The sequence below is a fragment of the Bos javanicus genome, chromosome 18 (assembly GCF_032452875.1).
Source record: "Bos javanicus breed banteng chromosome 18, ARS-OSU_banteng_1.0, whole genome shotgun sequence".
Taxonomy (NCBI): domain Eukaryota; kingdom Metazoa; phylum Chordata; class Mammalia; order Artiodactyla; family Bovidae; genus Bos; species Bos javanicus.
The window spans coordinates 64,470,592-64,745,521 of record NC_083885.1 but is presented as its reverse complement, the minus strand read 5'-3'; the positions used below and the strand labels follow the sequence as shown (position 1 = coordinate 64,745,521).

The following is a 274,930-nucleotide window of genomic DNA, read 5'->3' as shown; positions in this document are numbered from 1 at the left end:
TAATTGGAGGATAATTGCTTCAGAGTGTTGGTTTCTGCCATACAGCCACATCAATCAGCCACAGGTATACATGTGCCCCCCCCCACCTCCCTCCCACCCCATCCCATACCTCTGGGTCGTCCGGAGCACCGGGCTGAGGTCCCCGTGTTGTACAGTGACTTCCCACCCACTATCTTTTTCACACGTGGCCGTGTGTTTTTTCAAGGCTCCTCTCTCGGTTCTTCCCACCCTCTCCTTGCCCCGCTGTGTCCACAAGCCTGTTCTCTATGTCTGCGACTCTATTCCTGCCCTCAGATGGGTTAATCAGAACCATCTTTCTAGATTCCATATATATGCATTAATATATGTTTGTTTTTCTCTTTCTGACTCATTTCAGTGTGTATAACAGGCTCAAGGTTCACCCACCTCACTAGAACTGACAGACGTGTTCTTTTTTATGGCTCAGTAATATTCCAGACCACCTGACCTGCCTCTTGAGAAATGTGTGTGCAGGTCAGGAAGCAACAGTTAGAACTGGACATGGAACAACAGACTGGTTCCAAATAGGAAAAGGGGTATGTCAAGGCTGTATATTGTCACTCTGCTTATTTAACTTATATGCAGAGGACATCATGAGAAATGCTGGGCTGGAAGAAGCACAAGCTGGAATCAAGATTGCCGGGAGAAATATCAATAACCTCAGATATACAGGTGACACCCTTCTTATGGCAGAAAGTGAAGAAGAACTAAAGAGCCTCTTGATGAAAGTGAAAGTGGAGAATGAACAAGTTGGCTTAAAACTCAACATTCAGAAAACTAAGATCATGGCATCCGGTTCCATCACTTCATGGCATATAGATAGGGAAACAGTGGAAACAGTGGCTGACTTTATTTTTCTGGGCTCTAAAATCACTGCAGATGGTGACTGAAGCCATGAAATTGGAAGACGCTTACTCCTTGGAAGGAAGGTTATGACTAACATAGACAGCATATTAAAAAGCAGAGACATTACTTTGCCGACAAAGGTTCGTCTAGTCAAGGCTATGGTTTTTCCAGTGGTCATGTATGGATGTGAGAGTTGGACTATAAAGAAAGCAGAGTGTTGAAGAATTGATGCTTTTGAACTGTGGTGTTGGAGAGGACTCTTGAGAGTCCCTTGGACTGCAAGGAGATCCAACCAGTCCATCCTAAGGGAGATCAGTCCTGGGTGTTCATTGGAAGGACTGATGTTGAAGCTGAAGGTCCAATATTTAAGCCACCTTATGCGAAGAGCTGACTCATTTGAAAAGACCCTGATGCTGGGAAAGATTGAGGGCAGGAGGAGAAGGGGACGACAGAGGATGAGATGGTTGGATGGCATCACCAACTCGATAGACATGGGTTTGGGTGGACTCTGGGAGTTGGTGATGGACAGGGAGGCCTGGCATGCTGCAATCCATGGGGTTGCAAAGAGTCGGACACGACTGAGCGACTGAACTGAACTGAACGGAATATTCCACTATAAATATATATATATATATATACACCACATCTTCTCTGCCCACTCATCTGTCAGTGGACATCCAGCTTGCTTCCATGTCCTAGCTGTTATAAATAAGGCTGCAGTGAGCACTGGGGCACCTGTGTCTTTTGCAGTTATGGTTTCCTCAGGGTATATGCCCAGTAGTGGGATTGTTGGGTCATGTGGGCGTCCCAGGTGGCACTAGTGGTAAAGAATCCTTCTGCCAATGCAGGAGACCTGGGTTCAATTCCTGGGTCAGGAAGATCCCCCAGGGGAGGAAATGGCCAACCCATTCCAACGTTCTGGCCTGGGAGATCCCATGGACAGGGGAGCCTGGCGGGCTAAGGTCCGTGGGGTCACAAAGAGTTGGACACGACTTAGTGGCTAAACAACAACAACATATATATACGTACAACTGGCTCACTTTGCTATACAGCAGAAACTAACGACATTATAAATCAACTCTACTCCAGAACAAATTAAAAAACACCGCATCAGCTTGCCTTGTGTTCTCCCTGTCATGGGCTGCTATTAGAAATTCCTCTTTCGTGTATTTGTTCCTGTGTTGATAGGCTTCTTGTCTGCTAGGATATAAAACCCATGAAATCAGGGATTTTTTGTTTTTCTTTTTGGCAAATGTATTATTAAAACAATTTTTTTTTATTGAGGTCAAAGTCACATCACATAAAGCCCACCATTTTAACCGTATTTAACTGTGCAGTTCAGCGGTAATAAGGACACTCACATTGTCGTGAAAACCTCACCCTCGTCCGTCTCCCGAAAGCTTCCCCTTCCTAAACGGAAGCTCTGTCCCCGTTAAACACCAAGTCCCCATCGCCTCTCCCGACCCACACCCCTGGCCCCTGGGTCTACCAGTGTATTTTCTTTGTTTTTTTTTTTTTTAATGTGTGACTTTCTTTTATTTATTGCCTTGTAAAACTTTTTATTTTGTGCTGGGGTATAGCCGATTAACAAACAATGCTGTGATGGTTTCATGTGGACGGCAAAGGGACTCAGTGCTACATGGACAGGTACCCATTCTCCCCCAACTCCTCTCCCAACCCGGCTGCCACATGATTATTGAGTCGAGTTCCCTGTGCTGCAGTAACGACCTCGTTTCTTAAAGAGAAAAGCAGTTGGTTTTGAATCTTGAAGACTTGCTGCTAGAGACACATCTTGGGGGTGACTGGCCTGCAGACTGGTCCGAAGCGCCCATTCCTGTTCACCTTTACGCTCCCAACTAGAAACAAGCCAACAGACTCATTTCCCCTAAGTGTTTCCAGCTGCACGATGCCAGTGTCCACAGTTCAGTTTCCAGATGGGCAATTAGAGTTAATAAACCTTAAACCTGACAGTGTCAACCCCGAAACACTGTGTTGAGTTTACGAAGAAAAAAACGGAGGTCGCTGTTGCCTCCTGCCACTTTTCTGATGCTTTCTGAAACAGACCACCTCTGTCATCCTTCGGAGGCCGAAATCTCTCCTTCAGACGGTTTGGGGTCTGGAAGAGGGTCTGTGCTGGCTTTGTCTGGGGATGTTTCCTATTTGGGGTAACACAGAATATCAGTCTCTGATTGGGAAGTGTCCTGGGATGGGTATTTTGTGTTTATTCAAATGCAGAGAGAGTTTCTTGAATGAAGGCGCTAGATCCCAGCAACAGAATGCAGGAAGGTTTCCACTACAATTTAACATCATAGAAGTAATAAATATACGGACTTCCCTGGCAGTCTACTGGTTAAAGACCTTGCCTTCCAAAGCAGGAGGTGCGGGTTCCAGCCCTGGTCCGGGAGCTAAGATTCTACACGCCTTGGCCAAGACACTCAAACATCAAAGAGAAGTGTTGTGGTGACAAATTCAATAAAGACTTTAAAAATGGTCCACACTCCAAAAAACGCTTTTAAAGAAAAGTTAAAAATATAGTACAAGTTTTCAGATTTTTTTTTTTTTCTCCTGAATTACTCAGGTTTGATTCATACCATATATTCTTAGGAAATTTTGGTTTCTCTTAATGGGCTCATTAAAGACTTCCTTGTTCATTAAAGTATTCATTGTCATTGGTGGAATAATGTAAAGAAATTTCTTTATACTTAAAATCCATTGGTTTTCAGAAAATATGAATGAGTTTACCACGGAATTACCTAATTATCATAATTAGATTACCAGTTAGGCCAATCTTTTGGAAAATGACATCTATTTTTGGTGCTATTACTCCATAAAAGGCAACTGCCTGATATATCTATGTCTCTTGCAGTAGTGCTCTCATCTATACTCTGAAGAGATTTAAAATACGATTTTGTACCTGATGCAGAGATTGTAGGACCAGATTCATCTGTTGTCTGTCTGCTTTGAGGCTGTGGATTTTAAGCGGTAAATTATTTTAGGCCCCATTATAAAAGAAACGAACTGAACTGAACGGATAAAAGAAAACTACTGTCTACCACATCATGGCAACGATGTTGACATCTGAAACACATACGTTTTGGAGTAAATGAAAGACCATCACTGTGATTCTGAGCACTGATCTTTGGACAAAATTCTTGTGTAAGTTTTGTTTCTACAAAGTTCTGCCTCGTGTGTGTGTTCATCATTACGATGTAATCAAGTATGCGATCTCAGGAAGTACTTGTTGTTTATCTGACACTCAAGTTTAATTAGAATCCTGTATTTTCATTTGCTAAATCTGGCAACTGTATAACAACCACGGTAGTGATAAAAATAACCACAAATGTTTGTTTAATGCTTACTGAGTTCCAGGTTACCTAATGATCTGGGACACATTTATGTTATAATTAAAGTTTAAAAAAAGAAAGAAAGAGAGAGACAGGAAGCCAAACAATATAAAAACTATATAACTCCATTCGGAAGCAAAACATGTTCCTTCATTTATCCGGTCACCCAGCCGTTATCGGTTGATGTCCTGGTAAGCACCAGGAGGTACAGCAAGCTTCGACCACAGAGCACCTAGAATCACACAGTGACGCCCGCGCAAGAGGGCAGCAGGACAAAGTGGGCAGAAAACAGAGAGAAAGAAGAAGGAAGAGGGGGAGAGGGAGACAAGGAGGCTTCATTTATTCTAACTTTTTTTTCAGATTTTTTTTCCCCCACATTTTTGCCATAATTTAGCAGACAGCATCTTTCTTTTACAGTGCTACCTGTGATAATTTGCACCTTAAAACCCATAGCACAGTGTGAAAAATAAAATGAAATGTTCTGTGGCAGCCTGGATGGGCATGGTGTTTGAGGAAGATTGGATACCTGTATATGGATGACTGAGTCCCTTTGCTGTTTACCTGAAACTATCACAACATTGTTAATCGGCTCTACCCCAGTACAAAACAGGAAGTTTGAAAACTAAATAGTTAAAAACAACAAATGAATGGGATCTGTAAATGTTCGATTCACTCAACTGATACCTTTCTGTGAGGAGGAGGAAAGCCAGGACATTTTAGATCGGATCTTTTCTTTCAAGGTAAAAGGCAGCAAAGATAAAGAGTACACAGCAAGACCAGCTCTTGCTGTGGGTGAGGAGAGGGAGTCCTCTCCAAGGAAATAAGGACACAGAAAGCAAGCTGGAGAGACACTGGTGAGAGGCGCAATCCAGGAAACTCCCTGCAAAACAGCCTGCAGTTGGCAAAGGGATGGGTCTCCGGGACACTGACCACCCCTGCTCTGTCCATGGCAACCGTTCTCTTCCGGGGTCACAGGGTAACCGTAGGGAATTCCACTTGGCTTTGGGGGCCTTGTGGAGGGGCTGGGGCAGTGGGACTGCCTGAGAAAGTGGCGTGTTGACGGTCTGCAGAGCCAAGTGTGAGCTGTCATCACAAAATGCCCCGGACAGCAGCTTCTCACAGTTCTGGACGCTGGGAAGGCTGGAGTAAGGTACCAGCACCACTGGGAAACCTGTTTTAGTACCCCACGACCCGCCCGCCATGTCCTCAAGTGATGGAGAGAAAAACCATCTCTCCGTGTCTCTGTGCTGCGTTGTTCAGTCACTCGATCATGTCTGACTCTTTGTGACGCCATGGACTGCAGCACGCCAGGCCTCCCTGTCCTTCACTATCTCCTGGAGCTTGCTCAAACTTATGTCCATTGAGTCAGTGATGCCATCCAACCATCTCATCCTCTGTTGTCCCCTTCTCCTCCTGCCCTCAATCTTTCCCAGCATCAGGGGCTTTTCCAATGAGTTGGCTCTTCGCATCAGGTGGCTTCAGCTTCAGCATCAGTCCTTGTTTCCCCACTTTCTGTCTTTGTGACAATTCCTTTCTCCAAAGCCAAAGGGCCAGAGCCTTGTCACTGACCACTGGTCTGGTGCTTTTACTGTGGTGACCCAGCCCAACCTCTGCTGGGAATCCAAGCCCTGCTTCAAGACACGCAAGCCCAGGCCACCCAGATGAGCTTTGAGTTTCACTGAGATGGAAACTGAACCAAGAAAAGACAATAAACACAAAAGCTCCCCGTTTCCAACCTTCAGTTCACCACCAAGGACCTTACACTCTCTGCAGAGGCAAAAATGGGCAGTGGGACCGTGGGGGCTCCCCACTAGCCTGCCCTGAGGCTCAGGCCTTCATTATTTCAGCAAATATTTAAGGAAGGCACACCGTGTGCCAGAACAGGGTTCGAAACAGGCTCCACAGACTGGAAAATCCTGGTTCGCAGGCTGGGCTCCCTGCGCCCCTTCCTCGGCCCCGCCCCTTCCCCACGGTGGCTGCAGTTTCCATGGCGATGGTCGGTTCCTATCTCTGTTGCTAAGGGCAGATGGCAATCTGGGGACAGGGAGCGGGCACACAGGTTGATTAATCTCATCAAAAGACAACAGTGGGTGTCGGGGGGAGGCAGAAGACGCTCCAGGCTGCAGCCACCTTGGGGTGCCTTGCAATGCGGTTGTGGAAGACGAGAAACACGCATGCGCCGGACTCTGCAGAGTCGGTTAAAATCAGGCGGCTGCCGCAGCCCCCAGCGATAACAGTGTCCTCCGCCCTCAGAATGCATTAGGATGCTCGGTAAATATCGACTGGGCTCTTCGGTATGCCAGGCCCCGGTCTCTGAGCAGAGAATAAGTGTCAGTCACACAGGTTTCTACCCTGTGCTTTGTCCCAGTGGGAGAAATGTGCATTCCTCCCCAGCGTCAGGCTCTTTACTGAACAAGGTCACAGGGGACCAGTCTCTTCCAGGGGGTAGGTAGCCAACTAGTCTTGGGGAAATGGCAAACTGTGCCTCTGCCGCTGAACCTGTGAGCCTGCCCTGGTGCAGGGGAGCTGGAGGATGAGCAGGAGGATTAGTACAACGCCAACCGTGGAGGAGAGCTACCACGTGACCCAGCAACCCCACTCCTGGGTGTGTCCCGGGAGAAAACCATCATCGGAAAAGATACACAGACCCCTGTGTTCATAGCATCACGGTTCACAATAGCCAGGACACGGGAACAACCTAGATGTCCACAGAGGAATGGATCAGGAAGATGTGGCCCACGTGCACACCGGAATGCTGTGCAGCCATAGAAGAGAGTCATATAGTGCCGCCTGCAGCCCCGTGGGCGGACCTAGAGACTGTCAGACGCAGAAGGACAGAAGACGTGATATTGTTTATATGTGGGATCTAAAAAAAAACGTACAAATGAACTTATTTACAAAACAGAAGTAGGGTCACAGAGGCAGAAAACAGACTTATGGTTACCAGGGAGGAAGGAGCAGAGGGATAAAGTGGGAGACTGGGGCTGAAACAGACACACTACTATATGTAAAACAGGTAACTAATAAGGACCTACTGTATAGCACAGAGACCTCTATTCAACACTCTGTAAAGGTCTACAGGGGAAAAGATTTTAAAAAGAGTGGACATATTATGAAAAAGTGGCAGTGCTAGTCACTCAGGCATGTCCAACACTTTGCAAGAACACTGGAACGAGTTGCCATTCCCTTCTCCAGGGGATCTTCTTGATCCACGGATTGAACTCAGGTCTCCTGTGTTGCAGGCAGATTCTTTACCATCTGAGCCACCAGGGAAGCCACCTGGCTACATGTTTAACTGATTCACTTCGTCATACACATGAAATTAACTATACGTTGTAAGTCAACTCTACTCCAATACAAATTTTTAAAAAAGAAAAAGGTTGACAAGCTCTCTGACAGGAAGAACTGTTTTAGATACATGCTAAGGTGCTGGCTCAGACCATGAGCTCCTTATTGCCAAATTCAGACTTAAATTGAAGAAAGTAGGGAAAACCACTAGACCATTCAGGTATGACCTAAATCAAATCCCTTATGATTATACAGTGGAAGTGAGAAATAGATTTAAGGGCCTAGATCTGATAGCTAGAGTGCCTGATGAACTATGGAATGAGGTTCATGACACTGTACAGGAGACAGGGATCAAGACCATCCCCATGGAAAAGAAATGCAAAAAAGCAAAATGGCTGTCTGGGGAGGCCTTACAAATAGCTGTGAAAAGAAGAGAAGTGAAAAGCAAAGGAGAAAAGATATAAGCATCTGAATGCAGAGTTCCAAAGAATAGCAAGAAGAGATAAGAAAGCCTTCCTCAGCGATCAATGCAAAGAAATAGAGGAAAACAACAATGGGAAAGACTAGAGATCTCTTCAAGAAAATAAGAGATATCAAGGGAACATTTCATGCAAAGATGGGCTCAATAAAGGACAGAAATGGTATGGACCTAACAGAAGCAGTAGATATTAAGAAGAGGCGGCAGGAATACACAGAAGAACTGTACAAAAAAGATCTTCACAACCAAGATAATCATGATGGTCTGATCACTCACCTAGAGTCAGACATCCTGGAATGTGAAGTCAAGTGGGCCTTAGAAAGCATCACTACGAACAAAGCTAGTGGAGGTGATGGAATTCCAGTTGAGCTATTTCAAATCCTGAAAGATGATGCTGTGAATGCGCTGCACTCAATATGCCAGCAAATTTGGAAAACTCAGCAGTGGCCACAGGACTGGAAAAGGTCAGTTTTCATTCCAATCCCAAAGAAAGGCAATGCCAAAGAATGCTCAAACTACTGCACAATTGCACTCATCTCACACGCTAGTAAAGTAATGTTCAAAATTCTCCAAGCCAGGCTTTAGCAGTACGTGAACCATGAACTTCCAGATGTTCAAGCTGGTTTTAGAAAAGGCAGAGGAACCAGAGATCAAATTGCCAACATCCGCTGGATCATGGAAGTGAGAGAGTTCCAGAAAAACATCTATTTCTGCTTTATTGACTATGCCAAAGCCAAAGTTTATTGTGGATCACAATAAACTGTGGAAAATTCTTCAAGAGATGGGAATACCAGACCACCTGACCTGCCTCTTGAGAAATCTGTATGTAGGTCAGGAAGCAACAGTTAGAACTGGACATGGAACAACAGACTGGTTCCAAATAGGAAAAGGAGTACATTAAGGCTGTATATTGTCACCCTGCTTATTTAACTTACATGCAGAGTACATCATGAGAAACGCTGGACTGGAAGAAACACAAGCTGGAATCAAGATTGCCAGGAGAAATATCAATAACCTCAGATATGCAGATGACACCACCCTTATCGCAAAAAGTGAAGAGGAACTCAAAAGCCTCTTGATGAAAGTGAAAGCAGAGAGTGACAAAGTTGGCTTAAAACTCAACATTCAGAAAATGAAGATCATGGCATCTGGTCCCATCACTTCATGGGAAATAGATGGAGAAACAGTGGAAACAGTGTCAGACTTTATTTTTTTGGGCTCCAAAATCACTGCAGATGGTGACTGCAGCCATGAAATTAAGATGCTTACTCCTTGGAAGGAAAGTTATGACCAACCTAGATAGCATATTCAAAAGCAGAGACATTACTTTGCCAATAAAGGTCCGTCTAGTCAAGGCTATGGTTTTTCCTGTAGTCATGTACGGATGTGAGAGTTGGACTGTGAAGAAAGCTGAGCACCGAAGAATTGATGCTTTTGAACTGTGGTGTGAGAGTCCTTTGGACTGCAAGGAGATCCAACCAGTCCATTCTGAAGGAGATCAGCCCTGGGATTTCTTTGGAAGGAATGATGCTAAAGCTGAAACTCCAGTAGTTTGGCTACCTCATGCGAAGAGTTGACTCATTGGAAAAGACTCTGATGCTGGGATGGATTGGGGGCAGGAGGAGAAGGGGACGACAGAGGATGAGATGGCTGGATGGCATCACTGACTCGATGGACGTGAGTCTGAGTGAACTCCAGGAGTTGGTGATGGACAGGGAGGCCTGGCGTGCTGCGATTCATGGGATAGCAAAGAGTCAGACATGACTGAGCGACTGAACTGAACTGAACTGAAGGTGCTGGAGAAGACTTGAAAGTCTCCTGGACTGCAAGGAGATCAAACCAGTCAATCCAAAAGGAAATCAACTCTGAATATTCACTGGAAGAACTGATGCTGAAGCTGAAACTCCAATACTTTGGCCACTTGATGACTGGCCACTTGAAGAACTGACTCACTGGAAAAGACCCTGATGCTGGGAAAGATTGAAGGTGGGAGGAGAAGGGGACGACAGAGGATGAGATGGTTGGATGCCATCACTGACTCAATAGACATGAGTTTGAGCAAGCTCTGGGTGATGGTGAAGGACAGGGAAGTCTGGTGTGTTGCAGTCCGTGGGGTTGCAAAGAGTCAGACACGACTGAGCGACTGAACAACAAGGAAGTGGTAACATCTGAGCAGAAAGCTGAATGAGGGAGAAGGAAACATGGAGCTCTTTAAAAAAAAAGAGTAGAGAGATCGAGGCAGAGGGAATGGTTAAGTGCAAAGGCCCCGAGGCAGGAACCTCGAGACACCTGCTGGAAACGGCATGGCAGTCAGCAACCGACACAGAGGTTAGGAGGTGGCGTCTACTCGGCAGCCAGCTCAGGCAAAGCCTCACGAGATCCTGGGCTTCCTTTCTTTTCTTTCCTAAAAAACATGTATTTGGCCGTGCCAGGTCTCAGCAGTGGCGTGTGGGATCTAGTTCCCCGACTGGGGACTGAGCCTGGGCCCCCTGCACTGGGAGAGCGGAGTCTTAGCCAATGGACCACAGGGAAGTCTCACTGGGCTTTCTTAATCAATGACTAGCATGGATCCTGATGGAGTTTCTGCTATGAGTCAGGCCCCCAGACACACAAGCTCCCTGCAGTCGTGGAGCTCATGGTTATTAGGAGATTAGGCATATTAATGTGATCATCAAAAGATAAACGCCTTTCACAACATCATATATGCATTCAGCACCTTTTTGCTGCTTATGGTCTCCGCCTCGGCTGGGTGTCCCCGGATACATGAGACAGGCATGGATGATGATGGGGGTGGTGTGAGCAGACACAGTGGACACACTTGTTGAGGTGGGGGCGGTGGCCGTCTCCCCGGCCGAAGGAGGCTCCGTGGCTCTGGAGCAGCGAGGGAATGGTGCTACTGGTGGTTCAGGCGGTCAGTCGCGTCAGACCCTGCGTCCCTGAGGACTGCGACGAAAGCCCACGCAGCCAAGTAAATAATCACACGCACACACACACACACGCGTGTGCGTGCACACACATGTCGTCCCTGAGGACTGCGACTAAACCCTACGCAGCCAAGTAAATAATCACACGCACACACACACACACGCGTGTGCGTGCACACACATGTCGTCCCTGAGGACTGCGACTAAACCCTACGCAGCCAAGTAAATAATCACACGCACACACACACATGCGCGTATGCATGCACACACATGCGCGTGCACACACAGCCGTACGCACATGCACACACATGCGCACACACAGCCACACACACACATGCACAACACCCACACACATGCGCGTGCGCACAAACACGCACACACGCGCACGGACACCCACGCGCGCGCACGCACACACGCACGCGCGCGCACACACACACACACAGCCACATTAAGAAAGGAAAATGCATATGACGTAAAGTTTACCATTGTAACCGTTTTATCAGCGCGCCGCTCCATGGCACTCAGTCCATTCGCGCTGTGCTGCCGTCACCACCATCCGTCCACAGAACTCTTTTCGTCCTCCCGAGCTGACACCCTGTCCCCTCTACACAGTAAAGCCCCCTCCCTCCCAGTGCCGGCCCCCACCACCCCGCTTTGTGTCTCTACTGCAGTCTAGGGACCTCACGTAAGAGCAGTCACGCAGTATCCGTCCTTCTGTGACTGACTGACTGCACCGAGCATCGTGTCCTCAAGCTCCCCCATGCCGTAGCGTTCTGTCAGAATGTCCTTCCTTTGCGGGATAAATATTCCGTTGCGTGTATACACCACATCCACATCGTGTGTCCATCCAGCTGCGGATGGACACTGGCTTGCCTACGCCTTCTGGATACTTCTTCTATGAACACGGGTGCACATCTGAGTCCCTGCTTTCAATCCTTTGGGGTTTACACGCTCAGAGATGGAATTCCCTGCTGCTCTGGGGCTTCTCCAATGGCTCAGCGGGGAAAGAATTTGCCCGCCATGCGAGAGACACAGGAGACCAGGGTTCGATCCCTGGGTCGGGAAGATCCCCTGGAGAAGGAAACGGAAACCCCCTCCAGGATTCTTGCCTGGAGAATCCCATGGACAGAGGAGCCTGGTAGGCTACAGTCCGCGGGGTCGCAAAGAGTCGGACACGGCTGAGCACGCATCCGCACGTGGTCGTTCTGTGCTTCGTTTTCTGAGGCCCCTCCATATGGCTTTCCACAGCAGCTGCACCATTCTACATTCCCCTCGGAAGCGCTCCAGAGAACGCACATTTCTAGTTATTCACAGACAAGGAACGTGAAACCAGAGGATTCTCGGCTGGGATTTTAAACGTACCCTCAGTCTGATACAAGATTCCAGAATATTCCACCCTCCGAGGCCCACTCTGTTGATTCTCAGCTACGTCCCCCTCCTCCTCTTGGCAGTCGTTTCCATGGCAACAGATTGAGCTTGCCGGGGTTGCTAAGGTACCCAAGAGCCCGGAGGAGGAAGCAGGCTGATGTGAGGGCTGAGCAGCCAGTCTGAGTGAGGAGTGGGGAGGCCCGGGAGGCTCTAAGCCTGGAGGCACCCCCTCCATGGCTGTGCCCCCCTCCCCACTCTCTGTGCTTATCCTCTGACACAGGGCAAGGGCAAGAACGCCGCCCCGAGCCCCCCAGAGTCCACAAAGCCCACATTCTCACATGGACCCCGTGACATACGCACTGAGTGGCCTCCTTGCATTTTCGTCTCTTCTTTCACTTACTCATTCAACAAACATTCCTTGCAGGAGACACCAGAGCATCGAGTTCGATCCCTGGGTCGGGAAGATCCCCTGGAGGAGGAAACGGCAACCCACTCCAGTAGTCTTGCCTGGAGAATCCCATGGACAGAGGAGCCTGGCGGGCTACAGTCCATGGGGTCGCAAAAAGAGTCGGACACGACTGAGTGACTCAACAACAACATTCTTCTGAGGGACCGTTCTCTCCTGAAGGTCACTCACATCCTCCAACCCCACGTCCCCTATTAAGATGGTATTTAAACCTAAACTCTAGGCCCCCTCAGGGAGCCATTCATTTCCCTCTGATTCTCTCCCATGGTAATAAACTTCTGTTTTCTCTGTCATTAATCTTTTATTACAGGGGTCTCAGCCAAGAACTCAGAGGGCAGAGAGAAAATTATTTTTTCCTCCTCTACTATATTTTTTCCTGTAGAGATTAGGGTCTGCCTGGCGACGCTGCCATCTAATAATTTATCCTATAAATATCTATAAATAAATATGCACTGTGGGTCCACCCTGTGCAGGACTCTGTGTGAGGAGAAAGAGAGAGAGTCCTTCCCAGAGACGGCCGGGGGTAGGGCTGGGGGGGAGGCGGTCAACCCTCATCCAACAACCGTGTCTCACTGGTGACACATGGACCGTCTACTCTTCCTAGAAACGCACCCTTGTCTCTCATTCTGATACTAATTTCTCGTTTTAATGCTTTCTTCTCTGCAGTCATCCTCTGTGTGGGTTTTTTTTTTTTTTTCTCCAGTCTTCTAATGTTACCTAGAGCCAGACATCCTGGAATGTGAAGTCAAGTGGGCCTTAGAAAGCATCACTATGAACAAAGCTAGTGGAGGTGATGGAATTCCAGTTGAGCTATTCCAAATCCTGAAAGATGATGCTGTGAATGCGCTGTACTCAATATGCCAGCAAATTTGGAAAACTCAGCAGTGGCCACAGGACTGGAAAAGGCCAGTTTTCATTCCAATCCAAAAGAAAGGCAATGCCAAAGAATGCTCAAACTACCACACAATTGCACTCATCTCACATGCTAGTAAAGTAATGCTCAAAATTCTCCAAGCCAGGCTTCAGCAGTATGTGAACCATGAACTTCCAGATGTTCAAGCTGGTTTTAGAAAAGGCAGAGGAACCAGAGATCAAATTGCCAACATCTGCTGGATCATGGAAAAACCAAGAGAGTTCCAGAAAAACATCTATTTCTGCTTTATTGACTATGCCAAAGCCTTTGACAGTGTGGATCACAATAAACTGTGGACAATTCTGAAAGAGATGGGAATACCAGACCACCTGACCTGCCTCTTGAGAAACCTATATGCAGGTCAGGAAGCAACAGTTAGAACTGGACATAGAACAACACACTGGTTCCAAATAGGAAAAGGAGTACGTCAAGGCTGTATATTGTCACCCTGCTTATTTAATTTCTATGCAGAGTACATCATGAGAAATGCTGGACTGGAAGAAGCACAAGCTGGAATCAAGATTGCCAGGAGAAATATCAATAACCTCAGATATGCACATGACACCACCCTTATGGCAGAAAGTAAAGAGGAACTAAAAAGCCTCCTGATGAGAGTGAAAGAGGAGGGTGAAAAAGTTGGCTTAAAGGTCAACATTCAGAAAACGAAGATCATGGCATCTGGTCCCATCACTTCATGGGAAATCGATGGGGAAACAGTGGAAACAGTGTCAGACTTTATTTTTCTGGGCTCCAGAATCACTGCAGATGCTGACTGCAGCCATGAAATTAAAAGATGCTTACTCCTTGGAAGGAAAGTTATGATCAACCTAGATACCATATTCAAAAACAGAGACATTACCTTGCCAAAAAAGGTCCGTCTAGTCAAGGCTATGGTTTTTCCAGTTGTCATGTATGAATGCGAGAGTTGGACTATAAAGAAAGCAGAGCGCTGAAGAATTGATGCTTTTGAACTGTGGTGTTGGAGAAGACTCTTGAGAGTCCCTTGGACTGCAAGGAGATCCAACCAGTCCATTCTAAAGGAGATCAGTCCTGGGTGTTCATTGGAGGGACGATGCTAAAGCTGAAACTCCAATACTTTGGCCACCTGATGCGAAGAGTTGACTCATTGGAAAAGACTCTGATGCTGGGAGGGATGGGGGGCAGAGGGAGAAGGGGACGACAGAGGATGAGATGGGTGGATGGCATCACCGACTCGATGGACATGAGTTTGAGTGAACTCCAGGAGTTGGTGATGGACAGGGAGGCCTGGCATGCTGTGGTCCATGGGATCGCAAAGAGTCAGACACGACTGAACGACTGAACTGAACTGAACTGAACGTTACTGAGGCTTTCCACAGCTATGTCAAAGATCTCTCTTGGTAAATGTCACACTGCACTTTAACATATGTGGGTTATTCTCAAATATCTTTTGATAGTGATTTCTAACACAATTCCACAGTGATAATAGAATACTCTGTATGATTCCAATACCTTTAGACCATGAAATTTCACACCTTGCTTTATGTCCCTGGGTATGACCCAGTGTGTCCTAGTTTACAGTCTATGGGAACTTGAATAGAATTTGTATCCTGCTCTTCTGTGAAAATTGTATGCATCTTAATTATGCTGAATTGGTTCAAAGTGCTTTCCTACTGTCCTTCTAGTTTTCTGTCTATTCACTCTTAATTTTTGAGTGCTTGATATTGAAACTTCAACTAAAGATCTTAATTTATCTACTTAAAAATTGTAATATATAGTGGAACTCTATGTAACTTTGTCCTGTATTTTCCAAGTCTCCTGTAAAGATATTATCATACATTCATAATTTAAAAAATAGAAAGAAAAAAAATTAAAAAAAATGAATCCCTGGAATGTCCTACATCTTGACTGTGGGGTTGATTACACACTTACGTACATTTGCCAGAACCCATTAGTTGTACCCTGGCAATGGCTGCATTTTATCGTATGCAAATAATATGTCAGTATGTTGTCTTTTTTTACAATAAATTTTTGAGGGACTTGCCTGGTGGTCCAGTGGTTAAGACTCTGTGCTTCCACTGAAGGGAAATGATCTCTGATTGGGGAACTGAGATCCCACATGCCACTTGGCAAGACCAAAAAATAAAGTTAAAAAATAAATGCATTTTGGAGCAGTGTCAAAAACTTCACCACTTGGGTATCTGTGGACTCTGAAAGAAAGCCCACTTGTTGGAAAGAGCGGCGGATGTAAGCACTGTTGTCGGGAGAGGAAGGTCCGTGGGCCCCCACGGGAGCAGACAGCCATCGCCACAGAGAGCGGGTTTCCGGGTGACACACACAGTCCTCGTGTGCTGCCAGGGGAGGCGCGGCTTCGGGGGAGGAAGGAATGGAGGGTGGAAAGGAGGGGGCCGCTCTGGTTAGACCTGGTGGCCAGAGGTGGTGATGCCGGAGCACAGACCTGCATGAAGGAGGACGGGTCATGGGAACACCCCTGGGAGACTGGAGTGTCCCAGCAGGTGAGGGGGTGGGGTCCTGGGGGTGCTCATTGGTCCCCACGGGGGCTAATTTACGTGGGTCACTGAGGGGCTCAGAGAGATTTTTATCACCTGCCTTTCTACCAGGAAGGGGCAAGTCATGCAGGGCCACTGGTAGGGGCGGGGGTTCCAGGGCTCCGGAGGGAGGGGCAAGTCTAGCTGGCCCTTCACTGGGGTCTCCACAGGAGAGGATGAACGGTTCAGCGCTGGCTGGTTTGAGTAACTCCCCAGGCTTTGGGCTCTAGCGCCTGGAACCTGGCCCTGGGATGACCGAGGGCAGCCGAAGAAGGGGCTTGGCACGGGAGGGCTGACCTGGGAGGCTCAGAGATGCTTGTAGGTGAGTGCTTTGGGCTTCCCCAAGGGCTCAGCGGGGAAAGAACCTGCCTGAAATGCAGGAGGCTCAGGAGAGGAGGGCTCAATCCCTGGGTGGGGAAGACCCCTTGGAGAAGGAAATGCCAATGCACTCCAGAATTCTTGCCTGGGGAATCCCAAGGACAGAGGAGCCTGGTGGCCTACAGTCCATGGGGTAGCCAAAAGTTGGACAGGACTGAGCGGCTGAACACACACACAGTTACCTGTAAAACGCAGGCAGCCCTCGGTGGGGCAGTCTGTGAGCAAGCCCTCCCCCAGGAAGGTCAAAGCTCTCAAGAGACAGAAAACAACAGATAACACAGAAGGGGAGGAGGCTCCGTCCAGGGATGACGGATGGATTCAAACACTGACTACACAGATGTCCACCTCTCAAGGAGAACGCTCTCCAAGTACAAGGGGAAACGAGGTACGTGGCACCCCTCCGTCCCCCACCCAGAGGGTGACCCCTGAGACACGGTGATCCCTCCAGTCACAAATATTAGGTTTCTACTGTATGCTGGACCACCACGCTGATGAAACCACACCACACCTGTAGCCAAATCATGGAACCTTCCAGTCTCCCCAGCTCCAGCTGCAGTTTCCATGGCAACAGCCTCAGCCAATCAGCGTCGGAGGAGCCCAGGTTGCCTGATGGGACTTTCAGCCCGGTTCTAGGGCCGGAGGAATCATGGTCAACTCTCCAGGCTGCTGGCTGGACAGCACTGCGTGTTAAATTGGGAAAGAGTGTAGCAGAACGGCGGTGGGGGAGACGGGAAGGGATGGTCGCGCTGGCTCTGCAGACCTTTTTAAAGGAGCTGCTGAGCTACCACAAGCCCCGGCGGTATGAACGTCCTCATCACTCGCTCACAGACTCAGTCAAAAAACACCACCAGAGTCCCACTACGTGCCAGGCACTCTTGCTGGCATAGCGACTGGAAAGGGAAACAGGAACAGGCACCTTATGAAACTGTTTTCATGACAATTGCTTATTACTTAGGGTTTCTCTGAATGCAGGAGCTTGTCATCTGTTATCAGTGTATCTCCATCATGTGTTATGTCCACACCTAATACACATTTAGTAACATGTTGATAGAGACGTTAATAAATAAATACAGTCTGCTGCTAAGTCGCTTCAGTCGTGTCCGACTCTGTGCGACCCCATAGATGACAGCCCACCAGGCTCCGCCGTCCCTGGGATTCTCCAGGCAAGAACACTGGAGTGGGTTGCCATTTCCTTCTCCAATGCATGAAAGTGAAAAGTGAAAGTGAAGTTGCTCAGTCATGTCCGACTCTTTGCGACTCCATGGACTGCAGCCTACCAGGCTCCTCCGTCCATGGGATTTTCCAGGCAAGAGTACTGGAGTGGGGCGCCATTGCCTTCTCCGAAATACAGTCTACATGTTGCTGAAATGAAATTAAAAGACGTTTGCTCCTTGGAAGGAAAGCTATGGCAAACCTAGACAGTGTATTACAAAGCAGAAACATCATATTTTCTACAAAAGTCCGAATAGTCAAAGCTATGGTTTTTCCAGTAGTCATACATGGATGTGAGAGTCGGGCCATAAAGAAGGCTGAGCGCTGAAGAATTGATGCTTTTGAACTGTGGTGTTGGAGAAGACTGTAGAGAGTCCCCTGGACAGCAAGGAGATCCGACCAGTCAAACTTAAAGGAAATCAACCCTGAATATTCATTGGAAGGACTGATGCTGAAGCTGAAACTGAAACTCCAGTACTTTGGCCACCTGCTGCGAAGAGCCGACTTACCAGAAAAGACCCTGATGCTGGGAAAGATTGAAGGTGGGAGGAGAAGGGGATGACGGAGGATGAGATAGTTGGATGGCATCACCCACTCAGTGGACATGAACTCGAGCAAATTCTGGCCGACAGTGGAGGACAGAGAAGCCTGGTGGGCTACGGTCCACGGGGTCTCAGAGTTGGACACAGCTGAGCATGCACGCGTCCAGTGCTGCTTTTTTCTCCTTCACACCCTCCAAACACAACAAAGTCCTGAACTGTCTTCCTGCACTGTGTCTCCTAAGTGAGAGCACACTGTCCATCTTTCCACCTTCTCTGTTGGCCTCCCAGCCTCCTTGCTGCTGCTGCTGCTGCTGCTAAGTCGCTTCAGTCGTGTCCGACTCTGTGCAACCCCATGTATGGCAGCCCACCAGGCTCCACCCTCCCTGGGATTCTCCAGGCAAGAACACTGGAGCGGGTTGCCATTTCCTTCTCCAATGCATGAAAAGTGAAAAGTGAAAGTGAAGTCGCTCAGTCGTGTCTGAATCTATGCGACCCCGTAGACAGCAGCCTACCAGGCTCCTCTGTCCATGGGATTTTCCAGGCAAGAGTACTGGAGTGGGGTGCCATTGCCTTCTCCGCCCACCCTCCTTACATGTTCTCAAAGGAAAATTTGCCTGTTTTGCTCCCTGAAAAAAAAAAAACAAAAAAAACACACCCATGGATTCGCTCTGGTCACAGGGAAGGACCACGCCACAGCATATCCTTCAGGCAGTGGTGGCTCCGCCTGTCAGTGTGGAAGGAATTCAGGGATGACACCAGAGAGACGGCACGTATGGCCCACATCCTTTTAAAGGCTATTTGTATTTATTTATTTGGCTGTACTGGCTCTCGGTTGCATCACTCAGGATCTCTCGGTTGTGGCACATGAGATCCAGGACCCTGACCGGAGACTGAAAGCGGGCCCCGTGCCCTGGGGACGTGGAGCCACCAGGGACATCCTGGGGACCACATCCTTAGGATGCAGCAGCATTGCTTTCACGGTGATGATGCAATCGTGCTTTAAAAAAATTGTTTTAAAATTATAGGATAATTACTTTACAAGGTTGTGTGGGTTTCTGCCAGACATCCACATGAATCACCCACAGGTATACATGTGTCCCCTCCCTCCTGAACCCCCTCCCCACCTCTAGGTTGTCACAGAGTACTGGCTTTGGGTTCCCTGCATCTTACAGCAAATTCCCACTGGCTCTCTCTTTTACATATGGTCATGTATATGTTTCAATGCTCCTTTCTCAAATTGTCGCACCCTCTCCTTCCCCTGACAAATGGATAAGGAGGCTGTAGTACATATACACAGTGGAGTATTACTCGGCTATAAAAGGAACACATTTGAGTCAGTTCTAAGGAGGTGGATGAACCTAGAGCTATTATACAGAATGAAGGAAGCCAGAAAGAGATAGACACATACTGTATGTTAACACATACACACGGAACCTAGAAAGTTGGTGCCAACGATCCTATGCGCAGGGCGGCAAAGGGCCACAGGCAGCCCTACCTTTTACAGATGGTGAGCGATACCCACGAACGTGTCTGCACATACGCACAGAGTCAGCTCAAGGGTAACCCAGCTCAAGTTCTTCTGGCTGCTGCACAGTGACATGTGGGATGCAGCTCAGGTGCTCAGCGCAACGAACATTAGCTGAGCACTTCCTGTGTGCCAGGCACAGCGACAAGTATTCACCACCATGGGCCACTGCCTTAAACGATCAGAGGAATGAGACTGGGTGCCCTAAAACTAGAAGGACATTTGTTTAAGCCTGTTCCAGAGGTTACTATCTGCCAAAAAGACGGTTAACCTGATGCCGTTTTCTCTATTGGAAACGGGTGTCTCCAAGTCATTAGCTGTGTTGAGCTGCTTTCAAGAAAACCATTAAATCCTCTTGATCCATGGTAAAGTATGTGGAGCTCGGGCATTTAAGTCTCGAATTAGGAGAAGCTTTGGAGGTAGAAGCTGACCAGCTGACCCCTTCAGCGCAGCATGTGAGGCCCGCTGAAATACAGTGAGATAACCGAGATGCTCACTCTCAGTTGTAACTGAGACACGAAACTGAGAGAGTCAGTGCAATTGCAAGTCCCTGAGTTTGTGATCATTTGTTACACAGCAAAAGATAACCAATATACCAACTGACTGAGCAGATGAACAGTTCCTTAAAAAAAAAGGCGTTTCTTTGGTCCACAGTTAGGGTCACCGTTAGATAAAAGAATTGAAACAATTTGCTGACAACTGCACTTGATTCGGATACCAGTGGCAAAAAAAAAAAAAAAAAAAATCTAGTTTTAGAAGCCAATAAGCTAAGGAGGGGGCTTCCCTGGAGGTTCAGAGGTAACAAATCCACCCGCCGATGCAGGAGGCGCAGGCAATGCGGGTTTGGTCCCTGGGTCAGGAAGGTCCCCTGGAGAAGGAAACAGCAACCCGCTCCAGTATTCTTTCCTGGAGAAGCCCACGGACAGAGGAGCCTGGCAGGCTACAGTCTACGGGTCGCAAAGAGCAGACACGACAGAGTGACTAAGCAACAGTGCTAAGAAGGAGACTTGTTGTGATTGCATTCCTCTTCCAAAGATTTTACTCAAAAGACTGAAAGAAAATGAACTCCAGAGAGATGCCGTCCTTTTTAAAGAAGCTTATGTATCCTTGTAGCTTATTATGTATCTGGCTGCCTCAGGTTTTAGCTGCAGCATGAAGAATGTTTAGCTGGAGCTTGTGGGTTCCTTAGTCGTGGAAGTTGGGCTTAGTCGCTCAGGACATGTGGGACCTCAGTTTCCCGACCAGGGATCGAACCTGCATCCCCAGCCTTGCAAAGGGAAAGTGAAAGTTGCTCTGTTGTGTCCCACTCTTTGCGACCCCATGGACTGTACACTGCATGGAATTCTCCAGGCCAGAATACTGGAGTGGGTAGCCTCTTCCCTCTCCAGGGGATCCTCCCAACCTAGGGATCGAACCCAGGTCTCCCGCATTGCAGGCGGATTCTTCACCAGCTGAGCTACCAGGGAAGCCCATCTGCCTTGCAAGGGGGAGTCTTAATCACTGGGCCACCTGGAAAGTCCCCAGAGACTCTGTCTTACATCAGAATCTATTTCGTCACAAGTTCCTGGTGGCCCAGACGGTGAAGAATCTGCCTGCAGTGCAGAAGACACGGGCTCTATTCCTGGGTTGGAAAGATCCCCTGGAGGAGGGCATGGCAACCCATTCCAGTATTCTTGCCTGGAACCCCATGGACAGAGGAGCCTTTGGGCTACAGTCCATGGGGTCGCAAAGAGTCAGACACGCCTGAGAGACCCTTTTCTGCAGGCAAGTGGCACTCTGAGGAGGACCATGGAGAAAACCACCTCGTCCAGCATCCAGCCCTGGGCGGAACATTGCGGGTGCGTCCCTGTTGCAGTGCTTCTCTCTGGGAAAGGAAGGGCGACTGTTTTACTGGGGACAAAGAGCTGCATTTTCATCCATTCATTTACTACAAAGCAGACAGTGTGAGTCCAGAGCTTGGAGAGTCCCCGCCCCCAAGGCTCCTTCTGCTCCTTTACAGCACCCTCCCCTTCTCCATGCTGGCTGCAGTTTCCATGGCAACAGCGCAAGTCCCCGCTTCTGATGCAAAAGCCCCGTAAATGCTCCAGAGGGGAAACACAGCTGCTAATGCCAAGCCCACTAGGATGGTGCGAGGAGAACACTCTTAAAGTTGCAGATGTCACACCAGCAGTTCAAGCACATTTAAAAGAAAAAATACTTTATTGTGGTAACTATATATATCCCTGGTGGCTCAGATGATAAAGAATCTGCCTGCAGTGCAGGAGATCCAGGTTCAATCCCTGGGTGGGGAAGATGCCCTGGAGCAGGGAATGAGAATCCACTCCAGTAGTCTTGCCTGGAGGATCCCATGGACAGAGGAGCTACAGTCCCTGGGGTCGCAGAGAGTCAGACACGACTGAGTACATTCAGACTGTTTTGAAAAGAACGCCACCATCCATCCCCAGGACTTTTCCGTCTTCCCAAATTCTGGGCCCAGCTGCCTGCCCCCGACACCCTCCGTTGGGTCTCTGAACTGACTCATCTGGGTGCTTCGTATGCTCGGGATCACATGAGATTTGTCCTTTTGTGACTGCCTTATTTCACTTAGCTAAGTCCTCAGTGTCTGTAAGGCACCTCAGATTCCCTTCATTCTTAAGGCCGAAATAATATTCCATCTTTTGACCTCCTACTTTTGCAATCCAGTCCCCTATGATGAAAAGGACATCTTTTTTTTTTTTTTTTTTTTGGTGTTAGTTCTAGAAGGTCTGGTAGGTCTTCATAGAACCGTTTGACTTCATCTTCTTTGGCATTAGTAGCTGGGACACAGACTTGGGTTACTGTGCGGTTGAATGGTTTGCCTCAGAAACAACCTGAGATCGTTCTGTCGTTTTTGTGTTGCACCCAAGTACTGAATTTCGGACTCCTCTGTTGATCATGAAAGGCTACTCCATTTCTTCTAAGGGTTTCTCGCCCACAGCAGTAGATACAATGGACATCTGAATTACATTTGGACACAACCGAGCGACTGAACAACAACAATTTTTCACCATATGTGTACACTGTGATTTTTAAAACTTTAATTAAAATTTTTAAATTAAATGTTTTAAAAATTTCATGTTGGGGTATAGCCCATTCACAGTGTTGTGACAGTTTCAGGTGAGCAGGTGAGGGACTCAGCCACACATACACACATATCCATCCTCCCCCAAGCTCCCCTCCCATCCAGGCTGCCTCCTGACACGGGGCAGAGTTCCCTGTGCTCACAGGCGGTCCTTGTTGGTTCTCCGTTTTCTACACTCTGCTTTGCTTATCCGCTCATCTGTCAATGGCCGTGGGGTTGCGCCCACATCCTGGCTGTTGTGAATCATCCTGCTGTGAACACAGGTGAGATCCCGCTTTCAATTCTGAAGTGAATGGCTGGATCACACGGTACTTCTGTGCTTGGTACTTTTTTGAGGACCCTCCATACTGCTTTCCACAACAGCCGCACCACTGAGCGTGCCTGTCAAAAGTCGTCCTGAGGCATCTCTGATGCCCTTCGAAGGCTTCCCGAGCCTTTGCAGGTAGGCAGAAAGATGGCCCCGGACCTTCCGCAGACTCTCAGTTTTCAGCCCAGTAGTGGCTGCAGGAGCCGGTCTGCCTCCCACCATCTATAATTCACTCATTTGCTCATTTGTTTATACACTCATCCCCTCCCAGTATTTACCGAGTGTCTACAGTCTGCTTGGCACTGGGAGTAAAATGATGAGAGGAAAAAAAAGACCCAGCCTCCACTTTCATGGCGCTCAGAATACACTAATTCAGTCCCTCCCAAGGGTCCACTCTGCGTCTGGCACTTTGCTGAGGGTTAGAGGATTTGGTGGTGAGCAAACCACACCATGTCTCAAGGTGACTCAAATGTGTATTGTGGGTTAGATGTTAATTACGCAAACCACGCAAGGAGATGAAACCAGTCGACCCTAAAGGAAATCAGTTCTGAACATTCATTGGAAGGACTGATGCTGAAGCTGAGGCGCCAATACTTTGGCCACCTGATGTGAAGAGCCGACTCACTGGAAAAGACCCTGATGCTGGGAAAGACTGAGGGCAGGAGGAGAAGGGGACAACAGAGGATGAGATGGTTGGATGGCATCACCGACTCAATGAAGTCAAACCTGAATTTGAAAAAACTCAAGGATGTAGTGAAGGACAGAGGAGCCTGGGATACTGCAGTCCATGGGGTCAAAAAGAGCCCAACAAGACTTAGCGACTAAACGACCGTCAGTAGCTAAGGCTCTCACTCCCGATGCAGGGGGGTGGCGCTGGATCCCTGGCAGGGAGCTAGATCTCCGATGCCACAACTAAGAGTTCACGTGCCATGCCACATGCCACAGCTAAGACCTGGCCAGCCAAGAAAACAAATAATTTAAAAGAGGAAAGTGTTGTATATAATAATCATATCTGATACTTCGGTCACCTGATGCTAAGAGCCGACTCATTAGAAAATAGCCTGATGCTGGGAAAGATTGAGGGCAGGAGGAGAAGGGGACGACAGAGGATGAGATGGTTGGATGGCATCACCGACTCCATGGACCTGAGTTTGAGCAAGCTCCCGGAGGTGGTGAAAGGCAGGGAAGCCTGGCGTGCTGCAGTCCATGGGGTCGCAAAGACTGAGCAACTGAACACCACCATAGCAGCAGGAAACACGGCATCTCCTTAGCAGGATCAGACCCTGGGGAGACGGTGCCAAAGAATAACTGAACAGCAAGCCCCGGTTCCGTGGAGCTTAACTTCAGTAAGGCGGAGACTTAAAAACAGAGAGACAAACCTGTCAGGATGTACCTGGTTCCGAGAGAGGAGAAATGCAGTTCAACCTGGCTTAGACAGAGTGAAATCTCTTAGACCTACAGCCTGGACACGCCAGCAAGAGAGCAGGCTTCCTGCGGTTTTGAACCCTTGGTCACTATGTATTAGGATTTGTAATAACTGTGCATCCTAATTTTTAAATTTAATGCTTTATTGCTGTCAACAATAACCAAGACATGGAAACAATTTAAATGTCCCTCGGCAGATGAATGGATGAAGAAGATGTGGTTGGTTCTTGTCGTTCAGTCACTCAGCCGTGTCCGGCTCTTTGTGACCCCATGGGCTGCAGCACGCCAGTCTCCTCTGTCTTCCACTATCTCCTGGAGTTTACTCAAATTCATGTCCATTGAGTTGGTGACGCCATCCAACCATCTCGTCCTCGGTCCTCCCCTTCTCCTCCTGCCCTCAATCTCCCTCAGCATCAGGGTCTCTCCCAGTGAGTCAGCTCTTCACATCAGGTGGCCAAAGGACTGGAGCTTCAGCTTCAGCTACGGTCCTTCCAATGAATATTCATATACAAAGGAATACTATTCAGCCATGAAAAAGGATGAAATAATGCCATTTGCGGCAACATGACTGGATCCAGAGATTATCATCCTAAGTGAAGTCAGCCAGACGGAGAAAGACCAAATACATGATACCACTTGCCTGTGGAATGTAAACCACAACACAGACGAACATATTTACAAAACAGAAATAGACTCACAGACATGAAAGCAACGACGGCTACCAAAGGGGAAAGGGAGGAGGGATGCATTAGGAGTCTGGGGTTAGCAGATACCAAGTACGCTGTGCAAAACGGAAACGACAGGGACCTACCGTCTGGCACACGGAACTACAGTCAATATCCTGTACTGAACCACAATGGAATAGAGTCTAAGAAAAGAATACACACAATGAATATGTGACTGAATTGCTTTGCTGCACACCTGAAACCAGCGTGACTTTGTAAACCAACTTCAATCAAAAAATCAACCTTCAGGTCCCACATTTGAAAAAGAAATCTCAGTGAACAGACACATCCTTCATGTGTGACTCCCTTAAAGCTTCTTCATCTCTCTCCTTGCAGTGGGCTCCCCGAGGGCCTGCGTGCCAGGGCGCCGGGCTCACATGGATGCCGAGACAGAGCGGGAAGGAAGAGCGATGCCTGTGACACCCAGCCTGGGAGACCTCACAGCCCTGCTGTGATCTGCAGGCTGCTCAGCTCAGCCCGCTTGTCCTGCGCGGGGACCACACAGGCGCCTGAGGACCAAGAGGCTGGGGCCACCCCGGGGCCGGCTTCCCGCTCACCCAGAGCCCAGTTCACTAAAACCAAAAACCACCTCCACGCTGACCTGTGTATCCAGCCTGGACCTTCCACCTGAATCCTGGCCTCCTTGACACCTCTCTGCCGCGTGGGCAAACTGATGTACATCCTAAGCTAACGTGTCCCCGGACAAAACCTCAGTCTCCTTCTACATCTGCTCCTCACCCCCAGCCTTCTTGTCCTCTAGTCACGGCTCCAGAAAAGGGCAAGTGTCAATCACTCAGTCGTGTCTGACTCTCTGCGACCCCATGGACTGTAGCCCGCAGGCTCCTCTGTCCATGGGATTCTCCAGGCAAGAATGCTGGAGTGGGTTGCCGTGCCCTTCTCCAGGGGATCTTGCCAGCCCAGGGATCAAACCTGAGTCTCCTGCATTGCAGGCGGATTCTCTACCGTCTGAGCCACCAGGGAAGCCCGTGCATGGCATCAGCCTCCACACAAAAACCCAAACTCAAAACAGAAAGACTCGAAATGGAAGCCATTCCTTTCCTTCTTTTTTAAACATTATTTTCCACCATGGTTGATCCCAGGAGACTGGATATAGCTCCAGGCGCCACAGGAGGCCCCGTTCTTTGTCCCTATGTGTAATAGTTTGCACCTGCTAACCCCAGCCTCCCCCTCCATCCTTCCCAAACCTGCTCCTTGGAAACCACAAGTCTGACCTCTGTGTTTGTGAGTCGGCTCCTGCTTTGTAGATAAGCTCGCTTGCGCCATATTTTAGATCCCACATATCAGGGACATCCCGTGGTGTTTGTTTTCTCTTGTGGACCTGCTTCATCTAGCACGGTCATCTCGTGGCCCATCCGTGTTGCTGCAGAAGACACCATTTCCTTTTTAAATGTCTGATCAGTATTCCGCACACACACACACACGACATCCTCTTTATCCATTCATCTGTTGATGGACACGGGTTGCTTCCATGTTTTGGTTATTGTGAACAGCGCTATGAACATTGGGATGCATGTAGCTCGTTGAATTATAGTTCAGTCCACATATGTGCCCAGTAGCGGGACTGCTGGATCCTACAGTGATTCTGTCTTTGGTTTTCTGAGGAACCTCCATACTGTTCTCTGGAGTGGCTGCCTGAATTCACATTCCCAGCACAGTGTAGGAGGGCTCCCTATGCTGTTCAGCAGAGACTGGGACAACACTGTAGACCAACCACATGTCCGTGAAAACAGAAGCCATCCTCCATTCTTCTCATCCTGGCCACACCACGTGCCCGTGTCTCCGCCAACACAAATCCACGAGCTTCAGCTCAGCCTTCAAGACACGACAGGATTCTCTCTGTTTGCCTCCACCTTGGTTCGGGGGCCACCGTCTCCCCCTGGCATATCGTGACATCCTGAGGGCTGGGGTCTTTCCAGTTCCTCAGACAGTCTGTCCTCCCTGAAGCAAGCCCCAGACCGTCTGAAGACATGTCCCACCATGTCAGCCCGCCCCCCAACTCAGCCTCGTTCAGCAGCCCCGAGACTCAGAGGCTGAGAGGTGCCCACAGGCTCGCTGGCATCCCAGCCCCGTCTGCCTGCCACCACAGAACCTGCGTTCCCCGGCTCCCAACCCTCCCCACTCTGCTCCCTGTCGTCCCCTCAAAACTTCTTCTACCTTCAAACTGGAGTTTTGTCTTTCCTCGTAATCCCTGTGACTGGTTCTTTCTCAATCTTCACATCTCAGCTCAAAGATCACATTCTCAAAGCAGAGCTGGGAGCGGGATGAGGTTGGCTTAAAGAGGCAGTGAAAACCTCATCACTGGGGACTTCCCTGGCGGTCCAGTGGTTAAGACCTGTGCTTCCAATGCAGGGGGCATAAATTCAACCCCTGGTTGGGGAACTAAGATCCTGCAGGCCATGTGGCCAAAGAAAGAGTAAAAATTGAAAAAATCCACCCATGGTGGAGGGAAATAATTTAAAAAAGCCAAAAACCACACCACCAAGATAAATATTATTTTAACACTCTATTTTAAAAAACCAAAATGAATACCAAAAAAAAAGAACAAAATATCAAAAATTTAAAGTCCAGTGTGTGCTGAACCATACTGAAGCTTGAGATATAGGGAAAATGAGAGCCCCTCTAAATATGTTTTTATGTAATTTTTTTAATGACTAATATTTCCTGAATATTAAGAAGTAGGCAAGTTAAAACTGACAACAATATCTTATGTTTAAATATTTTAATTATACAAAAGAGAAAAAAACAACATGATTATAATTCTGCTTTCCTGGCTCTAATAGAAGCAAACTGATCAATAAGACTTTCCTTTCTTATTATTTTGGCATCGTGCAGCATGTGGCATCTTGGCTCCCTGACTGGAGACTCATACGCCTTTGGTGTGTGTGAGTGTGTTGCTCTGTCCCGTACATCACAGGGTGTTTGTTTTAGCAGCATCTTCGGGCCTCTATGCACTAGATGCTAACTCATGCTCCTTAAGGGCATTCCTGATGGCTCAGTGGTGAAGAATCTGTCTGCCAATACAGGTAGATACGAGTTCGATCCCTGGGTCGGGAAGATCCCCTGGAGAAAGAAATGGCTGTCCACTCCATTCCTGCCTGGAGAATCCCATGGACGGAGGAGCCTGGAGGGCTGCAGTCCACGGGGTCGCAAAGAGTCGGACACAACTTAGCGACTTAACAACATATCTTAAGTTGTGGTCATCAAAATATTTCCAAAGGCCTCCTGGAGAAGCAAAATCTCCCCCACTCCTGGTTGAAAATCACTGCTGGAGCCTCACCTCCTGGAAGAGGGTCAGCCATGACTGTGGGGGTAAAATGAATGGTTGGATAGGCGGATGGATGAGTGGATGGATGACTTAAGGAAACAGTGCCTCAGGGGCTCACAGGAGACCTGTGATATGGAAGTCTACACGCATCCGAGGGTGCAGGTCAACTGCAGCAAAGAACAGGTCCAGCGAGGCTGCTGAAGGCCCACTGTACAGCACACGGGGAAATACAGAAGGTGCAATCTGTTTGTTAGTACATGTATTGTCAGTCACTCAGTCGTGTCCGACTCTCTGCAACCCCGTGGACTGTAGCTTGCTAGGCTCCTCTGTCCATGGGATTCTCCAGGCAAGAATACTGGGGTGGGTTGCCATTTCCTTCTCCAGGGGATCTTCCCCACCCAGGTATTGAACCCATGGCTCTTGCATTGGCAGATGTATTCTTTACCACTGAGCCACCTGGGAAACCCAGAAGACATATATTAATCTTAAAAGCACATTCCAATGCACATTAGGTGCAAACAAGCAGTGTTTGACTGCACTCATAGGAGGTACCTAGAATAGTCAAATCCATAGGGTCTTCCTTCAGTACACTGGTAGGTGCCAGGGCCGGGGGTGCAGCTGGAAAGGGGGACTTGGTGTTTAATGCGGACAGAGTTTTCCTTTAGGAAGCTGAAACACTCCGGAGATGATGGTGAGGGTTGCACATCAAGGTGAAGCTACTTGCTGTGCTGAACTGCACAGTTAAATACAGTTAAAATAGTAGGTTTTATATGATGTGACTTTTGACCACAACACAACACACACACACACACCCAGGCCTGTGGGGACGTTCCTCGGGCCTGAGTCCTCCGCAGACCGGTTGGTTCTGTCGTCCACTGCTGAGGGCTGTTCTCCCTGCAGACCTCCGACCCGGAGGCCGAGGCTTGTTGCCATGGGAACGGCACAGGCAGGAGGGATGGGAGCTGGGCGAGGAGTCGGGCTTGGGTGGGACTCCAGGGAGGGGCGTGTGGGCTCAGGAACATCTCGGCACCTTCGAGAGGTGACAGGAGGGTGCGGAGAGAACAAACCGCGCTTGACGCCCGCACCCACTCGCTCTGCGCCTTGAGGAACGTTTCCTCCTTACAAGGCAATCTCTGTTGGACTCTGGGGAAGACTTGTCCTCTCAGTAACTGCTCACAAATGGAGTTTTTTGGGGGGAGCGTTACTCAAAACACGGATATCTAATGGAGAGAGGGACGAATGTCAGCTCCCCGGTAGAAGGATGAAAATAGGACGGGGTGTGACCGTTGAGGACCGGCTTGGGAGCACAGCTGAACGCTGAGTCCTTGCAGTGAACCATGCAATGTGGGGTGGTCCTAGGATGACCACACGCCCCGCACTGAGGCTCTTCAGACACAGGTGCCCGATGGGTCTGGGCTTCTTCTGCGGCCTGCAGGCGCCTGCGACACGGATTTTATTTTTCACTGAAAGCTTTTATAACTTGCAGCTTCTTACGATGCGAGGGTACAGATTATACATCATTTATTTTGTACTTCACTTATTTTACTTAATTGCCTCATAAATGTCTCTGCAGTGGCCACAAGGTAGGCAGGAGTGCTCTGGTGAGTCCCACAGGTGGAACTGCTCCATGGAAGGGCAAACCTGTTTTATGGGCAGAAGACCTTAATGGACATTTCTCCAAAGAAGACATACAGATGGCCAGCAGGCATATAAAAAGACGCTCAACGTCACTAATTATCAGAGAAATGCAAATCAAAATCACAATGAAGTATCAACCTCACACAACTCCGAATGGCCATCATTAAAAAGATTCTGTTCAGTTCAGTTCAGTCGCTCAGTCGTGTCCGACTCTTTGCAACCCCATGAACCACAGCACGCCAGGCCTCCCTTGTCCATCACCAGCTCCCGGAGTTTACCCAAACTCATGTCCATTAAGTCGGTGATGCCATCCAACCATCTCATCCTCTGTCGTCCCCTTCTCCTCCTGCCCTCAATCTTTCCCAGCATCAGGGTCTTTTCAAATGAGTCAGCTCTTCCCATCAGGTGGCCTAAGTACTGGAGTTTCAGTTTCAACATCAGGCCTTCCAATGAATACCCAGGACTGATCTCCTTTACAATGGACTGGTTGGATCTCCTTGCAGTCCAAGGGACTCTCAAGAGTCTTCTCCAACACCACAGTTCAAAAGCATCAATTCTTCAGCGTTCAGCTTTCTTCACAGTCCAACTCTCACATCCATACATGACCACTGGAAAAACCATAGCCTTGACTAGACGGACCTTTGTTGGCAAAGTAATGTCTCTGCTTTTTCATATGCTGTCTAGGTTGGTCATAACTTTCCTTCCAAGGAGTGTCTTTTAATTTTATGGCTGCAATCACCATCTGCAGTGATTTTGGAGTCCCCCAAAATAAAGTCAGCCACTGTTTCCACTGTTTCCCCATCTATTTGCCATGAAGTGATGGGACTGGATGCCATGATCTTAGTTTTCTGAATGTTGAGCTTTAAGCCAACTTTTTCACTCTCCTCTTTCACTTTCATCAAGAGGCTCTTTAGTTCTTCTTCACTTTCTGCCATAAAGGTGGTATCATCTGCATATCTGAGGTTATTGATATTTCTCCCACAATATTGATTCCAGCTTGTGCTTCCTCCAGCCCAGCGTTTCTCATGATGTACTCTGCATATAAGTTAAATAAGCAGGGTGACAATATACAGCCTTGACGTACCCCTTTTCCTATTTGGAACCAGTCCATTACAAATAATAAACGCTGGAGAGGATGTGGAACAAAGGGAGCCCTCCTCCATTGCTGATGGGAATGTAAACTGGCACAGCCACTATGGAGAAGAACACAGAGGTTCCTCAGAAAACTAAAACCGGAACTACCATATGATTCAGCGATCCCACTCTTGGGCACATATCTGGAGAAAACTCTAATTTGAAAAGATACATGCAGCCCAGCGTTCACTGCATCAGCCGTCACAATAGCCAAGACATGCAAGCAATTTTAATGTCCATCAACAGAAGAATGGATAAAGAAGATATGGCACATATTCACAATGGAATATTATTCAGCTGTAGGAAAGAAGGAATGAAATAATGCCATTTGCACCAACATGGATGGACCTGGAGACTGTCATGCTGGGTGAAGTAAGTCAGACCGAGAAAAACAAATACCACCCAGTATCACTGATATGTGGAATGTAAAATATGGCAGAAGTGAGCTTATCTACAGAACAGAAACAGGCTCACTGACGCAGAGAACAGTCTGCGGGCGGGCACGTGGGAGGGATGGGCCAGAGTTTGGGACTGGCGGAGGCAAACTGTTACACAGAGAAGGGTGGACAACACGGTCCGACCGTAGAGCACAGGGAGCTGTACTCAATATTCCACGATAAACCATAATGGAAAAGATCAGGAAAGAGAGAATGCCTGTACACACATGTGACCCTCTGCTGTGCAGCAGAGACTGGCACCACACTGTAAAAAAGCATACTTCAATTAAAAATAAAATAAAAAAAAAAGATGACCCTATTTTAGACTTTAACACATTGCCAGAAAAGCTCACCAGGGTGGATGTGTCCACCGCCACAGGTAGAAAGGAGCTTGATCTCCTGGCAGTCCAAGGGACTCTCGAGAGGCTTCTCCAGCACCACAGTTCAAAAGCAGTTCTTCGAACTGTGATAACTGTTTTTTGAACAGCTCTTCGTCGTGATATCAATTCCCTTGACTACCACGTCTGCTGGAGTGAATTTAACCTGTTGCGGTTTTTCTTGCTAGCTCTGTTAACTGCAGTTTTCCCCTTCACATAGCCACACAAACTATTTAACATTTTTTTAAAGTTGTGACAAAGTACAGATCACATAGACTTTACCGTCTTAACCAGTCTTTAGCACACGGTTCAGTGGCATTAAATCTGTTCACACTGTTGTGTGATCATCAGCCTGTCCATCTCTAGAACCCTCTTCGTCTTGCAAAACTGAAACTCTGTCCCCATTAAGCATGAATGCCCCACTCTCTCCCTCCCCAGCCCCTCGAAATCACCACCCTGTTTTCTGTCTTTATGAATCTGTTCTAGGTGCCCCATACAAGCAGAATCATGCAGGATTTGTCTTTTTTCCACTGGCTTATTTCACAGCATAATGTCCTCAGAAGACTAGAGAAGACTCCTGAGAATCTCTCAGACTGCAAGGGGACTAAACGAGTCAATCTTAAAGGAAATCAGTCCTGAATATTCATTGGAAGGACTGATGCTGAAGCTGAAGCTCCAATACTTTGGCTACCTGATATGAAGAGCTGACTCTTTGGAAAAGACCCTGATGCTGGGAAAGATTGAGGGCAGGAGAAGGGGACGAGAGGATGAGATGGTTGGATCACTGACTCAAGGGACATGAGTTTGGGTGAACTCCAGGAGTTGGTGATGGACAGGGAGGCCTGGCATGCTGCAGTCCATGGGGTCGCAAACAGTCACACACGACTTAGTGACTGAAGAGCAAGAACAACATCCTCAAGGTTCATTCATCTGTTCACCCACTGAGGGACACTCGATGGTTTTTACCTTTCGGCCACTGTGAACAATGCTGCTGTGAACACGGGTGTGCAAACCCCTCGTCAGGATGCTGCTCTCGATTCTTTCGGGTGTGTACCCAGGGATGGAATTCTAGGATCATATGGCAATTCTTTCTTTTTTGGCCCCGCAACATTAACTCCCCCACCAGGAGTTGAACCCCTGTCTCCTGCAGTGGAAGCACGGGATTCTAACCACTGGACCACCAGGGAATTCCCCACACGGCAAGCCTGTCAGTAGTTTTCCTGAAAGTCCAAGTGTTAGTTGTTTAGTCGTGTCCGACTCTTGGCCACACCACGGACTGTAGCCCGCCAGGCTCCTCTGTCCGTGGAGTTCTCCAGGCAAGAACACTGGAGTGGGTTACCGTTCCCATTTCCAGGGGATCTTCCTGACCCAGGGATAGAAGCTGCGTCTCCTGCAGTGCAGGCAGATTCCTTACTGTGGGAGCCACACCTCCAAACTGTCTTCCATACTGGCTGCACCATTTTACATTTCCACAACAGTGGGCAAGCCTTCCAATTTCTCCACCTCCTCTCCAGTACTCGGCATGGTCCCCCCACTGGTTCTGGGACCTCCGCGGATCGGAACTCCGAGGCTGCCCAAGTCCCTCGGGCGTGGCTCTCCAGGATGCACGGGTTCAGCCAAGCTGGGACTGAATCCATGTGCGGTTGGTTAAATCTACAGTTGACGAACCTGCGGGTATGGAGGGCCAGCCATATTTTCTGTTTTTGTTTTTTTTAAAGAAATCGTTACCATCCTAATGGGTGTGAGGTGGCATCTCATGGTTTCTACGTGGTTATGTCCTCTTCTTTCACGCATGCGTGCTTTCGCGACCTGCTGAAACAGCTCCTTGCCTGTCCATGACGATAAGAACGTTCGCACCAAGCCTCCTGTGGAGCTGCAGACAGGAGACCACTACTGCCCACACAGAGGAAACTCTGTTCTTCACTGCCGTCCTGGCTGTGGTTGCTCACGGAGGAAGCCGAGCCAGCATCCGACTGAAAAGACGGTTCATACAGGGGAGAAGTTTCTCCCGGAAACCCATGGCCCTTTGGACGGAGCTCTCAAAACGTCCCCATTGAGCCTGTGTGCCAGATATATCAATCTACCTCAGGATTTTCCCTGATTAACGAGCAAAAGGCCAGACCGGAGCCCAAGCTCTCCCTGTATTTGCCTTCTCACTCAGAAAGGGAACGCCTTCTCGGAAACAGTGAAACACAGCCAGTATTCTGGGAGACACGCACCCCCCAAACCGTAAACATATAGAAGACTAGTTGTCTGTCCTGTAGGTTACATGCCTGGAGCCGCTTACCAACCATTTTCTCTCAGCTTTTCTGGGCTTGAGACAAAATCTTGACTCTGATATTCTGACGCTTTCACTCCCTGCGCCGAGTGACTTTACTGGGGCCTTGAGGGCCTCGGGCGTTTGCAGCCCACTTCCAGAGTCCAGTATGATGTCGAATTACAGTAAAAGAGCAACAAGACCAGAGACAGTAACTAAGACACAAAGGTGGATCTCTTGACACACAATGAATGAGGAAAACCTTTCTGATTTTGTCACCGTGCCTCCTGCGCATGTTTGTACATTCACAGAAACACAGTGAAGTGGATCCCTGTCCTTTCTCTCTCCCCTTTTCTTTCTTTTCTCTTTCCCCTTCTCCCTCTCCTTTCTTTCTTTCTCTCTTCTCCCACTCTTTCCACTTTCTCTCTTCCTCCTGATTCTCTCACTGTGGTTAAGGATTCTCCTTTTTTTCCCCTCAATGCACACCCATTAGTGGCCCAGCAGAGCATGCCTTCTGCAGCGTGAGCGCTCACGGCCAGAGATGGCAGAGGCGGCGGTGAGTTCCCGAGCCTGGGATCAGCGGCCCCCGCATTCTCCCCGGGCCAGTCCTGAGGCCAGTCTGTCTCTGACAAGTCTGGCTCCAGAACCTCACCTGGGAAGCTAAAGCCTGCCTGGCTTCCCTCAGATCTGCCCGCTATCTCCCCCACATCTCTCTGAGCAGCCGGAGTCAGCCCCCGTGGTTTCGGCGGCGCGCTGCCAAGAATGCTGGCTGCTAGACACCGGCCTCTCCTGGACCTGGTGTCCCAAGTTCCCGAGGAGTCACAGCCTGCAGGACCAAGGCTCACCCAGGCCTTTGCCTCCGCGTGAAGGAGCCAAAGATGCCCCTCTCTGGGAGGGCGCAGCTCGCACCACGAGGCACGGCAGGGTGGCTCGGGGTGGTTTGGATTCCAAGTGTCTCCCTCGCACCCTTGTGCGGTGAACAGCCCGCCCAACCGTACACTGCAGCCCTGCGACCACTCCAGCCTAGCAAGACAAGGAAGCGCTTCCTACTTCTGCTGCAAACACCAAGCTAACGAGCACTGAGCGCTTCCTGTATGTGAGACATAAACCTACGTGTGGAGTGTTTCAAGAGGTCCTGTCACCGCCATTTACGTTACAAGCCTGCTCATACAGATAAAGGGTACCATCTCTACTAATACTTGTTGTTTAGTCACTCAGTCAGTCGTGTCCAACTCTTTGCGACCCCTTGACTGACCCCATAGCGGGCCAGGCTCCTCTGTCCATGGGGTCCTCCAGGCAAGAATACTGGAGCAGGTTGCCATGCCCTCCTCCAGGGGATCTTCCCAGCCCAGGGATGGAACCTAGGTCTCCGGTATTGGCAGGTGGATTCTTCACCACTGAGTCACCAAGGAAGCCAATACTAATACTTGCAGTGGCTAATTAATAAAGTCCACAGGGCTACCCATGACCTCACGGGCCCCCTTGATCAGAGGAGGAAACTGAGGCTCTGATGACAACAGAGGAAAAGCGTGATGGATGAGGATGAGGCCAGCCTGAGTCCACGTCCCCACATCCGACCAGATGCCAGAAGACCTCCCGTCTTCCTCTGTGAGCCTCGGGGGCCTCATGAAGCGGCGGGGTGCGGAGGAGAGCTCCCCTCAGCTTTCAGGGTTGTCATGAGGGCTGAAGGGAAGGCACACAGCAGGCGCCTAGCAGAGTGCAGTCAGCCAGTGGGGGTAGGCACCGCATCCTCTCAGAGCTTCCCTGGCGGCTCAGGCAGTAAAGAATCCGCCTGCAATGCAGGAGAGCCGGGTTCAGTCCCTGGGTGGGGAAGCTCCTCTGGAGGAGGAAACAGCAACCCACTCCAGTATTCTTGTCTGGAGAAACCCGTGGATGGAGGAGCCTGGCGGGCTACAGTCCACGGGGTCATAAACAGTCGAACTCGACTGAACAACTAAACAACAACAAAAGCTGATCTGCAATGCTGGTTAGTTTCAGACGTCCAGCAAAGGGACTCAGTTATACACACACACGTGTCCCTTCTTATTTAGGTTCTTTTCCCGCGCAGGCCGCTGCAGGGTATTGAGTAGAGCTCCCTGCGCTATGCAGCAGGTCCTTATTGGTTATCTGTCTTACATACAGCAGTGTGTGCATGTCAAGCCCAAGAAGAGATCTTTGTGTCTGTTTCATCCGCACACCTCCTCCGTGTGTACCCGGCACCCAGCGAGCCCTCGGAGGCTGCTTGCTGAGTGAATCAATGCACCTGTTGTGATAGAAACCTCAGACGTGAGGGTCTTGGGCGCACACCCATGTTTCCCTAACACTGCATCTCTGGCTGCAGGGAGAGCGCGGCCCCAGCGGGCCTCGATCATATGCTGAATGAACCCGATCGCTGGGCGTTGAAAGGCGGGCAACAATGCCCCCGGCTCTGGCAGGAGGCCTAGGAGTTCTCCAAGGCCTGCCGGGACCCCGGCGGCCCGCTTCCCTTTTCTTCTGCAGTGACCCCTGTCTAATGTCGCGCCGGAATGTGCACAAAGGCCGGCCTGACCCGGTGACGGAGCCGGAGCAGAGGGGCGGCAGGTGTGGACCCGGCCCCCCGCCCCCTCGCCCGGACCCCGGCTTCGCGCTTTGTCATCCGTGTTCCCGAAAGAGCCGGCACCTGATGCGCGGCGAGGCCGGCCGTTGCCATAGCAACCGCTGCCTGATCAGACCCTGGAGACGAGGGCAGGGAAGGGGGCCGCTGCGGGCTGGAGATTTCCAGTTCTCAAGTCAGACGGCATCGGGGTCCACAAGCCTGGCTATCACGAAGCAGGTGCTTCTTCCTCTTTCCTAAACTTTTTATTTTGTATTGGCGGTTACAGCCTATTAATGCTGTGACAGTTTCAGGTGGAAGGCGAAGGGACTCAGCCCTATATATACACGTGTCCATTCTCCCCCAAACTGCCCCCCGTCCCCCATTCAGGCTCCTACTTAACACCAGCAGAGTTCCCTGTGCTTACAGTAGGGCCTTGCTGGTACTCCACTTTGAACACAGCAGTGGGTGTATGTCCATCCCACACTCCCTAACTCTCATTTCCCCTCATCCTTTCCCCGCAAGCAACCATAAGTTCATTCTAAGTCTGTGAGTCTCTGCTTTGTAAGTAAATAATTTACAATGTTGTGTCATTTTTGAGGTAAACAGCAAAGTGACTCAGTTATATATACACATATATCCATACACATAATCAGTTTATATACACATATATTTTTTGAAGAGTTGGACACGACTGAGTGACTGATCTGATCTGATCTGATCTGATTTTTTGAAGACCACAATATCTTTATTACATCTTTAGAGTTGGAAAAGGTACATTTGGGGGCAAGTGCACTTCTAAATACCAAGCTCCAGAGTTAGGTAGACTTACTACTCTAATCGTGCTTCCCAGGGGGCTCAGTGGTAAAGAATATATATGCTTGCCAGTGCAGGAGACCCGGGTTCAATCCCGGGCTCGGGAAGATCCCCCTGGAGAAGGAAATGGCAACCCATCCAGTATTCTTGCCTGGAGAATCCCATGGAAAGAGGGGCCTGGTGGGCTGCAGTCCATGGGGTGTCAAAGAGCTGGACAGGGCTGAATGAGTGCATGCATGTGTGTGCATGGGTGCACGCACACACACACACACACACAGAGCACAGGAAGCGCTGCATATGTCCACCCTTTTTTTGATTCTTTTCCCGTATAGGCCATTACAGAGCATTGAGTAGAGTTCCCTGTGCCCTACGGTGGGCCCTTACTAGCTACCTGTTTTATATAGTATATAATATGCAGTGTTCACACAGTATAAAACAGACAGGATTTTATGCAGTATATGGAGTAGGCAGATAATGAGGTGTGCCATGCTTGCGTGCGTGTGTCATACTCCTTCAAGTCGTTCTGGCCATGGTGGGCTCCGCCCTCCTCCCCAAGTCTGCCGAGCAGGAACATCTGCCCCTTGTGGCCCTGTGTTTCGAGCACTATCGCACACGAGCGGCCCGCCTTCCAAGGGGAAGCTGTCCCCAGATTCCAAACGACGCCAGTCAACAGAGAGGAGAGAAAACATTTCGGGAAGGTGTGAGGGCAACATCTTGGAGAACTTGGAGCAGAGAGGGAGAGACATCGGGTGGGAGGGGGCTTGCTAATCATCCAGCCACTTGGCACATTTCCTCATCCTTGCTTTTCTTTCTTTTTTTAAAAAAATTATTTATTTTTAATTTTAAAGGAAACCAGCCCTGAATATTCATTGGAAGGACTGATGCTGAAGCTGAAGCTCCAATACTTTGGCCACCTGATACAAACAGCTAGCTCACTGGAAGAGACCCTGATGCTGGGAAAGATTGAAGGCAGGAGGAGAAGGGGACGACAGAGGATGAGATGGTTGGATGGCATCACCGACTCAATGGACAAGAGTTGGGGTAAACTCCGGGAGTTGGTGATGGACGGGGAGGCCTGGTGTGCTGCAGTCCATGGGGTCGCAAAGAGTTGGACACGACTTAGCGACTGAACAGCAGCAGTTTTTAACTGGAGGATAATCACTTTATAATGTTGTGCTGGTCTCTAACCAGCCACAGGTATACACGGGGCCCCTCCCTCTGAGCCTCCCCCCACCTCCCACCCCGCCCCACCCCCTAGGTCATCGCGGAGCAGCAAGCTGAGCTCCCCGGGCTATACAGCAGCTTCCCACCAGCTCTCTATTTCACACGTGGTGGTGTATATGCGCCAGTGCTACTTCTGGCTGTTTTCTCAGTATCTATTTTTTATTTATTTGGCTGAGCCGGGTCTTCGCTGTGGCCCTTGAACTCTTACCTGCAGCGAGTGGATCTAGTCCCCTGACCAGGATGGACCCCAGGCACCCTGCACTGGGAACACTAAGTCTTAGCTACTGGAGCACCAGGGAAGCCCCTCACTCTTCTTTTCAACTGCTCGTCACACTCCATGGATCAACAGACACCAGTTAATCTGCCTGTTCTCCCACGGGTGCACCTTTAAGATGTGTTTTTTGTTTTTTCCCCTTGCTACGACAAGCAACCCTGGATGTCTCTAGCACCTATGACAGCGCCCAGTACCTGGATTCTGCTCAACAAACATTTGTCGGATGAGTGAGGGTCACAATGAACCAGTCTCCTTCCACACGGTGAGAGTCTGTGTTGGGCACAGACCTCAAGGTGGATTTTCTGAGTGGTTGGGGAACGCCCATCACCAGCTCTTCTCGACACTGTCCAGCTGCTCTGCAAGTTGGCCTTATGCGTGCTGAGTTGCTCAGTCGTGTCTGACTCTTTGTGACCCCACGGACTGTAGCCCCCCAGGCTCCTCTGTCCATGGCATTCTCCAGGCAAGAATACTGGAGTGGGCTGCCATGCCCTCCTCCAGGGATCTTCCTGACCCAGGGATGAAACCCGGGACTCTAAAGTCTCCTGCACTGACAGGCAGGCTCTTTACCACCAGTGCCACCTGGGAAGCCCCAGTGATGTGTATACAGGAGTTTAATCCAGTTCTTGTCTACGCAACACGGAATTGTAATATCAAACCGCCTTCAGAACACGGTTTCCTCATCACGCAGGCATTTATGTGTTTGGGCTCCGAGATCCGGCCGCGACAGCACTTTCCAGGCCCCACACAGACGAGGACTGTTCCCCCGGTCGCTTCCCCAGCACCTCTGACCTGAGCACCCTGTGGTGTGCGTACCTCTGTGAGCGTCTGAAGGGGCAGATTTCCAGGGGTGCGTGTGCCGGGTCAAAGAGCATGTGCATATAAATCTGGATGCCTTCTGCCCAAAGAACTTGCCAGGAAGGTTGTAACAAATTGCATTCTCCCCACTAGCCTGTGAAGGCATCGGTTTTTTCTTTTTCACACAATCACCAACTCTCTTTGTCTATATTCCCATTTTTGTCCACTTGACAACTGGAAAAATGACTTGCCAGTTTGGTTTTCATGTCTTTTTTTTTTTTTTGGTGTACAAAGAGGTTGGAATGTTATTTTGTAATTTTTTTAACATTTCAATTTTTTCCTATAAAGATTTTCTGTCCATTCTGAAATACTATTTTCATCCGTATATGTGTGTATATATATATATATATTAGGAATGCTTTATTTTTTAAAAATTTTTGGCTGTACTGTGCAGCCTGTGGGGTCTTAGTTCCCTGACCAGGGAAGGAACCCGGGCCCCTGGCTACGAGAGTGTGGTGTTCTAACCACTGGGCCACCAGGGAATTCCTTCTCCCCTATTCTTATTTCTTTTTAAACCAAATGGACATATAAAACGTATCGTTTCTTTGGTTCTCATTGGGTTGCAAGTGGCCTTACGCACTTGGTGACTTTATTTTGTCTGCCATCGTTTTGGCTCTCTTCTCCACCTACTGTCTCAGCTCTTTGGGGGCCAGGCTGGTTTACCTTTTCCTCTCGGTGGCTGTAAACTAGAGAGTGGTGCTCACCGAGCCCCTCCTCCACGCAAATTATACAGACGTTCACCCGGGCTTTCTGATGGGGAGCAGAACACTGAAAACCATCAGCTCTCTCTCCGCCCAAACGCTGCCCTCTCTCCTCCTACTCAGATGCTTTTTAATTTATTTTGTTTGATGAGAGCACTCAATGTTAAAAACAAATGCGTTTTTCTCCCACTGGAGCAGAGCTGTGTTACCAGGCTGTTGTTTTTGCTGTGCAGCAAGTGCACCAGCTACGTGCGCACACATACACCCTCTTTTCTGGGTTCCTGTCTCACGTGGGTCTTCACAGAGCAGAGTTCCCCGAGCTGCACAGGAGGCTCCATTAGTTACCTGTTTCATACGCGCATCGATACGGTGTATGTGTCAATCTCAATCTCCCAGTTCATCCCACCTCCTCTTCCCCTCTCGGTGGCCATACGTTTGTTCTCTACGTCTGGATCTCAGGCAAATTCCAGGGTGTTCAACATCCCACTAACTGCCTGTCCATTCAAGACAATAAACACCGTGCTTTCTGCATGCGTCCCTGTGTGCTCAGTCATGCCTGACACCCTGTGGACCGCACCCCACCAGGCAAGAACACTGGAGTGGGCTGCCATGCCCTTCTCCAGGGGGTCTTCCCAACCCAGGGATCGAACCCTTGTCTCTTACATCTCCTGCATTATAGGTGGATTCTTTACCGCTTGAACCATTGGGAGAGCCCCAGAGTGCATGCTAGTCCGTGATGTCAAATGAATAAACGCACAGAATCCTAATTTTGAGCCGAACAGACTCCACTCCTTTGTCCATTTATTCTTTCTAAAAATGTTCGAAGGTACTGCCAGGCATTCTGGGCAGGGATCTGACGTTCATTCTTTACGACATATTCTCTACACCTTGCGTGACCCTTGGCATGCAGTGCGCAGTGGTCCTTCCATAACCTTTTGCTAAATGAATCTAAAACATTCCTGTTTGAAGGAACAAATGTCACCGACAGCTCGGCTCTCGGACAGAAGAGCATGCCTTTTCCAGTGTTTGTTTTTTTCTCGTACCACCGGCTCCGGGAACAGTGGATCCATATTTGCTGAATAAATGAATAGATAAGTGAGCAAAGAAGAGACCATAGCAGGTGTCGCTGGTGCTTAAAAGACCCGTGTGACTCCGTGTAAGTCCAGGCAGACAAATTCATGACCTTCTGCCAAGCTCCTGTTCGAGTGTGTTTTAAGGGGCAGGACAGTGGCTGCCGCAGGAGGCCTGGGAGCTGGGTTGTCCCATCTCCCCACACACCCCCACCTCCTCGCGCTGCCCCAGCCCTTGAGGAGTAATTACCTGGTGGAGAAGGAGGCAGGCTCCAGCTGTTGCCATGGAAACTGCAGCCAGGAGCAGGGGAGGGAGGGGGTCTGCACCAGTGAGGCTGGAATTTTCCAGGCTCTGACGTCAGCTGTGTGTGGTGATGGGGATGGTGGGGAGGTTCAGGATGCCAGGGAGCATACTTCAGGTGCATAATAAACATCCGTCCACAGGAGCCAAAGTTTCTCTCCTCTCTGTAGGGCAGAGACCTGCGTGTCTGCTTGTTCACGGGGCGCTGACTCACGGGAGCCCCACGTGCTAACTGGGAGCTGCGACCCCAGGGACGGAAGGGCCTGGGGCCTCTGTGGGTCCCACTCAGAGGCTGGAGGCCTAGCAGGCAGCTTGCTCTCACGTGTCTCTAGGGAAGGGACTTCCCAGGTGGCTAAGTGGGAAAGCATCCGCCTGCCACTGCAGGCGTGAGCTCAATCCCTGGGTTGGGAAGATCCCCTGGAGAAGGAAATGGCAACCCACTCCAGTATTCTGGCTGGAGAACCTCATGGACAGAGAAGCCTGGCGGGCTGCAGTCCACAGGTCACGATGAGTCGGACACGACAGTGTGCACAACATCTATACGGATATACTCATTTTTAAATCTGCTACACTGTATTCCTCTAAAGGGATGAAGCACAATCTGTTTTCCTATTGGTAGACATAATTTTCACTAAGAGGAATATGCACAGCCCCCATCCGCAGGGCGGTGCCTGGCGCACGGAGAGCCCTGAACAAATATCGCAGTAGGCACCCTTGCACCTGGCAAGACAGGGACAGGGGTGCGCTCCTCCCATCCCTGAGGTGTTTATCCACAAGCAGAAGGGCTGGGCTATAGAGCAGCTTCCTCACCCTCAACACAGCTGACATTCTGGGCCAGTTACTCTTGGCTCAAGAACCTGCCTGCCCATGCAGGAGACACAGGAGACCCGGGTTTCATCCCTGGGTCAGGAAGATCCCCTGGAGGAGGGCATGGCAACCCACTCCAGTATCCTTGCCTGGAGAATCCCACGGACACAGGAGCCTGGTGGGCTACAGTCCCTGGGGTCACAGAGAGTCGGACACGACTGAGAGACTTTTGGGGGGTGGAGGGTGGCTGTCCTGTGCATTGTGGGATGTTCAGTAGCATCCCTGGCCTCTAGTCTCTAGATACCACAGCATCCCTCCCCACACCCCAGCTGTGACAATCGAGAGTGTCTCTGAGCCTTGCAGAATGTCCCCGTAGGTGGAAGAGGCAAGGCGCAACCCCCCCTCACCCCACCCCGGCCAAGAACCACTGGCTACAGAGAATCTGCACCTCCAGCCTTTCCAGATAAATCACTGTCACCCTCCTGTACTTCCTTCTGTCTGCTCTCCCACTTCACTGAGATTCTCTGGGACAAGGGGCCTGCCTGGGTTTGTTCTGCTGGAGTAGACCCTGCAGATGGATACTTTTTCAGTTCAATGAAGACCCAGTTCCCAGAGCAGACAGCTCCTGGTTCTGGTGGCCAAGGATGAGTTTGGGGCTCAACGTGAGTGGAAAAGAGGGTTCAGGCGGTTAACGGTTAGCTGTTGTACAGGGTGTGGACAGGACGCAGGACAAGGAGGAGCCTCTGGGGCAGCTGGAAAACAGCAAACGCGTCTACACCTTTATAGACGGGGAGGTGTCTATAAAGACCTGACCCCGAGACAGGTCACACGGAGATGGGCCTGCACGGACGAGCACTGTCCGGCGGGATGAAACCCGAGTTTGTGCACACTTCGGGAGGACAAGAGGCAGTGCCCATGGGGAGGAAGTCAGCCCAGAGAGAAGCGGACTGGGAGCCCAGTGGGCGATACGGCCTCCCCTCCGAGTCTGAGCGGCTGTCGGTGAAGCGGCGGGTCCAGCGAGGGCTCTGCCGCTCAGACACGCGCCCGGCGCCTCTGGCATCGCCAGCGCGCTGACCGAGCACCCTGCTCTGCCAGGGCTGGCGGGTTCCCTGGGATCGCTGCCAAGACCGAGAACCCTGCCAACTAGGCAGGCCGAGTGCTTTTTATTTTTTCTAGTGCTTGTTTATTTATTTACTTTGGCCGCACCGCGCCCCTTGTGGAATCTTAGCTGGAACCCAAGTGGAATCTCAGGGTCCTAACCCCTGGGCCGCCGGGGAAGTCCTTCGTTATCTTTTCCACGGCAGTCATCTGTTGATGTGTTGGCCCAGCTATACCGGAGTAAGAATAGCGTCTGTGTGTTCAGACACTGGGTGACTGCTGAGCCAGGCAGGACGCAGGAGCGCCCAGGAGGCTCTTGGCTGGAACTCTACTTTATAAAGATCAGCCAAAGATCAGCCTAAGCTCAGAAGCTCCCACCCTCTGGCCACCTGATGCGAAGAGCCGACTCACTGGAAAAGACCCTGATGCTGGGAGAGACTGAGGGCAGGAGGAGAAGGGGGCGGCAGAGGATGAGATGGTTGGATGGCGTCACCGACTCCATGGACATGAGTTTGAGCAAGCTCTGGGAGATGCTGATGGTCAGGGAGGCCCGGCGTGCTGCAGTCCGTGGGGTCACAAAGAGTCCGGCGCAACTGAGTGACTGAACAACAAGGACAGAGCTAGACAGGGCTCCCCTGGTGCCTCGGTGGTGAAGAGCCCGCCCGCCCGGGCAGCTAACTCAGGCTCCATCCCTGGGCCGGGAAGGTGCCCTGGAGAAGGGGCTGGCAGCCCGCTCCAGTGTTCTCGCTGGGAAACCCCAGGGACCCGGGGGCCTGCTGGGCCACAGTGCATGTGGTCACAGAGTCGGATTTGACTGAGCGGCTGTGAGGAGGGGGTGGGATGGGGAGAGCGGTGAGGGCGGGGCTCCCGTCCACTCGGAGGTGTGGGGGTGCTGCTGAGGGCGCGGGAGGGGGTGTCTGGGGTGCAGGCTGGTCCCCTGGCCCTCTGTTTACTGCACGTCTAATTCTCCTCTCACAGGCGGGACGGTCGACCACAGACACCTCCACCACCCCTGTCTGTCTCTCCCCGGCCAGAGGCCTCGGAGGCGGCCTTCCCCGACTCAGGGCCTGTGGATCGTGGTCTCGCCACCTCTGCTCCAGAACGCTCTAGGTTTCCCTGCTGACTGACCATCTCTCTCATCTCCGGCAACGACCTCTCCGTGGCCCTGCCTCCTTCCACAGGTTAAATCGGCTCTCACCTGCTTAGAGTCATACTCCTGGCACTTTTAAGTTGACTCCCCTCCCCACACCGAGGCCCGCAGCACGGGAGCGGCAGCATCTTCCTGGAGGAGGGGCCAGCGGGATGGCGTGGCAGGATTTCTCTGTCCGGCTAGTTTGAAAAGCGTTCTAGGGGCTTCCCTGGTGGTCCAGTGGCTAAGACGCTGCACTCCCAAGGCAGGGGGCCAGGTTCAACCCCTGGTCAGGGAACTAAATCCCACCGGCTGCAACTAAGAGCTGGTGTCACCAAATAAATGTATATATATATATTTTAAAAAGGCACTCTAAACCTCAGTCACTATGGAGAACAGTGTGGAGGTTCCTTAAAAAACTAAACACAGAATTATCATATGATCCAGCAAGTCCCTTCCTGGGCCGACACCTGAGAGAAAACCATCATTCCAAAAGACACATGCACCCCAATATTCACTGCAGCACTATTTATTAGTACAATCACCAGGACATGGAGGCAGCCTAAATGTCCATCAACAGAAGAATGGATAAGAAGATATGGTATAGATATACAATGGAATACGCCTCAGTCATAAAAAGGAAAGAAACTGGGTCATTTGTAGGGATGTGGATGAACCCTAGAGAGTGTCACACACAGTGAAGTCAGTCAGAAAGAAAAAAAATTATCATATATTAACACATAAATGTGGAATCTAGAAAAATATGGTACAGATGATCGTATTTGCAAAGCAAAAACAGAGACACAGATGAAGAGAAGAAACGTATGGATGCCCAGGCGGGAGGTGGGGCGTGGGAGGAACTGCGGCCGGAGTTGGCATATACACACTACTGATAACTGGATAACACAGGTGACTAACACGAGCAGACTGCAGAGCACGGGGAGCTCTGCTCATTGCTCCCTGGCGACCTCAATGGGAGGCAAATCCAAAACAGAGGGCCTGCGTGTAAACGTACACGCATGCATACACTGACTCACCGCCGCAGAGCAGCGACAAGCACAGCCTTGCCAACAACTGCACGCCCACGGTGGTCATTAACAGAAACCCCTCAACTGCCAGGTGCGGCCGTGCCCACAAACCCGCGCGAGCGTGGAGGTGTGCAGACGAGTGTGGCCGGCATGCTCGCTGTGTCAGGGCAGAGACAAGCAGATGCACAGGTGTCACGTTGCCTGAGCATGCTCGGGGCACCTTGCACACCCAGGTGGCGAGTGCTCATTGAACATTAACTGTGTGCCGGATCTGTGAGCGCCCTTTAGGATAAGACACTCAAACACCCAGACGTGCACTGCAGGGCCATCAGCCTGCCCTACAAATCGAGAACAACCTGGTAAACACGGGCTTCAGCCTGTTATCTCCAGAAGTGCTGGTTGATGTGTAACCGCTGTTTGCACACAGGGGTGCTGTTACTTTTGCTCAGCGCAGCTAATGGCGTTGTGTTTATACAAGAGACCGCTCCTGCTAACGGAGGGCGATGTTGACCCATCCGGGGGTAAAGGGCCCGGAGGTCTGAAATCTACTTGCAAATGGGTCAGTCTCTCCACCCACACAGGAGAGATAAACAGACAGGTCAATGGACATCACAAGGGAAGCGGTTACTGAACCCACGGTAGACGTGTTAGTCTTCAGGGCAGGGGTCTTTCCTTTTCTCTGCAGTTAAAACTTTGGCATGGTTACAAGGGAAGTGACCATAAAAGAAAAATATAAGCATGCTTTAGAAGTATCACCTAAAATGTGCTTCTTATGAGAACTAAATTCTCTCCTTCTTTATACAGAGGAGGAAAAAATACATGTCACATGTATGTTTATATATTTTTTATGTGTAAGGTATATGTGTTTACATAGAAATATATGTGTATAAGATATATATGTCTGGGTTTCCCTGCTGGCTCAGTTGGTAAAGAATCCACCTGCAGTGCAGGAAACCCAGGTTTGATTCCTGGGTGGGGAAGATCCCTGGAGAAGGAAATGGCAACCCACTCCAGTATTCATGCCTGGAGAATTCCAGGCACAGAGGAGCCTAGTGGCCCACGAGGTTGCAAAGAGTGGGACATGACTGAGCTACTAAATTACCAAGATATATATGTTTATACAGAGCTATCTCTTCCCTGGTGGCCCACTGCTTAAGACCCTGTGTTTCCAATGCAGAGGCCCCGGTATCCAGTCCCCACACCTCATGACACAGCCAGAAAACAGAACAACACAAAACCCCAAACACAGAATTAGAAATGGAAGTACACATGTGTATATGTGTATAAGTGGAAGCAGTGACAGATTTTACTTTCTTGGGTTCCAAAATCACTGTGGACTGTGACTGCAGCCATGAAATTAAAAGACACTTGCTCACTGGAAGGAAAGTTATGACAAACCCAGACAGTGTATGGAAAAGCAGACGTCGTCACTTTGCTGACAAAGGTCCGTCTAGTCAAAGCTATGGTTTTTCCAGTAGCCATGTATGGACGTGAGCGTTGGACTGTAAAGAAGGCTGAGCACTGAAGAACTGATGCTTTCAAATTGTGGTGTTGGAGAAGACTCTTGAGAGTCCCTTGGACTGCAAGGAGATTCATCCTAAAGGAAATCAGTCTATCCTAAAGGAAATCAGTCCTGAATGTTCATTGGAAGGACTGATGTTGAAGCTGAAGCTCCAATACTTTGGCCATCTGATGCGAAGAACTGACTCATTTGAAAAGACCCTGATGCTGGGAAAGATTGAGGGCAGGAGGAGGAAGGGGCGACAGAGGATGAGATGGCCGGATGGCATCACTGACTCAATGGACGTGAGTTTGAGCAAGCTCTGGGAGATGCTGAAGGACAGGGAGGCCTAGTGTGCTGTCGTCCATGGGGTCACAGAGAGTCAGACACGACTGAGTGACTGGACAACAACATATATACGTCTGTGTGTATATAGCGCTGTGGCCAGGAACCAACCTCATAAACCACAGGGATCGGGAGCCTTCCCTAGGCTGCTGCGGGAGGCGCTGGCCCCTGGATGCTCTAAAAGCTCCCCCCGGCCACGATGTGCACTTTCAGTGCTGGCCCCCTCTGCTCGCCTGTTTGCGGCCCCGGCTGGTCCGGGCAGCCAAGGTCAGACCCCTGGGGGCGGCCATGGCCCCTCCTCTCCCCGCCCGCCCCCCGGGGCAAATGGGGCAGCCTCATCCCTGTCTCCCCACCGCCCCACCCCTCTTCCGTCCATCAGGCAGACAGCGACCTTTCTGACGGACACTTCGTCAATACTGTATGCACCAAGGTCGTGACACGTCTGCTTTGGTCTCCCCGCTAATCCGATTGGAAGGATTGATCCCTCGTTACTGCAACCCAAGTACACAAAGATGTGGGCAGAGGGGACAGTCACACCATGCTGGTGAGATAATTGGAAACAAACCATAACACACAAGGGTGGCGTGTCAGGGACTGCCCTGGCGGTTAGCACTCTGTGCTGACCCCGAAGGGGGCATGGGTTTGGGCCCTGCTTGGGGAACTCAGATCCTCCATGCCACTCAGCATGCCAAAATAATAACAGATAATTTTTTTAAAAAAAGAATGGCCTATCAGATGAGAACTTAGCACTGTAATGAGCAAGAGAAAAGACCCAATTTCCCTCCTGATAAACATGTACATTCTCACGTGTAAAATAGACAGCCAGTGGGAATTGGCTGTATGATGTAGGGAGCTCAGCTCGGTGCTCTGTGACGACCTAGAATGGTGGGACAGGGTGGGAGGTCGGAGGGAAGTTCAGGAGGGAGGGGACACATGTATGCCTGTGGCTGATTCATGTTGATGTGTGGCAGAGATCAACACAATATTCTAAAGCAATTATCCTCCAACTAAAAATCGTTGCTGTTCAGTCGCTGAGTCATGTCCCACTCTTTGCCGCCCTGTGGACTGTAGTCAGCCAGGCTCCTCTGTCTGTGGAATTCTCCAGGCAAGAATACTGCAGTGGGTTGCCATGCCCTCCTCCGGGGATCTTCCCAGGGATGGAACCTGAGTCTCTTATGTCTCCTGCATTGGCAGGTGAGTTCCTTACCACCAGCGCCACCTGGGAAGCCCCTGAGTTCCCTAACCAGAGACCAAAGTCGTGCCCCCTGGAGTGGAAGTGCAGAGTCTTAGCCAGTAGACCACCAAGGAAGTCCCTTAAATGCTGGAGAAGACTCTGGAGAGTCCCTTGGACAGTGAGGAGATGAAACCAGCCCATCCTAAAGGAAATCAGTCTTGAATATTCATTGGAAGGACTGATCCTGAAACAAGCTCCAACACTTTGCCTGATTGGAAGAGTTGACTCCTTAGAAAAGACCCTGATGCTGGGAGAGATTGAAGGCAGGAGGAGAAGGGGGTGACAGAGGATGAGATGGTTGGACGGCATCACCCATTCAACAGACATGAGTTTGAGCAAACTCCGGGAGTTGGTGATGGACAGGGAAGCCTGGTGTGCGGCAGTCCATGGGGGTCGCAAACAGGTGGACACAACTTAGCGACTGAACAACAACAACATCTTGACTGCAATGGCTGTTGCGTGACTGAGCACCATGACGAAGACAACAAACTACACTAAAAAAGGAGAAACTGCAGTATATATAACTCATATGTCAAAGACCTGAGGGTTTTTTAAAATTTCAGCCTCACAAATATTTGTTTCATGATGAGAAGATGGTTCTTAGTGAACAGAATGCTGGGGGTGTCATGGGGGTGGGGGACATAGAGATCCCCTCTGCAAACACTGATTAACCACCTGCTGTATGCGAAGCTGGACCCTTGAACCCACAGACAGCTGCCTCCGGAGTGCTCACAAGTGTCGTCTCTGCAGCCTTGGTTTCCATGAATGGCTGGCGCGTGAATATGCTGATCTCAGCAGATCTGAGCTCATAAAACAAATGGGGAGGGGACCCAAGCCTTCAGTGCTCATGGCATGGTTTTCTCCTACCTTAAAATAGGAGTAGGCCATGGGGGTGTTGGGAGCCACTGCTTCTTGTCTGAGTAAGAATTCTTTTCTTAACAGGAAGAGCTGTGTCCAGCTTCCACAGCAAAGGCAGTTACTGAGAGGACCTTGGGCAGATCCCAGACTCTCGAAGGAGGCTACAGACCCAGAAGTGTGTCTTCAGGTGGAGTTTTCAGGACCTGGTGTGGCTCTTGGGTTGGTTCTTCCTCCCTGCTACCATCTCCTCCTCTCCCTTGGTTACACTTATCAGCTTGTTTCTCCACGGTTCCCAGCCCAATGACCCCACAGCCCAGAAACCCCTTTGGAGTTGCAGATAAACCACAAATCAGAAGAGGTCTGACATTTCCATCTAGAGACGTTCACAATGGGTATCATGAGAAATGAGAGGCCAAGTCCACTGGTATGTCAGATCCAGTCACAAACCCCCTACGATGTATTAACACCTTCAGCCATTCCATGTGCCCCAAATAACTCCCCAGTCCTCCCTAACCCTAACCCTAACTCTGTTTTAAGGGAGGACTGGGGAGTTTAAAAGTTTAAAAGTCCATCCTCTCTTAAAACTCTGCCGTCACCCTGGCCTCCCTCCACAGTGTGGTATTTTAGACCCCTGGTCTCAAACATGGTCAGCCAGTGCAGGAGGTGCAAGAGATGCGGCTTCGATCTCTGGGTCGGGAAGATCCCTTGGATAAGGAAACGGCAACTCACTCCTGTATTCTTGCCTGGAGAACCCAATGGACAGAGGAGTCTGGTGGGCTACAGTCCAACTCAAGAAGAGTTGAACATGACTGAGCTACACACACACACAAACTGGAAGTTTCCTAAGTTTTACTTTGCATGTGACATTTTTATGTGAATACCATTTATAAATAAATTCATAAAGGTCCATGAGAAGAATTAACTCTATCCTTTATTTCCAGCTGGATCCCCTGGTATCTCTCTGTCCCCTTCTTTCCCCCCTGCCCCTCCTTCCCTGAAGCCAGAGTGATCTTTCAACCTTGTAGCTTTAACCAGGAGCTTTTCTGAGCTGGGTGGGTTTGGGCACTTGAACCTCCACAAAGTTCAAAATTGATCTCATCCTGTTCAACAAAGCTTATCCATCAGCAGATCCAGTCAAGGTTGTCTCTCAACGATCTCTCTGGTTACTGTCTAAATTGCTCTTGTAACCTTTCTGTTTTCCCTGATTACACTGTACACAGAAATTCAAATTTTAACCTGTCACGGGTAGACCAGCTGCTCCCAAACTGGATGGATGTAAGGGGGTCAGTGAACAAAGGTTCTCAACAGATGTTTGTGCCAAGAAAAAGGACAAATGGCCAATTAGCTCATGAAAAGATGTTTGCTATCATTAGCCATCAAGGAAATTCACATCAAAACCACAGTGAGATACTTGCTTCATACCTATTGGGGTGGCTATAATCAAAATGACAGATTTAAGGAACTCCCTACTGTTGCTACTGCTGCTGCTAAGTTGCTTCAGTCATGTCCGACTCTGTGCAACCCCATAGAAGGCAGCTCACCAGGCTCCCCTGTACCTGGGATTCTCCAGGCAAGAACACTGGAGTGGGTTGCCATTTCCTTCTCCAACGCATGAAAGTGAAAAGTGAAAGTGATGACGCTCAGTCATATCCAACTCTTAGTGATCCCATGGACTGCAGCCTACCAGGCTCCTCTGTCCATGGGGTTTTCCAGGCAAGAGTACTGGAGTGGGTTGCCATTGCCTTCTCCGAAGGAACTCCCTAAGCCATGGTTTTTCCAGTAGTCATGTATGGATGTGAGAGTTGGAGCATAAAGAAAGCTGAGTGCAGAAGAAGACTCTTGAGAGCCCCTTGGACTGCAAGGAGATCCAACCAGTCCATCCTAAAGGACATCAGTCCTGAGTATTCATTGGAAGGACTGATGCTGAAGCTGAAGCTCCAAGACTTTGGCCACCTGATGCAAAGAGCTGACTCACTTGAAAAGACCCTGATGCTGGGAAAGATTGGAGGAGCAGGAGGGGGTGACAGAGGATGAGATGGTTGGATGGCATCACTGACTCAACGGACATGGGTTTGGGTGGACTCCAGGAGTTGGTGATGGACAGAGAGGCCTGGTGTGCTGTGGTTCATGGGGTTGCAGAGAGTCGGACACGACTGAGCGACTGCGCTGACTGAGGGAGCTCCTTGGTGTTCCAGGGGTTAGGAGTCCGTGCTCCCACGGCAGGGGCACAGGCTCCGCCCCTGGGGGAACTAAGGTCCTGCAAGCTGTGCTCTGTGGCGAGCAAAGACGGCTTTAAACAGGTATTGGATAGGATGCAGAGAAACTGGAATCCTGGTAAAATGCTGGTGGGCATGTAAGACAGTGCAGGCGTTTTGGACGACGGAGGCAGCCCCTGAAAGGTTATGGATGGGCTTACTGTTTGATCCAGCTTTCCCACTGCTAGAGAAATGAAACCTAACTTTTTACAAAAACTTGTACTTAAATGTTCATAGCAGCATTGTCCATAATAGTCAAAAAGTGAAAAACCTGAAATGCCCATCTACTTATGAGAGGATAAATAAAGCATGGTCTATCCACACAGTGAAATATATTTATCCATAAAGAGAAACTAAGTGCTGAGACATTAGAATAGGGGCTTCCCTGGTGGCTCAGTGGAGAAGAATCCACCTGCAATGTGGGAGACGCAGGTTTGATCCCTGGGTTGGAAAGATCCCCTGGAGAAAGAAGTGGCAACCCACTGCAGTATTCTTGCCTTGAAAATCCCATGTTACATGTGATGACATGTTACAACTAGATGAACTTGAAAAATTAAGATAAGTAAAAGAAGCTGACCACCAAAGGCTGCATGTGATTCGGGACAGGACATGTAGAGAGACAGAAGGTAGGGCAGTGTGCTGCCTCAGGCCCAGGGGAGCTGAAAGAAAGGGACAGTGACCACCAAGGAGCCCAGGACTTCTTTCTGGAGAGAACGTCCTAAAATTCACTGTGACGGGTCTTCCCTGGTAGTGCAGTGCAGGAGGCCCAGGTTTGATCCCTGGTTGGGTAACGAGATCCCAGTGCAGCAACTAAAGTTCCCACGTGCCCCAGCTAAGCCCCTGCACAGCCAGGTAAACAAATTAAAAGTAATCAAATACAGGAACACTCATTGTGGTGGGGACTATATGACTCTGTGAATACTCTGGATGAACGGGAGACTCTGTGAAGGACATCTCAGTAAAGCTGTTATGGAAACAAACAAAGGTGGATTCCCACGTGTCCAGCTTTGCTCTGAACGCACGACAGCGTTCCCTTCAGCTGGGCATAGGCTGGCATTAGGCACCACAAGGCGAGATATGCACATGCAAGTGTTGTCTGCACACTGGGACCCCCAGGAGACCCTCGAGGTGGGAAGTGGGACCCGAGAGGGCAGGACAGTCAGCCCCAGAAAATGAAGAGGGTGGGGGGAAGGGAATCAGTGCAGGGTGAAAATTAGGGACGCACTCCACAACACGGATGGCTGGCATTTCGTCTTTTTATGGTCTGGAAAGAGGTTTCCAGAACACTGGCTGGGTTGTGCTCTTTCTGAGAAAGTCGGTCCCTCCCCGGGTTGGATGGCAATGTATATATTGCTCGGATTCCAGTCCGGCATCCAGCTCATTAATCAGGGAAAAAATTCCGTGGTGGGTCGTTGAACTGGGGTTTTATCTGGCAACAGGGCCTGATGTTGACATTCAGACGACTTCTGGTGGACTGAGAGTCTCCAGTCAGAACGGCTTCTGCCATCTGAACCTCTTCGATTTGTTTCAGTTGGGCCCAGATCCTTCCTGAAGCTACAGATGCTGTCTTTTTTTAAAAAATTATTTTATTTATTTTAATTGGAGGCTAATTACTTTACAATATTGTGGCGGGCTTTGCCACACATCAACATGCATCGGCTGTGGGTACACATATCCGCCCCCTCCCTCCCAACCCCATCCCTCTGAGATGTCCCAGAGCACCCGCTGTGAGTGCCCTGCTTCACACATCGATCTTGGGCTGGTCATCTATTTCACATTCGGTAATATACACGTTTCAGTGCCATTCTCTCAAAACATCCCACCCTCGCCTTCTCCCACAGAGTCCAAAAGTCTGCCGTGTGCATCTGCATCTCCTTTGCTGTCTCACATATGGAGCCGACGCGGTCTTGAGGGCCCTAGAGCGATGCTGCCAGATCGCGACGGGCGCCGCCTTGAACCTGAGTGTTCTCCTAGCTGAGGCGGCGCACCACCTTTGTTTTCTATTACCTGTCTTAAAAGAGGTGGGGTCACTCAGTCATAAAAGGGAACGCAACACTGCCGTCTGAAGAGACACGGACGGACCGAGCAGCTGTCATACAGGGTGGAGTAGGGCAGACGGAGGAAAAACAAACATCATATAATATCGCTTATATGTGGAATCAAGAAAAGTGGTCCAGACGAACTCGTCTGTAGAGCAGAAATAAGAGTCCCAGACGTAGAGAACAAATGCACAGACACCAGGGTGGGCAAGCGGGCGTGGGACGAGCTGGGAGACTGGACTGACACGTGTCCACTATTGACACCGCGTATAAAACAGGTAACGAAGGAGAACCGACTGCAGAGCTCAGGGACCTCTACTCAGTGCTCTGTGGTGACCCAAACGGGAAGGAAGTCCAAAAAAGGGACATCTGTACACGTGTGGCTGACTTCACTGTGCTGCACAGCAGAGACTAACACAACACTGTAAAGCAACGAGAGTTCAATAAAAATTAACTTCTAAAAAAGGATTAAGGACTCAGCTGAACTTCTGGCACAGCCTTCAGAAATATAAAAGAGGTCTCAGTTGATGTAAAACATTGTCTAAATCTGCCTTTCTAATTCATATTTGACAGCTTTAGCAAGATCCTCTATCTGTGGAGCATAGCATGCTGAGGACTTTTATCACAAGCCAGACTTTATTATTTTGGGTATTGGAAGGACTGATGCAGAAGCTGAAGCTCCAATACTTTGGCCATCTGAGCTGAAGAGACGAGTCACTGGAAAAGACCCTGATGCTGGGAAAGATTTGAGGGCAAGAGGAGGGGATGACAGAGGATGAGATGGTTGGATGGCATCACCGACTCAATGGACATGAGTTTGAGTAAACTCTGGGAGATGGTGAAGGACGGGGAAGCCTGGTGCGCTGCAGTCCATGGGGTTGCAAAGACTATCAGAGACAAGTTAGTGACTGAAAAGCAACACTAAACTAAAGTCAGACCTGTTTCTCCCAATGCACATAAATAAAACCTAATCACCTAAAATTTAAAAAAAAATGAGGTGGGATTGATATTACTAATACATTGCATGTAGCCCAATATATCAGAAATTCTACTGTTTCAAGACATTATTGATGGTAAAAGTTGTTGATTAGATATTTTACATCCTTTCATTCATACCAAGCGGAGAAGGCAATGGCAACCCACTCTGGGATTCCTGTCTGGAGAATTCCATGGACAGAGGAGCCTGGTGTGCTGCAGTCTATGGGGTGGTACAGAGTCAGACACGACTGAACACGCACATTCACACCAAGTGGAACCCACCATGTGGCACATCTTAATCCAGCCCAGCCGTGTCTGAAATGCTTAGCAGCCACAGGTGCCCAGTGGCTGGTTTCCTGAGCAGTCTGGCCTGATGAGCAGGGAAAGCAGTGTTTGGAGTGGAAGATAGGACTCCTGGCTTTTGATTCATAGTCATGGGAAGAAAACTGAAGAGAATATTTTTGAAGCAACAGGATGAAGGAGGGTTTACTAAACATGGCAGAAAGTCAGTGAGCACAAAATAAGTAACAAACCTGTAAAGCTGACGCCACAAGAATTGGAAAACGTACGTACGAGGGGAACTTCCACAGGACCTAAGACAGAAATGGCCAACCCAGGGCAAATGTGTAGAAACAGAGGCGACAGTAGAGGGCTTTATTTCACCAGTACGTGAAGAGCCACGTCAGAGAGAAAGCTGAACACTCAAAGTAGAAAAGTGGGCAAAGGATGTGAATCGACTGTTTACAGGAGGATGTTCACATGTGCGATAAACACAACACAGACCCCGCATCACAGTTCTGATATCAAAACAGACGCCCGGCGCAGCAGGGCTCGGGGAAGGCGACGTGTCCAAGTGCCAACGTGGAGGGAAGTCAGGAAGGTTCCAAGGAAATGGACATTCTCAAATGCTGGTGGTCGAGCACGATTGTGGTCATAGGCACCACAGCCTAAAACGTGTGTGTGCCTTGTATCTACAGCAGCCAGGACACTGAAGCAACCCAGACGTCCAGTGACAGATGAGTGGGTAAAGAAGCTGCGGTACATACACACAATGGAATATCACTCGGCCATAAAAAGGAATGCTTCTGACTCAGTTCTGACGAGGTGGGGGAGCCTAGAGCCTGTTATACAGAGTGAAGTAAGTCAGAAAGAGATTGAAAGACAAATAACACATATTAGCGCTATGTATGGAGTCCAGAAAGATGGGACCGATGAACCTATCTGCAGGGCGGCGGTGGAGATACAGACGTAGAGAGCAGACTGTGGACACAGCAGCCGGGGAAGGAGCTGGAGGGATGCATTGAGAGTAGTACCAAAACATCGACACTACCATGTGTAAAGTTAGACGGCCAGTGGAAACCTGCTGTGTGACACAGGGAGCTCAAACCCTGTGCTCTGGGATGACCCAGAGGGGCGGGATGGGGTGGGAGGCGGCAGGGAGGTTCAGAGGGAGAGGACATAAGTAAACCTATGGCTGATTCATGTTGACATATGGCAGAGACCAACACAATAGTGCAAAGCAATTATCCTTCAATTAAAAATGCATTTATAAATACATAAGTGTGTGTGTGCTTTGATCTAGCAAGTCCATTTCTGGGAATCTAAAGTCTATGAACATTCACAATATTCAGAAATCTACAGAGCAGTTATCAGGTCTTTGGGACGGCAAGAACTTGGTGACAAGTGTATACGACGCATGCACGTGATCACTGCGTGAAATGAACTCTTTCCGCCTAAAAGCTCTTGTCTCTTGAGGAACATCAGATGTCATAATACGTTCAGTGAAAAGGCAGGATAAATGTACGAGTAGACGCCTCAACGCCAATTTTCAGGAAAAAAAAAATCCATCCATTCATGTACTCACCCATATCGGATGCAAACCAAGGCTCTGTGACACTTTGCACCGGATGCTGGCGACGTTTCGAAGGACGAAACCAAGGCAGGTCCTTGCATGTGCAGCTGCCAAGAGAAAACGAAGAGAACAGCCTCAGAGTGAAGTCCGGCACCATCCAAACACAACGTTTCCCTCTGAGCCTGTCTGAGCTGGGGAAATTCTCCGCTCGTGGATAACGCGGCCACAGAATGTCGCCTGCAACCTCCGTTCATTCAGTACATCCCTGCACTGGGCAGGGTGCGAGATATTCGGAGCGACCGTGATACCAAGGGCAAAAAAGTTTAAAATCAGGATGGGGAGCAGCCCCAGTGCCCACCACAAGGAGAAGGAATAAATGAATGATGATGTCGTCACATGGCGATTATCACATACAGCCAATGCCACTCTAGACGACAGGGACAAGTCTCAAGAGTAGGATGCCAACCAAAGGCAGCAAAGCTGTGGGCTGAGGAGAGGTCACAGACGTCACTCCCAGGACCCCACGGGTGTGACGCCCACAGGCGGTCACTGTTGTGTCCCGGCTTGTCACCCCCAGGACCCCACGGGTGTGACGCCCACAGGCGGTCACTGTTGTGTCCCGGCTTGGTTTAATTTTCTTCACTGCTCTACCATCATCTGGGGCTTTCCAGGGGCCGCAGTGATAAAGAACCCGCTTGCCAATGCAGCAGATGTAAGAGATGAGGTTCAATCCCTGGGCTGGGAAGATCCCCCAGAGGAGGAAATGGCAATCCACCCCAGTGTTCTTGCCTGGAGTATCCCACAGACAGAGCAGCCTGGGGGTCTACAGTCACTGGGGTAGCAGAGAGTGGACAGGCCTGAAGGGACTGAGCAGGCACCATCATCTGAGCATGCCACCCTTCCTTCCCTCTTCCCGTTTCTCTGTCACCCTCGAATGAGCTGTAATGACCGGGAGAACTAAACGAGCCGTTCCCGAGACTCCAGTGCTTGTCTTCTCCAGAAGGAGAATTCTCTGTGACATGTAGACACAAAGGACAGGCCTATGGTGGGGGAGGGGCTGGGTGACTGCTTCTTCAAAAACGTGTAGATGATGCCCCACATGTGCCCAGATGTTGCTTTAAACCTGCAGGTATTCGTTTTTACGGGGCTTGGAAAACCTGTCTCGGAAGCTTCTTCCTCAGTCCCCTCCACCCCGACCTTGGCGCTGTTCCCACAGCAACGGCCTGGGCCTGAGTCTCTCACCCGCTGCAGGCAGACCGTGGAACACCCCCGTGGGGAGAGCTGAGGCCTTCTGGGGTGGGCTGCGGCCCACTGAACCCCAACCGGAGTGCGTGCCGCCGTCCCACGTCCACAATCGACTTCACAGGAAACCAGGTCTCTGCAGCCCCGTTTCCAGCTTCTCGATGGCTGGAGGTGCCATCCACGCGGAGACTATGGTGACCTGGGGAATCTGACATCGCTGAGGTTAAGGTGGGAAGTGAACGGTGGGGATGAGACACGTGGCTGAACCGTGCGTGAATGCCCTGGAGTTTCCACACCATTAAATCTGGGTGGGGCCTGCGAACCTGCATGTCTAACCTGCTCCCTCGGGATGCTTCAAATGGGCCACAGCTGATGTTTCCAGAGTGACTGGCCTTAACCCGGCGGCTCAGCGGTACGGATTCTGCCTGCAATACAGGAGACCTGGGTTCGATCCTTGGGTCAGGAAGATCCCCCTGGAGAAGGGAATGGCAACCCACTCTAGTATTCTTGCCTGAAGAACTCCATGGACAGAGGAATCTGTTGAGCTACAGCCCATGGGGTCATAAAAGATTTGGAGAGAAAGTAACTTCTCCCTGGAGGAAGAAATAACCACCCACTCCAGTGTTCTTGCTTGGGAAATCCCATGGACAGAGAAGCCTGGCGGGCTACTGTCCACGGGGTCGCCAAGAGTCGGACACGACTGAGCGGCTGAGCGAGCCCGCCTAGCTCACCTCTATGGGCCTCTCTGCTTGCTGTGGTCCACAGACCGGCAGCACGGGCATCCCCTGGGGGCTCTGTAGACACGCAGGATCTCAGGCCCCCACCCCAGACCTTCAGTTATGGATGGAGTTGCATCCTCCAAAATTCATGTGTTGAAGGAGGTGATTACTAATAAGTTTTTCTTTCATTTAAAAAATTTTAATGAATGTTTATTTTATTCCCCCTCTCTCTCCTCTCCCCACACCACGTCATCCTCTCCCCAGTTCTGCTCAGTCCCCACGTCTCCACCCCAGCCCAGGCCTCGCTCGTTCCACACCGTACGTGTGACTGGACAGAATCCCACCTCTACAGGTGTCAAAACCCACGTCTTTGTGGACAACAAAATGAGTCTTCTCTCTAGACCGTGTCTCCACTTATGCCATGGAGGACTCTTTTCTTTATTTTTTTCCTTCCAGTTTCACTGAGATATCTCTGACATCCAGTAGGTGTAAGGCATACAGAGTCACGATCTGACTCACAAACACCATGAAGTGATTATCACAGAATTTCCATCATCTTATTAGCTGCGGGATAGAAAAAGGAAAAAAAAAAAAACACGTTTTTTTTCTTGTGATGAGAACATTTAGGATTTACACTCCTTTTTTAAAGTGAATTCTATCTGTTTATCTCTTTGGCCATGCCGCCTGGCCTGTGGGGTCTTCGTTCCCCGCCCAGGGACTGAACCCATGTCCTTGGCAGTGAAGGCACAGAATCGAAGCCACTGGATCACCAGGGAGTTCCCAGGATTCACTCCTCTTAACGCTGACACGGAACACACAGCAGTGTGAGCAGTGCTGATCACGCTGTACATTACACCCCTGGTGCTCACTGATCTTACAGTCGGAAGTCTATTTGTATTTTTTGACCCCCTTCATCCAGTCGTCCCTCTCCACTCCCCACCTCAGTTCAGTTCAGTCCAGTCGCTCAGTCGTGTCCGACTCTTTGCGACCCCATGGACCGCAGCACGCCAGGCCTCCCTGTCCATCACCAACTCCCGGAGTTCACCCAAAGCCATGTCCATTGAGTCGGTGATACCATCCAGCCATCTCATCCTCTGTCGTCCCCTTTTCCTCCTGCCCTCAATCTTTCCCAGCATCAGGGTCTTTTCCAATGAGTCAGCTCTTTGCATCAGGTGGCCAAAGTGTTGGAGTTTCAGCTTCAGCATCAGTCCTTCCAATGAATATTCAGGACTGATCTCCTTTAGGATGGACTGGTTGGATCTCGTTGCAGTCCAAGGGACTCTCAAGAGTCTTCTCCAACAACACAGTTCAAAAGCATCAATTCTTTGGCACTTAGCTTTCTTCACAGTCCAACTCTCACATCCATACATGACCACTGGAAAAACCATAGCTTTGACTAGACAGACCTTTGTTGGTAAAGTAATATCTCTGCTTTTTAATATGCTGTCTAGGTTGGTCATAGCTTTCCTTCCCAGGAGCGTCTTCCAATTTCATGGCTGCAGTCACCGTCACTGACTCAATGGACATGAAATCTGACTGAGCAGGAGTTAGTGAAAGACAGGGGAGCCTGGCAAGGTGCAGTCATGGGGTCCCAAAGAGCCGGACATGACTTAGCGACTGAACCAATAAATGTCAATTTTTCTGTAAAACTCCATGTGGAGATGTGCATAGAGAAAAATATTGGAAAAAACTGCAGCTAGATATAACCTTTGTTTTTCACTGGACGGTCTGATTATGGAGGAAAATGTGGTCACTGACAACCAGAGCCCTGAATATATTCATTCTCTGTGATCAATTTTTGGAGACACACACACACACACACACACACACACATAGATAGAACTATTTAACGCCCCTTTCCCACCCATAACAGGTCCCTGAGGAAAGCAGGACTGTATCTCAGCTTAGTTCACTTCGGTGGATTCCCTTTGCTCTGGAAGCAATGCCAGCGGTTGGTGGGCGCTCCTCCAGAAATTCTACCCAGGCGGGGCTGGAGAGGACGGCGGGGCTTCCCGAGGCTAAGATTCATTTGCATGATGTTTTGACTCTCACTGGCTGCCTTAGAAACAATGCAGACGCTTCCTTTGAATATATGTGCATATGCTGACGCGTGTGTGAACACAAAGGAACAGAAGAGAAACTCTTCTCCTGACCCAGCCACGATGGCCGCTCATGGTGTAATTCGGTTTACCAAGCATATCCAGAACCAGATGGCTTTTGTGTATAAAAACCTGCCCTGTGAGTGCACAAGCCGTTTGGTTGCCACGAGGACCCAAGCAGGCCCCCATTCCATCAGGAAGAAAAAGAGGAGGGGGGGATTTCGCCCCAGAAAGCTAAGAGGACAGCTGAGGAAGAAGAACGTGAAAGAGTGGGGTCTGGAAGGGAGTCGGCTGGCGTGAAATATGTTCATGATTTGAAAACTCATGTCTTCGGAACAGAGGTCAACGTTGAGTCATTTCCAAGAAGTTCAATTGCTTCCTGCAAGGGAGGCAGAGTATGTGTTGTTTGGCTGAGCTGATGAGCCACGGTGCGTCTCTGAACTAAAATATAATGATGATTGGGCCAGGAAGCGACATCCAAGCTCCTTCCTTTCCAGGACCACCAGTTACCAATTAGACGTTTGTCTCCTGACTAAGGGGCTTCCCTGGTGGCTCAGATGGTAAAGAATCTGCCTGCCAATGCAGGAGACGTGGGTTCGATCCCTGGGTGGGGAAGACCCCCTGGAGAAGGGAAAGGCAATCCCCTCCAGTATTGCTGCCTGGGGAATCCCATGGACAGAGGAGCCTGGCGGGCTACAGTCCACGGGATCGCAGAGAGTTGGACACGAATGAGTGACTAAACAATGACAACTCCCAACTGAGTGCAGACGTGGCCAGTGCCTTCTGTAACACTGAGATCTGGGAGCCTTCGTAAGGACTAGAGTTTCTAGGTGTAGGAAGGAGGAACAGGGGCTGAACAGGGGGAAGGCTCTTTTCCAAGCCCAACTCAATACAGTGCAGGAGAGGGACTTCCCCGTGGCCCAGTGGTCAAGGCTCTGCACTTTGACTGCAGGAGCGTGGGTCCCATCCCTGACTGAGGAAGGTGCGGCCAAACACACACACACGGAGACCACAGGAGAATATGTTTCTGATTGCGGGGTTGGGGGAGAAATGCTTTGTTGAAGACAATCCAGGGCTTCCCTGGAGCTGTAGTGGTTAAGAATCCGCCTGCTAATGCAGGGGACACAGGTTCAACCCCTGAGCCAGGAAGAAGCCCATCACGGCAGCTGCTGAGCCTGTGAGCCTGCGCTCTGCAACAGGAGAGGCCACTGCTGGGAGGGGCCCAGGCACACCGCAGCCAGGAGCAGAGCCCATGCTCTGCGCCTGGAGAGAGCCCAGGCGCAGCAACAGAGACCCAGCACAGGCAAAAAGGAATGGGAAGTGAGAGAGAAAGTCGCTCAGTTGTTTCCGATTCTTTGCGACCCCATGGACCACACAGTCCATGGGATTCTCCAGGCCAGAATACTGGAGTGGGTAGCTGCTCCCTTTTCCAGGGAATCTTCCCAATCCAGGGATTGAACCCAGGTCTCCAGCACTGCAGGCAGATTCTTTACCAGCTGAGCCACAAGAGAAGCCCAAGAATACTGGAGCAGGTAGTCTATCCCTTCAAAAATGAATAAATAAATCTGAAAAAAGCACAAGCTGGAATCAAGATTGCTGGGAGAAATATCAATAACCTCAGATATGCAGATGACACCACCCTTATGGCAGAAAGCAAAGAGGAACTAAAGAGCCTCTTGATGAAAGTGAAAGTGGAGAGTAAAAAGTTGGCTTAAAGCTCAACATTCAGAAAACGAAGATCATGGCATCCAGTCCCATCACTTCATGGCAAAGAGATGGGGAAACACTGGAAACAGTGGCTGACTTTATTTTTCTGGGCTCTAAAATCACTGCAGATGGTGACTGCAGCCATGAAATTGGAAGACGCTTACTCCTTGGAAGGAAGGTTATGACTAACATAGATAGCATATTAAAAAGCAGAGACATTACTTTGCCAACAAAGGTCCATCTAGTCATGGCTATGGTTTTTCCAGTGGTCATGTATGGATGTGAGAGTTGGACTATAAAGAAAGCTGAGCACCGAAGAATTGATGCTTCTCAACTGTGGTGTTGGAGAAGACTCTTGAGAGTCCCCTGGACAGCAAGGAGATCCAACCAGTGCATCCTAAAGGAGATCAGTCCGGACTGATGCTGAAGCTGAAACTCCAGTACTTTGGCCACCTGATGCAAAGAGCTGACTCTGGAAAAGACCCTGATGCTGGGAGGGACTGGGGGCAGGAGGAAAAGGGGACAGAGGATGAGATGGCTGGATGGCATCACTGACTCAATGGACATGAATTTTAGTAAACTCCGGGAGTTGGTGATGGACAAGGAGGTCTGGCGTGCTGCAGTCCATGGGGTTGCAAAGAATCAGACATGACTGAGCGACTGAACTGAACTGAACTGAAAAAAACCCCCAGGCAATCCAAACATCAATAAACAGAAAGACAGTGCTTCACCTGATCCCATCCATGAACACTAAGGCAAGAGCATGAAAGTCCCCGTCACAAGTAGGCTTTAAGGACTGATGGAGTGAGCGCTCACACTTTGAGGAAGGTGAGACGAGAGATGCAGACAGAGGGCCTGCCCTCCGCGCTCTGGCCCCTCCACGCCCACCGGCGTGCTGCGCCTTGTGCTGTGTGTTGGCCTCCTCTCCCCAGAGGCAGAAATAGTTGCTCCACCATCAAGATCAGCCCTTCTCCCTTCTGGAGCCAGCCGTGCGGCTCCTCAGAAGATAACATTCCTTCCTTAGCCCTGGAAGGGGTCAAGATGAGCCACTGCTTGCCGTGTACGTGCAGACATCTTTGAGGAATGTTGTTGTTCAGTAGCTCAGTCGTGTCCGACTCTGTGACCCCATGGACCGCAGCACACCAGGCTCCTCTGTCCTTCACCATCTCCCAGAGTTTGCTCAAACTCACGTCCGTTGAGTCAGTGATGCCATCCAACCATCTCACCCTCTGCCATCCCCTACTCCTCCTGCCCTCAGTCTTTCCCAGCATCAGGGTCTTTTCCAGTGGGTCGGCTCTTCATACCAGGTGGCCAAAGTATTGGAGCTTCAGCTTCAGCATCAGTCCTTCCAGTGAATATTTGGGGTTGATTTCCATTAGGTTTGATCTCCTTGCTGTCCAAGCGACTCTCAAGACTTCTCCAGCACCACAGATGGAAAGCATTAATTGTTCGGCCCTCAGTTTTATGGGCAAGAATAATAAATCTTTTCCCCTTAAAGATTGGTACAGAACTGACTGGTCAGATGACCTGGGGAGAATCTGAGCTGCACCTAATAGAAGACCTTAATTCAACATTTGCTCATGACCCTGCTAGTGTTATGACATGTTACTTGTATTCTGCCTTCTTTATGAGGTGACTGTTCCTTCAGTTACCAAACGTGTGACTGGGCCCCCACAAAGTGAATGATGACTAGGTGACTTGAAACAAAGTACCAGATATACAGCTCTGTAAGATCAAGGACTGTAATAGATCGTAACTCCAGAAATGGGAAGGAGCAGCGAGGGAACCTGCGCCACAACAGACTAGCAAGACGGCTGGACCATAAAGAAGGCCGAGGGCCAAGGAAGTGATGCTTTCGAACTGCGGTGCTGGACAAGATGCTTAAGAGTCCCTTGGATTGCAAGGGACTCTTGCAAGGGATCATCCTAAAGGAGATCAACCCTGAAGATTCGCTGGAAGGACTGGTGCTGAAACCGAATCTCCAATACTTTGGCCACCTGATATGAAGAGCCGACTCACTGGAAAAGACCCTGAGGCTGGGAAACGTTAAAGGCAAAAGGAGAAGGGGGCAACGGAGGATGAGGCGGTTGGACAGCATGGTTAAACAGAGGAGATAGTGAGGACAGGGGAAGCCTGCTGTGCTGATATTCCTGGGGTTGCAAAGAGTGAGACATGACTTAGCAACAGAACGCCAACAGCGTGCTGTATATGAAATCGCTAAGAGAGTAAATACTGAGAGTTCATCACAAGGGAAAAATATATATTTTCCCACTGCTTCAATTTTGCATCTGTATTGGATGATGGATGCTCATTAAACTTATTATGATCATCATTTAATAATGCATTAGTCAAATCACTATGCTCCACCCATACGTGCTACATCTCAGTAAAGCTGGAAGATATAAAAAGCGGGGGGAAAAGGAGACTTAAGACGCCAAAACCCAAATGAAACATCATTGCTCTGACAGAGATGAACGACGACACTCAGCGCCGGCAGGAGTAGGGAGGGTAAATGGACCCTTTTAGACCAGGCCAAGTGGGAACGGGTACAGGTACAGGCGGGTGTGGCCTTACAGGAGCCCTTCAGCAACAAGTCTCAAAGCATCAGGTGTCCAGGGGAGCCCTTGGGCTCGGCACCCCTGCTTCTGGGAACCTGGTCAACCTGAAAATCGGGAAGGTCTGCCTGTCTACACAGCGGCCACGCTGACACATAAGGGACAGTGAGGCTGCAGAAGCGGGTGCGTGGAACGAACCCACGAGTTGTCGACTGCCGTGACGGTATAGCGTCTTACAGTCAGGAGCAGGAGCCTCCTTTTTTAAACATATAAATGGCGTTTTAATGCCGGGGTTGGAAAATTGTAATTAACTCCCACTTTAATTCACTACTGAAAACTGTTATCTCTAAACTCTTCAACTAAGATATTTAATTACCTACTGAAGCAATAAACTGCTTGAGAAAGAAAGCAGGATAGAACATAGTACACGACAATTCCAGTTCTGACCAATCATCTTTCATTCATTCATTCACTTGCATATACTCTTGAAGGGCTCTGTGCAATAGAAATACAACAGCCACAAATTCAAGCCACATATGAAACTCTACGTCTTCTAGAGTCTTCTACGACTGCTTTCATACAAAAAAAAAGATACGTGAAATTAAGAATACAAAATATTGAACAAGGAATTAAAAATCTTTTGCACTAACTTTTTGAAATCTATTGAGTGTTTTGCAATGAAAGTCCATCTCAAATTGAACCAAATTCTCTTTTTAAAAAATTTTGACTTGAATTGCAGTTGATTTACAATGTTGTCTTAGTTTCAGGTGTCTACCAAAGTGAATCAGTTGCGTGTATACATATATCCATTCTTTTTTAGATTCTTCTCCTACTTAGGTCATTACGGAGTACTGAGTGCCTTCCCTGTGTTCCACAGCAGGTCCTTAACAGCTACCTGTTTTATATATAGCAGTGTGTACATGTCAGTCCCAAAGTCCCGATTTATCCTCCCCCACCCTTGTCCCCTGGTAACCGTAAGTTTGTTTTCCACGCCTGTGACTCTATTTCTGTTTTGTAAATAAATTCACCCGTACCATATTATTTTACAGTCCACATATAATGAATCTCATATATTTGAGACCAGATATATTTCAAGCTCTCCATGAGCTGAGGGTGGCCAGTGGTTACCATGTTTGATGCCCCACACCTTGGGTGTGTTGAGATAACTTTGAAGCCACCTGTGTTCACCTTTAGAGGCTGAAAAATTCCAGATTCTGCAGGTCTTTCTCCATCTCCACAGCCCTGTGCCTCTGCCACGGCCCTGGCTCCAGTTTCCATGGCAACAGCTGCAGCGAGAAAGCTCTGGAGGGATGAACAGAGCTGAGCAGCTAAACCAATGCAGCCCGGCCAGGGGAAGGGTCCAGCGGGCACTCCTCGACCCCCAGGCACATCTCGGGCACTGCCTCTGTGCCTGGGACACAGCGTGAAAGAACAGCAGCAGCATCAGGGAGGGTCTCTGCAGAAGGTGACAAAACCGTTTCTCCAGGGTCTCGGCACACAACCCCCCGGCGACCCCCGCAAGCCCCAGGGGTAGCCAACACTGTCTGCTTCACTGTTCACACGTTCTTGCGTTCATCCATGTGGGAAATCGGGCTGGGCCCTTCCTGTTTGCCACACCTAGGGCTAGGAGTCTCCGCCACGGGAGACACCACCTCATTCAGACAGTGCTGTGTCATTCACTCTTTCTTACACAAGTTCTCACTTGCCGGAGACCAGGGATTCTCTGAAAGCAGCGGGAGAGGCCTTGGGTCACTGGGAATTCGTATTCCAGTCCAGGGGGTGGGCTGCAAGCACGCATGTGACGTGACGGTGGGGTGAGGAGTCCTAAGATGAGGATGAGCTCAGGGTCCTTGCACAGACGGTGAAACAGCAGGGCACGGCTTAGACAAGGAGGTCTGGAGGCCCTCTCCAGGGGCACAGAGCTGGGGCAGATAAGGGGAGGACCCTCCCCGCAGAGGGCACAGCACTCAGTGCTGCAGAAGCCCCGAGGCAGGAGCGGGCGTCGAGGGGAGCCAGCCAGAGCAGAGTGAGCTGAGGCTGGCACGGCCTGAACTCAGGGTGCCCGCTCTGGCATCTACGAACTAAGTAGGAAATCACTGAGCGGCCATGCTTGCTCTCTGGTTTCTGTGGTCCTCAGCTAGGGCCTACTCTCTGTGACTCCATGGACTGTAGCCCGCCAGGGTCCTCTGTCCATGGCAAGAACACTGGAGCGGGTTGCCATTTCCTCCTCCAGGGGATCTTCCCGACCCAAGGATCAACCCATATCTCCTGTGCCTCCTGCATTGCAGGTGGATTCTTTACCACTGAGCCACCTGGGAAGCTCTGAGTGTCCACAGGATTCATCTTTTTTAAAATTTGCTCTCTGATTTCATCACTGACTCGTTGGTTACTTTTTGTGGAATGCTGTTTAGCTGCCATGTAACCATTTTTAAAAATTTTTTAATTGGAGGATTGTGTTGGTTTCTGCCATCCGGCAATGCACATCAGCCATCGTTACACTTAGGCCCCCACCCTCTTGAGTTCCCCTCCCCTCCCCCCGCCCCGGGTCATCACAGAGCACCGGGCTGAGCTCCCTGTGTGGCACAGCAGCTCCCCGATAGCTGTCTGTCTCATACAGCAGTTCGTACATGCCAATGCTACTTTCTCAGACTTTCTTCTCATTTCTTTTTCTGTCGTTAATTTGCTTCATGGCATTGTGGCCACGAAAGATGCTTGAGATGTCACTTCTACCCTCTTAAATTTGTTGAGGCTTGTTTCACGCCCTAGTAGGTAGCCAGTCCTGGACACTGGCCCGTGTGTACTTGAAAACAATGTATATTGCTTTGTTTTGGGGTTTCTTTGGGCCGTATGGTTCATAATAATTCTGCACCCACTATACGCTGGCTCTGGGTTGGTGACTCACGTGTTACACCTTTCTTCTCGAGCACCTCGCCTGTTAGGGTGATGTGGAGGCTTAACTGAAGTAATTTAGACACGCAAAATGATCAGCACATGGTAAACCCTCTGAAGCGACAGTACTTCGGCCACCTGATACGAAGAGCTGACTCACTGGGAAAGACCCTGTTGCTGGGAAAGACTGAGGGCAGGAGGAAAAGGGGGGCAGGGGATAAGATGATTGCATGGCATCACTGACTCAGTGGACATGAGTTTGAGCAAACTCTGGGAGATAGTGAAGGACAGGGGAGCCTGGCGTGCTACAGTCCACTGGGTCGCAAAGAGTCAGACATGACTGAGTGACTGAATCACAGAAAAAAACCCTCATAACTGCCAGTCTCTCCTGCCTGCCTTTTCGGGAAGACAGAAGGAATCTATCTGCTTTCCCATACGTGAAGAGTGATAAAACCCACATTTGGAAATGTGGCAGCAGGGAGGTTCCATAGCTGTACAAGCGACCATCAAACTATCCTGGGGTGGGCACAGCCATCAGCACCATCAGCCACTGCCAGCCCTGAGAATCAACCTGCACAGATGGGGCCCCTGCCAGCAGGGTGCCGTCTGCCAGTGCGGAGCCACTTCAGCAGAGCAGGAGACCCCTGCCCAGCCAAGGGCCAAGAGAGGAATCCGAATATATTAAATGTGTGTCTATATATTTTTTTTAAGTATAACAAAATTAGGAGATAGGGAATAGCATACTCACATGAAGGAGGTCTTCCTCAGTGGTCCAGTGGCCGAGAATCTGCCTTCCAATGTAGGGGGCACGGGTTCCATCTTTGGTGGGGAACTAAGTCCCCACAGGCCACAGAGCAGCCAAGCCCACGTGCCACGGCTACTGAGCCCGCAGGTCACACCTAGAGATACCCACATGTGCAACAGAGAGCCTGCATGCTACAAGGAAGACCGCATGCAGCCAAAAGTTAAAACAAACCAAAGTATGTAAACAAGGGCCTACTGCATAGCACAGAGAACTCTATGGAACATCTTATAACCTACAATGGAAAAAAATCAGGAAATATATATGTGTGTGCGTGTGTGCGTGTGTGTGTGTGCGCTCAGTTGGGTCCGACTCTTTGAGACCCCATGGACTGTAGCCCGCCAGGCTCCTCTGTCCATGGGATTCTCCAGGCCAGAATATGGGGGTGGGTTGCCTTCTCCAGGGGCTCTTCCCCATCCAGGGATGGAGCCCGAGTCTCCTGTGTCTCCTGCATTGATAAGTGGATTCTTTGCCACTGGAACCATATGCCACTGCCCCGACCGCCAATTCAGTCGTTGAGGTATTCACCTGCAGGACCTCAAAATGTGACCCTATTTGGAGAGGGGGTGTTTGCAGAGGTAATCCAGTTAAAATGAGGCCATAGGGTGGACCCCAGTCCAGTACGACTGAAGTCCTCATAAGAAGAGATGTGGGGACAGATGGGGACGGCAGAGGGCTTCCCAGGCGGCGCTAGTGGTGAAGAAGTCGCCTGCCATGTAGGAGGCCGTAGGAGACACGGGTTTGATCCCTGGGCTGGGAAGATCCCCGGGAGAAGGAAATGGCAACCCGCTCCAGTATTCTTGCCTGAGAAACCCCATGGACAGAGGAGCCTGGCGGGCTACAGTCCACGGGGTCACAAAGAGTCTGAGGTGACTTAGCACGCACACAGAACCCTTGCCCCACTGAGGGCAAAAGCCCCGAGGAGTCTGCAACAGAGATCTGCAGATAGACAGGTATGGAGAGAGGGACACGGCAACACACGGAGACGACAGCTGCCGGTCAGCAGGAGGGGAGAGCCCCGCGGCCACCTTCCCACACGGCTTCAGAAGGAGCCCGCCCTGCCGACACCGCCATCTTGGCCTCGCAGCCTCCGGAGCCAGAGATAAAATGCTTCTGATGCTTAAGACGCCTGGTCTGCAGCACTTTGTACGGCAGCCCGAGGAAACCCCCATATCACCATGAGAAGAATTTCAACGGCGCGCTGGGTAAACCTGCCCCCAGCACGTCTGACCATCGGATCCCCTGCCCCAGTCACCAGCTGTGTGCCTTTCAGTCACAGATGAGTAAGGAGGGGTCACTCTGTCTTGGTTTCCAAAGGCTGCCATGACACATGACCACTGACTGTTGCTGTTCAGCCGCTCTGTCATGTCTGACTCTCTGCAACCCCGTGGACTGGAGCACGGCAGGCTTCCCTGTCCTTCACTGTCTGCTCAAATTCATGTCCACCTAGTTGGTGATGCCATCCAACCATCTCATCCTCTGTCGTCCCCTTCACCTCCTGCCTTCAGTCTTTCCCAGCACCAGGGTATTTTCCAATGAGTCAGCTCCTTGCATTAGGCGGGCCAAGTATTGGAGCTTCAGCTTCAGCCCTCCCGCTATGAACCTCTCGCTTGGTTCAGGGCACCAGAAATGTGAGAAGAAATAAGGTTTGAGAGGCACAAAGTGGAAGCCAGTACATGGAAAACGTCTAAACATGAGAAATGTGAAGCCTGCAAGCGAAGATTCGATGATCACCAATGCCTGACCACACACCAGTCACTCCCTGCCAGCCGTTCACCCCTCCGCAGGGCAGTGTCTGTGATGATACCATTTTGGTAAACTGTGGAATAGATTTTTAGCAGAATCTCTGCTTTGCTTGGGTCAGACTTGATGGACAAACAGCAAGTAAGACTGTTTGTGAAAACGTACAGATGAATGTCTGACGCATGTGGTCCTGACGAGGTCTGGTGGTTCCAGTCAAAGTGTCACATCCAGGTCCCTCTGACACAGAGATGACAAGTGAAGAAGGAAGTGCTCCAGTGACCTAGTCCTTGTATGTGCTCATTCATCAGAAAGTGAAAGTGTTAGTCCCTCAGTCATGCCTGACTCTTTGAGACCCCGTGGAGTGTAGCCCACCAGGCTCCTCCATCCATGGGATCCTCCAGGCCAGAATACTGGAGTGAGTTGCCATTCCCTTCTCCAGGGGATCTTCCCAGCCCAGGAATCAAACCAGGGTCTCCCTCATTGCAGGCAGATTCTTTACTGTCTGAGCCACAGGGAAGCCCTCCTTCATCAGTCCGTCCGTCAATTATGCTAGTGAAACAGTGATCTGATTGCACTGTTTTTCAGCATCATCCTGTACAGCATGATGACAATTTGAAAAAGCATTTCAACTGCCCTTGGGTATGATTTAGTTTTAGATCAGATTTACATTTTTTTTTTTTTCAGAATTATCAATCACATCAGAATCCAAATATGCCAGAGATTGAAACATGCCCGTGGAAGCCAAGTTTCAGTCTGAAAGAAAGAAAGTCTGGCAGGGCTTTTCAAATTTGAAGATAACTGAAAACGCTGTTGGACAAAAGCTGTAATGAAAAGAAACAGAGCTATGACAGCCAAAAGATAGAAGTCATGAAAACAACTGCAGAAGATGGTTTTTTTTCCCCTCATTACAAGAACCCAGAACTCTTCCAAACAGGAAATTAAAAGCAGAAGGAAACATGGACATGAGAGCAAATACAAACCACAATTTCTGGGTCACCAAAAAATGGGCCAGGAGGTCAGCAAGAGCTTCGTTCCCATAAACTTATGCTGATTTTACAGGAGATATGATTGTGATAACTAACACCACAAACACCCGGAGGATCGTGAGAGGTTGTGTGAACAACTATACACCAACAACCTGTGCAACCAGAAGGGGTGGGAGAATTCTCAGAAACATACAGTTTACCAAGATTGACCCAGGAAGAAATAGACCTGTGACTACCAGACGCAGAGTGGGAAGGAGGAGGAATTGGAGGCAGGGGGTCAAAAGGCACGGACCTCCAGTCATAGCTAGGTGGAAGGGACATGATTCATCGGACAGGAACCTGAGCAAACTCCAGGGTACAGAGGAACACAGAGGAGCCTGGCGTGCTGCAGCCCAGAGGGTCGCAAAGAGTCGGACACGACTTAGCGCCTGAACAGCAACAGTGTGTGGAAGGGACATAATACACAGGATGACTACTGGAATGGGTTGCCATGCCCTCCTCCAGGGGGTCTTCCCAACCCAGGGGCAGAACCCAGGTCTCCCACATTGCAGGTGCATTCTTCACCATCTGAGCCACCAGGGAAGCCCAAGAATACTGGAGTGGGCAGCCTATCCCTTCTCCAGGGGATCTTCCTGACCCAGGAAACGAACCGGGGTCTCCTGCATTGCAGGCAAAATTTTTACTGGCTGAATTTTTACCGGGGAAGCCCATAGCTGACAGTATTGCATGATATGTAGGAAAGTTCTTCAGAGAGAAATCCTAAGAATTCTAAACATAAGGAGAACACTTCTCCTTTATTCTTTCCTCCTTTTCTCTTTCTCATATCTCTGTAAGAAGGCAGTTGTCAGCTGACCTCCTGTGATAATCATTTCACAACAGATGTAAAGCAAACCATCACGCTGTCCCCCTTAGACAGTGATGTATGTCAGTCATTTCTTAATAAAACCTAAAAAAATTAAGCTAGGAAAAAAATTGCTGGTTTTAGTAAGGACTTTGAGCTTTCATCATGAACTGTTACAATCAGCCATCTTCCACTGAACACGGTTTTCTTCCCCTCAAAGTGTGATCTCAGTAATATTTACAAAGAATCCACTGACTATGCCATGACAATACATAGCTTACTTGAGATCGAGCTTCATTATTTCGAACACTAATGTTTGCACATCACTGTTTTGTTTGTATACAGTTTTCAACCAGAACAGCATTCCTTGCATCAAACAGGTTTTCAAAGGAGGAAAATATACCTCGAGCTATGCAACACGGCAAAGACTTGATGCAGAGCACAGAAGGCCATGTTGACTCAGATGATACATTATTCAAATACAAATGCACTAGACCAGACAAGAAGGAATATTTACTCTTTGAATAACTCTTTAAATAAATTTCATGGGAGTTGTCATCATACTCATCTTGGGCACTTAGGAAGAGGTAAAAAAAAAAATCAAAGTGAGAAAACAAATGTGCCTTATTTAAACAGAACTGTATATAAAGAACTAATTTAAATAACAGGGGAAGTGTTTACTAAACCAAGGGGCAAATCAGACTCTCCATGCCAGGCGCCAAGGGGGACGCTGAGTCTTCGATTCTGCCCTGGACACCGCGGGGACTGTCCAGACGTGGCCCACCTTGGGCTTGTCGCCCTGGGGCACTCTGTGAGACAGTGTGCCTGGGAGCTGTGTGCCTGCAGCACACTCTCTCTCAGAGAGCTTACTCAAGAGAGGAAAACAAGTTCTGAGTGGCTGTCATCCACCGCGGACAACATTCTTGCAGCTGTTCGGGAATTTGAAAGCAAAAAAGCAGCCCCTCTGTTTCAAAAACACTGATAAATCCGTGGATCTGTAGGAATGTGTCTTATGCCACTCATTCCCTTGATCTTGACAGAGAAAGAGGCGCCTTTGCAGGGTCTGAGGTTGCTGACTGTCTCCGTGTGTTGCAAGAACAGTTACGTCTTTTCTATCTGGGGCGCTCATCTCATTTTTCCCATTTTTTAAGTGGTGGAAAAATGCACATCCCATGACTTTTACCTTTGAAACCAGTTTTTATGTGCAGTTGTGCGCCGCCAGGCATGCTCATGCTGTTGTGCGGCCGAGGTTCTCATCTTGCCAAACTGAAACCCTGCGCCCAGCAGACTCTTCACCGTCCACCCCTGGGCACCACCGTTCTCCCTCTGAATCTGGCTCTGGGGGCCTCATATAAGTGGGGACATACAGCTGTTGTCTAATCCCTCTGGAGCAAAATTATTTTCATAAGAAGAGGCGACGCAGCCAAAACCAACAAGCAAACGTGCACAACACACAGGAGGCGCATTCCAGAGGTGCGCCAGGCCGCCAGTTAATAAAACACCGCGTGTCACTTACGTGACACTTTTTGTTACTTGAGCCATTCCGTGGTATTTGGGGGTGATTCCATGCTGCCTTGTACACTCATCCTGAGCACGTGTTCAGTTGTGTATCCCGTTTTCCTATTTGTTGTTCTGCGTTCTTTTCCTCAGAGAGGCTCCCCACCCGCCCCCCACCCCAATTGCCCAACTTCAAAGCCTACTAAGCCCGGATCTCCTCTGGGTCAAGTGCTCGATAACTTCTCTCTTATGTTTCAAAACCCAGACTTTGAAACCAAACTGAGACGTCATTTCCCGCCTTATCAGGCAGATAAAGATGAAAGAATTGATACCACCCAAGGTTGACAGGGGACTGGAGGAAGGGGTGTTGGAGAGGGACGGCTGGTTCATCCTTCCTAGCAAACATTCTATCGGGGATTACAGAGTTTAGAAGGCACATTACCCTTTGATCCAATAATTCCACTTCTGGGACTGTGTCCCTGCCCGTCTGCATTCACACAAGAGCACCCACCCACACACAGCTGAGGTGAGGCCTTGACTCTGACGGTCAGGAAACCAACAACAAGGACGTGTAACACAGCCCCAAGTGTGTCAGAGAAAGCGCCTCAACAACAACTTCTAACCTCTGCGCAAGACGAGACTCACGGGCGCGGTGGGGATGAGCTGAGAAAGGAGCACTTTCACACACACACCACCGCATGTAAAGCAGATCCTAACGGGAGCTGGTGCCCAACACAGGGAGCTCAGCTCAGCACTCAGGAGCCATCGAGCACAGGACCCAGAGGACACCCGGGCCTAGTGGGCTTTGAAGTCTGGCAGTTTGGGTGGGGGGTGGGTGTGGTGCCTTTCTGAGGAAGAGCACGCTTCTCCTGCCAAGTCGCTTCAGTCATGTCCGACTCTGTGTGACCCCATGGACAGCAGCCCACCAGGCTCCTCTGTCCACGGGATTCTCTAGGCAAGAAGGTTGGAGTGAGTTGCCATGTCCTTCCGAGAAAGGGAACGCAAAACAACAAATAGGAAAACGGGATACACAACTGAAAACGTGCTCAGGATGAGTGTACAAGGCAGCATGGAATCACCCCCAAATACCACGGAATGGCTCAAGTAACAAAAAGTGTCACGTAAGTGACACGCGGTGTTTTATTAACTGGCGGCCTGGCGCACCTCTGGAATGCGCCTCCTGTGTGTTGTGCACGTTTGCTTGTTGGTTTTGGCTGCGTCGCCTCTTCTTATGAAAATAATTTTGCTCCAGAGGGATTAGACAACAGCTGTATGTCCCCACTTATATGAGGCCCCCAGAGCCAGATTCAGAGGGAGAACGGTGGTGCCCAGGGGGTGGACGGTGAAGAGTCTGCTGGGCGCAGGGTTTCAGTTTGGCAAGATGAGAACCTCGGCCGCACAACAGCATGAGCATGCCTGGCGGCGCACAACTGCACATAAAAACTGGTTTCAAAGGTAAAAGTCATGGGATGTGCATTTTTCCACCACTTAAAAAATGGGAAAAATGAGATGAGCGCCCCAGATAGAAAAGACGTAACTGTTCTTGCAACACACGGAGACAGTCAGCAACCTCAGACCCTGCAAAGGCGCCTCTTTCTCTGTCAAGATCAAGGGAATGAGTGGCATAAGACACATTCCTATAGATTCACAGATTCATCTGTGTTTTTGAAACAGAGGTGCTGGTTTTTTGCTTTCAAATTCAAATTGAGAGAGTAGCATTGACATATATGCACCACCATGTATAAAATAGATCGCTGATGCGAAGCTGACGCATAACACAGGGACCCCAGCTCAGGGCTCTCCGTCAGCCTAGAGCCGTGGGATGGGGTGGGAGGTGGGAGGGAACTTCCAGAGGGAGGGGACATATGTATCAGTTCAGTTCAGTTGCTCAGTCGTGTCCGACTCTTTGCAACCCCATGAATCGCAGCACGCCAGGCCTCCCTGTCCATCACCAACTCTCGGAGTTTACTCAAACTCACGTCCATCGAGTCGGTGATGCCATCCAGCCATCTCATCCTCTGTGGTCCCCTTCTCCTCCTGCCCCCAACCCCTCCCAGCATCAGAGTCTTTTCCAATGAGTCAACTCTTCGCACGAGGTGGCCAAAGTACTGGAGTTTCAGCTTCAGCATCATTCCCTCCAAAGAAATCCCAGGGCTGATCTCCTTCAGAATGGACTGGTTGGATCTCCTTGCAGTCCAAAGGACTCTCAAGAGTCTTTCTCCAACATCACAGTTCAAAAGTATCAATTTTTCGGTGCTCAGCTTTCTTCACAGTCCAACTCTCACATCCATACATGACCACTGGAAAAACCATAGCCTTGACTAGACGGACCTGCTATCTAGGTTGGTCATAACTTTCCTTCCAAGGAGTAAGCGTCTTTTAATTTCAGGGCTGCAGTCACCATCTGCAGTGATTTTGGAGCCCAAAAAATAAAGTCTGACACTGTTTCCACTGTTTCCCCATCTACTTCCCATGAAGTGATGGGACCAGATGCCATGATCTTCGTTTTCTGAATGTTGAGCTTTAAGCCAACTTTTTCACTTTCCACTTTCACTTTCATCAAAAGGCTTTTTAGTTCCTCTTCACTTTCTGCCATAAGGGTGGTGTCATCTGCATATCTGAAGTTATTGATATTTCTCCCGGCAATCTTGATTCCAACTTGTGCTTCTTCCAGCCCAGTGTTTCTCATGATGTACTCTGCATATAAGTTAAATAAGCAGGGTGACAATATCCAGCCCTGACGTACTCCTTTTCCTATTTGGAACCAGTCTGTTATTCCATGTCCAGTTCTAACTGTTGCTTCCTGACCTACATATAGGTTTCTCAAGAGGCAGGTCAGGTGGTCTGGTATTCCCATCTCTTTCAGAATTTTCCACAGTTTATTGTGATCCACACAGTCAAAGGACATATGTATACCTATGGCTGATTCCTGTTGATGTATGGCAGAAACCAGCATAACACTGTAAAGGAATTATCCTCCAGCTGAAAAGAAGCTTTTAAAAGGTGAAAACAATTTTTAACAAAATACTTAATATCATAAGAGAATGTTATATGAAAAAAAATTAAAATTCACATATGTGCCACGATCCCAATTTGGGGCAAAAAAAATAATTCGCGCTTTCATTATTCGTCTACAAATTGTAGTGGGTATTGACAGTGTGCCTGGTGCTCTGACACGATGGAGAGGGAAGACAGAAAATGTCTCTGCCCTCCGGGGGCTTCCTTCTAGTAGGAGAAACAGAAAACAAAGTACCCATCGAGATAGCCATGTCACAGTGTATAGACAGGCTGGAACGATGAGTTCCAACATTAGCCACTAATTCCCTCACTGAACAAACACCGTGGAGAGACTCTCCACATAGAGGGAGGAGAAAAATACCAGAATGAACACTGCAACAGTTAATTTATCTGACGCAGACTCGTGCCAACTTCTCCAGTGTGGTTCGTACTTGCAAAACCCTGGCGGGGGTGTGGGAGTCTAATCTTACCAAGGAGAGAATGGATATGTTAAGCAAAACAGAGCATATTCACACACTGCACAGCCATTCGAATGAATGACCCGAAGCGCCAAGCTTCCACACAAACACATTTGGGCAACATAATTACTGCATCAGGAGCTGAAGTCCCAACACAAGGCCATAAGGAATGGAAGCTGTCAATCACCTCCCCAACAACACTTTCCCAGTGCACTTGTTTGAAACCATCTTTTTTTTTCCCCCCCCCCCCTTTTTTTTTAATTGGAGTAGAATGAGTATAGTATAGTTGAATTGGAGTATACTTGAATGCATCTCCTGCATCACCATCTGATCACCAGGGAAGCCCACAGCTGATTATACGAAGCTGTGTGAGTTTCAGGTGTACGGCAAAGTGATTCAGTTCTCTCTCTATATTCATATATATTCAGTTATATATAAATTCTCTTGTATATATTCCTTTCTATTATGGTTTATCATAGGATACCGAATATAGTTCTCTGTGCTATGCAAAAAGAAACTTGTTGTTTATTCATTCTACGTAAAAAAGCTTGGGGGCTTCCCTGGTGGCTCTGTGGTAAAGAACCTGCCTGTTGATGCAGGAAACACAGGAGACTCGGGTTCGATCCCCTTAGGAAAGATCCCTTGGAGGAGGAAATGGCAACCCACTCCAGTATTCTTGCCTGGAGAATCCCAAGGACAGAAGAGCCTGGTGGGCTACAGCCCATGGGGTCACAAAGGAGTCAGACACCACTGAGCGACTGAACAACTATACAAAAGCTTTACATCTTCTCTTCTGTTTTAAAAAAATACAGAACGGCTATATCCTATTTCAGATTACTTTTCCTTCTAGGTTATTACTTGTCGTTACCTATTTTGTGTGTTTATGTTAATCTCAGACTCCTAATTTCGCCTTCCGGCCCCCTCTCCCCTTTGGTAACCCAGTAGGCTTGCTTTCTGTGTCCACTTCTGCTTTGTAAACAAGCTCATCCCTATCGCTTTTCAAAGACCCCCGTCTAGGCTGTGCCCCGGGGTATTTGTCTTGCTCAGCCTGGCTGGCTTCCTCAGTGCGATCCTCTGCAGTCACACCCATCCATCTTCTTTCTCTGCGTGTTTACAGCTCTCCTTACTGTTTTGCCTCCTATCAGCCATAATTCAATTAAAAAGGGCGGTTCAGTGAGTCGACTGTCTGCTGCAACAGATGCCCACTCGCAGGATTGCCGACCCTCCCTGGAGGAATCTAATACTCGAGCAATTAGACGGGCCGTCCGCCTCCTCTGTCAAGAAGCACAGAGACGTGACAGCGACGTGCGGGCCCGTGTTTCTCAAACCCGAGCATGTTTACCGCCGGAGCCTGGAAAATTCCAGCCTCGGAGGCTCCCTCTCCGCCGCTTCCACCGGCTCCCGCCCCTCCCACGCCAGGCGGCAGTTTCCATGGCGACCGATAAGCCTGCCCGCAGCCGCCGCTGGTACCGCAGAGAACAAAGCGGAGCCGCGATAATGACATTGCCTGGCGGGGGATGGGGCCAGGCCGGCCGAGGCCGCCATCCGCGCCCCTCACCCATCCGTTGCACAAGCGAGTGCATGCGGGACCACATTTCTGCATTCCAGAAAACCTTCTGTTTTTTATCTTTGGACTTGAAAACTTCTTTCCATTGAGATAGAACTGAGCTATACCCTTGTATAGGTTTAAGGCAGGCAGCGTCTTGAGCTGATACATTGATGAGTCACAACAGGCTCAACACTGTCCCCTCCGCTAACACCTCTATCACAGCACACAATTATCATTTCTTTCTTTTTTTAATTTTAAGAGCAGTTTCTCTTCCATTGAAAACTCCCAGAGAAGCTTAATTTGGAGAATGGGAGTTCTCTGGGGCGACGGGAGGATGGGGAGGCTGGAGGGGTCCATGAAGAGGATGAGGGACGCGTGGCCGACTGGCCGGTGTCTGCACAGTTGAGGGGCAACCCCGGGACCCGCGGCGGCAGCACCTGAGAACTTTGGGGGCGCCTCCTTGGATGTTAACGGGCGCGCCAGGGTGTCTGAGGCTCCCCGGATCTCAAGACCTCGGGGCTGCACTGCTGACGAACACCCACTGGGATGGCTGATATTTCCGCGTTCTTCCGCAGTATTAGGGAAAGACCTGAGTGGAGTTCTCTGCACTGTGTCCGCACTGAGCCCCGGGATGTCCTCCCGCTTGGGCCCACATCCGCCTACCGACCCTCCAGTTCCTCTCCTGCGAAGCCCCTCGCCCACCCAGATGGCCAGCGGCTGGGCGGAAGCAGCGGAGGTGGGGGTGGGGATGGGGGAAGGGCTGCTTAGTGGGGTCAGGGTTTCCTTTGGGGGCAAGTGTTTTGCTTCTAGATACAGGTGGTGGTTGTACACCGCTGTGGACGCACCAGATACTGCATGGCTCTCTTTGGAAGGGGACGTGTGGCTGGCTTTATTTTGGGGAGCTCCAAAATCACTGCAGATGGTGACTGCAGCCATGAAATTAAAAGACACTTACTCTTCGGAAGGGAAGTTATGACCAACCTAGATAGCACGTTGAAAAGCAGAGACATTACTTTGCCAACAAAGGTCCGTCTCGTCAAGGCTATGGTTTTTCCAGTGGTCATGTATGATGTGAGAATTGGACTATAAAGAAAGCTGAGCGCCGAAGAATTGATGCTTTTGAACTGTGGTGTTGGAGAAGACTCTTGAGAGTCCCTTGGACTGCGAGGAGATCCAACCAGTCCATCCTTAAGGAGATCACTCCTGAATATTCATTGAAAGGACTGATGCTGAAGCTGAAGGTCCAATACTTAGGACACCTGATGCACAGAGCCGACTCATTGGAAAAGACCCTGATGCTGGGAGGGATTGGGGGCGGGAGGAGAAGGGGACGACAGAGGATGAGATGGATGGATGGCATCACCGACTCGATGGACGTGGGTTTGAGTAAACTCCGAGAGTTGGTGATGGACAGGGAGGCCTGGCGTGCTGCGGTTCATGGGGTCACAAAGAGTTGGACACGACTGAGTGACTGAACTGACTGACTGTGGCTGATTCAGGTGATATATGGCAGAAACCAACACAATATTGTAAAGCAATTATTCTTCAATTAAAAATTAATAAATTTTTTAAAAATCCTTTTTTTTTTATATAGATATCCACTGGGAAGTTGCTCCATGACACGGGGACTCAACCCTGTGCTCTGTGAGGACCCACAGCGGTGGGATGGGGTGAGGGGTGGGAGGGGGTTCTAGAGGGAGGGCATACAGTGTATTCATTGCGATTCACACTGCGGTACGGCAGAGACCAACATGACACTGGAAAGCAATTACCCTTCAATTAAAAATAAATTAAGGAGAAGTATCAAAAGACATCCTTATATGTGGAATCTAAAAAGAAATCATACAAATGAACTTAGAAAACAGAAAGAGACTCACAGACTTCGAAAATGAACTTATGTTTGCAGGGTAGAAGGGATAGGGAGTATGGGACGGTCATGTACACACTGCTGTATTTAAAATGGAGAACCAACAAGGACCCACTGTAGAGCACAGGGAACTCTGTTCAGGGTTCTGTGGCAGCCTGGATGGGAGCGGGGTTTGGGGAGAATGGATACATGTAGATGTATGGCTGAGTCCCTGTTGTTCACCTCAAACTATCACAACATTGTTAATGTTACACCCCAAAACAAAATGAAAAGTTTAAAGTTTGAAAAAAATTTTTAAAAATAAAAATTCTTAATTTTTCAATTAAAAATTTTTTACTGCTAATTTTTACTGGAGTATAATTTATAATGTTGCATTAGTTTCTGCTGTACAGCACAGTGAATCAGCTATACGTTTCATATATCTTCTCTTTTTTGGGTTTCCGTTTCATCTAGGTCAGCACACAGCATTGAATGGAGTTCCCTGTGCTATACAGTAAGTGCTCATTAGTTATCTATTTTATATGGTTCTCTTGAAAATAGTTAATTTTATGGCATGGGAATTCCACCTCCATAAACCTATAAAGCAAAACTTCAAATTCCACATTTCAAACCTGGGGGCATTGTTTACAAGAAACCTCGATAATCAGAAAGTCAGAGAGAGCATGGCTCTCCCTAGACCACTGCCGTGCAACAGAAATAGAATGCAAGCCGTGTAAGTACGTGAACATTTTCTAGGAGCCGTGACTTCAGAAGAGAAGACAAAGAAAGCTAAAATGACTGCGAATCATGTATTTTATTTCACTCACCATACCTGAAAACAGAAAAACCAGAACAGCAATGCTAGCTCCCTGTTTTCACAGCCCTGTGGCTGACGGCTCCCCAGACCTTGAGGGTTCTGCCTCGGAAGGAGGGTTTGGCGGCCTCCCTGGTGGTCTGGTGGCTACGGCTCCCCGTGCAGGGGGCACAGATTTGATCCCTGGTCCGGGAACTAGACCCCACGTGCTGCAGCTAAAACCTGGCACAGCCAAATAAATAAATTTTAAAGAAAGAAATCGGGTTTTCCCCAGCCCACCCTGTTTACCTGTTGTCCAACTGACTGCAAAAACCACCCTCACTATTGTTCCTTCTCTAAGGAAAATCTGGCCAAACCACCAGCTGCTGGGCCTTTCAGCCAATTCTTGTTCTTAGGATAAATTCCACCCTCTTCAAAACAGTCCACAGGGGTTTCCCAGGTGGCTTAGCAGTAACGGATCCACCTGCCAAGGCAGGAGATCCAGGTTCAGTCCGTGGGTCGGGAAGATCCCGTGGAGCAAGCCGCTCCAGTGTTCTCGCCTGGGAAATCCCATGGACACGGAAGCTGCAGTCCCCAGGGTCACAAAGAGTCAGACTCGAGTGAGCCCCGGAACAGCAACAGAGCAGGCCACAAGCTCTAGGGGCCCCAGACCTTCTCTTCAGAGGAATGTGGGGGCGCCAGCCACGCTGGAAGGACCTCTGTTTGAATCTTCCTCAAAGCTGGGTCCACATGAAGTTCTGAACCACTAGACACACGGGCCGAGCTGAGGTCTTCCCGCAAGGTGTCCCAGAGTAAATACTTTAGGCTTCGGAGGTGATGTGGTCTGTGACTCAACTACCATTCAGTTCTGCCTTTGGGGCATGAAAGCAGCCGTGAGAAAAGTGAAAAGTACAAGTGTTAGTCACTCAGTTGTGTCCGATTTTGCCCACCAGGCTCCCCTGTCCTTCACGGTCTCCCAGAGTTTGCTTAAAGTCATGGCCATTGAGTCAGTGATGCCATCTAACCATCTCGTCCTCCGTCGCCCCCTTCGCCTTTTGCCTTCAACAAGATGAAGTTGTGTCATTAAATAATAAAACTGGAGGGTCAAATGTCAAGAAAACCAAGAGATGTGTCAAGGGAAGATAGGGTCACAGCTGAGCTGAGAACACATCAGGAGTTGACATCGCTCTTTGAATGCACACCCAGCTCTTTATGAGGAGCTACAAGCAGAGCGAACTCTGGAATTTCCACACGGAAGGGCATTGAGGGGGGCAGGCTTGGAGGTTGGGGGTTCAGGGATGTGCCTGGTAGAAGTGTTTGCAGCATAGTGGTCACTGTTACATGAGACAGCCCACTGGAAAGAAAGCAAACAACCCCTTGAATGCATGTATTTAGGGATTTATAAAGTCAGGGATGGAGGAACGGGAGCAGAAAGGGACTCACTGTCAAGTTATTATCCCCGTGTTTATGTGACTTAGCTCAACAAACACACCTGGAAGGAGACGGCCGTTGTGCGTCGGCATTTAAAACCTTCGTATGTGAGGCAAACAGTGGACTACGCACACACGGAACACACATTCAACTCATCTCCAAGCAAGGACACGAGACGTCTCACCCCAGAAATCCAGAGAAAACCCAGCTGTGTGTGCGGCTCAGGGGTCCAATCTGTAAACAGGCAGCTGATGTTAAACCTCTTTATGGTTTAGAAGTGGACGTGGCCAGAATACTGGGCATTTGTGCCTTTTCTGGGAAAGCCGTTCCCTTCCTGAGCCGGGTGTCGATGCATACGGAGCTTGGACCTGAGCCTGGCCTCCGTAGGCCATTAATCAGGGGAAATTCCACGGTGGGTGTCTGCCCTGGCGTTTTGTTTGGCAGCTGGGTCCGAGCTGCCATCCTCATGGTTAGTTTTCAGAGGTGGCCCGTCTCTTCTGAGAAACAACCGCCTTCAGCGGGACCCTGGCTTGTGCCCGTGTTTGGTCCAGGTCTTGCGCTGGTGCCCGACTGCTACAGGACGCTGCGTGTGCGTCTGCGCGGGGCTGGGGGAAGTGTCTGGAGCAGGCAGGATGCTCCTTTGCTCACCTCACCAGGAGACAGTGCAGGTGAAGATGCACTTTCACAGTCGTGGGATGGGGCAAGGGCCCAGGAAACCAAGCAAAGGAGCTGGTGAGCGTAAAGGAAAACACTGAGACGTCTGCCTCCACAAACTGGAAAAACGAGAGACAGGGAAACCCCGTCATGACTTAGCCTTAATGAACAACCGAGTGAAAACGTCACAAAACGTATATTCAAAGCGTGTCTACACAGACACAGGAGCCCAGACCATGTAGAGGTGAAAGAGGGGGAAAAAACTCAAGATAAAAATATAGGATATTGGCAGGGGTTGCGGGGGCGGGGGGTGGGGGGGGTCAAATGTTGAAAGCCATCACCTTACTTGGGACCCAAAAACTGGACATCGAAACCAAAATGAGAGGCTGCTTACTCCCATGAGACTGACAAGTTATATCTGAGATGTGTTGTCTTCTCAGGACTCTGAAAGCCATTTGTAATAGTTTTTTAAATCCACTGATTTACTTGGCTGTGCCCGGTGGTGGGTGCAGCACTTGAGATCCTCAGTTGCGGCATGTGAACTCTGTCTCATCATGCAGGATCTAGTTCCCTGACAAGGGATTGAACCTGGGCCCCCTGCGTTGGGAACACGGAGTCTCAGCTACAGGACCACCAGGGAAGTCCCTGTAATCATTCTCATGTCACTGATGCTTGCCACATACTTACTATTCTTCTCCTTGCTTCCTAAGTTGTATAAATATGCTACTATTAAAAAAAAAACTGAGAAAGATGAAAAAAGCAATAAAACCCAGGCCTGTCAAAGATATGGAGAAAGGGCCAAAGCCCTAAGCTAATTGCGTGTGGTTGGCACAGTCTTTGTGGAGAACACAGGAAACAGGTCTCGGAGTTAAGGACAGGCATAGCTTAACACACACAAGCCCACTTCTGGACTGTGAGGATATTCACAGCACGACACGCCCACAGGGCATCATCGCAACATGAGGTCAAGGGAACTGGGGGCAGGGCGGAGAAAACGCAAGGCCTACACAAGAACACCAAGTGTGACGACGAGGCAGCGTTTTGCTGTCAGAGAAAAACAAGTGTCATATATTAACACACATACATGGAGTCTAAACAGATGGCAGTGACGAACCCCACGCAGGGCAGCGGTGAGGATGCAGACCCACAGAGCAGGCTTGTGGGCACGGCGGCGGAGGGAGAGGCTGGGGCACCCACACGCAGGGCAGCGGTGAGGATGCAGACCCACAGAACAGGCTTGTGGGCACAGCGGCGGAGGGAGAGGCTGGGGCACCCACACGCAGGGCAGCGGTGAGGATGCAGACCCACAGAACAGGCTTGTGGGCACAGCGGCGGAGGGAGAGGCTGGGGCACGTGAGCGCGCAGCCTAGAAACAGCATGTACATCAGACAGCTGGGGGGAACCTGCTGTCAGATGCAGGGAGCTCAGCCTGGTGCTCCGTGCTGACCTAGAGGGCTGGGGGGACCGGGGCCGGGAGGGAGCTTCAAGGGGAGGGGACACATGTATACCTACGGCTGATTCCTACTGACGGGGAGCAGAAACTAACACAACACTGTAGAGCAATTAACCTCCAATTAAAACTAAATTAATTTATAAAAATTTGTTTTTGAAGGACATTTAGTATCATGTTATATTTGAAGTGAGATGGAAGTGAAGTGGAAGTTGCTCAGTCGACTCTTTGCGACCCCGTGGCATTCTCCAGGCCAGAATACTGGAGTGGGTGGCCTTTCCCTTCCCAGGGGATCTCCCAACCCAGGGATCAAACCCAGGTCTCCCACACTGCAGGCAGACTCTCTACTGTGGAGCCACTGGGGAAGCCCAAGAATACTGGAATGGATAGCCTATCCTTTCTCCAGCGGATCTTCCCGACTCAGGAATCGAACAGGGATCTCCTGCATTTCAGGCGGATTCTTTACCAACTGAGCTATCAGGGAAATCCCTCATAAAATATTTAATGGGCGAAAAAGCAGGATATAAGCCTTTATGCAGGGGCTCCCCATGTGGCTCAGTGGTAAAGAATCCAGGAGAGCCAGGTTCCATTCCTGGGTGGGGAAGATCTCCTGCAGAAGGAAATGGCAAGCCACTCCAGTATTCTTGCTGGAGAATCCCATGGACAGAGGAGCCTGGCGGGATACAGTCCATGGGGTCGCAAAGAGTCAGGCACAACTAAAGCAGGACTTAGTACGCAGGTGCTAAGTGCTGGGAAGGCGGACCCAGCAGATAACCAGAGTGGGGATCTTTTTTCACTTGGATGATTACAGGACAATGGAGAGGCACTGATTTCAGTGGAGCCAAAGCTGGAAAGATGACAGAGGGCCAGTTCTGTTAGACATGCGCACAGTGGGGCTGGGCACAGGCGAGGGCAGGTTCAGGGGGTGACGGCCGCCTGTGGGCCGGGGCAGTCCAGGCGAGCAGAGGGCGGAGGTGAGACTGCAGAGACCATCAGAAGCCACCGCGTCGAGAGGCCCTGGGCTCCTGCGGAGGTTGTTTTTTATCTCCAGAGTGATGGAAAGCCACTGAGAGCTTTCAGTCAGAGGAACAGCTTGGTCAAAGATGCAGATAAAGGACTTCCCTGGGGGCCCGGTGGTTAGGAATCCACCTGCCAATACAGGGGACACAGGTTCAATCCCTGGTCTGGGAAGACTGCACATACTGCGGGGCAACTGAGCTGAGCGCCACAACTACTGAGCCCGCGCTCAAGAGCCCATGCTCCACAATCAGAGAAGACCCTGCACCGCAGCGGAGAGCAGCTCCTCGTCACTGCAGCCAGAGGAAGCCCGCACAGAGCCGTGAAGGCCCAGTGCAGCCAAAAACGGATGGATGGATGGACAGACAGTGATGCAGAGGAACGCAGGGCAGATATAAAATAAAACAATTAAAACAGAGAGAGACAGACACCTTAATATGAGCTATTCAGAGGGAGACAGGGAAGCTGCGGCCCTGATTTTAGAGCTTCACCTGTGTCTTAAAGTTCTCAATGGTTTGAGACTCAGAATAATCCACATGCCAAGAAAGCATGTTTGTGGGGAGCATACTCTAGCCCCCTCAAGAGCCACATAGGCGTTCTGTTGGTTAGATGCCATACCTGGCAGACTGCAGTCCTGTAATCAATACTTGGGTTTTTTTTTGGCCAATCACATCGCTTGTGAGCTCTTAATTCCCTGACCAGGGATTGAACCCTCAGCAGTGAAAGCAGGGAGTCCTAACCACTGGAGCTCCAGGAAGCTCCCAATCAATACTTTTTAAATGAAGAAATTAAACAAGTATTTAGAGCAGAAACAAGCTTTTGAGGTATTCATAAGAAAAATAAAAATCAAAACAAACTGCAACAACACAGCAAAACACTCAGCTGTGTGTCCGTTTAGGCAAACCAGGGTTGGAGTCCCCACTCTGCTGTATATTAGCTGTGTGACTGGGTGAGTCATTTCATGTCTCAGAATCTCAGCTTCCTCATCTATGGAAGGAGAGCCAATCTTGCTCCAGGATATCATTTTTTCTGAAGAATAAATTTAAAAATGCCTGTTAGCGCTCTGCACAGTGCCTGGTTTTCAACAGTCACTTGGTAAATCTCAGCAGTTACTCTCTCTCTGAGAGGGCACAAATGAAAAACGGGAAAGGAGCACTGAACACGGGAAACTTTCATGCTGGACGGATAGCGATTATTTACTAAAAAGGAAAATTCTTACCAGTTTTGATCCACATAAGATGAGCTTCACTGCTGGCTCAGATGGTAAAGAATCCGCCTGCAACGCAGGAGACCCAGGGTTTGATCCCTGGGTCAGAAGATTCTTTGGAGAAGGGAATGACTGCCTACCCCAGTACTCTTGCCTGGAGAATTCCATGGACAGACCATGGGGTTGCAAAGAGTCGGACACAACTGAGCGACTAACACACTTAGATTAGGTGTCAGCGATGAAAGCAAAGGATTAGAATAAAGGTGATCATAAAATTGGGCTGGTGTACTAATCTACGGGGAGAAGAAGCAAATGCAAACCATTTTTCATACTGTTACACTGTGGGGTGGCGGTGGAGGAGTCAGGGATACTCTGTTGGTTTTCAGAGATCTCTATCTCGCTGTTGTGTTACACCAAGCTCGAGTTTATTCTGAATGAAAAGTGGAAGGACAAAAGTCTAGAATAAATGTATTTGCACACAGAGACTCTTGAAAGTTGACTGGACTGCAAGGAGATCAAACCAGTCAATCCTAAAGGAAATCAAACCCTGAATATTCACTGGAAGGACTGATGCTGAAGTTCCAATACTTTGTCCACCTGATGTGAAGAGGCAACTAGTTGGAAAAGACCCTGATGCTGGGAAAGATTGAAGGCAGGAGAAGGGGACGACAGAGGATGAGATGGTTGGATGGCATCACTGACTCGATGGACACAAATTTGAGCAAACTTCGTGGAGACAGTGAAGGACAGAGGAGCCTGCTGTGCTGCAGTCCACAGGGTTGCAAAGAGCTGGACACGACTTAGTGACTGAACAATAACACACAGAGCCAACTGCCTTTGAACAAAAAAGGCTGAGCTGTTTTCTTCTGGTGTTTTCCCCATAACCTCATTTGGGATTTGCTAGTGCAATTCATGGGGGCCCCATGGCACAAACAAGGGAGTTTTGAAAGTTCTTCCTATTTTCAGACAAAAAGAATAAGTCCCCAAATAGCTGAAAGCCAAAAATTAAGAAGATACACACACACACATATATATGCACAAACACATATACATTTAAATTTTTAAAGAATATTTTCTTGCCACGTTGCATGACATGTGAGATCTTAGTTCCCTGACCGAACCCACAGCGCTTGCATTGGAAGAGTGGAGTCTTAACCACTGGGAAAGTCCCAAGGAAATACATATAAAAGACTGAGTATCCAGTGATTTTCTATTTATCAGATTTTAAGAATCAATAATCACATTCTACTAGCTCTTGTGTATAAGCTGCCTTTTTTTTTCCAGGGGTCCAGACAAAACACCTCCCTATGAAAGAATAAAGTGAAATTCTGTCTAGAAAGCTCTTAACCTCTGTGACAGAGACCGGAAGAAACAAAACGCGATGCTTTTCCTTTTAGGAACACACAAGGGTCTACGAGTTAACTTGAGAACCCCTGGAGCTTGCTCGAGAGTCAACAAAAACAAATAAAAGTCTCTGGGTTTTAAAAAAAAGAAAAGAAAAGGTATTCTGAATATGAAAAAGTAAAAAGAAAAAAGTTAAAAGGGAAAAAAGGAGGTGGCACAGCCGGTGTGGGCAGAGGGATGGCGTTTAAGTCTGTTCTGCAGGCCTAGGGTACAGGAACCTCAGCCCTGGGCCCAGCTCCCATCACACCGTGTGCGTTGCTGGAATGGAAGCGCGCTTGTGGGCTGGGGCAGGATTCCACGGCTGCAGACGGCGTCTGGTGATGAGACCATTTTTAAAAATTATTATTATTTAATTCTCAATGGCTTTGTTTCGATGGCCACCAGTTTCATCCCAAACAAGTTGAATAAAATCCCATTTCTGTTCCTTCTGGCCCGTGGGAATGTCTCCCCTTATCTCTCTGTGAAATATGTCACACGTAGAGAAGAATGCATGAGGAGATGCAACTGGAACTTTCATAAAGACACTTGTGAAACCCAAGCCCAGCTACGGGCCGGGCCGTGTTTTCCAACTGCCAGATCTCAGCTTTCAGATTCGCTGAGAATCAGTTGTTCCGATGATGGCTTTGGCTGCATGGCTAATTCCCCTGAAGTGGACACATGTATCAACTTTATCTACGCAACAGCAGCAAGTAAAAGTGTGTTCCTCTGAGCTCTTTTGGATGGTGACAGCAACCACATCTGGAAGAGAGCTTTTGAGTGATTTGAGGTTTTAGTTTCATTTCTACGGGAGCGGGGTGCGAGTTCAGATTTACGCTGGCTAACAGCTGTCCTGTCACGACCAAACTGGAATTTAGGGCACTCTTAAGGATTTTTAATCTCTTAAAATGAAGAACCTTTGGGTGGTTCGACCAAGAGTATTCCGTGGGTCTGGGATGTCAAGGGTGTTGTAAATGAGAGAACAGGATTCCAGCACCCAACCTGTTTTTGTGACTGTCTTTGTTGTTTGAAATTCTCTGAGTGCACAGATGTTTGAATGGCACGCCACGTATCTTTCTGACGTGTTTTAAACATCGGAGAGGAGCTTCATGCCTCTGGTGAGGATCCTACCCGCATCTGATGGGTGATAGAGCTGGGTCTGCAAATCAAGACAATCCTGCCCAAATGAAACAAAAACTAGGGCAAAACTGAAAACTGAAATGCGTTTTGGCCCAAGGGAAACTGAAACAGCAAAGGAAAGAAAAAACCAACTCCCCTTGCAGTCCACGTGGTCTCTGCAGTCCAGGCACGTCCAGCGTTAAGCCTGTGCCCACGACTCTCTGCACTGGCTCAGCAGTGCCCCCCTCATCCTAACCCAGGGCCAACTCTGACCTGAAACTCAGCACGTGACCTTATCTGCAAACAGGGTCTCTGCAGATGTGCACGTCCTGGAGTCGGGGGAGCCCCTAGTTCCAGTAACGAGTGTCCCTGTAGAAAAGGGGAGGACACCGGGACATACGGAGATGAGGAGCATGTGACGGCTGCGGCGGGGGCTTGGGTGGGTGGAAGGACCGGGGCCAACGCCAGAGGCCAGGAGGCAGGTGGAGGCAGGTGTCCACAAGGGCCCCTGCCCACACCGCGACTCAGGGCTCTGGCCTCAGAACCGCCAGAAAATGAATTCCTGTTGTTTCAAAGCCGTCAGGTTTGTGGTAACCTCTTACAACAACCCCAGGAAATGAATACACTCACAAACTTGACTCCTTCCTTTCTTTTTTTAACAATTTAATTTAGGGATTCATTTAATTTCGGAGACTCTACAGGTCAGGATAGACTCTCCTATTTGCCCAAAAGTATATGCAAAAAAAGATTTTAAATGATCTATTTTAGAGCTTCCTATTGTGCATTTAAAATATTTTAACAGTATCAAATACAATATTCTAAAATTTTTAAACTTTTTAATTTTTTAAAATAATTTTTATTGGATTGGAGTTGCTTTATACTGCTGTGTTAGTTTCTGCTGTACAGCAAAGTGAACCAGCTCCACGTATACACGCACCCCGTCTTGCTGGATCTCCTCCCCACTTAGGTCACCACAGAGCACTCAGTAGTTCCCTGGGCGATACAGTAGGTGCTCACTGGTTACCTGTTCTGTGTGCTGAGCTCAGTGCCTCAGTCGTGTCTGACTCTGTGACCCCATGGACTGCAGCCTGCCAGGCTCCTCTGTCCATGGGATCCTCCAGGCAAGAGTACTGGGTAGGTTGCCATTTCCCTCTCCATGGATCTGCCCGAGCCAGGGATGGAACCTTCATCTCTTGCATTGAAAGGCGGCCACAATTTAGTGACTGAACAACGACAACAACATACTATGTTATTTTATGCTGTTATACAATGTATTAGGTTATACTGTGTTGCTATGTTATGTTATGTTTTATTATGCTATGTCATAACTAAGTTAATTTTGGGAGGCACTGCTTTCCCCCAAAGAAGCGTTTCAAGAAGAGTTCTGGCTGGGGTGCTGAGTTATAATAGACATCAGATGCTGATGTGAGTTGCAGTCCAGTCTGCCCTGTGGACACCTCCGAGTGGGTGAACGAGGACGAAGTGGATTCAGCAAGTCAGGACTGACAGGGTTGGGGGTGTGTAGTCGCCCAGAAGCGTAGGAAGCGCTGGCCTGCAGCGCAGGAGGCACGTTCTGGAAGTGCCCGACCCACTGCCCTTGGGGTGGCAGTCTCCAGGTCCGTCCTCGCTGCTGCAGTGCTGTCACTCCGCTCTCGGACAGCAGAAATTAACATGACGCTGCGAATCAACTACACTTCAGTAAAACAGATTTCAGAACATTAAATGGATTAAAAAAAAAACAGATCGTCTGATAGTCTGAATGAAGAGGGTTGACAGAAACCTGCTTATGGCTGCCTGTGAAATGATGCAGGCTCCTCACACCAGGTAGAGACCTGCAAGGGGTGTGTGAAACAGAGAGGATGTGGAGTAGTGCTAAGTAAATAATTAGGAAAACCACACTGGGCCAGGACGCAGCTGCAGAGACAGAGAGAGAGATGGAGAAAAACACACAGGAAGTCTCTTAACGTTGCCTCAGAATATGAAAAGGGAATTCCTTTTCTTTGCACAGAAAACATATAGTACTTTTTTTTGATGTATAAGTGATTTATACTGCTGTGTTAATTTCCACTGTACAGCAAAGTGGCTCAGGTAAACATACGTATGCACTCTTTTTTATATTCTTTCCCATGATGGTTTTTCACAGGATACTGAATATAGTTCCCTGTGCTATATAGTAGGTCTTCGCTGTTTACCTAATACTTCTATAATCAAAGATAAAAACAAGAAAAGAGAGACTTTTAAAAACATCCACTTTCTGAGTTTTAGAAAGCTGTCGTCCTGGGATCCCAAGACAGAGCTAATTTATTCCATCCTCAGAGGGGATTTGTGAGCACACACCAGAGAGGTCACAGTGCCGACAAGGACAGGCTTCAGCACCCGAGACTCTCTGCCCCAGAGCGGGGACAGAACCTGCAAAAGGCAATAACAGACACGACCATAAATGCCCCCCCCACCTCCAAGAATTTGCCCAAGGCACTTTCTGATGTCCTAAGAAGCAATATAATTGTTTTCTTTCGGCCAAGCCAGGAAGCTATGGAATCTTAGTTCCCGGATCAGGGGTCAAATCCTTCTACCCAGCACAGGATGTGCAGGGTGTTAACCACTGGACTGCCAGGGTAGTCCCAAAGTTAACAGACCTTTAAGGCCACATGATCCCATTTTCACTCATCTCCTATCACTTTTATTTCCCATGCCTATCTATCAAAAAAAAAAAAAAAATCACCTTAATTGGGTATTTGCCCTGTAGTCTGTGGAACACACTCCTGGGCTTCCCAGTGGCACAGTGGTAAAGAAGTCACAGGCTAACGAAGGAGATGCAAGAGACACAGGTTCGATCCCTGAGTCGGGAAGATCTCCTGGACCAGGAAATGGCAACCCACTCCAGTATTCTTGCCTGCGAAATCCCATGGACAGAGGAGCCTGGCAGGTTACAGTTCATGAGGTCACAAAGAGTCCAGCACGAATGATCACACACACACATATTATTGGGAATGGGTAATTTTCAGTTTTCAAGAAGAAAGCTTATTATTTTAATTTTAAAAGGTAATAAAGTGATATTAAATTGACATAATGTTAAAAAAAAATTTTTTTTTAAACTACCTTCTCTCAGTTTGAGGACAAAGCTGAATACTAACTCTGTAAATTCTTAATCATTGTGAATGTTGACAAAACAGACCAGAAAGATGGCTTGCTTTTTACTTTCATGGAACAAATGATGGTATGTAAATGAAAAGAATCTAACCTGGCACATGGGGGGAAAAAAAGCAAATACTGGTTTACATCAGTTAAAAAAAAAAAAAGAAAAAGGAGAGAAAAAGAAAACAAGGTTGTCAGAACCTGCAAAGGAGAGAAACTGACTAAAAACAGGTCCAGGGGAATAACTGCGAAACAGATGGTGCACTTAAGTCTGTTTACTGCCAGGAAGTCGATGTGGCCCAAACGCCGATCACACGGCACCCAGGCTCCAAGAACACGGCTTCCTTGCTTAATTACACTGCAATGTATGTATTTCTTGGAATCCAACCTGGCGTTCCAGCCTGGAGGAAAATCCCATGGTAGGCTGAGGAGCTGAACTTGCCTCTGGAAACCAGGCCATGTGTTACAAATCAGACCGCGCTGTCTCAGTCTTTGCACCCCCTTTCGAATCCATCTGTCCTCAGCTCAAGTCCCCTCTCCTCTGCTCAGGAGTCCTGTGACCCTGAGGTTGGCTCCCCTGGGTGTTCTCCGAGCCGTGGCCATTGGGGAAGGGGGAAGGACTCAGGCAAATGCAGTAAGAGACCAACGGGAGGTTTGATATAAACCAGCAGGGACCCTGTGCCTGGCAGCAGGCTTGCAGCATCAAAGGTGGCCATCCAAGGGATGGCGGGCCGTCAAGCAGCCTGAGCCCCAGCCCCAGCCCCACAACATGCCAGCTGTGAGCTCTTCCCACAACCACCAGCTCTGGGCCAGGGGTCACGGGCAGTCAGCACCAGCCGTGGCCCTGCTGTCCTCCTGGGATCTAATCCCAGTGTCGGGATGGCTGGCAAGCAACTGCTTGTTCAAGCAAACTAAGTGTCCAGTCCCTTGGACTACAAGGAAATCCAACCAGTCCATCCTAAAGGAAATCAACCCTGAATATTCATTGGAAGGACTGATGCTCAAGCTGAAGCTTCAATCCTTTGGCCACCTGATGCGAAGAGCTGTGAGTCACTGGAAAAGACCCTGATGCTGGGAAAGATTGAAGGCGGGAGGAGAAGGGGACAACAGAGGATGAGATGGTTGGATGGCATCACCAACTCTATGGGCATGAGTTTGAGCAAGCTCTGCGAGATAGTGAAGGACAGAGAATCCTGGCGTGCTGCAGTCCATGGGGTCGCAGGATTTAGCCACAACCCACAGAAAAGAAACATGAACATCCCATGAAGACTGTGGCTTCAGCCATGGTACAAGAGACCCAGAATAACACCTCCACATACCACCTGTTGCTCACCAGTTTGGAGAAGAAAAATACTTGATCCAATACTCTGTAGGCCAAAGTGTGGGGAAGTCAGCCGCTCTCCTCTGTGCATATATGCTCAGTCGTGTCCGGTTCTTTGCAACCCCAGCTCACCAGCCAAGGGATTCTCCAGGCAAGAATACTGGAGTGGGTTGCCATTCCCTTCTCCAGGGGATCTTCCCCACCCAGGGACTGAATCTGAATCTCCTTCATTGGTAGGTGAATTCTTTACCACTGAGCCAACGGGGAAGCCCCGATGTCATGAGTGAGTCCGTGAAAGTTGCTCAGTCGTGTCTGACTCTTTGTAGCCCCACGAGCTAGACTGTCCATGGAATTCTCCAGGCCAGAATACTGGAGCAGGCAGCCATTTCCTTCTGCAGGCGATCTTCCCCACCCAGGGACTGAACCCAGGTCTGCCACATTGCAGGTGGCTTCTTTACCAGCTGAGCCACAAGGGAAGCAATCCCTGTCATAAGTGGCACTAAACAGCCTGCTCAAAAGACACCCCCTTACAGCACAGAACCTGAAATGAGAAGGCAGAACTTCCTGCAGGATGACAAAGTTTTCACCACTCTGCACACATCTGGGAAAACTCAGCGAATGTTGATTTGGGGGTTATTACACATTTTAGGGAGTAGACGAATCTAAACACAGAATCTGCAAATAACACAGAAGGACTGTGAGTTAACACGGGTTGTCTCCAGGAAAGAAGACTAGGTGAGTGAGACACAGGGATGGAAGGGAGAATTCACTCTTGAGCTAGTCTTTGCTACTTTGGGGATCTTTGTAACAAGTACGTTTATTATGTATCCACAAAAATAAATGAAAACTTTCAAGACACTGCACCAATGAGGAGACTTGGCTGACTTGTGTAAGACAGAAGACACGCTTTTGCTATAGGCAAAAAGAGGGTGACAGGGCCAACATCAGCGGGTGGGGACTTCCCTGGTGGTCTGGAGGTTAAGACTCTGGGCTCCCGAGGCAGGGGGTCCCTGGTCACGGAATTGGACCCCAAAGACCACAACTAAGAGTTCATGGGCCGCAACTGAAGTAGCAGATCCCACGTGCTACAACTAAGACCCGACACAGTGAAATAAACCAAGATGTAAAAACTCACTGGGTGGTGGGAAGGCGCTAAGAGCTGTTAGGAAAAGGGTTTGGGGCGAATGTCTGGCCTGTAACAAGCACTGGATAAAGAGGAAAGGTGCTGTGATTGATTCCCTTTCCCTCTCTCCTCCTGACCCTGACTCCTGAGGGGGAAAAGTCTGCAGCCCTCCTCCTGGAGACACCTTTGCTTCTATGACCCTGTTCACACCCCGTTCTTTGCTAACTTCTCTCCCCACTTCATCAAGGACTATGCCAAGCACTCAGGTTGCTTGTTGTTGTTCAGTCACTAAGTCGTGTCTGACCTCTGCGACCCCATTGACTGCAGCACGCCAGGCTTCCCTATCCTTCACTAACTCCCAGAGTTTGCTCAAACTCATGTCCATTGATGTGAATCATCTCATCCTCTGCTGTCCTCTTCTCCTTCGGTCCTCAATCTTTCCCAGCATCAGGGTCTTTTCCAACGAGTCACCTCTTCACTCTATATCCATTCTGCTCTTTAATAAATAAATAAATAACAAACCCTGATTTTGTTCCAGATGGCAATGGGTTCAGTTACAAGTACCCTTCACCCCAGAACTCCCCTGCAGCTGCATGAATGGAGCAGGCAAGCCAGTTCTGGCCAATGAGACAAGGGCAAAAATCATCTTGGCATTCCTTCTTGAATAAAAAGCAGAGCTTCATTAGGAGGAGGCACTTGGCCTTCCCTTCTACTTCCTGCCTGGAACATGGGTGTGAGGCCTGGAAGTGCAATAGCCATCTTGTGACCACGAGGAAGACAGCCTTCCACTATGAAAGGAGAAGAAGAAAGAACAGAGGAACTCAGGGCTTTGGTGAAGTTACTGAGCCATGAGAGTCCATCACAAGTTAGAGAAGACAAAATTAAGCCCTGAGTCACTTAGGCAGGAAAAACTGTGGTAGGTTTTCTCATGTGTGCAATTGAGACACGACTAAATCGACATTGCTCCCAGCAGAACTCAAGCACAGAGGACGTGGAGGGCCTTCATCCGCCTTCCTCACTAACTTTCCTCCCCAGAAAAGTCAGCTCAGGTCACAGTCCAGCCACCACCAGTGTGTTCCAACTTCGGCCCCAATCTCAATCCCCAGACCCAGCTCCCAAATGCCGCTGCCTGAGGCTCCCAGACCTCTTGTGCTCAGGTCACCGCCTGTTTCTCTCTGCCCACAAACAGACTTCTGCTCCTGATCCCTATTCGGGGTCCTGGTTACCATCCAACCACCCCATAAAACAGGGTCGGCCTCATAGGCCACTTTGATCTGCCCTTCGCAGCTCTGAGCCTCAAATCCCGCATCTCTAAACTGAAATGATTACAAGACATGTTTCTCATGGGGTGTGGTGAGAGTTACATCACACCACTGGGCCTCCAGCCGCTTTCCCGGGAAGAGAATGTGCTGACCGAGTGAACGCACAGATCCAGGGGGGCTTAGCAGTTAATCATGACCTTGGACACAGCTGCCTGGATTACACGTGTGTGCACATGGCTTTTGGCAGATTTCGGTTGTTCTTAGTTTAAAACGACTGGCCGCCTCTGTGGGCCTTGGAGAAGCGAGAGGAAGCGGCGCTGAGATGGAATTGACACAGTATTTGCATTTGGGTTACGTGCCAAATGGTGTTCTGAGGACTGGGGGGTAAAACAGTGAACACGTGGTCAAAACCCCTAACACTATTATTTTTTTTGGTGGAGAGAAAAGTCCACTATATTTCAGAGATGGTGGTTGTTACTGTTGTTGTTGTTCAGTCGCTCGGTCATGTTCGACTCTTTGAGACCCCATGGACTGCAGCACATCAGGCTCCCCTGTCCTTCACCATCTCCTGGCGTTTGCGCAAACTCATGTCCACTGAGTAGGTGATGCGATCCAACCATCTCCTCCTCTGTGGCCCCCTTCTCCTCCTGCCTTCAATCTTTCCCAGAATCAGGGTCTTTTCCAATGAGCCAGCTCTTCGCCTCAGGTGGCCAAAGTATTGGAGCTTCAGCTTCAGCATCAGTCCTTCCAATGAATATTGAGGTTTGATTTCCTTTAGGGTTGACTGGTTTGAATCTCCTTGCTGTCCAACGGACTCTGAAGAGTCTTCTCCAACACCATAGTTCAAAAGCATCAATTCTTCAGCACTCAGCTTTCTTTACAGTCCAACTCTCACATCCACACATGACCACTGGAAAAACCATAGCTTTGGAGAAGGTGAATTCATGTCCAAATGCTGACTCCTCCACTGATGACCATGGAGCAAACAGGGGGAGTTTCAGGGGTGCAGAGGTGGAGGGAGAGGCCCCATGCAGGTGCAGCACAGTCAGCCCTGACAGCCATCTTTCTTTTTTAACCTCTTATTTTCTACTGGAGGAGAGCTGATGAACAGCATTGTGACAGTTTCAGGTGAACAGCGAAGGGACTCAGCCCTACACGTAGACAGATCCATTCTCCCCCAAACTCCCCTGCCATCCAGGCTGCCACGTAACACTCAACAGAGTTCCCTGTGCTCTACAGTAGGTCCTTGTTGGTTTTCCATATCCCACACTCTCTAACTCTCCCGTTCCCCCATCCTTCCCCCTTGGCAACCGTAAGTTCATTCTCTGAGTTGTATAGAAAATCTTGAGAGGGAAAAAACAAGAAAATGTCAGAAGCTATTGACTCTATGGAAGTGGAAAGGACTATTACAGCTTTTCTTTCTACATTTCTGATATAGTTTGAGGTTTATCAACAATTGCATATTATATTTTTAATTTTAAAAATTCTTAAAAAACAACTTTAAGAAACTATTGTAATCATACCACCCTTATATAAGTAATTTTAGCAATTTATACATGAATCTCTCTGTCTTTACACACACACACCAATGATATATATAAGAATTTAAATAAGAAATTTATAATAAATGTTATTACATATTAAGCTTTATGTATTGTATGTGCATATATACACATACATACATCTGTGTGTGTGTATATATATAATGTCTGATAGAGATACACATGTGTATAATATTGGATAGATGGATGTAGATCTATACAATACTAATATTGGACCTAGAGATTGTCATACTGAGTGAAATAAGTCAGAGAAAGAGAACTATCATACGGCATCACATATAGGTGGAATGTAAAAAAAAATTGTACAAATAAACTTATTTACAAAAGCAGAGTCAAAGATGTAAAAATCAAACCAATGGCTACCAGAGGGGAGGAGGGGAGGGATAAATTGGGAGGCGAGGATACACTCTGTTGCTGTTCAGTCGCTCAGTTGTATCAAACTCTTTGCGACCCCATGGGCTGTAGCCCACCAGGCTCCTCTGTCCGTGGGATTCTCCAGGCAAGAATCCTGGAGTGGGTTGCCATGCCCTTCTACAGGGGACCTTCCCCGCCCAGGGACCGGACCTCGGCCCCTGCGTCTCTGGCAGGTCACTCACCACTGAGCCCCCTGGGAGGCCGGCGTCTGGTAGTGTGTTCCTGCTAGCCCAGACTCCTCATTTGGCCCTCCCCGGCTCCAGGCTATCCCCCACAGCGTACACAAAAGAAGCTAACACAACAGTGTAAACCAATTTTACTCCAATTAAAAAAATAAAATAGCGGTTAAGGGGTTCCCTGATGGCTCAGTGGTTAAAAAAAAAAAAAAAATCCGCCTGTCAATGCAGGAGACACGGGTTTGATCCCTGGTCTGGGAAGATCCCACAGGCTGCGGAGCAACTAAGCCCGTGCGTCACAACCACTAAGCCTGTGCACCAGAGCCCGGCAGCTGCAGCTACTGAAGCCTGAGCGCCTGGGAGCCCATGCTCAGCAGCAGAAGTGCCCACAATGAGAAGGCCCTGCACCGCAGCTAGAGAGCAGCCCCGCTCACCACAGCTAGGGAAAGCCCCGGTGCAGCAGTGGAGCCGGCACAGCCGAAATAAAACAAACACTATTTACAAACTCAAACCACCCCAACTCCTCCCTGTCCTCCATCCGCCATACTCAGAGCTATCATGTCTCGTACGCCTAACTGTGGCTCCCACGTCCCCTACACTTGCCGTTTTCTCACACACGTTTTCCGTCTCTCCCGCTGAGACACCGCCTGTGTCACAGAACGCGAGTCCACCCCACCCTCAGTTCTCTCCATCCACCCCAACCCCCATCTCAAGGACACGCTCCTGAAATGCACATCTGACTCGGCCATACACAGGCTTAGGAACGTTTCTTCAGTGATGAGACACAGAGATGCTAACTGCCAATGCTAAGACAAAAGAATGAACAAAAACAAAAGTTTTCTCGTATATTAATGTGTAAATGTGGGGAATCTAGAAAAATGATACTGATGATCCTATCTGCAAGGCAGAAATAGAGACAAAGAGGAAGCGAAGAAGCATCCGGACACCAAGGGGAAGCGGGGTTGGGATGAGCTGGGAGACTGGACTGACACGTGTCCACTATTAACTCCGCGTATAAAACAGGTAACTAAGGAGAACCGACTGTAGAGCTCAGGGACCTCTACTCAGTGCTCTGTGGTGACCCAAACGGGAAGGAAGTCCAAAAAAGGGACATCTGTACACGTGTGGCTGACTTCACTGTGCTGCACAGCAGAGACTAACACAACACTGTAAAGCAACGAGAGCTCAATAAAATTAACTTTTCACACAGCTGCTGACTCAGGACTGAAGAGCACAGGGGTCTCTGGCTCCAGGCACGGGTGCACCCAGGTCCCAGCGATCCATCTCTCCCATCTCTGGCCTTCCTTCCCCAGCAGGAGTCATCCCCAATCCCTTCCACAAACACCCCAGGGCTGGGCCTCCTTTCCCAGCTGGAGTCACGTGTCCATCCTGGAGACAGTTACAGTGGTTTCAACTGACCGGGTAGAAGCCAAACGATTGGAGCTTCGGCTTCAGCATCAGTCCTTCCAGTGAACACCCAGGACTGATCTCCTTTAGGATGGACTGGCTGGATCTCCTTGCAGTCCAAGGGACTCTCAAGAGTCTTCTCCAACAGCACAGTTCAGAAGCATCAATTCTTTGCTCTGCTTACTGGAGCCAGGAAACTCCCTGTCTTGGACTGAACATGCCTGAGTTGTTTTTGTCTCCCAAGCCCTCCCAGGCCAGCTGTGCCCTGCCTGTCTACAGAGCCCCCAGGGGTGCTGACTAAAAACCTCATCTGGGGGGAGGGCTCGAGGTGAAGCGAAGCAGGCGTCTTTCTCCTGCAACCAGGGGTGTCCTGCGCGACCACCCCGAAGGAGCTGCTTTCAGAGCAACGCACCTTCATTGTTTGGTCGCTCAGCTGTGTCCGCCTTTTGCAATCCCATGGACCGCAGCCCGCCAGGCTCCTCTGTCCATGAGATTCTCCAGGCAAGAATACTGGAGTGGGTTGCTGTTCCCTTCTTCAGCGGTTTTTCCCGACTCAGGGATCAAACCCCAGTCTCCTGCACTGCAGACAGATTCTGTACTACTGAGCCACCAGGGAAACCCTTTCATTTACACTTAACAGACCCATCTTTACTTTTTACACACCATTGCTTCCACTTCACACAATCCTTTATTGTTTTATTGAAGCATAGTTGATATACAAGATTACACTAGCTTCAGGAGCGCAGTAAAGTAATTCAAAATTCTATAGATTATAGGCCAAAGTTACTACAAGATAATGGAGATCAATGTTATGCCAGCTGATGTGAAGAACTGACTCAATGGAAAAGGCCCTGATGCTGGGAAAGACTGAGGGCAAGAGGAGAAGGGGATGACAGAGGATGAGGTGGTTGGATGGCATCATCAACTCAATGGACATGAGTTTGAGGAAACTCTAGGAGACAGTGGAGGACAGAGAAGCCTGGCGTGCTGCAGTCCATGGGGTGGCCAAGAGTCAGACACGAGTTAGTGATAGAACAACAACAGGATAACATATAATTAAATACAGAATAGAATGCTGGGACTTACCTGGAGGTCCAGTGGCTAAGGGTTCCCAGGTGGCTCAGTGGTAAAGAACCCGCCTGCCAATGCAAAAGACTTGGGTTTGATCCCCTGGGTCAGAAAGATCCCCTGGAGAAGGGAAGAGCAACCCAGGGAAACAGATGGGGAAACAGTGGAAACGGTGTCAGACTTTATTTTTGGGGCTCCAAAATCACTGCAGATGGTGATTGCAGCCATGAAATGAAAAGACACTTACTCCTTGGAAGGAAAGTTATGACCAACCTAGATAGCATATTAAAAGCAGAGACATTACTTTGCTAACAAAGCTCTGTCTAGTCAAGGTTATGGTTTTTCCAGTGGCCATGTATGGAGGTGAGAGTTGGACTGTGAAGAAAGCTGAGTGCCAAAGAATTGATGCTTTTCAACTGTGGTGTTGGAGAAGACTCTTGAGAGTCCCTTGGACTGCAAGGAGATCCAGCCAGTCCATTCTGAAGGAGATCAGCCCTGGGTGTTCATTGGAAGGACTGATGCCAAAGGTGAAACTTCAATACTTTGGCCACCTCATGGGAAGAGGTGACTCACTGGAAAAGACTCTGATGCTGGGAGGGACTGTGGGCAGGAGGAGAAGGGGAAGGGGATGACAGAGGATGAGATGGCTGGACGGCATCACCGACTCGATGGACATGAGTTTGAATAAACTCCGGGAGTTGGTGATAGACAGGGAGGCCTGGCATGCTGCGGTTCATGGGGTCACAAAGAGCTGGACACGACTGAGCGACTGAACTAAACTGAGAGTATTCTTACCTGGAGAATCCCATGGACAGAGAAGCTAGCAGGCTACAGTCCACGGGGTTGCAAAAGAGTCACACAGCTTAGCAACTGAACAACAAACAGTGGCTAAGGCTCTGCGCTGCCAGTGCACGGGGTTGGGGTTCGATCTCTGATCGAGGAGCTACATCCCTCACACTGCAATTGAGAGTTCATATGCCACACCACATGCTGCAACTGGGATCCAGTGCAGCCAAAGAAATAAACAAATATCAGAAAAGAGTACAGTGCTACATGTAACAACCATATGTATTATGGTATATGAATGTTATGTTCACATAACCATATATGTGAACAAGGCCTGAGCATACAGCTATGTAATCATCCATGCTAAGAACACAGAATAATCTCACCACTGATCGCCCATCATCCTTCCTGTAGAATCTGCATTTCAGCTGACCCCGTGGAACAGCACTTGGTGGGAAGAAGCTGGCGGGGAGACGATTATCAGGCAACTGAAGATTTATTTGGAGTCTGGAATCTGGGGCTGCAGCATGTCAACATCTTCCAGCAAAAGCTAGTGGAAGCTCGTCTCCTGCGTGCCCGGGTGACTGTCCAGGGGAGAGGAAGACCCTGCATTATTCCCAGTCATTCTTTTGTGTGCGTCTGTGCTAAACCGTATCTGACTCTCTGCGGCCCCAAGGACTGCAGCCCGCCAGGCTCCTCTGTCCCATGGAGTTCTCCAGGCAAGAACACTGGAGTGGGTTGTCATGCCCTTCTCCAGAGGATCTGCCCTACCCAGGGACGGAACCCGCATCTCCTGCATTGCAGGCGGATTCTTTACCACTGAGGCACCAGGGAAGCCCAATAAATTCATTTAACTTGACACATTAGGCCTAATTCTGGCATTTTCCGCTTCCCGCTGCCTTAAACAGTATTTTGAATGGTCTCTCAGTGTGGGGATCCCCGCCCCTACCAAGGGCTTTCCTAACCCCAGGAGGATGCGCCTTGGTGACACTAGGGTGGGAATGGGGAGAGGTGTGCTGTTTAATTGCAAAGTGGTCGAAGGGTCACAGTGAAATGGGAACCCCGGGCGCCTCTCTGGGAAACGGCCTGTCTCCGGCAGTTCACCTCTCTTCAGCCCTTCTCCCCCGCGTGGAGGGTGTGCACGCCTCCGGGGTCACAAGGAACCTAATTGGAAGGCCAGGGCTCTGCTGACCTTCGGGTCTCCGGTTCCTCTGGGAGCCTCCAGCCCTCTGGCCCCTCTGCTCTCTCGGGACACTCCCCGGCGGCGGCCGCAGACTGCGGGGCGCCAGGAGCCTGCTCTCCTTAATCCTCCAGCTGGGGCTGGAGGCCCGTGGAGGGGCCGGAGGAGGACCCGTCCCGCCCCGCGCCACGCCGTCCCCACCGAGGGGCACTGCCCCAGCACTGACATCCCAGGGCACGACTTCTCTGCTTTCTTCCGGGTTTCAACTTTTTAAACAAGTTTTTATAGTTGCTTTACTATGTTGTGTTAGTTTCTGCTGCGCAGCAAAGTGAATCAGTTATACGTATACTTGTATCCACTCTTTTTTGGATTTCCTTCCCATTTAGGTCACCACAGAGACATCAAGAACCTCAGATATGCAGATGATACCCCTCTAATGGCACAAAGTAAAGAGGAACTAAAGACTCTCTGGATGAGGGTGAAAGAGGAGAGTGGAAAAGCTGGCTTAAAACTCAACATTCAGAAAACTAAGCTCATGGCATCACTTCATGGCAAATAGGATGGGGGAAAAGCGGAAGCAGTGACAGGTTTTCTTTTCTTGGGCTCCAAAATCACTGCAGATGGGGACTGCAGCCATGACATTAAAAAATGCTTGTTCCTTGGAAGAGAAGCTTTGATAAACCTAGACACCACTTTGCCAACAAAGGTGCTTACGAAGTGTGCTGCTGGAGGAGACTCTTCAGAGTCCCTTGGGCTGCAAGGAGATCAAGCCAGTCAACTCTAAAGGGAATCAGTCATGAACATTCAGTGGAAGGACTGATGCTCAAGCTGAAGCTCCAATACTTTGGCCACCTGATGCGAAGAGCTGACTCACTGGAAAAGACTCTGGCGCTCAGAAAGATCGAGGGCAGGAGGAGGAAGGGGCGGCAGAGGATGAGATGGTTGGATGGCATCACTGACTTGATGGACCTGAGTTTGAGCAAGCTCCGGGAGTTGGTGATGGACAGGGAGGCCTGGTGTGCTGCAGTCCATGGGGGTCCACGGAGTCGGAGATGATTTATCAACTGAACAACAAGTTGCTTTACAATGTTGTGTTAGTTTCTGCTGTACAGCAGAGTGAACCAGCCGTATGTACACATATCTCCCCTCTCTCTTGGATTTCCTTCCCACCCAGGTCACCGCAGAGCACTGAGTAGGGTTCCCTGAGCTCTACAGTCGGTTCTCATCAGCTATTTTACACACGTATCAATAGTGCACACGTGTCAATCCCAGCTCATCCCACCCCCGCTTCCCCCTTGGTGTCAGAACATTTCTTCGCTTCCTCTGTGTTTCTATTTCTGCTTAGCAAATAGGTTCTTCTGTGCCATTTTTCTAGATTCAACATATATGTGTGATTTTTCTCTTTCTGACTTACTTCACTCTGTATAACGGTCTCTAGGCCTACCCACAGCTCTGCAAATGTGTATATACAATGGAGTATCACTCAGCCAAAGGACAGAATGTCTATACCAGTGAGGGTCTGGGAGGTGTAGCCTGGTGAGGGAGGGAAAGACAGTGCCACTCTTTCCACGTCCAGGAGTGGAGGACCCCTGACCCTAGGAATGCTTCCTCACTCAGGAAGGAGTGAGCACAAGCCCTGTGCAGTGTTCCCCATCCAGGAAAGCTACAGCCTCTGCCTCTGCTCCTGTCCCCTTCTGGGGCCCAAGACCCAGTAAAGTCTGTCCCCCGGGCCACTGGGGCTTCCCTGGTGGCTCAGACGTAAAGAATCCGCCTGCCAGTGCAGGAGACCCGGGTTTGATCCCTGGGTTGGAAAGATCCCCTGGAGGAAGGAACGGCCACCCGCTGCAGTATCTTTGCCTGGAGAATCCCATAGACAGAGGAGCCTGGCAGGTACAGTCCATTGGGCTGTAGAGTGGGACACGACCGAGTGACTCACACTTTCACTCTCTGCATTTGACCACAGGCCATGAGAAGGATCAGGCTGGAGCAGGCGCTTCCCCCAGCCTCCCTGCCGTCCCGCCGCACACAGCCTCAGCTTCCACTGCCCTCCTGCAAACTGGGGAAGGGGAGCAGTGAGCCGGCTGGGTCAGGAGTGTCTCACCTGGCTCACCCTGCATATCAGAGGGCAAGAAGGCTCCCGGGTTCCAGCCCTGGCACAGAGCCCTCTGGGGCCCCCTTTAGATGCCACGTATTAAGACAGAGATGGGCAGGGGCCCCCAGAAGGCCCGCTCTCCCTCTGTGGTGCTCACCGGAGGGATTCAGAGACCCTACCCGAGACAGCCAGGTGTGAACTATAAATGACATTCTAACTGACATCAACAAGGGAGCATGCACGCCTCCAACAAAGACCCAACCTGCCTTGGCCCCGGGCACTGAGCCGAATCCTGGGGAGTCTTGGGAGCCGAATCCTGGAGGGTCTCGGGAGTTTGTGCAGAGGTGTTCCTTTCCCCCTGGGGCGGGGGTGGAGGAAGGAGTAGGGACTCTGACTAAGGCAAGATCATTCTTTAAGTGAATGGAGAGAGGCAACTGTGGTCTGAAAAGTGAGTGGAAGTGTGGGTCGCTCCACCACGTCCGACTCTTTGTGACCCAAGGACTGCAGCCCGCCAGGGTCCTCTGTCCATGGAACTCTCCAGGCAAGAATACTGGAGTGGACTGTCATGCCCTCCTCCAGGGGATCTTCCCAACCCAGGGACTGAACCTGGCTCTGCTGCATTGCAGGTGGATTCTTTACCATCTGAGAGGACGGGTTCATGGACAGGATGCCAAAACCACAGGCAACAAAGGCAAAAGGAGACAAAGCAGGACTACAGCCAAGTTAAAACCCTTTGCAAAACAGAAGCAGACACGCAGACGTAAACGGACGCACACCAAAGGGGACAGACGGGTGGGAGGAGTCGGGGGCCGGGGCTGACACACACCGACTACTGACGCTGTGCACAGAAGAGGTGACCAACGAGAACCTGCCGCACAGCACAGGGAGCTCTACCCAGCGCTCTGTGCGACCTGAACGGGAAGGACATCCACAAAAGAGGGGACATGCGTATATGGATGGCTGATGCATTTTGCCTTACAGCATCCTAAAACAACTACACTCCCATAAAAATTAACTTAAAAAACTTCTGTACGGCTTCCCTGGTTAAGAACTTGCCTTCCAATGCAGAGGACACGAGTTTGATCTCTGGTCCAGGAAGGCCCTTAGTGGCACAGCAACTACGTCGGGAGGCCACCACTCCCGAAGCCCATGAGCCTAGAGCCTGTGCTCTGCAACAACAGAAGCCGCTGCAATAAGAGGCCCTGGCACTGCAACCAGGGAGCAGCCCCCAGCACCACAACTAGAGAAAGCCCGTGCGCAGCAAGGAAGACCCAGTGCAGCCAAAAATAAACAAAATGAACAGGTGGTGGGTGGCGTGGGAGAGAATGGATCCATGTATATGTACGGCTGAGTCCCTGTGCTGTTCACCTGAGACTATCAAACTCTGTTAATCAGCTATACCCCAATACAAAATAAAAAATTAAAAGTTTAGACAAAATTTTAAAAATGAAAATAAAAAGATCGAATGTGATTAATTTTAAAAATTATCCATCATCAGGCAACATAGAGATAATGACTCTTAAGGTTTGGGGATATTTATTCCATTATTGTTTTCTATGCATACTTATCTGTCTGTCTGTCTACCTACCTACTCTGAGTTTGTCATCAGAAACCACACCGTGCCTGAAATCACATATCAGATCGCTGCTGCTCTCAACGCTGGCCCTGGTCTCCTTAGGTCTTCCCGCCCCCCCGCCCCCCATACAATTCTGTGACTTATTGGCACATTCAGTTCACAGCACCTGACCACAGCTCCTCCTGATCTAATTTAAATTCCACGGTCCATTCTGACAATAACTGTTAGTGTTCATCGCTCTGGAACAAATTACTACAAACTTGGAGTCTGGAAACGATGCCCACAGATCACCTGACCGTTGTTGTATAGGTCAGAAGTCCAGGCAGCCTCCACCGGGTCTCACGAGGCTGAAGTCAAGGTGGGGCTGGGCTGGGTTCCCCTGCGGAGGCTTCGGGAAAGAACCCACTGCCATACTCTTCCTTCACTATTACTGGGTTTTACTGGTTGTGGTGGCCATTCCCTGTCCCAGAGGTGGATCTCCCCACTAGTCAAGGCTTCAGATGACTGGAAACAACCCGACATCTTTGTTTTTTCTTTAAAAAAAAAAAAAAAACTGCTAAAATACACATAACATTAAATTAACCATCTTAACATTTTTGTTTTTGGCCACATACGACGGCATGTGGGATCTTAGTTTCCTGAGCAGGGATCAAACCTGGGCCACCTGTAGTGGAAGACGAACTCTCAACTCCTGGGCCACCAGGGAGGTCCCTAGTTTAACCATTTTTAAGTGTACAGGTCAGCAGTGTTTAATACGCTCATAATGTGGTATAACTGTCACTATCATCCATCTCCACAACTCTTTTCATCTTGCAAAACTGAAACTGTCCCCATTAAACACCAACTCCCCACCCTCCCTCTCTGAGGCCCTGCAAACCACCACTGCACTTTCCATCTCAAGGAATTTACAACTCCAGAGACCGCAGATACTCGGACGACACCACTCTAATGGCAGAAAGCGAAGAGGGACTAAGAGCCTCGAGAGAGGAGCGTGAAAAAGCTTGCTTAACACTCAACATTCAGAAAACTAAGATCATGGCATCCGGTCCCATCACTTCATGGCAAATAGATGGGGAAACAGTGGAAACAGTGACAGGTTTTCTTTTCTTGGGCTCCAAAATCACTGCAGATGATGACTGCAGCCATGAAAGTAAAAGACACTTGCTCCTTCGAAGGAAAGCTATAACAAATCTAGACAGCGTATTAAAAAGCAGAGACATCACTTTGCTGACAAAGGTCCATGTAGTCAAAGCTTATGGTTTTTCCAGTAGTCATGTACAGATGTGAGAGTTGGACAATAAAGAAGAATGAGCACCGAAGAATTGATGCTTTTGAACTGTGGTGTTGGAGAAGGCTCCTGAGAGTCCCTTGGACTGCAAGGAGATCCAACCAGTCCATCCTAAAGGAAATCAGTCCTGAATATTCATTGTAAGGACTGATGCTGAAGCTGAAGCTCCAATACTTTGGCCACCTGATGCAAAGAACTAACTCCTTTGCAAAGAACCTGATGCTGGGAAAGATTGAAGGCAGGAGGAGAAGGGGATGACAGAGGATGAGATGGTTGGATGGCATCACTGACTCAATGGACACGAGTTTCAGCAAACTCCAGGAGATGAGGAAGGACAGGGAGGCCTGGTGTGCCGCAGTCCATGGGGCTGCAGAGTGAGACACAATTTAGGGACTGAACAACAACATGCAATGAGTTATATTGTAACATATTTACAAATAGTGACTATGTTTAGAAAACTGTACAAACGCAGCTGCAGCTTCAGGCAAAGTCAAACTGCCTCCTGTCACTCCACTCCAGGTAACTGAATTGTTCTCCTCGGCCCTCCATGGTGGAGATTCTGAAGCTTCCACTGTTTATAAGCCTCCATTTATTTAGTTTTTAATAACTTTAGTAAGTTTTAATGACTTTACATGTTTACTTATTTAGCTTTGCCAGGTCTGGCTTGCAACATGTGGCTCAGCAGCCCTGTGGCATGAGGGATCTCAGTGTCCCGAGCAGGGATGGAACCTGCGTCCCTCGCACTGCAAGGCAGATTGTAACCTGCTGGACCAACAGGGAAATCCTCCTAATTCCTTTTTTAAAAAGGGGCTTCAGAGTTTACATTTGTGATGTTACTTGTTAAAAAAACAAAGAGCATATACACATCTTTTGAAGTGTTGAAAGGAAAATAGTACTTTATATTTTTTATTACGTTTTATAAGTGCTGAATATATTTGTTCACTTTGTTCTGTTTTGTAGACTTAAGAAGTGTTGCAAACATATCTGCAAGTATGTGAGTAAATGCCCTACAGGGTGTGATGCTGCATTATATATAAAATATGTATGTACATATATTAATTTTTGTCTCTTGAAAAAACTAAAGTTAAAATAGGAGCATAAATTTTTTTCCCCCTACTAGCAATGAGGAGGCACCAGTTGGTTTGATGTAAGGATGGTAATATCTTTTTTTTTTTTCTTTTAATGTGGACTATTTTTAAAACCTTTATTGAATTTGTTACAAAATTGCTTCTGTTTCATGTTTTGGCTTTTTTGCCCAAGAGGCGTGTGGGATCTTACTCCCTGACTGGGGATGAGACCTGCACCCTTGCATCGGAAGGCAAAGTCCTAACCACTGGGCCACCGGGGAAGTACCAGGAATGGTAAAATCTCAATTATGTGGGGCATTGACCGGAGGGTGGGAGGGCAGGAACAGGAGTGGGGGTGCCCTCAGGAGACCAGGGGCGTAAGCCAGGGGGAAGATGAGGGTGGGGCAGCCAAGGAGGGGACTGGGAGGAGGCCTGCAGATGGAGGGGGTGTGACCCGCAGACCCTGCGGCCTGTGCTGTCTGGAGACTGTCCACGGGAGAGGCTCGTGCTTCTGCCTCATGACCGCGAGAGGCACTTCCACCCGCAAAGAGAAGGATCTGGGCGGCCTGGGCTCCCAGATACTTTGCAGGTTAATGACTAGCCAAGGCCTTGCTCCCTGAGAATGAGAGGTCAACTCCTTCCAAGGAAGGGTCGCCAGCCCGGCTGGAACCAGCCTGGGAGAGGCTCAGAGGCGTTTCTGCTCCTCTCCTCCCCCAGCTCCCCTCCTAAGAAAGGACTGGGGGCCCTGGAGGCAGATTTGGCCAAAGATTGGAGATGGGCAGGAGCAGGTCCCTCCAGCAGGCCCCGCTGGCTGTACCACCTGCGGCTACCCTAAAGCAGGCCTCAGATGCTGCAAATCCCAACAGGAGTCCTTCATCGCTGACTGCTTTGCATTCATTGTGATTTTTTTTTTAATGTATTGTTAAAATATTATATATTTGGGGGCTTTCCTGGTGGTCTAGTGGTTGAGAATCCACCTGCCAATGCAGGGGTCACAGGTTCGATCCCTGCTCCGGGAAGACCCCATATTCCTCAGGGCTACCAAGTCTGTGCACCACAGCACTCAGCCCGCGCACCCTTGAGCCTGTTCTCCGAAGCAAGAGGAGCCCCTGCAGTGAGAAGGCTGAGCGCTGCGACTGCAGAGTAGCCCCGCTTGCTGCAGCCAGAGAACGCCTGCACCGCGGCGGAGACAGCACGGCCACAAGTCAATCTTTTAAAAAATATTACACATTTAGGACTTCTGCATGGTGCCAGTGGTAAAGAACCTGCCTGCCAGTGCGGGAGACGTAAGAGACATGGGTTTGATGTCTGGGTCAGGAAGATGCCCCAGAGGAGGGCATGGCAACCCACTCCAGTATTCCTGCCTGGAGGATCCCACGGATAGAGGAGCCGGCTGCAGTCCACAGGGCCACAAATAGTGGGACATGACTGGAGTGACTTAGCAGGCATGCACTGGCAGTCATGAGGTGAGGAGCTCGCCATCCAATGCAGGGGGCGAGGGTTCGATCCCTGGTCGAGGAGCTAAGACCCCCACGTGCCTCGTGGCCCGAAAACCCCAAAACATAAACAGACGCAATACTGTAACAAATTCAAATTCAATGAAGACTTTAGGAATGGTCCACATTTTAAAAAATATTTAAAAAAAAAATAAAGGAAAAACATTACACGTCTTGATGACCGAGTTTTCTACTGCCTCCCTAGACTTTGGGAGTCTAGAGTTTTCTACTGCCTCCCTACTCACCCCAACCCGGGCCCCTAAATGCATGAGATGTGCTGGGCGCTTGCTGATTCCAGTCCTGTGAGATTCGCCACGTGGGTCGTTCCTTTCCAACTGGGAGCACAGGGATGTGTGGCGAGAAATGACCCCAGCTTCCCGGCGCTAATTAACACCCAGAGGCAGAGGCTGGAGTGTGGCCGAGTATCTCCAGTGGAGTGGAACTCTGGATTCCCTGAGTGAGGCAGACTGGGTGGGAGGGGTGGGGGTGCGGGGAGGGGGCATTCCAGGAGGGACAGAACTTGTGCGCACTCGGAGAACTCATGGCCTGTGTCCAAAACCCAGGGCCAAGAAGGGCTTCGTGTGTCCCAGCGGAAGAAAGAGACACGCCTGGGAGAGCACAGAGAGCTTGGGAAGGCAGAAGCCACCTGTTCCCAAGCATGTGGCTGTGCACTGCCTCTGTCAAAACATGGGGAGGCCTGGATGGGCGTGGGACTCGGTGGGAGAGCGGATACGTGGACGTGGGTGGCTGAGCCCCTTCACTGCTCACCTGAGACTATCACAACACTGTTTGTTGACTGGCTCTACCCTAGTACAAAAGAAATATTTAAAGAAAGAAAGAAAACACACACACACACACACAGTGCGGGGACTTCCTTGGCAGTCCAGTGGTTAAGACCTCACCTTACGATGCAGGGAGTGAGAGTTTGATCCCAGGGTGGGAAACTGAGATCCCACATGACTCACGGCCCCAAAAACCAAAACATAAAACAGAAGCAAAACTGTAACAAACTCAATAAAGATTTTAACAGTGGTGGTTGAGTCTCTCGGTTGTTTCTGGCTGTTGCAACGCCCAGGCTCCTCTGCCCACAGCATTTCCCAGCCCAGAATACTGGAGTGGGTTGCCATTCCTCTCTTCAGGGAATCTTCCTGATCCAAGGATTGAACTCAACGTCTCCTGCACTGCAGGCAGATTCTTTACCACTGAGCCACCAGGGAAGACCAATGGTCCACATCAAAAAATCTTTAAAAAGAAATAATACAAAACAAAAATAGCCAAGAGAGACTACTACGCTGTTATGAGCTGAACTCTATGCCCTCTAAATTCATTCACTGAAGTCCTGATCCCTCGCGGCCCCCCAGAAGCTCAGATTGTGCCTGAGCTTGGAAATAGGCTTCTCAGTCTTCAGATAGTCTAGATTTAGTCTTTTCAGTCTGCAGATAGTTAAAGTAAGGTGCAGTCATTAGGGCGGGCCCTAATCCAACCATCAGCACCCTCATAAGAAGACAGAGTCTGGACACGCGCGGTGAAGACCGTGCGAGGTTACTGGGAGGAGGCGGCCGTCTGACGCCACGGAGAGGGGATGCGGGAGAGACCTGCACCCCCGACACCCTCATCCCAGATTTCTGGTCTCCAGGGTCGTGAGACAACACACTGCTCTTGTTTCAGCCCCCCTGGCCTGTGCTGCCCTGTTACGGCGGTACTAGCAGACTCACACGACTTAACACCCCAAATAAAAGCACAGCGCTTCCCCAATGTTCACTGCAGCACTGTTTACAATAGCTGAGACATGGAAGCAACCTACATGTCCACTGACAGAGGATAGATAAAGAAGATGCGGCACATATATACAGTGGAATATTACCCAGCCGTTAAAAAGAAGGAAATAATGCAACAACACGCATGGACCTAGAGAGTGCCGTACTGAGTGAGGTCAGACAGAGAAGGGGAAACGCCATGCAACACCCCTTACATGTGGAGCCTAAAAGAAAGGGTGCAAGTACACTTATTACAAAACAGAAAGAGACTCACAGACTTTGAGAATGAACTTACCGTCGCAAGGGGAAGGGACAGTTAGGGAGTTTGGGATGGATATGTACACATGGCTATATTTCAAATAGATAAGCAACAAGGACCTGCTCTACAGCACACGGAACTCTGCTCAGGGTTATGTGGCAGCCTGGATGGCGGGGGAGTCTGGGGGAGAGTGGGTCCATATGTATGTATGGCTGAGTCCCTTTGCTATCCACTTGAAATTATCACAACATTGTTAAGCAGCTACACCCAATACAAAACAAAAAGGTAAAAAAATAAATAAAAGGACAGTGCCAGATTTATTTTTTCCCCTAAGGAGGGAGAGCTCTGCTAGTCAGGCAGTCTCTCTGTCCTGGGTGGACTGATCTCATGCAGGATTTGGCGTTGGGAGGGTGGCAGACCTTTGGAGGCATCAACAGCTTCATGCCATCTGTAGGACTGTGGTCTCTCAAGTGAGATCCCTGCTGACTGGCTGGCACCCGGAGGCGTGTTTACCAGAGTGAGTCCACCCTTGATGGGCTCTTTCACTGGCTGAGTTTGCAGGGTAGAGCGCTGACATGGATTGTTTGGCTTGCAAAAGCACGTTCGCTGAGGCAAGCCACTGCGGAGCGGCTGAACGGGTTTCTAACGGATGCTGGTTGGCGGCCTGCTTCTCTGGCTGTCTTTTCCAAAGCTTGTGGGAACTCTCCAACACTCCACTTGCAGCATGGTGGTGGTCCCCAAGACTGTCGGCTCCATAAGAAAAGGAGGATGATCTGAATTGCTCATAAAGGGGGCTGAGCACCAAAGAATTCATGCTTTTGAACTGTGGTGTTGGAGAAGACTCTTGAGAGTCCCTTGGACTACAGGGAGATAAAATCAGTCAATCCTAAAGGAAATCAACCCTGAATATTCACTGGAAGCACTGATGCTGAAATTGAAGCTCCAGTACTTTGACTACCTGATTCGAAGAACCAAGTCATTGGAAAAGGCTCTGATGCTGGGAAAGATTGAGAGCAGGAGTAGAAGGGGACAACAGAGGATGAGATGCTTGGATGGGCATCACCAACTCAAGGGAAATGAATTTGAGCAAGCTCCAAGAGATAGTGAAAGACAGGGAAGCCTGGTGTACTGCAGTGTGGGGGAGCTTCCCAGATCAGGGACTGAACTCCTGACGCCTGCATTGGCAGGCGGGTTCTCTACCACTGAGCCACCACGGAAGCCCAAGCTTCAGTGTGATTGATTGATTGTCACCTCACTATGTCTATCCTCACACGCGCACATTGGTGCATGCACACACCCTCCAAAACATAAGTATATATTGAGGAACACTGGTTTTTTGAATAGTAATATGATGTAGTCATTCATACAGTGATACAAGTGGAGCTTCCAGACATATTCAGCCACATCCTGCGTTCACCTATTTTTAAGCCAAATGCCACCCCATGGACCTTCCAAAAAGAACCTGGAGTCTCCACTCCATTAAAGCCTTGGTGAAGAGCCGGGGCTTCAGCAAAAAAAGCTGTAGGACTCTTTTTGAGGATTTCAGGTAGAGGAAGGCAGTCAGATTTTCATTTTAATGCAAAACAGTCACGCACATAAACTGTAGCAGTATTTTCTTAGATCAGTCTCCCGAGGTGAAAGAAATAGAAGCAAAAATAAACAAATAGGCCCTAATCAAACTTCAAAGCTTTTGCACAGCAAAGGAAACCATAAACAGAACAAAAAGACAACTTACAGAATGGAAGAAGATACCTGCAACTGATGCAACTGATATGGGCTTACTTTTCAAAGCAGACAAACAGCTTACAACTCAATCATCAAAAAACAACAACAACAAACAAATCAAAAAATGCGCAGAAGACCTAGACATTTCCCCCAAAGGAGATATATATATGGCCAACAGGCACGTGAAGAGACATTCAGTAACACTAATTATTAGAGAAATGCAAGTCAAAAGTACAACGCAGTACCACCTGACACAGGTCAGAATGGCCATAATCAAGACGTCCACAAACAATAAATGCTGGAGGGGTTGTGGAGAGAAAGGAACCCTCCTAAACTGTTTGTGGGAATGTAATTTGGTGCAGCCATGATTGAGAACAGTATGGCGATCCCTTAAAAAACTAAAAACAGCTACCATTCGATCCAGCAATCCTACCCCTGGGCGTATACCTGGAAAAGACAAAAACCCTAATTTGAAAAGATCCATGCACCCCAACGTTCACAGAGGCGCTACTCTAACAGCCAAGACATGGAGGCCATCTAAGTGCCCACTGACAGATGCATGGGTGAGGGCGTGGTGCATATATACAACGGAATACTACTCTGCCACTAAAAGAAGAAATGGTGCCATTTGTAGCACATGGATGGACCTAGAGATGATCAGTCACATCAAGCAGAGTAGTCAGAGAGAGACAAGTATTCCATGATAGCACGTATGCATGGAGGGGAAAATGGAAACAGTGGCACATTTTATGTTCTTGGGCTCCAAAATCACTGCTGACAGTGACTACAGCCATGAATTAAGAGACGCTTCCTTCTTGGAAGAAAAGCTATGATAAACCTAGGCAGTGTATTAAAAAGCAGAGACATCACTTTGCCAGCAAAGGTGCACATAGTCAGAGCTATGGTTTTTCCAGCAGTCATATATGAGTGTGAAAATTGGACCATAAAGAAGGCTGAGCACCAAAGAATTCACGCTCTTGAACTGCGGTGCTGGAGAAGACGGTTGAGAGTCCCTTGGACAGCAAGGAGATCAAACCAGTCCATGTTAAAGGAAATCAATCATGAATATTCATTGGCAGGACTGATGCTGAAGCTCCAATACCTTGGCCACCTGATGTGAAGAGCTGACTCACTGGAAAAGACCCTGATGCTGGGAATGACTGAGGGCAGGAAGAGAAGGGGGTGGCAGAGGATGAGATGGTTAAATGGAATCACTGACTCAATGGACATGAGTCTGAGCAAACTCTGGGAGACAGTGAAGGACAGGGAAGTATTGTGTGCTGCAGTCCATGGGGTCGCAGAGTTGGACATGACTTAGAGACTGAACAACAACAGGCACTCCAAGAAACCTGATTTACTTTATTTTGAAGTGGTCTACAAACTCATGAGCTTCCGGTCCCTTCAAAAACTTTCTTCTCACTGTCCCTTTGTAACTCACCCTCAACGCTAGCTGACAGTTGCTGAGAGCCCACTTTGTGCTAAGTCCATTACATACGTTATCCCCTCTACATATTAGAAGAGGCAGTGGGAGGCTCTGACTCTTGCTTTTGTCCCTAACAGGCAGACAGGACCAGTTTAGCATCCTAGCAAAGAGCTATCATTCCAGGAGTATCTCTGAATGCCTCACCTGGAGTCACATGCTCATTCCTGAACCAATCACGGTGGGCACAGCAACAGAACAGAGTGTCTGACAAGGCTTGGGTCAAACCCTCACCAGACCTCCATAGAAAATGAAGGCTTCTGTGGCAAGAAACGGGGGGAGAGAATACTGGGCAGAAAAACCACAGACATTTGCAAGAATAATAGAAATCATGTTTCTAAATAGAGGAGACCACCTATATCTCTGGCATTTTCAATTAGTTAGGCCAACAAATTCTCCTTTTTATTTAAGTCAATTTGAGTTGAATATTTTGTATGTTGTAACTGTTCTTGTTGTTGCTGCTGTTTAGTCACTAAGTCACATCCAGCTCTTTGCAACTCCATGGACTATAGCCTGTCAGGGTCCTCTGTCCCTGGATTTTCTCCAGGCAAGAATACAGGGGTGGGCTGCCATTTTCCTTCTCTAATGCTGTAAATGAAAGACACTAAATGATTCATTTACATGTATTTCTTCTCTTTGCACCATAATGTAAACTCCATGAGAACAGATACAAAGTCTATTTTGTTCATTGCTACAGTCCCTTTGTCTGAAATAGTGCCTGGCACCACAGTAGGTACTTAGTAAATATGTGCCATCCTTGTGATTATCTGTTTAATACCTGACCTCAAACCTATCAGGCTCATTTCCATGCAGCAGAGCATTTTGTTTTACTTTTCAAACTTTCTCCCAGACTCTAATATGTCTCACACATAATGGGCTCTCAGAATATAGTAATGAATAAATAAATAATAACAAAATAGCAAAAGGAACAAATAAATAACAAAACAACACAAACAAATGTTGGTAAGGATATGGGAAAAGGGAACTCTGTACACTGTTGGTGGGAATGTAAATTGGTACAGGTACTACGGGAAATAGTACAGAGGTTTCTCAAAAAAACTAAAAACAGAACTACCATCTGACTAAGCAAAAAACTCCACTCCTGGGTACATATCTGGAAAAAAAAAATGAAAACACTAATTTGAAAAGGTACATGTACCTCAATGTTCAGAGCAGCACTATTTATAATAGCCAAGATATGGAAACAACCTAAGTGTCCATCAGCAGAGGAATGGATAAAGACGATGTGCTACATATATACAATGGGACTCTACTGGCCATTAGAAAGAATGAAAGTTTGCCATTTGCAACAACATGGATGGACGTGGAAGGGACTATGCTAAGTGAGATGTCAGACAGAGAAAGACTAATACTCTACAATACTGCTTATATGTGGAATCTAAAAAGTATAACAAACTAGTGAATACAACAAATGACCAGACTTGTAGAGAAAGAACTGGTGTTACCAAAGGACAGAGGGAAGCAGGGAAGGGAAAAACGGGTAGGGGATTAAGAGGTACAGACTATTAGGTATAAACTAACCTACAAGGATACACTGTATAACACAGTGAATATAGTCAATATTTTATAATAACTGTAAATGGAATATAACTATTAAAAATTCTGAATAACTAGATCATATACTTGTAACATAATATTGTATATCAAAGATGCGTCAATTAAAAAATCATAAAAAATAAACAAATAAATAAGTATCTCTCCTGCAGGACTCTAAGGAACAGGGCAGTAGAGACTGCTGCTGCTACCGCTGCTAAGTCGCTTCAGTCGTGTCCGACTCTGTGCGACCCCACAGACAGCAGCCCACCAGGCTCCGCCGTCCCTGGGATTCTCCAGGCAAGAACACTGGAGTGGGTTGCCATTTCCTTCCCCAACGCATGAAGGTGAAAAGTGAAGTCGCTCAGTCATGTCCAACTCTCCGCAACCCCATGGACTGCAGCCCACCAGGCTCCACCGTCCATGGGATTCTCCAGGCAAGAGTACTGGAGTGGGGTGCCATTGCGTCTCCAGCAGTAGAGACTGTAAGTGTATTAACAGCAGTAGTACCTTTAGCATTCAGCACACATAGGAAGTCAGCTTTCTTCAGATCATTACTTACTGAGTGATAGACTAAATGAATTAATAAGAATTAAGCATGCAAAATGTTAATATCACTGGTGCTCGCAGCAGCTTATGAACCGACAGTCTGTGACTCCATGGAGTCTACAGAGGTTCACATGGTCAACTTTTTATTCTTTTGCAGACACCCCATCCAAAGACAGATTTTAACGCATACAGGCATCTAGCACAAACCACTGAAAGAGGCAGCTTTAGGGCTCCAGGCACTCCTCCCATTCCTTAGGCGGGGTACACTAACGTCACTGGTTCCTCTTGCTCCCCTTCAAGAGCTCTCAGCTCTAGTTAGCAGTAGAGGCAGAGTAGGGTTGGTTACCATGGAAACAACAGCTGGCCTGGGTAAGGAGAAGGTGCCTAAGCAGTGAGCAAAGAACTAAAATTTTCAAGTTCAGGAGGCAGCCTGTGTGTGGAATAAAAATACCAGAACAGCACACTAAAATATTCTCAGTAACTATTTTTGGGGTGACTGAATGAAAATATGGCAACTTGGGCAAGCCACCTCCTATCTCTGAGCCTCTTTCTTCATTTGTAAAATAAAAATAATAATTATCCTACTGCAGAGGACATTTCAATTATGATAATGTAAATACCATCCTTAGCACAGGGCTAGGTGGACTTTAAATCAAAGTTTCTCAAGCACAGTCTTAGGTCTGCTTCATAATTGGAGGCATTTATTTATAAATTTCAGGTGTCTTTTTTTTTTCTTCTCCAGTTTTCTTTCTAGGAGGAATGAAATCATCTTCCCTCTCCACCTTAACATATTGCCTTCTCGCCTTCTCACTAGGGCGCCAGATAAAATATAGAAAATCCAGTATGGGACAATACTAACGCTAAAAAACTGTCATTTAAAACTCAAATTTAACTGGGTTATCCTGTAATTTTACTTGCCATATCATGCAACCCTACTTCGCACACTAGACTACTTTTTAACAAATGATTTTGGTTTTATCAGCCAAGCTAGTGCTTGGTTCACTTACCAAGAACTCTTAACTTTTGGTGCAGCATGCCCTTTTAAGAGCTTCCCAGGTGGCTCAGTTTGCCAATGCAGGAGTCGCGTGTTCAATCCCTGGGGAGGGAAGATGCCCTGGAGAAGGAAAACCCTACTCCAGTATTCTTGCCTGGGAAATCCCATGGACAGAGGAGCCTGGTGGGCTACAGTCCACGGGGTTTCAAGAGTCAGACACGACTTAGTGACTAAAACAACAAAAACGCTCTTTTACAGACTTCAGCGATCTGAAAACTATTCATTGAGCATTCATTCTGTGCCAGGTACCCTTTAGGTGCAGTGGGTACTTGGACAGACAAGTGCCTGCCCTCTTAGCGTTTTCATTCTGGTCACGGAATCTCTTCCCCAGAACATAGTGAATATTCAAAATATAACCTCATAGAATTCTAAAATTGAAACTCACTGACAAAAGATGAACTCATTGTCTAGAACATGATATAAAACTACTGTGTCTGAAAACACATTTCCCCAACTCTACAACGGACGGTTTGGGTAGAGCTAACGGATACCTACGTTGGCCTGTCGCTTTCTCTCTGCTCCTGGTTCCTGTGAGAGCTCCTTGAGGGCAAGGCCCTACTCGCTTGCCGGGCGGTTTCCCAGGCGCCCTTGCGCTGAGCCCCGCACGGCGCGCCTGCGCACTAAGTACCGACTCGTTGACCAGGGCAACGCCTGTTCCCGGGCCGCTTGCCGGTTCTCTTCAGGGACACGCGCTAGGCTTAGAGACCTGCGACTCTAAAGCCGCAGTAAATGGAGGGCGTGATTCTTCTGTCCGTTCTTTACGGAGGGATGGGGCGACTAGTCCACACCGGAGGGAGAACAGCGGAAAGTCCGACGCCCCTGCGTGGGCCCAATGGCAAAGACGGTCCAGGGCGCAGGCGCGCGGGCCCTCAGGGTCCGGGCACCATCTTGAGCCGTCGCGGGAGGCGATCCATCCCCATCCTGGCCGTTCGGGGCTACGAGGTCGGTGGGCTCGGGTCGTGGAGCCCCTCGGGACGTCGGTTTTCCCTCCCTTGTGGAGACTCTCCGGGCGTCCTCGTCAGGCCTCGCGCTGGACTCAGGCCGTCGGGAATGACGCGTTCCGCGGTTCCCGCAGAACCTCAGTTCCTTTTGCTTCTCCGCGCTGCGGGGCTGCTTCTTGGCCGGGCCCACCGAAGACCTCCAGCCTCTCCGCCAGGTTTCTTAAAACAGCGAGAAACCTTCCAGGAAGCGCTCCTGAAGTCCGGGGCCCGCTCCCTACCTCTGTTCCACCCCGTGTTTTCTCTGAATTTGGGCTTTCCCGTGACTACCATTGACTTGAATAGAGGAAGCTTTGAGTCTAGGAAACTGCCTTCGGTTAGGAATCGGTTGTCGGAACAGCCAGCCTCTTGTCTTTTAAACAGCTTTTTTGAGACATAAATTTACGTACCTTAAAACTTACCCACTGTAAGTGTTCAACTCAACTTTTTTTTCTTTTATTTTAAAGCACAATTAAGGAGTTGTGCCGGGCTTCCCTGGTGGCTCAGCTGGTAAAGAAGCCGCCTGCAAAGCAGGAGACCTGGTCGATCGCTGTTGGGAAGATTCCCTGGAGAAAGGAACGGCTACCCCCTCCAGTATTCTGGCCTGGAGAATTCCATGGACTGTATAATCCATGGAGTCGCAAAGAGTTGGACACAACTGAGCGACTTTCACCTCTCTAAGGAGTTGCGCAGGCCCCGCTGCAAGCTTTAGAACATTTCCATCATCCCTCAAAATTCGGTCCCGCCCATTTGCAGTCAGTGGTGGCTCCTACCACTGAGGAACCATGAGTTTACTTTGTCTCTTTAGATTTCCCTTTTCTGGAAGTTTCATAAAAATGAAATGGTACAGTATGTGGTATTTTGCGGCTGGCGTCTTAAACTTACCATAAGGCGTTTGAAGTCTCTTTATCCAGAGTTGGGAAGTCAGATGGTTTTGGTTCAGAACTGCTCTGCTGGGAGTTTAGATAATTTGTGAGGACAGCTGACTGGGCACTATAGGAAAATGCCGTTGCCCCCACAACCCCTGCCATAAGTTTGGCTCAGTTTTTCCAATTTCTGTTTTCCCTGGGTCGAACATGTTTGATTAGGATTTTGAGATTTATTACCATGGAATGGTAGGGAATCTGTTGAGGATGCTGACTGTTTGCTGCCTGACTTGGCTTTAGGGCCAGCTCTTCTAACTTGTTAGTTGTGAGACTGAGTCTCTGTGGTTCTCAGTTTGCAGGAAACAGTCTTTCCTAGGTTAGATGAATTACTGCATAGAAAGTCTTAGAATAGTGAGTGCCCTGACACACAGTCCAGCTGAAAACGTTAACTCTCCTTATCTTACAGGGATTCCTTTCGAGGGGAGAGAGGGTGGTGAGTCAATAGATGGGTGCTATTGCAACCTGCTCAGCTAGGGTATAACATTGGTTGAGAAGCCTTTTTTTTTAACTTTTTATTTTCTATTGGAGTATAGTTGGTTAACAGTGTTGTGTTAGTTTTAGGTGTACAGCAGAGTGTTCAGTTATACAGACACATGTACCTATTCTTTTTCAAAGTCTTTTTCCCATTTAGGTTGTTCCATGATATTAAGCAGAGTTCCCTATGCTATGCAGTAGGTCCTTGTTGATTATCCATTTTAGACATAGTAATGTGTAAATGTTAATCCCAAACTCCCTAACTATCCCTGACCCCCCACACTTCCCTGCTGATAACCATAATAAGTTCCTTCTCTGTGTCTTGTTTTGTAGATAAGTTTGTTTGTAATTTTATTTTATTTTTTAGATTCCACATACAAGCGATAGATGATATTTCTCCTTCTCTGAGTTACTTTCCTCAGTATGACAATTTCTAGGTCCATCCATTTGTTGCAAATGACATTATTTTATTTTGTTAATGGCTCAGTGATGTTCCATTGTATATATGCACCACATTTTCTTCATCTGTTCATTTCTGGGTGGACATTTAGGTTGCTTCCATGTCTTGGCTGTTGTAAATAGTGCTGCAGTGAAAGTTGTGGGTGCTGGGGGTGCATGTATCCTTTTGGACCATGTGTTTTCTCCAGATATATGCTGAGGAGTATGATTGTAGGATCATATGGTAGCTCTGTGTTTAATTTTTAAAGAAATCTCTATGCTGTTCTCCTTAGTGGCTGCACCAATTCACATTCCTACTAGCAGTGGAGGAGGGCTCCCCTCTCTCCACACCCTCAAATCAATTTGTGGCACATAATTATTTGTTCTCTGGGAGTCAGTAGAGGTAGTGAAAGTCGCTCAGTTGTGGCTGACTCTGCAACCCCATAGATTGTAGCCTGCCAGATCTTCTGTCCGTGGAATTCTCCAGCCAAGAATGCTGAAGTGGATTGCCATGCCCTTCTCCAGAGGATCTTCCTGACCCAGGGATCGAACCCTGGTCTCCTGCATTGCAGGCAGATTCTTTACCGTAGAGGTCACCAGGAAGCCCTGGGAGTCGGTAGGAAGCTTCTATATACTCTCCCTCCAACCAAGATTATTTTCATGGTTTTGGTACTTTTTATTTTCTCAGGAAAGTGTGCATTTCCTCAATATTTGCAGACCAGGTTAAAATTAAATGGTGTCTTGTTAAGAGTGTAGTCTCTGAAGACAGAAGCAAGGGTTAGAGGCCTGAGCTCTTATCAACTTTAGCACCATGGGCAATGTGCTTAACCTCCTGAGTCTCCAATTCATCCACAGAATTGGAAAACAATGGTACCCTGCTTTCCCTGGTTGAGGATTACATGGAAATCTTGTATTTAGCAAAGCACCTGGAGTCGTAGGCAAAGTTCTGTAACTGTCAGCTGTTGTTATTTTCATTATGCAGAGTTCTTTCCAATTAAAACAGCTTAGGGATTGTAAACCTTTATGAACCAGTCATTAAAAGGAACTGGGACGTCCTCCACTGTTTTTGAGGCCTTGGAACGCGTTATGGAACATAGAAATTTGTTCCTTGAAAGTTTGGAAGGAAGTTTTCATTCCTACTCCAGTCACCCTTTAAAGGAATGCTTTTTCTTCCTTTGAGGGAGTACTTTTTATATATTTCCCCTCCATTTTTCACTAAGAGTTTTAATACCAAAAAGAATGAGGGTCCATAAATCTTTTCTGTTAAGGGCCAAACAGTAAATATTCCAGGCTTTGTGGGATATGTGGTATCTTTCAGAATTACTTAGCTGAGCCACTGCAGTGTGAGAGCAGCCACGGAGAGTGTGTCAACGGGATGTGTCTGTGTCCAATAAAACTGTTTATGAACACTGAAATTTGGATTGCATACCATTTTCATGTGTCACAAAGTATTATTTTTATTTTTTTCCAATCAATTAACTACTTCATTGAACTATTTTGTGTCCAAATTTGGCCTGACGTAATGAATAGTGGTACGATACGGAGTAAGAAAGACTTGGTTCTGATTTGTATTAACTGGATATATTTGGGCAAGCTAACCAGCACTCTAAGCCTCGTGTTCCTCATCTTGCAAATAGGTATTCTGCTAACATAGGTGCCTCTTCAAGTTGTTAGGCTGATACAATACATACTGTATTATGCATAATGCTGGGCATCTAACGAATCACATACTAGCTCTATCAGCTAGTGTGAATCCGTCAAATGGAATATGTGCTAGAGGGTGGAGCTAGATGACCTGGGTTTCAATCCTGGCTGTTTATTAGCTGTGTGACTTTGCGCTGGTCACCCAACCTCTGTGCCTCTCTTAACTAATCCCTAAGATAGGGATTATAATAGTACCCACTGCAGACAATTGTCTTGAATATTAAGTAAGCTAACACTTAATGAAACACTTAGAGAAATTTCTGACACATATAAATTCTCAATTAATATTAGCTGTTACTATTTCACAATAAGATGTATTTGGGGTTAAAAACTCCTGTGCTGTGTTGTTAAAATGAAAGACTTTTGCCTCTTTCCCCTGAAATGGTACAATTTATAAAACTTAGGATTTGTTCCTTGGAAGTGAGAAGAAAGTTGCTGGAAAATGGCAAGGGCTTAGGGCACTTTGTGAAGAAAGCGCTCCCTTGATATTTGCCAAGTTTTTATTATCTGTCTTCCTCTCAAGAATGATCCATTTCATTATAGCTTTCAAATTTCATAGCACAGAAGTGTATTCGGTGGTGAGAGCTTGGGTGTCTCAAAGATCTGGATTTGATTCCTGACTCCCATCTACTAGCATGTGACCTGGGACAAGCTACCCACCTCCCGTAACTCACTTCTGGTCTATGAAACTTGGATAATAATAGTATCTATTTCACAGAGTTGCTGTAAAGATTAAACATACTAATGCATATAAAGTGCTTGGTGCCAGGCCTTGCCTGTTGTAAAAGTTTAATAAATGACAGCTATTACTTTTGTTGTCCTCCAGGGCACTCTTATTAAAGTCAGACCTATTTGAGATGGAAAACCACTTGCTAGGTTTTTTAATGGGCAGCCTTCTCTCTCACTCTAGGTTTGGAATGTTTAATAGTATTGTAGGAATTTTTTGTTCTTAGAAGATGGCCCTTGTGAACCTGTTAGCCATGAGTTTATGTTTCTCAACAAGGCGGCCATTTCTTGAAGATTCTCACTTAATTTGCATAGAATTGTGTTGGGAAGTAGAAAGCACTGTAGGCAGAAAGACCTAGGTTTGAGTCTTGACTCTCTCAACCACATTATGAACTTGAATAAATGTCATCCTCTCTGAGCTGCAGATTTCCCATCTATAAAACAAGTATATTAGTTCTAGTTTCATTAAGATTATTTGGAGCACTCACCCAGATGCATATTTTTAAATAACAGTTTCATCTAGATGTAATTAATTCACTACCATAAAGTTCACCCACTTTACTGGTGTTTAATACATTCAGAATTGTGCAACCATAATCAAAATCAATTTTAACACATTTTCATTACCCTAAAAAGAAACCCTCACTCTTCATTCCCCTCTGCCCTAGACCTAGGCAACTGTTAATCTACTTTCTGTCTGTCTGTGCCTATTCTGGACATTTCATATAAATGGAATCATACGATATTGTGGGCCTTTATGACTGTTTCCTTTCATTTAGCATAATGTTTTCAAAGTTCATCAATGCTGTAGCATGTATCAGTACTTCATTTTTTATTGCCAAATACTCTGTTGTATGGATATACCACCTTTTATTTATCCATTTATCAAACAGTGGGTCCATCAAATGATGGGCAGTTATTTCCACTTTTTGAATTGGAAACTTCAGTATCACTCTTGTGATACTGCTGCTGTGGACATTCATGTACAAGTTTTTATGTGAATATATGTTTTCATTTCACCCAGAAAAGGAATTTCTGGGTCTTATGGTAACTGACCGTTTAAGGAACTGCCAGACTGTTTCCCAAGCAGCACCCAGATCATTTTTAAAGAACTTGACTCCTAAAACTTGACATAGAGCAAATGCCTCATATAAGATGGCCATTTTATTGTAAAAAATTTGTTCTTGGAGGCCACTCTTCTAATTTAGTTGAATAAACTGGCAAGCCTTCTGTCTTTTTAAATGCTCTGGAACAATGTGTACAAACTAAAAATAATTTGCTCCTTGAGCATTTGAAGGACAGGTCCAGTTAAACTGAGATTTCAAATAATTTCTGCTTCCCTAGAAAGTGATGCATTCCTTTAAGGTTTTCCAATTTGTTAGCATAAAATTATATTAGCACAAGTGGTTGAAGTCTGACTCTGCAGTCATTTGCTGGCTTTGGAAGTTGGAGTAAGACTCCATGACCTTCACTTTGCTCACATGTAAAACAGGTCATGAGGTCACCTATATCTCAATAAGGAGGAGCTACAAATACAATGTTTTATGCTGTATCCTGCATACAGGAAGTGCTAAATAAATATTAGTTTTTAATCTCATAGAGACTGTGAGGTTGCAAATCGTTGTGCTAGGCTATTAAAATGTTGTAGAGAGTCTTGTTCAGTCGCTCAGTCATGTCCGACTCTTTCCGACGCCATGGATTATACACCACGCCAGGCTTCCCTGTCCTTCACTATCTCCCAGAGTTTGCTCAGGTTCATGTCCATTGAGTTGGTGATGCCATCTAACTATCTCATCCTCTGCCACCCCTTCTCGTTTTGCCTTTAGTCTTTCCCAGCATCAGGGTCTTTTCCAATGAGTCAGCTCTTTGCATAGAAATTATGAAGTAGAGAGTCTTAGCACATAGGAATTCTTTGTAAGAAGATTTCTCCTAATTTTTTTCCTATTCCTTTGGTAGTCAGTTTTAGTAATTCTTATTTTCCTTGACTGGAGAAGGAAATGGCAAACCACTCCAGTATTCTTGCCTAGAGAATCCCGTGGACAGAGGAGCCTGGTGGGCTGCTGTCCATAGCGTCGCACAGACTCGGACACTACTGAAGTGACTTAGCATGCATGCATGCATTGGAGAAGGAAAATGGCAACCCACTCCAGTATTCTCGCCTAGAGACTCCCATGGACAGAGGAGCGTGGTGGGCTGCCGTCTATGGGGTCGCACAGTTAGACACAACTGGAGCGACTTAGCAGCAGCAGCAGCATTTTCCTTGACAATGTTCATTTTCATTAAAATTTACATATCATTTGTCTAAAACCTTGGTTAATATTAACATGTTTGCTTTAACTTTTAATATGTAATTTATTTGTGTGGCCCAAAATTCAAAAAGGAAAAAGGGTACACAGTGAACATTTCCTTCCCACACCCCTTCTCTCAGCACCAGCTTCCCTCCCTGTAGATAACCATGTCACTAGTTCTGTGTATTTTCCTTCCAGAGTTACTTCATGTATATTGAAGCAAATATATATATACACATATATTGTTTGCCTCTTTGTTTAACAAAAGAAGCATACTGTATTCAGTGTTCAGCACCTTGACTTTTACTTAACAGTGTATCTTAGAGATCATTCCATAAGGTATTTCTCATCGTTTTTTTTAATGGCTATGGAAGTTTCTATTATGTGAAATATGTAGAATTTATAAAATGTTTCTCTAATCTCCAGATGTTTTTCTGCTTTCTGATTCATGTTTTACTTTTATGTCAATGATGGTCTTTTTCCTGTTCTCCTCAGATTTATTTTGGTGGGCCTTTGGCAAAATGAACCAGATAAGAGTGTGTGTTCTCTCCTGGCCTGACAGTCTGCATTGTAGAAGCCAGATCACCTCTCCATACCATTCTCATCACATCCTGAGGTGTTGACATGTGAGTATGAGTGGAAATCATGCCACTTTTTGGGAGACTTGAGTGAGATCCGAGTGCTGGCTGGTCACCCTGGGGGGAATTTTTGTGGTAAGCTAGAGATTGTGATCGTCAGGGATCTCCAGTCCTTAAGTGGCCTCCAAGGCCTCGAAGGGTCCGACTGCTCTCCCCCTCCTCTGTCCTAAGCCAGTCTGTATTCTAGCTGCATGGCTCTCCGTACTCCTCTCTGCCTCCTAACCTTCGTACATGCTGTTGATTAGACATGCGGTGTTCTTCCTCAGCACCTCAGACTCCCTCACACACATGCTTAGGCACAGTGTGTTGCCGTCACATGTACTGCTTCCCGTTCATCTTATTTATGTGGCTGTTTATAATTGTTTGGTGTCATCTGTGAACCATACACCCCTGTGAAAGCAGAAACTGCATCTCCTTTATCATTTTATCCCTAGTGTCTGGATGTCTTTGATAATACCTGTTTATTGAATGGTTGAATAAATGAGTGTCTGCCATTTTGCAGTTCAGGATTAGAGCTTTCTGCCTGGCAAACCAGTATGAGAAAAAAGTATGTGAATAACCTTGTATTTTTTAAATAAGTATTTTGTTTGGCATGTGATAACTTGACTCTGAGTGCTTCTGCTTCCTGTGAGAGAAGGCTCCTGGTGCCCTCTTGGACAGGGGTGTGTGAGCAGAACTGTGGGTAGGCGATCCTTCCTGGCCTACAGAAACTCTTATAGTTCTGAATCTTAATACCATCAGCCAGATTTGACACTGAATTTTTCTCTGTTAACATCAGATTTGTGACAGCGTTCTCCTTTGCCTGTCTTTAATCTTATGTGTAATTAACTGTTTAATATTTGAATTTAGAAGCAGTTTTTGTGATAGAGTTGGTTGCCTGTATGTGAACATTTGGTTTTCTGTTGTCTTGAAATTCCTAGAGGGGGTTAAACAATTAAGTTCACTCTCAAAGAAAATTGGTTAGATTTGCATTACTGAGGAACTGTATACAAATTTGTATACTAAGATAATTACCTATCCAGCTCTGAATATGCAAGAGTACTAAATACTGAAGAACACATTTTTGAATTTATTTTTGTAGAGTACAGTGTTCACTTCACAGCTCTGTGTGGAAAACTTCCAGAGTCAGAGCTCTAGCAGACCTCTCCAGAGTACCTAACTCAACATCTCCACTTGCTTGAGGGTAAGCATTTCAAATGTAACACATCAAAAAGAGAGCTCTGGATTTTCTGTTCTTCCCCTCCCCAAACCTGTGACTCAAGGACTCACTAAATAACACTTCCATCTACCCAGCCGCTCAAACCAAAAATACAGGAATCATTTGTGATGCCTTTTTCCTTTGCCACAAATACACAGATTATCAGCAGGTTTGTCTATTTTGTCTCCAAAACACCTGTTGAATTTGTCCACTTCTTATCGCCACTGCCATCCTGCCGGTTCAGAGCACTCTCATCCTGCCTAGACAGCTGCCTCCTAACCGGTCTACGGGCCTCCTCTGTTTTCAACCTCTAGTCCCCTAGTTCTCCACACAGCAACATGAATCGTCTTTCAGTGGATTATGTCAGACCTTATTTAAACATCTTTAATGACTCCATATCACCTTTGAATCAAATTCAAGATCTTTATCTTGGCCTCCAGCTCCTAAAGAACTGGCTTTTGCACACCTGTAAAACCTCATTTTACTCCCCTCTACTCCATTCTTGCTATCCTCCAGGCATTCTGATGTCTGTTCTATTTTTTTTTTTTTCCTTTTTAGTCTTTGTATATTGCTATTTTATCTGTCTAGAATATTCTCCCCTTTCTCTTCCCAGGGCTAGCTCTTTCTCACAGTTTACTTTTAGCTTCTCTTCCATACAGAAGCCTTCCCTGACTGCTCTATTTAACCGCCATACAAACACCTATCCCCCTCTCCACCTCATTGCAGCTGCCTGTTTTTTTCTTCAGACTCCTCACTGCAATTTTTAAAGGTTTATTTTTTCAACTTTATGTATCTTGCCAGCTAGACTGAAGCTTAAAGACATACTTATCAAATAAATGACTTAGGGCAGGGGCTATTTTGAATTTAATTGCAGTGAGCCAGAACCTGGCCTACCACTGGTCCTTATGTGTATATATATATATATATAGAGAGAGAGAGAGAGAGAGAAAGCACTCAAATATCTGTTAACAAATGGATGAGTAAGCATTCATTGAGAGACTTAACCATGTACTAAACTCTATGCAAATTCATGGGATCATAATACCCAGATCGCCCAATCTGTTAAAGATTTATTGTAGACCAGGGGTTGTCAAACTTTTTTTTTCTCAAGACCCATTTACACTCTTGAAAATGATTAAGGACTCTAAAGAATTTTTGTTTATGTGGATTATACCTATCAATATATATAGTTGTAGAAATTAAAATTTTAAATGTATATTAATTAATTTAAAATAGGTAGTAAGTTTATTACATGTTAATATACGCAACTTTGTTTTAAATTTCATGTGAATAATTCCCAAAGCAAAAGACTACTGAGAAGAGTGGCACTGTTTTACATCTTTACAAATCTCTTTAACAACTGGCTTGAATGAAAACAGCTAGATTCTCAACTGCTTCAGCATTCACTCGGTCGAGATACCACATGTCATACAGCCTCAGGAAAACCCCATTGTACCCTTGGGAAAGAAGTGAGAACTGCTGTAGATAATTTAGAAAATAGTATTTTGGAGATTTCCCTGGCAGTTCAGTGGTTAAGACTTTGCATTTCCAATGCAAATGGTGTGGGTTCAATCTCTGGTTGGGGAACTAAGATCCCACCTGCCAGGCAGTGTGCCTGCCCCCACCTAAAAAAAGGATAATATTTTTGATTGAGATGGTGCTGTGAGTGGTGCATTCACATCTCAACCTGTTTTTAATATAACTTTCAGTGATCTAGAAATGTATGGATAAAAAACTGAACAGAAAAACTAGGATCTGTGGGGTTGAAGAGCTGAACCTGTTGGACTTCTGATCTTTAAATACAGGTGGTTAACAATTTGACTGCTGGGGAGTAACAAGGTCCAGAAGCACTCCATGCATATTGAGGTCCCAGGCTCATTGTGTCAAACAGGGGCTGGGGTGAGATTCTCCTGACATGAAATGAGACTGAAAAAAAGCCAGTAATAGTTACTCAGGGCTTCAACTTACATTAAGAGCAGTGGCAGGAGTGAAAACATCACCATGTAGAGCACACCCAGCCTGAGCTTAAATTTTGCTCAGTGACTAACATACCCCTTTATCTCATGGCACAGAGCCCCCATTTAACTTGTCTCAAGACTAACTTTCTACAGCAAAGAAGACACAACCAAAAAAAGGAAAAAAGCTAGATATGGAGGGAAGGGATAGGTGGGGTCAGGGGTGATAGCCAAGTGTTCTAAGAAACACTTAGAAATTAAAATTACAAAGCACTGAGTTAAACATAGGAAAACTTAACAATAAGCAAGACAACAAAATGAGCTGTCAGGATAAATTCATTCCTGATAAAAATGCAATTCTAATAATTTCAGTGTAACTTTAAGATTCTTGAAAGATAAAGAATAGTATTCATACAATGTTCATCCATTTGAGAAAGGTAGATATAAAAAAGCACTGATTAAAAATCTTACACATGAAAAAAAAAAAGGCCACTGTAAAACACGTCAAGGTAAACATTATATTGGATGCAGTTCAAAAAAGGAGTTACTCAGAAAGCAACTCAGAAAAGTACATGAAAAATAGAGAATGTAAACAAAGGACAGACTAAGAAGGCCAAATATACTCTAGGAGGTTGAGAAGAGAATAAAGTTGAAATGGCAGAAAAGCTATATTGGCCAAGGTAGACTGGCCAAGAATTCTGCAGAATGGCAGAAAGACCTTCATTGGTCACACAGTCCTGAGCAGGAGAAACAAAAATAAATCCATATATAACACCTTTTGAAAAGCCACAGAGGAAAAAACCAATGCTATTAGGAACATTTATATCATAGCAAACCTCATCAGCAATGTTAGATGTTGAAGACAATAGAATAATATCTTCAAAATAAGAGAAGAGAAGGGTCACTTTACAATTCCATACCTAAGTAAACTGTCATTCAAAAAATATCTTAAAGCCGTTTTTAGAAACACAAATACAGAGACTGCCCCCTACACTAAAAGGCTTATTTAAGGATTTATTATAATGAGGGGGGAAAAAAGAACCTAAAGAGGAGTAAAATTCAAGAAACGAGAATAAATTATCAGTAAACGTAATTAATCATTGACTGCAAAAATTGTGCTTTGGGTTTGTTTTAAAAATATGTAGCTAAAATTCTAGACAATAACCAGGAAAGTGGGAATAAGAAATTCAATGAATTGCTAAGGTATGGCAGGTTCCTTTATTATTTTACACTCTGTTTAAAAAAATAAGTACTTGTATATAATTAAGAATTTAAAGACAGACAATAAAATAACATTTAATTGAAAGCTTTCAAATTAGCAAAGAGAAAAAAAAGTAAACTTGATCAAGTCAGTAGAAGGCAGGAAAGGAAAAAATAAGGAGCAAAGGAAAAGGCACATTTAACAAGCAAGTATATCAGAAACATAAAATGTGAACAGATTAACTCCCCTATTGAAGGCAGACTTCAAGATTAATTTCTTTGATATCTGATTTACAGGAAATCATGAGCTTGTTCCTACCTAAAACCATGGCCTTGAAATACATAAAGCAAAAACTAAAAAGAATTACCAGGAGCAGTGAATGAAGCCATAGGCTAATGGGAGATTTTTTTAAAAAATAATTATTTAGAATTGATATATCAAGCAGACAGAAAACTAATAAGAATACTGAAAATGTAAACACAGAACTTGATCCTATGGACATAAATAGAAATTGGTACCTGATAATTACAGAATGCTTATTCTTTTCTAATACACTGAACAATTAAAAATTGATTACATCCTAAGATCACAAAAGAAATTTTAACAAATATCAAATAATAACATATAGACCATATCATTTGGCTATAATATAGTTAAATTGGAAATCTATAATCAAAAGACTTTTAAAGAACTTGAAAACCTAAATACATTCCTTAGTGTGACTAAGAGGAAATCTATTTGCAGCAATGGAATATAGTACCAAACAACAGTGAAATGTATGGAATGCGGTTCAAGTGGTACTTGAAAGGAATGTAATAGCCTTAAATGTACCTGTTAAAAATTAAGAAAGATTAAAGGTAAATGAGTTAAATGTGCAACTCAAGATGCTAGGAAAAGAAACTCAAATAAAGAGAAAAAAGGAAATAATAAAATAGAGAACAGACATTAAATGTAAAAGAAGAATAAGTAAAGAGGACAATTTTGTTAGAAAATATAAATGACCTAAATTGACTCAAGATAAAGCAGAAATATAGTACAAAACTAAGGAAACCAAGTAAAAAATATTTCATGCAAAAAGACCTCAGATTTAATTTTATAGTGAGTTATGTTAAACTTTCAAAAATGAGAAACTCTATTTTTTATGATCTGTTGTAAAAAATATAAGCAGGAAGAAAATCTAAATAATTTTATAAGTCTAGTATAGCCATGATACCAAAATGAAACTAGTAGAATAAGAACTTAGGTGCAAAAACCAAAAGTAAAATATAACTCAGTAGTATCCTGCTGCATGTGTATATAAATCAGACCCTCATTATCATGACCAAGTAGGGGTTACAAATGCCACATTTCAATATCAGAAAATTTGCCTTAATTCTCCACATTAACAGATTATATAACATAAGCTTCCCAATAGATAACAGAAAAGTCATTACATAAAAATTAAATGTATTCATGAAAAAATTTTTAGAAAACTAGAACTAAAGGGAATTTCCTTAATCCCCAACAAAGAGGGTTTGCAAACAAACTTACTGTGGACATTTTTACTTGATAATAAAAGATACATATCCCCTTTCAAGTCTAGAACAAGATTTATTCCATATTTCCCCAGAGGTCCTAGAGGATGCATTATGATAGAAATGAGATATAATTGTCAATAAAAATCTAAAAATTGTCATAAACCAGTTAACATTTTCAAATCGTCCAGGAAAATCTGAGAGAAACTATTAGAACTAACAAGGACAGGTCAGCAAATTCACTGGATTAAAAAAAAAATCAACATATAAAAAGCAATAGCAGATAATTCTCAAAAACCATAATCCAAAACAAATCATGAGAAACTGTTAGACAAACTCAAATTGAGACTTTCTAGAAAATACTTGACCACTATTCCTCAAAACTGCTAAAGTCATTAAAAACAAGGAGATACGGAGGATCTGTCACAGCCTAGAGTTGTCTGTTGCTGCTGCTGCTGCTAAGTCGCTTCACTCGTGTCCGACTCTGTGCGACCCCAGAGACAGCAGCCCACCAGGCTCCCCCGTCCCTGGGATTCTCTAGGCAAGAACACTGAAGTGTGTTGCCATTTCCTTCTCCAAAGCATGAAAGTGAAAAAATAAAGTGAAGTCGCTCAGTCGTGTCCGACCCCTAGCGACCCCATGAACTGCAGCCCACCAGGCCCCTCCGTCCATGGGATTTTCCAGGCAACAGTACTAGAGTTGGGTGCCATTGCCTTCTCCGAGAGTTGTCTAAGGACACATAACTAAATGTAATGTGGTGTTCTGGATGGGATCCTGGGACAGAAGGAAAACATTTATGGCAAATCTGTAGTATAATTACTAGCTTTGTACTAGTGGTAATTTCTTCATTTGACCACGTACCAAAGTTAGGTAAGATGTTAACATCAGGGGAGACTGAGTAAGGAATGTTTACATTATCTTTGCAACTTTTCTGTAAGTATGAAATAATTTTTTAAAAGCTTTATCACTGTTTTAACTCAAAAATAACCTGTTAGGTAAGTAATGGGAAAAAAGACCTCCGAAAGTCAACCAAGATCTTTATGGGAAAAAATTACAATGTACTGTTGTTGGCTGTAGAAGACATGAATAAACAGGTAGCACAGATCATAGGCAAAGATGAGATGTCATGATAAAATGTTTTGGGTTCTCTTTAAATTTTTTTGTGGTTTCAGTAAATTGTTGAGGGCTAAGAATAGCCAAAGACACTTTTGAAAAACAAGGTAGGGCAATTGTCCTTTAAGATATCAAGATATTGTAAAGCTCCAATAATTAATGCACGCAAGTAAACAGATGGACCTGCGGGACAGACTAGAGTTTAGGAATGGGTCCACTCATACAGAAACATATATGTCAGGATAAAAAAATAGATCCATACCACAGAACATATATAAAACTAAACCTGAAAAAACTAAAACTTAAGGGTATTGTATCTTTATGATTTCAGCGTGGAGAGGGATTTCTTAAGGTATAAAAAAGCAGAAATCTGAAGGAAAAGATTATTAAATTTTACAGCACAAATATTTAACATTCTTCCGTGACAAAAGATATTGATGCCTTTTCTTTTAACTTTGTTCATGGTGTGGATTTTAGACATATTGAAGTGTGATTGGGGTCAAGAATAGGAGGTAATTCAAGCTGCAACATGATGTCTTATTTACAGTTAAAGAAGATGCTGTCTAGAAAATACTAGAGGGAAGGGTTTGAAGTCAAAGCAGGTAGTCAAGTGAGTAGGCTAATACCTAGGGGGTAATGATTAGTACTATCATGCAGAGCAAAAAGGGGACAAATTTGGAGTGTATCTTGGATGTAGAGCCAGCAGGACCTGCTGATGAATTGAATGTTGTTGGTAAAGGAACCAGGAATCCAGAACAATTGCAAGATTTTTGGCTACTGCAACTGGTGCTGTTTATAGAAATAGGGAAAAGGGAAATTACTGTTTGTTTTCAGTGTTTTGAGTTGCCCATTAGACATCCTGGTAGAGCACTCAGCTGTTAAGCAGCTAGTTGGGTATATGAGACTGGGCTTCTGTAGAGACTTCTGTGCCAGAGGGAGCTGTTGGCATGCAGGTGGCATTTAAACCATCTGGCTAGGTTAGACTGCTGCCTAGGGAGTAGATGTTGAGGGAGAAGGCTAGTGACTTGAGTTCTGAGCATTGGGAGCTTGAAGGGAACAGAAGCCAACTAAGAGAACAGAAGGGGAAAACCAGGGCAGTGTAGTGTCTCTGAAAATAAGATGGTGTGAGTTTTTATTATCATTGTTTTAATGAGGATGTTGAATGTTACTGAAAGATCAAGTGAGATTAAGAACAAGTTTCTTAGCCACATAGAGAACTGCTGAAATTGCCAAGTAGTTTCAGGAGTGTGGAAAGGGGGAAGCCCCCAGTGTGGCATGGTAAGGGGAGAGAATGTGCGGTAAAGCTGTTGAGTCGGTGACAGAGACCACTCCATCAAGAAGGCTTTATTGGCTGGTGCCAGAAGGGAGTGCTGAGAAAGGGGAGACCCTCTGAGAACATGTGCTATCTGATGGGAATGAATGATGCGGGATCCAGAGAAAAACCTGTGTTGCAGATAGAGGTTTTGAGGAGAGAGGGGATGGAGGGGTCCCTTGAATGTGTTAAATCACCTTCCAGACCCTAGCCAGACTTTAAATTCCCCTATGGGCTCCGGAAAAAACACCTCTGTGGGACGCTGGGCACCTGCAGCGTCCAACAGCTCCCCCAGCGGCTCCTGACGTGCGTGGCCAGATTTGGAAACCTCTGCGCTACGCTTAGGACCGCATTCACTCTCAGTGGTCCCTCTAGAATTTCTGTGGGTGCTCATGGGGAGTATTCAAGGGTGCAGAGCAAAGGCGTTTTCATTCAGATTTTCTGTTTATGTGGCACTGCTGGCTGGCCGGAGACTGTTGAAGGCTTGGGGGGTTTCAAACACCGCCCCCCCGCCCCAGGTCAGCAGCTTCCCAGTATCCCCAGGAACCACTGATTTATAAATATTTATACTTACGAAGTGTAAATGTAAAAATTCATTTTGGATATCCTATTCTTTATGCTCTTGGGTAATGTACATTCTGTAATTAATTATATCTCATGAATCTTTTCCTTTAAAATTCAAGTCTTACATTTTAGCTGGCCACATAAAATCGCATGGTATGGCTTTGCCCGGGTACAGTTTGGTGCTTCCACAGAGTGCCTGTTTTTCACAAAAAGTGACGCTCGCCAAGCACGCCTGCATGGGCTCGCTCGCACCTCTCCGCTTTATTCCTGGAGAGGGGCGGCCGGATCACCCGCGCGTCGGGGGCTCGCTGAGACTCCCCGCGCCTACCGCACGGCAGAACGCGTGTTTCTGGAGGGGGAGTCCGGCAGAATGGACTGGAGACGGGCAGGAGCCCGCCTCCGTCTTCCTTCCCCTCTCTCCCGTGGCCCCTGAGGTGACCGGCTGACAATTTCTTGCATGCTTCCGCAGAGGTTTAACCGCGTGTGTGTTCACCCTTAACAAACGAACAAGTGGGACTGCTTACCGGGTCGTGGCTGCACGCTTCGGCCTGACCGACGGTGTGACTGACAACCGAGTCCTCGATGGCCGTCTGTCCCGCGCGGTGCCACCGCGTTTCCCGCCGCACAGGTCCTCAGGCGGCGATGCGCCCCGCACATCAACCGTCCGGCTGGACGGCGGTGGACCGGCCCGGCGGCGGCACGCGCGGCCGCGTGAGGAGAGCGGCCGCTGAAGCGCGCGAGTCGCGCTCTCGGTTTTTCGGTCTTTGGAAGTCGGGTCATGAGTTCTGTCCCGCAGGTCTGTCGGCCATTTGTGCTTTTCTGTGAATTGCCAGGGTCCTCCCTTTTTGCCCATTTTTCAGGCGCGATTTGGTCTGTACGGTATCGGTTTCCAAGAATTCTTCGTTTATTAGGGAAGTTAGCCCCGGGTCTTTCGTGTGTCCCAGGCAGAAAAGCCTCGTCTCCCACTTTCTCATTTGTCTTTAACTTCAACATACATATTTTTGCCCGCCAGCTTTTCACTTTCTTAGACAAATGTACGGGTTTGTTTGTTTGTTTGGTCTCTTCAGAGGATTTGCATTTGGGAGTCGTTGGTAAGGCTCTCTCCGTGTGACCCCCCTTCTTTGTTTGGGGGTCGAACACACCCCCACCCCCCAGACCCTTCCTCAGGGCCCCTCGCGTTGGCTCTGTTGACGTCAACCTCCTGCCTTCGCGCCAAGCAGTCGCCACGGCAACCGCGGCCCGATGGGCAGGGCCGAGGGTGTGGCGAGGGGCCCTGGGCGCAGGGGGCAGCCGTTGATTGGCCAGTGCCCGGCCCCGCCTCTGCGGAGAAGCAGACAAGGAGCCGCGGGGCCGGGGCTCGGTGCAGACGCCGTGAGCCGCGGGAGGAAGAAGTTGGAGCAGAGGATCGGACATGTCCACCCTTGGCTGCTGGCGCTCCCGAGCGCCTGGGGCCGTGTGGGGGCACTAGAGCTTGCACAGGCTGCGCAGTGGTCGAGCTGTCAGCCCGGGCAGGGCGGTGCCTTGAGGTCCGGTGAGGTGAGTCCGGCTGCCCCGGTCCGCACCACCGCATCTGGATGGTGCGCCGGGATGGATGCCGCAGAGCCGGGACCCTGGTCAGTGGGCGAGAGCTGCCGCGCTTGCCACAGCCGCACCATGTTGCGCGGCCAGCTGGAGTCTGGGATCAGGGCTCCCGTGCCACCTGTCCTGGGCATAGCGGGTACAGGGACGGCTGATCATCCTGGGCAGGGGGTGGGACGGCCACAGGCTCCGGGCTCCGCAGTCCGCTGGGGTGGGTGCTGGAGCAGTGGCGGCGGTCCCTGATGAGCATGGGAAGTCACAGGGTGCCCCCGTTTCCCCGGCTCAGTCTGGGGGCTGCAAAGGGCACCCCCATTCCCCGGGGTCCTAGACTAGCCAGGTTCCCTCCGGCCACCCCTGCATCCTTGCCGGTGTCTGGGGCGGGGCTTGCTTGCCGCAGTGGCGGCGGGAGGAGCTATAGGCGGGGCCGAGGGTGGCAATGCCTGCGGGGTGTGTTCTCAGGGCAGTGACGAGCTGCGGCCCACCCACCCTGGCGCTGTCTTTGAAGCGGCGGCGGTGATGGGCTGCGAGGACGCTGTTCTGATTGGCTGGGGAGGGGCTGAGGGCTGTGACAGCGGGTCTCAGAAGAGACCGTCCAGTCCAACCCGCCGCCGCGGCGCCATCTTTGATGGGGGCGGCAGAGGCTTGGCCGGCGCGGTCTGGCTGGCCAGCCGCGGGGGCGGGGCCGCGGGTCTGTGCTGGAGTCTGTGCTGTGATTGAAGGCTGTGGGGGTCCTCTGTCTCACCCCTTTTTTGCTGGTCTCGAGTCGGCCGTGGACACTTGCCGCGGACGCTTGCCGCAGAGGCTTGCCGCGATGCGTCACACCTGACGGGCGTGCCGTCTGGTGACGGGAGAGGGGCTTCTTTTTGATCAGCAGGGGCCACACTGTTGTCACTAAGGAGCTGTTTGTCTTGAGGGACAGGGTCACGGGCTGTCATTGTGCCCGCTGCCTCTCTTGGCTGCTCTGGGGTTGCAGAGCATGACTCCCTTCTGGACTGCTTTCACCCTGGGATGTTTCTGGCTCCATGTTTTGGTTGGCGCCGTGGGGACTGGGCGGCGGGTGCAGCCTAGCTGCGTTTCACAGGTGCCCTGTTGGCTGGGCCGAGGGCGTGGGACCGCGGGCCGTCTGGGGGGACTGAGCGCTGCAGAGTGCTGTGAAGCCCTGCCCGCTGTGACACTGTGTGTGGTGGCCAACAGGTGGCGCCGAGGCTCATTGCGCAGGAACCTTTGTGAATGACGGCGGAGCTGCAGGGGTCGGGCCGAGGGAGGGGCTGCGGAGCCCTGCCCTTCCCACTGCAGTTTGTTGACAGACAGGCTGAGGCTTATTGTGCAGGCGCTGCCTTAAATAACAGCAAGGCGGGTCTCGGGGCGGGCAGAGGGAGAGGCTGTAGCAACCTGCCCACTCGAGCGCTGTTTGTTGACTGACAGGTGGCACCAAGTCTTACTGCGCAGGCGCCATCTTGAATGACAGTGGGGCTGGCAGCAGTGGGCGGGCTGAGGGAGGGGCTGCAGAGCCCTGCCCTCTCCAGCGCTGTTTGTTGACTGACAGGTGGCGGCCGAGGCTTACTGCGCAGGCGCCATCTTGAATGGCCGCGGAGCTGCTCTCAGGGGGCGGGTCGAAGGCGGGGCTGCATAGCCCTGCCCACTCTAGCACTGTTGACTGACAGGTGGCGCCGAGACTTATTGCGCAGGCGCCATCGTGAATACCCGAGGGGCTGACCACAGGGGCGGGTCGAGGGCGGGGAGGCAGAGTCCTGCCCACTCCAGCGCTGTTTGTTGACTGACAGGTGGCGGCCGAGGCTTACTGCGCAGGCGCCATCTTGAATGACGGTGGTTCTGCAGGGGCAGCCCGAGGGAGGGACTGCAGACCCCTACCCACTTGTGCTCCGGTGGCCGACAGGGGGCGCCGAGGCTTACTGCGCAGGCGCCATCTTGAATGACCGTGGGGCTGGCTTCAGGGGGCGGGCCGGGGGAGGGGCTGCAGAGCTCTGCTCACCTAGAGCTCCGCCGACCGACAGGTGGCGGTGAGGCTTACTGCGCAGGCGCCATCTTGAATGGCAGGGGGTGGGCTTTGCTTGCTGCGCATGCACCATCGTGAGTGCCAGCGGGGCTGGATTAGTGGGCCACCGCCTCTGGTGTCCAGGGAGACCGAGCCCGCCCCGTGTTCTCCGCTGTGCAGGCACCAGGTGGACCGCTGCTTGCCTCTGCACCACGTCTCAGTGGCCGCGCGATGGCGCCATATTCCCTGGAGAGGGTGGGGGCTGTGGGACAGGGTTCAAAATGTGCACATCTGGGGGTCACGTGGGAAACAGAATCTTAATAGATTTTGGGGGAGGGTGGGTTCCTAAGTGAGAGGGTGGAGGAGGCTGTGCATATGAGATTTGAGGGTGGGAGGCTGTTGAGGGTGGTAGGAGGTGCTTGAAGGAAAAAAAGCTCGTAGATGGCCTGGAGCATGTACAGTGGCAGAAGGCTATGAGGGAGGCATTGCGTGGGGCCTGGTGGGGTGGAGGTGCTGGCAGGTGGGCGGGACTGGGGGCGGGGCGGGGCGGGGCGGGGTGGGGCGGGGGTGGCCCCAGCCGGGAGGGGCGGTGTGAGGGGGGCGTTGCCAAGTGTGTGGTGGGTGGAACCTAATTATAAATCTGCTGGCAACTGATAGCGTTAATAAAAGCCAGCGGCACAGTCCTGAAGGGGCTTCTACGGGCCACTGATTGAACACATGCTCTGAGTCACAGTGGGACTTGAAACGTGTAGTGTCGTCCAAAGGGATCTTGGTAACCTCTAAATGTTGTGTAAGGTTAAGTAATGATGCCGTTACCTCATAGTAATGATGATTATTATTAAGGTCCTAATATAAGCTAGTGTCTTCATGCTGCGTAGGTGTGCAGCACAGTAACACTTCTGGCATTGCGTCACTGGTTATCAATCACATGGCAAGACTAGAATTTCAGCTCATCTTTCTAAGTGGTGTCTATATCATTGTTCCACAATGTTTCCATAGAAAATATCTGTAGATGTACTGTTTTCCAAAATGACATTCGTTGATCTGTAATTGCCATGAACTCTGAGGTTGAGTTCTCTGCTTCATTTTTGTAAAATATGTAGAAAATTAATAATGTGAGAATTAACAGAGATGCTGAAAGTAAGCTGCCAAGCACTATAGGAGGCACATAATTAGCAATAAATAGTACTATTTTCTTAGCCATTACTATTTTCTTTCTCCCTCCAGTTTCTATCTGCAATGTGTATACCTTGACTTTAGAAGGGTGGCCGGTGCAACAGAGCTAATAAGTGGGAAATTGGGGTCTTGAATTTTTCAGCCCCAAGTCCTGTGTTTTTACTATTTTGCTCTGCATATTAGAGAAGGTTGTGACACACACACTTAGAGTTGGTTGCACACCCATTGACATGACCTCACTGGGTGAAGGCTGTGATTACAGCCCACAGTACAACGTACACCCCAGGGGGCGAGACTGATGAGCTGTCCACCCTGTGGGAGGTAAAGATGAAACTGTGTGGGGTCATTTCCAGCCTGGGAATTCCAGTATTTGGAAAATAAATTTGAGGTCTCACGTTTTCTTTTCCTTCCCCAGCTCTGCTCTTCTCTTCTCCGAGGTGATCGGCAGGAGGAAGAGGGACTAGGTCCAAACGTCAGGTGTCTGTGTCCAGGTGAGCTGAAGTCCCTTCTCACAGTGCCACGCCATCCTTGGGGTGAGCACGTGCTTCCTGAACCTGACACCTCCCTGCTGCACACGTGTTCCATCTGACCATGAGCACGTTCGTGCTCGCTGAGAATATGCAGACTCTTCCGGTGGACCGTGTGTTCACCGGATTCTCCTTGGTCTCACGCCATCCTTTGTGGTGTCCAACAACCATCCTTTGTTGGTCTTTTTCCAATATTGAGCTACTCCTTCAGGCCTCCCCTTTCTTTCTTATTGGGTGATTAAGGAAGCATGAAAAATTCATCGAGTCTTCTATCAGCCATGACCCTGAGTGGGAAAGGAAGTGATTCCTTGGAGCTCATAGTCTTTTGGGTAATGAAAGCCATTGAAAAAAGTAAAGCTGTGTGCAGAGACAGGCAGGAGAAGACAGCGTGCCGCCTGCTGCCCCTGAAACGAAGGCAGTAACTTCTCAATTCCAGCCCCTCTGATAAGGTAGGGAGCAGGAGATGGGGCTGGGTCTCAGAGCTCTGTAACAAGGCCCCAAAGTGAGCAAACAGGACCAGGCTTGGAGACCACACCCCGGAGCTGCTGTCACTCCTGGTGGGATGTGGGGAGCCTGGGGTCCCATGGGGGCCACGGACTTTCTTACTTCTCCTCCCACGGCCCAGCCACCGGTCCAGCCCCCAATAGTCAAGTTCCTCCCCGTGCAGTTGAACAGTTGACCCACTGATCTTTGATTGAGGCCAAAGACCTCCACCCCCACCCCTGACTTGCGGCAGGAACACCTGATGAGTTCCAGCTTGGTTTCAGGTACATTAACTGTGAGGCCTTGCTTTCGTTTTCTATGCATTTTTATGAAGTAGAAGTAAAAGACTTTAAGATGTCAAAGAGCGACCCAAATGCCCCACATGGACCACAGGGGCAGCCCTGTTGGCCTGCGGGCAGCCCCGCTGCGCTGCGGTGGGACAGCCCAGCTCAGCGCTGAGCTCCATCTGCGCACAGTGCTCATGGCGCACCCACTTTGCGCTCATTGTCCAGTGTGTTTGAGGACAGCTGAGCTGGAGCCCCGTAAACCCCTCTGCCTGGTTAGCTGGTGATACCTCGTCCTGACCGGCTGCCTCGTTCATCTCCTGTCCTCCCCACCAGCAGAGCTGATGCCCCTCCTTGGCCCTACGACCAGAGTTGGGCTGAGTCCCAACTCTGTGTGCCCCCACACTCGCCCTCATCCTCTGAATGTGGTCAGACCTTGGCTTTTAAAATCCTACCCTTGACCACACTGCTTGACTCACCCTGGGATTCCTGCTCCAAAGAGAGTGCGGAGGGGGAGGTGGGGGCCTGCTAACTAGGGTACCTGAGAGCCCGCCTCCAGGCCAGGAAACCACACTGATGGCTTCCCTCAGGGCCAGAGTTCAGTGAGGCAGGGGGGACGGTAGGTGGCGACATCCGGGTCTAGGCGTGGAGCCCCAACAGTGCTGTTCTGCCCTGAAGGGTATGTGTGTTGGGGGAGGGGGTTGCTCTGTGGGAGCACTGCCGGTGGGAGAGGGAGGGAGCCACAGGAGGAGGGGCTACTGATGGGCACTGGCCAACAGAAAGGAGAGGAAAGCCCCACAGCTGCTGAGCTTCAAATTTAGATTCAAATTTTTTTCTGATTGTGAACTTCAAATAACATTCTAAATTGGAATGTATAATGTGTCTTTTATCAATCATTTCCTTTTTCAGGTTACCTCACTTTACTAACGGTCCTTATACAAGTTTTATTTATGTATTGTTTGGCCCACTGTGTGGCATGCAGGATCTGTTCCCCAACTAGGGGTCCAACCTGTGCCCCCTTCACTGGAAGCACAGAGTCTTAACGAGGGGACCACCAGGGAAGGCCCCAGTTTGTATGGAAATTTGCTTCTACCTTGGTTTGTGCACACTTCCACACATTTAAGTATCTATGTAGCTTTTTTGGTTTTAGTAAGACTATGCCCAATTCATTAAGGCTTCAAACTCAGGCCACCAGAGTGAAGCATAAGTGGGATGTTAGGCAACATTTGGTTGTGGGGGGGTGTGATGTGAAAGCTGGGACCTTGTATCCATCACATTTATGTGGGTGTGTTTCTGTGTATAGACATGACTTAGTGCAGCTCTTTAGCAATGGCCATAAGAATTTCAGTATAAACACGCCTCCATCTATAGCTTTGCTTTCTAAAACTGCATTTTATTCCATGTGCGGACATCCTCATCATTTTCTGTGTATATATAATGACTATGTTTGCAGTAAGAATGCCACATATGCTATATACCATTTCATACCCTAGTATTTTCATTTAATGCTTTAAACAGTTTTTATATCAGTCATTTCCATCAAGTGCGAATTGACTGTATCCATAGAAAGGAAGACTGTGTGGCCTTTAGAAACAATGACGTAAATCTGTATGTACTGATTGGAAAGATGTCTATCAAAAATTACTGCGTTTAAAAATACACACACAGAGAGAGCCCCTGGTGTGATCTCATTTTGTTAGAAACGATGTAATATGTATGGAGACTGTAAAAGGCTTAATGTAGGAACAAATAGGGTCGAGGAGCGCGGCTTGCCGTCTCAGGGGGTGTGGCTTGCAGTTTCAGGGGGTGTGGCTCAGCAGTCCTAGTAGTGTGTGTCTGCTTCAGAAGTGAGTTTGGTCTACCGTTCCGGAGCTCTCTGTCTTAGATTTCTTAAATCATTCAGATTTCATAGCAGAAACTCAAAAGCTTTCTACCTCCTGTCTGGTTGGTTTATAAGATGTGGGAGTGGGCCTTTTCTTGAAGACGATACGTAAGGCCTTGCCCACAGCACGGTATCAGTCCACAGCCACATGGAGAATGAATTCTCTGACACTCTTGACACTTCTTCTGTGTTGATTTGTCCATGTATTTCTTTCTTTAAAATGTCTGCAGGTCCCTGGCATTTTGACTGTTCCTGTGGATAGCTACTTGTTCAGAAGTTCCGGAAGGGACCCTGTTCCCACCAGGTGATTTACATACCCAGGGGTGTCCCGTGGCCTCTTGAGAGGCGGGGCCGTGGCCGTCTAGGGGAGCAAGTTCTCTGAATCGGAGGCCACGGAGAGATCGGGGTCGCTTCCCTGTCCCCCGCGGGCTCTGAGGGCCCTGCTCTGGCCAGGCAGTCCCTCTTAGCCATGCTCTGGGTCAGCTCACAGCAGCTCTCCAGAGCCGGGGGGCTTGCCCAGCAGGCTGTCACCTGGTGCCCTGTCTGCTGTGGAGGAGAGGAGGGCAGGGCAGGCAGAGTGGGAGTGGCAGAGGCAAGAGTCTGCCCAGCTGGCGGGCAGGACGCTGCAAAGAGAGTGGGGGTGTGTGCGCGGGGCAGAGCGGAGCACACCGCAGAGAGGCTCTCAGGCCCCGGGCAGGAAGGCTGCTGTGAGACGAAATAATTGAAACCCCTTTTGTTTTCTCTTTAGAGATTAAAAACAATTTTTTTTTAACTTACTGGTTTTTCTTTTAAAACAAAAAAGAATTTTTGCTGCATGTGGTTTTGTCCTTCTCTGGAAGTAAAGTCAGAAGTACAAAACTGTCAGGTAAGTTACTGCTCCCTGACCTGGACTTCTTTGCTGTGCCGCCTGCTTTCTGCTCCAGCGTGGCTGACCACTGAGGACAGGGCAGGGCCGGAGAGCTCGTGGGCCACTGAGCGGCTCAGGTGAAGGGGGGCGAGGAGCCTTAGCTGATGACACCAGAGCAAGAGGAGGACGGGGAGTCAGCTTTTACACTCAGCCTGAGAAGTTCTCTTAGCAGGGTGAGGGCAGACCCTATAATAGAGATGCAGCGACGGGAGGGTGAACGGAGTAGCACGCTGGTTTCTCTGGAGACCCCTGGATCTTGGACGAGGCTGGCCAGAGCAGGAGGTGTGGGGCGTGCAGAAGCCTGCTGCGCTTGGGCATGTCATCACCACTGATGTGAGTGCTAGATGTGGGGCTCCCACGGACTCAGCGGCGCTCCATCTGACCTTCTGCTGGCTCATTGAGCTGGGGGCCAGCATCCAAGCTCCACGGAACGCCAACTGGGCTGATGTTGACCCCTGACCTTCCCAGTGAGGGAAGCATCTGTCTCTGATCCCTTCACAGTGGGGCCTAGGCCAGTTAGCTCAGATATTTAAGACTAAATTTGAGAGGTGCCCGGAACACCAGTAGATTGACCTCTGTTCAGGCACCAGAGGCAGTGGTGCAGACAGGAGCCTAGGGCTGCCCTCAGGGTGCACGCCGTGGAGAAGGCATGCCTGCTGCCTGCAGACGCAGACACAGGGCAGCCACCCGGCCGGAGCAGTGGGGACGTGGCTAGTGTGCAGAGGAGCTGAGCTGCTGGTTTCAGGGGCCGTTCGCTTGGTCAGCACGTGTTGCACATGCAGAGCACAGGCGCAGAGACGTTGCCCAGAGCACCTGAAGCCCAGGACCCGCACCGTCACTTGTGTGTGTGGCCTTCCTGTGCTGCCCACCTGGAGGCACGGCCGCGGAAGGCGCGCGGGCCGCCCCGGGTCTGCCAAGAAGGGGCGGACTGCAGGACTCGGGCTCCGAGACCCAGGGTCGCAGAGGCCGTCAGGAGCAGAGCGTGGTCCTCCCGCGGCAGGCGTGCTGCTTGCGACTCCTCGCATGTGTCTGTGTGTTGGGGGTGTGGTGCGGCGCCCCCCTGGGCCTGTCCTCCCACCGGGCAGTCCTCAACCCCTGGGACATGTGTGTCTCCTTACGATCCGCAGGTCCCTGAGCACTGACTGCCCCCGCTGCTGCGTCTGCCCTGTTGGCGCATGTTGGGTTCCTCCAGTGAAACTTTTCCTTAGAGACATGCTGCCTCCCAAGTCCTTGTCCGCCACCAAACCCAAGAAGTGGGCCCCAAACCTGTATGAGCTAGACAGTGACTTGTCTGAGCCGGACGCAGTCCCAGGAGAAGGCGCCACTGACTCTGAGTTCTTTCATCAGAGGTTTCGGAACTTCCTCTACGTGGATTTCATTGGCCCTCGGAAGACCCTTCTCAAACTCCGAAACCTCTGCCTCGATTGGTTGCAGCCGGAGATTCGCACCAAGGAGGAGATTATCGAGGTCTTGGTCCTGGAGCAGTACCTGTCCATCCTTCCGGAAAGGATCAAGCCTTGGGTGTACGCAAGAAAGCCGGAGACCTGCGAGAAGCTCGTTGCTCTCCTGGAAGATTACGAGGCGATGTATGAGCCGGAAGGTGAGCCAAGGGGAAGGCGCACCCCTGCTGCTCCGGTGGGACCGTTCTGGGGGGCTGGGGCGGGCGCGGGGGGTGCGGTGTAGGTGACAGCCCGGCCTTTCTGCCCGCAAGGAGCCGGAGCCCTCCCCACCCCAGCTTTGACGGTCTAACCGGGGGCTGGGGGCGGCGGAGAGGGGCGTGGCGGGCGCCCTCGGGGGCTAAGCTAACGGGCGAGCGTGGCTGAGCCCCTGAGCCGTGTCTGGTGTCCCCTCAGACGACAACAGCAGCGACACCCACAGCGAAGGCGGCATGAGCCGGAGGGCCGCGGAGTCCCCACCGCCGCGCCCCGCCCTCCCCTGCTGCAGTGAGTAGCTGCCCACCGCCGCTGGGTCTGCGCACAACCCTTCTCTGGGGACCTGCTGCTGCTGCTCGGGAATCTGGGGCGGGGGATTCCGGGATGGCGGAATGAGACGTTTTCATCAAAGCAGACACATCCGTGGAGTGAAATACAACTTTTTATTATTCAGTGATGAGGGAAAACATTTAAAATTTTGAAGCTATTTGGAATTTGCCATAGGTTGTTTCAGGCTGTGTCTACCGCCTCCGGGGGGTAAAGTTCATCACCACTTTGCCCGCACAGCTGTTCATTTGTTCAAGGTTCTCCAGAGAACTTTCTGGAGCAGCAGTGCTCCGGGGACGGTGCTTTGTCTCTCTGTAGTCAAGTGGGGAGCACATTAAGACAGGCCAGGGTTGGCCAGGCTGTGGAGGGTTGGCAGATGGCCTCCTCCTTAAGGCGGAGACCGCAGGATCCGGGACACCGGGAGAGCCTGAAGCGGGAAGGGCCCCTCGAGGGCGGTGGCCCGACCAAGGCCAGGCCAGCCTGCGCGAGGCTGCAGAGGTGGGCCCAGGCCCCGGAAGCGGTTCCAGGCCCCGGAAGCGGTTCCAGGCCCCGGTGTATGGGGCATCTGCCCCTCGACTGGGACCCAGCTCCCAGGGGAGAGCAGGCATAGCGTTCGGGTGTGGAGGGGTGTGCAGAGCCCACGGCCAGCTCCACACGCCCGTGTCCGCAGGTGACCGGGAGCGAGACCGGGACTGGGACCAGGACTGGGAGCGAGACCGGGAGCGAGGCCGGGCGCGGGAGCGGGAGCGCCGCCGTGGCCGGAGCCGGGACATGGAGTCACGGGACCGCTGGCCGTCCGTCCGGAGCCCCAGGAGCAGTACGTGTCCCCAAGAACCCCCCCCCCTTCCCCCCCAACTCGCCTGCCGGCTGACTGCACCGCATCCATTCACGCGGCCTCTCCCTTCCCAGGGTTTCACCAGCGGGATCTCGCCCTTCCTCTGGCGGAGAGAGCCAAGGAAAGAGAGCACAGGCGCAGGGACTCCCTGCTGGATTTGGATGCCAGATCTGAGGTGCGCCCAGGTTTCCTCTCGTTCTGGGAGGGCCGTCTTCACTCCGTGCTGGAGGTGCCTTTCTTTCTCGGGAGGCTGAGTTACCTGCCACCTAGAAGCCCACCAGGGTTGGGGAGAGAGCCCAGGGGTGACCAGTGGCCGCAGTGACTGCCGCCTGCTTTCTGGCTCGTCAACGGGGTCAGCACTCGTGTCCCCTGGAGGTCGCCTGCCCTGTGCACAGAGCGGAGGGAGAGGGCGCTCAGGTCCCGGAGCCGAGAAGAGCTGAGTCTGCAGCCTGGCTCTGCCACCTGCCAGCCCACTAGCTGCACCAAGCCTCAGTTTCCTCATCTGTGAAATGGGTGTGATGACAGCCTCACCAGGGCTGTTGTGAGGAATGCATGAGTCACACATAGATATGCAGTGTGCAATGTGCGGCCTGGCACGCAGTGGGCACACTGTCACTGCCAGTTCTTGTGCACTAAGGACAGGGGCATGGGCAAGGAGGGGCTCGGGCAAGAGGGTCGTGTGTGATGTGGCGGCGTGGAGGAGGGCGCCTGTGCAGCCGTGTGAGAAGGCAGCGTCTGAGAGACAGCAGACGCAGCTCAGGGCTGCCCACTCGTCGGGTCAGCTCAAGCGTTCTCTTTCCTGGGAACAGTGTAGTCCAGAACGTAATGCACGTTTATGTCACTCAGATTCGACCAACAGGAGGTGTGAAACGTGCCCCTTTCCTTTTGCCATTGCCTGTTGGGGTCTGTTAGCACCAGGGGTGGTGCCCTGTGGCACCCTCAGCCCCCCGAATTCTTGATCTCATCTGCTCTCTGCCAGCCCCGAGCTAGGAGCCGCGGTTTCCTCCTGTCCCACCGCAGACACAGCTGTGCTCCCCAGCCCGCGGCTTCACCTGCACTGTGATAACCCGGGGAGGCCTCAGGAGGGGGCATTGTCAGCCCTGAGTGCCTCGCAGTGCCCGCTCCGGGGAGCTGCCCACCATGGAGGGGCCCCCTACCCCCAGAAAGGGAGCGTCTAGCTCTCGTTGGCCAGCACCAGCAGTCCGGTGGTGCCTGCTGCTTCTGCAGCTTCTTGTCCTGGGCTCCACAGCCCTGCCCTGGCAAGGGGTTCATTTTTGAAGCTGTGCTTCATCTTGCCAGCGGTTTTGTTTCTAATTGCTGAACAGTGGCAACTGTATAAAGGAGGTTTTCATTCTCTTAAATCCCAATGCCTGTGCCTGTTTATTTTTCTCAGTAGGAGCTGCACCTAATTGTGCCCACATCGTTTTTGTTTTCTTTGCTACACTTCCACATGGCTGTCATGTCATACGCCACTTCCCAGAACTAAAGCAAATTTAATATCAAAATATCTTTATATAATAGTTCAGTAGTGACAACAACTTATGTTTTATTTACATAATTTTCTTTTTTTACTTTCTGGCCGGGCCACATGGTGTGTGGGGTCTCAGTTCCCTGACCAGGGAGTGAACCCACATGCCCTGCAGTGGAAGCCCAGGGTCTTAACTGCTGGCCCGCCAAGGGAGTCCCACCCAGTCTTCCTGCACACTTAGCCCCACGTGCAGCAGACCACGCGGCAGGACACGCACACACAGTGTTAGCTCCTCTGTACTTCGCCCAGGTCAGCGGCCCAGCTGGCAGGACCCCCACAGTCTGAGGGGGGCAGGTGGACACCCTCCTCTCCATTTCACAGATGAGGACGCTGAGGTTTGGGAGGACTTCTGTTCCCAGCTTGCTCGGTCGTGAAGGTGCTTGAGCTCCTCTGACCCTGGAGTTCCTCTGGCTGCGCAGCTGGGGGCCCCTCAGGCTCCGTGCCCCTCCTGGGGCCTCAGCAGCGCTTGCGGCCCCGCCCACACCTGTGGGTCTTGCTCACGCCCCCCAGCCCACCCTGAGCTGCCCCTGCCACGCCTGCTTAGCGCCGACTCTCTGCACCCCACTTTGTTGTTTACTGTTCTCTGATTGTTTCTCTCCAACCAAATGATAAGCTGCATGAGGGCAAGGAATATGTGCCCTCCGTCTTTGGGAGCTTCCTCAGAGTGTAGCGCCAAGGTAGGTACGACGTAGGTCCCTAGTAGAGCCTGACCAGATCACTCGGAACCCCCGGCGCTGTGAGCACTTGCTGCACACTGTGTGCGTGTGTGTGTGTGGCTCCCGCGCTGCTGGCGCGGTCCTGGCCGCGGTCGCCCGGGCAGACCCCGCTGAGGGCACATCTGCTGTTGCAGGAGGCGGTGTTGTACCAGGATATGGTGGCCCTCACTGAGGATCGCAAGCCCCAGAACCCGATTCAGGACAACATGGAGAACTACCGGAAGCTGCTCTCACTGGGTGAGCGCTCGAAGCAGGGTCAGAACAGCTTCCGGTGGAGCGGGAGCGGGAGGGAGTGGTCCTGTGACCTGCTCCGACGGGGCCGCGCCCACATGGCTCTCACCCCAGAGTGCCACCCTGCGACTCCAGTCTGCTCTGAGGCAGGTCCGGGGTCCTGGATGGCTTCCCTGGGGGACACGTGGTTGGGTTTGAGGCAGCAGTCGCCCCGCGAGGGGTCGTGTGGGCCGTGACAGGTGGGGAAATGGGCGGAGCCTGAGAGCCAGCAAGGATGCCCTGGGTTTAGGGGTGCTCGAGGCCTCTGTGCAAGCTTGTCAGCAGAGTCCAGAGAAGTAACCAAGACAAACTGGGCAAGGGGCCAAGGAGTGGACAGTGAGGAGAGGGAGCGAGACACAGGCCGTCCAGGGCACGCTCAGTGCCCGAGCCAGCCCGTCGTCCGTGGTGACATGTCTCATGCCGTGTTCTTCCTTCGGACAGGGGTTCAGCTTGCCGAGGACGATGGCCACTCACACATGACCCAGGGCCACTCGGCAAGGTCAAAGAGAAGTGCCTACCCGAGCACCAGCAGAGGTGAGCGCGAGGCCCTGCTGCAGGAGCGGGCGCTGGGCGCACGAGCAGACATGCCTTGGGGGGGCTGTGCACAGACACGGTGGTGTACACACACTGACACGCGGTGGGGGGTGTGCACAGACACGGCGGTGTACACACACTGACACGCGGTGGGGGGTGTGCACAGACACGGCGGTGTACACACACTGACACGCGGTGGGGGGTGTGCACAGACATGGCGGTGTACACACACTGACACGCGGTGGGGGGTGTGCACAGACACGGCGGTGTACACACACTGACACGCGGTGGGGGGTGTGCACAGACACGGCGGTGTACACACACTGACACGCGGTGGGGGGTGTGCACAGACATGGCGGTGTACACACACTGACACGCGGTGGGGGGTGTGCACAGACACAGTGGTGTACACACACTGACATGCAGCAGCATGCACTGATAGGGTGGCATGTGCACACACGCAGCAGCACACACAGTCACGTGGGGCGTGCACATGGATACAAGGTGAAGTGCAGTGACACTTGGGGGCACGTGGTCAGGGCACAGGGTACAGACGTTCATCCCAGGGCCCCAGGGAGTGAGTGTTCATACGGGGCTTCTTCCAGGTCTGAAGACGGCGCCTGAGACCAAGAAGTCAGCCCACCGGCGGGGCATCTGCGAGGCCGAGTCCTCCCATGGGGTGATCATGGAGAAGTTCATCAAGGACGTGGCCCGCAGCTCCAGGTCCGGGCGGGCACGGGAGTCAAGTGAGCGGCCGCACCGGCTCTCCCGGAGGGCGGGCGGCGACTGGAAAGAAGCATCGTTCAGCAGGAGGGAGGCGGGAGCCTCAGAGAGGGGCCCAGAGGGGGGCGCCTTTGGGGGAGGAGGCTTCAGCTGTGGCTCAGACCTGGTTTCCAAAAAGCGTGCTCTGGAGAGAAAAAGGCGCTACCACTTCGACGCGGAAGGGCAGGGCCCAGTGCACGATCCCAGGGGCGGGGCAAGGAAACGGCCCTTCGAGTGCGGAGGCGAGGCGCGCAGGGCCGCCAAGGCGGCGGGTGCCAGCAGCCTGAGCGCTCCGCCCGTGGCCCCGTCGCAGCCGCTCGACTTCGGGGCCATGCCCTACGTGTGCGATGAGTGCGGGAGGTCCTTCGCGGTCATTTCTGAGTTTGTGGAGCACCAGATCGTGCACACCCGGGAGAGCCTGTACGAGTATGGGGAGTCCTTCATCCACAGTGCAGCCGTCAGTGAGGCCCAGAGCAGGCCCGAGGGTGCCAGGCGCTCTGAGGGTGCGCAGGCCGCTGGCCTGGCCGAGCATCGGGGGGGCCAGGCCCAAGAGCACCTCCGGGGCAGTGGGGACGAGGAGCAGGACGAGCCCTTCCTGCCCAGCCCCACCTTCAGTGAGCTTCAGAAGATGTACGGCAAGGACAAGTTCTACGAGTGCAAGGTGTGCAAGGAGACCTTCTTGCACAGCTCGGCCCTGATTGAGCACCAGAAGATCCACAGCCACGAGGACAGGGAGAAGGAGCGTAGTACGGGCGCCGTGAGGCGCACCCCCATGCTCGGAGAGTTGCAGAGGGCCTGCGGGAAGGAGAAACGCTACGAGTGCAAAGTCTGTGGGGAGACCTTCCACCACAGTGCAGCCCTGCGGGAGCACCAGAAGACCCACGGCCGAGGGAGCCCGTCTGAGGGCAGGGCCAGAGCCTTCGAGGAGACCTTCATTCCTGGCCAGTCCCTGAAGAGGCGCCAGAAGACCTACTCTAAAGAGAAGCTCTACGACTTTAGAGAGGGCGGGGATGCCTTTGGGCGGAGCTCAGACTTCATGGAGCACCAGAAAATTCATTCTCGGAAGAGCTACTTCGACAGCCGGGGGTATGAGAAGCCGCTGCTCCACAGCATGTCCATGCCCGGCTCTCAGAAGAGTCACACGATCACCAGGCCGCCCGAGGATGAGGACGAAGAGAAGGCATTCACTGCCAGTAGCAGCCCCGAAGACGGCCAGGAGGCCCGGGGCTACGAGAGGAGCGCCTACGAGAGGGCCATCCTCCACAGCCTGGCCGCCTTCCGGCCTCCCCGTGGCCTCAGGGAGGACGGGGAGCCCTCCACATACCTCTCAGGCCTTCGTGACCCGCCGCAGAAGACCCCAGCCTGGGAGAGCCCTTATGCTGGAGGCAGGCACAGCTTTTTCAGGAGCTCAGTCTTCTACCGCGCATCGCGCCCTGCTCCTCTGGACCACCTTGCTGGGGAAGGCCCCAGCGGGTGGCAGAGAGACGGCGAAGCCTCCGGCCCCAGCTCAGATGGCCGCCAGCACCAGAAGGCGCGTGCCAAGAAGAAGAACATCGAGCGCAAGAATTACGACGCCTCCATGATGCACTCCCTGCATTTTGGTGAGTCTCAAACATTTCGCCCGAGAGAGAGATTTTACGAATGTCTAGAATGTGGAGAGTTCTTTGTCCGTAGCTCTGAGCTGGCTGAACACCAGAAGATCCACAACAGGAAGAAGCTTTCTGGAAGTAAAAACTACCTACGGTCTGTCCTTCGCAGCCTGTCCTCCACTGACCCTCAGACCAGCTACCAAGGCCAGTCAGTGCAGATGAGTTATCCCCAGGAAGCAGCTCAGACCAGTTATGCTGAGCTAGCAGCTCAGACCAGTTATGCTGAGCTAGCAGCTCAGACCAGTTACGCTGAAGAGCCAGCTCAGACCAGTTACGCCGTAGAGCCAGCTCAGACCAGTTACGCCGAAGAACCAGCTCAGACCAGTTACACTGAGGCACCAGCTGAGGCTAGTTATACTGAGGAACCAGCTCAGACCAGTTGTATTGAGGAACCAGCTCAGACCAGTTACACCAACCCAGCAGCTGAGACCAGTTACACTGAAGAACCAGCTCAGACCAGTTGTATTGAGGAACCAGCTCAGACCAGTTACACCAACCCAGCAGCTGAGACCAGTTACACTGAAGAACCAGCTCAGACCAGTTACACTGAGGCACCAGCTGAGGCTAGTTATACTGAGGAACCAGTTCAGACCAGTTGTATTGAGGAACCAGCTCAGACCAGTTATACTGACCCAGCAGCTGAGACCAGTTGCACTGAAGAACCAGCTCAGACCAATTACACTGAGGAACCAGCTGAGGCCAGTGGTATTGAAGAACCAGCTCAGACCAGTTGTATTGAAGAACCAGCTCAGACCAGTTACACTGACCCAGCAGCTGAGACCAGTTACACTGAAGAACCAGCTCAGACCAATTACACAGAGGAATCAGCTGAGGCCAGTTATACTGAGGAACCATCTCAGACCAGCTGTATTGAAGAACCAGCTCAGACCAGTTACACTGACTCAGCAGCTGATACCAGTTACACCGAAGAACCAGCTCAGACCAGTTGCACCGAAGAACCAGCTCAGACCAGTTATACCCAAGAACCAGCTCAGACCAGTTACACCGAAGAACCAGCTCAGACCAGTTACACCGAAGAACCAGCTCAGACCAGTTACACCAAGGAGCCAGCTGAGGCCAGTTATACTGAGGAACCAGCTCAGACCAGTTGTATTGAGGAACCAGCTCAGACCAGTTACACTGACCCAGCAGCTGAGACCAGTTACACTGAAGAACCAGCTCAGACCAATTACACCGTGGAATCCGCTGAAGCCAGTTATACTGAGGAACCATCTCAGACCAGCTGTATTGAAGAACCAGCTCAGACCAGTTACACTGACTCAGCAGCTGATACCAGTTACACCAAAGAACCAGCTCAGACCAGTTGCACCGAAGAACCAGCTCAGACCAGTTATACCCAAGAACCAGCTCAGACCAGTTACACCGAAGAACCAGCTCAGACCAGTTACACCGAAGAACCAGCTCAGACCAGTTACACCGAAGAACCAGCTCAGACCAGTTACACCGAAGAACCAGCTCAGACCAGTTACACCCAAGAACCAGCTCAGACCAGTTACACCGAAGAACCAGCTCAGACCAGTTACGCCCCAGAACCGGCTCAGACCAGTTACGCCGAGGAACCGGCTCAGACCAGTTACGCCGAAGAACCGGCTCAGACCAGTTACACCGAAGAACCGGCTCAGACCAGTTACACCGAGGAACCGGCTGAGGCCAATTACACCGAGGAACCGGCTCAGACCAGTTACGCCGAGGAACCGGCTCAGACCAGTTACGCCGAAGAACCGGCTCAGACCAGTTACACCGAGGAACCGGCTGAGGCCAATTACGCCGAGGAACCGGCTCAGACCAGTTACGCCGAGGAACCGGCTCAGACCAGTTATCCTGAGGAACCGGCTCAGACCAGTTACGCCGAGGAACCGGCTCAGACCAGTTACGCCGAGGAACCGGCTCAGACCAGTTACGCCGAGGAACCGGCTCAGACCAGTTACGCCGAGGAACCGGCTCAGACCAGTTACGCCGAGGAACCGGCTCAGACCAGTTATCCTGAGGAACCGGCTCAGACCAGTTACGCCGAGGAACCGGCTCAGACCAGTTACGCCGAGGAACCGGCTCAGACCAGTTACGCCGAGGAACCGGCTCAGACCAGTTACGCCGAGGAACCGGCTCAGACCAGTTATCCTGAGGAACCGGCTCAGACCAGTTATGCCGAGGAACCGGCTCAGACCAGTTATGCCGAGGAACCAGCTCAGACCAGTTACAGTGAGGAACCAGCTCAGACCAGATACACTGGGGAACCAGCTCAGATCAGATATAAGGAAGAACCAGCTCAGACCAGATATGCCGAGGAACCAGCTCAGACCAGTTATGCCGAGGAACCAGCTCAGACCAGATATGCCGAGGAACCAGCCCAGACCAGTTATTCTGAGGAACCAGCTCAGACCAGATATGCCGAGGAACCAGCCCAGACCAGTTATTCTGAGGAACCAGCTCAGACCAGATATGCCGGGGAACCAGCTCAGACCAGATATGCTGAGGAACCCCCAGCTGAGACTAGTTATGCTGAACTAGTAGCTCAGATTAGTTATGCTGAACTAGTAACTCCGACTAGTTACGCTGAACTAGCAGCTGAGACCGGTTACTTTGAACCACCAGCTCAGACTAGTTATACTGAACCAGCTGAGACCAATTATGCTGACCCAGCAGCTCAGGTCAGTTTTGATGAACCACCAGCTGAGGCTAGTTATGCTGATCTAGCAGCTGAGATCAGTTATGCTGAACTAGCAGCTGAGACAAGCTATGCTGACCTAGCAGCTCAGATCAGCTATGATGAACCACCAGCTGAGACTAGTTATGCTGAGCTAGCAGCTCAGATCAGTTATTCTGAACCAGCAGATCAGACTAGTTATGCTGAGCTAGCAGCTCAGACCAGTTACTCTGAACCACTAGCTCAGACCAGCTATGCTGAGCTAACAAGTGAGACTAGTTACTGCGAGCAGCCAGTCCTCAATGAATGTAAGGAGTGTGGGGAATGCTTTGCCACCGTTGAAGACCTTGGCAGACATCAGAAGATCTATGCCCGAGAGAAATTCCATGATGGGAAGCTGTTTGGAGAGCCTGTGATGCAGGACCTGGGCCTGGATGGGTCTCCGGAGGAAGAGCTGGAAGAGCAGGAGGAGCCCGAGGAGCCCGAAGACTCCATCTATGGCTGTAAGGACTGTGGGCTGGGCTTCGCGGACCGCGCGGACCTCCGGGACCACCAGAAGGTCCACGGCCGGGAGTACCTGGTGGACAGCCGTGAGTACACGCACCCCGCGGTGCACATGCCGCCTGTCAGCGAGTACCAGAAAGATTGCCTCGGAGAGCAGCTCTACGAGTGCCCGGCCTGCGGGGAGTCGTTCGTGCACAGCTCGTTCCTCTTTGAGCACCAGAAGGTCCACGAGCAGGACCAGTTCTACGGCCACAGGCGGTACGAGCCCTTCATGCAGCCCCTGATTGTCAGCCCGCGGCGGCCACAGGCCCCGCAGAAGAGCGCCCCGGCCGGGGTGGGCCCGCAGTGCCAGGTATGCGGGCAGGACTTCATCCATGCCTCGGTCCTCAGCGAGCACGCCCGGGGCCATGCCGGCGAGGGGCTGCCGGATCAGGGCCAGGGGGGCGCGGGCGCGGCGGGGCCCGGCCCGGCACCCACGGAGCCGCAGCAAGACCCGGGCGAGGAGCAGCGCTACGAGTGTGAGACCTGCGGCGAGTCCTTCCCCAGCCAGGCCGATCTCCAGGAGCACATGCGTGTGCACGAGAAGGGCGAGCCCTACGACTACGGGGCCGCCTTCGTGCACACGTCTTTCCTCACGGAGCCGCCCAAGAGGGACTGGCCCTTCTATGAGTGCAAGGACTGCGGCAAGTCCTTCATCCACAGCACCATCCTCACCAAGCACCAGAAGCTGCACCTGCAGGAGGAGGGCGCGGCCGCCGCGGCCGCCGCCACGGCCCAGGAGGCAGAGGCCAACGTCCTCGTCCCCCGGGAAGTCCTGCGCATCCAGGGCTCCAACGTGGAGGCGGCTGAGCCCGAGGTGGAGGCGGCCGAACCCGAGGTGGAGGCGGCCGAGCCCGAGGTGGAGGCGGCCGAGCCCCTCGGGGAGGCCGAGGGCCCGGAGTGGGAGGCCGCGGAGCCGAGCGGCGAGGCGGAGCAGCCCCACGCCGAGGCCGAGCAGCCCGACATGGACGCCGACGAGCCGGACGGCGCGGGCATCGAGGACCCGGAGGAGCGCGCCGAAGAACCCGAGGGCGACGACGACGAGCCGGATGGCGCGGGCATCGAGGACCCCGAGGAGGAGGGCGAGGAGCAAGAGATCCAGGTGGAGGAGCCCTACTACGACTGCGGCGAGTGCGGGGAGACCTTCCCCTCGGGCGCCGCCTACGCCGAGCACCTGACGGCGCACGCCAGCCTCGTCATCCTGGAGCCCGCCGGCCTCTACGGCGAGGGCGCCGGTGGCCCAGAGGGCGGCCGGCCCGACGACGAGCTCTTCAAGTGCGACGTGTGCGGGCAGCTCTTCAGCGACCGCCTGTCCCTGGCCAGGCACCAGAACACCCACACCGGCTGAGGCCCGGGGGCACCCTGGGACCCGACCCTCCTCACCCACACTCACCGGACCCACTGCGACCGCCCGGACTGCACTCACCCGACCTGGACTTCAGACACCCGGCCCGGACACAGCCCCACGCCAGCTGAGGCTCGGCGGGCCGGGGCCTCCACTGGGACCCGGCCGGCCCCCTCACCCACACACAACCGGACCCACCGAGCTGGCCTGCACTGCACCCAGCGGCCTGGATTCACACTCTCGGCCCCAAGGTGCAGATGCTTGCAGCTCCCTTGTCCAGCACAGCAGGTACCTGCGGGACAGCAGGGCACTCGGCCGCCCGCCGCCGGGGCCTTCGCGGCTGCAGAGAGCGCCCGTCTGTGACAGCCCGGGACCTCCGCGCACTGCCTCCCGAGCTGTGCACAGAACAGCCCAGCACAGTGAACTGGACTGAGTGTGCCGCTCACTGGCCGCTTACCTGCAGACGCACCTCACCTGGTACTCTGGTTTTGCTTTTTCTTTTTTTTTTGGAGGAGGAAGAGAGCAACAAATTACAATATATTTGTAAGCATCTTAGAGCTTTAGAAAGATTTATTGTGAGCTGTTTGAACCCTATCAGTATCTTTTTGACTAACGGACTGGTTCCTCACTTTCTACATAACCCCCTCATGGTGTAGGCGTGAAAGGCAGAGCGTCTTGCCCGCTTCGCTGTGTGAAGGGAAGTCCTGTCTGCTCCCCTTTCAGGCGCCTCGTCTACACCGACACTTCTGAAACCTCGTGCTGTGTAAGCCTTACTGTATGTGGATTGGCCTTTTGTAACCTCTTTCGTTGGTTGCCACCTTGTAACCTTGCAGTGGGTCTCATGCAAAAAACACTACAAGTTTTTGTTAGTTTTATTTTTTAACCCACCTTGATGTCTCTTCGATAGTGAATTTTACAAAAGCCGAAGCTTTTCCCTGTGAGTCTTACATCCTTGCCTTTAAAGAGTGGGTTGTAACCATCACTAGATCACGCGTGCCTAATGAAGGTTGAGAACCACGGGGGAGGGGGCTCTCCTGGTGTAAATACGGTTGAGGGCCTACGACTTCATTACTTCCCTTTGCGCGCTTCCTGCCTTAAGTGACCAGTAGCAACGTGGCTTGGCCCCTCCGTGCCGCCACATGGCAAGTCTGCACCCTGGGTGCCCAGGAGCTAGCATCCTTAGAGTTTTCCAGCCTGAGACTTAATCCTCCTCTCCACCTGTCTGACCCTCAACCAACCCCATGTCTAACTTGCATTTAAAAAAAAAAAATAGAAAAAAGCTTTCTTTACAGCCAACTCGAGCTCGACACGGACTCAGGTTCCCCGGCAGCCTTAATTTGCTTCGTTGCCATCTGTCCCCCTCTCAGGTCGCGCCTTCCTGACAAGCACCCCCGCTGCCCTCAGAGCGGCCCCTGTCCCGCCGCCCCAGTCCCCTGTGCTGCCGTCCCAAGCTGCCCTCGCCGCTCTGGGGTCTCCTGCGTCCTGCCTTGTGCCCTCCCTTTGCTTCCCCGCCCCCTCTTCGAATAATGACTATTATGAAATTTCTTGGCTTTGAGTTGGCTGGCAAAAAAATTTTAAAAATTTTTTTTAAAACTTAAAAAAAAAAAAAAGAGGATCTTGTAGCTGCAGTGAGCAGAAGCTAAGAGCAGATTGTTTGGGAGAGCAGAGTGAGATCTGCTCGGGAGCCGCGTCTGGACCCCCCTCTCCTAGGTCCCTGCCATGAGGGCTGGGGAAAGCGTGTCAGAGCTGGAGGGAACGCCAAAGTCAGGGAGAGCCAAAGATGGGGGTCCTGACGCCTTACCAGACCTGGGAGGGCAGGGTCTGACAGAAGGAACATCAGAAGCAGGGACTGGAAGGCCCCAATGGGGGAGGTTGAATGAATGAGCAGGGTGTCCTGGCAGTTAGGAGAAGGGGCCGCTTGGTGGCCTGGTGTCGATGAGGGCAGCTGCATCACAAGACCCAACATTGGAACGGACGCCCCGGAGCCCCGAGGGGCTGCGAGCTGGGAGCCAGCCTGCGTGGCGTAGGGGTGAACCTGGCGTTCATCGCTGTCGGCGGCACCAACTGGTAGAGTGTTTTCAGAGAGCCGCCTGCCCAGCGTCCGTTCCAACCGTCCTTTGGTCAGTGAGCGATCAGGAACAACTGACAAATGCCAAAAACAGGAGCAAGGTGAAGGGAGTGTGTCCGCGCACTCTGAATGCAGCTGTCTAGAAATGATAATCATGGAGAGTTACGTAGTGACGTGGAGATATATTTACGGAATACCAAGTGGAAAAAGCAGGACACAGAATTATATTTATACTACAATTATAGCTGTTTAAAAATGTATGCTTATAGTCAAAAGCTGTGGTGGTGGTGCTGTTGTAGGCTTATAGTTGAGCATTATTTTCTTAAATTCCTTGAATGTTTATGGTAGTGTTACTCAAAAGCTTATAATCACGTCTCCATTGTGAACATAATTTGAGCTCATTATTCAGGCACTCAGAGAATACAGAAAAGTGGAGGGAAAAAAATCCATATACCCACCATCCAAAGATGACAGATATGCTCCTCACTACATTGTTTATTCTTCTTTCTGTGCACAGGCTTATAACTGTGTCCCAAACGTGTACTCAGATTAAGTGTTAGCTTTGTGGAATTATGGTTAAACGCTTTCATCCTAATGTTTTCAGATGGCCCTTAAAATAGTTTCCTGATAACAAAGTTTATTCTGCTTGCTTCAATTAGCAAGCATAATACACACCCAGAGGAATAATTGGAAAATACAAAATAAATGAGAAAAGAACAAAAAAAGTCGCCCATATTCCCAACGCCCAACGACTACTGTTAACATCTTGTTTCCTCCATCTCGTATCAGTGCACAAGCTTGTGATTTATGACCGTGGTGAATATGTGTGCATACAGTCTAAAATGAAAAAAAATCACAGAAAATAATTAAAGTAGTGTTGTCATTGTGGGATTATGGTTAACTATCTTGTCTCAAATTTCTTGAATGATCTTTGGTGTTTTGAGTATTAAATCTTATGTATGTTTTTCCATTAAAATTCTTAATACATACTCATGGCATACCTTGGGGGAGATTTAGTAAAGCAAAAGAAATTCACGCATATTCCTGACACCCAACAATCATTGCTGTTAAACCTTGATCTGTGCACAGTCAGGACGGGGGTGTCTGTGGTGAGAATGCAGAGGGTTGAAGAGGAGAAGAAAGCAGTGAAGGAACGGTCGTGTGGTCTTTGCCGGCGTTAAGGCTGTGGGGTTCGCTTTCCTGGGAGGCCTGTCTCGTTGTGTCCCGGTCACCGACCTTTTATGACGGGTGCCTCCATTGTAACTGCAGTGTCTGCTCACTGTAGAAACCCGGCACTTACAGAAGTGTGGAAGAGAGGCGTGCCCCTGTCGCCATCACCCAAAGACCACGGTTAACATCTGGACACGTTTTCTTCATCTTGTCTCTGTGCACAGGTTTTTGGTTTGTTAGTATGGTTGTGGTCGTTCTATCTGTAATCGTGTCACCAATAAAAATAAAGTTGAAAATAAGATAGCTCTCAGCCTCTTCTTTTGTCCATTTGAAGTGTTCGGGGTGTTTAAAAAATATGAGCACTTAGTGTCCCCCTTAGGCCCTACAAATCTCCTCCCTTTTTAAATTATTGTGTATTTCAACAGCACACTTCTAAGGGATCTCTCAGTACTACACAAAGCCACATTTGTAACTGCACTAATAAAATTAAAAGATGATACATATCAATAGTGTTTTTAAACTTGACATTAAGCGTTAGGTAAGTTTTACTTACTTTGAGTCTGCATTTAAAATTTTAATCTCATCTAAATACAATACTCCCTCAAACACAAACAAGAATGATCCCCGTAACATAAAAAGAATGTTAGTACTGTGATTTGGAATCCCTTTGTATTCAGTCGTGTCTGACTGTGACCCCAGGGTCTGCAGCCCACCTGGCTCCTGTGTCCATGGAGTTCTTCAGGCAAGAATACTGGGGTGGGTTGCCATTTCCTCCTCCAGGGGATCTTCCCAACCCGTCTCCTGCACTGTAGGCAGCTTCTTTACCATCTGAGCCGCCAGAAGACCTATTACATAAAGTGCGTGTCCCTAACTCCCCTGAAGCTGAATGGATCTGTCTGAAGGTGCCTGACCAGCTCTCGAGTCACAGCTTCAATAATCCTTCCGGGGTGTCCAAGATCGTCAGGGCAAGGGGTCAGTTCTCTTTTAAGGCTGACTTCCTGCAGAGTTCATCACTAACAGACAACCTGTAGGAAGGGAAAAGGTGAGGGTCGCTGGGGCTTGCCTGGCCAGCGCTTGCCCTCTCAGACAGCTCCCCGGTGCCCCTGCCACACGCTTATTCCCCGAGCCAGACCCCTCCCTGGCCTCAGCTGACTACGCTCCTGGGTCCCCGCGGTCCCGTCAGACCCAGACCAGGGGCCGGCCGGTGCGCCAGGGAGGCTGGGCGCCCGGCGCCTGGGGCTCTTGGTGGCACTGCCCTGTGCTCTCCCTAAGAACGCCTCTCCCACGAGCTGACTTTGTCACCCAGTTCTTGGTGTTTTCCCTGGCCCCGAATCCTTTTCCCTTCCCTGGGAACTGGCAAGTCTGCTGAGAAGGATCAATTCCCGGCCCCTCCCCGTCTCAAGGTCGGCGCTGACCACGCATCAGTGCCCCCCATTCTTTCTCTGAGCACACTGTCCCGGCAGGCTTCTCCCTCCCTCTACTTGGCCATTTGTAGTTGGTCATTTGTAGCCCCAAAGAGCCCTAAGGGAGACACAGAGTGGGCTGGACATCATAAACCCTGAGGGAAACTGGGATACTCTGAAAAACTCAGGATCGGGCCCCGGGACAGGGATGGGGACCGTGAAGACTGAGGCACGTGGCAGTAAGATCCCTACGTACCACCCGGACGTCAGTCCTCTGGCTCCTCTGCTTGGGGGGGCGGGGACGGGAGGGCTTGACAGCAACTGTCACAAACCCCGGGACTGCGAAGGATGTCCAGGTGAAAGCCACAGGTGGGTTTAAGGCAGGAAACAGGACGCTGCGGGTCCTCTCTGACTGTGCTCGGCCGCGTCCATAGCCCTGCCCTGTCTCCAGCGACAAAAGCTTAGGCAGCCCCGGGAGAAATGGAATCCTGGCGATCAGAAAGGTGGCGTCTGGAAGACTTCGGACCCCTCTGAAGCTCCAAGCCCTTGAAAACACTCCTCATCCATCACCTCCCTCTTGCAGGATGGGAAGCAGGGGGCGCTGCCTGTGGGAGCGGCAGCTGTCGAAACGCTCTCTGATGTCCTTTGGGATGGGCTGAACCCCTGTACTGAAACGGAGGAAGCATACGCAGACTCAGAGAACAAGCTTATGGTTGTGGGGGAAAGGATGGAGGGGGATGGTTAGGGAGCTTGGGATGCACATGTGCACACACGGCTAGATTCAAAATGCAGACCCAACAGGGACCTATTAGAGCACAGGGAACTCTGCTCAGGGTTAAGCGGCAGCCTGGATGGGAGGGGAGTTTGGGGGCAAATGGGTGCATGTGTATATATGTGGCTGAGTCCCTTTGCTGTTCACCTAAACTATCACAGCTACACCCCAATACAAAATAAGTTTAAAAAAGAAGTATGGCTGGTGTAGTCAGATCCTGCAGTGGGCGCGGTGGCCCCTCAAAGGACCCCCCGCAGCGAGAGACTCCCAAACCACAACTAGAGGGCTGGCCCTGCTCTCAGCAACTAGAGAAGGCCGGAGTCGAGGCAAAAACCCAGTGCAGCCAAAAAATGAATTAATTTAAAATATACCAGTAGTCTGGTGTTCACCTTTAATATGAAAAAGCTTTATCTATTTAAGGTTTACAATGTAATGTTTTGATTCCATATATATTGTATAATAATTATCGCAATCAAAATAAGTAACACATCCATCACCTCACATGGTTATCTTTTGGGGGGCAGCAAGAAGAGAGGTCTACTCTTTTGGCAAATTTCAAGTATACAATACAGTAGTATTAACTAAAGTCACCAAGCTGTACATTAGAACTCCAGAACTTATTCATCCAGCATAACTAAACCTTTATACATTTTGGGCCACACCCCTTCATCCACCACACTTCCCAGACACTGGCAACGACTATTCTAAGAGCTTGACTGTCTTAAATCCCACATATAAGTGAGATCATGCAGTATGTATACCACACTATTTTCCATAGTAGCTGTATCAGCTTGTATTTCCTCCAAAAGTATGCGAGTTCTCTTTTCTCCACATCCTTAACATTAGTTATCTTTCGTCTTTTTGGATAATAGCCATCCTGACAGGTATGCGGTGCTATCTCTCGTGTGTGTTTTTGGCTACGAGGCAGGTGGGATTTTAGCTTCTCAACCAGGGCTCGAACCTGTGCCCCCTGAACAGGAAGCTCAGAGTCTTTAACCACCGGACTGCCAGGAAAGACCCTCTTATTCTTTTAGTTTGCATTTCCCTCGAATACAGACTTAAATTGAAGAGAGTAGGGAAAACCACTAGACGATTCAGGTATGACTAAATCAAATCCCTTCTGATTATACAGTGGAAGTGAGAAACAGATTCAAGGGATTAGATCTGATAGAGTGCCTGAAGAACTATGGATGGAGGTTTGTGACATTGTACAGGAGGTAGTGATGAAGACCATCCCCAAGAAAAGAAATGCAAAAAAAGCAAAATGGCTGTCTGAGGAAGCCTTATAAATAGCTGTGAAAAGAGAAGTGAAAAGCAAAGGAGAAAAGCAAACATATACCTATTTGAATGCAGCGTTCCAAAGAATAGCAAGGAGAGATAAGAAAACCTTCCTCGGTGATCAGTGCAAAGAAACAGAGGAAAACAAAGAATGGGAAAGACTAGAGATCTCTTCAAGAAAACTAGAGATACCAAGGGAACTTTCCACACAAAGATGGACACAATAAAGGACAGAAATGGTATAGACCTAACAGAAGCAGAAGATACGAAGAAGAGGTGGCAAGAATACACAGAAGAACTGTACAAAAAAGATCTTCATGACTCAGATAATCACGATGGTATGATCACTCACCTAGAGCCAGACATCCTGGAATGCAAAGTCAAGTGGGCCTTAGAAAGCATCACTACAAACAAAGCTACTGGAGGTGATGGGATTCCAGTTGAGCTATTTCAAACCCTAAAAGATGATGCTGTGAATGCACTGCACTCAATATGCCAGCATTTTTGGAAAACTCAGCAATGGCCACAGGACTGGAAAAGGTCAGTTTTCATTCCAATCCCAAAGAAAAGCAATGCCAAAGAGTGTTCAAACTACTGCACAATTGCACTCATCTCACATGCTAATAAAGTAGTGCTCAAAATTCTCTAAGCCAGGCTTCAACAGTACATGAACTGTGAACTTCCAGATGTTCAAGCTGGATTTAGAAAAGGCAGAGGAACCAGAGATCAAATTGTCAACATCTGCTGGATCATTGAAAAAGCAAGAGAGTTCCAGAAAAACATCTATTTCTGCTTTATTGACTGTGCCAAAGCCTTTTACTGTGTGGATCACCATAAACTGTGGAAAATTCTTCAAAAGATGGGAATACCAGACCACCTGACCTGCCTCTTAAGAAACCTGTATGCAGGTCAGGAAGCAACAGTTAGAACTGGACATGGAACAACAGACTGGTTCCAAATAGGAAAAGGAGTACGTCAAGGCTGTATATTGTCACCCTGCTTATTTAACTTAGATGCAGAGTACATCATGAGAAACACTGGGCTGGAGGAAGCACAGGCTGGAATCAAGATTGCCAGGAGAAATATCAATAACCTCAGATATGCAGACCACCCTTATGGCAGAAAGTGAAGAACTAAAGAGCCTCTTGATGAAAGTGAAAGAGGAGAGTGAAAAAGCTGACTTAAAGCTCAACATTCAGAAAACTAAGATCATGGCATCTGGTCCCATCACTTCATGGCAAATAGATGGATAAACAGTGGAAACAGTGGCTGACTTTATTTTGGGGGGCTCCAAAATCACTGCAGATGGTGACTGCAGCCATGAAATTAAAAGTTGCTTACTACTTGGAAGGAAAGTTATGATCAACCTAGACAGCATATTAAAAAGCAGAGACATTACTTTGCCAGCAAAGGTCCATCTAGTCAAGGCTATGGTTTTTCCAGTGGTCATGTATGGATGTGAGAGTTGGACTGTGAAGAAAGCTGAGTGCCAAAAAATTGATGCTTTTGAACTATGGTGCTGGAGAAGACTCTTGAGAGTCCCTTGGACTACAAGGAGGTCCAACCAGTCCATTGTGAAGGAGATCAGCCCTGGGTGTTCATTGGAAGGACTGATGTTGAAGCTGAAACTCCAATACTTTGGCCACCTGATGCAAAGAGCAGACTCATTTGAAAAGACCCTGATGCTGGGAAAGATTGAAGGCAGGAGGAGAAGGGGACAACAGAGGATAAGATGGTTGGATGGCATCACCGACTCGATGGACATGGGTTTGGGTGGACTCCGGGAGTTGGTGATGGACACAGAGGCCTGGCGTGCTGCAGTTCATGGGGTCGCAAAGAGTCGGACACAACTGAGCGACTGAACTGAACTTTGTGCCCCACTGTGTGGTCTTAGCAACTTTATTGAAGATCTGAAGATGAATGCCCTTATTTCTGACTATTCTGTTCCATTGCTCTATGTCTGTTTCAATGCTGGTTCCATACCATTGTTACTGCTGTAGATTTACAAGGTTTTTTTCTTTTTTCATCAAGAAATGTGATAGTTCCAAAATTGTCTTTTCTTGCTCAAGATTGTATGGGCTAGTCAGGTCTTTTGTAGTTTCATCTGAATTTCAGGATTTATTTTCTATTTCTGTTAAAATGCTATGGAATTTTGATAGGGATTGCATTGAATTTGAAGATTGCTTTGGATAGAATAGAAATTTAAACAGTATTAATTCTTCCAATCAATGAACATGGTGTATTGTCCCATTTATGTCTGTCTAGGAAATGGCACCCCACTCCAGTACTCTTGCCTGGAAAATTCCATGGACAGAGGAGCCTTGTAGGCTACAGTCCATGGGGTCGCAAAGACTCGGACACGACTGAGTGACTTCACTCACTCACTCACTTGATTCCTTTCTGCAGTGTTTTATATTTTCCAGTGCACAGAGCTTTCACCTCTTTGGTAAATTTATTCTTAAGTATTTTCTCTTTTTGATGGTTTTAGAAATAGGATTGTTTCTTAATTTCTTTTTCAGATAGTTTGTTTTTAGTATATGGAAGTGCTACTGATTTTTGAGTGTTAATGTTTACCCTGCAACTTTATTGAATTTGTGTGTTAGTTCTAACAGATTTTTGGTGGAGTATTTAGGATTTTCATTTAAATATCTATTTTACTTCTTACTTTCTGATTTGAATGCCTTTTGTTTCTTTTTTCTTGCCTAATTGCTCTGGCTAGTGCTTCTAGTATTATGTAGAATAGGATTGGTAAGAATAAGCTGCTGCTGCTGCTAAGTTGCTTCAGTTGTGTCTGACTCTGTCAGGCTCCCCCATCCCTGGGATTCTCCAGGCAAGAACACTGGAGTGGGTTGCCACTGCCTTCTCCAATGCATGAAAGTGAAAAGTGAAAGTGAAGACATTCAGTCGTATCCGACTCTTAGCGACCCCATGGACTGCAGCCTACCAGGGTTCTCCATCCATGGGATTTTCCAGGCAAGAGTACTGGAGTGGGTTGCCATTGCCTTCTAAGAATAAGCATTCATGTCTTATTTCAGATCTTACAGGAAAAACTTTCAGCCATTCACCACTTATGTGATGTTAGCTGTTGGCTTGTTATAAATGGCCTTTATTAAGTTAAGGCTCACTCCTTCTATACCCAGTGTATTGGGACTTTTTATCGTGAAAGGGTATTAAATTTTGTCCAGTGCTTTTTTTTCATCTACTGAGATGATAATATGATCTTTATCTTTGTCTCTTAATATTGTATCATTTATTGATTTGCAGGTGTTAAGCCATCCTGGAATCCCAGTACATATTCACCAGACAACTCTTTTTAAAAAACTATTCCCAATACCACTATTACACTTAAAATAATTTCTTAATATTGCCAGATAGCCAGTGTTCAAATGTCTACATCAGACACGAGCATCTATTTTTAAGGTACTGTTTGAAATCTATGTTTAAATTACTCTCATACAAAATCTGCATAAACTTGTGATATTGTTGAATGCAGTGTTTTGCCTTTTATTGAGTACACACTGCTCTTGGCGGTGCAAGGCTGCTCAGGGGTGCTGGAAGTTTTGAGGCAGGGTCTCTAGGGACCTCTATGCTACTTTGGTCATTGTTGTTCAGTCGCTCAGTCGTGTCTGACTCTTTGCGATCCCGTGGACTGTAGCATGCCACGCTTGCCTGTCCTTCACCATGTCACGGATTCTGTTCAAACTCATGTCCATTGAGTCCGTGATGCTACTTTACCCTCTGGTAAGCGGATGAGGTGCTGAGCATGAAGTTCCCCCCCTACTCGCCCTTCATACCTACAGATGAAGGTAAAGCTCTCTCCAGCTGCAGGAACCCAGGGCTAGGGTGAAAGGAGACAAACCACGTGGTACCCCTCCCCACCACCTCCACCACGCCTTCGGTTTCAGGACTACATTTCCCAGCGGTCCTGGCGCGCCACCCTACCTCGGGCTCCTTAGCAGACACAGGGAGGCTGGCGTCGGCGAGGCGCGGTGCCTTCTGGGACTTGTAGTTCGGTGGGCGGCGCTGGGTGCACTTAGGTCCAGGTTTGAATTCCGCCCACCCGCATTCGGCTCAGAGACGAGGCAGACAGTGCGGGCGAGCGGTGAGTTTGCGGCAGGAGAGGATGGGAGGTGGGCTGGTGCGGGGGGAGGGCAAAGGGAGAGAGAGTGCGTGTTTTGGGGTGCTTTGTCTCTGTCCGTGGAGCGTGGGGAGAGGGTCGGAGGAAGCGGGGTGGCTCAGCTGCGCGCTCTGGGGGGTGACAGCGGCTGGGTCCTGGGCCACCCCTCCCTGACCTGTTGTATCTCCGAGGGTGAAGGGTCTGGGGTGGTGGGTGTGAGTGAGTGAGCGTGTCAGGGTGCGAGGTGAGCCTGTCATGGGGGGAGGGGGCCATGTGGATGCCCGGGGTGCGTGGGACTGACTCGGAGTGTGTGGCCTTGTCTGCGCGTCCCAGGGCGGGAGACTTCGTGGGATTCCACACTGTAAGGATTCTGACTTTGCGAGGCGTCTGTGAGAGTCCGCACCTGCTCTGACAGGTGCAGTCTGAGGGCGCCTAGGGGGTGTGGGCGGCGCGTGGAACCGAGTCTGACTGTGTGTCTGAATTCGAGCAGCTCACTCTGTGAAGGGCGTGCTAATCTGATGGCGGTGGCAGGCGGTATTCGGGGGCCTCCCGGACGCTGGATGGGTGCATTGAGAGTTAAGAGGGCCAGTGATGAACTTGGCTGGATGGGGCAAGTATAAACGACTTGCAGGGAACACCTGAGGCAGTTTGTAGGGGGCGTTGGGGCTGCAGAGAGGCCTCAGGAGGCACCTGAGTGTTCCCCAGAGTGGGTGTGAAGTTTGGGGTTTTAGAAGGGTTTTTGAGCTTGCAGTGGGTATGAGCAGGATGCTGGGCTGAGGGTGGGGGCTGGGAGCATGGCTGGTGCACACGTGTGAGAGGGCGCAGCCCTGGGTGCTAAGTCTTCATTCCCCGGTGTCTGAGGTGTTTATCTGAAACATGTGTGTGTCTACAAGTGTGTGTGTACGTGTCCATGTGGGTTACCTACAGATTGGAGTTGTATGAATCTGAATCTACATATTTGCATGTGGGGGAGCGAGGGCCTTTTACTGTTTTGAAAGGCCTGGAGGCTGAGAGGGTGACTGGTTTTCCAGGTATGTGTGTGTCTGCAGGCCCGGATTTCTGTGGATGGATTTCTGCATATCTGTCTGATTTGATTTCCTCGTAGGTTTCAATTTTTTCCAAGCCTATACTCCCAAAGGAGTGATTCTGAGGTTTAAAGAAAACCATCTGGAGAGAGTGTAAAGGGGAGTGACGGGGGTCTGAGAGGGGGAGGCCTCTGGGGGTGGGTCCCCAGGTGAGACATAGGGTGGACCCTGGGGTGTCAGACAGAGGTGGTCTGGGTGTCCCCTAGGGTGTCCTTTGAGATCTAAGTGTGCAAAGGTGTGTGTCCTCCGTGTGTGTGCCTGGAAGTGCCCAGTATTTGAAGCTGTATCTGCACATCTGTGTGTGTGTATGCGTGTGCCTGAGCTTCCCCGAACCTCAGGATGTTACTGCCCATCTGCGTGTGTTTCAGGATCTACAAGTGTGTCTTCATTTGCGCACGTGGGGCTCTGGGGCCAGGGGTGTGTCTGGGAGTTGCTGAGAGTGTCCTCCTGTGAGTCCCGGGCAGGGGGTCAGCTCCCGAGAGGGAGTCACTGTGTGTCTGTGATCCTGCAGGACCCACCCCCACCCCCGAGGGGTCCCCAGCGCCCCCCACCCCTGGGTCTCTGAAGCCCGAGCCTCTGTGCCTTTCCCAGGAAGGCCTGGCCTGGACAGTGGGGGAGGGGTGCTGGGGGGAGGGCTGTGCGCTGAGGTCCAGCAGGGACACCTCAGAAGAGGGACAGTGATGCTGGCAGGCTGGGGGTCTTCCTGGAGGAAGAGGCCCGGGACCCTCCCCACGAATAATGAAATTGCGGTGAACAATCGGACGCCTGTGCGGGTGTCAGAGACTGTGTTAACCACCTGACTTGTGTTTAGGGGCGGGGGTGGGGGTTTATGCGTGTCTGTGAGCGACTCAGCCGCGTTCATTCACGCGAGTTTGTCCACGGCATCCCTTCGCATCTCCAGAGCCAGCGTGGCTCCAGCGCCAAGGACACGCGCTGAGCAAGCCCGCCCGCCCCTGCCCAGCGGCCGGGACAGAGTCTGGGTACCCTGGGTCCGGAGGTCAGTCCCGTGGCCGAAGCTCCGAGGGGTCTGCGCCGCGCGGGGCGAGGGGGTCCCCGCAGGGGGCGAGCGCCCCGGGAGGAGGTGCGGGCGCGCTCTGGGCTGCTGCCTGGGGGCCCCGAGACGCCGGGGCGCGCGCGCGCGGTGCGGGCCCTGCAGGAACCCCGGCTCCCCTGAGGGCGGGGGGCGTCCTCAGACCCTCGTGAGCCGCGGGGCGGCTCGAGTCCGAGGGAGGAGGGGAGCCTGGACGGGACACAGGAGGCTGGGGTGTCCGGAGGCGGGGGTCCCCTCCAGGGCAGGCGGGGGGAGCCCGGGTCGTGCCCCCCGAGGTTCTGGGGGGCGGGGGGCGCGGACCCGGGACTCTGCTGTTTGCGGAGGAGGCGGGAGGGATGCGCGGAGGGTGCTGTGAGAGCCAGGCGGTCACGGGGCCTCAGAGAGCGGGGTCAGCGCGGGCCGCGGAGGGCGCCCGGTGCGCGGGGCGGCCGGGGCTTGGGCGCGCCGGCGAGCTTCCGCGCGCTTCCCGCCCCCCGCGGCCCTGCGCGCACCTGCCGCGCGCGGGGAGCGCCTCTCAGAGCGCCCGGGCCGGCGGGGCGGCGTGTCCGCAGGCGGCTCTCGGTTCTTTAGAATAAACCTCTGGGCGCCCCTGGTGCCCCAGCCGCCTGGAGAGCGTCCTGGAGAGCCGGAGCGCGGGAGAGGCCCCGAGGGTCACCGCGTTCCTGGGGGGTCGTCCCAGCTCTGAGGGCCCCAGAGGGCCGGCCCAGTTCTGAAGCCCACCTGACCTGGTGACCCGCCCCTTGTCCCTGTGCCTCAGCAGCTCAGTGACCCGGGGGGCTTCTCCCTCTTGCAGGGTTCCTCTCCCCCGGACGACCTGACCCAAAAGGAGGCCCTGGACTGGTGGGGAGGGGCACTGGGGAGGTCAGAGGTCAGGCTGGAGGGTCCCAGCATCAGAGACAGTGATTCAGGGAAGGTGGGTGGGAGCCGGTGCGGGGAGGCCCCCTGACCTCCTCCCCCAACAGCGATAGAGTTGGAGCCGACACAGGACTGCCTTGGTCTGGGTCAGACTGTGTTCTCAACACTTGACATGCATTGAATCCTATTTAATTCTCACGTTTCATCATTCTGCTCATTTTGTGGAGGGGAAAGCTGACAGCACAAGAGGTTAAATACCCCCAAACTGGGGCTTTCCAGGTAAAATATATGATAAATACTTAAATGGAAATTTCAGATAAATAATGAATTACCTTTTCGTATAGTAAGTGAGTGAAGTCGCTCAGTCGTGTCCGACTCTTTGCGACCCCATGGACTGTAGCCTACCAGGCTCCTCTGTCCATAGTACTGGAGTGGATTGCCATTTCCTTCTCCACCTTTTAGTATAAGTACGTCCCACATATTCCATGGGACTTGCCAATACTGAAACAAAATTTAGAAGAATAAATACAAAATGAATTTTTATGTCATTAGTGACATGAGCCATGCAGTGTTTGCAGATACTTATGCTAAAAAGTGATCTGTGTGTCTGAAACGCAAATCTCAGGGTGCTGTCTTTCTTGTTGCTGTTGTTAAATCTTGAGATCCCCAGCTAGTGACTGGCAGGCTGGAATCCCCCAGTTCTCACCCCAGACATATGGCCCACGTCCTGCCCGGGGTGATTCTGGGGCCGAAGTGATGCTGGGGCGGAGCCCCTTCCCTGCAGGGCCGGCCCCGCCCCAGGGCTAGGGCCCGGCCCCTCCCCTCACCGCGGTCCTGAGGGCAGGACTGAAGCCTCCTGTACCTGGACCCGGGAGGGCCTGTCTGAACCCCTTGGGCAGGCTGCCTGGTAGCCTTGGGACAGAGCTGAAACAGCACTGGGATGGCTCCACGAGCGCACTTACTGAGTGCCTGCTGTATGCCAGACTCCAGAGGCCCTTTGGATACCCAGTTAGCCGAGCTGCAGCTTCCTGGTCCCAGCACTTGGTGCCACAGTTGTTCTAGTTTTAAAGGGGGGTGAGCCCCAGGTACCACGAGCCCTGCCCTTGTTCTTGCCAGGCGCCATGACAACCGCTCTCCCCAGATCACACCCTGGGCCTTGGAGGAAACCAGCAGGAGCCGTTGCCAGCACGTCCCCTTGGATGCTGGGGACCCAGAGACGTGGGAGGGGATGGAGCTGTCTGAGTCCACCCGAGCTCTGAGAGCCACACCCGGGCCCCCCGGCTCCACCGCCCAGGCACTAACTGCTGTGTGTCCTGTCTGCAGGGAGCACCTGTGGTGCCATGATGCTGCCTCTGAGCACCATCGAGGGCCAGGAGACCGAGGAGGTGCAGACCAGACCTCCGGAAAAAGGAGGTGAGACCCGCGTGGGGCAGAAACTGTGGCAGGCGGGAGTGGGGAGGTGTCCGGGCCGTGGGTCTCCAGCCCCAAATATCTGCCCCTGGCTCCTCTAAAGGAGGGAGGTCCCTGAGCAGTGCCTGGGAGGAACCGCCAGACACTACCTCCTGTAGTAGGTTCCATGACTCCCCTGCTTGTAAAATGCTGAAAAGCATGCCTGGCACATGACAAGTGCTCAACACGGGTGAGTTTCATCACTGGTTTCATGATAAAGACCTTGTTACTGAGTTTCTCAAGCCTCAGAGGGCACAATGGCCTCACGCCTCTTTCTTCCCCACTCAGCCCTGCCTTCTGAGAACCCTGATGATCTGCTAAACAAAGAGGAGGGGAAGATGTCAGCCAAGTTCCTGCCCATCTGTCCCTTGGTAAGCCTGCTTCTTTCGTCACTTTTACCGGAGCCCCCTTGGTTCTGAGAAGAAAGGCGCATACATCACCCTCTCTGCCCAGGAGAACCTGTGGGTGGCTAGGCATCCCTTGTATACCCTTGAGGATGTGGCCCCAATCCTCTGGCGGGTGGTTTTCTTGGAGATGCTGCCCTCTTTCCTGCCTCCTCTCTTTCCTAATTCCAACTTCTGCTCCAATGTCACCTCCTTCATGAAGCCTCCCTTACACTCTTCCTCCGGATCTGGCTCTAAGCCTCTGCCTTACTGAATTTTCGTCAGTGTTATTATTGCTACCTGAGAACATACCTTGTATCTGTGTGTTCATCATCTGTCTTCCCTCCTAGAGTAGTTCTATGGGGGCAGGACCCTCCTCCATTGTTCAGTGACATATCCCCCTCTGCCTAGCACAGATGTAACCCGTGTCCGGCACTCTATACACTCGGGCTGATTAAAGGAAGGAATGAATTAGGGAACGCTCCCTCCTGTGGAGGCAGGTGTGGCCTTATCCACCTAGGTAGCAGTCCTCCTCCTACTAACCCCCTTGACTTTTCTGGGGGGACCACCTGTCTCCATGCACTTTGAATGGATATGATCCCATCCTCAGAGCAGTTCCAGGTACGCCCCTAACGAATCAGAGCCGGCAATGCTAAGGTTCCTGGTGATTGGTCCTTGGCTGGCACATGACTCACACTTGGCCAGTGAGGCGTCTGCTTAAGAGGCAGGAGGGGAGCCTGGAGGGACCCTGGTGAGAGGGGTGAGGGGAGGCAGAGGGTCAGATGTCTGCAAGAAAGTCTTTCCTGTTAGTGCCTGCAACAGTCCCAGGAAGGACTCATTAGAAATCTTATTAGAAAAGAATGTGAGAGTCACAGGTTTTGCAAAAATGGTATAAAGTTCATCCAAATTCACCAACTGTTAATATTTTATTTGCTTGTTCTATCTAATAAATATATTTATACATGCGTTCCTCAGTCTTTATGACCTTAGATATAGAATATACTCTTGCATAAGTGTGGGCTGTTTTAACATTCCGGCTTTTCACCTTGAGACACACCTTCATCTAATCTCTGTCCATATTCCTGTTTCATGAATTAGCTACATGCTGCCTTGTTTTCATTCTTGCCCCCAGATCACAGGGTCCATTCTGGGCCAGATATTGTGCTTAGTAATGTATCTTCTTGTGAAAGTGTGAAAATGTTAGTTGCTCAGTTGTGTCCGACTCTTTGCGACCCCATGGACTGTAGCCCACCAGGCTCCTCTGTCCATGGGATTCTCTAGACAAGAATACTGGAGTGGGTAGGCATTCCCTTCTCCAGGGGATCTTCCTGACCCAGGCATGCAACCCAGGGATCGAACCTGGGTCTCCTGCATTGCATGTGGACTCTTTATCACTGAGCCACCAGGGAACCCTACAGGTAGAGGCCAGAGATATCTCTCAACACCCTGCAATGCCCAGCATGGCCCCCTGACCCCCACTGCAAAGGATGATCTGGACCCAAAATATCCTTAGTGTGGAGGCTGAGACTCCTGGGAAGAGAGGCAGGATGGTTTTGCAAAGATGAGGGCACTGGGTAGGCGCAAAACCCTCTCTCACTAAGCATCAGACATTAACCATCCTTTTCTTGGATTATCCTGTTCAGTCCTCACCTGGCCCTGAGGGAGTAGTTACTTTTATTTCATTAAATAGAATTATAAACGGAAGTGGGGGAAGGTCAGGTCATTTGCCCCGGAGCCCCCAGCTGTTTGTAAGCAACTTGGAATCCAGCCCCCAGTGGTCGCCCTTGGGTGCCAGGGCTCAGCTCCCACACTAAGGGTGAATGGACGCCCCCGGCGTAACATTCCCCTCTTGCTTCTCTGTTCTCTCTCCTTCCAGCCGAGTGTCTGCTTCGCTTACTACCTGGAAACGGATGACTCTGACTCTGATTCCCAGTCTGACCCCGACACCTCGAAACCCGGCTTGAGCTGCAGCTCCCCCTCCAAGCCTGGCGTGGACCACGAGGAGATCCAGGCGTGGGAGTGTCCCCTGTGCTGTCTCAGCATCCTCTGCCTCTCCTAGATGCCGAGGGTGCCCTGTCCCCCCCACCCCCTCACCCCCACCCCCCTGCTCCAGAGCACCTGAGCTCTCCACCCCCCCCCCCCGCCCCTGCTCCAGAGCACCTGCACTCCCCCCCCCACCCCGCTCCAGAGCACCTGTGCTCTCCCCACCCCACCCCTGCCCCTGCTCCAGAGCACCTGCACCCTCCCCAGAGGCGCGTGCTGGACTACTGTGATGTGAGACCGCCAATACAGCAGCCTCAATAAACCCAGCTTGCCATGTCTCTCGTGTGGGTGGTTTGTGTGTTAACCTCTCAGGGGCCAAGGTGTGGCCACCCTGTGGAGCTGGGCGGCCAGGGTCCTTTGACCTGGGGGCTCTGTGGCTGGAGAGGGCTCACCCCCCACACCAAGCCCACGTTCTGGCTTAGGGGGAAGGGGGACGATGAGGGGAAGGGAAGACACACTTTAGACCCTCAAAGGGAAACTCCTCCAAGATGCCCAGACCACTTTTCCTTAAACCTCATTGGCCACAGCCTAGTCACATGACCATAAGTAGCTGCAAGAGAAGCTGAGCAATCTTGTGTCAGCTAATAACTCCTATTGTTATAGCAAAGGAGAATGGCCATTATGTCCACTGCTGACCGGGTCTGGTATGTTCATTTACCCCCAGCACTAGCCTGTGATGAACACATGAGTGAAAAAAATTTACTCTTCAATTCTGTATCTCTCTCCCACTGATGAGGATCTCCTGCCTTTAAGCAAATATTTACAATAATGAACATTTCTTTGGACTTCTTCCAGTGGTTAAAACTCTGAAATTCCAATGCAGGAGCTGTGGGTTGGATCCCTACACATATAACATCTTACACACACACACACACACACACTGAAATACTACTCAGTCATAAAAAAAGAATGAAATTCTGCCATTTGCAACAATGTGGATGGACATGGAAGGTATTCAGTTCAGTTCAGTTCAGTTCAGTCGCTCAGTCGTGTCCGACTCTTCTCGACCCCATGAGTCGCAGCACGCCAGGCCTCCCTGTCCATCACCAACTCCCGGAGTTCGCTCAGACTCACGTCCATCGAGTCAGTGATGCCATCCAGCCATCTCATCCTCTGTCGTCCCCTTCTCCTCCTGCCCCCAATCCCTCCCAGCATCAGGGTCTTTTCCAATGAGTCAACTCTTCGCATGAGATGGCCAAAGTATTAGGCTTAGTGAAATAAGTCAGACAGAGAAAGATAAATACTCTCTATATTATTACTTACATGTGGCATCCAAACAATAAAACAGACAAATGAATAGAACAAAATAGAAACTCACTGAAGGCTTCCCTGGTGGCCCAGATGATAAAGAATCTGCCTGCAGTGTGTGAGACCTGGGTTCAATCCCTCGGTCAGGAAGATCCCCTGGGGAAGGGAATGGCAACCCACTCCAGTATTCTTGCCTGGAGGATCCCGTGGACAGAGGAGCCTGGCGGGCTACAGCCCATGGGGACCCAAAGAGTTGGACATAACTGCATGACTAACACACAGTCACGGATGTAGAGAATAAACTAGTGGTCACTCGGGAGGGGAGGAGGGCCAAGAGATGGGTATCTGATTAAGAGGCACACACTACTATGTATAAGGCAAATAAGCAACAAGGGTGTATTATACAGCACAGGGAAATATAGCCATTATTTTGCAGTGAGTTTAATAACTTTAAATCATATAAATAATCTACTGTAAATAATAAAATAATCTATAAAAATATTAAATCACTGTGCTGTTCACCCAAAACTAATATAAACCAACTATACTTCAGTTTAAAAAACGGCCCCAGCAGAAGAATATTTCTTTCCTCTAGAATAAGTTTCTTAAGGCCCATCCAATGAGAGCATTGGTGAAGAGAAATCCACCAAACTAAGCCAGTAGTCCTCCACGTAGGTAACTGACCGTAAGCCCAACCGCTGGAATAGTTTCTAAACTCTGCATATGCTTCTGCTTATCATAGAAAAACATTTCATTCACATGCAAAAGTCCTCACCAAAAAAAAAAAAAATGATAAAGAGTCATATGGGTCAGGTCTGGGCTTTCCTGGTGGCTCAGGTGGTAAAGAATCTGCCTCTGATGCAGGAGACCCAGGTTTGAATTCTGTGGTGGGGAAGACTCCCCTAGAGAAGGAAATGGCAACCCACTCCAGTATTCTTGCCTGGAGAATTCCATGGACAGAGGAGCCTGGCGGGCTACAGTCCATGGGGTCGCAGACAGTCAGACACGACTGAGTGACTAACATTTCCAGCTCACATGGGTCAGGTCTGGCCTCTTGGGATAGCTGTCTACCTCTGATGCCATTTCCTTTTTTCCTGGTCTGAGAATAATCTCTCCTGCGCTTGAGCATGGATGTGAGAAGATTGGGGGCCAGCAGTCCTCTCCATAGATGAGTCAGATATCATAGCAGAATCTACAGATTTGGGGAGTTTCCTGTCTTCTCAAGGAAGGCCTTAATGTAAGTTGAGATTCCTGCATCTGCCAGGAGCTGTCCTTCCTTATTTACCTGGGAGTGCTACTAGGAACTCTGAAGCAAGGTACCAGGCTATTTTTCCCAGGAGTTTTGTAACTCCTTAAAGTTCACCTAGGCTCTTTAAAGCTGTCTGGTTATAGTCTGTGCATATTCTCAACAATGTTTCCATTTATACCCCATTAAAAGAAGAGATTCTTATTGAATTTATGCAGGTAACTACACTGCCATAAAAAAAGAATACTTGCTAAGAGTTTCCAAATTCTGGAAGGATCAGGTAGAGAGACAATATAAACGTTTCACTTCAGCTTACAAAGGTATAATTTGCCAAACTGTTGTCATAATTAAATGAGAGTGAAATGTTTCCTTATGTCTAGAAAAACAAAGATTAAAAGCCAGCATTTCAAAGGGCCGTAAAAATGGAAAGTATCTTCAACCCTTCACTCAGTCCTGTGTAATGAATCCTTGTTGATCTTAAACTTCTGTTGGCAGCTTATGAAGCCATCGGCTTCTCCATTAGGATTCTTCAATTCCTTATTCAGTGCAGTGGTATGAGCTGGAGGTTATCAGAAACCTGTGATTGTTGAAAAAAGACATTTCAATGTAAATGAATTAAACATTGAGTTCAAAACAGTTTCTCAGCCCCACCAGCTACATTTCAGTGGCCAGATGTGGCCAGTGGCTACCACACTGAACACATTTCAGATACAGAACATTTCCATGGTCACTGGAGGGTCTATGTCAGGACTGGCTTAGATCACTTAGGTTTTCAGAATTATTACACTAGAGCCCCTAGGGCTTCCCTGATAGCTCAGGTGGTAAAGAATCCGCGTGCAGTGCAGGAGATCCCGGTTCGATTCCTGGGTCAGGAAGATCCCCTGGAGAAAGGGATAGGCTACCCACTCCAGTGTTCTTGGGCTTCCCTGGTGGCTCAGCTGGTAAAGAATCTGCCTGCAATGTGGGAGACCTGGGTTTGATCCCTGAGTTGGGAAGATCCCCTGGAGAAGGCAAAGGCTACCCACTCCAGCATTCTGGCCTAGAGAACTCCATGGACTGTATGGTCCATGGGGTCGCAAAGAGTTGGACACTACTGAGCAACTTTCACTTTCACTATAGGCCCTAGAAAACGAGGATTTGGGCTGAGCACCGTGAGATCCCGAAAGCGCACAGTCTTACAGAGCATCCTATCAGTGGTTCTTGGGGACTCTTGGTTGCACGCGGGCCCTCTGGGCACTTCAAGTCTCAGCTTGGCCGGTGCCCAGCCCACAGGACACGTCCTCCGCCTGGGCCAGGTTGACCAGTCTGTTCCTGCTGACGTTCGGTAAATGGTGACATTCCCCAGGCACTTCCTCCTGTCACTCATGGTGCTGAGCACTGTACGTAGACAAGCTCATGTAACCGTCAGCAGATCCCTAGGAAACAGGAGCTAATATGACCCCAGTTTATATGGGAGAAACCCGAGGCTTGTGAGGGCTGTTTTTAAAGATTATTATTTCAGTTTCTGAATCTAAACCAGGACTCTCTGGCTACTCTTTACACTTTTTCAGCCTCATGGAATTCAAATTTTCACAAAATATATCTTTAAAGAAATAAAATATAGCGGTTTACATTTCTGCCAAAACTGCCCTTCCACCAGCCAGCAGCTTGGCTTTGTCTGCTGCAGGAGCTGGCAGAGAAAGCTCTCTAGGTCAGAGGTGGGCAGACTGCGGCTGTCCAGCCCACAGCCTGTTTGTGCAAATAAGGACTTTTTGGCACAGTCATGTCTGGACTGCTTTAACGCAAAGTCCTTTAGCTGCGACAGAGACTTATTGGCCCAGAAAGGCTAAAAATCTTGCCATGAGACCCTTGAAAAGAAAGGTGACTGATCGCTGCTTCTGTATAGCTTCAGGATTCAAAGAGAAAAGGTTGAGCCAAAGGGTGTCCTAGGGATTGGATGTGGAAGACCAAGGGGGAGGTGAGCATCTTGGATAGCTTCATGGATTCTGGCTTGAGCCACCAGAGGTGCTAGGTTCCAAGGTGGGAATGATTTGGGAGACACACCAGTGGGTTTATAAGGGTTCGTTTAATTTAGGATGTGTTAAATTGAATTAGAGCCAAGTAAGCCTTAGCAAGTGCAAGGAGTGTGTGTTTAAGCCTGCAAATATTTTTTTAAGCTGCCTTCATATACACCCATTACCTCGTGTCCAGGAATGTAGCTCTGCCCATGATTTCTGATTTGCAGATCAAGCTTAGAAATTGATGGCGATTAAGTTATTCATTCATGTATTCAAAAATATTTTACCAACACCATAAAGAAAGTCAATGTATGAATAAGAAAGTCATCAAAGGTAATTTCAGTACACATTACATAGACGAGATCAATATCCGTAATATGTAAAGAACTCTTATAAATAGATAAGACAAAGACCAACCACCCAATCAGAAGTGGGGACAGAGGAAACAGTAATTAACAGTGAAGAAATGAAACTGTTTCTAATAGTGTTTTGACCCAGCTTTCAGTAAAGATTTTAAAATGTGTTCCTATATACTGACGTGGCCTGTCCACATGCACTGTTAGTCAGAGTCTCCTCTGGTCCTCTTTATGAAGGGCAATTTGGAAAGAGCTGCTCCCAAATTTGAAATGTACATATACTCTGATGCAGTACCTTCCGTTCTAAAACCTGTGCTGATAAGCTTCCAATTATGTGCAATGACACACTTTGAAAGAAGGTTATTCCAGTCATGTTGGTAGTAAGAAAAGACCAGAAGCCACCTAAATGTCCAGCCTTTGGACACTGGTTATACAAATCATGGTAAAGTCACTCAGTGAAATAGTCTACTGCTATTAAAAAGAATGAGGCAGTACTGTATGGACGGATATGACAAAATTTCTAAAATATATTCATTTGTTAGCTAAAAAAAAAAACAAAAGCAGGAGTGTTTATGGTAGGATATCATTCACGTTAAAGAAAGAAACGGAGGGATGGGGCAGATGAAACGTACTTCTGTTTATTTAAATACACACATGCATATACATGCATCAGTTCAGTCCAGTCGCTCAGTCGTGCCCAACTCTTTGCAGCCCCATGAATCTCAGCACGCCAGGCCTCCCTGTCCATCACCAACTCCCGGAGTTCACCCAAACTCATGTCCATTGAGTTGGTGATGCCATCCACCCATCTCATCCTCTGTCGTCCCCTTCTCCTCCTGCCCCCAATCCCTCCCAGCATCAGAGTCTTTTCCAATGAGTCAACTCTTCGCATGAGGTGGCCAAAGTACTGGAGTTTCCGCTTTAGCATCATTCCTTCCAAAGAAATCCCAGGGCTGATCTCCTTCAGAATGGACTGGTTGAGGGACTCTCAAGAGTCTTCTCCAACACCACAGTTCAAAAGCATCAATTCTTCGGCACTCAGCTTTCTTCACAGTCCAACTCTCACATCCATACATGACCACTGGAAAAACAATAGCCTTGACTAGATGGACCTTTGTTGGCAAAGTAATGTCTCTGCTTTTGAATATGCTATCTAGGTTGGTCATAACTTTCCTTCCAAGGAGTAAGCGTCTTTTAATTTCATGGCTACAGTCACCATCTGCAGTGATTTTGGAGCCCCAAAAAATAAAGTCTGACACTGTTTCCACTGTTTCCCCATCTATTTCCCATGAAGTGATGGGACCAGATGCCATGATCTTTGTTTTCTGCATGTTGAGTTTTAAGCCAACTTTTTCACTCTCCTCTTTCACTTTCATCAAGAGGCTCTTTAGTTCCTCTTCACTTTCTGCCATAAGGGTGGTGTCATCTGCATATCTGAGGTTATTGATATTTCTCCTGGCAATCTTGATTCCAGCCTGTGCTTCCTCCAGCCCAGTGTTTCTCATGATGTACTCTGCATATAAGTTAAATAAGCAGGGTGACAATATACAGCCTTGACGTACTCCTTTTCCTATTTGGAACCAGTCTGTTGTTCCATGTCCAGTTCTAACTGTTGCTTTCTGACCTGCATACAGGTTTCTTAAGAGGCAGGTCAGGTGGTCTGGTATTCCCATCTCTTTCAGAATTTTCCACAGTTTATTGTGATCCACACAGTCAAAAGCTTGGCATAGTCAATAAAGCAGAAATAGATGTTTTTCTAGAACTCTCTTGCTTTTTTGATGATCCAGCAGATGTTGGCAATTTGATCTCTGGTTCCTCTGCCTTTTCTAAAACCAGCTTGAACATCTGAAGTTCACGGTTCATGTATTGCTGAAGCCTGGCTTGGAGAATTTTGAGCATTACTTTATTAGCATGTGAGATGAGTGCAATTGTGCGGTAGTTTGAGCATTCTTTGGCATTGCCTTTCTTTTGGATTGGAATGAAAACTGACCTTTTCCAGTCCTGTGGCCACTGCTGACTTTTCCAAATTTGCTGGCATATTGAGTGCAGCACTTTCACAGCATCATCTTTCAGGATTTGGAATAGCTCAACTGGAATTCCATCACCTCCACTAGCTTTGTTCGTAGTGATGCTTTCTAAGGCCCACTTGACTTCACATTTCAGGATGTCTGGCTCTAAGTGAGTAATAATTAAGCATACAAATAAATGAATACATATTTATCTCTGATGGCATGGATAGGAAATTGGCTAATGCTAGTGGAGGTTACCTTCAGTAGGAAACATGGCTGGGAGAGCTGGAGGGGAAGGAGATGTACTCCTTTCTGTATGATATTTTATCCTGTTGGAAGGTTTCACTACTGTTGCTGAAACCAAGTCTCCCCTCGATCCATTCCCCCTTTCTTCCAGGACATGAAAGCCCTGAATCTCAGCTGGAATCCTGCTCCCTGAAGGGAAGACAGCATTTCTCACTTCTTGTCCCAGGAGTCCATTTGATTAAGGTCTGGCCAGTGAGCATCCCTGGGCTTCCCAGTGGTGAAGACTTTGCCTGCCAGTGAAGGAGATGTGGGTTCCCCTGGGTCGGGAAGATCCGCTGGAGGAGGCAATGGCAACCCAGTCCAGTATGCTTGCCTGGAGAATCCCATGGACAGAGGAGCCTGGCAGGCTACAGTCCATGGGGTTGCAAGAGTTGGACATGACTGCGCGTGCACTCAGGGACCATCCATAACAGACAGCCCGGGCGAGGTGTGTTTCCCCACGTGTGTGCCCATCCATAGGAGGGTCTCAACTGTCACCAGCAGGCCTGAGAAGTTGAGGGGACATCTTGGGGGTTTGAGAGTAGGCCATTGTGAGCAGCAGTGAGTGTGTGGGTATTTGGGAGAGGGGTCACCGCGTGCCTGGGGGTCACTGTATCTGAAGATGGTGCAGGGCGGGCCCCCAGACCCCAGTGCCACCCCCGCCCCGGGCATCCAGGCCCTTGGGTCTCCGTGGCTCGGCAGTGTTACACGGTTCTTCCCTGTGAACCCCACGTCCCGTCTCCTGAAGACCTGGGTGGGGGAGGGGCGCTGGGGGGCCCAGGTGGAACCCCCGCCAGGGAGACAGTGATGCCGGGACGCTGGCTCACAGAGGGGGTGTGAGGCCAGGATTCCCAGCGCTCCAACCCTGAGACGACAAAAGCGGAGCCAGCACGAGCCCCTGCTGCACTTTGTTGCGGGCGCGGCTGGAACCACTCGGTCTGCGTCCCCGTGGGCCGGGGCGGGGCCGGTGGTCGCCGGCCGCCCCCTCCGCGCTTTTGTGCCGGGGTCCCCAGGCGCGTGTGCAGGGAAGCCCCGCCGCGCGACGCCGGGAGCCGCCGGGCCCGCCCGCCCGCCCCGACTCAGCCCTGGGCAGCCCGGGGCCGAGCCGCCGCCGCGCCTCCGAGGGTCTGCGCCATCCGGGCGAGTGCGCAGTGCGGGCGGGGGGCGGCGGGCGGGCGCTGCGGGGTCGCCGCGGGAGGCGGAGGCGCCCCGCGGGCGGTGCGGTGCGTGCCGGCGGCGGGGCGCGGGCGCGCGCCGGGGAGACCCCGAGGAGCCCGCGGCTCCCCGAGGGCGCCGCAGTCCTCAGACCCTTCTGAGCGCCAGGCGGGCGACTCGTGGTCCGAGGGCTCCTCGGGCCGCCGGCGAGCGAGCAGGCTGGAGGGCAGCGAGGAGGACTGGGCCGTGCGGGTGAGGGCCTGGCTGGGCCTCCTCCCCGGGCAGGTGCAGGAGGAGCAGGCGCCCGGCCCGGAGCCGCCCGGAGGTACGAGGGCCGGTCTGCGCGCCGCGCGGCTCCCATGGCGGCCGGGCGCTCCGGGGAGGCGGCGGGGCCGGGGCTCCCTCCGGAGCGGCCGGAGGGAGCCCAGCAGGCTGGCTTGGGGAGCCCCGAGGGGAGCCTGGGGGTGCGGGGGCCGGGAGCCCCTCCGGAGCCTTTCGGGGCACCGGAGCAAGCTGGCGAGAAGCGCGCCTGCCGAAGCGTCCTGGAGCCTCGGGTGTCCGCGCCCGCGCCTGCGGCCGGCGGGGCCCGGGAGCGCGCCGGAGCGCGCCTCTGAGGGGGGCGGCCTCCGGGGGCGACCGAGGGTCTGCCCCGGGGGGGCCCGAGGGGATCCTGTGTCTGGGGGCCGATTGCGGCTTTGCAAACGTCTGTGCCTTCCTGCCCCGTGTCCAAAGTATCTGTTTGGAAATCGGTGTTTCTGCAAGTTCATACGTGCATGTGTCTGTCTGTGACTGTCTGGATTGTCTGCTCTTTCAAGCTCCGTGAACCTGAATCTGCACGTTTGTGTGTGTGGATTTGTCAGCGGGTCTTAGCGTTTCCAAAAGGCCCGTGAGCTGAGAGGGTGTCTCTGATTTTCCAGGAATGTCTGTGACTGCAGTGTGGGTGTGGATATGTGTGTGTCTGTGTGCACGCCTGGGTGTCTCTGAGGGTGTCTGAGAGAGACACGCCAGGGTGTCTCTCTGCATATCTGTCTGATTTGATTTCCTGGTAGGTTTCAATTTTTTCCAAGCCTATACTCCCAAAGGAGTGATTCTGAGGTTTAAAGAAAACCATCTGGAGAGAGTGTAAAGGGGAGTGACGGGGGTCTGAGAGGGGGAGGCCTCTGGGGGTGGGTCCCCAGGTGAGACACAGGGTGGACCCTGGGGTGTCAGACAGAGGTGGTCTGGGTGTCCCCTAGGGTGTCCTTTGAGATCTAAGTGTGCAAAGGTGTGTGTCCTCCGTGTGTGTGCCTGGAAGAGCCCAGTATTTGAAGCTGTATTTGCACATCTGTGTGTGTGTGTGTGTGTGCGTGTGCCTGAGCTTCCCCGAACCTCAGGATGTTACTGCCCATCTGCGTGTGTTTCAGGATCTATAAGTGCGTCTTCATTTGCACACGTGGGGCTCTGGGGCCAGGGGTGTGTCTGGGAGTTGCTGAGAGTGTCCTCCTGTGAGTCCCGGGCAGGGGGTCAGCTCCCGAGAGGGAGTCACTGTGTGTCTGTGATCCTGCAGGACCCACCCCCACCCCCGAGGGGTCCCCAGCGCCCCCCACCCCTGGGTCTCTGAAGCCCGAGCCTCTGTGCCTTTCCCAGGAAGGCCTGGCCTGGGCAGTGGGGGAGGGGCGCTGGGGGGAGGGCTGTGCGCTGAGGTCCAGCAGGGACACCTCAGAAGAGGGACAGTGATGCTGGCAGGCTGGGGGTCTTCCTGGAGGAAGAGGCCCGGGACCCTCCCCACGAATAATGAAGTTGCGGTGAACAATCCGACACTTGTGCGGGTGTCAGAGACTGTGTTAACCACCTGACTTGCTGTTTGGGGTTTGGGGGGGGCTTGTGTCTCCGAGCAACCGAGCTGCGTTCATTCTCTTGGGTTTGTCCACAGGCTCCGCAGGCATCCCCAGAGCCAGCCCTGTCCGGGCGTCAAGGAAAAGCACCGGGCCCCCCATCCCGCTTGTGCCCAGGGTTGAAGAGAGACCCGGGTCGCGATGTCAGTCTCGAGGTCAGTTCTGCGGCCGCAGTCCTGAAGGGTCTCCGCCTTTCGGGCAGGATGGCGCTGCAGGGGTCTCCGTGGGGAGCACAGGGAGGCACCCAGGGAGGATGTGCGGGGGCCTCCTGGGTGGTGGGTCCCAGGGGCATGGGCTGGGGGCCACAGAGACCCGATGGGGCGGGCGGTGGGGGCCCCTTGAGGAGCCAAGCCTCCCTGAGGGCAGCCTCACCTTCTGAGCTTCCCGACCCCTCCCAAGTCTGAGGGTTTCTGGGGTCACCAGGAGGCACAAAGACTGCAGCGGGCAGGGGAGGCTGGGGTGTCTGCAAGAGGAGGTGGCGGGGACCCCCTCCTGGTCCGAGGGTTTTCAGTTCAGTCTCTCAGTCGTGTCCGACTCTTTGCGACCCCGTGGACTGCGCACGCCAGCCCTCCCTGTCCATTACCAACTCCCAGAGTCCACCCAAACCCATGTCCACTGAGTCGGTGATGCCATCCAACCATCTCATCCTCTGTCGTCCCCTTCTCCTGCTGCCCTCAGTCTTTCCCAGCATCAAGGTCTTTTTCAATGAGTCAGCTCTTCTCATCAGGTGGCCAAAGTATTGGAGTTTCAGCTTCATCATCAGTCCTTCCAATGAATACTCAGGACTGATCTCCTTTAGGATGGACTGGTTGGATCTCCTTGCAGTCCAAGGGCCTCTCAAGAGTCTTCTCCAACCCCACAGCTCATTTTAGGGAGCACAGGGGCAGACCTGTGGACTTCTGAGTTTGTGGGAGGAGGCAGGACTTTGGGAGGGGAGTGCTGCAGGACCCAGGAGAGGTCGGGTGTGGATCGTGGTCCAGGCACAGCCCTGACCAAAGAGAACATCCAGAAATTATTTCTGGGGGGCAGTCCAGAGGGGAGTCTGGGGCAGGGGAACTTCTGAAGGCGTTTGGAGGTCCTCTGAGGACGCCTATGATGATGCGCTGCTGAGTAAGGCCTTGGAAATGGGCTTGTCGACCTCCAGGGATTCTGGGGGGTCATGTCTGGTTGTGGGGGGGTGCCTCCCAGAGGGGCGGCCTCCGGGGAGGTGCCATGGGGAGCGCCTCTCAGAGCGCCCGGGCCCGGTGGGGACGGCGGGCGCGCACGGGCGGCGTGTTTCTTCACTCTGGGGCGGCGGGGCGGCGTGTCCGCAGGCGGCTCTCGGTTCTTTAGAATAAACCTCTGGGTGCCCCTGGTGCCCCAGACACCTGGAGAGCGTCCTGGAGAGACGGAGTGCGGGAGAGGCCCCGAGGGTCACCGCGTTCCTGGGGGGTCGTCCCAGCTCTGAGGGCCCCGGAGGGCCGACCCAGTTCTGAAGCCCACCTGACCTGGTGACCCGCCCCTTGTCCCTGTGCCTCAGCAGTTCAGTGACCCGGGGGGCTTCTCCCTCTTGCAGGGTTCCTCTCCCCCGGACGACCTGGCCCAGAAGGAGGCCCTGGTGGGGAGGGGCGCTGGGGAGGTCAGAGGTCAGGCTGGAGGGTCCCAGCATCAGAGACAGTGATTCAGGGAAGGTGGGTGGGAGCTGGTGGGGGAGGCCCCCTGACCTCCTCCCCCAACAGCGATAGAGTTGGAGCCGACACAGGACTGCCTTGGTCTGGGTCAGACTGTGTTCTCAACACTTGACATGCATTGAATCCTATTTAATCCTCACATTTCATCATTCTGCTCATTTTGTGGAGGGGAAAGCTGACAGCACAAGAGGTTAAATACCCCCAAACTGGGGCTTTCCAGGTAAAATATATGATAAATACTTAAATGGAAATTTCAGATAAATAATGAATTACCTTTTCGTATAGTAAGTGAGTGAAGTCGCTCAGTCGTGTCCGACTCTTTGCGACCCCATGGACTGTAGCCTACCAGGCTCCTCTGTCCATAGTACTGGAGTGGATTGCCATTTCCTTCTCCACCTTTTAGTATAAGTACGTCCCACATATTCCATGGGACTTGCCAATACTGAAACAAAATTTAGAAGAATAAATACAAAATGAATTTTTATGTCATTAGTGACATGAGCCATGCAGTGTTTGCAGATACTTATGCTAAAAAGTGATCTGTGTGTCTGAAACGCAAATCTCAGGGTGCTGTCTTTCTTGTTGCTGTTGTTAAATCTTGAGATCCCCAGCTAGTGACTGGCAGGCTGGAATCCCCCAGTTCTCACCCCAGACATATGGCCCACGTCCTGCCCGGGGTGATTCTGGGGCCGAAGTGATGCTGGGGCGGAGCCCCTTCCCTGCAGGGCCGGCCCCGCCCCAGGGCTAGGGCCCGGCCCCTCCCCTCACCGCGGTCCTGAGGGCAGGACTGAAGCCTCCTGTACCTGGACCCGGGAGGGCCTGTCTGAACCCCTTGGGCAGGCTGCCTGGGAGCCCTGGGACGGAGCTGAAACATGGTGATGGTAATGCTGACCTTGAGGTGCACTTACTGAGTGCCTGCTGTATGCCAGCCTCCAGAGGCCCTTTGGATACCCAGTTAGCCGAGCTGCAGCTTCCTGGTCCCAGCACTTGGTGCCACAGTTGTTCTAGTTTTAAAGGGGGGTGAGCCCCAGGTACCACGAGCCCTGCCCTTGTCCCTGCCAGGCGCCATGACAACCGCTCTCCCCAGATCACACCCTGGGCCTTGGAGGAAACCAGCAGGAGCCGTTGCCAGCACGTCCCCTTGGATGCTGGGGACCCGGAGACGTGGGAGGGGATGGAGCTGTCTGAGTCCACCCGAGCTCTGAGAGCCACACCCGGGCCCCCCGGCTCCACCGTCCAGGCACTAACTGTCTCCTGTCCGCAGGGAGCACCTGTGGTGCCATGATGCTGCCTCTGAGCACCATCGGGGGCCAGGGAAGGGAGGAGGTGCAGACCAGACCTCCGCAGAGAAGAGGTGAGACCCACGTGGGGCGGAATCTGTGGTCAGGCGGGAGTGGGGAGGTCTCCAGGGCACAGGCGATGGGGAAGCAATGACCCTGAAGACTGGCCCCAAGCCCGAGTGTCTGCCGCTGCTCTCTGAAGGAGGGGGCCCTGAGGGGCGCCCAGCTGTTGTAGCTGACGTGACGATGGTACAACAGATACTGGTCCAGTCCACCGTGTCTTCCCCCACGTATTTTATCAAATCTGTAGCAGCTTATAACCATCACACAAAACACAGACATGCCTCTCCGTCGCTCAGCTTTGTAGTTCCTTCCCCAGACAGCTACTTCCTAGCTCCTTGTCCAGTCTTCCAGAATGTTCTATGCTCACTCATGGAGACAAGGATGTGCATGTATCTGTTACTGTGTATTTATGTCTGATATACGGGTGTGTACTGCACATGCAACTTCCTTCGGTGTTTGGTTTCATTTATTTCTGCTCTGACACAGAATCTTCCAGTCACAGTCCCAAGGCTTTCCACACATCCAGTCACGCATGCTTCACAATGAGGGAGCGACAGGAATTACCTCGTTTTCCAGATGGGAAATCTGAAGGGTGAAAGTGAATAAACAGCTCACGGTGGGATCTGAATCCCTCTGGCCTGGGGGTCTTTGACCTTAAGCACCGTACCCCCTGTCCATCTCTAGGACCCTCCCCCACAAGACGCCCATTTTGTGTTTCAGCTGCCCGGGATTCCACGCCTCTCTGTGCTATATGTGTGCTAAGTTGCTTTGGTCGTGTCTGACCCTTTGCGACCCTACAGATTGTAACCCTGCCTGGCTCTTCTGTCCATGGAATTTTCCCGGCCAGAATACTGGAGTGGGTTGCCATTTCCCTTCTCCAGGGGATCTTCCCGACTCAGGGATTGAACCCAGGTCTCCTGTGTCTCTTGCACTGGCAGGCGGATTCTTTACCACTGAGCCTTCAGGGAAGCTTGACCAGGTTCCTGCAGGTGGCCATTTGGGTTATTCCCAGTCTTTGACGATGACAATAAATGCAGATGGAAATAGGACTATACTTGGGTCACACTGCACCAGGGGAGTGGATCCAGGACTACATGTTTAAAAAGGGAGGTGGAAGCGTCCGAGGGGACGTTTGCACAGGTGGCCTGGATGGTCCTCCAGAGAAGCCGGCTTCCATTCTCAGGAGTGGAGGAGTCTGTAAGCAAATAGATGGATTTGTGGGCAGCTTTCAAATAGCAGGGACTTTCACTCCAAATCGACATGTCCGTCTTCTTCAGGGAATCCCAAGTGTTTTCTGCAGAGACGTGCCCACTGGCACCTGCGTATCAGCTGTGCCTTCCTCCTGGGCACGGGTGCCCCAGGGCGTCATATCTCCAGAGCCCCTGTTGTCTAACCCCAGCCTCTCCACTCACTGACATTCCCTGTCTGTTCCCTGTGGGCCTTCAGGATGCAACTCCATGCATCTCTGCAGGGACTGCTGTGCAACCTCCCGCAAGTGTCCTAACCTCTCCGTTTCCTTCTCTCTAAAGTTGGATGAATATAGTGCCCATCTCAGAGAGTTATCATGAACAACCAAACAAGCTAATACCTGCAAAATACTTAAAATTGTGCCTGACACACAGCAGGTCCTCCACATGTATTAGCCATCGTCACTGGTTTCATAATGAACATTTTATTATTATCGAGTTTCGCAAGCCTCAGCAGGTGAGAGGGCCTCATGCCTCTTTCTTCCTCGCTCAGCCCTGCCTTTTGAGAGAACCACTGGTCAGCGAAGGGAGCCCGCCAGAAAGAATGCAAGAGTGTCAGCCAAACAGGTGCCGACGTGTCCCATGGTGAGTCTGCTTGTTTTCTCCTTTGACCAGAGAACCCTGGGCCTGAGAGGTCAGGCTCATCGCCCACCCTCTCTGCCCAGCAGAGACCCTTGGGTGCCCGGGTGCCCCTTGCCCCTTCCTCGTCCCAGATGTGGCCCCATCCTATGAAGGGGATGGTTTTCCTTGAGGGTCCTGCCCTCTTTCCTGCCTCCTTCTCTTTGCTAATTCCAACCTCTGCTCCAATGTCACCTCCTTCATGAAGCCTCCCTTGACACTGCATGCCCAACCCCTTGCCTTGCTGAATTTCTTCAGCTTTATTATTGCTGCTTGAGATTATACCATTTATCTATTTGTTCCTAATCTGTCCCCCTTAAGAGAGTAGTTCAGGGGGAGGATGGCAGCGGGAAGCCCCGTGTTGTTCAGTGACATGTCCCCTGTCTAGATCAGATGTAACCCATGTCCAGCACTGTATACACTCGGGCTGATTAAATGAAGGAATGAATTAGGGAACGGTCCCTCCTGCGGAGGCAGCTGTGGCCTTGTCCACCTGGGTACCAGTCCTCCTTCTCCTGCTAACCCCCTTGACTTTTCTGGGGGACCACCGGTCTCCACCCACTTTGGGTGGATCTGATCCCATCCTCTGACTAGCTCCAGGTACGCCCCTGACCAATCAGAGCCGGCAGTGCCAAGGTTCCCGGTGATTGGCCCTGGGCTGGCACGTGACTCGCCCTTGGCCAATGAGGCGTCGGCTCTATCTCTGGGCTTCTTAACAGGCACGAGGGGAGGCTGGAGGGACCCTGGTGAGAGGGGTCAGGGGAGGCCCTGGGTCAGATGCCTTCGAGAACGTCTTTCCTACTAGTGCCTGCAACAGTCGTGGGAGGACTCTTTAGAAATTATATTAGAAAAGAAAATGAGTCACAGACGGTATAAAGATCATCCAAATTCGCCAGTTGCTAACATTTTTTCTATTTACATATTTTCTTTAATAAAAGAAATAATATATATGTATATTATAATATATATGTATATATTATGCATATATGTGTATATTTGTTACAGTATATATACACATAACATACCTAAGTGCATCGCCTTAGATACAATATTCTATTATACAGGGTGGGGTTATTGTCACCTTCCTGCATTCAACCCTGATACACGCTGCATCTTATCCCTGTGCTGGTTTTGATATTAACAATATGCTACATACTGTCCATCTGGCATTCTCCCTCCAACACAAGGCCTAGTCTAGGGCAGAGATTGTACTTAGTACCGTATCTGTAGTTTTCTCTAAGCTAGACAGTCTCCTCAGCCTTGTTTGCTTTTTATGGCCCTGACCATTTTGAAGTCCAGAGTCACACCCATCCCGTATTTGGTTTATTGGGTATATTTTTTACCGTCTCCCTGTGAATGAGACTCAGAATAAGCTATGATCTCTGGAGCACCACCTGTGACGCCATGTCCTTCTCAGAACATCACATTTCAATGCACACGAGGTCTGTGCGCTATCACTGGTGATGCGAATTTTGATCCATTGGGCCAAGATGCTTGTTCCATTTCTCCACTGAATAATATCTGACTTTCCCATTTCTAATAGGAACTCATTGGAGAGACACTTGAAGCACTAAATAACTTAGAAGCAGAGAGAATCTTATTGGTCCTTCCAGGTCCTTTGCTCACCACTGAACCAATCATCAGCTAACCTAGAAGCAGAGAGCCTTTTGATTGGTCCTTCCAGGTCCTGTGTCTCTCCACTGAACCAATCATCAGCTAATCCAGAAGCAGAGAGCATTCTGATTGGTCCTTACAGGTCCTTTGCTCACCACGGAACCAATCATCAGCTAACCTAGAAGCAGAGAGCATTCTGATTGGTCTTTCCAGGTCCTGTGTCCTCCACGGAACCAATCAGCTGAGGTGACGCAGGACCCTAATGGCCTCAGGCCGGGTCACCTGACCATAGTAATGCGAAGGAAATCAGATCCCTCCCTTTCCCCATACCTGGAGAACACAAGGAAGGGATGAGGCGGTGATTCTCAGCCAGAGGCAGTTTGTCCCTCAGGGGTGGCCTTCAATGTCTGGAAACATTTTTGTTTGTCACAATTGAAGGGGTCGTGCTAATGGCATCCGGTGGCCAGGAATGCTGCTTAGCATTTCTGCAATACTCAGGAGCCCCTGCCCCACCCACCGCAAGAAGGATCTGGACCCCAAATGTCACAAGTGGGAAGGGCTGGTAACCTGGGAATAGGAGAAGGACGGTTCTGCAGAGGTGAGGGCACCGTGTGGGGGGAACACCATCCTGCCCACCCCAAGCTTCCCAGCTGGCATCCCAGCCCTCTGAGGCTAAGGGCCCAAACTCCAGACTCTCAGCGCTGGGTTCAAACCCGGCGTCAGCCACTACCGGCTGTGGGACCCGGGACCAGTTCTTGAACTCCTCTGTGGCTCAGTTTCCCCATCTGTGAAACAGGGCGGTAGGAACCGCACATGGGGTTGGTTACTAGGAGGAAGAAGTGGGTTCACATCTGTGCTGCGCCTACCTGGGAAAATGGGCTTCCCAGGTGGTGCTAGTGGTAAAGAACTCACCTGTCAGTACAGGAGACACAGGTTTGATCCCTGGGTTGGGAAGATCCCCTGAAGGAGGAGGGCATGGCAACCCACTCCGGTATTCTTGCCTGGAGAATCAAGGTTATGTACTCACTTCTAATCCTGAGTGCTGCATGTTCCCCACCTATACGTCTGATCAAATGCCAGAGTGGGAAAGCTTACCAGTGCCTCCCTACCCCCATTTCCTCATCTGCAGGATGGAAAAATAAGATCAGAGGCCACCTCGTGAGGATTAAATGGGACCTGATATGTCATTCACGCTAAAGCGTCCTAAATGCTCAAAAACCATTGGATAGAAATAGTAGTCCTCTCAGAAATCACTACAGCTTCAATACTGCCAGCACCGTGGGTGATGCTTTCTATTGGGAAGAAGTGTTTAATTTTTTAGGAAAGCAGATGGTTTTAAGAAAACCAGCAAAGCAAACATTGTCACAGCTGACGGGTTTCCAGCTCTCACAAAGCGGCAAACATTGTTACATTTAATGATCCTTTTTTTGGATTACCTTGTTCAGTCCTTACACGCCTCTGTGAGGGAGCAGTTACTTATAGTCCATTATACAGAAATGTAAACTGAGGCCAGGGAAGGGCAGGTTATCTGCCTCAGGATCCCCAGCTGTACTGGGCGAAGAAGGAATTCAACCCTAGGTGGGTCGCCCCTGAAATCCTTGCTCAGCCCCTCCCCCCAGGGCACTAAAGTTCTCCTCTCTTCTCCCTGTTCTTTCCTTCCAGCCGGGTTTTTGCTTCGCTTTCTACATGGATTCGAAAGACTCCGAGTTTGATTCGCAACCTTCTCCTGGAAGTTCGAGAGGTGGCTCCAAGTATACCTCCCCTGCGAAGCCTCGTGCAAAGTATAAGGAGATCCAGGCCTGGGAGTGTCCCCTGTGCTGCCTCAGCGTCCTCTACATCTCCTGAATCCTGAGGACACCCCCGGCCTCCCGCTCCAGGCCACCCGCGCGCCCCCCAAACATGCATGCTGGGCTTCTGTGATGTGAAACCCCCAATATGGCGGCTTCAATAAACCCAACTTGCTGTCTCTCTCAAGGCTGTGGTCTGTGTGTGAAACTCCCAGGACCGGGGCAGTGCAGCTCCGTGCAGTTGGGCAGCCAGGGTCCTTTGACCTCGGAGCTCTGTGCCACGTGGCTGGAGAGGGCTCACCCCCCACACCCAATCCACATTCTGGTTCGGGGCAAGTTGGGGGATGAGAAGGAAAGACACGTTTCAGTCCTTCGAAGGGCGACTTCTACAAGAAGCCCAAATAACTTTTCCTCACAGCTCATTGGCCAGAGCAGGTCACATGGTGACATCTAGTTGCAAGGGATGCTGGGAAGTGTAGTCCCTAGCCGGGCAAGCCTGTGTCACGTAATAGCTGCCATCATTAGAGCAAAGTTGTGTAGTACTTAGTGCAACTCCGCGACCCCGTGGACTGTAGCCCGCCAGGCTCCTCTGTCCATGGGTTTTTCCAGGCAACACTAGTGGAGTGGGTTGCCATTCCCTTCTCCAGGGGATATTCCCGACCCAGGGATTGGACCTGCATCTCCTGTGTCTCCTGCATTGAAGGCTGATCCTTTACTCACTGAGCCATCAGGGAAGCCCTTTTATAGCAAAGGAGAATGGCTATTGTTTCCATCACTGACGAGATCTTTTATGTTCATTTATCCCCAGCAGCAGGCTGTGGTGATTACACGAGTGAATAAACTTATTCTTCAGTTCTGTATCTCTCTCCCACTGACTAGGCTCTCCTCCCTTTTTACACAAATATTTAGAATGATGAACATTTTAGAGCACCGTCCATGTGGGAGGCACTGAGCTAATGTCTTTACACATTTTGATTCCCTTAATTGCGTTCTATTATTATCCCTCTTTCTGAGATAAGAGAACAGAGAGTCCACATCACTTGCTTCAGGTCACACAGATCAGAAGGAGCCAAGCCAACATTCAAACCCAGGCAGGCTGGCTCCAGAGTCTACGCCCTTAGCCATCATGGTATCCACCTCACAGAGGTGGACACGGGGAGATTCCCAGACGGCCACACAATTGTGAGTCAAAGAGCCTCTTTCAACACTCAGACCTTCCAACATTCCCTTCACACAACTCTTCAGATGCTGCAGAAATACTTGGAATATGTGTGTAGCATGTATCTGTAGCCACAATAGTGCCAGTTAACAACCACCACCACAAAATCCATAGAGGTTGTTCACTGAGGTGAAAACACACAACGTGAGAGCTGTGAGTTTTCATTTTATCTGGGGATTTAGTGGGGATTATAGCCCAGGAGACAGCCTCTCGGAGAGCTGTGAGTGACTGCTCCAAACAGGTAGGTGAGAGGTCAGTTTACATGGGATTTTTGGAAAAGGGGTCCACGCAATCACGTGCACCCCTCATTACAAGGTTCATGTTGGTTATGATGCATGGACATCTCCATTAAAGAATTAAAGACTGTAGTTCTTTTCTAAGTAAAAGGTGCAGGTTGGGCAGAAATGTGAACAGACATGCTTTTAAAAAAAAAAATAGTTCATGAAAATTTAAATCCTGTGAAGTAAAATATAAAAATAGTAATATATTCTTGACACATGTGCAAAATTTGAAACAACCACCTTTAAAAACAGCTTTCATGAGCCTAGGTATCTTTCCTATAAATTAGGGGTCATTTTCGTTCCTATTTTACAGGGCTCTGGTGAAGGTTACTTGAGCTCATCTATGTAAAGTTCTCAGTACCACACCTGACAGATGGAAAGTGCCCAGGAAACCAGTCATGACACAGACCCTTCAGTGACCATGGAATTGCATTTGAGAGGGATCCGGGTTTAATTTTCTTGCCTCCAGCACAATCACTTCATGTGGATCCTTCAATGTAACGGAATCCAGGACATTTCAGGGGCCCAACATGACCAGTGGCTACTGCACTGGACGCCACAGATACAGAACGTTTCCATGGTCACCGAAGGATCTGTGTCGGGACTGGCTTAGATCTCTTGTGCTGTGCTGAGTGCTCAGTCCTGTCCAACTCTTTGCCACCCCATAGACTGTAGTCCACCAGGCTCCTCTGTCCATGGAATTTTCCAGGCAAGAATACTGGAGTGGGTTGCCATTTCCTTCCCCAGAGGATCTTCCTGATCCAGGGATTGAACCCGCAACTCCTGCATCTCCTGCACTGCAGGCAGATTCTTCACCAACGAGCCACCAGGGAAACGCTTTAGATCTCTTAGATTATCAGAATGATCATACACTGCAGCCTTCAGAAGTGAGGCTGTGGGCTCGCTGCTGTGAGAGCCTGAAAGAGCACAGTCTCATGGAGCAATCTCATCAGTGGATCTTGGGGACTCTTGGCTCTGCGCAGCGTCCTCTGGGCACTTTGAATCTCAGGGTGCCCAGTGCCCTGTCCACAGGACACCTCCCCTGCCTGGGCCAGATTAACCGATCGGTTACTGCTGATGTTAGATAAATGGTGACATTTCCCAGTCGCCTCCGCCTGTCACTCATGGTGCTGAGCACTTTACGTAGATGAGCTCATGTAACTGTCACCAGAGCCCTAGGAAATAGGAGCTAATATGATCCCCAATTTATTGGAGAGAAAAGCATGGCTCAGAGGAGCTTTTTAAAAACACTACCATTTTAAATTTTCTGCCAAATTCCACACTATGTGCCTATTTGTATGCTCAGTTCAGTTCAGTCGCTCAGTCGTGTCCGACTCTTTGCGATCCCATGGACTGCAGCACACCAGGCCTCCCTGTCCATCACCAACTCCCAGAGTTCACTCAAACTCACATCCATCGAGTCTGTGATGCTGTCCAGCCATCTCATCCTCTGTCGTCCCCTTCTCCTCCTGCCCCCAGTCCCTCCCAGCATCAGAGTCTTTTCCAATGAGTCAACTCTTCACATCAGGTGGCCAAAGGATTAGAGTTTCAGCTTCATCAGTCATTCCAATGAACACCCAGGACTGATTTCCTTTAGGATGGACTGGTTGGATCTCCTTGCAGTCCAAGGGACTCTCAAGATTCTTCTCCAACACCACAGTTCAAAAGCAATAATTCTTCAGCACTCAGCCTTCTTCACAGTCCAACTCTCACATCCATACATGACCACAGGAAAAACCATAGCCTTGACTAGACATTCAAATTTTCATAAAATATTTCTTTCTTTAAAGCAGTTTATCTGTTCACTTTTCTTCGCAAACTGCCCTTTTGTGAGAGAGCAGCTTGACTTTATGTACTGCAGGAGCTGGTACAGAAAATTCTCCAGGTCAGAGGTGGGCAGACTATGGCCATCCAGCCCCGAGCCTGTTTGTGTAAATAAGGGTGTGTTGATACAGCCACAGTCATCCTTAGGTACCGTCTGGGATGCTTTCATGCAAAAGAGGAGCAGCTGCGACACAGACCTGATGGCCCAGGATTCTAAAATACCTGCCACACACCCTCTGGCCAAGAAAGGTGACTGACCCAGAACTGATGAGGCCAAACTGAAATCAGTACGGGTGAGGGTGTGAGAATGGTTAGAAAAGGAGAGAAACCCGGAACTACCGTGAATTCGATGCACACTGTAAGAGATATTCTGTGTTTGAGCCCAATACACATGCTATTAACACAAACACACATTTCTACCTGTGTAGCATCTCTTCCTACTCTAAGCACAAGTTTAGAACCACTACTTACTCTTACTGAGCTGTTACAAATCCTAAAAGATGATGCTGTGAAAGTGCTGCACTCAATATGACAGCAAATTGGGGAAACTCAGCAGTGGCCACAGGACTGCAAAAGGTCAGTTTCCATTCCAATCCCAAAGGAAGCCAAAGTCAAAGAATGTTCAAACTACCACACAATTGCACTCAACTCACACACTAGCAAAGTAATGCTCAAAATTCCCCAAGCTAGGCTTCAACAGTACATGAACTGAGAACTTCCAGATATTCAAGCTGGATTCAGAAAAGGCAGAGGAACCAGAGACCAAATTGCTGACATCTGTTGGATCATAAAAAAAGCAAGAGAATTCCAGAAAAATATCAACTTCTGCTTCATTGACTAGGCTAAAGCCTTTGACTGTGTGGATCACAACAAACTGTGGAAACTTCTTCAAGAGATGGGAGTACCAGACCACCTGACATGCCTCCTGAGAAATCTGTATGCAGGTCAAGAAGCAACAGAATCAGATATGGGAAAACGAACTGGTTCAAAACTGGGAAAGAAGTACGTCAAGGCTGTATATTGCCACTCTGCTTCATTAACTTATATGCAGAGTATATCATGTGAAATGCCAGGCTGGATGAAGCACAAGCTGAAATCAAGATTGCTGGGAGAAATATCAGTAACCTCAGATATGCAGATAACACCATCCTTATGGCAGAAAGCGAAGAGGAAGTACAGAGCCTCTTGATGAAAGTGGAAGAAGAGAGTGAAGAAGTTGGCTTAAAACTCAACATTCAGAAAACTAAGATCATGGCATCCAGTCCGATCACTTCATGCAAATAGATGGGGAAACAGTGGAAACAGTGACAGACTTTGCTTTCTTGGGCTCTAAAATCACTGCAGATGGTGACTGCAGCCATGAAATTAAAAGATGCTTACTCCTTGAATGAAAAGCTATGACCAACGTAGACAGCATACTAAAGCAGAGACATTACTTTGCCGACAAAGGTCCATCTAGTCAAAGTTATGGCTTTTCCAGTAGTCATGTATGGATGTGAGAGTTGGACTATAAAGAAAGCTGAGCACCGAAGAATTGATGCTTTTGAACTGCGGTGTTAGAGAAAACTCTTGAGAGTCCCTTGGACTGCAAGGAGATCCAACTAGTTCATCCTGAAGGAGATCAGCCCTGAATATTCATTGGAAGGACTGATGTTGAAGCTGAAGCTCCAATACTTTGGCCACCTGATGCAAAGAGCCGGCTCATTGGAAAGGTGCTGGGAAAGATTGAAGGCAGGAGGAGAAGGGAGCGACAGAGGATGAGATGATTGGATGGCATCACCGACTTGATGGACATGGGTTTGAGCAAGTTCCAGGAGTTGGTGATGGATAGGGAGGCCTGGCGTGCTGCAGTGCACGGGGTCTCAAAGCGTTGGAGACGACTGAGTGACTTAACTGACTGACTTACTCTTATGACCTGCACAAGGTCATTCTCGTCCCCTTAAGACCTGCCCATCACGACCTCCTTTGTCGGTTTCACTACCGAACTGAGACACAGAGGCCCCCGACCCTCCCCGCTAATAACCAAGTTGCCGCGAACCTCTGACGCCTGTGCTGGTGTCAGAGGCGGTTTGAACCACCTGACTCGGCCTTGGGGGCGGGCTTGGGGCTTGTGCGTGACGCCGAGCGGCTCAGCGCTGTTCGTTCGCGCGCGTTTGTCCACCGCGTCCCCGAGCGCCTCCGGAGCCGGCTCTGCTCAGGCACCAAGGACGCTCGCGGAGCCAGCCCGCCTGCCCTGCCCAGCCGCCCAGACCGAAGCGGTCCCGAGGTCAGTCCCGCGGCCGCCGCTCCGCGGGGTCTGCGCCCGCAGGGCGGGGGCGCGGGCCGGGGGTCCCCGCGAGCAGGGCGGGGGCGCCCCGGGAGGAGGTGCGGGAGCGGGGGCTGCCGCCTGGGGGCCCCGAGACCCCGGGCCCGCGTGGTGGGGGCCCTGCAGGAACCCGAGTCTCCCCTGAGGGCGATCGAGACCCTCGAATCCTCTGAGCCCCTGGGCAACTCCGGGCCCCAGGATTTCTGAGGCCACTGGGAGGAGCGAATCCTGGAGGGGACAGAGGAGTGCCCCCCTCCCGGAGTAGGGTGTCCGGAGGCGGGGATGGCGGGGACCCCGTGCAGGACAGGCCGGGCGGGGGGGCCGGGGCCGGGTCCCCAGGTTTTGGGGGCGGGAGAGGCGGACGCGGGGACTTTGCGGTTTGATGGGGGAGGCGGAGGTCCGGGGGCTGCTCCCAACCTGGGAAGCCAGCGGGGTGTCAGGGGTCAGCGAGCAAATGGGCGAAGCAGAACACGGGAAGTGATGCCATGGGGCTCTTCTGGGGAGTGCGGGGGTTACTCTGAGGGGTAGGGAGCAGGGGCGACCCTCTGGACGTGTTTGCAGGTGCGCTGAGACGCATCAGAGGCTCGCAGATGAGGAGTGCGCGTGGAAAACAGCTTTTGCGCCTCCAGTGGTTCTGTGCGCCTGCGTGGCTGCGGGTGGGGGCTGGGAGCACGTTTGGGGCGCGCGGTTTTGAGGGGCAGCCTCTGGGGGAGGGGCCGGGCGGGGCTGAGGGTGGGCCTGGGGGTCCCCCAGAGGGAAAGTGTGCTGGGGAGGGTGGGGGGTCACTCCAGCCTGTGGGTCTGCCTCTGTGCCTGTCTGGAGGGTGTGTGTGTGGGTATGTGTGTGTGAGTGTGTGAGCAGGACTGCCTGTGAGGAGTGTGCTCAGCACTGAGCAGCAGCGTGGTGGGGTCTCTGAATTTCCCTGGGCTCATCTGCAGGTGTGTTTGTGTCCTTAGGCCGTGGTTCCCGCAGTCTGCACCTCAAAGTGTGCGTTACTAACGATCCTGTGTTTGTGTAACTGGTCGAGTGTTCCCACTGTTTGACGCACCTTGTATTTGCACGATTAATGTGTGAGGGTCTGTGGTGGGTCAAAGGATTCTTAAAAAGGATTAAAGGAAGAGGTTTGACTCTAAGTTACCAGAGTGTTCTGAGTATGTGTGTGTAGTTAATTGCATTTAATTTTCATGTTTAATCATTTATAGTCCTCATTTTCATGAGGGGAAAGCTGACAGCCCAAGAGGTTAAATAACCCCTGAATCAGGAGCTGCAGGTAGAATGCAGTGCACATGTTTAAACATGAATGTCAGATAAATAATGAATTATCTTTTGGTATAAGTACACTCCAAATATACCGTGGGACTTGCATATACTTAAACATGATTTAGCCAAATAAATAAAAACTTAGTTTTTAGTAGACATGCCCATATAGTGTTTGGATATGGCTTATACTAAAAAAAAAAAAAAATGATCTGTGAGTCTAAAACGCAAATCTCAGGGTTCTGTGTTTTTCTTGCTGCTGTTGTTAAATCTTGAGATCCCCCAGCTAGTGACTGTAGGAGTGGAAGCCCCCAGTTCTCACCCCCAGACACACTGGCCCACGTCCTGCCCAGGGTGATGCTGGGGCCGGTGAGGAGCCTCCTCCCTGCAGGGTTGGCCCCGCCCCAGGGCTGTGCTGGCGGGTCTGGGGCCCAGCCCCTCCCCTCACCCCGCTCCTGAGGGCGGGACTGATGCCTCCTGTACCTGGAGGGGCCCAGGACAGGAGGGGAGGGCCTGTCTGAACCCCTTGGGCAGGCTGCCTGGGAGCCCTGGGACGGAGCTGAAACATGGTGATGGTAATGCTGACCTTGAGGCGCACTTACTGAGTGCCTGCTGTATGCCAGACTCCAGAGGCCCTTTGGATACCCAGTTAGCCGAGCTGCAGCTTCCTGGTCCCAGCACTTGGTGTCACAGTTGTTCTAGTTTTAAAGGGGGGTGAGCCCCAGGTACCACGAGCCCTGCCCTTGTCCCTGCCAGGCGCCATGACAACCGCTCTCCCCAGATCACACCCTGGGCCTTGGAGGAAACCAGCAGGAGCCATTGCCAGCACGTCCCCTTGGATGCTGGGGACCCGGAGACGTGGGAGGGGATGGAGCTGTCTGAGTCCACCCGAGCTCTGAGAGCCACACCCGGGCCCCCCGGCTCCACCGCCCAGGCACTAACTGCTGTGTGTCCTGTCTGCAGGGAGCACCTGTGGTGCCATGATGCTGCCTCTGAGCACCATCGAGGGCCAGGAGACCGAGGAGGTGCAGACCAGGCCTCCGGAGAAAGGGGGTGAGACCCGCGTGGGGCGGAAACTGTGGCAGGCGGGAGTGGGGAGGTGTCCAGGCGATGGGGAAGCATGGACCCTGAAGACTGGCCCCATCACCAAATGTCTCCACTGGCTCTTCTGGGCAGGGACACCCAGGATGCGGCCTCCCTGACATCACCTCCCGTCAGCGGGTCCCGTCACGGCCCCGCTCAGAGCCTGCAGGGAGCTCCTTGGAGCTGAGCCCGTTTGGGCCCCTTTTTGTGGCCTGGACACCCCTGTTTTCTTACCCCAGCCCTTCCCCTCCCTCACACTTCCTGTCTGTTCCCTGGGGGCCTTTGGGATACAATTGAATGCAGGTTTCACTCATTCCTGGGTGACCTCCAACAAGTGTCCCTACCTCTCTGTACCTCAGTTCGCTCATCTCTAAAGTGGGTTGATGATGATACCCATCTCAGAGAGTTATTGATTTCCCTGGTGGCTCAGTCAGTAAAGAGTCCGCCCTCAACATGGCAGACCAGGGTTTGATCCCTGGGTCGGGAAGATCCCCTGGAGAAGGAAATGGCAACCCACTTCAGTATTCTTGAGAGTTATTATGAAGAGAGAGTTATTATGAAGAACCACATAAACGAATACGTGTATAATACTTAAAAGCATGTCTGGAACATACTTCAACGTATTAGCTCCTGTTGCCGGTTTTGTGATGAAGACTATTATTACCGAGTTTCTCAAGTCTCAGGGTCAGATGGTTTCATGACTCTCCTCTTCCCTCAGTCCTGCTTTCTGTGAAGGCTGATGTTCCACGAAAGAAGTCCAAGAGAATGAAGGGAACGGTGTCCTTCAGAGTCCTGCCGTTCTGCCCCGTGGTAAGCCTGCTTGCTCCCTCCCTTTTCACCGGAGGCCCCTGGGCTGAGTGATCACGTGGATTGGCCACCCTCTCTGCCCACCAGAGACCCTTGGGTGCCCGGGTGCCCCTTGCCGCTGCCTTGTCCCGGACGTGGCCCCATCCTGTGGGGGCTAGTCTTCCTTGAAGATTTTGCCCGCCTTTCTGCCTCCTTCTCTTTGCTAATTCCAACCTCTGTTCCTGTGTCACCTCCTCCATGAAGCCTCCCTTGCTCACATTCATTCCGTTTCTCGCCAATTCACTGCCTCACTGAACTTTTTTTCACAGTAGTTATTGCTACTTGACAGCATACCTTCTGTCTGTGTGTTCATCATCTGTCTCCCCTACCAGAGTAGTTCTGTGAGGGCAGGGCCCTCCTCTGTTTTTCAATGACTCATTCCGTGCCTAGCACAGATGTAACCAGCGTCCGGCACTGTATACCCTCGGGCTGATTAAATGAAGGAATGAATTAGGGAACGGTCCCTCCTGCCAAGGCAGCTGTGGCCTTGTCCACCTGGGTACCAGTCCTCCTTCTCCTACTAACCCCCTTGACTTTTCTGGGGGGACCACCTGTCTGCACGCACTTTGGATGGCTCTGATCCCATCCTCAGACCAGCTGAGGATTGGGCCCCTGACCAATCAGAGCCGGCAGTGCCAAGGTTCCCGGTGATTGATCCTGGTCTGGCACATGACTTGCACTTGGCCAGTGAGACGTCTGCTCTGTCTCTGCGCTTCTTAACAGGCAGGAGGGGAGGCTGGACGGACCCTGGTGAGAACCAGGGGGGCCGTGGGGAGAGGTCAGGGGAGGCCCTGCGTCAGATGCCTGCGAGAAGGTCTTCCTGTTAGTGCCTGCAGCAATCCTGGGGAGGACGCATTAGAAAATCTTATTAGAAAAGAACACGAGAGTCACAGGTTTACAAAGTATTTCCTGGGCAGCTTCGACCTGTCAGGCGTGGTGTGAGCACTTTACATAGATGAGCTCATGTAAGCACACCGAGTCCTATGAAACACGGATTAATATGATCCCTAATACAGGACAGACACCTGTGTCATGAGTGCTGTTTTTAAAGGTTATTTCAAGTTTGTACATAGTGAAGACCCAATGGCTCCTTTCATATTAGACTCTTGCAGTTCTCAGGATTCGTATCTTCATCAAGTATTTCTTATTTTTAAAGAAAATCCACAAAGTGTACCCTTTCACATTGCTGCCCTAACTGCCCGTTCACCAGAGAGCACCTTGGCATTGTGTACTCCAGGAACTGGCACAGAAGATTCTCTAGGTCAAGGGGGAGCCGATTAAGGCCACCCAGTCCACGGCCTGTTGAGTAAATAAGAGCTTGTTGACACACTACACCCACGTCTTAGGGAGAGTCTGCGATGCCTTCATGCCAAGTCCAGTGGTTCTGACACAGAGTGGATGCTTCAGGAAGACTAGGCAATTTGCCATGACACCTTTGACCGCCAAAGTGACCGATCTCGCTTGGAATAGATGCAAACTGAAATTAATGCCGGTGAAGGTGTGAAAATGGTTAGAAAAAGGAGGGAAATCTTGAACTACTGTGAGTGTGAAGCCGTGTGTAAAAGATATTTTGTGTTTGGGCCCAGTGCATATGCTCCACACACGTGTTTCTAGGTGTGTGGGGTGGGTGTTGCCTTATATTCGAGAAAGGCGTTTAAAACCACTCCTTTCCCTTGCTGCCTGCACTACTGAGTCTCCTCCGCCTCAAAGCCGCCCAGGGCCACCTCTGTATCAGTTTCTCTAAGCAGTGAGGAGGACGAGGCCTGGGACCCTCCCCACAACCCTAGAAGTGAAGCGAACACGCCGTGCTGGCGGCAGGCACCCTGTTGACCTCCTGCTCGTGTTGGGGGGACCAAGGCTGGGGGTGCAGGATTGTGCCTGTCACGGAGCCGCTCGGCGCTCTTCATTCCTGCGAGTTCACCCGCAGGTGCCCTGGACTTCTTCGGAGCCAGCCCTGCCCGCGCCGCCAGGACACGCGGTGAGCAAGCCGGCGCGCTCCAGCCCGGACGCCCAGACCGAGCCCGGGGCCGGAGGTCAGTTCCGCGGCCGCAGCTCCGAGGGCTCTGCGCCAGCAGGGCGAGGGGCGCGGGAGGGCGCTGCGGGGTCCCCGCGGGGAGCGCGGGAGCGCCCGGGAGGAGGTGCGGGCGCGCTCTGGGCTGCTGCCTGGGGGCCCCGAGACGCCGGGGCGCGCGCGGTGCGGGCCCTGCAGGAACCCCGGCTCCCCTGAGGGCGGGGGGCGTCCTCAGACCCTCGTGAGCCGCGGGGCGGCTCGAGTCCGAGGGAGGAGGGGAGCCTGGAGGGGACACAGGAGGCTGGGGTGTCCGGAGGCGGGGGTCCCCTCCAGGGCAGGCAGCGGGGAGCCCGCGTCCTGGTCCCCAGGTTTTGGGGGGCGGGAGGGCGGACCCGGGACTTTGCAGTTTGCTGGAGGAGGCGGGAGGCGCAGGTTTGCTCTGCACACCAGAGAGGGCAGTCGGTATCGGGCTCAGGTAAGGAACTGGCCACACAGAAGATGGGAACATGACTCTGGGGAAGTCCAGAGGGCGGTGTGATGAGTGGGGAGCCGAGGAGACCCGCTGGGTGTGTCTGGGGTTCACTAAGGGCGCAGAGCAAGGTTCACAGATGAGAAGTGCGCGTGGAAAACAGCTTTTGCGCCTCCAGTGGTTCTGTGCGCCTGCGTGGCTGCGGGTGGGGGCTGGGAGCACGTTTGGGGCGCGCGGTTTTGAGGGGCAGCCTCTGGGGGAGGGGCCGGGGGAGGCTGAGGGTGGGCCTGGGGCTCCCCCAGAGGGAAAGTGTACTGGCGAGGGTGAGGTGTATTGATAATTTCAGCTGATGCGTCTGCAGTTGTGGGGGGGGGGGCGGGGGTGAGCATGACCAGGACTGCCTGTGAGGCCCGTCCTCAGTTCTGAGAAGCAGGCCTGCCCACCTGAGTCATGGGGGTCATGGGGGTCTCTGGGTTTCCTTGCAGTGTGTCTGCGGGTGTGTTTGTGTCGGTAAGCCCTGCTTTCCACAGTGATCAACAGTTGTGTGTGTTGTAACAATTGTGTGTGTTAGTATATCTGGCCACGTGTTCCCGCTATTTGACGCACTTGTATCTTCACGATTATGTGTCAGGATCTCTGATGGGTCTTAAGCATCTTATGAAGGCTTCGAAGAAGAGGTTTGACTCTAAGTTACCAGATAGTATGTTCTGAGTGTGTGTGTATTTAATCATATTTAATCCTCATGTTTAATCATTTATCTTCCTCATTTTCATGGACGGGAAAGCTGACAGCACAAGAGGTTAAAAAACCCCTGAATCGGGGCTTGCCAGGTAAAATACAGGATGCTTACTTCAATTTGAATTTAAGACAAATAGTGAATTCCCTTTTAGTATAAGTATGTTCCAAATATTTCATGGGGCTTGCCTATAGGCAAGCCTATACTTAAACATCATTTAGCAAAATAAATTTTAAAATGAGTTTTTATGTAGACCTGACCCGTATGGTGTTTCAATATGACTTACAGTAAAAACTGATTTCTGTGTCTGAAATTCAGGTCTCGGTTTGCTCTGAATTTGTTGTAATATCATTTTGGGAAATCTGGCAAACTTCATCCTTGAGATCTCCCTGCTAGTGACTGGCAGGCTGGAATCCATCCAATCCGCAGTCCCCAGACACACTGACCAGGGCTCTGCCCAGGAAGGGCTAGGGTCAGCCTGTGCCCAGCCCCCTCCCTGCAGGGCTGGCCCCGCCCCAGGGCTGTGCTGGCGGGTCTGGGGCCCAGCCCCTCCCCTCACCCCGCTCCTGAGGGCGGGACTGATGCCTCCTGTACCTGGAGGGGCCCAGGACAGGAGGGGAGGGCCTGTCTGAACCCCTTGGGCAGGCTGCCTGGGAGCCCTGGGACGGAGCTGAAACATGGTGATGGTAATGCTGACCTTGAGGTGCACTTACTGAGTGCCTGCTGTATGCCAGACTCCAGAGGCCCTTTGGATACCCAGTTAGCCGAGCTGCAGCTTCCTGGTCCCAGCACTTGGTGTCACAGTTGTTCTAGTTTTAAAGGGGGGTGAGCCCCAGGTACCACGAGCCCTGCCCTTGTTCTTGCCAGGCGCCATGACAACCGCTCTCCCCAGATCACACCCTGGGCCTTGGAGGAAACCAGCAGGAGCCGTTGCCAGCACGTCCCCTTGGATGCTGGGGACCCGGAGACGTGGGAGGGGATGGAGCTGTCTGAGTCCACCCGAGCTCTGAGAGCCACACCCGGGCCCCCCGGCTCCACCGCCCAGGCACTAACTGCTGTGTGTCCTGTCTGCAGGGAGCACCTGTGGTGCCATGATGCTGCCTCTGAGCACCATCGAGGGCCAGGAGACCGAGGAGGTGCAGACCAGGCCTCCGGAGAAAGGAGGTGAGACCCACATGGGGCGGGACTGTGGCAGGCAGGAGTGGGGAGGTCTCCAGGCTGATGGGGAAGCATGGACCCTGAAGACTGGCCCCAACCTCGCATGTCTGCTGCTGGCTCCTCTTAAGGAGGGAGGGCCCTGAGGGGCGCCTGGAATGGAACCTCCCCAACATCACCCCGTGTCCGTGGGTCCATTTCTCCCCTGCTCAGAGCCCGCAGGGCTGCATCCTGGGAGCTGGAATCAGTCTGGGCTGCTTTGTATCATGTGGCCACCTGCATGGGCCAGCTGACCCTCCACTCAGTTGCCAGGTCAAGGGGCTGTAGGGTCATTCATCTGAGATGCGATGGAGGCCTGAACCAAGGACTTAGCAGTGGGAAGGAGTGCGGTGGGGGCTTCCCAGGTGGCGCTCGTGGTAAAGAACCCACCTGCCAATGCAGGAGTCACATGTTTCCCTGGGTGGGGAAGATCCCCTGCAGAAGGAAATGGCAACCCGCTCCAGTGTTCTTGCCCAGAGAATCCCATGGACAGAGGAGCCTGGTGGGCTACAGTCCATGGAGTCCCAAAGAGTCAGACACGATTTAGTGACTGAGCACAGAGCTCCTTGCTGGTCCTGTTGGTGGTCTGGCCTCATGAGGGAGGGCTCTTGGGTTTGCTGTGACACTCCCTTTTTTGAAAACTTTTACTTTGTAATAATTTTATATTCACAAGACATTGCCATCATAATTCATCGAAATTCCATGGACCCTTTATCCCATTTCCCCCAGCCATTTGATCTTATTGGATGATAGTCCAGCGTGAAAACTGGCCCGCTGATCCTGGCACAGTCCCATGCGTGTTTTTGCTTCTATTTCCACACATCTGTAGCTACATGTAGCCATCATACAAAATAAGATGCAAGCCCCTTCCTTAGCTACCTACTTTCTTGCCCGAGGTAGGTGCTTCCCAGCTTCTCATCCAGTCTTCCAGAATGTTCTGCGCTCACTCGGACAGACAAGGATGTGCGTGTATCTGCACTGTGCATTTATGTCTGATATGCAGTGTGTACTGTGTGTCTCACTTCCGTTTCCTATTTCGTCTTATTTCACTTCATTCTCATCTGGCATGTAGTGCCAGGCCCGGTCCCAGTGCTTCCCCTGCATCCAGGCACCCACACTCCACAACAGCCCTGTGAGATGGTGACACCAATGACCTCATGTTGCAGGTGGGAAATCTGAAGGGTGACAGGTGCGAATCATCAGCTCACGGTGGGATCTGAGCCCGTCTTGCCTGGGGGTCTTTGACCTTAAGCACTGTGTCCCCTGTCCATCTCGAGGACCCGCCCCCACAAGACGCCCGGTGTGTGTTCCAGCTGCCTGGCATTGCGCGATCTGTCTGTGCTGTGCGCGCTAAGTCGCTCAGTCGTGTCCGACTCTGCGACCCCATGGACTGCAGCACGCCAAGCCTCCCTGTCCATCACCAACTCCCAGAGCTTGCTCAAACTCATGTCCATCGGGTTGGTGATGCCATCCAACCATCTCATCCTCTGTCGTCCCCTTCTCCTCCTGCCTTCAACCTCCCCCAGCATCAGGGTCTTTTCCAATGAGGTAGTTCTTCTCATCAGGTGGCCAAAGTATTGTCTTCCTTGGGGAAACCTTCTTTGGGGAAACCTTTGGGGAAACCTAAGTATTTTCTGGAGAGATATGCCTCAGTGGTACCTGTGTATCAGCTGTGCCCCCCTCCTGCACACGGGCACCCCAGGGCGTCACATCTCCACAGCCCCCTGTTGTCTGACTCCAGCCCCTTCGGTCACTGACATTCCGTCTGTTCCCTGGATGCAATTTAATGCGTGATTGCAGGCATTGCTGTGCAACCTCCTGCAAGTGTCCTAACCTCTCTGGGCCTCAGTTTCTTCATCCGCAAAGTTGGATGAAAATAATAACCAAATCAGATATTACAGTATAATGTATGCAAGAGTGCCTGGCTCAGGGCACGCACGCAACACGTTAGTTTTTGTCACTGGTTTCCTGATGCAGATCTTATTATTACTGAGTTTCTCAAACCTCAGAGGGCACGATTGCCTCATGCCTCTTTCCTCCTTCCCCAGCCCTGCTTTCTGAGAACCCTGATGAGCCTCGAAAGAAGCCCAGAGGAATGAAGGGAAGACTGTCTTTCAATGTCCTGCCGTTCTGTCCCATGGTAAGCCTGCTTGTTTCCTCCCTTTGACCAGAGATCCCCTAGGTTATGAGAGGTCAGGCACCTCCACCATCCTCTCTGGCCAGGAGAGACCCTTGGGTGGCTGGGTGTCCCTTGTCCCCCACCCCAGGATGTGCCCCCATCCTCTTGGGGGTGCTGCTCTCTTTCCTGCCTCCTCTCTTTCCTAATTCCAACTTCCAGTATCACCTCCTCCATGAAGCCTCCCTTGCTCACTTTTGCCCCATTTCCCTCAGACCTCTTGCCTTCCTGAATTTTCTTCAGCGTTATTATTGCTACCTGAGAGCATATCTGGCAGCTATCTTTTTAATCATTTGTCTCCCCTACTAGAGTAGTTTTGTGAGAGCCTCCTCTTGTGCAATGACATATCCCCTGTCTAGATCAGATGTAACCCGTGTCCGACACTGTATACTCTCGGGCTGATTAAATGAAGGAATGAATTAGGGAACGGTCCCTTCTGCAAAGGCAGCTGTGGCCTTGTCCACCTGGGTACCAGTCCTCCTTCTCCTACTAACCCCCTTGACTTTTCTGGGGACCACCTGTCTGCACGCACTTTGGATGGATCTGATCCATCCTCAGACCAGCTCCAGGTACGCCCCTGACCAATCAGAGCCGGCAGTGCCAAGGTTCCTGGTGATTGGCCCTGGGCTGGCACGTGACTCACACTTTGCCAGTGAGGTGTCTGCTCTGTCTCTGGGCTTCTTGACCTGCAAAGCGGGAGGCTGGAGGGACCCTGGTGAGAAGCAGGGGGCCCGTGGGGAGGGGTCAGGGGAGGCAGAGGGTCAGACGCCTGTGAGAACGTCTTTCCTATTAGTGCCTGCAGCAGTCCCGGGGAGGACTCTTTAGAAAATCTTGTTAAGAAATAATGTAATCAAAGATTTTACAAAAACAGTACAAAGATCATCTGAGTTTGCCAGTTGTTATCATTTTTTTCTATTTGCATGTTTCTCATATATGGACTATGTATATATGCTCCTATTCCTCCGTGTGTTTCACTTTAGAAGAAGAATATTCTCTTATATAACTGTGGGCCTGTTGTGACCTTTGAGGTCTTAACCGTGATATGCACTTCCATCTCACCTGCTGTCCATATTCTTGGTTTCTTCACTCACTACATGCAGTCTGTTTGGTGTTCTTTTCCCTCCTACCTGGGGGAAAACTGGGGCCAGCTATTGCACTTGGTGCCACCTGGGATTCCCAGGTGGCACTGGTTGTAAAGAACCCGCCTGCCAGTGCAGGAGATGTAAGAGACATGGGTTCAGTTCCTGGGCTGGGAGGATCCCCTGGAGGAGGAAATGGCAACCCACTCCAGTCTTCTTGCCTGGAGAATCCCATGGACAGAGGCGCCTGCGGGGCTACAGCCCATGGGGTCGCAAAGGGGTGGACAGAACTGAAGCAACTGAGCATGCACACAATATATCTTTAGTTCTCTTTGAGCTAGACAGTCTCCTCAGTCTTCCTTTGCCTCTTATGACAGACGATTTTGAACATCCGAGTCACACCTCGCACAATATTGATTGCTTTTTCTGTTTTGTTTCATTTCTACACTGGTTTGATTTTTATGCTATCCCCCTAATGAGATTCAGGGTAAGCTATGATCTTTGGAGCACCACCTAAGTGATGCCATGTCCTAAATGCACTTGAATTTAGATCCACTCAGTCAAGATGTTTATCACATTTCTCCACGGAATACTTACTGATTTTTCTTTTCTCTATGCAACTAACTAATAAGAAATCAGTGGGGAGATGCTTGGAGATGAACCAAATACTCTAGAAAGAGAGCTTTCTGACCAGTTCATTTTGGGTCCTGTGCCCACCACGGAACCAACCGTCAGCATATGAGATGAGAACCCTACGTCTTGTATCCATGGGCGTGTATGGGGCAGACGGTCCCTGCCTTTCCCTAACCGCTGTAAGGATGGGACGAAGCAGTGATTCTCAACCAGAGGCAATTCACCCCCCAGGGGACACCTTCAGTGTCGGGACACGTTTCTTCTTTGTCACGAGTAAAGGAAGCAAGCTACTAGCGCCTGGTGGGTAGAGGGCAGTGATGGTGTTTAACATCCTGCAATGCACAAGAGGCCCCCCAAACACTCACACTGCACAGAACGGCCTGAGAGTGCGATACGACCATTCTTTCCCTGCGTCTCTGTTCTCTTTCCTTCCAGCCGAGCGTCTGCTTCACCTATTACGTGGAGCCCGATGACCCTGAGCCTGAGCCCCAGGTTCCTTCTGACGGTTCGAAATCGGACCCGAATTGCACCTTCGTCCCTCTGCCTGTGCTGGAGTTCCGCGAGGTCAAGGTGTGCGAGTGCCCCCTGTGCTGCCTCAGCTTCGTCACTGCTTCCTAAACGCTGAGGGCCCTCCGCTTCCCGCTCCTGACCGCGCGCCCCCGAATCATGCATGCTGGGCTATCGTGATGTGAAATCCCCCAATACAGCGGCTTCAATAAACCCAACTTGCTGTCTCTCTCAAGGCTGTGTGTGGTCTGTGTGTGAAACTCCCAGGACCGGGGCGGTGCAGCTCCGTGGAGTTGGGCAGCCAGGGTCCTTTGACCTCGGTGCTCTGTGCCACGTGGCTGGAGAGGGCTCACCCCGACACCCAGTCCACATTCTGGTTCGGGGCAAGTGCGGGGATGAGAGGGGAAGACAAGCTTCAGTCCTTCAAAGGGCGACTCCTACAAGAAGCCCAGATCACTTTTCCTCACAGCTCATTGGCCAGAGACGGTCACATGGTGACATCTAGATGCAAGGGATGCTGGGAACTGTAGTCCTTAGCTGGACAATCCCGTGTCATCTAATAGCTTCTGTTATTATAGCAAAGGAGAATGGATAATGTGTCCACCTCGGATCAAGTCTATTATGTTAATTTATCCCCAGCACATGTTGTGATGAACACATGAGTGAATAAATGTATTCTTCAGTTTTGTATCTCTCTCCCATTGATTAGGATCCCCTCCGTTTTTAGCAGGATAAATGTTTTTGAGCACTGACCCTGTGTTAGGCACTGAGCTAATGTCTTTACACATTTTGAGCTGCTTAATTTTCACAACCTGTGGCTGGTTCTATTATCCCTCTTTCTGAGATAAGAGAACAAGGCACAGAGAGTCCACGTCACTTGCTTCAGGTCACACAGATCAGAAGGAGCCAAGCCAACATTCAAACCCAGGCAGGCTGGCTCCAGAGTCTACGCCCTTAGCCATCATGGTATCCGCCTCACAGAGGTGGAGACAGGGAGAGTCCCAGATGGCCACACACCTGTGAGTCAAAGAGCCTCTTTCAACACTCAGACCTTCCAATTCCCTTCACATAACTCTTCAGATGCTGCAGAAATACTTGGAATATGTGTGTAGCACGTATCTGTAGCCACAATAGTGCCAGTTAACAACCACCACCAAAATCCATAGAAGGTGTTCACTGAGGTGAAAATGCACAATGTGAGAGTTTCTGTTTTATCTGGGGGTTTAGTGGGGACTATAGCCCAGGAGACAGTCTCTCGGAGAGCTGTGAGGAGCTGCTCCAAACAGGTAGGTGAGAGGTCAGTTTGCATGTGATTTTGGAAAGGGGGGTCCATGCAATGAAGTACATAACTCAGTACATGGTTCCTGTTGGTCATGATACATGGACATCTCAGTTAATGTGATTAGTGCTTTTCTAAGTAAGGAAGAATCTAAGGCTCTTGCGTCCTATTATTTTCTCCTGAACATATCTCGCATCTGAGGTGTAACTGAGCCCAAGTTTGGCCACCTGGGACTCATAAGTCAATCATTCAAGAGGCAGGTGTCAGCAGATAGGAAAGGTGCTTTTATCAGAAAAGATGACACCTGGGAAGATGGTGGGCTTGTGTCCAGGGACCAACTCAAGACATTCTTCTCAGCCTTTTGTTTTTTCAATTGCTAAATGGTGTCCAACTCTGTGACCCCATGGACTGCAGCACACCAGACTTCCTTATTCTTCACTGTCTCCCAGAGTTTGCTCAAACTCATGCCCATTGAGTTGGTGATGCCATCCAACCATCTCATCCTCTGTTGTCCCCTTCTCCTCCTGCCTTCAATCTTTCCCAGCATCAGGGGCTTTTCAAATGAGTCAGTTCTTCCCATCAGGTGCCCAAAGTATTGGAGCTTCAGCTTCAGCATCAGTCCTTCCAATGAATATTCAGGGTTTATTTCCTTTAAGCTTGACTGGTTTGATCTCCTTGCTGTCCAAGGGATTCTAAAGAGTCTTCTATAGCACTGCAGTTTGAAAGCATCAATTCTTCGGTGCTCAGCCTTCTTTATGGTCCAACTCTCACATTCGTACGTGACTACTGGAAAAACCATAGCTTTGACTATACAGACCTTTGGGAAAATGGAGGAATCTCTGTGAATCGTCAAGGCAGGAGGTTGGGTTCTACACCATTCTCCATTGTATGCAGAACTGGCTGAGGTCTCTTCAGATGTTAGCTTGCCCATTCAATCTGCCTTCTGGATGCTTAGGGGCACTTTGGAGGAAGAGAGCTAGTCACGTTTCTATTTATCCAGGAAAAGTATCAACAGGTTAGACAAGGCATTCAGGAGAGGATATTAGTTCAGTTCAGTCGCTCAGTCGTATCCAACTCCATGTGACCCCATGGACTGCAGCACACCAAGCTTCCCTGTCCATCACCAACTCCCGGAGCTTACTCAAACTCATGTCCATCGAGTTGGTGATGCCATCCAACCATCTCATCTTCTGTCATCCCCTTCTCCTCCTGCCTTCAATCTTTCCCAGCATCAGGGTCTTTTCCAATGAGTTTGTTCTCATCAGGTGGCCGAAGTGTTGGAGTTTCAGCTTCAGCATCAGTCCTTCCAATGAATATTCAGGATTGATTTCCTTTATGATGGACTGGTTTGATTTCCTTGCAGTCCAAGGGGCTGTCAAGATTCTTCTCCAACACCACAGTTCAAAAGTGTCAATTCTTCATAAGTCAGGAGTTAATTTCAATTACTTAGTGATCTCATTCCTATGATTAGTTTATTTTAGAGGTGGGACATAATTGAGCAGACAGGAAACGGACAAAGGACTTGCTTTCAGAGGATTCTTTCTGCCACTTCTCCCAGAACATAAGTGCCTCACCCAGATCTTCACTCTGAATTCCTTTCAGGGTGAACTGTAGGTGGTGGTGTGTGGTGGGGAACATCCTTTAGTTGGCAAACTTCAGGGACAAGACATATGAGGTCAGGGAGGAGGCTGTGGTGCCATTTCTGAGCTCCTCCGGCACCTGGTGGACACTGGTCCTCAGCTCTCCTAGGCTGGCCTCTCCTGGGGGACTGGGGAGACCTGGCCCTGCTCTCAATGTCTCTTCTCCTCCAACAGGCTGGCTTGGGCAGGTCCATCCTCATGGCACTGGTAGAGGTGCAGGGGAGAAACAAATGTCATTTCACAAGCACTTTTCAACCTTCTGCTGGATCATATTTTGCCAGCCTCCTCTGCCGAGAGCACGTCCCATGGCCAAATGCAAATTCAGAACAAGGGGGCATTGCACACTTAAAGCGCAAAGGGGACAGAAACAAGGCAGGGTGCAAAACAGGCCATGTGTGCAGTCTACTTCAGTGCAGAGTTGTGACTACATGCCCAACGTCCATGGGCTTCCACCTGTCACAACACAAGAGGGTTCCCCAGCCTGGCACCTGGGAGGGAAGCCAGGAATGGGGGAGAGCCTTCAGCAGCCAGGTGACCCTTCTCAAGCATCCGAAGAGCCTCTGGGAGGATGCAGGTATCAGTGTGAGAGATGAGGAGGAAAGACTTTCTGTGTAAGTCAAATGTCCAGAGACCTCAGAGCCTGCATGCCACAGAGAAGCCCACAGGAGTCCTGAGTGTGGGGAAGCTTTCACAGAGGGCTCACCCCTTACTTGTCACGGCAAAACCCACACCTCGGGGAAGTTGTGACGATGCACCGAGGATGGGGGGGTGGGGGTGGGCTTCAGGCAGGTCTCCTCCCTGCTGCTCCACCAGAGAGTTCAAGCTGGAAAAGACAGTAAACTTTCTGAGTGTGGAAAAAACCTATAACTGAAACGCACATGAAAACCATGGAGAACCTCTGGGAATAGAGATTTCTTTCATTTCACCGCCAACATCTTTGGGTAGACCAGAAGTTCTCATGTGGGGTGATACTTCAGCGCCCCCTCCTGGAACTTGTCTGCAATGTTGGCACTATTTCAGGTTGTCCCAAATTGGTGCCCCTCTACTAGGCTCTGATGAAGAAGCAAATGGCAACCCACTCCAGGGTCCTAGCCTGGAGAATCCCATGGACAGAGGAGCCTGGTGGGCTACAGTCCACCGGGTCGCAAGGAGTCAGAGATGACTGAGCAACTAACACACTAGACTCTAGTGGATAGAGACCATTCTAAACACGGTGCGGTGGACCAGGAAGACCCCCTGAACAAAGAACGTTCAGGTCGCAAATGTCAGTGACACTCTGGGGGATGCATTTCAGAAGGAATTAGGTACAATTTTCTGGCTCTCCAACACAGTAATCACTAAGTAACCACATGAAGCTAATCGATGTAAACAAATCAATCTTAAGTAAAATTCAAAACAGAGTTTCTTGGCAGCTCAGGGCAGGATTCAGCCGCCGAATGTGGCCAGAGGCTACCGCCCTGGACGCTGCAGATACACAACATTTCCGTGGTCACTGAAGGGTCTGCGTCAGGACTGGTTTAGATCCCTTATGTTATCACTTACCGTGGCCCCCAGAAAGCGAGGGTGTGGGCTTGCAGCTATGAGAACGTGAAGGAGCACAGTCTCCTGAAAAAACCTTATCAGTGCATCTTGGGGACTCTTGGCTCCTTGCACGGTCCTCTGGGCACTTTGAGTCTCAGAGTGGCCAGTGCCTGCCCCAAAGGGCACCCCCTCTCCTGGGAGAGATTAACCAAGTGGTTACTGATAGTGTTAGATAAACTCTAACACTTCGAGGGCACTTTCCATCTGTCAGGTCCGGTGCTGAGCACTTTCCACAGATGAGCTCATGTAACCTTCACCAGAATCCTATGAAATAGGAACTCAAATGATCCCCAACGTATAGGGAAGTCACCCAGGCTCACCAGAGCTGTTTTGAAAGGTGGTTGTTTCAAATTTTGCACATATACCAAGACTATATTACTATTTTTATAGTATACTTTACAGGATTTAAATTTCCATAAACTATATATATATATATATATATTAAAAACACATATCTGTTCACCTTTCTGTTCAAACTGCACTTTTCACAGCAACTTTTTGGTTTATCTACTCCAGGAGCTGGCACAAAAAAATTCTTTAGGACAAGCATGGGCAGATGATGACCATCCAGCCCACAGACTGTAAATAAGGGCATGTTGACATAACTCCATCCATCCTTAGGACTGTCTAGGACGGGTTCATGCAAAGAGGAGCAGCTGCGACACAGACCTGATGGCTCAGGAGTCTAAAGTACCTGCCACACACCCTGGCCAAGAAAGGTGACTGACCCGGACTTGAATAGCCGCAAACTGCGATCCACACGGGTGAACGTGTGAGAATGATCAGCAAAAGGAGGGAAACTCTTGAACTTCCCGTGCCCGTGATGCCCAACGTTAAAAGATATTTTGTGTTTGAGTCCAGGACACACGCTATTAACACATACGTGTGTTTCGACCTGTGTGGCATCTCTTCTTACTCTAAGCACAAGTTTAGAACCACTGACTTACTCTTATGACCTGCACAAGGTCATTCTCGTCCCCTTAAGACCTGCCCATCATGACCTCCTATATCGGTTTCTCGAAGCAACGAAAACAAGAGGCCCCCGACCCTCCCCCCTAATAACCAAGTTGCCGCGAACCTCTGACGCCTGTGCTGGTGTCAGAGGCGGTTTGAACCACCTGACTCGGCCTTGGGGGCGGGCTTGGGGGTTGCGCGAGTCGCCGAGCGGCTCAGCCTGTACATAAGCGCGCGTTTGTCCACCGCGTCCCCGAGCGCCTCCGGAGCCGGCTCTGCTCAGGCACCAAGGACGCTCGCGGAGCCAGCCCGCCTGCCCTGCCCAGCCGCCCAGACCGAAGCGGTCCCGAGGTCAGTCCCGCGGCCGCCGCTCCGCGGGGTCTGCGCCCGCAGGGCGGGGGCGCGGGCCGGGGGTCCCCGCGAGCAGGGCGGGGGCGCCCCGGGAGGAGGTGCGGGAGCGGGGGCTGCCGCCTGGGGGCCCCGAGACCCCGGGGCGCGGGCGGTGGGGGCCCTGGAGAAATCCAAGTTTTCCCCTGGAGGCGATGGAGACCCTCGGATCCCTTCCACCTCGGGGAGACTCCAGGTCTAAAGATTTCACTGGTCACTGGGAGAAGCGAAAACTGAAGGCGACAGAGGAGGCTGGGGTGTCCGGAGGCGGGGATGGCAGGGGTCCCCTCCAGGGCAGGCGGCGGGGAGCCCGCGTCCTGGTCCCCAGGTTTTGGGGGGCGGGAGGGCGGACCCGGGACTTCGCAGTTTGCTGGAGGAGGCGGGAGGCACAGGTTTGCTCTGCACACCAGAGAGGTCAGTCGGTATCGGGCTCAGGTAAGGAACTGGCCACACAGAAGATGGGAACATGATTCTGGGGGGATCCAGAGGGCGGTGTGATGGGTGGGGAGCCGGGGAGACCCTCTGGGTGAGTTTGGGGTTCACTAAGGGCGCAGAGCAAGGTTCACAGATGAGGAGTGCGCGTGGAAAACAGCTTTTGCGCCTCCAGTGGTTCTGTGCGCCTGCGTGGCTGCGGGTGGGGGCTGGGAGCACGTTTGGGGCGCGCGGTTTTGAGGGGCAGCCTCTGGGGGAGGGGCCGGGGGAGGCTGAGGGTGGGTCTGGGGTCCCCCAGAGGGAAAGTGTACTGGCGAGGGTGGGGGGTCACTCCAGCCTGTGGGTCTGCCTCTGTGCCTGTCTGGAGGGGGTGTGTGTGTGTGTGTGTGTGTGTGTGTGTGTGAGAGTGTGTGAGAGAGATCAGGACTGCCTGTGAGGAGGGTGCTCAGCACTGAGCGGCAGGCCTGCCCGCCTGCGTGGTGGGGTCTCTGAATTTCCCTGGGCTTGTCTGCAGGTGTGTTTGCGTCATTAGGCCCTGGTTCCCGCAGTCTGCATCTGAAAACGTGTGTTTCCACTGACTGTGTGTGTGTGAGTGTGTGCGTATCTGGCCTGCGGGTCCCGCGCTGTTTGACGCACCCTGTATTTGCAGGATTATGCGTGAGGGTCTGCGATGGGTCTCATGCCTCTTCGAAAAAGGCTTAGAGGAAGAGGTTTGACGCTAGGTTACCAGATAATGTGTGCTCAGTATGTTTTTAAGCATATTTGATCCTCATGTTTAATCATTTATAGTCTTAATTTTCATGGAGGGGAAAGCTGACAGCCCAAGAGGTTAAAAAACCCAGAATCCGGGCCTGCCAGGTTAAAATGCAGGCTGCTTTCTTAAATTCAAACTTCAGATAGATACTGAATTACATTTTAGTATAAATGTGTCACAAATATTTCCTGGGAGCCCATCTGTAAGGATAATCTAATACATTTTTAATAATTTTTTTTAAATGTAGATATGACCCACACAGTGTTTAAAGACTACTTAAACTAAAACTTGATTCGTGTATCTGAAATTCAAATCTCCATTTACTGTGTATTTATTATAACATTGCTGTTGTTAAACGTGGCCAACTTGATCGTTGAGATCCCCAGCTAGTGACTGGCAGGCTGGAATCCCCCAGTTCTCACCCAAGACACACTGGCCACGTCCTGCCCAGGGTGATGCTGGGGCGGAGGTGAGGAGCCCACACTGAGCCTGTGCCGAGCCCCCTCCCTGTAGGCCTGGCCCCACCCCAGGGCTGTGCTGGGGGGTCTGCGGCCGGCCCCTCCCCTCACCGCCGACCTGAGGGTGAGACTGAAGCCTCGTGTACCTGGAGGGGCTGAGGACAGGAGAGGGGGGCCTGTCTGAACCCCTTGGGCAGGCTGCCTGGGAGCCCTGGGACGGAGCTGAAAGACAGCCCTGGGACTGCTCCATGGGTGCGCTTACTGAGTGCCTGCTGTATGCCAGCCTCCAGAGGCCCTTTTTGTACTAGTTTGCTGAGCTGCACATCCAGGGTCCTGGCACTTTGTGTCATATTTCTTGTGTTTCTTAAAGGATCATAAACCCACGGACCCTGCCCTTTCCCTTGCCAGACACCATGCCACACACTCCCCAAATCACACACTGGACCTTGAAGCAACTCTATGCGGGTGGCATTGCCAACATGTCCGTTCAGCTGTTGGGGACCTGAGGACTTGGGGAGGGGATGGAGCTGTCTGAGTCCACCTGACCTCTGAGAGCCACACCCGGGCCCCCCGGCTCCACCGCCCAGGCACTAACTGCTCTGTCTCCTGTCCGTAGGGAGCACCTGTGGAGTCACCATGCTGCCTCTGAGCACCATCGAGAGCCAGGAGACCGAGCCGGTGAAGACCAAGCCGCCGAAGAAAGGAGGTGAGACCCGGAAAACTGGGCAGGCGGGAGTGGGGAGGTCTCCAGGGCAAAGCAATGATCCTGAAGATTGGCCCTGTCACCAAATGTCTCCACTGGCTCTTCCGGGCAGGGACACCCAGGATACAACCTCCCTGACATCACCTCCCGTCAGCGGGTCCCATCACGGCCCGCTGGGAGCTCCTGGGAGCTGAGCCCGTTTGGGCCCCTTTTTGTGGCCTGGACACCCCTGTTTTCTTACCCCAGACCCTTCCCTCCCTGTCACTTCCTGTCTGTTTCCTGGGGGCCTTTGGGTTACAACTGAATGAAGGTCTCACTCACTCCTGAGTGACCTCCAACAAGTGTCCCTACCTCTCTGTACCTCAGTCCGCTCATCTCTAAAGTGGGTTGATGATAATACCCATCTCAGAGAGTTATTATGAAGAACCACATAAACGAATGCGTGTACAATACTTAAAAGCACGTTTGGAACACACTCCACACGTATTAGCTCCGTTACGGGTTTCATGATGAAGACTATTATCACCAAGTTTCTCAAGCCTCAGAGGGTCAGATGGTCTCATGACTCTTTCCTCCTCCCTCAGGCTTCTTTTCTAAGAAGCCTGATGTTCTGCCGAAGAAGTCCAAGAAAATGAAGGGAACGGTGTCCTTCAGAGTCCTGCCGTTCTGCCCGGCGGTAAGCCTGTTTGCTCCCTCCCTTTTCACCGGAGGCCCCTGGCTGAGCGATCACGCAGATTTGCCACCCTCTCTGCTCACCAGAGACCCTTGGGTGCCCAGGTGGCCCTTGCCCCTGCCTTGTCCTGGATGTGGCCCCAGCCTATGGGGCGGGATGGTTTTCCTTGAGGGTGCTGCCCTCTTTCCTGCCTCCTCCTTGCTAATTCCAATTTCTGCTCCAATGTCACCTCCTCCATAAGGCCTCCCTTTCTCCCTTTCACCCCGTTCCTCTCCAGCCCCTTGCCTTCCTGAATTTTCTTCAGAGTAATTATTGACAGCATACCTTGTACCTATTTTTCAACCATCTCTCTCCCCTACTAGAGTAGTTTTGTGGGGTCAAGAGCCTCTTCTGTTGTTCAATGACATATCCCCTCTGCCTAGCACAGATGTAACCAGCGCCAGGCACGCAATCTCTCGGGCTGATTAAATGAGGGAATAAGTCAGGGAACGGTCCCTCCTGCGAAGGCAGCTGTGGTCTTGTCCACCTGGCTACCAGTCCTCCTTCTACAACACCCTTGTTTTTCCAGCAGGAGCTAGCACAAAAATTTCCCTAGGTCAACGGTGGGCAGACTACGGTCATTCAGCCCACAGCTTGTTTGTGTGAATAAGGGTTTCTTGGCACATCCACCCCCAACCTTAGGTAGAGTCAGGGCTGTTTTCATGTAAAATCCAGTAGCTGAGACGCAGACTGGATGATCCAGAAAGGCTATGCAATTTGCCATGACACTTTCCACGACAGTGGTGAATGACGGTGCTTCGAATAGATGCAGGCTGGCATCAGTTCAGGAGAAGGTGTGAGAATGCTTAGAAAAAGGAGGGAAACTCTTAAACTCTTGTGACTCTGATGCACGGGGTGGATACTTGCTGTTTGGGTCCAGCACACATGAGACATACATGTTTCTACGTGTGGGGCCTGTGTTTCTTCGTATCTGAGTAACAAGTTTAAGAGCCACTGCTTACCTTGCTACCTGCACAACTGAGTCTCCTCCACCTAAAGCCGCCCAAGGCCACCCTCTGTATCAGTTTCTCTAAGCGGTGAGGAGGAGGAGGCCCGGGACCCTCCCCCCAAAATAAAAGTGAAGCCAGCACGCCCGTGCTGGCGGCAGGCACGCTGTTAACCACCCGCTTGTGTTGGGGGTGGAGGTGGGGCGTCGTGAGTGATGCGGAGCCGCTCGGCGCTCTTCATTCCTGCGAGTTCACCCGCAGGTGCCCTGGACTTCGGATCCAGCCCTGCCCGCGCCCCCAGGACAAGCGGTGAGCAAGCCGGCGCGCTCCAGCCCGGACATCGAGACCGAGCCCGAGGCCGGGGCCGCAGGTCGCTCCCGCGGCCGCAGCTCCGAAGGGTCCGGCCATCAAGGTTGGAGCAGTTCGGGGCGGGGGGCGGCGGGAGGGCGGAGGGGGATCTCCGCAGGGAGGGCGCGGTGGGGGCTCCCCGAGGGCGGCGGGAGGCCTCGGACCCTTCCGAGCCGCGCGGGGACTCCGGGCCCCAGGATTTCTGGGGCCACTGTGGGGAGCGAATCCTGGAGGGGACAGAGGAGTGGGTGCCCCGCGGAGTTGGGTGTCCGGAGGCGGGGATGGCGGGGACCCCTCCAGGACAGGCGGAGGGGGGCCCGGGTCCTAGTTCCCAGCTTTTGGGGGCGGGAGGGGCGGACCCGGGGACTTTGCCGTTTGATGGGGGAGGCGGAGGTCCGGGGGCTGCTCCCAACCTGGGAGGCCAGCGGGGTGTCAGGGGTCAGCTAGCGAGTGCAGAATGAAACATAGGCTAACGACTTTATGGGGAGTCCAGAGGGCAGTTTGCAGGAGGCAGGAGGCCCTATGGATGTGTTTGGGGTTTCACGGAAGACGCATGAGAAGTTCGCTGATGAGAAGGGCGCGTGGAAAACAGCTTTTGCGCCTCCAGTGGTTCTGTGCGCCTGTGTGGCTGTGGGTGGGGGCTGGGAGCACGTTTGGGGCGCGAGATTTTGAGGGTCAGCCTCTGGGGGAGGGGCCCGGGCGAAGCTGAGGGTGGGCCTGGGAGTCCGCCAGAGAGAGTTCCCCCAAACTGATGCATCTTTTCTTTGCGGGATTATATGTGAGGGTCTCTGATTGCATCTTATGTTGCTTTAAAATGTTTAAAGAAGGTTTAAAGAAGGCAGAGGTGTTGATTTTGTTTCCAGATAATGTGTTCTGAATATGTGTCAATTTAACCATATTTAAGCTTCATGTTTAATAATTAATTTTACTCATTTTTTTCTGGAAGGGAGAATTGACATAACAAGAGTTAATAACCCCTGAATTAGAGCTTATCGGGTAAAACGCAGGATCAGTTTAGTTCAGCTGCTCAGTCCTGTCCGACTCTTTGCGACCCCAAGGACTGCAGCACGCCAGGCCTCCCTGTCCATCACCAACTCCTGGAGCTTGCTCAAAACTCATGTCCATCCAGTTCGTGATGCCATCCAACCATCTCATCCTCTGTCGTCCCCTTCCTTTCCTACTTTCAGTCTTTCCCAGCATCAGGGTCTTTTCTAATGAGTCAGTTCTTCTCATCAGGTGGCCAAATATTGGAGCTTCAGCTTCAGCATCAATCCTTCCAATGAATATTCAGGATTGATTTCCTTTAAGATTGATTGGTTTGATCTCCGTGCCATCCAAAATGTAGGAGGGTTACTTACATTTGAATTTCAGGCAAATAATGAATTACCTTTGGACATAAGTATGTCCCAAGTATTTCCAGGGATATATACATAAACATAGGTTAGTATATTAAATAAATGATTTTTAGGTAGATACTTACCATGCAGTGTTTGGGACTTGTTATAGTACAATATGACCCGTGTATATGAAATTCACATCTCAGTTTGCTGTGTATTTGTTGTAATGTAGTTGTTAAATCTGGCAAACTTGATCCTTGAGATCCCCAGTTAGTGACTAGCAGGCTGGAATTCCCCCAAGTCCACTCCCCAGACACACAGCCTAAGTCCTGCCCAGGGTGATACTGGGGCAGAGGTGGGGTCCCCACACTGAGCCTGTGCCAAGCCCCCTTCCTGCAGGGCTGGCCCCGCCCCAGGGCTGTGCTGGGAGGTCTAGGGCCTGGCCCCTCCCCTCACCATGGTCCTGAGAGCAGGACTGATGCCTCCTGTACCTGGAGGGGCCCAGGACAGGAGGGGAGGGCCTGTCTGAACCCCTTGGGCAGGCTGCCTGGGAGCCCTGGGACGGAGCTGAAACATGGTGATGGTAATGCTGACCTTGAGGTGCACTTACTGAGTGCCTGCTGTATGCCAGCCTCCAGAGGCCCTTCTGATACCCAGTTATCGAGCTGCAGCTTCCTGGTCCCAGCACTTGGTGTCACAGTTGTTCTAGTTTTAAAGGGGGGTGAGCCCCAGGTACCACGAGCCCTGCCCTTGTCCCTGCCAGGCGCCATGACAACCGCTCTCCCCAGATCACACCCTGGGCCTTGGAGGACACCAGCAGGAGCCGTTGCCAGCACGTCCCCTTGGATGCTGGGGACCTGGAGACCTGGGAAGGGATGGAGCTGTCTGAGTCCACCCGAGCTCTGAGAGCCACACCCAGGCCCCCCGGCTCCACCGCCCAGGCATTAACTGCTCTGTCTCCTGTCTCTAGGGAGGGCCTGCCGCGTCATGATGCTGCCTCTGAGCACCATTGAGGACAAGGAAGCCGAGGAGGTGCAGACCAAGCCTCCGGAGAAAGGAGGTGAGACCCACGTGGGGTGGAAAGTATAGGCAGGTGGGAATGGGAGGGTCTAGGGCAAGGTGATGAGGAGGGGTTGACTCTGGAGACTGGCCCAGTCCCACCCAGGCGTCTCCCCCTGGGGAGGGGGCCCTGAGGACACACAGGTGAAGTCACTGACATCACCTCGTGTCAGGCTGTCTGTCACTCCTCTGCTCAGAGTCTGCAGCCTGCAGCAGGGTCCTCACCTCTCTGCCTCAGTTTCCTCATCTCCAAAGCGGGACAATGATAGTGTCCGTCTCAGAGAGTCATTATGAGCAATCAGTTAAGCTAATACATGTAAAGTACATGAGCGCCTGGACATGGCAAGCACTCAGTACGTGTTAGCTTTTGTCACTGGTTTCATGATGATGAAGATACTGAGTTTCTCAAGCCCCAGCAGGCAAGATGGTCTCACACCTCTTTCCTCCCCCCCACACAGCTCTGCTTTCTGAGAACCCTGATGAGCCTAAGAAGAAGCCCAGAGGAATGAAGGGAAGACTGTCTTTCAAGGTCCTGCCGTTCTGTCCCATAGTAAGCCTGCTTGTTTCCTTTCTTTGACCTGAGATCCCCTAGGTTATGAGAGGTCAGGCACATCTACCACTTCCTCTGTGCAGCAGAGACCCTTGGGTGGCTGGGTGCCCCTTGTCCATGCCCCGCCCCCCCCCCCCCCCCGCAGGATATGGCCACCATCCTCTGGGGGGTGTTGCCCTCTTTCCTGCCTTCCTTCTGTTTCCTAAATTCCAATCTCGGCTCCAATGCCACCTCCTCCACGAAGCCTCCCTTGCTCACTTTTGCACCATTTCTCTCTAACCCCCTGCCATGCTGAATTTTCATCAGATAATTATTGCTACCTAAGAACATACCTTGAATCTGTGTGTTCATCATCTGTCTCCCCTCCTAGAGAAGTTGTTCAGTGACATATCCCCTGTCTAGATCAGATGTAACCAGTGTCAGCCACTGTATACACTCGGGCTGATTAAATGAAGAAATGAATTAGGGAACGGTCCTTCCTGCGGAGGCAAGCATGGCCTTGTCTACCTGGGTACCAGTCCTCCTTCTCCTACTAACCCCCTTGACTTTTCTGGGGGGCGCTCCTGTCCCCACGCACTTTGGATGGATTTGATCCCATCCTCAGACCAGCTCCAGGTACGTCCCTAACCAATCAGAGCCTACGTCCCTGACCAATCAGAGCCGGCAGTGCCAAGATTCCCAGTGATTGGGCCTGGGCTGGGCACGTGACTCACCCTTGGCCAATGAGGTGTCTGCTCTGTCTCTGGGTCTTCTTAACAGGCAGGAGGGGAGGCTGGAGAGACCCTGGTGAGAACCAGGAGGCCCTTGGGGAGAGGTCAGGGGAGGCCCTGGGTCAGATTGCCTGCGAGAATGTCTTACCTACTAGTGCGACTAGTACTACTCTTAAAGAAGTTTTCGTATTAGGAATTAATGTGAGAATCCAAGATTTTTTAAAAAACAGTACAAAGATTATCAAAATTCACCGAGTGTTGCCACATATTCTATTTGCATGTTTTTTAAAATATATATTTAGATATAATATTGATGGTACTCAAGATTCTGCAAAGCACAGGATGCCCCCCCACACACACACTCTGCAAGGAATGACAAGACCCCAAAATGTCACTAGTGTGACACTGACATTCCCCTCTTGTTTCTTTGTTCTCTTTCCTTCCAGCCGAGTGTCTGCTTCAGCTACTACCTGGAACCGGATGACGCTGAGCCTGAGCCCGAGCCCGAGCCGGAGCCCGAGCCCGAGCCCCTGGCGGCTCCTGACGGTTCGAAATCGGACCCGAATTGCACCGTCGTTCCTATGCCTGTGCTGGAGTTCCGCGAGGTCAAGGTGTGCGAGTGCCCCCTGTGCTGCCTCAGCTTCGTCACTGCTTCCTAAACGCTGAGGGCCCTCCGCTTCCCGCTCCTGACCGCGCGCCCCCGAATCATGCATGCTGGGCTACCGTAGTGTAAAATCCCCCAATACAGCGGCTTCAATAAACCCAACTTGCTGTCTCTCTCAAGGCTGTGTGTGGTCTGTGTGTGAAACTCCCAGGACCGGGGCGGTGCAGCTCTGTGGAGTTGGGCAGCCAGGGTCCTTTAACCTCGGTGCTCTGTGCCACGTGGCTGGAGAGGGCTCACCCCGACACCCAGTCCACATTCTGGTTCGGGGCAAGTAGGGGGATGAGGAGAGAGGAAGACATGCTTCAGTCCTTCAAAGGGTGACTCCTACAAGAAGCCCAGATCACTTTTCCTCACAGCTCATTGGCCAGAGACGGTCACATGGTGACATCTAGTTGCAAGGGATGCCGGGAACTGTAGTCCTTAGCCGGGCAATCATGTGTCATCCAATAGCTTCTATCACTATAGCAAAGGAGAATGGATAATGTGTTCACCTCCGACTGGGTGTGTTATGTTAATTTATCCCCAGCACGTGTTGTGATGAACACCCAAGTGAATAAATGTATTCTTCAATTCTGTATCTCTCCTCCATTGACCAGAATCTCCTCCCTTTTTATGCAGATAATTAGAATGAGGAACTTTTCTTGGGCATTGACCATGCGGTAGGCCGCAAGCCAGTGTCTTTACACATTTTAATCCCCTTAATGCTCACGACCATGTGGCCAGTTCTGTTATTCTGTCTCTTTCTGAGATAAGAGAACAGAGGCACAGAGTGCCCGTCACTTGCTTCAGGTCACACAGATCATCCAAGCCAGGATTCAAATCCAGGGAGGCTGACTCCAGAGTCTGTGTCAACAGGACTCAGCAGCTAAACAACAACAACCATCCTTTGTATCAGACTCCTTCGGTGGCAAGCAACAAAAACCCTGACTCCGGGCCTTTGCCCTGGCTGTTTACTCCCCTGCAGTGCGCTTCTCCCAGGGCTTTTCTGTTGTTGACTCAATCCGAATCTTTTCCAGTTCCTCATTCTATGCAGGTATTGGTGACTTTACGGCTTATGAGATATTTATGACAGTTCTTTGGTGCTGGTTCATTTTAAGATTATCACCAGTTTCCAGCCCTCTGTTATATAGGAAAGCACCCACTCATTTCTGAGAAGTAAAATGATCACCCGTGAGCTTCAGCACCTCAACAATTTAGAAGACTATAGAGTGAGTTTTCTCTGTAAGATAATACATGCATTTCACAAGAATCCCAAGTCATAACAAGGTGGATTCATTAAAACAAAAAAAGTCTCTCTCTCTTTCTCTATCTTCTATTTTTTGCAGTTTTAATTTTGCTGATATTTATAATCTATTCAGCTTGAGAAACTTCTTTCAAAAGTTTTGCTTTCAAAAACCAGATTTCAGGGGTACAAGCACATATCCCTCAGACTGACTAAAGGAAAAACATGAGGGTTGGTGAGGCAGTGAAACTCCTAGAACTCTCACACATTGTTGCGGAAGTGTGGATTGGTGCTGCTCTTTAGAAGAGAAAACTGGTGGCCGGCATAACTGCACATATGCATGTCCGACCCCAACAACCCCGTTCTTGGGTATATTCCCAATAGAAATGCATATTAAGCTAACAGAGGGTATGTACAAAAATGTTTCATGGCACCTCCTACACTATTGGTGGGAATATAAACTGGTGCAGCCACTCTAGAGAACAGTGTGGAGGTTCCTTACAAACTAAAAATAAAGCTATCATATGATCCAGCAATCTCACTCCCAGGCATATATCTGAAGAAAACACTACTTGGAAAAGATACATGCACCCCTATGTTCAGAGCAGCACTGTTTACAATAGCAAGACATAGAAGCAACTGAAGTGCCCATCAGCAGATGAATGGATGAAGAAGATGCGGTGCATACATACAACGGAATATTACTCAGCCATCAAAAAGAATGAAATTATGCCATTTGCAGCCACATGGATGGACCTAGAGATGATCATATTGAGTGAAGTCAGAGAAAGACAAATACCTTATGATATAACTTATAGATGGAATTTCATACAAATGAACTTAGGAAACAGAAACAGATGCACAGACATAGAAAACAAACTTATAATTACCAAAAGGGAAAGGGGTTGGGGAAGGGATAAATTAAGCATTCTGTATTAGGAGATACAAACTGCTATATACAAAAATACATAAGGTCCTGTGGCATAGCCCAGGGAGCTCTATCTAATATCCTGTAATGAAAAATCATATATATTTCTATCTGAATCACTTTGCTGTGCACCAGAAACTAATACATCATAAATCCACTATACTTCCATAAAACAAAAACAAAAATTAACTCATATATATGTGTGCTGCTGCTTCAGTAGTGTCTGCTCTTTGCGACCCTATGGACTGCAGCCTGCCAGTATATATAGGCTTCCCTTGTGTTTCAGACAGTAAAGAATTTGCCTGCAAAAATAGAGGTTAACTCATATATATATATCAGTTCAGTTCAGTTCAGTTCAGTCGCGTCTGACTCTTCGCGACCCTACGGACTGCAGCACACCGGGCCTCCCTGTCCACCACCAACTCCCAGAGTTTACTCAAACTCATGTCCATGGAGTCGGTCCATCCAACCATCTCATCCTCTGTCATCCCCTTCTCCTACCGCCTTCAATCTTTCCCGGCATCGGAGTCTTTTCAAATGAGTCAGTTCTTCATATCAGGGGGCCAAAGTATTGGACTTTCAGCTTCAGCATCAGTGTTTCCAATGAATCATATATATACATGTATGTATGTATATATAAACTTTACATATATACATGCATATGTATAAAGAACGTTCATAACAGGCCCGTTCATAATAGTCCCAAAGGGCCAGCTACCCAAATGCTTACATTATTTCTCATCTTTTGTGCTGGGAGTCCATTTAATTAAGGTCTGACCAGAGACCATCCTTAAGGGTAAGGACCATGCTTAACAGACAGGCCAGGCGGGGTGTGTTTCGACAACTGTGTGCCCATCTCAAGAGGGTCTCAGTTGCCACCATCTTGGGGGTTTGAGAGTAGGCCATTGTGAGCAGCAGTGAGTGTGTGGGTATTTGGGAGAGGGGTCACCGCGTGCCTGGGGGGGTCTCTGTGTATATGAAGATTGTGCAGGGTGGGCCCCCAGACCCCAGTGCCACCCCCGCCCCGGGCATCCAGGCCCCTGGGTCTTCGTGGCTCTGAAATATAACACGGTTCTTCCCTGTGAACCCCACTTGCCATCTCCTGGAAGACCTGGGCCCGGGGCGGGGCGGTGGGCCAGATGGGGAAAGGGCACTGGCGGGGCCCAGGTGGAACCCCCGGCAGGGAAACAGTGATGCCGGAAGGCTGGCTCACAAAGTGGGTGTGAGGCCAGAATTTCCAGTCCTCCAACCCTGAGAACAACAAATTTGTTTCAGCCACTGTTTTAACCGCTCGATCCGAGTACCCGTGTGGACCCGGGTTGGGTGCGGGGGTCGTGAGCCGCTCCTTCCGCGCTTTTGTCCTGGTGGTCCCCAGGCACGTTTTTAGGACCCCCGCCCCACGCGGGATGCCAGGGCCAGCACTGCGCCAACCGCCCCCCCTCCCCGACTCCGTGCCCCTGGGCACCAGCGCCGGGTCTCAGCCGGGTTGGGGGGGCGGGGTCAGTCCCCCGCTGCGGTTCTGAAGGGTGGGGGGCGGAGGGGGCCGGGGCTGCAGGGGGTGGCGCTGCAGGCGCAGAGGGAAGGCGAGGGGGCGCCCTGGGAGTGGGTGTGCGGGTGCGGGGTGGTCTCGAGGGGGCGCTGCCCGGGAGCCTGGGAGGGGCCGACCGGCTGGGCGGGCGCGCGGGGTGGTCTCCCGGGAAGGCCCGCGGTTCTCGGCCGGGCCGGGCGCACGGGCGGCCTGGGCACCCGCGGAGGCCTGCTGCCACCTAGCGGGCCGGCGCCGAGGGGCCCTCGCGGCTGCGTCTTCCCGGCTGGCGGGCAGCGCGGGGCTCACGGCCGGGGCCACAGCAGGGGATCTGAGACCCCCCCCCCCCCCCGGAGAGCGGGTGGCGGGAGAGGTCTTCTGACCCTCACCGGCTAAGAACAATAAAATTGTCGTTTAGTCGCTCAGTCCTGTCCCACTCTGTGCGACCCCGTGGACTGTAGCCCGCCAGGCTCCTCTGTCCGTGGGATTCTCCAGGCACGAATACTGGAGCGGGTTGCCAAGCCCGCCTCCAGGGGATCTCCCCCACCCGGGGATCGAACCCGCGTCTCCTGCAATAGCGAGCATATTTACCCCTGCGCCACAGGCGAAGCCCGAGTGACACGTACGCAGTAAGAATTTTTCACTTTTGCAAGTATGTATAAAAGAAGCAGAGGCTCCTCTGACATGCCCCCGGGGGCTTGCAGCGGGGGGTGGGGGAGAGGTGCAGGTGTGTGTGTGCAGCTCCCCACTGTTTCTGTTCCCAAGCCGGGAAGGGGCAGGAAAGGGATTGAAGGGGAAGGAACTGAGGCTGGTTTCTAACTCCTGCTGGAGATTTTCCAGTTGCAGTCACCCAAAGCGAGACCCTGAATCCTTGAGCTGAACCCCCTGAGGGGCAGAGAACAGGATGGGGGAGGGGAAGGGGTGCAAACCCTCCATCAGGCATCGGCTGCCAAGTGTGTATTTTTAAAATAATAAACGTGGACTTCTGGTTTCAGAAATGCCATCCGGTACACAGTGGTACTCAGTCCAGGGTTTAAAGTCACCTAGAGGCACGGCCTCCTGAGATGAATGTAAAGTCACGACTGGGGAAATCCTCGAGGGCTTTTGGAAATGATGTCGCTCTGCTTTCGGGAGTAATGAGGCGAGAAGGGGAGATGAGCGCCGTGCTCGAAGGTCTCCATCCTGCCGGACCTGCCCGGCTCCTCTCCCCCGGGGGGCCGGGAAGTGACTCCTTTCACAGCCCCCTGGGAACCTGTGTTTGCTGTGTCCCCGTGAGGGAAAAATGAACTCATGTTTGCCACCTTTTTGCCAGGTATCAAAATGGCCTTTCTGAGAGCGGATTCGTATATCTGTCTGACTGAGTCCCTTCGCTGTACACCTGAAGCTGATACACAGCACAGACCTGTGCAACAGTCTCCAGCCTCCCCAGCCAGCGGGAGAGATTCTTTAATGTCTCAGCCACCAGAAAGCCCACAAGTTAGGTACGTAGACTGCAAATTCTGACCCCTCTTTGAGTCACTCATCTCTGGGTGCTTCCGTGTGTCTCACACTCTACAAGACACATGCTAATAAGTCTTTGTGGGTTTCGCTCTCATTCACCTGCCTTGTCCCAGTTTCTGTCACAGAATTTGGGGTCTATATACCTAACTTGGTGGGGGGTACACAAGACTGCCCTCTCTTTAGACACCAGACAAGTGTTCTGCGGGTTCCCAGGCTGCCCACTCTTCTGATCATTTGGCCACAAATTTGGGATTCCTCAATTCCCTCGAGTTCTGTTATTCACTAGAGGGGCTCACAGAATTCAGGAAAGTGCCGTGCTCACAGTGTGATGTTATATATGTGGATATATACATTAATAGCTATTTTTATTCATTTAGCTGTGCCTGGCCTAAGTTGCAGCAGGCAAACTCTTAGTTGCAGCATGTGGGATCTAGTTCCTTGACCGGGGATGGAACCGGGGCCCCCTGCGCTGGGAGCGGGGAGGCCCAGCCCTGACACCACCAGGGAAGTCGCTGTGATGCTCAAATGCAGAGATGCACTGGGCTTTGGGGTCCTTGGGGCGCCTCCCCTTCCTGCACATCCAGGAGTGTCCCCAGGGAGGCTCATTCAAGCATTGAGGGTCCCAGGTCTTTGTTAGTGTTTCATCATGGGGGTCCCGGGTCTTTGTTAGTGTTCCATCATGGGGGTCCCAGGTCTTTGTTAGCGTTCCATCATGCAGGCTGGGTTGATTTCATCATTTGCCACATGATTGAATTCCATCTCCTGTGCCTCCTCCTCCCTGGAGGTCAGGGTGATGTTTATCGTCCGCTCAACATTCTCCATCACTCGGCTCACGGCCCTTCAGATGTGGTGCATGTTTGCGTCTGTGCTCGGGCTCATAAATGTTCAAAGATATGCAGGAGATAGATCACACTGTACAAAAACACATTCTTCACATCGCTCTGGCCACTGTTCCTCATCTGGGAGTGGTTGCCTGTCCCCAGAGGGTGTCTGGCAGCATTTTATCACAGTTTGAGGACAGGGGATTAGTGGGTAGAGGCGGAAGACGCTGCTTCCAACAGCCTGTGATGCACAGGATGGCCCCCCAGTCATCTAGGCCCCAGTGAGCAATGCTCTGAGGTTAAGGAGCCCTGAATGTTGTAGGCTGAATGTTATAAAATTCACTTGAACTTTCAGCTTTTTTATGGATGTGGGTATTTATTAGATCTTTAGTTCAGTTCAGTTGCTCAGCCATGTCTGACTCTTTGTGACGTCATGAGCCACAGCACGCCAGGCCTCCCTGTCCATCACCAACTCCCAGAGTTTACCCAAACTCATGTCCATTGAGTCGGTGATGCCATCCAACCATCTCATCCTCTGTTGTCCCCTTCTCCTCCTGCCTTCAGTCTTTCCCAGCATCAGGGTCTTTTCAAATGAGTCAGCTCTTCACATCAGGTGGCCAAAGGATTGGAGTTTCAGCTTCATCAGTCCTTCCAATGAACACCCAGGAGTGATTTCCTTTAGGATGGACTGGTTGGACCTCCTTGCAGTCCAGGGGACTCTCAAGAGTCTTCAAGACCACAATTCATAAGAATCAATTTTTCAGCACTCAGCCTTCTTTATAGTCCAACTCTCACATCCATACATGAGTACTGGAAAAACCATAGCCTTGACTAGATGGACCTTTGTTGGCAAAATAATGTCTCTGCTTTTTAATATGCTGTCTAGCTTGGGTGTAACTTTTCTTCCAAAGAGTAGGCATCTTTTAATTTCATGGCTGCAGTCACCATCTGCAGTGATTCTGGAGCCCCAAAAATAAAGTCAGCCACTGTTTCCACTGTTTCCCCATCTATTTCCCATGAAGTGATGGGGCCAGATGCCATGATCTTTGTTTTCTGAATGTTGAGCTTTAAGCCAACTTTTTACTCTCCTCTTTCACTTTCATCAAGAGGCTCTTTAGTTCTTCTTCACTTTCTGCCATAAGGGTGGTGTCATCTGAGGTTATTGATATTTCTCCCAGCAATCTTGATTCCAGCTTGTGCTTCATCTGGCCCGGCATTTCTCATGATGTACTCTTATTAGATCTTAGGGATACTCATTTTAAAGAGACAACATAGTAAGTTATGTAAAGTGTAAAATATATACATACAATAAGAGTTGTACACAGCACAATGGAATGTTAGCCGTTAAAGAGAATGAAATACTGCAATTTGCAGCAACATGGATGGAGCTAGAGATCGTCATACTGAGCAAAGGAAATCAGACAGAGAAGGAGAAACGTCATATGGCATCCCTCACATGTGGAGCCTAAAATGAAATGATATAAATGAAGTTACGTCACAGACTCTCAGACTTAGAGAACAAACTTATGGTTTGTTCTTATGGTTAAACTTATGGATAACCAACAAAGTCCTACTGTATAGCACAGGAAGCTTTGCTCAATGTCATGTGGCAGCCTGGATGGGTGGGGTCTTTGAGGGAGAATGGATAAATATATATATATATATATATATATATATATATATGGCTGAGTCCCTTCACTGTTTACCTGAAACTATCACAACATTGTTAACTGGTTATACCTCAATACAAAACAAAAAGTTTTTTTTTTTTTTAAGTTGTATAAAGATATGATGACTAAATAAAGTATTTGCATGGCAGCAAGAACCACGGGGGTAATATCATGTTCAGGGGGGATGATTTTTCCTTTTTGTCTTAAAAATATTCTCTTTCAGCAAATAAAAATCAAGAGTAAAATGTGCATACATTGTTTTTAGGTGATTCCATATTGTGACATCTTAAATATGTATGAACACATATCCTTGTATCTACTCTTGCTGCTCTGATTTTAACATAAGGAGTTAGAAAACCATTAAGGACAGTGTAACCTCCTAGTTATGATCTTTTAAGAGGTGCTGCTAATATATTGAACACAAACTTTTTAAGTTTTTATTTTATATTGGAGTATAGCCAATTAACAATGCTGAGATAGTTTCAGGTGGACAGCAAAGGGACTCAGCCATAGATACACATTTTTCCGTTCTCCCCGAAACTCCCCTCGCATCCAGGCTGCCACTTACCACTGGGCAGAATTCCTCATGCTTACAGTAGGTCCTTGTTCGTTCTCCATTTTAAATACAGCAGTGTGCACATGTCTGTCCCAAACTCCCTAACCATCCCTTTCCCCCATCCTTCCCCTCAGCAACCATAAGTTGAACATACAGCTTTTTAACGCTGATTCTGTGTCGTGCCCCTGGCAGTCACCCTGGACAAGACCCCCATGCATAAGAAAATGTTCGTGAGTTACCTTCAGCCTAGAAAATAAGAAAAAGTGAGAAAAACAAGATCCAGAACAAGATACGAACTTCCAAGAAGTTGACGTGCACTTAAGACAAGTGTGTGACTTAGAAGTGGGAGTCTCCTGACCTCTGGATGTTTCACGTGGCTGCTGCTGCTGCTAAGTCGCTTCAGTCCTGTCCGACTCTGTGCGACCCCATAGACGGCAGCCCACCAGGCTCCCTCGTCCCTGGGATTCTCCAGGCAGGATCACTGGAGTGAGTTGCCATTTCCTTCTCCAGTGCATGAAAGTGAAAAGTGAAAGCGAAGTCACTCAGTCATGTCCAACTCTTAGCGACCCCATGGACTGCAGCCTACCAGGCTCCTCCGTCCATGGGATTTTCCAGGCGAGAGTACTGGAATGGGTTGCCATTGCCTTCTCTGGTTTCAAGTGGATTCTGAGAAAAATGTCTGCTTCTTTAATTAGATGGAAATGTACACAACAGAGAGCTTTGCATCAGGTCTGGCATTTAGTGCGTGACTCCCGGGGACATTCCAAGCTGGGTTGTTGACCTATTTTTCCTCTGGACCCCAAGCTGTGTTAACTCTTTGATGACTTCTAATCAGGAATCAACAATCCCTGTTAGAAATGCCCATCTTGCTGCCCCCTTATCTCCCTTCCTTCCTCAACCACTGTTATTTCTTACTTTTTGTGTTGCTGTTATTGTTCCGTCACTAAGTCATGTCCGATTCTTTGAGACCCCATGGACCGCAGCACGCCGGGCTTCCCTCTCCTTCATCATCTCCCAAAGTTTGCTCAAACCCTTGTCCATTGAGTCAGTGATGCCATCCAACCGTCTCATCCTCTGTCATCCCCTTCTCCTGCCTTCAGTCTTTCCCAGCATCAGGGTCTTTTCCAAGGAGTCGACTCTTCGCATCAGGTGGCCAAAGTATCGGAGCTTCAGCTTCAATGTCAGTCCCTCCGATGAAGGATTGACTGGTTTGATCTTGCAGTCTAAGGGACTCTCAAGAGTCTTCTAATAAAATTGCAGTCAACATATAAACTGCCTGTATAGATCTCAGACACCACTTTAATCATTTGACATATGATGGGGTTCAGAATACCTCACCCCAAAATATGGCACCTGGCATATTGAAGGTGAAGCAGTTTGAGAAAACAGCAGAAGCAGGAAGTTCACTCTCACTTCCCCTTCCCCCTTCTTCCGTAAAGCAAGTCATAATTCCCTAATGGGAGAGGTACCCTCCCTGTACCAGGAGCAAAGGAGCATTCTTATCTGTAAAGGCTGAGGAACACTTCCAAGAAGAAGACTAACACACGGGCCTTGCTAAGTTTCTGCCAGCTTATTACACTTACCTCTTATTCCTTAATCTATCATATTCTTCCACAACTGTCCATGCCTCATCAAACCTAGTTTGAAATACTCAAGTCGGTTTCTTTAGGTAGGTCTTCATTTCCTTAGGAAGGCTCCTGTGTCAGTTAAAACATATCAAAATAAGTTGTAAGCTTTTTTCCTGTTAATCTGTCTTTGTTGGTTAATTTTCAGACCCACCCAGCGACCCTCAGCAGATGGAAGAAAAAATTTTCCACCTCTACGAATTTTAATCCTTACATTTACTTGCTGTCCTTTTATTTTAGAAGGACAAAATGAGGCTCAGAGAGCTTAAATGACCTCCAAATTGTAGGTTTTCAGATAAAATACATAGGAGAGCCCTTCTGGGGAATCCCCCACACCAGGGGTTTGTGAACTGCATGTGTATACCTAAAAAGTCATCACCAAATCTCAGGTTATAGGTTTTCTCTTATGTTCTCTTCCTGGAGTTTTCTAGTTTTGGTTTTACATTTGGGTGTGTGATCCATTTTGAGTTAATTTTTGTCACAGGTATAAGGTCAGTGATAAGAATACTAACCATTATGTCATCATCATCATAATCAACATCACAATGCATAAAATAATTATTGCACGTTTCACTGTACTTTCCCTACATATCTTGAGGCCCTGATAAATGTTCTTTAGTTAAATACAAATGGCTCCTCAACACAGAAAAACATTCTACCTTGCTCATGAAAAATTTCTCAACCCTAGTTTTGGAAAAACTGAAAAAGCATCCTATTACCCTGAGAATGCAGGTTTGCTCACACAGGCTGGTGGGGGTCTGAGATGCAAGTGTCTATGGAAGGCAGCTTAGAAATCTCTATCAAAATGACACACACATTTGCACCGTGGCTCAGCAATTCCACTCCAGGGAATTTAATCTTCCCAGAAGGTGTACACACCAGCAGAACTGCTGAAGCTCATAGTTTTCCACAGAATACTGGTAGCAAAGGGATGAAAACAACTCAACCACCCAGTAGTCAGGAACGGGTTAAATAAATCAAGTCACAACAACAGGACAACAGAATTCAAACAGCTGTTCAAAAACAGTAGGCGAATTCTCTTTGTACTGATGTAAAAAGCTCTCCGAGATAAGGAAAGAATTAAGGCATAGAACAAAGTGTACAGTCTGCCACCTTTTGTATAAAAAAGGTAGGAAATGAGACTATGAGTATTTTTGCAAACATAAAAATATATGTATTATATTTGTACAAATATATAATTATATATAATATGAATCTGTGTGTCATCATGATATATGTATTATAGTCGGTCAGTCGTATCTGGCTCTTTGAGACCCCATGGACTCTACAGTCCATGACATTCTCCAGGCGAATACTGGGTAGCCATTAGCCAATGCTGAATAGTAAGTGGGTAGCCGTTCCCTTCTCCAGGGGATCTTCCCAACCCAGGGATTGAACCCAGGGCTCCTTCACTGCCGGCGGATTCTTTACCAGCTGAGCTACAAGGGAAGCCCAAGAATACTGGAGAGGGTAGCCTATCCCTTCTCCAGCGGATCTTCCTGACCCAGGAATCGAACCAGCGTTTCCTGCATTGCAGGAGGATTCTTTACCAACTGAGCTTCCAGGGAAGCCTTATATTACTGTCAAGGAAGTACTTATATGACTTAAGTATAAATTTTAAGCTACAGTATATACCACATTGTGTCACATTATAGATTGTGTTATATCATCACATTTCTTATTTAGAAAATATATTTTATATTTTAAAATATTTATATCTATTACAGATATATATGTGCCGAATTTATAGTATATTTATATCAATAATAATCACATGTATGTGTGTATAATGCACATATGTATATACATATATCTCTATTTACATATAAACAAAGACACTGTGGAAGGACACTGAAAACATGTTCAAGCTTTCATAATTATTCAATATAATTATTCATAAATATTCAAATAATTACACCTGTCACCTGAGTGTTACGTTGTTTATAGCATGAAAATTTGGTCGGTGGCACACTTTCACTTTTCACTTTCATGCACTGGAGAAGGAAATGGCAACCCACTCCAGCGTTCTTGCCTGGAGAATCCCAGGGACGGGGGAGACTGGTGGGCTGCTGTCTATGGGTTTGCACAGAGTCGGACACGACTGAAGCGACTTAGCAGCAGCAGCAGCAGCACACCCACAGTGAGAAGGCTTTTCACTGCATACTGTTTATTAAAAAAAATTTTAAGCCACGTGCTAACTACTGAAAAAATTAGTAAAGCACCTAGAAGAAGTAGTTCCCCGGCCCCTCGCAGCGCTCTCTGTGCAGCGCGGTCCTCGTGGGCCCCCCGGCGGAGCTGGCCGGAAGCTGCCCGCGTTTTCCGAGCGGCGCTGCGGCCGTCCCGCCGTGCACACGCGCGGACCGCGCTGCGCATGCGTCGCGGGTTTGCGCGGCAAGTCTGAGGTGGCGAGGTTCGGTCAGGCGAGGGTGTCCGTCTGCGAGGTGAGCGCGCGGCGACCCGGGCCCGGACGCGACGGAGGGGACCTGGGGGCGAGCGGCCGGCTCGCGGGCAGGGAGGCGCGGGCGTCCCCGAGAGGACGCCGGGGCAGACGCGCCCCTTCGCGGGGAAGTCGATGGGGAGGGAGGCGCGAAGTAGCGGCCCTGCGGGGAAGCGGTGCGGGAGGCCGCGCGGCCGAAGTCGGTTCTGAGGAGGACGCGGCGGCCTCCCTGCTGCTCACGCCCTCTCTGCAATGCTGCCTCGGCCTGAAGGCCTTCCGGAAGGAGGGGTACGTCCGTCCTCGTCCTCCCACGTCGAGCACCTTCCTCCCCACAGCCAGGACCCCGCAGACCCCCCCTTTTCAGGGCCCCTCCGCTCTCCCCTCCAAGAACGCGCTCCTTGGTCCTTGAGGACCCTCCCCGAGGACCCCACGGGCCTTCCCCTTCAGAGACACCTGTTGGCCTCCTCAAGGACTCCTGCCTAGAAAACCCTCCTTCCCCCTTGAGGACTCCGCCCTTCCCTTCCCGCCCCCGCCCCCCGTTTCGAAGATCCCCCCCGTTTTCCCCCTCAGAGACCCCCTGCCTTCCCCTCAGGACAGCCTCCTCCTTTAGGACCTCCACCCTCCGTTTCGAGGACGCCTCTCAGCCCTCTCTCTAGGACCCCACTCTCGCTCTCCCCGACCAGAAGCACCCGTGTTCCTCTCCAAACCCCCTGTCCCTTTCCCCCAGCCTCCCCCACATTCAGACCCCGCCCCGCTTTTCCTTAGGCTCTGCCTTCAAGATAGTGCCCTCAGCCTTGGCCCTGCCTGTCTCCCTCCCCTCTGTCCTGCTCCTGCCTCTCTCCAGGCTCCCGTTTATCCACCTCAGAGGCTCTCCTTCATTCAGCTCCCCCTTACCTCCTGTCCCACCTTCATCTGCGTTTTCCTCTGGCCCACCTCTGCTCTCCCAGCCCTTACCTCCTCTCAGCCTTCCTGCTGGCCCCTACTTCCGCCTGGGCCCTGGTCCGTCCTTCCCGCTCCTTCCTGTGCCTCTTCGCTCAGCCCTCCTCCTCCACCTCTCGCACCTCTCCTCTCTATATTCTTTCCCTCAGTCCTGACCCCCTTCCTCTCCTTAGTTCTGCCTCTCCTTTCTGCTCCTCCTTTACCTCAGCCCCACCCCTTCTCTCTGGGTGCCTACTCCCTGGACACCTCTCCTAGCCCAGATTGGTTCTTCCTATCTACCTTGCCCCCCTCCTCCTCCTCTGCTCCAGCTCTGCATTCTGCCTGGCCTTGCCTTACTCCTTTCTCCATACCTCAGCACTTCTCTTTTGGTGGCTGCCTTCAGTCCCTGCTTCCTCCTGCCACAGCCTCTGCCCACCTGGAATCTCTTGGTCTTCACTCCCTTCTCCCAACTCTCGTCCCCTTTTCTCTGGAATTTCTTCCTTACTCTGAAATCAAGGAACCTACCACCACTCATATGTTTTTTAGGGACTCTCTGGCTTTTTTTTTTTTTTTCCCCAAGTATTTAACATTAGCTGCTTTTATCCCTACTTTTCCCTCTCTGGGTGAGGAGAAAGGATTGTGACTCTTGCTGTAGCTTGGGACCTGGCTAGCCTAGGGAGGCAGGCTGCCAGGATTTCACAGTCATTTCTGCTACTCCTTTCTCAGAATCTTATACTGCAGCCTGTAGAGATAGAAATTCAGTTCAGTGGGGGTATCATACATCCAAAAAAAGGAAGTAATAACAAATTTAAAATTGATGGTAGGCAGAAAAGTATTTAGAAAAAATTACAGTCCTGTCGTATGTTATCCCAGACTAACTTCTAGCTAAAGAATTAAAATGTGTAAATAAAGAAATAAGAAAATATATTTCAATATTTAACTGATCGCTGCCTTTTTCTTACAGATTTGTATGATTTCTTTATATGTTTTGCATAGGAATCCAGTCCTTTGTAGGATGAATGTAACGATCTTTCCTCATTTTGTATTAACTCATTTTTAAAATGATATTCTTACGTGGCTCATCAGTTAGTTCAGTTCATTGTGGTTTGGAGTTCAAATCTCTTCTCTTCAGTGCCATTTCTGAGATTTTTCTAGCCCGTGTCTGTGGATCTTCTAGACTTGATATTGTGACTGAGGCGACAACCTGTCTGTAGATGTACAAATCTGTGAATATTCATTTAGGCATTTGTGTGAAATGAGGTAACTTCCTTTGATTCACATAACCTCTACTGTCCAGTTAAACTGTGCAAACCATTTGTGAGTCTCTGTGTAATTTCTGCAGATCCTAAGGTTTCTGACTCTTTTCTTCATCTTCCACATCTTCCAGCCCACCATCTTCCACAACAGTGTGCTTTGAAGCAGCCTGCCTTTTAGAGTATCTCCATCCTTTGAAGGGTCAAGCTGTAAAAATGCTCCGCATGAAAGAGGTTTTGGATGACATCTGGAGGAATCCCCAGCTCATTCATCTACATGATCAAGAAGAAAATCCAGAAACCACGCCCATAAGAAACCCAGAGGTTCTGAGAGTTTCTCATCAGAATTTTAGGTATTTTCAATCCCTGTCGGTGACAGGGCCTCACCAAGCTGTGAGCCAAATCCAGGAGCTCTGCTGGCGGTGGCTGCAGCCAGAGATCCACACCAAGGAGCAGATTATGGAGCAGCTAGTGCTGGAGCAGTTTCTGAACATCTTGCCAGAGAAAGTTCAGATATGGGTGAGGTCAAAACAGCCCAAGAGCAGCAAGGAAGCAGGAGACCTGGTGGCAGACTTGATCCAAGTATGTGAGGAGGAAGGTGAGAGGAGGGACTTTCTGAACATTTGCTGTATGCCTAGCATGTAAGAGGGAGCTAAATAAAACTTGTTAAATGAATGAATGAATGAATTTTATAATCTCCAGTCTAATCTGCCTAATCTTATGTGAAATGAAAGAAACTTGAAGTTTGGTTTTTGCTTTTAATGCTATTTTCTGAGAGTATGCCTTCTCTCTGCTTTGTTCCCTGCCCTTCCACATTTCATTTTGAGCCTAAACTTTAGTGTCAACACAAAACAATACACAGTCAAAAAAAAAAAAAAAGAGGGCATGCAATGTGGGAGATATGAGGCCTGAAATTTAAATTCTGTCAAAATTTGACTGGTCTCTTAGAAACTCAGAGTTACTAGACTGGAACTAAGGGCATTTCAATGATGATAGAAGAAAGCCATTCACTCCTAATAGCCCTTTGAATGAGATTGATACTAAAAACAAAGCTGAATGAAATTGATACTAAAAACAAAGCAATGTTTATATATATATAAATAGACAAGGAGAGAAAGGCAAGGGAAAAAGACTGGGATGTGGACCATTGGAATGGGTTGATTACATTGAAAAATATAAACAAGTAAATTTGAAATAAACATGAGGGTCTTGTATGGCTGAATGCTGATTATGATTATGATTATGATTATGATTAGTCCAATTGTGTGCACCTGCATTCATTAAAAGAATTGTGAAGATGCTAATAGTAAACATATTGGACACTTAAAATGTACTGCATTCTAAATATTTTATAATAGTGCTTTACTTCTCTTAATAGTTCTTGAGATAGGTATTACCCTCCTTCCACAAATGAGAAGACAGGCACAGGGAGGTTGAATAACTTACCTGTGAAAGTGTTAGTCGTTCAGTTGTGTCTGACTTTTTGATCCCATAGCCTGCCAGGCTCCTCGCCAATGGAATTATCCATGCAAAAAGACTGGAGTGGGTTGTCATTTCTTTTTCCAAGGGATTACGTCTGAGCCACCAGGGAAGCCCAACTTGCCTGTGGTCCACAATTATTAATAGTATTTGGCAGTCAGGATTCAGACCTGTGGCTGCTTCCAGTCTGTCCTCTTGTTAATCATGGCTGTTATACTGCCTTCAGTGGACGTAGGGCATATTGTCCCACAGAATTTTTAAACTTGGTCAAAGGCACCACCTTTGATGGAGCTGGAATTCAAGGGAAGGGAAAGAGCTTGCTAGGGTATGAGAAAGAAACTATAGAATAGTGAAAGATACTCTTGGAAAGAGACCACAAGCAAGAAAGGACTTCAGGTTTCGTAAGGGAAGGTGGTCGTCGTCTTCTAGACCCCTGAGTGAAAAAGATGTAATAAGAGTTGTTGTGTTTTGTTTTTTTTTTAATGCCTGTTTTGTGCTTCACATATGTAATGTTTAATCCTTACAGGAGCCCATAGAATTAGAGATATTATCGTAATTTTCATGTTACAATTGAGAAACTGAGGTTCCCTGGTGACTAAATGGATGGTGAAGCTAGGACCATTGATACGAATAAAGAGGGAACTTCTGTTTTATTTGGAAGGCGCTGAAAATCAATGGAAGCATTTAGGGGTGGGAGATAACCAAACCTCTTCTCTGGAATTGCCACACTGAGCTGAGAAATGTTTTTTCGGTCTTGTCATAGGAAGTGCTGCTTCCGCCCATGGCAGGTGAGGGATTGGCAGGCTACTCTCTCTGTGGGTGCTGCCAGACTGGACTCAATGCTATGGTCATTCCTTTCCCTTCTAGGTTTCTCTCTTCAGAACTTTGTTCTTGCCGAAAAGAGAAACACCAATGAACACCAAAAGGAGGACACAGAGATGTCTGACAGTAAACCATTTGTTACATCTCAGGTGAGTCAGGTTTTCTTCTGACTTAGTTCTCCAGTATGAGGAGCTCCCCCTTCTGATTTCCAGACCTCCCCTATCTAATTAAACTTCCTCATTTCCTTAAAGTCTTTATATAAACTTTACCTAACTGAGCCTTTCCCTGGTTTCTGTATCAGAATTTTCTTCTGACTCTTTGTATTTGCTTTCCTGCTTTTTCTCACACTTACTGCCACCCCTACATACCATATCTTTAATGTTTTCTCTCTTTTCTTATCTCAGGAATAAATTTTTCATTGTTTATTATTCCATTTTATCTCCACTTTTGACTTAATCAAAGCAACCCTCATGTGATTTGTACTATTATTATGCTCCTTTTTATATATGAAATAACTGTTGTGAATTTTTAAAAATTTGCTCCTTAATGTTCTTGTTAAATCATGTTTTGAAACCTAGAAGAAGCTAACATGTTGTGCTTCCTTTAGAAAAAAATTGATGTGTGGGGGAAGGCGTTTGACAATTAGGAAAACAAAGTGTTTAAATATGCTCCTTGAGGGAGAGATAAGGGGAAAAGGATTGAGAAACGTTCTAGATGATCTGTTTCTGAGAATAGCCCTCTGTCCCTACAGTGTTCATGTCAAGGATCCCAAGTGAAGATGCCCACAGAGACTGCTGAGGTAATATAAAAGAGCTTGTAAGTGGGTGGATTATGACAAACTGGGAGGCACCTGCCCCATCAAAGGGGCAGCTGTGACTCAGCTTCAGCTAATGGTGCCATGTGAGAATGTGAACCCAGATCTCTAGATCTTCTGATTTTTTAAAAAGAAGTAAAAATATCCAAATAATATGAATTACACCAATATTTTGGTGTTGGCAAATTTTGAAGAAAGAATAAAAAACACATGTGAGCCAAATAAACCCCTCTATAGAAGCTGGGCAGTCAGTACATGCTCTCTAGTTCATTGATCTGCATAATGTTTCCATGAAAACACAAAATATGTATATTAGTGAAATGGGTATCATAGTCTTATGTAGTCTTCCAATACCTGCTTTTTACATTCACCCTTCTGTTACCAAGAATGTTGCATGTAATTGTAATTAGTTTGTTATTACTGGATGATTATTATTATTCTGTGGTGTGATTATATGTGTGTTAGTCACTCAGTGATGATGGCATCTGGTCCCATCACTTCATGGCAAATAGATGGGGAAACAGTGGAAACAGTGGCTGACTTTATTTTTGGGGCTCCAAAATCACTGCAGATGGTGACTACAGCCATGAAATTAAAAGACGCTTACTCCTTAGAAGAAAAGCCAAATAAATAAATTTTAAAAAAAAGAAAGAAATAGGGTTTTCACCAGCCCACCCTGTTTACCCGTTGTTCAACTGACTGCAAAAACAACCCTCACTATTGTTCCTTCTCTAAGAAAAATCTGGCCAAATCACCATCTGCTGGGTTTGGGTAAACTCCAGGAGCTGGTGATGGACAGGGAGGCCTGGCGTGCTGTGGTTCATGGGGTCGCAAAGAGTCAGACATGACTGAGTGTCTGAACTGAACGCTCAGTTGTGTCTGACTCTTTGCAACTGCAGGGACTGTAGCCTGCCAGTCTCCTCTGTCCATGGAATTCTCCAGGCAAGAATACTAGAGTGGGTTGCCATTCCTTTCTCCAGGGGATCTTCTCGGCTCAGGAATTGAACCCGGGTCTCCTGTGTTACAGGCAGATTCTTTACCATCTGAGCCACTGGGGAGCCCCAAAATCATAATACATTTATCTCTTCTACCGTAAATGAATGTTTGGGTCTGTCTTAGATTTTGGAGGTTATAAGGCAGTACACACGAGCAGATGTACCTAGGAATAGGTATATTTCTGGACCCAAAGTGGTTTACCAATTTATATTTCCCTGGTGGCTCAGACGTAAAGCATCTGCCTGCAATGTGGGAGAACTGGGTTCAATCCCTGAATCGAGAAGATCCCCTGGAGAACGAAATGGCAACCCTCTCCGGTACTTTTGTCTGGAAAATTCCATGGATGGAGGAGCCTGGTAGGCTACAGTCCACAGGATCACAAAGAGTCACACACAACTGAGCAGCTTCACTTTTAGCATCTTTTAAGAGGTCTCAAAAGTCCACATTCTAAGATTTTCCTTGGTGGCTCAGTCAGTAAAGAATCTGCCTGCAATGCAGGAGTTGGAGGTTTAATCCTTGGTCAGAAAGATTCCCTGGAAAAGAAATGGGAACCCGCTCTCTAGTATTCTTGCCTTGGAAATCCCATGGACAAAAGAGCTTGCCTACAGTGGATGGGTCTCAAAGAGTCAGACATGACTGAGCAACTACACCACCACCACCAAGAGTCCACATTCTAGACAGTATTTGGTATTGTCGGACTTCTTAATTTTTGTTAGTTGAATGGGTATAAAGTCATACTTTGTCATTTTGAAATGCATTTTCTTGTTATAATAAGATTGGCTATCTCTTCATATTTATGAGCTGTTTGTGTTTTATGGATGAGTCACTGAGGCTTAACCTATCCACACTCACAGAACTTAAACCCAGAACTTAAACTCAATTGTCTCTTAGACAATTGTCTCTTAAACTTAGAGCCAGAACTTTAACCCAGTTGTCTCTTTTTCCTGAAATTGAGGTATACTGCTCAGCTTTTATTTGCATTTTTCTCTCTTTATAAAGGAACTTAAAAGGATCTTTCTCCTCCAACACAAATCTCTAAAAATTAGCAGCAGGAGCTCTCTCAGAAATGCTCCTACTTCTCTCAGACTTCAAGACCAAAGAAAGATATACTTCTTTTTTATCTTTCTTTTTTTATGTTTTAAATTATGAAAGTATGATAACACATTTACAGGAGTCTTGGAGAGTCCAGAACAAAGTTACATATAGTTCCACTATGTGGTGGTTGGTGGTTTAGTCGCTAAGTCGTGTCCAATTCTTGTGACCGCATGGACACATGGCCTGCCAGGGTACTCTGTCCATGGGATTCTCCAGGCAAGAATACTGGAGTAGGTTGCCATTTCCTTCTCCAGGGGTCTTCCTGACCCAGGAATCAAACCCAAGTCGCCTGCATTGCAGGCAGATTCTTTACCAACTGAGCTATGAGGGAAGTTCCACTATAAATTACAATTATTTTTAAGTAGATAAATTAAGATTTTTAGTTGGACTTTCAATATCAAACTCAAAATTAATAGAATGAATAAAAGTAGGAGGATATAGTAGATCTGAAGAGCACTGTGAACCAGTTCAACAGAATTCAGATTTATGTAGTTTTCACACAACAAGAGAATTCAAATTCTATTCAAGTTCCCATAGACTATAAACTAGGAGACACTAGAACATATCCAGGGACATAAAACAAAGTGCAAAAATTTCATGGTCTGAAGGTATTGAAATCATATACAGTCTGTTCTCTTATCACTGTGGAATTATGTTAGAAATTAATACCAAAAGATATTGGAAAAAGTGTGACATTTCCCAAGGGAGATCTTTGACTTAGCCATTGAAAGTCTCTATAAAGTTAGAAGACTGAAAAAAAAACAGAGGATGATTGCAGAGAAGAAAGCATTTTAATGAGAAAGACTTAAAGGAAAGATACGCTTCTAAGTCCCTGAAACCTTTGGATTAGAGTCTTTCTGCTTGTCTGAATGTCTGCTTCATGGTCAGTCCCCTCTTATCAGGCACTTTTCCCCTCTTTGGGATAATTCCGGATTTCAATCATTTAGGAGTATGTCTGGCATTTCAGGACTTGGTGACTTTCGAGGATGTGGCTGTGCACTTCAGTCCAGAGGAATTACCCTATCTCAGTGCTTCTCAGAGGAACCTCTACCGGGAGGTGATGCTGGAAAATTACAGGAACCTGGTCTCCCTCGGTAAGCTGTGATGACCAGAATTGTTTTCAGACATTGGCATATGTCCCTAGTGGCCAAAATCTTTGGAAACAGGCTTTATTGTTCTTGTGTGTAAATTTGCACTTTCCCTATTATCTCAGAGTCTTTAGAAACCAGGCTGGGAGTGGAGTTCCTGGGGGTACAGGACAGAACCCCCAAGTTATAAGTCTCCTTCTTCAACAGGGTACCAGTTCCCTAAACCTGACATTATCTCACAGCTGGAAGAGGAGGAGTCACATGCTAGGGAGGAAGACGGGAGTACAGTGACATGTCAAGGTGAGCAGTGAGACCGGAATCTTGGGGAGACAACCCTGCTCAGTGAGCAGGGGCTGGGAGCTGGTCCTCAAAGCCCACTCAGCTTAGAGAGAAGGCTGGTAGGTGCTTTTATGTGAGGGGCACATGTGGCCTCACCGCATCATTCTCACTCAGTACTTCTTTTATCTCCTCTCCGCAGCTCATCTCTTCTCTCCTGCTCAGTTCCAGGGAGGCCAGTTTCCCTATCCTCTAGTGTTCAAGCCCCCACATTCATTTGTGCCTTTCCCCTGACAGCTAGAAATCAGAGGTCTTTCGTCTCTCACTGAGACAAGCAAAAACCTTGGTGTGATACCACTGCTCTTTCCAGCCCCACTCAGGGAGTTGACTTTATAAAGCACAAACTTTGGATCAGGTTCTTAACCACTCTCAAAAGAAAATCCAGACTTCTAGCAAAACATTTAAGTCCGTCCCAGTCTGGCCTAAAAGTCACATCCAGCTTGATCTCTCATAGATACTCCTAACAGAACCCTGTATTACTGCTCCCCAGGACTCTACTTTTCATAGTTCAGTGTCTGCTCAGAATAAGCTTGCCACCCACTTAACTGCTTGCTGAGCCCTAATGCCTTCCCCTCCCTGATCTTTTTCTGTTCCCCAAAGAAATTAATTCCCCAAACTCTCCTTTTGTACATTTATAGCCTGATTAGAGTCTTTATACAGACTTAGGAACATCCATTTGGATAACACTTTGCTCAAAATCGACGTTTAATAAATGTTAAGTTGAATGGGTAAAACGAGAGATTGAGAGCCAAGAAAAGAGTTGGAATTCTCTTGCTTTATTCTGAGTGAGAGATTGTTGACCGGTGTACTCCACTGTTTCTTCAGTAGTCCTACAGAATTATGATAATAGGGGTTCTTTAAAAAAAAAAAGTGTTCCCTAACAAGATTAATTAGAGAAATGCTACCTCTTATATCTCCCCTTTTGAGATCTGAGACGCTGGTTAAGGGATCTGAAGAGTCCTACAGGAGTGAAAGCTGACTTGCATCATACAGTATTGCCCAGATTGACCTGACAATAGAATCCCTTTATGGCCACAGTTATATTAGTTCCTCCAAAGAGCAGTGGTGTACCAAGCATGGTCTGGAAGTTTCAGCCAAGCCCCAGTCCCACCTCTTCTCTGGTTTCCTTCTCATTCTCCTGTCGGTGACTCTGGCATCTTCGTCAGTGTTCAGTCCTCCTAGGTGGTCTCTTCTGCCTCACCCTCACCTGTCCTTACTTACTCTCTTCTCCATCCTTCTCCCACTCTCTCCTTAGGTTCCCAGAAAACTCAAACCTCTGTACTCTTCTGTAATTTTTGGTCTTTTTCTTCTGTTTCTACTATAATGATGTTTCTCTCTGAGTAAAAATAGTAGAGGGCCTTTTACATTTCTTTTAGATTGGGAGGAGCAATCAGAAACCAAAGATCTAACTCCAGAGCAAAGCCTGCCTGTAGAAAAATCATCTTCGGGGGCAGGAATAGAGGATTTGGAGGCAGGTGATTCCTGGTATACCCACACAGGAGAGTCTTCTGATGATCCCCTGGAGTCGCAACAGGTCAAGCCAGCCGTAGTTTTGAGTCCCACAGAAATGAGTGACCCGAAGACCCTTAATCAGGAAGGAAGCCACGAGGGTGATCAACTAGAGAAAAGCTTGGAACTTAACAAACCATCGGAGAGTCTTCCTGGAAAGGATCCCCAGGAGCGCACTACTCCTGAAGTCTGCACCAGGTCCCAGCTGGCCCACAACTTATTTTTCCTCCAAGAGAACAAACACTACAGATGTGAATTTTTCGACAGAAATTTTAGTACCCGACCAGGCCGGGAGAAACACCAGCAGATCCATACGGGGAAGAAGCCGTTTGTATGTAAACAGTGTGGGGAAGCCTTCTACCTCATGCTACACCTCACCAGACATCAGAAGACTCACTCAGATGGGAAGTCCTTGACCCAGCGTGCAGATGTCTACGGCCGCGTGAGAATTCAGTGTCAGGACTACCACGAGTGTTTCCAATGCGGCAAAGCTTTTATCCAGGCTGTGCATCTTTTCCAGCATCTCAAAGCCCACGAAGTAGCAATGGCCCTGCCGCTTGAGTTGCCCCGAAACAAGATGTATTTGATTCGATATAAGCGACAGCACGACTACATTGGAGAAAGAGCCTATCAGTGTTGCGACTGCGGCAGAAGGTTCCGTCAGAGTTCACACCTCATCCAGCACTACAGGATTCACTCTCAGGAGAGGCCTTACCAGTGCCAGCTGTGTGGGAAGTGTTTCAGCCAACCATCCTACCTCACTCAACATTACCAGCTCCATTCCCAAGAGAAGCCCCTTGAGTGCCGTCACTGTTGAAAACCCTCCCGTCAGAACATTTCTCAGCATCTTAGGCTTTCTCCTGGAGAGAGACCCCTCAAGTGCTCTGAATGTAAGAGGGTCTTCCACCAGCCCGCCCACCTTGTTAACAACTTGAAAATGTGTCACGGTGCAGTCAGAACACAGCAAGAGGTTGCAAGGGGATAGGACAATCTTTTTGCAGACGGACAGCACATGTGTCAGTCACTGAGGCAGAAAACCTTACAGAGTACTTTTGTTGCATGGGAAAGAAGCCGATAGATTTTACCCTTCTCTGGTGGTGTCCACAGAATGGAGAACCTCGATTTTGACATCCTGGCAAAAAATTTGTGACTGGCAGGTGGGCTCCAGGCAGGAACTCTGTTGCCTGAATTTTTACAGGAGTGCTCACATACAGTATCTTTACCATATGGGATGTATCAGCAGAGGGCATCATAAAAAGGTTTTTGAGGTGTACCTATAGAGATCAATCCACAAAGCTGAAGCAATCGGTAATGTGTTTACATAGTAGTTCATAATTTTGAAAACATTGTCATATGTATTATTTGATCTTTTAAGGAGTGCTGCACTGCACCTAGTTTGACGATATTTATTTCATATTTACAGATGGAGCAAACTTGAAACTCAGGTTGTCATTTGATTTGACCTGGGTTTTAAGTGATGAGACAAGAACTGAACCCCAGCTTGGTTTGGTTCAATTATTTGGTTTTTGAGTCCATGAGATACTTATTTTAAATCTTGATGCTCAACCCAGGTTTGTTTTATTCCTGCCACATCCTCTCTGAGGAAAAGTAACAGCTGTACTGACTGAAGCCACCTTCCTTTTTAGTAATTTCAGTGTTATTTCATGTTAAATCAGATGGGAACACTTGTAGTATTAGGGGATCAAAAAGATTTTTAAAGTGAAGTTCTGATAGCCATTGCTTTTACAATTTAGGATTAGATGAATTTTGGGGACACTGATCAGTGAAGTATATTTTTGCTAAACACTTTCTTATAATTGGTCTTGCAGATCGTAAATCTGCTTCTGATCAAATAGAATTTTTTGTAATTTTATATTTGAGGGTTTGGGGTTTTGTATTTTTGAAAAAGGAAGGAGTATTTGAAAGCTGTTTCTGTTCTTGGACTCTGGCATCGTCAGCACAGCCAGCTTCACATAAAGTCCTATTTCTACACTGGGCATACTTCACTCAAAAGTATGAGCCACGGATTGCACTAAAAATCCCTCTCATACCATACTGTTCTAATGTAAAGGTTTTGCATCACCGACTTGAATGATGGTCAGACGCAAAGACACGGGAACCAAGTGGACCTGGTGTCTCAGAATCTGACTCCTTGCCTGGCAGGGTGGGTTGTGTCTATCGTTATTCACTGCCTTACTTTTTCTCATCCTGACATTTCTGATCTATGATGTGTGGCTCCAGAGTCATGAAATTAAAAACAAACATGACTCATTAGGACCTGCACCAGCCAAATGAGCACTTGCTCCACATGAGCGCTCACTCACAGCCCCTCTTCCTTGTTTCCCAAGTCCCTGATGAGACAGCCCTCACTGACTGCCCCTGCTTCCTCCCAGGGACCACCCTCCCACCCACTGTATATTTGTTTCTGATCCTGCCACCACTACCTCAAAGGAACATAATGTCAGTGTGGCTTATTGTTGATGTTGTTAATTAACCTATATTTGTTTCTGTTTGTAATTTATAAATATCTCTCAGGAGAAACTTTGAGGAGAGCTTCCAATTTCTCCTGAAACTTTTACCTACTGAATTCTAGCATCTAGCAAGTGGATTTTACCTACAGCCATTTTTACTCTGTCATACTATAATGGTGATTTTTTAATTTTCCTCATCCCTTCTACATTTAGTAGTTAGAATTCTGTGAGGAAAAGTTGCTTCCCTGTATTTTTATTCAGTAATTTATTTTATCAGGATGGATTTGTGGCATGGGCTGTAATTCAGCACGACCATTACTTATTTTAGAATTGTTCCAGCTCTGGCCACTGGGAGTCCTTTCATGTTGGTTCCTATGCCTTTTCAACCAGACCCCATCCTTTTCTGAACAGTTGTAATTTTTCCTTAATCTCTCCTTTCAACTCCAGGAAAACCCTGTAATTTCTTCATGGTAATTTCTACCTCACCACACTACCTTGTGAAATCTTCTTTCCCCGGGATCATAGCTTTACTCACGCCCTTGTCAGTCTGCCATTTCATTTCTTCCTTCACCATTTTTGCTAAATCTCCATACTACTTCAATTATTATTTAACACACTTTCTTTCAATTGTGTCATCTCTGTTTTTTTAAACTTCAGTATATCTACCTAAAAAGGAAAATTTTAGATCAACTCAAAGTGTCTTACCCACACCGTAATCAGATTTTCCTAGTCATTTCTGAGATGTCCTTTTATAGCTGACTTGTTTGAATCTGGATCCAAATGTGCTCCATTGATTTCATTTGGTTGTCTGATTTCAAGTTTCTCTTAATCTAAAGCAATCTCCTCTCACTTTTTCTTAATGCCTTATGTGACCCCAAGAATAATGTAGAAATATATTTCCCCCCTCTCTCCACCCAATTCCTAATATAGCTAACAGTTTTTATATTCTTTATATTAAGGTTTAACTTTTTAAATTTAGAAGCACTCATTTTTTAATTTATTTTTAATTCTGATAAATCCATGACAAAATTAAGTGGAGTCACATTATTGTGCAGTGGATACTCAGGACTTTTTCATCTTGAAAAACTCAAATTCTGTATCCATTAAATAATAACTCCCCATTTCCCCCTCCCTCCAGCCATGGCAACCATCATTCTAGCCCTCATTTTTTTTTTTAAGCTTTGTGTGATTATGCAAGTAGTATTGGCAGAAACAAGGTCAGTTGTCCTGTGGAATGTCCCCCCTTCTAAATGTGTCCATTTGCTTCCTGTGGTATCCTTAATTTGTCCCTCTCTCTGTATTTTCTCTAAGTGGAAGTTAACGCTAAACTCTGGAGAATTTAATTTGATTCATCTTCAGCTGCTTTGGCAAGTATACCTCGTAGGTGGTTTTGTGTACTTTATATCATATCCCATCAAGCTTTTTGCCCTTCCCAAAGGTCTAGGCTCTTGAAGTCATTCTCCAAGCCACTGCACCATTCACAGGCAGAAAGGATTCAGAGTTTTCACCATCTGTGGACTCTTCATGATCCATCTGCATGTTCCTTCTTTATCACCTCTTCTAGACTTTTCTTTATGTGCCTCCCTCCATTACTCCATCCTGATCTTTAGATATTTGGATTAAGAGGTGATGGAGACTCCTTGAGGGGGTCTGCTGTGGGCCATTTGTCGAGGGCCCTGGCCAAGGCTTCTTAAGAGGCCTTAACTCCAGAAAGCCAGGGAACATCAGACTTGACTCTGTTCCGATGCTTCTTTCATACCACAGATGGCAGCGGCGACAGCATGGATAGTTAACTCTGCCGGTCATCCCTGGACTAGTGGGAATTTATGGAATAAGCACAGGCCACTGCCTCCATACTTTACAAGCTGAACTCGAGCTGCCTGTGGTGGCAGGTGCCTCAGCCTGTTCTCTCTCACCTTGCTGCTTTTCTTCCTGCCGTTCTAGTGGGCCCCCAAGACAATGCTATTCTTCCTGGCTTTTCCCAACCAACTCCTAATACATCAGGCAGTTTGGGCACTGCTCTTACACTCAGGTTAATATTTTTTAAATTTAGAAACACTCATGTTTTAAGCTTTCTTTGATTATGCAAGTAATACATATCTGTTCAAGACAATTAGAAAATACTATCATCTTTGAGGTTTTGGATTTTTGTTTTTTAATACTTGTATTTTCCTGTCTTGGATATACTTGCTGCTGAAAGAGGTATACACCGTTCAGACATTTTTTCCTGTGTGTAGGTTTATATAGATTTTTAAATAAAATACATACTATTTTAAAAGTTGAAATTTTTCTTCTAATAGATCATGAACATCTTCTTACATATATTCCCCAGTTTCATCTTTCAGGACTGCCTGATACTTGCTTGCATAGATGTGGCCTAGTTTATTTCACTAGACTTCTAGAGTTGGAAACTGGGGATACTGTTCTTTATCTCTCTTTTTTTTATTCCATTGTGAACCTTTAAAAAATTTGTTTTTATTTAGTTATAATTAACATACTGTATTATATGAGGATGGGGGGATAGACCAGAAAGTTGCAGGGGATTAAGAAGTACAAACTTCCAGCTATAAAAGAAGTCACAGGAATGTAATGTACAAATAGGGAATATAGTCAGTAATATTGTGACAGCTCTGTGGTGGCAGATGGTAACTGGGATCATTGTGGCGATTGTTTGGTAATGTATAAGAATACTCACTCCCTGTGTTGTACACCCGAAACTCACCTCTTACGTGTGCACTGCTTCCCCTTTACCTCCTGAGTCTTGGAATCTCACAGCAACTTGCTGTGATGTCTTTGCACGTGGTTGTGTTCCCCACGGAGAAGTTCCCAGCAAGGCTTTGGAAGCACTTGAAGGCTTTGGAAGCATTCCTGGCCTTCTCTGCTCAATGTCTAAAAGATTTTTAGATTTCTTTTTCTCTTGGGAGCAACTGAACTACTTAACTCTCCCCTATACTCACTTTCTCCAAGAAGAATTTGCACTCTTAACCCCCCTTAGGGAATAAGAGGCCTGATGTCAGGCCTAGAAAGATCCACAGATGAAGTAGTTTGTTCAGACCCTCATTTAACCAGTTGTGTTAGGTTTACTTTCCTCATTAAATAGTGTTAAGCATATTAAATAAAATTTGAGAAGCACAGCAGGCTAATAAACTACCCCGGGGTGCTCTCATCAGAGCACACAGCCAGGACCATGCCTGTGTTCACTGGCTGAGGACCCCTTGGCAGGGCAGGGAGAGCATGGGCTTTGGAACCAGGCAGACCTGAAGCCAGAGCCAGCCCCCTCCTCAAAAGCTGATTAACCTCGCTTTCTTAAGAATTGCGGTGACGGTGCCTCCCGCTGGGGCTCTTGAAAAGCCTGGAGCTCCTCTGTGCAACAGAGCCTAACAGTGCCTGGTACATAGCAGGCACTCAGGGGGTGCTTTTCTCTTAGTGATTGCTGATAAACCACAGCCATACGTCAGACACAGCCACATCTTATCATATTTTAGTATTCACTGTACTTAACAATTTTTTTTCCTTTGAGTAAATATTTTTCATATAATTACAGATTTAAAGTTCTCTTTTTCTTACTAATTTGTAATGACAATTTAAAAATGACAGTGATGAAAAGGTTCGATTAACAGATCATAGAGCATTGTATTTGTAGTTGCTTGCTTAAGATAGATTTCCAAAAAGTGATATTACCAGATGAGACGTGAAGAGCATTTCTGTGGTTCTCAAAAGATAGCGCAGAATTTGTTTCCCGAGGGGCAGCACTCACAGCCGCCAGCTAAGGGCAGGGTGGGAGGAGGGTGGGCAGGGATGTGCATAGCTAATCAGTCACACTGGCCCTGAACTTGAAGACTGGCCCACACCTTTCTCAGCATTTGCAAAGAAATGTCTTTGCCACGCCTGGTATAAATAAGGATGTGAACAACTTTGCCAGCACTGGATATTTATTACTTAAACCAACAAAATGTTTGCTTGTCTGATAAGCCAAAAAAGTGATTCTTGCTAACTCATGGATTCCTTCCCGCCTGTGTATGCTTTTAAACTTCTCTCTGTATAATCTCGGCCTTTGGCCCATTTTACTATTGTGTCTTTGTGCCTTTTTTTTTTTTTTTTTTACTGATTTGCAAGAACTGCTTTTTCCTTTTTTTCAAGTATGCATTTCTGAAGGATTCCTGCTGTTCATTTGAGAGCAGTACTTGACTCATTAAAAACAATTTCAATTTTATGAAAAGGTAGATCTCTCTCTCTGCCTTGCCGTCCCCGCCCCCCCCCCCCCCCACTCCAATGCACCATAAACACCATTAACATTTTGGTCATTTTGGTTTGTTTTCTCATAATTTTTTTTTGTCTGCATATACTGCATGCGGGATCTTAGTTTCCCAAACAGGGATTGAACTTGAGCCCCCCTGTGTTGGGAAGCACAGGGTCTTAACCACTGGACCGCCAGGGAAGTCCTCTGTTTTCTTATAATTTAAAAATAATTACCAGACTACGGAGGTGCTTGCCTCTAGGGAGTAGTGGGGAGGAACTCTGGTTTCCTTGGTACCTCTCTTCTATCTCACCTACTCACACATGTGGCTGTTTTACTATTTTAAGATGGTCATAGCTTTCATTGAGCTGTGCTCATCCCATGTGTGCATGGCGTGTTTTTTCCATGTAATTGTACACCTCACACACTGCCCTGTCACCCTGGTCAGCCATTTTCCCCTTGTTCACAGCTGCACAGTATGCCCAGAGATTTATCTGTGTGTCCCTCCCTCTGTTTGAATGTTTAACTTAGTTCTGTTTTTTCACAATTGTAAAGAATACTGTGATGAACATTTTGGTCCTTAAAATATTTTTCTAAACTTAGGATGCTTTAAGATTTTGCCAAAGGGGAATTCCTGTATCGGAAGGGGAATGATTGTATTGGAAGGGGAATACTTGTTTAAGGTTCCTAATACACATCTAAGTTTTCCTTCGAAAACATAGCAATTTGCACTGCCACCATTAACTCATGACTATGTTTTCCACACATTCTCGCTAGCATTATGTATTAAGAGTACTTTTCACCTTTGCTAATTTAACAAGGGAAAGGACGTTAATTTTAATTGTATTTATTTAGTTTTTAAGGACACTGAATATTTTCCTCTGAGCTTCTTAAGCAGTTATATTTCTTCTCTTTGCATTCATTGTCTGTGTGGCTTTAATATCTTCCAGTCAATTTGAGCAGTCTCTTTATTAAAGGGTATTATCTGTCTTCATTTTGGCCATAAACATTTTCCTGTTTGTTTGGATAATTTTTTTGACAAGGTTTCAGTTTTTATATAGCTCAATTCTTCCGATATCTTTTCTAAACCTAGAAATCTAACCTTCTCTAAAGATTAATGTTTTTTCCTGCAGTTTTTATTATATAAAATATACTTTTAACTATTACTGAATTTACTTTGAATGTATAATGTGAAAATAAAAACGGTCTCCCATTAACTGCCCCGACATCAATTTTAGTAAATGACACATCAAGTCATAATATGTTATTTTATAATACAGTTCTATATCTGTATCATCCAAATTGTTTTGTCACCCTTTACATATCCTAGATCTATATTTTTAACTTGCGTATAGCCTTATGAGTTTTCTGTCATTGAGCCTTTAAAAAGTACATTTATGTGTATGTGTATTTATATGAGAAAGATACGATTGTTACTCTTCTGAATAAAAAATTTGTTTACCAGTTAAAAACAGCTGTTTGATGATTATTGAAGTGAACTTACAAATCAGTTAGGAAGAATTGACCTTGTTACATTTATTGGCATCCAGGAATATGATGTTCTTTTATATATTCAGGCATTCTTATCAACTGGTAAAGCTTTGTGGGTTTTTGTTTTTCTCATAAGTTTTCCTTAGTTATTCCCACATACTGTTGCCATCCTAGGCTCCGTTGTGTAGGCTTTTTCTTGTTTATTTTAATTCCTCCAAAAGCCAGCATCCTAGGAATGGGGTTACTATTCCTAGTGTTGCCCCACTGCATGCACTCAAGCTAGCCAAACCCTATGCTTCCAGAAGCAGGTGGGAACCAGAGATTATCCGAAGGAAAATGCAGGAAAAGCATCGCATTAAGTATGTGAGCACACGTACACACACACATAACTTATAAATACCACCCCCATATCCCGCCCACAGCCTCAGTTTTGAATCTTCTCTCACTCTGGGTCCAGGGCTGGGGCCCAGGCCATCTGATTATCAGGTCTCCTCTAGGGGGGACCCTGAAAGAGCGAGGAAGTACAGGACCCATTGCCATGATACCTGGCCCACTTCAGCCTTTCAGATAAAAGCCTGGTTTGGATTAGCTGACCATAGGTTTCGTCGTTTGTTTTCTTGGGCTTTGGTTTTTCTTGTGGGGTGGGGCAGGATTGGCCATACCGCATGATTTACGGGATCTTAGTTCTCCCTACCAATTGTAGGAGCCAGCCAGAGCTCCAAAGGGTGGCACCTGACTGGGAAGCACTGTCTCCTGCTTTCTTTTAGTTTCGTTCTATTATAGAATGCAAATCAAAAATTAAGTTTCCAGTTTTAACCACATTTCCATCCTAAAGGAAATCAACCCTCAATATTCATTGGAAGGACTGATGCTGAAGCTACAATTCTTTGGCCACCTGATGTGAAGAACAGACTGTCTGGAAAAGACCCTGATGCTGGGAAAGATTGCGGGCAGGAGGAGAAGGGGACAACAGACGATGAGATGGTTGGATGGCATCACCAACTCGATGGACGTGAGTTTAGGCAAACTCAGGGAGATAGTGGACAGGGGAGCCTAGCGTGCTGCAGTCCATGATGTCACAATGAGCCAGACATACCTTAGCGGCTAAAAAACAACAGAACAAAAACATTAAGTTGGGGATTCTATTTCTTCAGTGTTAAAAGAGAGACCGGCACATACATATCAAGTCAGGGTGGACTTGGCACCTGGGAAGGGGGTCTTACTATCAAAGAAGGACAAGCCCTGGTGACCCAGAAGGAGGGACTTTTAACCTTTATTTTTAACATGGACATTATTTCTGGTCAAGGTGCCCTTTTTCCTAAATAATTGAAGCAGATGTACAATGCATATATGTTAGGCCAAAAAGATGCTATTTTAGTTAGCATGGAATTCAGGTTAACCCATGTATGAGCCGGAATGGCTTTCCCTATGTCTCAATACGTGAAAACTTCTTTTTTTCAACAGCCGCAAGGAAAATGTGGGGCCTGTGAGGCTGAGTTTCTGGATCCCTCCCCTGTCCTGGGGCTTCCCATGTGGCCCAGTGGTAAACAATCTGCCTGCCAGTGCAGGAGATGCAGGTTTGATCCCTGGGTCGGGAAGAATCCTGGAGGAGGAAATGGCAACCCATTCCAGTCTTCTTGCCTGGAGAATCCCATGGACAGAGGAGCCTGGTTGCTACAGTCCAGGAGGTCTCAAAAAGTCGGAGGCCACTGAGCATGCCCTCACACACAGGAAGGAAACGGAAATCAACCATCCTCTGTAACGTAGACAGGACTGAATTACAGATTGCTATGGCTAGGCTCCTAAAAACCAAACGAAAACAGACAGACAAAGCCGCACATGCATGATTTGTTCTCCCTGGAGGTCTGAAAGTCTAATATCTGCAGAGGCTGGGCAAACACACCCAGTGAATTATTTAGTGAATTAGTGAGTCCAGCCAATTGATAGAATAGGGAGTGACCGGGGCTCTGGAGAAACGGGATCTGTTGGAATGAGGCGGCCGCTCCAAGCTCTTGCCAGCTGGTGGTGGTGGACCAAGCATCGCCAGATTCCCTGATACTTTTCAGGCGAACCCGAATTCCAGGTGGTGGTGGTTTTAATTTCTTGACTTGGCAGTTAATTCAAATATAAAGGGCTTCTCAGCTGGTGCTAGCGGTAAAGAACCTGCCCGCCAGTGCAGGAAGACAAGAGAGACTTGGGTTCAATCCCTGGGTTGGGAAGGTCCTAACCAACCAGAGGGAGGAAGAAACGGAAATGGCACTGTGCATGTCAAATGCCCCCCTCCAAGGTTCAATCCTAGCCCAGCCATGCACCCATGCACCACCTGTGTGACGTTAGGCAAGTTGCTTGACCTCTCTGTGCTTTGGTTTCTTTATCTGACACATGTAGGAATAACCATGTCCCCTCACCCACCATAGAATCATCGTGAGGATTAAGTAAAGTTAGTACAGGTGTGACTGTGGGTAGTGCCTGGTATGTGAAACACTGTGTCTCTATTGTTTTCTCCAAATGGGTGCGTCTGTGTTTCTCAGAACTGCTTGGTAAGGCCCTGTGCATGGATATAAATAATACCGCAGACATCATAATCGGGGACTTCCCTGGGGTCCAGTGGCTAAGAATCCGCCTGCCAATGCAGGGGACCCGGGTTCGATCCCTGGTCTGGGAAGATTGCACATGCTGTGGGGCAGCTGAGCCTGCGCGCTGTAAACTGAAGCCTGTGCGCCCTGGAGCCCGTGCTCTGCAACAAGAGTGAGTTGAGTGTGAGTGAAGTCACTCAGTCGTGTCCGACTCTTTATGACCCCATGGACTGTAGCCTACCATGCTCGTCCGTCCATGGGATTTTCCAGACGAGTACTGGAGTGGGTTTCCATTTCCTTCTCCACTGCCACAAGAGAAACTACTGCCATGAGAATGCTACGTATTGCAACCCTAGAGTAGCCCCCATTCGCTGCAACTAGAGAAGGCCTGTGTGCAGCAAGGAAGACCCAGTGCAGCCAAAAGTAAATAAATAACTTAAGAAACGTCATGATCTGAAGCAGTGGAGGGGAGCAGACACCCTGGATTTGAGCCATTGGCCAATGCGAGACATCCGCATGGCTGCTGAGTGGCACGAAAGCATCGCTTCAGGGGTAGGGTGAGATTTTAGGAACTGCTTCTCCACGAGTGCTGCCCACAGTATTTCCACCCCACCAGCTCATAGCTCTGGCTTACATGCCTCCACTCACGGTGGCCTCACTTAGAGCAGCGGTGCTCAGACAAGGATGATCATGCCCCCCCAAAGGGATCTGTGGCACCATCTGGGGACATTTTTGAGTAGAGACAGGATGTTGGTCAGCATCCTGCAGTGCACAGGACCACCACCACAGCAAAGATGGATCCGGCTCCCTAGCAACAGCGGCTTGACCAAGCCTTCCACTTTGACTACTCAGTCTTGAATCCCTGATACTACATCAGCAGAATGATAACCAGGATTTATATATCGTTTCCCAAGACTTCCCCTTCCAATGCAGGGGGTGCAGGTTCGATCCCTGGTTGGGGAGATAAAATCCCACATGCCTTGTGGCCAAAAAAAACCCTATAAAACAGAACCAATATTGTAAAAAAAATTCAATAAAAACTTTTAAAATGGTCCATATTTTTTAAAGTCTTTTTTAAAAGTTTTTTTAAATATAAGTTTATTTATTTTAATTGGAGGCTAATTACTTTATTGTATTGGTTTTCCCATACATTGACTGCATCCACGACGGGTGTACATGTGTCCCCCATCCTGAACCTCCCTCCCCATCCCATCCCTCTGGGTCATCCCAGTGCACCAGCCCCCTGTCTCATGCATCAAACCTGGACTGGTGATTTGTTTCACATAAGATAATAACATGTTTCAATGCCATTCTCCCAAACCATCCCACCCTCACCCTCTCCCACAGAGTCTAAAAGACTGTTTTATACACCTGTGTCTCTTTTGCTGTCTCACATACAGGGTTACCATTACCATCTTTCTAAATTCCATATATATGTGTTAGTATACTGTATTGGTATTTTTCTTTCTGGCTTCACTCTGTATAACAGGCTCCAGTTTCATCCACCTCATTAGAACAGATTCAAATGTATTCTTTTTAATAGCTGAGTAATATTCCATTGTGTGTATGTACCACAGCTTTCTTATCCATTTGTCTGCTGACGGACATCTAGGTTGCTTCCATGTCCTGGCTATTATAAACAGTGCTGCGATGAACATTGGGGTACACGTGTCTCTTTCAATTTTGGTTTCCTCAGTGTGTATGCCCAGCAGTGGGATTGTTGGATCATAAGGCAGTTCTATTTCTAGTTTTTTAAGGAATCTCTCACTGTTCTCCATAGTGGCTGTACTAGTTTGCATTCCCACCAACAGTGTAAGAGGGTTCCCTTTTCTCCACACTCTCTCCAGCATTTATTGCTTGTAGACTTTTGGATCGCAGCCATTCTGACTGGTGTGAAATGGTACCTCATTATGGTTTTGATTTGCATTTGTCTAATAGTGAGTGATGTTGAGCATCTTTTCATGTGTTTGTTAGCCATCTGTATGTCTTCTTTGGAGAAATGTCTGTTTAGTTCTTTGGCCCATTTTTTGACTGGGTCGTTTATTTTTCTGGAATTGAGCTGCATGAGCTGTTTGTATGTTTTTGAGATTAATTCTTTGTCAGTTGCTTCATTTGCTATTATTTTCTCCCATTCTGAAGGCTGTCTTTTCACCTTGCTTATAGTTTCCTTTGTTGTGCAAAAGCTTTTAAGTTTAAGTAGGTCCCATTTGTTTATTTTTGCTTTTATTTCCAATATTCTGGGAGGTGGGTCATAGAGGATCCTGCTGTGATTTATGTTGGAGAGTGTTTTGCCTATGTTTTCCTCTAGGAGTTTTATAGTTTCTGATCTTACGTTTAGATCTTTAATCCATTTTTAGTTTATTTTTGTGTATGGTGTTAGGAAGAGTTCTAGTTTCATTCTTTCACAAGTGGTTTGACACTTTTCCCAGCACCACTTGTTAAAGAGATTGTCTTTTCTCCATTGTATATTCTTGCCTCCTTTGTCAAAGATAAGGTGTCCATAGGTGCATGGATTTATCTCTGGGCTTTCTATTTTGTTCCATTGATCTATACTTCTGTCTTTGTGCCAGTACCATACTGTCTTGATGACTGTAGCTTTGTAGTAGAGTCTGAAGTCAGGCAGGTTGATTCCTCCATTTCCCGACTCGTTGGAAAAGCCCCAATCCTGGGGAGGATTGAGGGCAGGAGGAGAAAGGGATGACAGAGGATGAGATGGTTGGATGGCATCACTGACTCACTAGACATGAGTTTGAGCAAGCTCAGGGAGTTGGTGATGGACAGGGAGGCCTGGTGTGCTGCAGTCCATGGGGTCACAAAGAGTCGGACACGACTCAGCAACCGAACAACAGTGTAGATAGTAAGTGGCAGTGGTGGGGTTCGAACCAGCTGACTATCCCTTATAACCACAGGTTCTACTCATTCTGCTGCCTCCAGTCACCCCAGGTATGAGATCCAACCCACTCAGAAACTTGGAGCAGCCTGACCTACCTAGCTGGGTGTCCTGACGGCTCCCTCCTGGGCATCAGGTGAGGCCAAGCCTCTTCCAGGTGCAGAGCTGGGCTGCTGGGAGGCCAGTTCTTCCAAGGGGATGAGGTGATAGAGAGGCAAGACGCATCCTGGCTCTGGGGTGGAGCCTGCGTTACGAGCTGCGGGTACGGAAGGCAGGGGGTGGGCCAGTGTTGCAGACGTCTGTCGGCGTGTGCTCTGGGACACAGCACCTCCTGTTGCCTATTTCCCATTCGTCTTGGGAATTCATCCAGTGCCACCTCTGGGGACTTTCTGCCCCACAGTGGATGAGAATGAGGCTCTTTGACAAGTAGGGCATCAGTCATGCCTCCTGGTTACAAACCTTTCTAGAATGTTCTGGTAATATCAAAACCCATGATAGTTAATATTACTGAACATTATTAATACTGGTTATTATCAAGCATAATTTTTCTTCAATGTGCGTTTTTTTGGGTTTTTTTTTGCTTATCATGCTTTGGAGATATTCTCATTAAATAAACATGGATCACACAAAAATACACCTTTCTTTTTGACTGCTGCATAGTACCCCCTACTATGAATGAAAAGTCAATGTAGTCATCCCTATGTTGGTGGACTTTTAGGTTGTTTTCAACACTTTTCTTTTTCCCCCAAGATGAACAACACTGCTGTTAGCATTCTTGTACTTCTCTAAGACATCTTATGTTTTTCAGAAAATCTTTTTTTTAAATTTTTAAAACCTTTTCATTTTATATTGGAATATAGTCAAATGACAACGCTGTGACAGTTTTAGGTGAACAGTGAAGGGACTCAGTGATGAATATATATGTGTATCCATTCTCCTCCAAAACCCTGCACCCATTCAGGCTGACACATAACACTGAGCAGAATTCCCTGTGCTATACCGTAGGTCCTTGTTGGTTATTCACTTTAAATATAACCGTGTGTACATGTCCATCCCAAATTCCCAATCTATCCCTCCCCCCACACTCAGTAACCGTAAGTTCGTTCTCTACGTCTGTGAGTCTCTTTCTGTTTTGCAAGTAACTTCATTTGTATAATTTCTTTTTAGATTCCACATAGAAGGGATATCATATGAGATCTCTGTTTCTCTGTTTGACTTATTTCACTCAATATGATCATCTCTAGGTCCAACCATGTAGCTGCAAATGGCACTGTTTCATTCTTTTTAGTGGCTGAGTAATATTTTGACTTATTTCACTCAATATGATCATCTCTAGGTCCAGCCATGTAGCTGCAAATGGCACTGTTTCATTCTTTTCAGTGGCTGAGTAATATTCCATTGTATGTATGTACCACATCTTTTTTATCCATTCCTCTGTCAGTGAGCATTCAGGTTGCTTCCATGTCTTGGCTGTTGTAAAAATTGCTGCAGTGAACATTGGGGTGCATGTGTCTTTTTGGACCATGTTTTTCTCCAGATATATACCCAGGAGTGGGATTGCAGGGTCATATTAAGTCTTTTAAAGTGATTTTCTTCATGAAGGTTTCTAAGTTCTCACCAAACACAGAAAAATATAATTGTGAGAGATGATGGAGGTGTTAACTGACCTTATTGTTACCACTTTGCAATACATGTGTATATACCTGATACACCTATATCATGTATGCACATATGTGTACCAAATTACTACATTGTATACCTTTACATAATGTTATCTGTCAATTATATTGCACTGTGTAGACATATATCTGGAGAAGGAAATGGCAACCCACTCCAGTGTTCTTGCCTGGAGAATCCCAGGGACGGGAGAGCCTAATGGGCGGCCGTCTATGGGGTCGCACAGAGTAGGGCGTGACTGAAGCGACTTAGCAGCAGCAGCAGCAGACATGCATCTAAATCTCTCTCTCTATATGGAAGTTTGTGGGAAGCTCCATTACAACAGAAAACCTTTGTCCCCTTTGTACAAGGCTCAGTGATGCAGTGTCATCCTAAAACGAATGTCTCTGATTTCAGCCTGCTTCCTGCATCAGAATCTTTGGTAACAAAGTACCTGTGAAGCACAACTGTTCACTCACACATTCTCATGGACAAGTGGAGAGTGGTATGTGTCTCTTTTGAAAACCAGCTTTCTTAGCTTTAAAAAACATAGTTAACTCCCCTATCAATGTATTAAATTACTCAGCTATAAAAAGGAACACATTTGAATCAGTTATAATGAGGTGGATGAACCTAGAGCCTATTATACAGAGTGAAGTAAGTCAGAAAGAGAAAAACAAATATATATATATATATGGGTCAGGCTTACCTGGTTCAGACGGTAAAGACTCTGCCAGTAATGCAGGAGACCCGGGTTCGATCCTTGGGTGGGGAAGATCCCCTGGAGAAAGAGAATGGCAACCCACTCCAGTATTCTTGCCTGGAAAATCCCATGGACGGAGGAACCTGGCGGGCTACAGTCCATGGGGTCACAAAGAGTCAGACGTGACTGAGTGACTAACACTGGCTCACCTGAGGCGGAGGCATGTTTGGTCATATAGAGAGAGAGAGAGAGAGAGAGAGAGCGAGCGAGCGAGCGAGCGCGTGCACGCGCGCGAGTCTAGAAAGATGGTACTGATGAACGTGTTTGCAGGGCAACAAAGGAGGCGCAGACATGGTGAACAGAATCGTGGATGCAGTGGGGAAAGGAGAGGGTGGGACGGCTTGAGAGAGGAGCACTGAAACTTGTACACTAGATAAGTAGATAGCCAGTGAGAATTAGCTGTATGAAGCAGGGAGCTCAACCCAGTGCTCCGTGATGACCTAGAGGGGTGGGATGTGCTGGGACGTGGGAGGGAGGTTCAAGGGGGAGGGGATATGTGTGTGTGTGTATGTGTGTTTGTGTGTACATATATTTGATTTGTGTTAACGTATGACAGAAACCAACACAACACTATAAAGCAATTATCCTCCAAGTAAAACTTTAAAAAATATTAAATTAGATAGAGGTGATCTTATGACATCCGTTAGACATGCAAGTGGACAGCCTGAGTCGGAGAGGGCTACGTGGCACTGGGAGTTAGAGGGGAGGCCCTGGCTTGAGGTATACATTCTAGGGAGTTGTCAACATCTGAATGTCAATTAAAGCCACGGGTCTGGGTGTTCTCACTCGGGAATCCATTTCTATTAGAGAGTGCACACTCTCTTCAGCATTGCTGTTTGAGCTGATATAAAGTTCAGTGTCTACAGAGAGGTGATGTCACTCGGTTAAGAACACACGATAGAGGCTGATTCCAACGGACCTCAACCAACCTCCCTCTGCACATCCTGGTGTCCAGTGAGACTGCACTCGCTCGCTAACATGAGTTGTAAATTCCATCCGCCCAAGTCAATTTAGCTCATCATAACCACCTATCATTTTACTGCTAAGAAAAGCCTCACATAGTTTAAACCAGTGGCTCCCCAAGGACGAGAACTCTGCTCACAAGCCCAGCGCTGGGAGAGATCCCTCCACCCAGCCATGCAGGGCTGTGTCTACAGCAGGAAGAGCCAGATGGGACTGGTGTAATTGGCCTCTGTTTCACCTCTGATGGCCGCTGAGGACCAGGGCCTCTGAGCTCGTTAGGAACAGGCGAGCAGAGAATGGCCTGGGAGTTGCGAAGAAACTTTTTGATTTGTTGAGCTTGTTAGCAGAGAAGCCAAGGACTTGGCAGGCACTTCTTCCCCAGGGGCAGCAGCTCTGTCTTTGTGTGAGAAAACACATCTCAGAGTTCATAGACAGGAAGAGATTTCCCCCCACATGGCCCAGTGCTGTGGCTTTTTAATCAGAGATATTTAGTCTTTACAAGAAGTAGTTTCCTTTGTAAAATGGACCCACGGGTGAAGATGGAGCCTTGACTGTCTGGTTCCCTGTTTGCATCTTTCGCCACACACCTGATGAAAACTTGTTGAATGACAGTGCCTGAAATGCAGAACTTATTTCTTTTAACTTTTTTTATGGCACAAACTCATTTATTTCTATAATATCCTAGAAATATTTTGTAATATCTGCATAGATATAGTTTTCAGTATTTCATGACAAATTACATTATTACAATTGTCTATATGTTTTGGTTCGATGTAGAAGCTTTATGTATAGTTTTTTTAACTGTTTATTTTATATTGGAGTACAGCTGATGAACAGTGTTGTGACAGTTTCAGGTGAACAGTGAAGGGACTCAGCTGTACATATACATGTGTCCATTCTTCCCCAAACTCCCCTCCCATTCAGGCTCCTGCATAACACTGAGCAGAGTTCCCTGTGCTCTACAGTGGGCCCTTGTTGGTTAGCATTCTGAATATAGCCATGTGTACATGTCCATCCCAAGCTCCCTAACTATCCTTTCCCCCATCCTTGTGCCCTGGAAACTGTAAGTTTGTCCTCTAAGTCTGTGAGTCTGCTTCTGTTTTGTAATTAAGTTTCTGGAATGGTCTTACTTGTTGCTTTGCTGCAGCAGTTCTCAGTGAGGGGTGCCTCTGCTCCCCAGAGAACTTGGCAATGTCTAGAGATGTTCTTTGTTGCCACAGCTGGAAAGAGGGGTTGCTCCTGACCTCTAACGGGCAGAGACCAGGGCGGCTGCTCAGCATCCTGCAATGCACAGGATAGCCCCACCACAACAAAAAATGACCCCACTGAGGATTTCACTAGTGCTGCAGCTGAGAAACTCCTGTTTACGTGTCAACATGCACCTCCCTCCATCAGAGAGTAAGGTCCAGGAGTTTTGGCTGAGTTGTTCACTGATGCAGCTCCAGCAAGTAGAACCTTGTCTGAGATGGCAGATGAGCCACTAACATGTACTGAATGAAATGAGTGATAATAACCTCTACCCACCCGCTTCATGGTTTCGCCCCTGCTTCTCCGCCTTTGAGACCTTCGCTGAGCGTTTACCCAAAGCAGGCCCTGGCAGCACACTGGGCATCTCTGGTGAGCTCACCGTGGCCCCCGCCCCTAAGAAGTCCGCTTTCTGGCGGGAGAGACCTGACCCCACCCACCACACACGAGCTCTTTATTTGTAACAAGTGGCATATCTCCTTTCAGAGAAGTGGAACTGGAGATAAAAACCACATCCTGTGTCTCCAGGCATGATGTACCAAACGTGCAGTATTGTTGTTAAAAATATATAACCCGAATCTGACAAAATTGATGAAATTCTTCAAAAAACAGACTAAATTCTTTAAAAACTAAATATTGCAATCATGTTGTTGTACAGCAGAAACCAACACAACATTATAAAGCAATTACCCTTCACTTAAAAATACATTTTAATGTTATGTGCCAGCCTGGACGGGGAGGGGAGTCTGGGGGAGAATGGGTACATGTACATGTACGGCTGAGTCCCTTCACTGTTCCCTAAACTATCACAACACTGTTAATCACCTACACCCCCACACAAAATAAAAAGTTTAAAGTTTGAAAATATATATATATATTAAAAAAAACATTATTTCCGTATTCATATTTCCGTATTCACTCAACCAACAATATGTAAAACTACCTCGTAACTTTAAAAAAAATTACAAAACAAAAGCCTTCCTGGATTAAAAGAAACCAAATTAACATGACAGTTGAATGTGACATGGATCCTTGATCCTATTCTGGGTATTTCATTTTAAAAAATAGGTACAAAAACGTGGGAACAACCAAAGAAATTTTAACATGGTGTTAAAATAGTACCACATTAGATGGTTGAACTGTGTAAATGTCAAGAAAGACGAGTGTGGTTATGAAAGAGAACGCGCTTGTTCTTGGGAGATCCCGCTGAAGTATTTAAGAGTGAAAAGTCATGATACCTGCCACACATTTTCAGTTGGCACCAAAAGGGGATTGTACATGAGAGTGGAGTTTCTCAGTCACGGCCCCTCTGACGTTTGGACTGGGACAATTCTTGTCACAGGGACTGTCTGTGCGTCGTAGGATGTCTGGCTGTATCCCTGGCCTCCACCCACTAGAAGCAGGTCACACACTCCCCAGCTTGTGAAGATAAAAACTGTTTCTTAAAGTTGTCAAATGCCCTCCTACATGGTGGAGGGGACCCCATAGGGAGCAACCTCAGCCAATCAGAATGAGAGAGACGTCGCTTCAGGCCGGAGTCAACTGAGGACCAGTGCTGTGAAAGAAGATAAAGAAGATGCAGAAAAGTGTTAAGAACGGCAAAGCGGTGAGACGCACATGGGTGTTTGTTGAACTATTCTTGCGATGTGTTTGCAAGTTCAAAATTTTTAAATAGCTAAAGCATTGGTTAAGAAGTCTTGGCTGAGGGTCAGTCCCTGATATTGGTTACCATCCTGAGGCAAATTTTTATTACAACACTCCCATTTGATCATGACACACTTCCACTCTCCTCTGCCTTAGGGATGATGTTTAAACTTGGACTCAGGCCTCCCAGGCCCACATTGCTGGGTCCTATTTATCACCCACTTCAGCCCTATCTTCCTTCCTGAAACTGTTCTGCTCCTCTCTGGCAAATTGTCATTTAAAACCCAATCCCTTATGACCCAGCAATCCCACTACTGGGCATACACACCAAGGAAACCAGAATTGAAACAGACACATGTACCCCAATGTTCATCGCAGCACTGTTTATAATAGCCAGGACATGGAAGCAACCTAGATGTCCATCAGCAGATGAATGGATAAGAAAGCTGTGGTACATATACACAGTGGAGTATTACTCAGCCATTAAAAAGAATACATTTGAATCGGTTCTAATGAGGTGGATGAAACTGGAGCCTATTATACAGAGTGAAGTAAGCCAGAAACAAAAACACCAATACAGTATACTAACGCATATCTATGGAATTTAGAAAGATGGTAATGATAACCCTGTATGTGAGACAGCAAAAGAGACACAGATGTATAGAACAGTCTTTTAGACTCTGTGGGAGAGGGCGAGGGTGGGATGACTTGGGAGAATGGCATTGAAACATGTAGAATATCATATATGAAATGAGTAGCCAGTCCAGGTTCGATGCAGGATACAGGATGCTTGGGGCTGGTGCACTGGGACGACCCAGAGGGATAGTATGGAGAGGGAGGTGGGAGGGGGGTTCAGGATGGGGAATATGTGTACACCCGTGGTGGATTCATGCTGATGTGTGGCAAAACCAATACAATATTGTAAAGTAATTAGCCTCCAATTAAAATAAATAAATTTATATTTTTAAAAAGAATAAATAAATAAAACCCAATCCAACTGAGATATCCTCTGGAGGATAATACGCAAGTTTCCCAAGATGAATCATTAATGAAACCTTCTCGAGGCCCCCACTCCACCCCTCCCTGTGCCGTTTGATTCATGTTGTACAGTAGATGGCTCATCTTACCCTCCTGGGGCTCTGCATACAAAGATTTCTCTTCTGCTGTTCACGACTCTTCTGAAGGGGGCAACAGAGGATGAGGTGGTTGGATGGCCTCAATGACTCAGTGCATATGAGTTTGAGCGAACTCTGAGACAGTGAGGGACAGGGAAGCCTGGCATGCTGCAATCCATGGGGTTGCAGAGTCAGACACAACTTAGCGACTACATAACAACAACAACACAAACTTCTGGCAAAAAAACACCTGGGGTCCTCAGTTTGCCTGCCCACAAGGAACTGAATTTCTACCAACTGTTTCACCTTCCCCAAGGGCTGATCAGATCAGATCAGATCAGTCGCTCAGTCGTGTCCTACTCTTTGTGACCCCATGAATCGCAGCACGCCAGGCCTCCCTGTCCATCACCAACCCCCGGAGTTCACTGAGACTCATGTCCATCGAGTCAGTGATGCCATCCAGCCATCTCATCCTCTGTCGTCCCCTTCTCCTCCTGCCCCCAATCCCTCCCAGCATCAGAGTCTTTTCCAATGAGTCAACTCTTCGCATGAACTGGCCAAAGTACTGGAGTTTCAGCTTTAGCATCATTCCTTCCAAAGAAATCCCAGGGTTGATCTCCTTCAGAATGGACTGGTTGGATCTCCTTGCAGTCCAAGGGACTCTCAAGAGTCTTCTCCAACACCACAGTTCAAAAGCATCAATTCTTCGGTGCTTAGCCTTCTTCACAGTCCAACTCTCACATCCATACATGACCACAGGAAAAACCATAGCCTTGACTAGATGGACTTTTGTTGGCAAAGTAACGTCTCTGCTTTTGAATATGCTATCTAGGTTGGTCATAACTTTCCTTCCAAGGAGTAAGCGTCTTTTAATTTCATGGCTACAGTCACCATCTGCAGTGATTTTGGAGCCCCCAAAAATAAAGTCTGACACTGTTTCCACTGTTTCCCCATCTATTTGCCATGAAGTGATGGGACCAGATGCCATGATCTTCGTTTTCTGAATGTTGAGCTTTAAGCCAACTTTTTCACTCTCCTCTTTCACTTTCATCAAGAGGCTTTTTAGTTCCTCTTCACTTTCTACCATAAGGGTGGTGTCATCTGCATATCTGAGGTTATTGCTATTTCACCCGGCAATCTTGATTCCAGCTTGTGTTTCTTCCAGTCCAGCATTTCTCATGATGTACTCTGCATAGAAGTTAAATAAGCAGGGTGACAATATACAGCCTTGATGTACTTCTTTTCCTATTTGGAACCAGTCTGTTGTTCCATGTCCAATTCTAACTGTTGCTTCCTGACCTGCATACAGATTTCTCAAGAGACAGGTCAGGTGGTCTGGTATTCCCATCTCTTTCAGAATTTTCCACAGTTTATGGTGATCCACACAGTCAAAGGCTTTGGCATAGTCAATAAAGCAGAAATAGATGTTTTTCTGGAACTCTCTTGCTTTTCGATGATCCAGCAGATGTTGGCAATTTGATCTCTGGTTCCTCTGCCTTTTCTAAAACCAGCTTGAACATCAGGAAGTTCATGGTTCACATATTGCTGAAGCCTGGCTTGGAGAATTTTGAGCATTACTTTACTAGCGTGTGAGATGAGTGCAATTGTGCAGTAGTTTGAGCATTCTATGGCATTGCCTTTCTTTGGGATTGGAATGAAAACTGACCTTTTCCAGTCCTGTGGCCACTGCTGACTTTTCCAAATTTGCTGGCATATTGAGTGCAGCACTTTCACAGCATCATCTTTCAGGATTTGGAATAGCTCAACTGGAATTCCATCACCTCCACTAGCTTTGTTCGTAGTGATGCTTTCTAATGTCCACTTGACTTCACATTCCAGGATGTCTGGCTCTAAGTCAGTGATCACACCATCGTGATTATCTGGGTCATGAAGATCTTTTTTGTACAGTTCTTCTGTGTATTCTTGCCATCTCTTTAATATCTTCTGCTTCTGTTAGGTCCATACCATTTCTGTCCTTTATCAAGCACATCTTTGCATGAAATGTTCCTTTGGTATCTCTGACCACTTCAGTATTCTTGCCTTGAGAACCCCATGAACAGTATGAAAAGGCAAATGATAGGATACTGAAAGAGAAACTCCCCAGGTCAGTAGGTGCCCAATATGCTACTGGAGATCATGGAGAAATAACTCCAGAAAGAATGAAGGGATGGAGCCAAAGCAAAAACAATACCAATACCCAGCTGTGCATGTGACTGCTGATAGAAGCAAGGTCCAATGCTGTAAAGAGCAATATTGCATAGGAACCTGGAATGTCAGGTCCATGAATCAAGGCAAATTGGAGGTGGTCAAACAAGAGATGGCCAGAGTGAATGTCGACATTCTAGGAATCAGCGAACCAAAGTGGACTGGAATGGGTGAATTTAACTCAGATGACCATTATATCTACTACTGCGGGCAGGAATCCCTCAGAAGAAATGGAGTAGTCATCATGGTCAACAAAAGAGTCCAAAATGCAGTACTTGGATGCAATCTCAAAACGACAGAATGATCTCTGTTCGTTTCCAAGGCAATCCATTCAATATCACAGTAATCCTAGTCTATGCCCCAACCAGTAACGCTGAAGAAGCTGAAGTTGAACGGTTCTATGAAGACCTACAAGACCTTTTAGAACTAACACCCAAAAAAGATGTCCTTTTCATTATAGGGGACTGGAATGCAAAAGTAGGAAGTCAAGAAACACCTGGCTGCTTCTGCTGCTAAGTCGCTTCAGTCGTGTCCGACTCTGTGCGACCCCATAGACAGCAGCCCACCAGGCTCCGCCGTCCCTGGGATTCTCCAGGCAAGAACACTGGAGTGGGTTGCCATTTCCTTCTCCAATGCATGGAGTGAAAAGTGAAAGGGAAGTCGCTCAGTCGTGTCTGACTCTTAGCAACCCTATGGACTGCAGCCTACCAGGCTCCTCTGTCCGTGGGATTTTCCAGGCAAGAGTACTGGAGTGGGGTGCCATTGCCTTCTCCAAAGAAACACCTGGAGTAACAGGCAAATTTTGCCTTGAAATACGGAATGAAGCAGGGCAAAGACTAATGGAGTTTTGCCAAGAGAATGCACTGGTCATAACAAACACCCTCTTCCAACAACACAAGAGAAGACTCTATACACGGACATCACCAGGTGGTCAACACCGAAATCAGATTGATTATATTCTTTGCAGCCAAAGATGGAGAAGCTCTATACAGTCAGCAAAAACAAGACCAGGAGCTGACTGTGGCTCAGACCATGAACTCCTTATTGGCAAATTCAGACTTAAATTGAAGAAAGTAGGGAAAACCACTAGACCATTCAGGTATGACCTAAATCAAATCCCTTATGATTATACAGTAAAAGTGAGAAATAGATTTAAGGGCCTAGATCTGATAGAGTGCCTGATGAACTATGGAATGAGGTTCATGACATTGTACAGGAGACAGGGATCAAGACCATCCCCATGGAAAAGAAATGCAAAAAAGCAAAATGGCTGTCTGGGGAGGCCTTACAAATAGCTGTGAAAAAAAGAGAAGTGAAAAGCAAAGGAGAAAAGGAAAGATATAAACATCTGAATGCAGAGTTCCAAAGAATAGCAAGAAGAGATAAGAAAGCCTTCCTCAGTGATCAATGCAAAGAAATAGAGGAAAACAACAGAATGGGAAAGACTAGAGATCTCTTCAAGAAAATCAGAGATACCAAGGGCTGATAGTTGTCTGTTGTCTTTTAGGTCTCAGGCTTGGGGAACAAAACCAGTGACCCTACATTTTCTGGCTTTCACAGGTGGTCATTACAAGAAGTACATTGGCATACTTATGGCATGTAAAGGGCTTCCCAGGTGGCACTAGCAGCAAAGAACCTGCCTGCCAATGCAGGAGACATAAGAGACGTGGTTCAATCCCTGGGTCAGGAAGATCCCCTGCAGGAGGGCATGGCAACCCACTCCAGTTTTTTTTCTTTCTTTTTTACTGAGAAGATATACCTCTTTTCTGGCTATTTTGAATCTTTGCTGCTGTGTAGGGAATTCTCTCCAGCTGCGGTGTGCAGGCCCCTCGTTGCAGCGGCCTCCTCAGCTGTGGGGCACAGAGTCCAGGCACATGGGTTCAGCAGGTGTGGCTCAAGGGCCCCAGAGGGCAGGCTCTGTGGCTATGGCACACGGGCACAGCCGCTTCGCAGCACGTGGGACCCTCCTGGACTGGGGATAGAGCCAGCGTCCCCTGCAGTGCAAGGCGGACTCCCAACCACTGGACCCCCAAGGAAATCCCCTACTCCGGTACTCCTGCCTGGAGAATCCCATGGACAGGGGTGCCTGGTGGGCTATGGTCCATAGGGTCACAAAGAATCAGACACGACTGAAGTGACATGGCAAGGACGCAGGCATGGCCTGTAAAGTGTGCCCACATACAAACCATTTAGGTTCTGATTATCAGTTTATCCATTCACCTACTGTTGCTGCTGTTCTGAATTTGTGTCATTCTAACAGATGTGTATCTTGTTTTAATATGTATTTCCTTAAGACACAGGATGTGGAGGATATTTTCATATGCTTATTTGGCATCTGTATGGCTTTGG

General features: G+C 49.3%; 7 protein-coding genes across 16 annotated transcripts; 6 read left to right on the top strand and 1 right to left on the bottom strand.

The window, feature by feature from the left end:
* Positions 1–59,608: 59,608 nt before the first annotated feature.
* LOC133229777 (uncharacterized) lies at positions 59,609–138,227 on the bottom strand. Of its 5 annotated transcripts, XR_009730643.1 has the most exons (5): positions 137,339–138,227; positions 119,740–119,846; positions 103,096–103,293; positions 101,942–101,994; positions 59,609–59,978 (listed from the first exon to the last, which is right to left on the bottom strand). XR_009730643.1 is itself a non-coding variant. In XM_061386522.1 (2 exons), exons 1-2 carry the CDS (start codon positions 138,225–138,227, stop codon positions 59,953–59,955), a joined length of 915 nt encoding a protein of 304 aa, XP_061242506.1. In that variant the 3' UTR covers positions 59,609–59,952. The 5 variants fall into 5 exon arrangements, 1 of the variants encoding a protein (XP_061242506.1); XR_009730641.1 differs by lacking the exon at positions 119,740–119,846; XR_009730644.1 differs by lacking the exons at positions 101,942–101,994; positions 103,096–103,293.
* A 34-nt stretch (positions 138,228–138,261) lies between these two features.
* On the top strand, positions 138,262–162,010 carry PEG3 (paternally expressed 3). 5 transcript variants are annotated; one of them, XM_061386454.1, is made up of 10 exons: positions 138,262–138,350; positions 141,980–142,055; positions 144,971–145,044; positions 146,775–147,247; positions 147,501–147,590; positions 148,297–148,443; positions 148,536–148,636; positions 150,840–150,942; positions 151,417–151,509; positions 152,115–162,010. In XM_061386454.1, the coding sequence occupies exons 4-10, from the start codon at positions 146,860–146,862 to the stop codon at positions 158,474–158,476; spliced, it is 7,284 nt and encodes a 2,427-aa protein (XP_061242438.1). In that variant the 5' UTR covers positions 138,262–138,350; positions 141,980–142,055; positions 144,971–145,044; positions 146,775–146,859; the 3' UTR covers positions 158,477–162,010. The 5 variants fall into 5 exon arrangements, with proteins under 5 accessions (XP_061242438.1, XP_061242437.1, XP_061242442.1 ...); XM_061386453.1 differs by lacking the exon at positions 138,262–138,350 and adding an exon at positions 140,417–140,575; XM_061386458.1 differs by lacking the exon at positions 138,262–138,350 and adding an exon at positions 140,420–140,575 and having other exon boundaries at positions 147,082–147,247.
* A 1,312-nt stretch (positions 162,011–163,322) lies between these two features.
* LOC133229507 (uncharacterized) lies at positions 163,323–176,425 on the top strand. The gene is made up of 7 exons (XM_061385872.1): positions 163,323–163,379; positions 163,698–163,854; positions 164,573–164,624; positions 169,070–169,266; positions 173,596–173,685; positions 174,010–174,092; positions 175,981–176,425. Exons 1-7 carry the CDS (start codon positions 163,323–163,325, stop codon positions 176,161–176,163), a joined length of 819 nt encoding a protein of 272 aa, XP_061241856.1. The 3' UTR covers positions 176,164–176,425.
* Positions 176,426–183,910: 7,485 nt separating this feature from the next.
* LOC133229506 (collagen alpha-1(III) chain-like) lies at positions 183,911–194,783 on the top strand. The gene is made up of 6 exons (XM_061385871.1): positions 183,911–184,042; positions 184,135–184,768; positions 186,356–186,472; positions 189,252–189,341; positions 191,071–191,162; positions 194,472–194,783. Exons 1-6 carry the CDS (start codon positions 183,911–183,913, stop codon positions 194,652–194,654), a joined length of 1,248 nt encoding a protein of 415 aa, XP_061241855.1. The 3' UTR covers positions 194,655–194,783.
* A 5,250-nt stretch (positions 194,784–200,033) lies between these two features.
* LOC133231173 (uncharacterized) lies at positions 200,034–212,451 on the top strand. Its single transcript, XM_061389468.1, has 7 exons — positions 200,034–200,186; positions 202,446–202,535; positions 203,284–203,375; positions 205,339–205,444; positions 207,702–207,791; positions 209,870–209,961; positions 212,145–212,451. Exons 2-7 carry the CDS (start codon positions 202,463–202,465, stop codon positions 212,325–212,327), a joined length of 636 nt encoding a protein of 211 aa, XP_061245452.1. The 5' UTR covers positions 200,034–200,186; positions 202,446–202,462; the 3' UTR covers positions 212,328–212,451.
* A 5,416-nt stretch (positions 212,452–217,867) lies between these two features.
* LOC133231172 (uncharacterized) lies at positions 217,868–226,850 on the top strand. Of its 2 annotated transcripts, none has more exons than XM_061389467.1 (7): positions 217,868–218,021; positions 220,318–220,407; positions 220,989–221,080; positions 222,325–222,475; positions 224,719–224,808; positions 225,266–225,357; positions 226,514–226,850. In XM_061389467.1, the coding sequence occupies exons 2-7, from the start codon at positions 220,338–220,340 to the stop codon at positions 226,724–226,726; spliced, it is 708 nt and encodes a 235-aa protein (XP_061245451.1). In that variant the 5' UTR covers positions 217,868–218,021; positions 220,318–220,337; the 3' UTR covers positions 226,727–226,850. The 2 variants fall into 2 exon arrangements, with proteins under 2 accessions (XP_061245451.1, XP_061245450.1); XM_061389466.1 differs by lacking the exon at positions 217,868–218,021 and adding an exon at positions 218,191–218,492.
* A 12,111-nt stretch (positions 226,851–238,961) lies between these two features.
* ZIM2 (zinc finger imprinted 2) lies at positions 238,962–256,243 on the top strand. Its single transcript, XM_061386541.1, has 7 exons — positions 238,962–239,019; positions 241,321–241,784; positions 243,533–243,636; positions 244,239–244,286; positions 247,360–247,486; positions 247,688–247,780; positions 249,193–256,243. The coding sequence occupies exons 2-7, from the start codon at positions 241,403–241,405 to the stop codon at positions 250,140–250,142; spliced, it is 1,704 nt and encodes a 567-aa protein (XP_061242525.1). The 5' UTR covers positions 238,962–239,019; positions 241,321–241,402; the 3' UTR covers positions 250,143–256,243.
* Positions 256,244–274,930: the final 18,687 nt, after the last annotated feature.

What these genes read in the sequence shown, in the direction of transcription:
- LOC133229777 (XM_061386522.1), bottom strand. Translation starts at nt 138,227, where the DNA reads ATGTCCGATCCTCTGCTCCAACTTCTTCCTCCCGCGGCTCACGGCGTC. An exon ending in AAGCGTGCAGCCACGACCCG is followed by an intron (nt 59,979 to 137,338) that starts GTAAGCAGTCCC and finishes TCTATCCCGCAG; the next exon opens with CTAATAAGATGATGGAAATT.
- PEG3 (XM_061386454.1), top strand. Translation starts at nt 146,860, where the DNA reads ATGCTGCCTCCCAAGTCCTTGTCCGCCACCAAACCCAAGAAGTGGGCC. An exon ending in GGCGATGTATGAGCCGGAAG is followed by an intron (nt 147,248 to 147,500) that starts GTGAGCCAAGGG and finishes GTGTCCCCTCAG; the next exon opens with ACGACAACAGCAGCGACACC. An exon ending in CTACCCGAGCACCAGCAGAG is followed by an intron (nt 151,510 to 152,114) that starts GTGAGCGCGAGG and finishes GGCTTCTTCCAG; the next exon opens with GTCTGAAGACGGCGCCTGAG.
- LOC133229507 (XM_061385872.1), top strand. Translation starts at nt 163,323, where the DNA reads ATGGGGACCGTGAAGACTGAGGCACGTGGCAGTAAGATCCCTACGTAC. An exon ending in TCCCTACGTACCACCCGGAC is followed by an intron (nt 163,380 to 163,697) that starts GTCAGTCCTCTG and finishes TCCCTCTTGCAG; the next exon opens with GATGGGAAGCAGGGGGCGCT. An exon ending in CAGACCTCCGGAAAAAGGAG is followed by an intron (nt 173,686 to 174,009) that starts GTGAGACCCGCG and finishes TTCCCCACTCAG; the next exon opens with CCCTGCCTTCTGAGAACCCT.
- LOC133229506 (XM_061385871.1), top strand. Translation starts at nt 183,911, where the DNA reads ATGGTGCAGGGCGGGCCCCCAGACCCCAGTGCCACCCCCGCCCCGGGC. An exon ending in CCCGTCTCCTGAAGACCTGG is followed by an intron (nt 184,043 to 184,134) that starts GTGGGGGAGGGG and finishes GTGTGAGGCCAG; the next exon opens with GATTCCCAGCGCTCCAACCC. An exon ending in CGGCCCGGAGCCGCCCGGAG is followed by an intron (nt 184,769 to 186,355) that starts GTACGAGGGCCG and finishes GTTTGTCCACAG; the next exon opens with GCTCCGCAGGCATCCCCAGA.
- LOC133231173 (XM_061389468.1), top strand. Translation starts at nt 202,463, where the DNA reads ATGATGCTGCCTCTGAGCACCATCGAGGGCCAGGAGACCGAGGAGGTG. An exon ending in CAGGCCTCCGGAGAAAGGGG is followed by an intron (nt 202,536 to 203,283) that starts GTGAGACCCGCG and finishes CTCTTCCCTCAG; the next exon opens with TCCTGCTTTCTGTGAAGGCT. An exon ending in CAGGCCTCCGGAGAAAGGAG is followed by an intron (nt 207,792 to 209,869) that starts GTGAGACCCACA and finishes CTCCTTCCCCAG; the next exon opens with CCCTGCTTTCTGAGAACCCT.
- LOC133231172 (XM_061389466.1), top strand. Translation starts at nt 218,213, where the DNA reads ATGGAGACCCTCGGATCCCTTCCACCTCGGGGAGACTCCAGGTCTAAA. An exon ending in TCCTGCCGTTCTGCCCGGCG is followed by an intron (nt 221,081 to 222,324) that starts GTAAGCCTGTTT and finishes GTTCACCCGCAG; the next exon opens with GTGCCCTGGACTTCGGATCC. An exon ending in CAAGCCTCCGGAGAAAGGAG is followed by an intron (nt 224,809 to 225,265) that starts GTGAGACCCACG and finishes CCCCCCACACAG; the next exon opens with CTCTGCTTTCTGAGAACCCT.
- ZIM2 (XM_061386541.1), top strand. Translation starts at nt 241,403, where the DNA reads ATGCTCCGCATGAAAGAGGTTTTGGATGACATCTGGAGGAATCCCCAG. An exon ending in AACCATTTGTTACATCTCAG is followed by an intron (nt 243,637 to 244,238) that starts GTGAGTCAGGTT and finishes CTGTCCCTACAG; the next exon opens with TGTTCATGTCAAGGATCCCA. An exon ending in CAGGAACCTGGTCTCCCTCG is followed by an intron (nt 247,487 to 247,687) that starts GTAAGCTGTGAT and finishes CTTCTTCAACAG; the next exon opens with GGTACCAGTTCCCTAAACCT.